The 205,142-nt window shown below is 37.1% G+C and overlaps 1 protein-coding gene and 1 non-coding gene across 6 annotated transcripts; both read right to left on the reverse strand.

Moving 5' to 3' along the window:
• Nucleotides 1-473: 473 nt before the first annotated feature.
• Nucleotides 474-150,450, reverse strand: RAP1GDS1 (Rap1 GTPase-GDP dissociation stimulator 1). 5 transcript variants are annotated; one of them, XR_011464479.1, is made up of 16 exons: nucleotides 150,241-150,450; nucleotides 102,824-102,934; nucleotides 75,995-76,117; nucleotides 70,795-70,920; nucleotides 51,367-51,516; nucleotides 38,410-38,538; nucleotides 33,207-33,332; nucleotides 20,115-20,258; nucleotides 19,519-19,650; nucleotides 18,228-18,362; nucleotides 16,886-17,011; nucleotides 16,021-16,160; nucleotides 13,982-14,108; nucleotides 9,427-9,555; nucleotides 2,496-2,890; nucleotides 2,084-2,221 (listed from the first exon to the last, which is right to left on the reverse strand). XR_011464479.1 is itself a non-coding variant. In XM_070372111.1 (15 exons), the coding sequence occupies exons 1-15, from the start codon at nucleotides 150,242-150,244 to the stop codon at nucleotides 2,094-2,096; spliced, it is 1,827 nt and encodes a 608-aa protein (XP_070228212.1). In that variant the 5' UTR covers nucleotides 150,245-150,450; the 3' UTR covers nucleotides 474-2,093. The 5 variants fall into 5 exon arrangements, 4 of the variants coding, with proteins under 4 accessions (XP_070228212.1, XP_070228213.1, XP_070228210.1 ...); XM_070372111.1 differs by lacking the exon at nucleotides 2,496-2,890 and having other exon boundaries at nucleotides 474-2,221; nucleotides 16,021-16,157; XM_070372109.1 differs by lacking the exon at nucleotides 2,496-2,890 and having other exon boundaries at nucleotides 475-2,221; nucleotides 102,824-102,931; nucleotides 150,241-150,449.
• Nucleotides 150,451-177,990: 27,540 nt separating this feature from the next.
• LOC138988358 (U6 spliceosomal RNA) lies at nucleotides 177,991-178,093 on the reverse strand. The gene has a single exon (XR_011464660.1). It is a non-coding gene; the product is annotated as a U6 spliceosomal RNA (small nuclear RNA).
• Between the last annotated feature and the right edge of the window lie 27,049 nt (nucleotides 178,094-205,142).

The raw sequence follows: 205,142 nt of genomic DNA on the forward strand, positions 1-205,142 counted from the left end.
ATGGTATGGTCTGTGGGCTCCCGCCCACCGCACAGCAGCACATCCTGAGTTCAGTGGAGCCCTGTCATCCTAAGGGCGCAGCTTCTGGTCTTTGTAGAACAACTGGTGATTTGAATTGCATTTCATTTTGCCAAAGATGAGAGTTCCTAGCATATCAGCAACTTGATTGCTGGCAGCTGGCCCATTTAGTGTCCTTTCTCAAATCCATGATTTTTGGATGCTTTTGTTCTGAGGTTTTCTGTATAATGCTTTTCAGTAGAGACAGCCTACTATCAAAAAAGAAAAAAAATTCCTTGAAGTCAGACAGATACCTACATCTCAATTTCTCTATATATCTAGAAATAGTTCAGGCACTCTGGAAGTTTCATGGCAGTAGGGAGTCACTCAGTGAATACCTACTGAGCACCAGAGATCAGCAGGTGCTAGTCCAGGAGCTGGAAACAGAAGTACAATACACAAATAAACCAAATGATGCCATTACAGTTTGATATACTATTTATTTAGTTATTAATATGGACAGCCTATTATGCAACATTATAGATATCTTTCAAAACCTAAAATACAGTCCACTGTCCAGCCCAGGAGGAGACAATGAACAAGACCATTCTTAGAGTAAACGTAGCATAAGCACTCACAATAATCGTCCTTTTCTTGGACATCAAAGGGAACAGTCAGTGAAAAGGTTCTTTCACCTCCACTGGAGTTTTAACGTTCTTGAATGACAGCTATTTCAGAGTCAGAAGTCCACCTTCGAGCACCCCCGAGAGGTGTGCAGAATCAATGTTGGAGAGCAAGGAGCCCACCTTACCTTTCAGCCAGTATTCGTCAAACTTGAGCATACGGAGAAGGCAGGTATGTCACTGGGGTGTTCTGATTAATTTACAAAGATTGAGTTTCAAAGCTCTAAAAACCCGTGTGGTGGTGGTGGTGGTGAAGAGTATACCACATTTTGCCAAGGGGGTCTTCTCATCTCTTGAGGCTTGGCACTGCCACTTTTCCATTAGGCTTTAAGATCTACTGAAGCTCTCTGTGAAAAGCAGAGGTGGGAAATGCTAACACCTACTAGAATGAGGCCATCTGCAGAATGAACTGGACTGGCTGCTATGGCTTTTATAACCTGCTTCCTTTCTTTAGACAATCATTTCTGAAACTTTTCCTGTATGTCCTGCATATGTCTCATACAAAGTTTAAAAGGGCTAAGACTGAGGAAACTTCTGGCTCTCAAGCTGGATGATAAAAAACAAAACAAAATCCATTCTCCAATGAGCTCTACTCAAATTTCTCAGTTGAAAACAAATGCCAAGTGATTTTTAAAGACATGTGCTGGACAATATTAACTGATGGAAGAAATTCTGAGGTGAAACTGTACATATACCAAAATCTAAAATACAGGCAAAAAACAAGATGTATTAGTGTAATATTTTTCAACCCCTTAGTTTTATGTTGAAAACTACAAATGTTTTCAGCATCAGGCTACTGATGATGGCCAAGTAAATATGAAATAAAAAACCTCAGGAAGTCTTGCCAAGTTTGTGGCAGTTTCAACAGACTACAAAGGAAGAAGAAGAAACCATAGGGTAAAGAGTGAGAGTGTTGGACTTTATTTAACTCTAGGTACCATGGATTTGACATTAGTAGGTAAGACTAACGAATAAGCAGCCATACAGGTTTTTTGGTCACTGTGCTTTCCAAGCACCAATAAATGGAGCTATTTTTATTATTCAATCCCATCTTTCATGAGCTAATCAGATCCTGCTGCGTTCTCGCTTGTTTCTAATTTACATTCGTATGTAGTTTAGCAAGGGTGAGGAGCAAGTCACTGTGTAGTACCGCGTTTACGTCATCACAGGACTACAACATGCACATTCTACTTAATGTAGCTCAAGCAACAGGAATACAAGAAAACAGTGATGGGTGGAGACTTGTTCTTGACAAATTCATGTTCACACTAACTATGGGTTTAGAAATCTTATTGGGCAGGTACCTACAGCAGTTCTTCGGTTGGCATTGGAACGTTACACGCATGCACAAGTGGTGTGGAGGAGGATGGAGGACAAAGGGGAGAGGAGAGGAATGTCGGCGAGGGGCAGTTCTCAGCTTTCCACAGCCAGTCTCTGCTCTGTGAGAGAGGCCTGCTGAGCCACGCTTTTGTTCTCATGACTGCGAAGTTTAGACACAACGTCTAGAAAGGCCAAATCCTGCACTTCCTTGTGCAGAGATTCTGGAAGACAAAAACAGGACAACAGGTATGCTTCTATTAGATTGCTCTAATCGTACGATACACACTACCCAAAGCATATACCCAGAATGCTTGGGTAAAGGATGCTGAGTTATCAAAATAGATCAGTTTTAAATTTTGTGGCAAATTAAAAGGTTTTACCTCTCCAGAGGGAGGGGAAACATGCATACTTACAAGTGATTCATGTCGCTGCACAGCAGAAACCCACACAACACTATAAAGCAGTTATCCTCCAATTTAGAAAGTTACACCTCACCTCTTTTCAACAAATTTCTGTGACAGTAGACTCCTTTTCAGATTTCCTATCTTCTTCTTTCTCTTGCTCTATTTAACTTCAATTACAGTAAAATACAGGATATTCCTCTGACGGCCAACAAGTTTTATGTAATTAGCATTCCTCAAACTGGTGTGTTTACTTTGATAAAACTGAGGTATAACACCAGCTGGAGTAGCAATACTCAGAATAGATTTTAAAATAATTGATATTTGTAGAGCATTCCATCCAAAAGCAGCAGATAACACTTGCAAGTGCACGTCGAACATGCTCCAGGACTGACCGCACGTTGGCCACACAGTGAGCCGTGGTAGATTCAAGAATCGTGACGTCATATCAAGTATCTTTTCTGATACAATGCAATGAGATCGGAAAAACTGTAAAACATACACATGTGGAAGCTAAATAATATGCTATTAAACAACCACTAACTCACTGAAGAAATCAAAGAGGAAACTAAAAAAAGAAATACCTAGAGACAAATGAAAACAAAAGCACAATAATCCAAAACCTATGGGACACAGCAAAATCATTCTAAGACGGAAGTTTACTGCAATACAATCTTACCTCAGGAAACAAGAAAAATCTCAATCTATTCGCATTTAATGCAACTAGAGAAAGAAGAACTAACAAAAACCCAAAGTTAGTGGAAAGAAAGAAATCATACTTATCAGAGCAGAAATAAATGTGACAGAGATGAAGAAAACAGAAAGGATCAATGAAGCTGGTTCTTTGAAAAGATAAAAATTGATAAACCTTTAGCCAGACTTGTCAAGAAAAATGGAGAAGGCTCAAATCAATAAAATTTAAAATGAAAAAGAGGTTATAATAGTCTCATGATCCTTTGTATTTCTGTGGTGTCTACTACAAGAAACTGTCCATTTCTTCTAGGTTGTCCATTTTATTGGTATACAGTTTCTTAGAAAGGTACAGTCTCCCAAGACTGGTCTGTTTATATTTTTCCATTTCTTCCTGCTATAGTCCAAGTAATGAAATGGAAAATGTGATTAAAAACCTCCCAACAAAGGTCTAGGACCAGATGGCTTCACAGGTGAATTCTATCAAGTATTTAGAGAAAAGTTAACACCTATCTTTCTTAAACTAGTCCAAAAAATCAGAGGAAGGAACACTCTCAAACATTCTATGAAGCCATCATGCCTGATACCAAAACCAAAGATATCACACACAAAAAAGAAATTTACAGGCCAGTATCACTGATGATCACAGACACACAAATCCTCAACAAAATATTAGCAAACCAAATCCAACAATATAGTAAAAGGTTCACCTGAAACTGTCACAACATTGTTAATCATTATTATAGTCCAATATAGAAAAAAAATTTTTTTTTCAAGTCAGGGGTATGTAATGTACACCATAGGGAATACAGTCAATGATATTGCATTAATTTTGTATGGTGACAGGTGGTTTATTAGGCTTATGAAAAGTGAAGTCACTCAGTCATGTGACTCTTTGTGACCCCATGGACTGTAGCCTACCAGGCTCCTCCATCCATGGAATTTTCCAGGCAAGTGTACTGGAGTGGGTTGCCATTTCCTTCTCCAGGGGATCTTCCCGACCCAGGGATTGAACCCAGGCCTCCCGCATTGCAGGCAGACGCTTTACCATCTGAGCCACCAGGGAAGCCCAATTTCCTGATCATCACTATAAGTCAAGTCCAATTAGACTTATAGTGGTGATCAATTCATAATATATATAAATGTTGAATTGCTATGTTGTATACCTGAAGCTAATATTGTATGTCAACTATATTTTAATAAAAATTAAAGAACAAAAACTCAATACATTAAAAAGATCATACATCATGATCAAGTGGGATTTATCCCAGGGATGCAACACAACAAATTAAAGGATAAAAACCATATGATCATCTCACTAGATGAAGAAGCTTTTGACAAAATTCAAGACCTATTTATGATAAACACTCTCCAGAAAGTGGGCATAGAGGGAACAGACCTCAACATAATAAGGGCCATATAAAACAAACCTATCTTATATCACAATACAAAAATTAAGTCATAATAGATCAAAGACCTGAACATAAGAGCTAAAACTCTAAAGAAACTTAAAAATCTAGGCAACAAAAGGAAAAAGAGAAACTGGACTTCATAAAAAAAAAAAAAAAAAAACTTCTGGGTGTCAAAGGACACAACAACAGTGAAAAGGCAACTCTTGAAATAGGTGAAAATATGTGTGAATCATATGTCCAATAAGGATTTAATATATAGAACATATAAAGAACTTAACCAACAAGAAACAACCCAAATAAAAAATAGGTAAAGGATTTGAATAAACATTTCACCAAGAAGATAAGGTATACAAATGGCCAATGAACAACTAAAGATCCCCAACATCACTAATCATTAGGGAAAAGCAAATCAAATCACAGTACGTTCCTACCTGACACCCATCAGGATGGTCAAGACAAAAGACCGTATCAGAGGATGTATAACCTGGGACCTATGTGCACTTCTGATAGGAATGCAAAGATGGTGCAGCCACTGTGGGAAAGAGGACAGTGTTTCCTCAAAAAATTAAACACAGAATTGCTGTATGACCTAGAAATTCCCCTTCTGTGTATATATGCAAACTAACTGAAAGAAGGAGCTCATATTTGTGCACCTGTGTTCAGAGTGGCATTACAACAGCCAAAAGGCGAAAATAATCCAAATGTCCACTGACTGGGTGAATGGATAAACAAAGTGTGATATATGCAAACAATGGAACATTCTTCTGCCTTAAAGAATGGAGTTCTGACACGCTACACATATATGAGCCGTGAAAATATCATGCTAAGGGAAAATAAGCCAGACACAAAACAAAAAATATTGTATGGTTCCACTTACACAGGGTACAAAGAGTAGTCAAATTCATAAAGACAGAAAATAAAACTGTGGTTGCCATAAGCTGGGGAGAGGGGTGACTAGGGAGTTATTGTTTAAAGTGTATGGAGTTTCAGTTTGGAAAGAAGAAAAAGGCCTGGAGCAGAATGATAGGGATGACTGCACATAGATGTGAATGAACTTAATCCACTGGACTCTACACTTACAATGGTTCAAATGCCAAATTACATGTATATTTTACATTAAAAAATGAACAATCATGAACATGCTTGAAACAAATGATATCAGCTAGGAAATAGAAGATATAAAGAACAGAAATTTTTGGCACTCAGAACTATATACATGTAATGTCTATGTATATTGCATATATACACAGAAGTAGACTTGCTGCTACTGCTAAGTCACTTCAGTCGTGTCCGACTCTGTGCGACCCCATAGATGGCAGCCCACCAGGCTCCCCCATCCCTGGGATTCTCTAGGCAGGAATACTGGAGTGGGTTGCCATTTCCTTCTCCAGTAGAATTGCTAGGTCATATTATAATTGTTTAATTTTTTTGAAGAGACACTGTACTCTTTTCCACAGTGGTTGCAATAAAAAGCTTGATAGGCTCAAGAACAGAATGGAAAAGACAGAAAAAATAATCAGTGAACTTTAAGACAAAGCAATACAAATTACCCAATCTGAACAAAAGAGAGGTGATAAGCTGGGAAAAAATGGACAAACCTTCAGAGCCTTGAGGGATATAACTCAACAGCTCACATTTGTGTCATGAGAGGCCTTGAAGGACAAGAGGAATAGGGTGGGACTTAAAAAGTACCTGAAGAGATATGATTAAGAACTTTGCAAATTGAGCAAAAGACAAAAAGCCTATAGATTCAAGAAGCTGAACAAACCTTACATAGGATAATCCCAAAGAAATTCATGCCAAGGAAAAGTATAGTCATACTTTTGAAAACTATTAACAAAAGAAACTCTTAGGTCAGAAATGACACCTTACCTACAAGAGAAAAACAAATCCGGAGATGGTGGATTTCTCATAAGAAACCACGGAGGCCGGAAGAAAGTGGCACAACATTTTCAAGTTTTGAAAGAAAACAACTGTCAACCTAGAATTCTATAAAGAGAAAATATTTTTTAGAAATGAAGAGGAAATCAAGATACTCTCAAAGAAAATGAATAAGTGAGGAATAATAAAGGAAATGAGAATTTGTTACAAGCAGACCTAACCTAAAATAATGGCTAAAGGAAATTCTTTAAACAAGAAGAGAATGTTTTTAAAAAAAAGCAACCTTGGAAAATGAGAAAGAACAGATAGAGCAAAGACACAGATAAATACAATAGCTTTCCTTTCCTCAAGCTTTTTCTGGGTTATGTTTGATGCTTGAAAACAAAAATTGTAACAACTTAGAACAATGTCCCATGGATGGAGGAGCCTGGAAGGCTTCAGTCCATGGGGTCGCTGAGGGTTGGACATGACTGAGCGATTTCACTTTTCACTTTCATGCATTGGAGAAGGAAATGGCAACCCACTCCAGTGTTCTTGCCTGGAGAATCCCAGGGACGGTGGAGCCTGGTGGGCTGCCATCTATGGCGTCGCACAGAGTCGGACACTACTGAAGTGACTCAGCAGCAGCATGCACCGGCACCTCTGTGCTTACTGCAGCATTATTTACAAAAACCAAGATACAGCAGCAATGTGAGTGTCCAAGGATACATGAACGAGTACAGAAATGATGGTGTGTTTGTACAATGGAATACTATTCAGCCATGAAAAAGAATAAAATCTGGCCATTTATGACAATACAGCTGGACCTTGAGGGACTATTCTAAGTGAAAGAAAGATAAAGAAGAGACAAAGAAAGATAAATACCACATGATCTCTCTTATATGTGGAATCTAAATACCAAGTTCATTAGATACGGAGAACAGATTGGTGGTTACAAGCGGCAGGGATTGGGGGTCGGAGAAATGAGCGAATTTTTTGATTTGTTGTTTAAATATTAAAAACTACAGTAATAAAAAATCCAAAGAAACAGTAAATGATTTTTGCTTACTGATTAAGCAAACATGCTTTTTCCCCTCACTGTTCTCCAATTTGGATTTCATATTACAAAAAAAACACAAACTTACCAGTAGAGCAAATAGTATTTCTATTTTTGTCTAGCAGAATAAAAATAGAAAATTCAGAAAATACCCAAAGACAATACTCGCTAACTAACTAAAGACTTAACACAAGAGCATCTTGACCATTTATTTACTGGTCAAATTGAGAATGGATGCTCTCTTTTTAAGGAAAATTTTAACATCTGAAGGGTTGCCCAAGCAGAATTTGTGGAAAATATCTGCAATTATCTCAAGGCAGAGGAATACTGGGGTGTTATATGGCCAGAGAAGGCAATGGCACCCCACTCCAGCACTCTTGCCTGGAAAATCCCATGGATGGAGGAGCCTGGTAGGCTGCAGTCCATGGGGTCGCTGAGGGTTGGACATGACTGAGCGACTTCACTTTGACTTTTCACTTTCATGCATTGGAGAAGGAAACGGCAACCCACTCCAGTGTTCTTGCCTGGAGAATCCCAGGGATGGGGGAGCCTGGTGGGCTGCCGTCTATGGGGTTGCACAGTTGGACACGACTGAAGCGACTTAGCAGCAGTCAGTATAGCAGAACACAACAGAAAACACTACCATGGGCAATGTAGACAGAGTCATGTCAGCAACATCCAAAGAGATGGAGGCTCAAGCCAAGGGAGTCCATGATCCCAGTTCCTTTAGCATAGCTGACACAACTGCAGAGAAAGCCACCTTGACCTGATGCCATTGTACAGTCCCCTCATTTAACTCTCCTTGTTCTGATCAAAGCTCATCAAGCAACCCTTGATGTCTGTCTGCCCTGAAGGAGTCAATGCACCAGACGTGCATTTGCAGTGTTCTGAGATCAGTGGCAGTCATACTTCTCATTATAAAGGGGTAAACCACCATTCTGGTTTTGTACCGGGATGAGCTGAGCCTATCCCAAGCGACAGATCCACCCTTGGTGTATGCACAAAAAAGTCTATCTAGAAACCTAAACCTGCCTGTCAAGGCTCAATTCCAGAAAGGCTTTCCTGATACTCACCCCCGTCTACTGCCCACCACCTTGGCTGTTACCATCACCTTGAAAGCTGCTAACCAGACAGGACTATTTACATTCACTACTCCTCACCCAACACCACTGCAATGTGGTGCTTCCTTCCTTCACAGACTTGGCTTCCTTGTCTAATAAATGGTAGTGATGATACTGACAACCAACTCTGGATGAAATTATGTAATCCTTAAGCATTTTAAAAAAAAAAAAAAAAGGCAGCGGATGACAGAGTGGATTAAAACACACGACCTAACAACATGCTGCCTACACTTCAAATACAAGATACAGCAGACTGAGTCTAAAAGGGTAGAAAAGAACCAAGTGGATGTTATTCAAAAGAAAGCAGGAGTAGCTATGTTAATATCACACAGACTTCAGAGCAAAGACTACGACCAGAGATAGGGAGAAATGTTACACACTGATGAAAAGGTAAATTCTCTAGGAATGCACAGTGATCCTAAAGGTGTATGCACCTACCAAGAGAGCTGCAAAATATATGAAGCAAAACCTGATAGAACTGAAGGGAGATAAAGACAGATCAACATTTACAGTTGGAAACTTCAACATCTCTCAATAATTGACAGAAGTAGTAGAAAATCAGCAAGAGTATATCAACAGAAACACCACTGCCAAGCAAAAGGCTCTTACTGACATTTATAACACTCACCACTCAGTACCAGCAGGATGCACGCTCTTCTCCAGTGTCCATGAAATATATACCAAGATATGCCAATTTCTTGAACAAATTCCTTAGCTAATATCATGGTACACAAAATCAGAACTTGTTCTTTATATAAAATAATATCTTTTGAAAGTATATGCAATATAAAAGTAACCCTATATCTTCCATAAATTTTTACTATTATTTTATATTTAATGTCAACCACATGTTGATGAATACCAAATAACAGAGGAAACACATACCAGATCCCATGAGAGCACAGATCAGGACCATGGAATTGTATTTGATTTCAGGAGCACTTCTCTCATCTGCTAGCAGCCTGTGCAAGATCTGTACAAGTTGAGCACTTTCTAGGTCTTTCTCAGCAGTACCTGGAACACGAAATAATTAAAGGATCAGTTATATTCATTGGGTATAAACCTGGTACAGTCTGGCTAAAAACTGCTTCACCTTTTAGAAAATGAACGTTAAACCTTCTGAAAGGAACTGATAAGCAGAAAAGATGGTATGATACACTATGTACTGTCACCATCTTCAAAAATTATCATGACCAAATAGGCACATGAAAAGATGTTCAACATCGCTAGTTATTAGAGAAATGGGAATCAAAACTACAGTGAGATATCACCTCACACCTGTCAGAATGGCTGCCATCAAAAAATCCACAAACAACAAATGCTGGAGAGGGTGGGGAGAGCAGGGAACCCTCCTGGACTGTTGGTGGGAATGTAAATCGATAGAGCCACTATGGAGAACAGTATGGAGGTTCCTTAAAAAAAACTAAAAATAAAACTACCCTATGACCCTGCAATCCCACTCCTGGGCATATATTCAGACAAAAGCATGGCCCAAAAAGACACATGCCCCCCAACGTTCTTTGCAGCACTGTTTACAATAGCCAAGACATGGAAACAACCTAAATGTCCATCAACAGAGGAATGGATAAAGAAGATGCGGTGTGTATATATACACACACACAACGGAATATTACCCTGCCATTAAAAGGAAAGAAATAAGGCCATTTGTAGCAACATGGATGGACCTAGAGAGTGCCATACTGAGTGAAGTAAGTCAGACAGAGAAGGAGAAATATCCTATGACATCCCTTTATGTGGAACCTAAAACAAAATGATACAAATGAATTTACTTACAAAACAGAAAGAGACTCACAGACTTAGAAAACAAACTCATGGTTGCCAGGGGGAAGGGATAGTTAAGAACTTTGCGAAGGTCATGTACACACTGCGATATTTAAAATGGATAACCAATAAGGACCTATTCTAAGGCACATGGAACTCTGCTCAATGTTATGTGCCAGCCTGGATATGAGGGGGATTTGGGGGACAATGAATACACGTATATGTATGGCTGAGTCCCCTCCCTGTTCACCTGAGACTATCACAACTTTGTTAATCAGTTATACCCCAATACAAAATGTTTTTGGTGTTAAAAAAAAAAATTAAAAAAAAATTATCATGGCCAATTGTGTATCCTCTATCTCTCTTCTTATCCACCTATTCTCACCCACCCCAAGGTATTTTGGAGCAAATCCTATAGTCACATAATTTCCTCTATATGTAGTCTAGAATGTATCTTTAAGAGAACGGTACCCTGCAATTCCTATCAAAATCCCAATAGGATTTTCTAGAGAAAACAGGTAAGCTTATACTAAAATCTGTGTGGGAAACCACAGATCCTAAAAGAGGTAAACAGTCTTGATAAAGAATAAAATGGGAGGAATTCCTCTACTTGATATGAGGATCACTGCATAGGTACAGTTATCAAGACAGCGTGGTGTTGGTGGAGAGACAGACACACAGGACAAAGGAACTGGAAGAAGACCCTGGAAGCAGACCCACAGGAGTATGCTCCACTGATTTCTGACAAAATCAATTCAGAGGAGGAAAGACAGCCTTTTCAACAAAAGGTGCTGGGGCAAGCAGATCCATAGGCAGGGAAAAAAAAAGAAACCCTGACCCAAGCCTCACATTTTATACAGGTATTAACTAAAAAAGACCCCAGACTTAAATGCAAAATGACAGGACTTTCAGGACACAAATAATCCTTAAAAGCTTAAAATCCTCAACAGTTTAAAAAAAGATTAGAAAATAAGCAAAAGACACAGGCATTTCACCAAGGAATATATAAGATGGAAAAGTACATAAAGATGTTCAAAATCGGTAGTCTTTAGAAAAGTGGAAATTAAAACTACATGAGGTATCACGACATATTGCTCAGATTGACTAAAATTTTAAAAATTAGGGATAATATTAAATATTGGTGAGGGTAAAGAGAAAACTAGGTCAGTTATACAGTGCTGGCAGGAATGTAATGTTTTCCAGAGCCACTCTGGAAAACAGTTTGTTATTTCTTAAAAAATCAAACGTAGTTACCATACAACCTAGCAGTTATAACTCCTAGGCATTTATCCAGAAAAATGAAATTTTGTATTCACATAAAATTCTATACATGAATGTTCTTTGCAGCATTATTTTTAAAAGTCCCAAAGTAGAATCAGCCCATATGGCCTTCAATAGGTGAATGGTTAAACAAGTCGTGGTACATACAAATCATAAAAGACTATTCAGTAATGAGAAGGAATAAACTATAGACACACAAATTAATGACTCTTTAGGAAATTACGCTGACGAAAAAAAGCCAATTTCAAAAGGTCATATACTATATGATTCCATTCATACATTTCTGAAATGAAAAAAAAATTTAGAAATGAAGGGTCGGTTAGTGGTTTCCAGGGATTAGGAGGGTAAGGAGGCAGGTGGGTGTTGTTATGAATGGAGGATCCTTGTGGAGTTAGAACTGTTCAGATATACCTACACAGGTGATCAAACTGAATTTAACAGAAATTGCATACAAGTAAAACTGGGGAAGTCTGAACTAGAGGTAAATTTTATCAGGGGTTGGGATGTAATACTAGGTTTGCAAAATGTTACCACTGGGCAAAACTGGGCAAACTGTAAAGGCATCTTTATTATTTCTTTTAACTGCATGTGAATTTACAATTACCATAAACAAACAAAAAAAAGGACTCTTTAAAATGTTGCTTTAATACTATTATCATACAAAAATTTTATAATTCCTTAATAGTATCTAAAAACCTGAAAGGATACAGGTTTGGAAAAATATGGTTTTCAAAGTGTGTTGTATATTAAAAAGGTAGTATGGCCTTATTTTTAAATCTTAGGCTCAAGGAGCCTAGGAAACACTAGGTGATAATGAGTTATTGAGAAGAAGGCAAAATTAAAGCCTATTTAGAAGATACTAGTTATGAAGGGCACAAGACCAGATTCACCCCAGGTTGGTAGGTCAAGGATCTTCTAAAATAGCTTCATCACTGTAAGCCATTTTACAAAATCAAGTCGTGAACTCTGTTTGGCATTCAGTGTCCTTATCAATTCTCACCTCTTCCTCATAGTTTCTGATGAAGTAATCTCCCCTACCCATGGAGGAAATCATAGGCTAGGCGAGGACTCAAACTGACCTCCACAGCATCTTTAACTGAAGTGACCAAAGTCACATCATCTTCCTCAAGTCTTGTGTATGTGTGCGTGCTTAGTAGTGTCTGATTCTTTGCGACCCCATGGACCGTAGCCCCCAGGCTCCTCTGTCCGTGGAATTTTCCAGGCTAGAATACTGGAGCTGGTTACCATGTCCTCCTCCAGGGGATCTTCCCAACCCAGGGATGGAACCCACATCTCTTGCATCTCCTCCTTTGGCAGGTGGATTCTTTACCACTGGGCCACCTGGGAAGCTTGAAGTCTTTTCTAGCTTTAAAATTCAAGAAACGTTTACATCCTATGATTTTTTAAAAAAAATTATATATGGTTTTAAAGTTTATAACCTGTTAAGAGGACAAACAAATTCAAATCTCTCATACCTGAAATCTGAGTAAATCTGACACTAGAGGAAGATACACCATTTTTATCTTTTGGCTTCTCCTTCCTGGGATAATGGTTGGTGAGAGTGAGAATTCCCCACAGTGAGAGTTATGGACATAAGTCATCACTTAGAACTGAAGTGATCAGTTAACAGTATTTACCAGAGTATTTCTGAACGGAACAGGACATGTCTACCAAGTCTACACGCCTCCTTCGTGTAAGGCAGCTTCAGGTCTTACCTCAGGCCGTGTGACTTCCATTGTCTCCAGCTGACTATGTATCAGAGCTGGGTTCCTGACACAAAGTTGCCTCCCATAAACTATTTGTCTATGAGTGGGCTTTTCGTGAAGAATTCTGAGTAACAGGGATACTGCCATGAAGAGACTAACTGAAGCATTCAGACTCTGCTTTGGGGGGATTCTGAGTGTACATACACAGAAGAGCGACATAAAAGGTGGGAATTTAGAACGAAGGTGATGCTATAAAGCAACAGAAACCATGGCGACAGGAGACCAGCAAGAGACAGAATCAGCAGCACAGACAGAAGAGAATCTCAGTGGCTGGAAGAGTAGCAAACTCTAAGCTTGCTACTGTATTCTAAATATTGTTTCATTTTTCCATGAGGCCTGCTGAAATTCCCTAAGTGTCTAAAATTTGAGATATCATTTAAGAGTCAAACTAACATTAAAGCATTGCCTTACAAATGTTACCAGAAGGACAACCCTAAGGGACATCTATGGTGACATCTATAGAGCATGATTTCCATATACTCAGATATAGTATAGACACACTGGCAAAATGCTTCTAGTCAAAGGTTTTGTCTGACTTCTATTCCACTCCTGTGCTTCCTTTCATCCAAGAGAAAAATAGGAGAAAATAAGTTTGTCACTGGGGTACTTACCCAATTCTAAAGCTGCTATTAGTGCCAAAGCAACAAGGGCTTCATTCTGCATTATTACATGTTCACTAGTTGCCATGGTAACTAGATGCTTGATGCCACCACTTTGTACAATGGTTTTAATTACATCCTACAATAAATAAGTATCATGAAATTATAAACTTTAATTTTAAACATAAACTGCATTACAATCAGTCAGTTCACTGTTGAGTGGTTTTCTGACAGTGTCCCTATGAATCATTACATTTAACCATAATTTTTTTTCTTCACAGAAGAGAAGGAAAAGGCTTTTAGCTTTAAATAAATTCATCAAAAGATGACAACTTAAATTACCTAAGCAAAAAAGACCACTGCAGTTCATATCAAGGAAGAGAGTTCCAGAAGCTAACAAACAAAAGCGCCACTGACCAAATGTTCACCTACCATGAGATCAACAAAACAGAATAAATCTTGGAATAATAATAATGAAAAGTTCCTCCTTTCAAATTTTTATTATTAATATAATACCAGGTGGCTGCTTTTCAGATGAACCAGGTGATGAAGCTTTTTATGTATGTATGTATGCATGTATCTATGTAGTCTTAAAACCTTTGCTGTATCTGACAAAGATTACATACAACAGGACTTGAGGAGAACTTAAACCAAAATTCTGTCTCCCTCATTTCTCATCGTAACTACAACTCTGTCCTTCCCAGTGGCAGTGGGCTCCAGACTCAATAAATCTCACTGACTTTCAGCAAATTACAAAAGCTCTCTGCACCTCAGAGATTTCACTTGAGATAATGTAAGTGTATATCTCACAGGTTTTTGTTATACAAAATTATTACATGAAAAGCACACATAAAAGTATACAGCAAAGGCTAGACGAAAAGAAATGGCTACACTTATTTCCAGTACTCACTTTTGTCTTCATCTCACTTAGGGTTTTGTTGCCTTCAAACTCAAGTCTTTGTTGGCCTAACCGCCACATGTAACAGGAATTTATTTGAGAGTTCCAGATTCAGATGCCAAAACATGTCTGTCTGATTTAATCTAGTTAACAGAATTATGGTTTGCCTAAACGAAACCACTGGTAAGAGACCTCATGGAATGGAGCAAAGAATTAGGGTAAAGACTCCAAAAAGGACAGAAGAGTGATTTGGGAATAAGCAAGTTAGTTGGAATGTCAGTTCTTCCCATAGTCTCATTTTGATGAATGACATGATGACCCCACCTGGTCCTAAGCCCCAAATATGGAATTATCTCTAAAACCTCCTCCTCCTTTGACCCCAATGTTGAATTCTATCAATTCTACCACCCACATCGTTCTCAAATCCTTCTCTTCTTTTCCATCCTCACTGCTTCTATTAGGCTGAACTATATGCTATTTATTTCTTTGTGTCAAAATGGTTGAATATCAGCAATTTCAAATTACTCAACCCAAATCCTTAGTTCGGCCCTTCATCATCACTCATGTATATTTTAGAAATAGCTTTGTTTTCCTTGCTCCTAGTAAATAAGCTGTAGAGTCATCTTTCTAGGAAAACCAAATAATGGCACCCTGCTGCTTAAAATCCTTTGGGAGCGCCTTAATTCTCTACAGAATCAAGCTGGCACATAGTTCATCTTAATGCCCACTTCTCTTCCCCTTTGGTGACTGTCTCTGGGCCCGACAGAGCACAGTTATGATGGACAAGAGGTAAAAGGAGGACCACAGGAGTTCATTTTGCTATTCTTTCTCAAAACTTTCCATCTCGTCAACAATACACTTGGTCCTGTACTGGTGTCAATGAAATGGATGGGCTTTCAGGCTGCTCTAGGTGAGACAGGTGGTAGGAAGGGCCAAGTTACCAGCTGTTTTTGCTCCAGGGAAAGATACCAAGAGATCGCATGTGATGGGGAGGAACATTCCTGTGACCAACCAGCTGGAATAGCTACTGTCGTGAAGTCAATTATTTATATGAAGGAGATTTACTCAAGACAAGGGGTACCTTTAAGATTTTTTTCTTGCCATCTTCTTTTAATCTGTTTCATAAATAAATGAATGGTTTCCTCAGACTTACTTTTGATTTACTGTGTCGTATGAGGGCAGAGAGCAGTCTGTTTGACTCTCCCATCACACCAGCATGATCTTTGGCTTCACACCACTCCACCAAACGTTCCACTAATTTAACATTTTTTCCCAGTTGTTCAGCAGCTTCTACTACAGGAAAGAAGGCAAACCACAAAGGAATGAATCACTAATAGGCCATCAACTAAAACAGCTAGTTAAAGATTTTAGAGTGTAAAGGAAATTACAGGTCTAAAAACCAGAACACAACAATTTTGTTAAATAAGAACTACAAAATACTCTGTATCTAATGGATTATTGAGATTTTTTATAAAGAGTTATGGACTTTTATATAAAAATGAAATAACTTTATACTCTTTTGGCTCAGCCTGGTAGTCTGTTAGTACTCTGGAAAACTGTACCAAAGAGTTTTCAGCAGTACTCTAAGGAATCAATATACAAAAAGTTTAGAATTTAACTCATTCCAAGGATTAGTTTTCATTATTGTTTCTGTAAACAGAAACATGATCTCCCTGTTTGTAAAACAAATTTAAAAATTTTTTGACTGTCTGTATTGAAACAATGATTTTGAAGACAAAGTAAAATCAGTATAGAAAATGCCAAAACATAAAAATTCCTCCGAGAACTGTTAATAAATCAATCTAAAACCTAGATTATACCTACAAATGAAGAGAAGTGCAATATAATTTCCATTTAAAGTCGATTATAACCACCATGGAAATTAATTAATGGGGATCTAAAACCAATCTCTTTTGCCTTTTATTTGCTACTTATCTCTATGATTACATTAATTCTGAAAGCTAAAAACAGGCCTTTTTTCATACAAAACATACACCTTAGGCAAGAATTTCTCTTACCTTGTGCATCTATTAACATTCTTAATGTTCCCAAGAGTTTGAACTGAACCGGGGGCATTTCAGATTTAAGGAATTTCAAAACTGCCTCCGTGACTCCAGCTGATAACATCTTTGCTTTATTTACAACTGGGGGGGGGGGGGAGGGAGGGAGAGAGAGACTGGTTAAAATTATGTTAGCATTTTTGATGATAATCATTCAATATAATTTTTGAGTGTCTTATTAGCTTTAAGGCTCCATGTTACATTCTTCTACCTAAAAACAGTCGTATTACTTTTCTATTAACTTTAAGAATGGGATTGGGAATGAGAGGCCTGGGGGATAAATATCCTCTGTCTACAGAAGCACAACATACAAAATCACATTTACTGGCTTTTAAAATCTAATTAAAAAAACTAATAATTTGTAAAGGAAATCTGACAATGTTGCCTTCATATTTACAAAAAGCATGATTCCTCAACTTTAATAAATGTCTCTTTTTAATGTCTCTATCCTTGACCCAAGTGTGCTAATATAGATATTAAAGACATTAATAAGCAATCTTAATCTGCTACATGAAACAAATTTATTTTATATAGATTGCATTTTCATGTTACACTATTTTTACCTAACCAGAAATTTACCATTAGAAAGTAGAATAACAGGATAGTTTTAACTATATCCTGTATTATTTCCCATGATAATGTTATTTTGAAAGACTAGTAATCCAAAAAGGCACATTAAGGCTAGTTAAAAAAAAAACTGTATGTCTGTACCCACTGCTATATTTAAAATGGATAACCAACAAGGACCTACTGTACAGCACATGGAACTCTGCTCAATGTTATGTGGCAGCTTGGGTGTGAGCGGGCTTTGGGGGAGAATGGCTACATGTATATGTATGGCTGAGTCCCTTTCCTGTTCACCTGAAACCAGCACAACATTGCTAATTGGCGATAGCCCAATACAAAAAGTTCAAAAGGAAAACATTTCACGTCTGCTTGTAGGGAAAAAAAATTCTTAAAAATCATCTTTAGGGGATTCTATGAATTGATACCATTATCTTACCTTAACTGAAGATGCTTTAAAAATCTTAACTATACAGTATGATGAAAATCTGGGAGTTCACAAAACGTAATAGACTATTTGAATCTGAAAAAGGAAGATTGTGCTTGTGTATTGTGTAGTCTCAAAAACTTCTTTAACATATAATCTCCATTTATGAGTAAGAAAAATGTAAGCAATCTGAAGACTATGAATTTTTCTTTTCTTGGTCAGGGTAGGTCCACAAACCACATAAAGTAAATATCTTTCCGAAACAACAGGTTTTCTCTCACACAGTTGGCTCCCATTCTTAAGACTTACCTGGGATGGCTAGGTTTCTGAGGGCACTTAGTGCTGCATGCTGAACAGTTACGTTTCCGTCTTCTACATGTCTGTCCAATAAATCCATAAGTTTTTCTACAATTCCATTGTCTACCATATGGATACAATTTCCATCTAAATAGCAACAGAAAACATTTTTTCCCCTCTTTACAAATATTTATAAATATTTTGTAATACTCATGCCAGCCCATTATCTACATTAAGGAAAATGAAGCTACAGAAAAATAAAAAGAATTCCATCTCTTTCTCACATCAGATTTATGAGATTTTTGTTTGTTTACTGAGTGAGAAGTCTGATTCTAAGATTCTTAAAATAGATAACATTTTTAAAATTGGCCCCAAAAATCTCTAGCTGAGATCCTGACAGTATGTCAGAAGATGAGTAGGTAGAAACCACGTGCTTATCGTGTCCCCCAATTGTTTCCATTTATAATGAAGTATGCCAGTGTTCTGCCAATGTTACAGTAACAGTACTCTACATTTTGTTATCATGGTTGATATTTAAATTATTTTTAAAGAAGAATTTCTGAAACATTTATAAAACAGAATATTATAATGAATTACTATTTAACCCCCATTTAGCTTCATGAATTATCAATATTTTGCAAGTCTTATTTTCATTATTAAGGAGCTGATGATGGTCCCCAAAAAGACAGAAGGGAAAATGGAATAAGTCATTATTAAAACATGCTATAACAAGAGTTAATACTCAAATTAAAAATAAAAGTAACTCATATTTCCTAGACACAGTATAAGAATAAGTTTCTAGAATGAACAGCAGAAGTATCAGACTTCAGAAATACACATGAAGGCCTGGTGCTTCTGAAGTATTATTCCAGCCTAAACCAGTAGATCACCCACACTTAAGTTTTGCACACATTAGAGTATAAACTGAGGCACAATAATGAATACTCAGATTATTAAATCCAAGATTAAATCTAAATCCAAAGAGCATATCCTCCTAGATCAGAAGTATATTAGCACAGGACTAAAGTTTATTCATCTCTGAAGTGTAGAGTATTCAAAAAGAAGGACTTCAAAGTCACTGTTCATTATCTTTAAACTATCAGCTCTTAGTTGAAGTGCATAAAACATGTAATTTGTTGGGCAAGTCGCTATTAGTATTTCAGATTTCGGAAAAATTAAGGTAGTAGTACACACAGATTCTGTATATGCTTCTGAACAGTTCTAGGTTTAGTACATGTTATGGCAAAGCATAATTCTAAAATATAGAAAGTCTGATTTAATAAGAATGAACAAATATGCTTACCATTTCTGGCAAAATTTGCAATTGCCAATGCTCCAGCAAGCTGTAGCTGGTGGTTATTTGATGGAATCCAAGATAGTACCCTTTGAAACACATTACCTTTTCCTCCTTCAAACAATTTCTGCATGGATTCATCTAGAGATAAATGAAGCAGATTCAAGGGAAATACTTAGGAGTGACACGTCCATATTCTTAGCTGAATACCCAACTGGGAAATCATATACTTCACAATCCACAATTCATAAAGGGAGAAGTAATAGCTCTTTTTGTAATAAACTTTTAGTAGAGACTGGACAAAAGGGTTTAGAATTTTTCTATTCTAAATCCCAAGTAGCCACCTAGCTTTTAGACCTTTGGCATCATAGCTGTCTCTTCTAAAGACAGCTCTTTAAATACTGTTGTAAGATAGTAAAGACTCCTCCTGTCCAGGTTCATTATCTCTAGTTCTCTTTATGATGTGTTTCAAAATCATTACATCAACAAGATTAAATGTGACAGGAAAATAAGAGAAAATGCCTAATGAAGTATTTATAAAAGAGACAATAAAATTTTAAAAATCTGACAGTCATGTTCTTTTATTGGCATAAATTACAACTCACCTCCAAGAAGTAATAAAACCATTAGATCCGAAGCGGTTTTGAGCTCAGCGATATCCTCCTCTTTGTCACTATCCACTTTCTGCTGAACAATCTCCAGTAGACATTCTACCAGGCCTGATTCAACGAGCTGTAGTTTAATAGCATCTAAAGAATAATGTGAACAAAATAACCAAAATTTAAGATAAAATAAGAGTTCTGGTATAAGCAATTTATTGTTAAGAATTATAAGACACCAAGAAAGTACATGATTTAGATAATACTCCTCTGAAGATATGAGTTTCGAAAGGAAGTATCAGACAGTGCAGCTTAAATACACAAGAGCTTTATTTCATCTTTCCATGTGATATTATGTCACTTTTTACAATGTTTGGCAGCACCTAAACAAATTGATTCTCAGCTCTGAAGGCAAGTAATATCCACTGTTATTCTAGAGATTATACTCACATTTAAAAGGCAACACTATAAAATATCCCACACTGTTTAAAATAAAACATACACAGATGATATAGTTAAAATATACCCACTAATGGAGTTTGAATACCAAGATACTGAAAAAGAGGTATTAGTAAATTTCAAAGTATATCACAAAGTATGCATATTTGAATTCATATTTGTACATTGTTATTTTTCTAGGGCAGTTAATTTGTAACTTTCTGAACTTTGAAAAGTCATGTTTTAAAAAAGAGCTTCAGGTCTTCATTAATTTGAAGCTTCCTCAAGTGGTGGGAACGTGGTTCATTATATTATAGTTGCCCTATGTTTGAATAGGTTCTTCAATTTTCATAATAAAAGTGGAAAGAAAAATAACTTTGAAATTTTTTGATGGATAACTAAGGAATTTTAGACAGATTTTACATCCCAATTGTATTTTAAAACACTATCTTCATAGCAAACTATATTTGTCTATGGAATCAACATTGTTTATACTCCTAATATCTTAAATATTCTTTCATTATAGAACATATTTCACTGAAGATTTTACATTCACATTCATATCTGACTCCCCCAATTCAGCAGATATTGTATATACTTCATTCATCCTTGTGTTTTAACCTAAATTGGTCTACTTAAATATTTTGGGTATATTTGATACTGCTTAAGATAACAACTGACCTTAGAAATACATTAGCTACACATATATTTTCAAACTTAAATTTTATTTTTTAGTTGGATTTTATTTTAGTCTTCAGTTTCTCTAAGCTGTATATGCATATATCTATAGCAAGGGCTATATCTATAGTGTAAGCTTGTTATTTGGGAGAAACAGACCTTTTTTTTTCCCCAAACTTAAGACTTTTTCTTTCAGACCATTTTAATGTATAAAAATTCGGCCCTTTTTTCCCTATCACTAGGACCACTGATCTTCTTTGGCATATTATTTCAGAATACACAGAATATTCAACCTGGAATATTTTTTTTAAAGGTATACTTGCGCTGTGCCATGCTGAAAGTAGGGCGTTTCCTTGGTTACAGAATGACAGAACTAGAAATATGTGGTGACTAGAACTGAAAGCCATGACGAAAAAGCCTTAAAAAATACAAAAAACCTTGAATTATAGAAATCCCAGTTTAAATGTTGGAATCACTCTCCTTTGCATACAAGGAAAACCAAGGATGATATGCTAAGGACAGTCCAGACACAAATGTTCAAAGTTATCATTCAGTCCACTTCACAGTTATAAAACACAAGTGAAGATAGTGGAGAACAAAACAAATAAATAAAAACAGTTATTATGAAATACTACAAGGAAGATTACAGGTCGTTCTCTGGCATAAAACTACCTGAAGGTCGCAATGAAAATTTCCTATTTGGCCAAACCACCAAATGAGATGAAAAATAAATTTCTCCCATAAGATCAAAGGAAGGCAGAAAACATAACATGTGCTAAGGTTAAACTATGAGATCTTTCTTCTCACAGTTTAACTGTAATCACATATATATACGGGATGCTTAAAATGCCTTATTAAAAAGGATTAGCAAGGCATGCTGCCAAAGAAGACAGCCTAGCACACTTTTACAGTACCATTCTGCCCAAGGACATCTACTTATATCACTACCATTTATGTATCATGGTTTATATATATATGCATGCGTATATCTGTATGAATGTATATTTAAAAATCTTTTCTAAGTGGTGGAAAAATCCCACAAATTCAACAAAGTGCATAAATATATGTTATGCTTAAGTGTGAAAGTTGCTCAGCTATGTCTGACTCTTTGTGACCCCATGGACTATACAGCCCACGGAATTCTCTAGGCCAGAATACTGGAGTGGGTAGCCTTTCCCTTCTCCAGGGGATCTTCCCAACCCAGGGATCAAACCCAGGTCTCCCACATTGCAGGTGGATTCTTCACCAACTGAGCCACAAGGGAAGCCCAAGAATACTGGAGTGGGTAGCCTATCCCTTCTGCAGCGGATCTTTCCAACCCAGGAATCGAACCAGGGTCTTCTTCTGCATTGCAGGTGGATTCTTACCAACTGAGCTATCAAGGAAGTCCTTACGTTACACTTGATCAACTATTATTATTAAATACATTAAATAACCACAGAACTATCACCTAAATCAATAAATCCATTACCAAGAACCTGAGAAACCCCTGTGACTTTTTCCTGTCACATATCCATCCCTTTCAAATCCCTACCCTGATTTTTAAAGGTAACCATATCCATACATATCCATACTTATCCATACTTTTACAGTTTCACCAAATAATCATTCCTAAAAAACTATAGCTTAATTTTAGCTTTTTTTTAAACTTCACATAAATGGAATCATATATTTTTCAGTGCTGGCTTTTTAATATGTTTATAGGGCTCATCTACACTATTGCCCATAGGGCAATCCAAGATGGGCGGGTCATGGTGGAGAGATCTGACAGAATGTGGTCCACTGGAGAAAGGAACGGCAAACCACTTCAGTATTCTTGCCTTGAGGACCCCATGAACAGTATGAAAAGGCAAAATGATAGGATACTGAAAGAGAAACTCCCCAGGTCAGTAGGTGCCCAATATGCTACTGGAGATCAGTGGAGAAATAACTCCAGAAAGAATGAAGGGATGGAGCCAAAGCAAAAAGAATACCCAGCTGTGGATGTGACTGGTGATGGTCTGATGCTGTAAAGAGCAATATTGCATAGGAACCTGGAATGTCAGGTTCATGAATCAAGGCAAATTGGAAGTGGTCAAACAAGAGATGGCAAGAGTGAATGTCGATATTCTAGGAATCAGCGAACTGAAATGGACTGGAATGGGTGAATTTAACTCAGATGACCATTATATCTACTACTGCGGGCAAGAATCCCTTAGAAGAAATGGAGTAGCCACCATGGTCAACAAAAGAGTCCGAAATGCAGTACTTGGATGCAATCTCAAAAACGACAAAATGATCTCTGTTCATTTCCAAAGCAAACCATTCAATATCGCAGTGATCCAAGTCTATGCCCCAACCAGTAATGCTGAAGAAGCTGAAATTGAACGGTTCTATGAAGACCTACAAGACCTTTTAGAACTAACACCCAAAAAAGATGTCCTTTTCATTATAGGGGACTGGAATGCAAAAGTAGGAGTCAAGAAACACCTGGAGTAATAGGCAAATTTGGCCTTGGAATACGGAATGAAGCAGGCCAAAGACTAATAGAGTTTTGCCAGGAAAATGCACTGGTCATAACAAACACCCTCTTCCAACAACACAAGATAAGACTCTATACATGGACATCACCAGATGGTCAACTCCAAAATCAGATTGATTATATTCTTTGCAGCCAAAGATGGAGAAGCTCTATACCATCAGCAAAAACAAGACCAGGAGCTGACTGTGGCTCAGACCATGAACTCCTTATTGCCAAATTCAGACTTAAATTGAAGAGAGTAGGGAAAACCACTAGACCATTCAGGTATGACCTAAGTCAAATCCCTTATGATTATACAGTGAAAGTGAGAAATAGATTTAAGGGCCTAGATCTGATAGATAGAGTGCCTGATGAACTATGGAATGAGGTTCGTAACATTGTACAGGAGACAGGGATCAAGACCATCCCCATGGAAAAGAAATGCAAAAAAGCAAAATGGCTGTCTGGGGAGGTCTTACAAATAGCTGTGAAAAGAAGAGAAGCAAAAAGCAAAGGAGAAAAGGAAAGATATAAACATCTGAATGCAGAGTTCCAAAGAATAGCAAGAAGAGATAAGAAAGCCTTCTTCAGCGATCAATGCAAAGAAATAGAGGAAAACAACAGAATGGCAAAGACTAGGGATCTCTTCAAGAAAATCAGAGATACCAAAGGAACATTTCATGCAAACATGGGCTCGATAAAGGACAGAAATGGTATGGACCTAACAGAAGCAGAAGATATTAAGAAGAGATGGCAAGAATACACAGAAGAACTGTACAAAAAAGATTTTCAAGACCCAGATAATCATGATGGTGTGATCACTGGCCTAGAGCCAGACATCCTGGAGTGTGAAGTCAAGTGGGCCTTAGAAAGCATCACTACGAACAAAGCTAGTGGAGGTGATGGAATTCCAGTTGAGCTATTCCAAATCCTGAAAGATGATGCTGTGAAAGTGCTGCACTCAATATGCCAGCAAATTTGGAAAACTCAGCAGTAGCCACAGGACTAGAAAAGGTCAGTTTTCATTCCAATCCCAAAGGAAGGCAATGCCAAAGAATGCTCAAAATACCACACAATTGCATTCATCTCACACGCTAGTAAAGTAATGGCTCAAAATTCTCCAAGCCAGGCTTCAGCAATATGTGAACCGTGAACTTTCAGATGTTCAAGCTGGTTTTAGAAAAGGCAGAGGGACCAGAGATCAAACTGCCAACACCGCTGGATCATGGAAAAAGCAAAAGAGTTCCAGAAAAACATTTATTTCTGCTTTATTGACTATGCCAAAGCCTTTGACTGTGTGGATCCCAATAAACTGTGGAAAATTCTGAAAGAGATGGGAATACCAGACCACCTGATCTGCCTCTTGAGAAATCTGTATGCAGGTCAGGAAGCAACAGTTAGAACTGGACATGGAACAACAGACTGGTTCCAATATACAGCCTTGACGTACTCCTTTTCAGGAACAAATAGGAAAAGTAGTACGTCAAGGCTGTATATTGTCACCCTGTTTATTTAACTTATATGCAGAGTACATCATGAGAAATGCTGGGCTGGAAGAAGCACAAGCTGGAATCAAGATTGCCAGGAGAAATATCAATAACCTCAGATATGCAGATGACACCACCCTTATGGCAGAAAGTGAAGAGGAACTAAAGAGCCTCTTGATGAAAGTGAAAGTGGAGAGTGAAAAAGTTGGCTTAAAGCTCAACATTCAGAAAACGAAGATCATGGCATCTGGTCCCATCACTTCACGGGAAATAGATGGGCAAACAGTGGAAACAGTGTCAGACTTTATTTTTCTGGGCTCCAAAATCACTACAGATGGTGACTGCAGCCATGAAATTAATAGACGCTTACTCCCTGGAAGGAAAGTTATGGCCAACCTAGATAGCATATTCAAAAGCAGAGACATTACTTTGCCAACAAAGGTCCGTCTAGTCAAGGCTATGGTTTTTTCTGTGGTCATGTATGGATGTGAGAGTTGGACTGTGAAGAAGGCTGAGCACTGAAGAATTGATGCTTTTGAACTGTGGTGTTGGAGAAGACTCTTGAGAGTCCCTTGGACTGCAAGGAGATCCAACCAGTCCATTCTGAAGGAGATCAGTCCTGGGTGTTCTTCGGAAGGAATGATGCTAAAGCTGAAACTCCAGTACTTTGGCCACCTCATGCAAAGAGTTGACTCATTGGAAAAGACTCTGATGCTGGGAGGGATTGGGGGCAAGAGGAGAAGGGGACGACAGAGGATGAGATGGCTGGATGGCATCACTGACTCGATGGGCGTAAGTCTCAGTGAACTCTGGGAGTTGGTGATGGACAGGGAGGCCTGGTGTGCTGTGATTCATGGGGTCGCAAAAAGTCTGACATGACTGAGCCACTGATCTGATCTGATCTCATCTTCATTCCTTTCTGTAACTGTGTATTTTTCCATAATATGGATATTCCATGTTATTCTACTGTTAGTGGATGCAAGTTGTTTAAATATTTCATTATTATAAACAATGCTGTTATGGACATTCCCGGAATGGCTCCTGGTGTACACGAACACGTTTCTGGGTATACACCTAACAGCAGAATTTCTGGATCACTGGGAACACGCATCTCTAACTCCATAGATACTGTTCTCCAAATTGTACCAATTTATAGTCCCATCAGCATTTAATGAGTTTCCACTGTTCCACACTTCGTCAACACTTGGTAATACCATTTTTCCCAGTGAGTACAGAGTGGTATTTTATTGTGGTTTTATATTGCATTCCCTAATTTTTAATGAGTTGAGCATATTTTCATGTGTTCATTAGCTACTTGGATTTTATCTTTTGTCAAGGGCTTTCTTAAATCATTTGCACATTTTCACCACTGAATTTTCTACATGTTTCTTAATGATTTGGGTGTGTTTTTCTACATTTTGTACACATCAGCCCTCTGCTGGTTACATGTGTTGTAAATATCAGCTCATCTACTGTCATGCTTTTCTCAAATTTTTATTTTTAAAATAACCAAATTTATCATTTTTTCCTTTTAGTTAAGCTTTTTGTGACATAAGAAAATTTTCTGTATGCAAGCCTGTGATGATATTCTCCTATCTCATGTTTTAAGACAAACTTTCTTATTTCAACTTTTACGTTCAATAATGTATCTGAAATGAATTTTTAACATAGTAAAAAGTGGGATTGTATGTGTGTCTCCAATTGTATTTTGTACATTTCTAGCACCATTTAACAGAGAAGGCAATGGCACCCCACTTTAGTACTTTTGCCTGGAAAATCCCGTGGACAGAGGAGCCTGGAAGGATGCAGTCCATGGGGTTGCTAAGAGTCGGACATGACTGAGCGACTTCACTTTCACTTCTAACTTTCATGCATTGGAGAAGGAAATGGCAACCCACTCCAGTGTTCTTACCTGGAGAATCCCAGGGACGGGGGAGCCTGGTGGGCTGACGTCTATGGGGTCGCACAGGGTCGGACACAATTGAAGCGACTTAGCAGCACCATTTATTTAACAAACTGTCCTTTCCATATAGCTCCATAGTGGTACCTTTTTTTCTTAGTAAAACAGACATCTACTAATGCATCCGTTTGTTTCTGGGTTATCCTGTTCCACCGGTCTTCCTGTCCATCTTTGAAATAATACTACATTATTGCCTTTTAAATATAATAGAGTTTAACTTGTTTCATTCTGATTGTTATGAAGTAAACAATATTTTATTGTTATGAAGTAAAACCAGTTCTGCTCACTTGATCTCCTTCACATTATCTTGACTATTCCTGGTCTTTGGGATTTTGATGAGAACTGCAGTTAAGTCTTCAGATCAGTATGGGGCGATATAACATCATTACAGAATACATATAGCTTTCTGTTTATTTAGATCTTAGTTTCTCTTAATGATTTTCTACACTTTTCTGCCAGAGATCTTAGACATCTTTTATTAATCTATTCTGAAGTACTTCTTTTTTTTTTAAAGCCACTCAGCTTGCAGGATCTTAGCTCCCAGACCAAGGATCAAATTCAGGGCCCCCAGCAGTGAAAGCACAGAGTCCTAATCATTGGAATACCAAGGAATTCCCTTAAATATTTTGTTTTTTATACTATAGTAAACAATGTATTTTTAAAATGTATTTTCTGTTTTTGCTGGTATGTAAAAATACAATGCTTTGGGTTTTCAGATGTTTTTCTTTGTTTTGGCTAGCAAACCAAATTCTAATTTTCAAGATTAACCTATTCTTTTGTATTCTGGATGTAATCATATCATCTATGAAAAATGATAGCTTATTTCCTTCCAATATCTTTTCTTTCCTTTTTACTCTATAGCACTGGATAGTTTCTACAATACAATAAGAAATAAAAATGGGGATGATCCTTCTCATTCCCAACTTTAGAAGGAATGCTTTTTGTTTTACCACTGAGTGTGATGTTTTCTATAGAATTCGGGTTATATATTCTCTTCACTCTCTTCTAGTAACGGTTTCTGAAGTTTTTAAAAACCATATATGGATGCTTAATCTTATGAAATGATTTTTCTGGATGATAAGATCATACAATTGCACTCATCTCACACACTAGTAAAGTAATGCTCAAAATTCTCCAAGCCAGGCTTCAACAATACATGAACTGTGAACTTCCAGATGTTCAAGCTGGTTTTAGAAAAGGCAGAGGAACCAGAGATCAAATGGCCATCATCCGCTGGATCATCAAAAAAGCAAGAAAGTTAAAGAAAATATCTATTTCTGCTTTATTGACTATGCCAAAGTCTTTGACTGTGTGGATCCCAATAAACTGTGGAAAATTCTGAAAGAGATGGGAATACCAGACCACTTGACCTGCCTCTTGAGAAATCTGTATGCAGGTCAGAAAGCAACAGTTAGAACTGGACATGGAACAAAAGACTGGTTCTAAATAGGAAAAGGAGTACGCCAAGGCTGTATGTTGTCACCCTGCTTATTTAACTTTTATGCAGAGTACATCATGAGAACTGCTGGTCTGGAAGAAGCACAAGCTAGAATCAAGATTGCTGGGAGAAATATCAATAACCTCAGATATGCAGATGACACCACCCTTATGGCAGAAAGTGAAGAGGAACTCAAAAGCCTCTTGATGAAAGTGAAAGAGGAGAGTGAAAAAGTTGGCTTAAAGCTCAACATTCAGAAAATGAAGATCATGGCATCTGGTCCCATCACTTCATGGCAAATAGATGGGGAAAAAGTGGCAGACTTTATTTTTTGGAGCTCCAAAATCACTGTAGATGGTGACTGCAGCCATGAAATTAAAAGACGCTTACTCCTTGGAAGGAAGGTTATGACCAACCTAGACAGCATATTAAAAAGCAAAGACATTACTTTGCCAACAAAGGTCCGTCTAGTCAAGGCTATGTACAGATGTGAGAGTTGAACTATAAAGAAAGCTGAGTGTTGAAGAATTGATGCTTTTAAACTGTAGTATTGGATAAGACTTGAGAGTCCCTTGAACTGCAAGGAGATCCAACCAGTCCATCCTAAAGGAGATCAGTCCTGAATATTCACTGGAAGGACTGATGTTGAAGCTGAAACTCTAATACTTTGGCCACCTGATGCGAAGAGCTGACTTATGTGAAAAGACCCTAATGCAGGGAAAGATTGAAGATGAGAGGAGAAGGGGATGACAGAGGATGAGATGGTTGGATGGTATCACCGACTCAATGGACATGAGTTTGGGTAAACTCCGGGAGTTGGTGATGGACAGGGGGACCTGGTGTGCTGCAATCCATGGGGTCACAAAGTCAGACACGACTGAGCAACTGAACTGAAGATCATATGATTTTCCTATTAAGTTTTAATGTGATTAAATATATGATTGCATTTGGAATAATAAACTACATTTCCAGAATAAATCCAATTTAGTATGATGATTTTTAAATATATTATTGGAAATTGTTTGCTAAAAGTTTATGGGAATTTGGATCTGTGTTCATGGTGAGACTGGCCTTTAATTTTTATTCTACTATGGTTTTTGATGGTATTTTATTAGCTTCACAAAATACATTAGTGAGTATATTTGCGTTTCCTATTCCTTGAAAGAATTTAAGGTAAGTTTACTCGACTTTTCTATTCTTGTGTCATCCATACTTGAAAATGTATGGGCATCAAATTTTTATAACATTCTTCTAGTATCTGTAATATCTGTAGTGAGATCTATTTTCTTGACTCTGGTTATTTGTACCTTCCCCTTTTTTTTTTCCTGATTAATCTTACTAGGGATTTACCAATTCTATGACATCTTTTCAGACTCAACATTGGCCAGTATATGCTTATATTGTGTTACATATTTTCTAGCTCCTTAATTTCAGTTCCTTGTGTTTCCTTCCTTCTACTTTCTCTGGGTTTCATTTATGTTTTTCTTCACTAATTCCTGAGATTAAAACTGAGCTTATTGATTTTGGCTTTTTTCATTTTCCATTATATACTTTTAAGCGAAAAAAAAGATCACTTTAAGTATGGCTTTACATGCATCATAAAAGATTTGAGATAGTGTTTTCATTCTAATTTTTCATTATTAGGGGGAAAAAAAAACTCTGACATACTCTAAAATGGCAATCCTTTGTTAAAATTTTTTCCATGAGAAGTATACACATTTTAAATGTTTCATATGTACTTGCAAGGGTTCTGAAACAAGGTGCAGGGTTCCAAGTATGTCCATTAAATCAATTTTCATAATCATGTTGTCCACATTTTCTATACTATTATTTTTTAGAAGTCTATTTGCCCTATGATATTTGTGGATATGTAGTTGTCCTCATAGTTCTGAATACTTTTGCTTTTAATCTTTTGGGATAATATGTATTTATATAGCTTCCAAGTGAACTGGATCTTTCATCATGATAACGTCACCTTTATCTCTAGCAAGTTTTTTTAACAGTAATGTCTATTTTACCTGATAGTACTGATAATATGACTATCTCAGCCTTTTTCAACTTTGAATGGTGTATTTTTTCAGTCTTTTAAATCTCCCCATACTTAAGAAGTATTGCTTGTTTAGTTGGTTTTTAAAAATTCAGTTAACAGTTGGTCATAATTTTAACTAAAGCATTTAGGGCACATACATTTAATGTAATTACCAAAATTCTGTGTCATAAATCTAGTATATTTTTTCATCCCTATTTTTACCTCCTGTTCCATGTTCCCTTTGCTCTCTGTTCTTCTGTTAGTTGATGCTGTATTTAAAAAAATTATTTCCATAAACCTTTCCATTAGTTGCATTTGGTTTCAAAAATTATTCTAGTTCACCTTAAAATTTGGAATCATTAATCAGAATCTAATAGTAGTTTCTTCCAGATAATACAAGTGTCTTGGAACTCTTCACTTTTATGTGTCTCCAGATTTATACACTCATTTTGTGGTTCAGTTCAGTTGCTCAGTCGTGTCTGACTCTTTGCGTCCCTGTCCATCACCAATTCCCAGAGCTTGCTCAAACTCTTGCTCAAACTTAATGTCCATTAAGTCGGTGATGCCATCCAACCATCTCATCCTCTGTCGTCCCCTTCTCCTCCTGCCTCCTCCATTTTGTGGTATATAAAATATATATACATATATATATACACACACACTTTAAATTTCACAATGAATTATTTTTAATCTTTTGTATATTCAACATTCATGAGATTTACATACATATTTACTGCTTTTTTTTTTTTTGCTTCTTTTTCCTCCCCTGCAGCTATAACCTTCTTTCTGGACTCAGTTTACTTTTTTGGGGGGAATCATTTTCCTTTTGGAGAAGGCAGTGGCACCCCACTCCAGTACTGTTGCCTGGAAAATCCCATGGATGGAGGAGCCTGGTAGGCTGCAGTCCATGGGGTTGCTAAGAGTCAGACACAACTGAGCGACTTCACTTTCACTTTTCACTTTGCTGCATTGGAGAAGGAAATGGCAACCCACTCCAGTGTTCTTGCCTGGAGAATCCCAGGGATGGCGGAGCCTGGTGGGCTGCCGTCTATGGGGTCGCACAGAGTCAGACATGACTGAAGTGACTTAGCAGAAGCAGCAGCATTTTCCTTTTATCTACAAAAATCCTTTATAATTTCCTTTTAGTGAGAATATGTTGGTGGTGAACTTTCACAGTTTCTAATCTGAAAACATCTTCATTTGCTTTCAGTTCTGATAGGTAGTTACGCTGGGATTAGAATTTTAGGTTGTATTTATTTTCTTTCAGCACACAGAACATGTCTGTCATCTGGCTTTCTTTGCGACTGTCAAGAAGTTAGAGGTCAAACTTTTGCCTCTTTTAAGGTAATCTATTTTTCTCCTGGCTAATTTTAAAATTCTGTCCTTATATATATATATTTTTTCAATTTCAATATGACATATCTAAATGTATATTTCTTTGAATGTTTTAAAATTACTGGGGTTCTTAAATCCTTGATATCTTTCATAATTTTTGACAAGTGCTCTGCCAAAATCTCTTCAAACTTCTACCTTTCCATCTCCCTTCTTTCTGGGACTCCAAAAAATGTATATGAGTCCCTTTCCCTCTTATTCTCTTTTATGTATATTGGTCCTTTTCTTTCTCTGGATTTCATTCTGGATTTCCTTCTATTCTGTCTTCCAGTTCACTGGTTCTCTAATTTAACTATATTTAATCTGCCATCAAACTCATCTATTAGGTTAATTTTTGTTGTATTTCTCAATTCAGGAATTTCCAATTATTTCCTTTTCAAATCAGCTATTCTGCTTTTTATAGTTTCTAGTTTCTATCTAAAATTTTCAACTTTGTTTTTAACTCTTTGAACATAATAAGCATACCTGTTTTGAGTCAATGTCTAATAATTCCAGTATCTGGATATTTGTTGCCTGTTCTTTGTGCTGATTCTTGCTTACAATGTCTTGTCTCCTCACGTCCTCTCTGATTATGTGCTAGACAATGTATTTGAAAAATTATTATGGGATGGTTTGTTTCCTCTGGTTCCCTCTTATTCCTACAGTGTATCCCTTAAGATTTTTTGCCTAACTGGTATAAAGATTACTTTATACATTAATGTGGTATACTTCACACTGTCCCTGACATGCCTCTTTTAAAGGCCCTCCTCATTCCCTCTTGCCTCTTCACCACCTCCAACCTCTCACGCTAGAGCCTCATCCTCAGTGTCCACACCGTTGGTAGGCTGGGTGCTCCAACTTTTATGGCCTTTGCCCTGCAAGGGTATGTAAGTGGAGTAGAGCCTCTCAGCTGCATTTTCCAGACTGGCATAAGAACCAGTTATGGTTTTGTAACCTACAGAACCACTTTTCCCAAGATTTTAAAATCAAAGAAATTTGGAAAATAGTTTTGGCCAATATATGTATACTTATGAGATAGATAATGTGGCTGAAGTTAGAGATATCCGAAATAAAACTTGTATCACATCATTAATAAAAGAAAGGAATTTGAGTTAAATAGCTGGCAATTAAATAATATTAGAAAAAATGGAAAAAGCCTACATGATCAGAAATTAAGATGTGCATTTATTTTCTCACCATTTTCTGCCAATGGAGCAAGAACTTCAAAAACCATTTCCCTCTTATCATGTTCTATTTGTTTCTTGAAGAGTTTCACCAGCTCTTCAGCAATGTTTGTGCTGGCAAACTGTTCTTTACTTGACTCTGTAAAAAATAAGAGGAAAATTTAAAGTAAAAAAACAAAATTAAGCACAGAAATTTTTTTCTATTACTTTCAATGCTTGGTCATTTTGTATCATTACTGATAAATGCAAACACTCTTCAAATACAGAAACAGTCCTTTTTTTTTTTTTTTAATGCCTCTGTAGAGGAAAAATGTCTAAAGCTTTAAGATGTTCTGACCCAATTATATTCAAGGCTATAAAAAAAATGTTTGCTAGCATAACATATAGGTAACCATAGCAATGGTAAAATTACCGTTATAAATTCATAGTTTCAAGGCTTTTAGCCAAAGAAGAAAAATTACTCATAACAGATTGCATTTCACATGGCTGAATTAAAGGTGACTTGTCTTTATACCATTAGAGCGGTATACTTTCACACTGTCCCTGACATGCCTTCTTTCTTGTCTCTTCACCACCTCCGACCTTTCACTCTAGAGCCTCATCCTCAGCATTTAAATATGCTCTAATATTTCTCACAAAAAAAGCAATATTAAAACCAAATACCATCCCTTTACTCCACTTTTATGAAGCTACCATCCAGTCTGTTGAATTTCACAAACAAGTGTCTTGACAGCACTGCCTACACGCACTGTCTCTACTTCCTCAACTCACAGGCATACCTAAACCCACCTCAGACCAGTTTTGGCCCGCCTCTACATTCTGCAGTCTCCTTCGCGTGCTCCTCCTTTCCACCAGACCTGTATAAATTCAAGTTCCTTAAGACTTCATCTTCGGCTTTCTTACCTTGATTCTTACTCTCACCCCAAGCAATCTAATTTTTTTCCAAAGCATAAAAATATCACATATATGTTGATGCTTATACAATCATATCTCTAGCCCTCTTCTTAACTCCAGGCTATTTAAATGGCCATTTGACATCTCCATTTGAATATCTTTCTAGCATTCAAACACCATGCCTAATGTAGACTTTTGATATTCTGATATCTCTGTTCTTTCTCCAGACTTCCTTAATTTAGTGAATAAACATGCCACCTACCCACCTGCCACAGAGGCAGAAACCTGGGGGTCTCTGCTCACTTGTTCTCACTCAGTGTATCCAAAGAATAACCAAAATCTATCAATCTACCTCCAAAATACAACCAGAATCCATTCTGTTTCCTTTCTGATTCTCAGTTCTTTTGCTGCGTCAGATATCCTATCAATTTATCTAAAAGTTTCTCTCAGAGAATCAATCAATCTAGTTGAGATTGCTTGCTCTCCATGTTGGCTGGGCACACCAACATCCTGGAATTTCTTTTTCATCATCTTGATGGATATCTTCTTCTCCTTCCTGTATTAGATACTCTATTATCTATGTTCATTCACATTCAGTTTTTTAGTTTCAGTGGAGGCATCCACCAGCAGCTTTCTGAGAAAGGTAAAGTACAGTTTGAAGAAGATAAATATTTCGAGATTTTAACTGTCTGAAATGTTCCTTCCCACCTAGAATGTACATCTGTAATTTAAATTCCTTCCTTACCTCATTCAATTATGTCCTCATACGAGCAATTATTATAACTTACAATTACATGCTTATTTATAAGTTAATCTTAGAAATAAGTTTCTACATCACCTACTAAAATATAAGCTGCCTGAGAGCATGACTAGCACGGACACAGTATACAGTGTGGTGCCTAGTACAGAGCAAGTGTTCAAAAGAAATGTGTTGATTTTGAATGTTGGAAAAAACAAGTAAATCCAAGAGTTACATTCTATTCTCTCGTTTCTGGTAAATCTCTGCCAATATCAAATAAAAAATATTACAAATTCAACTGTAAAAGAAAATGGAGAACAAATACTTATATTGCTTAAAAGTTTTGATTTACTCTACTGTTACCCTGCTTTTGGCACATGTACCAGATCTAGGCCAAAATGATGAGACTCCACTCCAAGACTCTAAGATTCCTTAGTGCTACAAAAAAAGAGCAAGGGTGGGGTGTCTTTTCTAATAAGCTACCTAAACCCTCAGAAATCAAATTTTACAAACATAACACCTTACCCTAAAAAGTTAGTTTGATTTAAACAGGAATGATTTAACTCCTCAACATTTGTGGTTGCTCTTCTGTTTCTCACAATTCTTCAAATAAACGAAACATAAAATCATAGATGAAATAGACATCATTTATTTAGTTATGTACTCTTAACTCTTTTTTAAAAAGTTGTAGCACTTTTTTCCAATCCATAGTTTGTTTTTCCACTTATTAAACTGAAACCAAATCACCGTTAAGTAATTCAGTCCATTTGCCAGCACAGGGAACAATGCACCATGATTAATACAGGAATTCACGAAGAAAACCTGATCATATCCTGTAGGTGGATACAGAGAAAAGCCAGCATGATCTGTGATTTGGACATTATATTTGATTTAAATGCCACAGATCCTTAACAGACTTTCAGCAAGAAGGATTTTTTCCTAAAGGTTTATTTTTTAAAGTTTTTTTTTTTTTTTAATGTGGACCATTTTTTAAAAAGTCTCTATTGAATTTGTTACAATACTACTCCTGTTTTGTTTTGTTTTTTTTGGCTGTGAGGCATGAGGGGTCTCAGCTTCCCAGCCAGGAACTAAGCCCGCACCCTCTGCGTCAGAAGGTGAAGTCTTAACTATTGGACAGCCAGGGAAGTCCCCCCTTAAGCGTTTATTTTTTAACAAAATTATATACTTTAAAGAGTTAATTCTAATACTTATATTACCAGCAGAATCCAGTCTCCCTTTCCCATTTCTTCTTCAAAAACAAGCACATAAAGCTCTTTTAGCTAATTCACTGGTATTTACCTACAAATCTTTAAATAACGTTTTGTATTGACAATTTTTGCTTTTAGTTTTAGGTATTTTTGATTGACCTTTCACTATGAAAGATGAAGCACTAACTTTCTCCTTTTCATGTCTCCACAATAACCTACATCTTTACAATGTAATTATACTGTACTTTTGGTTTGAAATAATTAGTGTCTCAATAATATACTGTTTCATTTGGCCTGGGGTTACTTCTATTTCCTTGGAATTAGTTTTTTTTTTTTTTTCTCATTTAATTAGCTTTCAATGTACTTATTAATTCAACTCCAAACTTTCCATCAGTTGTCTGATTTTTTTCTTAATAAGCACGTTCTCTTTAGGTGCTCAATTAATTTCATCTTGTGTAAGTTTCCCCAATCTGGACTGGCTGCTCTTTGAAAACAGGAAATTTGGGGCTGTCATGTCACTATACTACTAGAAACTTCTATTTTCCTGTTGAATCTCCTGTCTCCTGATTCCTATGTAGTCTTATTATTTATATCCCTTGTTTCATTGGAACACACCTTCCAGAAGCTTCTAGGAAAGATATAAAGGATACCAGTTTTCTGAGATGTTCATGTTTAACACTGTCCCTACTGTTACCTCACACTTGACTTGATGATTTGCATATAGAATTGTATACTGGAAATAATATTTCCTCAAATCTTGAAGGCAACAACATTCCATTTTCTTTTGGTTACCAGTGTTGTTTGATACATCTGATGTCTACTGATTCACAACCTTTTTTCTATGTAACTTTTTTCCTTCCTCTCTCTCTCTCTCTCTGGAATTCTATAAAATGTTCCCTTTGTCCCCATTATTCTAAAATTTCACATTGATGTGCCGTGGTCTGGGGACCAAATTTCATCCACTAGGCTGTCATTTGATAAGATTCTTCCAATCTGGAGAAATATTTATTTGAGTTCTGTGACACTTGGGTTTATTCAGCAATTTTTTCCTATTTATCTCTTTCTAAAACTCTTGGACTGATCCTCTATTTTCCATAGCCTTGCTTTTTGCTTTACTTCTGTAAATATTTCTCTATTCATTTTATTGTCTTTCATTTCAGCTGTTTTAGCTTTCTTGCTCTGTTCCTTTTTCTTTAAAAATAGCGTCCTGTCATAGTTTTCATGCTTACAGTATTTTCCTACTTGAGCATACTAGAGTCCTCCCCCCAGCCCCACCCTGCATAGTTTCTACTTCCTCCAAGTTACTTTATTTCATTATTTCCCATGTTAAAGGCAGTCCTCACTTTTCTAGTTGTCTGCTACTCATTAAGAACTGAGATTGAAAAACTGATTAGGATCTATGAGTGGCCTCATAAGATTCCCTGTAGATCTGAAGGCTCTGTGTACAAGAACTCCAACGTAAGTAGCTCTAAGTCCATATCCTCTCCTTTGAGTCTCTCTACAGAGTAAACACAGTCTTGTGCTTAGATGGGAAGGCCAGTTGAGTGGGAAGGGACAGAAGAAACTCTTGATGTCACTAAATCCTGAGCCTTTTGAAGATACCAAAGAACAAACTGGTTAGTTCTTGGCTTTCCAATTCAGGATTCAAATTTCAAAGTTTTGCTAAGTGAGTTACTGCTTCTTTTCTTTCCAGGTTCTAAAAAGTTTTTGTATTATCCCTTTTGTTTGTTTTCCCTCCCCTTTCCTTAATTGTTTTGCATTAAAAAAAAAACCCAAAAAACAAAAAAAACTCTTCACTGTAGTTTTAGTTGGTTTTCAAAAGGGAGTAAAAGTACAGATTTTTATTCTAACATTTCTATCCGCCTCCCAAAATACTAATATTTTAAGCAGACAAGTTTATTTATAAAAGATTGTGAAGCCAAACAAAAAGGGGGAAAATCTCATTCTGTTTAATCTATAATGTTTATAAGCACGCAAACTTTAAAACTGGATTCATCCTATAATTGTGAATACAGAATACAGAATAATATTGTGTGCACATAAACTAGGAATCAAAGACTTAAAAAGGGCTGCACATTCCTTTTCTGCCCCCAATCCTAAACTAGACTGCATTCATTTATTTTCTATTTTATCTTTAAGCTATATCTTTAGTGAGCAAAAACACATAAATTTCTTAGCTCCAATTATAAACAATATAATCCTAAAATGTAATAGGATCTACACTTTAGCACTGAAACAATGTATCTGTGACGTTTCAAAAAAAATAAACTAGAAGAATCTAAATGGATTTCCAGGTTAACATCTAAAGAAAAATGTATTCTAAGTATATTAATCAGTTATGAATAATTACATTTTGGTTCATGTCTGGGACTTACCAAGTTCTGCTAAATTGCCAAACGCAACAAGACACATTTCTGTAAGAGCTGCATTTTGGCAGTGGATGCCCAGTAATTTAACTAAGGTAGGAATAACACCCATGTTGATAAGCTGGGCTTGAAGGGAATCTGTTAAAAAACAAACAAACAAACAAGAAAACAAAACACAAAAAAAGTGTTTACGTATTAAATGGACATTAGTAAGAAGAAACCACCTCTTATACTCCCTACGGCGAACACAATACTATTTCATACTATTTTAATTATGGTAAAACAAGGTTAAATCCACTCATATGTCTTGAAAATGTTTAAGACATTAGTTCAAAGGAATTGAATTTTGAAACTTTTCAACGGCATTTTCAAAGAAATTTAGAAATGACAATAATTCAAGTAATATGTCACATCACCAGTTTTTTTTTTTTAATGGTCTTATACCTTTACTAAGTAGGTTTTAAAATGCATAAACAATTAAACATTACTATTGGTTTTTAAGTTAAAAGGTTAGACAAAGTAACACTTGCATTACAGGAAGACACAGAGTATATGAAAAGCATAAGAAAAAAAGCAACTTTAATACAGACTAAGAAGATAAAAAGTCTTAGAACCCCTTAAAAACGCTTAATAAAGAATGAAAAATACGTAACACATTAAAATTATTATTTATTTGCAGCAGAGTGTTCTTTGATGACTGTTAGGAAGGAAAGTTTTAACAAGGAAAAAATTTGGTTACATAAAATATTTCTCTTTTCAAAGTTTTATTTAATAATAGTGACAATCATCTTAGGAAAGAAAGGAAGATTTGGCTTGAGAGGTAAAGAGGTCAATATGGCTTTGTTATCATTGCTTGCCTTCATTTTCTAAGAAACTAATTGATTTTAAAGTTCTTAATAAGCCCCAGATTTTTCACAACAGCTCTTCATGAACACTGATAATAGAATACCTGTAACAGAGTTGAAGGTAAATAAACAAAAATGAAAACCAAAAGTACTACCTCTAAGAATAAGCAGAAAGACATTATGAAGATAAGCACTCATATGCCTATGCAAAACACTATCACTACTAACACCTGCTTCATCTAGAGGAAAGCTTTCAAAATCTTTTTCTTTTTCTTTTAAAAATTATATGCCATTTTCAAGTTAATAATTTTCTCCAAATTTAAGTTATGTATTTTTTTTATCTAAAGATAAAAATCTGTTTCTTACAAAACACATTTTCCTCATAGCATGCATCCCTTGATGGAGTTTGTGTATTAATCTCTTTACCACTCTTCAGAGTTCTTAGGCTTCCCTGGTGGCTCAGTGGTTAAGAATCTGCCTGCCAATGCAGGAGATGCCGGTTGGATCCCTGGATTGGGAAGATCCCCTGGAGAAGGAAATAGCCCACTCCGGCATTCTTGCCTGGGGAATCCCATTGGCAGAGGAGCCTTGAGGGCTACAGACCACGGAGATGCAAAGAGTCAGACATGACTTAATGACTAAACCATAACAACAACATAGTTCTTAACCTATAGATAAGATGGTTGGGTGACCATCAGAAAGAACATAAAGGTAAGGCTGAGCTGTCTCACATGCCAATTGATTACTTGCCTAGAGGTCTGTGTAGTTAATTTTTCCTGCTTTTAGAGTCAAATATGACGAGATAGCCAACAAGAGGCTTGTCGGCCCTGAAAACTGATGGTAATTATGGATATTATCTGGCTCAGTTGCCAGTGGGATGGGAGGGGGAGTCATCTATACTAGAAAGAGGCTTATTACCAAAATAAGAATAGAAAACAAATCCTGAGACAAATGAAGTTTACACTGAAAGTTCAAATAGTCTAAAACAATTTCAAATTTTGCAGTGGAATTATGAAGTCTTTTCTAAAATGACATATATGTAAAAGAATGTATTCAATTAAATGATTCGTTTTTATGCTTCTGATGCTATTTTTTTCTTACTATACAATTCAGTAATTAATGAATGATTCACAACTCTTACATTATCTTACAGGCAAATCGCCTATTATACCTATAGTATTACATGTATTACAGTATATACCTATATGTTATATTGGCAGAATATTTGTATCTTGGTTATAGTATTTATAAAGATCATGCACCAAGAAGCTTTCCAAGTTAGAGATTATTTTGGTTACTTACCAGTTGACAGAGTGCCTTATTATTGGGTCACCTCTGCAGATCCTTATTCTTTAGCAATATTTTTAACTTTATTTATTCCTTTTGACTACCTCTTCAAATACTGCAGAACTGCTGAATCATTAAATCTCAGGTACGTAAGCGTGAGCACTAGCGCATGCATTGAGTGAGTCAAACTCCACTATATGTCTGCATATGTAAGCATCACACACCCCCTCAGTACTGTTGGTACAAACTATGAAAATCCAACAGTCCAGGGACATTAGAGGAATAACAAAATATAGGAAGGAGCTAACAGGAGAACGCCACTTAAATAATGCTCTTCATGTTTTCTGAACTTGGCATCTCTACCACTTTCTTTGACCACTTTTACAACATTATGGATTTTGGTTCCAGGGATAAGAGGGCCAAAAAAAAAAAAAAAAAAGAGAAACATTGCAGAGTTTCATACAATCTGTGGCATACAAATTGAAGCAGCAATATTTGAAATTGTGGTAGATAAGCAGAAAAAATAGCATGGTCCGATGGCATATGGTATAAATTGCCATAATTCATGAAAATCACATTGCTTCATTAAAATGTGTTTTCAAGCTACCCAGGAGCCAAATTAACTGTGTATTCACATACAACACACATACCACACACAAGTAAAGAGAAAAAATATATAGTCATCCAATGGACAGGCCTCATTTTAGACCACTTGGGTGCCCTTCTTTTATATCCATTTCTATGAAGGTAATTAAAACAAAAATTACACTCAAATAATTCTAAAATCTGTTCATGCCAATTGCAGGCAAGTCATTCTCCTTTGTTAACGGAGGCCCAGAAGACAGAAATATCTTAAACAGGCTGATACAAATTTTCATCTCAAGATAGGCAGGCATCCTAGAACACGGTTCTCAAAGTGGAGTCCCCAAAACCCTTTCAGAGGATCACCAGGTCAAAATTACTTAAAACACCAAGATTTGATTTGCCTTTTTGACTGTGCTGACATTTCCACTGATGGCACAAAAACAGTAGTGAGTAAAACTGCTGGGGCATTAGTATGAACCCAGTCAATGGCACCAAAATGTAGTCTTAAAATCACACATTCACAGTAAAATAAATGCTATTCTTTTCAGCAGTTAAAGAAATTTAACTTACTTTTTCATAAAAAGATGCTATTTATGTTGACCTATAATGGGTTTTTATTTGAAAGTGCATATACTAAATAATCTTTAAAATGTCTTCATTTTAATTTCCAATATTGATAGATATAACGCATACATATAAACAAAAATTCTTTGAGATCTTTGGTAATTTTTAAGTGTTTAAAAGAGCCCTGAGATCAAAAGTTTAAGAACCACTGCCAATGGATTACCTAATTTTTATAGGAATTGGGGGAAAAAATATAGAAAAGAGTTCTAAAATTCAATGATATGCTTGGCAGATGTGACAGAAGAAAAAAATTAAAATTAAAAGCACGGTAGGAATCCTAGATACTGGTGCTTAGATATTTTGAGTGAGATAACATTAATTAAGCACTGGAACACCTCATTTTGCTTATATGAGTAGATATTCTACTTAAGTCTAGGAGAATATTCCATGATTAGATCTGTTTCCCTATTTCAATTACAACTTACTATGTTATCAATACATAGTTCTTTTGAGGGTTAAGTAAAGCTCCTGTTTGTGTGGAATAAATTAGTATTAGTTCTTATTGCTGGAAGCAAATGATTAAGTTGAGTCACTTTTTCTTATTGCCCAAAGAAAGCTGTGAATAGACTTCAAAGGCCATGGCTGACACTCATGCTATTGTGAACGGTATCAGGGATGTGACTTATAAATTAAAGACTAACTGGAAGAAATCCTCAGAACCAGTTCACATTCTCTAGAGACACTTGAGAGAATGAGACATAATTCAAGACTGAGACTTATCGCATCCTTCAATGAATACCAGCAACTCCAAAACAATGTCAGAGCTCAACAAATACAGTTCACAAGAATGCAACCCAGGCCCATACATAGCAAACATGTATGTGTGAAAGACAGTCTTTAGACAGGACAATGTCATAAACGTCTGAAGACTTTTAAAAATTGCTCCTGACACACATCACAGACAGATACTGACCAAAATACAGAATTACAAAATTACATAATATCAAGATGACACAGGCCCTGCATGATCTATGGGAGGAAGAGGAAGAAAGGCACTGAGGGGGTGCAATACAGATGCATATACAAAGAGATATATAAGGCAATCAACGCATGCGCTGGTGTGAACACTTACCTACCTACATTTGAATTTCAATGGTTCCAAGTTCTTCAGGTCACACACACATGGAAACTCCAAAGAATGGAGATCTGGAGAGAAGATCTCAAGTTGAAGAACCTTTTTCCCCCTGAGTTTTCAGTTTAATGTTTCAAACATTGGTATAGATTATAGGTCCAGAAAAGTATGCCAAGAATTCTAGTAACTCAACTGAAGTTATGTGGATCAATTACTAAAAAGTATAGGTTTTTAAAGAAGATAACACATGTTTATCTTATTTCCAAGAAAAGGTCCTTACAATGTTAAAAAATTTTTAAGCTGATTAATAGGACATAATGATGAAACTGTGTCAAAGTAACACACATAGACAATTCAAAATACACAGTCTCTACATCAGTATGTAGATTTGGTATGTATAGTATTCATAGTGTAAAGAGTACAACAGTCTTATTTATAAGCTTGCACAAAAACCACATCTAGAGTCTAATTATATATAGTGGAAACAATAAAAACAAGCAAATATAAATCCTGATGAGTTGGATAAAAATCATTTGGGTACAATAAAGAACAAAAAAATTGCCCTTTACTAATGGCACATCTATATTTCCAAAAATATATATATAAAGTAAAAATTAGATATGATGTAACAGTGCAGTATAATTTGTGAGCTGAAGCAAGTTGTAGCTCTATCATTACATTGAAAAGTAAACTGGCTTAAATACAGCAACCAAGAGGATGGTCTGTGGTTAAAAACTTTATACATACACATGTGCAAATACAAGTAAAGACTTCCTGATTTCAGTTAAACTTATTACCTAATATCTTTTTGTTGATTGATGAGGAAAGGGAAGAATTTTTATTCTAAATCTAATGCTGAGCAAATAAAACCAAAAATATTTACAATTGCTTAAAATTAACTTCAATTATTTTGAAATTTCTGTTTACTCAAAACATGCATTTCATGTTATGTTTACATACAGATTACCTCTATAATTTAAGCCCCAGGTTACATATCTCAATGATAATCAGCAATTTTCAAAAAAAAAAAAAAAAAGGAATCAAGATTCATTAGTATTTTAGAGTACTAGAGGTTTAAAAATAATACACTTACACATTTCGTACTTTCTGAAAGTTAACAATAAAAAGTGAAAAAGTTTCTAAGTTCTGAAACTACAAGAGTCTCTACAGAGCAAAATTTCCCTTCTGTAAAAGTTATAGAGATAAATGACAAAATTACATGAGTGAGTAGAACATAAAAACAACAATAACAATGGAAAACCTGAAAGCAAATCACAAGAGAAAGGAAAATATTTTATATTTCTTAAGAGGCCTGTTCATTTACTGTTCTCAATCCAATGACATCCAGAATGATTATGTCTTTCTTAATCTAGTAGATATTTTTTTTCCCTAGGCTCACTTCAGGTTAAATTACATATTACAGATCACCTATTGTTATAATGAATTGTTACAAAGAAGATTCCTACAGATCCATCTAGAAAATTAAGAAAATTCCTACAGATACATTAAGAAAATTCTATGCTTTCACCTCAGACATAAACTGGTCTTTTAAAGGTTAAAGTTGTTTGTTTTTTAGAAGAGGACTACAGTCAGCTATTGCTTAAGCGGCTCTTAACTGAGAGAAAAACATTCAGTCTTGGCTCTCCTATGGCATGGCTGAAAAGCCACATCTACAGTTAAGTATAAATTTAAGCATAAATTTTGTACAGCCAATTGAGTTGTGAGGCTAATATACAGACAACACATATATCTTGCAATCATATGTGTTTAAAAACATAAAAATTCTGTTTTCCAAACGAATGCTTTGGTTTTAAGAACAACAAAACAAATAGTAGTTACCCTAGAGAATTACTATGATTAAGTTTTTACACTTTAAAATTACATAAAAGTTATTTGCAACACACAAACTGTGTTAAGAAGTATCTACATAAGCCAAAGATTTCTGACTTCTTTCCAGTAAACATTTTTCAATTAAATTTGTTTTTCAGTAAGTAAAATATAGGCAGTTTGCTGTTAACTAGATTTTATTTGTAGTAAGAAAATAGTTACTAATTTTCATACAAGTTAGCTTACATATGATACTTTTCTGCTATAAGTTTCTTGATGAATGAATTATTTTAAGTGGTCTAAATTAAAGATGTGCTGATATCAGACCAAAATCCATTGTATATGTATCTCTGACTTTTGCCACAGCTCTGTCAAACAAGAATGTTTACGTCAGTGTCACCTCTGGCACCTACAAATTTGTGCATAGTCAATGATCATGTGTTTGATACCCTCATATTTCAATTAGTGCAACATAAATAATAAAAACAAGGCCTGGTCTTTCAGTTTTCCCTTCACTATCTAAATATGCACTTTCAAATACAGGTAAACATTTCATATAAAAATCTCCTAATGTGCGTCACATGCTGAAATTCTATCAGCTGAAATGTAAATGTGTATTTATATTGCAATATTAAAATGTGGCAATAAGTAATGACGGTGAAAGCTTTATAAATGTAAAAATTAAATCAGGGCAGAATAACAGAGATTTTATCATCTATTCTCTTCAGAATTTACAACAAAAAATAAATGTTAGGAGTTTTTTTTTTTTTAGTTAATTAATTCCATTCCAGCCATGAATCTTTTTAAGAGAAAGTCCAATTTGAGAATTCTTTACATCTTACGATGATGAGTTAAAGTCAGAAAGCCAACTCTGCCACCTTAAATTTTCATTATGAGGACATTCTCAAAAGTAATATTCAACAACATCTTATTCGTCACCTTCTACACATGTTTTTACGTTAGAGAATGAGAAACCCCCAATATATTTGTTACCCTACTGTCCTCAGTTAAAATTGGTTATTTGGTATCACAATGCTAAATCCACTGTCATGATGATAAAAGCAATCCAGAAGCTAAAAATGCTGCAAAAAGTATTACTTCTTTAATATAATGTCAATCTTAACATTATGTTAACAAAACTATGGCAATCACTTCATTTTTTGTGATATATTTTGAATTCTTGTATTCAGAAGTTTATTCTATAATAGCCAAAACTGAATATTACTGGTAGTAATTGTTCATGTGGAATCAAACTAACATGTACATTTGGTACACCTCTACTAAAAACCAAATTCAGAGTCTGTCCATTAAATAACAGTATTATTAGCGTAACAGTTTAGGAGGATTATGACAAAGAGCTAGTACTCTAATTGGTCAAATTTAATAGGCAGAATTAGCAGAACAGGAACAATTGACTGCTCTGTCATTCAATAAAACAATTTGTTTAAAATGACATTACTTGTAGCAGAACTTCATGAATGTCACCTGCTTCAGAATGATTAGAAAGCTCTGTTGGTCAATGAAAATTCCAAAATTTTTACAAAGAGAACAGCAATTAGCAAATAAAGAATTCTAATATAAGTCTTTCATGCACTTCAACTAGAGTAATTTGACAAACTGAGTTTCAATAGATAGAACTTAAAAGTACATCTCCCAAGCTGTTTTAAAAAGAGAAAAAAAAGAACAGAAGGTAAAATGAAAACTATATATAGAAAAATTAATATACTTAAGAAAAAAGATAACAAATTGCAAAGATACACTGTTTTGCCTTTCCCCCTTTAAGTTAGCCAGAAAGTTTTTAGTATTTAGAAAATTTGCAGAATTATTAATTAGCTTATATGCACAGTAAGTAAACTTTGAAACCGGTTCCTCATTCATGCAAAGCAAATCATTCTCTAAGCATCTAACATCTAGGAAGCATTCTTTCTTACCTATAATAAAGTAATACCAAAACATAAACAAAAGGCTCAGGCCGAAGTGCACTTCTAGTTTTTAATCAGGATTATTCCTTATTAATTTCTATTCTTCCTATTTTAAGTAAGAATAAAAATCAAGTAAGCCAAGTTAATTGGGCTGAGTTCATTATAAAAATGAAGAGTATTATTAGAATTGAGAAACTGCTGGTTGAAATGAAAGTAGCAGCTAATACTAACTACATATTAAGTGCTCTTTAAATTAGAGGAGAGAAGATATACTTTACAAGCCCATTTTAAACAACTGGATTTAAGTACTGGGCTTAATAATTAAATTCAATTTTTAGGCTCTGACACTCCATGAAATGCACTTCTTAAATCACATAGATGGCCTCCCTCCAAACATAGTTCAGTTATTGTAAGTCCACGTGGCAAATACATTATCATGAGAGTATGCTAGAGAGATTTCAGGAACCATAACAGAAGAGAAATTAACTCTTTAAGTAACAAGGAATTATTAAGAGAAATTAACTCTTTAAGTAACAAGGAATTATTAAGATATCACAGAAAAATCAGCTCTATTTGTAAAAATCATATACATATACACACACACACACATATATATGTACTGTATATATATGATACCAGTTGTCACATGAAGAAGCCTACCATAGACTGTGCATATTAGTCACTTTAGAAGGAAACTAACTTTTCCTTTCCTGATGACACGTTTATTTCCTCTACTTTTTTCTCTGATGGCATAGGTTATATAAAACAAGTAACTTCTAGTCTTCGCTTTAATGCTTATCATCATTAATAATTTTTCTTAGAATTATTACAGATTTTTTCCTATATTTTATGTTTGTAGCATACGTGTACTAAGAAAAACAAACTCTCAGTTTCGGAGTTTTCCAAGAAATGTATATTGGTTACCATAGTTACTTGTAATATAATAAAAATGGTGGCCATCTAGATTCCACAATAAGGCGCTAAATTATTCCGGTGCTTTGCTTTAGATAACTGGTTTATTTCTATTCAAGCTGCAGTCAGCTTTCCAGTATACATACGCAGATTTGTCAAGTTGGTGGATCACCTACGGTAAATTATTAACCACGGATCTGGTGCTGTTACTGTCAGCTTGTTTTCAATGCCACTTCCTCCTATAATGTGACAGGCAAGAGTTTATAACGGTCCTAACTCATTTAATGAAGAAAATGCATACCAGCAACATATATTTCTTCCAGTCATTGATTTTGCTGATTAAAAGAATTTAGACAATACAAAGCACCAAGAAAAGTCAATCTATTATATAAATATTTTCCAAACTCCTACTATATTCCAAAATGATGGTGTATTTGAAAACAGCTGGATATGTGAACAAAATTTTCAATCTTCAGTGCAATGTTTTGGCACTGGGTAACCAAAGCTAAGAAAAAAAAAATCCAAGAAACTAATGAAATTAAAAATACCTACAATAATAAGTTTGAGTTCTGGTTTATAGAATAACTAAAACTTTAAAGTTATAACTACGTAAAGTTCACATTTCCTCAAACTGAATGTCAAATTGTCAACACAATTTTCTCTAACCACAACAGTCAAATGTTCAGAATATTTTGGAAGGTCACAGAACGGAAGCGCTTTCTCACCACGTGAAAAAGAGGTATGACTTTTTCAAAAAAGAAAAATTTGAAATGATTTTCACTAAACAAAAAGTTTTATTCAGTTATTTTATTTAAATATAATTTCATTTAGCAATATAATTGATACAACTTTTCTAGCTAAGTAATTATAACTTTTTCTATTCAGATAGTCTACACTTAATTGTCTGAATATAAAAAGTTTTAACTGCTTCACTAGTGGGGAAACAAAAGAATATATCTAGTTTTTAGCTTAAAAGTCTTAGCAGTTTCTCAAGTTTTAGAACTCATGAACCTTGAGTTTTATATAGTTTTATCAAAGGATATAAAAATGACCTTACTGAGTGTTTTCATTATATATCTTTCCTGGATGTGTTTAGGAAACTTGATTTCCTATTTAATGTATTCCAAGATCTGAAATGCTCAGAGTTGTCCACTAAAAGGACAGGAATCAAGATATCCTGAGCCTCAGCCTGGTGTCAAGCCACCTTTAAGACTAACAATTTGAAAATGTTCTCACTAGAGAAACTATGTTGGTGAGTCTCTGTGACCATTTCAGTAGTTTATCTTCATAATTAAAAACTTTTAACTATGAAGCTGAAGAGTACCTCCTAACTACTAAGGAGACAAGTTATTGGGCCTGCGGGTAGAGTTAATTTTTCTGTTAGAGTAACAAGAAGGTATTTATCACTAAACTATTCTACTCAGAAACTAGCAGAGGCTTGATGTACTGAAATTCAATAGCAAATACACATAAAAAGGAATTTCATTTATCAGTTCTAATAAAAAGTGCCTCCTGACTTTGAAAACACTCTTCAGGTGGATAGGATCAATACCAAATGATCTGCTCTTGGCCAAGACCTAAAATTAAGTTGGAAAGTATTAAATATATTTTAAAGAAAATAGTAATAATGGATACAACAAAGATACTTAATAATTATACAAACAAAAAAGGATATAATTTAAGTTAAAGAGCATTATGAAGAAAAAGAAATGCTTCACAAACTATGATTCCCATGATAGACAATGTAGAAGGAAGCAAAGGAAACAATATTGCTACAAGTTTGGTATTCTTTTAAAATACTAAAGGAACTTTATTTCTGTTTTACCTAATAAGTTTTTAAAAGTGCATTCAAACTGCAGCTTTTAGAAGAAAGGAATAAAAACATCAATGCTCCAAAAATGTTCTAAGAAAAATTAATATAGCTTTCCAAAATATCTAAGTTATTTCTTGGGAGTACTTGCACACCTGGGGGTGAGGGGGTGGGTAACAACGTTTACAAAAGAAATATATCATGCATTTAGACCATGCATTCTGCAGGTGTTAACATTACCTTCTCAGTACATTTTCCTACACGGTGTGATATCCTAATTAATAGAGAATCACAATCTCCTTAGATTAGAAGGAGTAATGTTGTTAAAGACCATTCTGGCTATTTGATATGCTTTTGTACAGATTTTTGAACAGCTTCCTCAAAGGATAAACAGCAAGTTTAGGTGCATACCAAGACTAATTCTTTTACAGCCAAAGCTGCCATAGTAACTTAACTAGTTTCTTTCACTTATATCTTTCTAAACCATTCTCCCACTTAGCTCTTGTCCCACTTTTGCAGATATCCAAGCTTAAATGAAATGGAAGGAAAAGGAAGTGACATGAATATCTGGCCAATGATTTCTTAATGCAATTCAGATACCTGTGTATTATGATCAAATTTCAATTCTTTAGGAACTGGCTATTCATTTTGTAGATTATCCAGATTCTGCATTTCTGCTTTGCCTATTAATATGTTTAGGGCATTTTGTTTTCAAAAGTAAACCCACCAGAGGGTAAGAAAAAGAGTGGAAACTGACCCTATAAAGACTACATCTGTTATCAGTTCAAGTAACTGGCAAGTCATTTAATGAATAAGAACTATTTATTATCATTATAATGGATAATTTTAATTCAGAAGTTTAAAACCAGTGTTTCTTGGAAGGATGCGACTTGAGGACACATTCTGTTTAGCCTGTACAGTGCTAAAGAAGCAAATGTAATCCAACATTTAAAAAGAGAGGTCACAAAAAAAGTTAAGTTTTTTAACTTCCTCCTACCACCAAATGAAAAGATTTGGCAGTAGTTGGCCAAACTGCCAACAGAAGCAACGGCTAGAGAAGAGCAGTAGCTCTCCCCTTTCAACGGGAAAAGGGCCATAGTCCCCACCACCTGCTGTTGTCACTAACACCAAGGTCAAATGTCAGTAGTCATTTGTCATCAATGTTTACCTTTCTTTTTTAATTATTCAGAATATTTCCTTGGACTCATGAAGAAATAACAAATATACCTAAAGATCCCCATGTTTCTAGAACATGGGAAAGAACACTATTACATGTTCAGTATACAAGTAAATTTGTCTCTGCAAGAGACTTCCAACTTAAAATATCACGATGAAATAAGTCACAAAAAGACCTTATTTGTATTAATTCTAGGAACACACCAGAAGTTGAGTGTTTGAACCATGCAGTAATTCATAGAAGACAACAGATGATTTTTTTGTGATATTTAAAAGTATGGTGAAGAATACTTCATTTCATTGTTTTTATGTTTGTTTAATCAACAACCATATAGGCTCTCTGAAAATTGACATATCATTTGTTGCTGGGTTCCAAGAATGTTTTACAGAGACAAGAAACTTCTGTTTACAAGTACTTATTAAATTTCTAAAATTAAATATCTGTAATTGCTCTGAACTTTATTTTTCTAAGGCCAGATTTCATTACATTTTTTTTTTTACTGTTACAAGTAAATTTAGTATCTAGAGAAAATAATTTTATTTATATAGACAGTGTTTTTGTTTTAAAATTGCTCCTGGTATTAATATAAAGTAATACACAAAAAGCTATTTTAACACTGTATATTTTTTAAATGTTCATAACAAGAAATCCCAAACCATACCATTGTTTTGTTTCTTGGTTTTGGTACTGATTAGCATGGACAACCCTTCAACAATTAGTAAATTAGACCACTGTGTATTTTTGAAACATTGTAATTTAATGTTGGCTAGTTACTAATTTTATATGCTACTTATTAACATGAATGCTTTGTTCATAATTTTCCTAAGTATTTTTAGTGTATACTACAGTAATGATGATTTTTAATTTCTCCCCCACAGACAAAGCAAGTTTTCAATTTTGTTTACCATTCTTCTCATTGCTATAGTTCATCAGCATGCCACAAAAGACAGTCAAGAGCTTCTCACTGGCGGGATCTGTTTTACTGCACAGTGACCTTAAATGGTCAACTACAATCTGTGCACCACCTGCTTGGTCAACTGCACTTCTGCCCTCATCTGTAAAACAAAGAGTCAAATTAAACATAAAAGAAAAAAGAAATGTACCTTAAAATTTCAAATACAAAACATAACAGAGTTATTCCTTATTTAGTAAGCAGAAAATAAACCAAAGTAGGGCATTAAGTGTCTTCTTGGAAAGCAAAACAAAACAAATAAACATGGAAATGGGGGTGGGATGGGGAAGAGAGGCAATCACTTTTTAGGAGAAAAAAGATTATTCTCATTGGTATCTTATAGGAATTTAAAGAACTTCTCTGGGTCCTAAGAGTTTATGACCGACGTGAAATTTTTTGCCTTCTCTTTCACAAATGACAACTCTGTGTAAGAGGAGAAAAACTGGAACTAAAATTTGATTGGAATTTTTTTTTCAGTTTGGAAACCACTAAATGTTTCTTTCTCTCAGTGGTTTCAAAGTCAGTTACTATCAAAGACAACCATCTGCAGTACAGCTTAACTCTAGATTACAATATGTAATTGCTAAAGACTAGTACTAGGGTCTTTTTACTGGCATTTTCTATAGTACCTAAGCATATTTCCTCTTTCAATTCTTAGTAATTTGCATTTCATTTTTCCTTATTCTTTCCATTCAAGAACACACCAATACACTTAAAACATTACAATCAATGGTCAAGTGGTCAAACATACCCTCTGCTATGTGTACATCACACAGAAGAGATATCATTTAACTATCGGAACATAGATATCACTTTAAAATACTTTTGCAAACCTTTAACACAGAATTAGAAAGAGATAAAAGAAAGAATATGTCTTTCTAAATCTGATTTCCTTATATAAAATATGATAGACTCTAGAACAGTGCATACAATAAAAATGAGAGCCACAAATGTGAACCAAATATATAATTTAAATTTACAAGTAGCCATATTAAAAACATAAAAAGTGAAAAATTAGTTTTAGTGATATGTTTTACTCAATCCAAAATCTCTAAAATATGACCACTGCAATACACAATAAAATTGCTAGTGAAATATTTTACATTCTCGTCTTAGTAATAAAACTTTGTAATAAATCTTTGAAAGCCAAGTGTATTTTATATTTTACACTACAGTTACATGTCTGTTCAGACTAGCCACATTTCAAGAGTCAAACCTGGATAGTGGCTGCCATACTGAACTGTGCAGCTATAGAAGCATACAAAAGGATCAGTAGAAGAAATGCCTCATAAAAGAATTACTGCTATGAAATTAGTAAATGAAATCTAATAAAAGAACTGAAACTAAGATCATATCTTTATAACTGTTGCTGAATCATAATAGAAAATGAAACAATACATATCATTTCCTGTGGCAGAAATACACACACAACTTATATAGCAGGGCTTCATAATTTTTGAAAATTTTAAGGAAATCCTTCCTTTTTCCAACTTCTGCATTCTTGACAGAAAACATGCTTCTTCACTTTTACAGAGAGAAAAGAGAACACAACAGATACAATCTTTCTCACACTTTCACCTTCTGCACTATTAGACCGAGGATAATATGCTTCTTTTCCCAATCACTTTCAGAATCTCATACTGTAATTAAAGTTCATGGCAACCCACTCCAGTACTCTTGCGTGGAGAATCCCAGGGACAAGGGAGCCTGGTGGGCTGCCGTCTATGGGGTCGCACAGAGTCGGACACGACTGAAGCGACTTAGCAGCAGCAGCACAGCTAATTAAGGGCAAAGAAGATGTATTTTCAACAGAAAGTCACTTTCTTCTTCAAGTAAATAAAGTTGTAGACGTGTAATAAACTGAGGATCTGAATGCAAAGAACATTTAACGATGAAATTCTTGGGACTACTCCTGGTTGTTGGCATAGAAATGAGCATTTTTGTTACCTAAAATTTGAAATGTTAAGGTTATTTTAATAAAGGCAAGGCAGAAGTTTTTAATATTTAAAAGCCTGTAGTATCACTGAGGTAATGACTTTTAAAATAACTATAATTAGGTCTTTAAGTTAAGGATTTTGTTAACTTTGCCCATAAGAAAGCTTCTTAACCTCTACTGAAGTCAGTTTCCTAATCTAGAATGGAGGGGACGAGGAGAAGATGGTCAAACTTCTTTTTAGCTTTGACATTCTCTTATTCATTTCAATTTCTACTTCTATTTCTACTGTGTCCATGTTGTGCAAACAGGAAGTACTCAGTATATGCTGTGTATGTTTTTTTAATGTTTTAAATTTATCTATTTTAGCTTTCCAATTATTAATAATTATATTAGTAATTTAGGCACTTATTTTAATGTTCTCAAATAAATACCACTAGAGGCAAAAAGACTTATGGCAAATAAATCCTTTATATAAACTAAGCTAGAAAGCTGAGCTCTGAAAAATTATACTGTCTAGAAATAACAATCATAATTTTTGACGTGTTTTTACTTAGTGAACAGAGAGGTGATTCAGAATAGATGCTTAAACTCAAAACAATTATAACACAAGTCTTTACTAGCATTGGTTTGTAAAAGACAAAGACATCACAGTAACATTTATTTTAATCATGTTTCTCAAGTTTTTTCCTTCAGACTCCACTACTATGCCACCTTTAAGCCTCTATGAACAAATACTTTGTTACAAGACAATCTGAACGTGTATAAAATATAGTGAACAAAGATTTTAAAACAAACAACACAAATCAGACTCATTTTAAATGCAGGGGCACAAATACTATTCTGAGCCTTTTTTAGTCAGTAACAAACTATAACTGAGATTAGAACCCTAGATTTTAAGCTTCAAAGAGGCCAAAAAGTGCCCATTCATTTTCAGTGAATATCAGCCACATGTGTTATGAAATTCAGATGTCTTAGATGACTAAATGAAAAGTATTACTCAAAATCTCCAAACTATTTCACAGCTGAGTTAAAAAAAAAAAGACTGAATTTCTAAAGTCTGCCAGAATTCTGTATGAATAATGCTACAAATAAGGAGTAAATATGATAAAGTTTGTAAATATTTTCATTAAAATATGATTTTAAAAAGTCAGCTGCTATCTTTAAATTTACCTGAATTGAAAAGTAATCAAATGCCAAGTTTCTTCCTATAAAAAACAAATTTATGACACACAGATTTATTCATGAGTATATTCTTAGACTGTCTTTTAGATTCATTAGTTTAATATCTTTATCTGAGATAATGCTACTGATAAAAGAGTATGTCTTTGAAATACAGACATTATTTCTGCTCTTTATGGGTCAATTCGGAGAAGGCAATGGCACCCCACTCCAGTACTCATGCCTGGAAAATCCCATGGACGGAGGAGCCTGGTGGGCTGCAGTCCATGGGGTAGCTAAGAGTCGGACACGACTGAGCGACTTCACTTTCACTTTTCACTTTCCTGCACTGGAGAAGGAAATGACAATCCACTCCAGTATGCTTGCCTGGAGAATCCCAGGGACGGGAGCCTGGTGGGCTGCTGTCTATGGCGTCACCCGGAGTCAGACACGACTGACGTGACTTAGCAGCAGCAGCATGGGTCAATTCGGTCTTGCAAAAATGTATTTTCAAGTCCTAACTCCCAGTACCTCAGACCTTATTGAGAAATAGGGTCATTGCAGACAGTTAAGATGAGGTCACATTTCCGTGGGTCCTTAATCCAATACGACTATTAGTCTTATAAGAAGAGAGAGATGCAGACAGGAGAATGCCATGGGAAGATACGAAAACACAAATGGAAAAGACATTTCTGAAGAGCGTGTGATGACAGAAGCAGAGACTGGAGTTTGGGCCACAAGCCAAGAACTCCAGATGCCACCAGAAGCTAGAAAGAGGCAAAAAAAAAAAAAAGAAAAAGAAAAAAAAGTCTCTGCCTACAGGTTAAAAGGGAGCATGGTCCTGCCTGACATCTTGATTTTGAAGTTACAGCCTCTACAACTGTAAAACAAACTCCTGTTGTTTTAAACCACGTTTGTGGTACTTTGTTATAGTATTCCCAAGAAACTAACACACTGATCTACATAAACAGTGTAAAATATTCAAGTCTCATCTTAAAAAAAGGAATAATTTGACATTACTTGGCATTATGTAAGCCTATACTATATACTCAGATTTTACACATCTCACAGAAATTAATTTTCAGATTACTAACAATAATATTTCTCAAGCAATTATATACTATAGGATTTTAATTACTTAATAATATAGACTTAATAATATAGAAGACTCTCAGGAGTCTTCTCCAATACCACAGTTCAAAAGCATCAATTCTTCAGAGCTCAGCTTTCTTCACAGTCCAACTCTCACATCTATATATGACCACTGGAAAAACCATAGCGTCGACTAGACGGATCTTTGTTGGCAAAGTAATGTCTCTGCTTTTGAATATGCTGTCTAGGTTGGTCATAACTTTCCTTCCAAGGAGTAGTTCAGTTCAGTCGCTCAGTTGGGTCCGACTCTTTGCGACCCCATGAATTGCAGCATGCCAGGCCTCCCTGTCCATCACCAACTCCTGGAGTTCACTCAGACTCATGTCCATCGAGTCAGTGATGCCATCCAGCCATCTCATCCTCTGTCGTCCCCTTTTCTTCCTGCCCCCAATCTCTCCCAGCATCAGAGTCTTTTCCAATGAGTCAACTCTTTGCGTGAGGTGGCCAAAGTACTGGATTTTCAGCTTTAGCATCATTCCTTCCTAAGAAATCCCAGGGCTGACCTCCTTCAGAATGGACTGGTTGGATCTCCTTGCAGTCCAAGGGACTCTCAAGAGTCTTCTCCAACACCACAGTTCAAAAGCATCAGTTCTTCGGCACTCAGCTTTCTTCACAGTCCAACTCTCACATCCATACATGACTACTGGAAAAACCATAGCCTTGACTAGATGGACCTTTGTTGGCAAAGTAATGTTTCTGCTTTTTAATATGCTATCTAGGTTGGTCATAACTTTCCTTCCAAGGAGTAATAGTCTTTTAATTTCATGGCTGCAGTCACCATCTGCAGTGATTTTGGAGCCCAAAAAAATAAAGTCCGACACTGTTTCCACTGTTTCCCCATCTATTTCCCATGAAGTGATGGGACCAGATGCCATGATGTTAGTTTTCTGAATGTTAAGCTTTAAGCCAACTTTTTCACTCTTCTCTCTCACTTTCATCAAGAGGCTATTAGTTCCTCTTCACCTTCTGCCATAAGGGTGGTGTCATCTGCATATCTGAGGTGATTGATATTTCTCCCGGCAATCTTGATTCCAGCTTGTGCTTCCTCCAGCCCAGCGTTTCTCATGATGTGCTCTGCATATAAGTTAAATGAGCAGGGTGACAATATACAGCCTTGACATACTCCTTTTCCTATTTGGAACCAGTCTGTTGTTCCACGTCCAGTTCTAACTGTTGCTTCCTGACCTGCATATAGGTTTCTCAAGAGGCAGGTCAGGTGGTCTGGGATTTCCATCTCTTTCAGAATTTTTCACAGTTTATTGTGATCTACACAGTCAAAGGCTTTGGCATAGTCAATAAAGCAGAAATAGATGTTTTTTTGGAACTCTCTTGCTTTTTCAACGATTCAGCAGATGTTGGCAATTTGATCTCTGGTTCCTCTGCTTTTCTAAAACCAGCTTGAACATCTGGAAGTTCACGGTTCATGTATTGCTGATGCCTGGCTTGGAGAATTTTGAGCATTACTTTACTAGCGTGTGAGATGAGTGCAATTGTGCAGTAGTTTGAGCATTCTTTGGCATTGCCTTTCTTTGGGATTGGAATGAAAACTGACCTTCCCAGTTCTGTGGCCACTGCTGAGTTTTCCAAATTCGCTGGCAGATTGAGTGCAGCACTTTCACAGCATCATCTTTCAGGATTTGAAATAGCTCAACTGGAATTCCATCACCTCCACTAGATTTGTTCATAGTGATGCTTTTTAAGGCCCACTTGACTTCACACTCCAGGATGTCTGGCTCTAAGTCAGTGATCACACCATTGTGATTATCTGGGTCGTGAAGATCTTTTTTGTACAGTTCTTCTGTGTATTCTTGCCACCTCTTCTATTGTCTTCTGCTTCTGTTAGGTCCATACCATTTCTGTCCTTTATTGAGCCCATCTTTGCATGAAATGTTCCCTTGGTATGTCTAATTTTCTTGAAGAGATCTCTAGTCTTTCCCATTCTGTTGTTTTCCTCTATTTCTTTGCATTGATTGCTGACTTCTTTCAAATTAGATAAAGTTTATTTTTGACTTAGATTAAACAAAATATTCATTTAAGATTAGCTTTTAGCAAAATTCTTACAACAAATTCCTATATCTGGAATCTAAGGGCTGAACTATTAATATTGAAGCATAAAATTATTTCATGAAATATTTAGGTATTTATGAAAGTGGTAATTCCTTCAATTGCATTACTTTGAGAAAATAAACCAGAGACATAATTTTAGATCAACACTATCACCCAGTTAGCTGTTGATCCTCAAAAGTCATGTGAACTCTGAGGCCTCAGTTTCCTTATCTGTAAAATTTAGAGGAGATGGATTAGATGACTTCCAAAATCCTTTCTATTTAAAAAAAATTATAAATTCTAAGCAGGTTTATTCCCTTAAATTTTCTAATTTATCATGGTTCCTTCAATCTACATATTCTATCCAAGTAACATCTGAATATTTTGCTAAACATGAGAGTTTAGACTTTTTGTATGTTTATCCTCAAAGTGTGTAAGAATATAAAGATACGGAAACTGCCCAACTGCCATTTCCTCTTGCATCTCTCTCTTAAGAATCTTAGACTTATTACTGCCACCAACAAAACAAAAACAAGCAGCAATGACAAAATTCAGAAAAATGTAACAAAATGGACTCGTTCTTTCCATACCAGTAAACGGCCCTACCCTCTGGCCAGTTGCTCAAGCCCCAGATCATTTCTGCCTTACCCTTATTCCTGATTCATCCACCACTCTAAATACTTCTCAAATTCGTCTGATGCCTCTCGGCTTCACTACTACAACCCTAATTCAAGTCACCATTATCTCTTGCCTGGACTACTACAAGTCTTACAATTGGTCTCCAGGCTCCCTTTCTTAAGTCTTCCATTCTTCTCAACCCACTTTTCATGCAGCTTCAAGAGTGATGTTTTTAAAATCTGTATCAGATTCCCTTGGATATTTTCTCATTACTCTCGAATGACCCGCAAGGCTCTCTGTAATCTAGGTCTTATTTTTTTCTTCCACTCTATTAAACAACACTCTCCCTATTCACCACAGTTCATATACCTTGCTCTCTTTCACGTGGTTTGACCGCACCAAGTTCTTTCCTCACTCAGGGGTTTGTAATTGCTATACTTCTCCAGGGAACACTCTTCCCCTTCTCTTTAAATGGCTTATTCTCATTTTTCAGACTTCAGCTCAAATAACAAGAGAACTTCATCTCCAGATACTCTCCATTATATCTTCTTGTTTATTTTCTTGATACCAATGATCACTGTAAATACCTTCTTTTTGTAGTATTTACTCGTTTATTATCTATCTCCTCCTTTACAAGATCCACAAAGATAAGGAGTTCTTGCTCCTATTTTCTGATTCCCAACATCTTCCAAAGAGTTGACAGTCATGATGTAAATTAATGAGTTGTATCATTATTTTTTAAGTCAGACATATTGGCTATGATATGCATAACTATACAGGGTTTTCTGTATGCTTCTTAAATATACTGCCTTTTACTTTTGCCTCAGTTCAGTTCAGTTCAGTCGCGTCCGACTCTTTGCGACCCCAGGAATCGCAGCACGCCAGGCCTCCCTGTCCATCACCATCTCCCGGAGTTCACTCAGACTCACGTCCATCGAGTCAGTGATGCCATCCAGCCATCTCATCCTCTGTCGTCCCCTTCTCCTCCTGGCCCCAATCCCTCCCAGTATCAGAGTCTTTTCCAATGAGTCAACTCTTCGCATGAGGTGGCCAAAGTACTGGAGTTTCAGCTTTAGCATCATTCCTTCCAAAGAAATCCCAGGGCTGATCTCCTTCAAAATAGACTGGTTGGATCTCCTTGCAGTCCAAGGGACTCTCAAGAGTCTTCTCCAACGCCTAGTGATATTTTATTTTCCTGGAGCAGAATACTGGTAAATAGACACCCTTACATTGTTTTTCAAGATCAAGTCAAAAGACACTTATGAAATCTACGAAGGAAGAAAATTAACTTCTGATGCTTACATTTTCCCCAATTTCTATTATGTACCTTAGACATAGTCAAATATGTTTTAAGCATTCTAATGAAAACTTTAAATTCATCAACATCTTTGCTGAAATCCCCAAAAAACAATTATTCACCCTCCAGGTGCAGGTAAAACGCATGAAAGATTAGATATAAAAGCAAAAACTATAAATATTATGTCAGTGAAATTAAAAAGTAAGTCATGAAGAAAAAAACATCATGACCAATAAATACCCATATATCAAAAGGAAATATAAAGCTTGCAATTCTGTGGCAGAGTACTATATTCAGATTTAAACATTGCCTTTATTTAACGTAGGATAATTTCAAATAGATTTATATATTTACATTTATAGCATATGATCAGGAAAGGAAAACACTAATTCCACAGACGCAGCTTAAAATTAGGTCACAGTGAGACATTTGATGGACAGCTTTGGTGTGCCCACTGTTATCAGTATTAATTTCTACAGAGCAATAGATTTTTCATGTCAGTCAAAATTCTTGACAACTCTAATTTTTTAAAAAAGCCTTTAGATAATAGTAGAGCATCTGCAAATCACACTGTATTTGCTAAAGAAATCAATTAAGTACTCTATTTATTATAGCTTTACATTTCTACATTTATCAGCAAAAGACTATCTATATATTATAAATTATTAATTAAACTCAATCATTTAATAAATTTACCTTAAGTCTCTTCTGAACAGCATTCAGGTAACAAGGTAAATAATATATTGCTCCAATTTTTTAGTTTAACTGCTCAAGATCAAAATTAAATTTTATTCCAACTATTTTAAATGAGAGGCTTTTGTATCAAGTTATTTCATAGTTAAAAAACTACACTAGACTATATATACATACAACTCTGTGTACATGTGTGCATATGTAAATGTAGTTAAAATTTAGAATTTAATGTGAATTGATAACAGCACATTTTCTCAAAAGGTACATTATTCCACTCATCAAGAAGAATATGAACTGTTCACCTTTAAAAAGTACTTATCTTTTATTATTGCTTCCCAATCATGGGAAATACTCCCAACTTGCAGCAAAGATAAGTTTGATTAAAAACAGAGAAAGTTTTCAGTACTTTAGCTTGGTTACAAAGAAGAAAAATAGAAAGATTAAAACAGAATACAATTAAGAGCAGAGGATAATACATATTGACATGGTGGTAAAAGCAGACTAGAGATTTTATGTTTAATGTGTCTATACATAGACTTGACCTTTAACAAGTGAACTCAGAGTAGTAAAGGTAAGGGGGAAAAACAGATCTAAACAGCAACAACAAGAAAAACCAAATATCTTCCTTTTGCATCATATTTAGAATTTTCCTACCCTTTTAAAGACTTGCTAATCAGGAAAGTCAAATTTCAAAGGCCATTTAGGTTTTGACTTAGAGGCAAGGAGAGAATCTGGTATCCAAGGGACAAAAAAAAAAATGCTTTTTTTTTAAAATTTGGCAACCACAAATGACTTCCTATTGAGCTAAAAAAAAAAATCATTTAATACTTTTGCCACGTGAAGACTCCCTCTATGTTGCCTCCACTTACCTGCCTATCTATAAAACTGATGCCAACTACCTGAAAACTACTACTCTATCTCTTCAACAAGGCATTTACTTTTTTATAACATAGTACTTGGAAACCAATCAAGCATTGGAAAAAAGCAGCGTATTTAACGTGTTCTTTGCCCTGTAAGTTTGATTATGGTAAAAATTCATAGACTCTTAGATTTTTAAATACCATTTTAATAAACAAAATGTATTTGGATGTAATACCAAGCACAAAAATGTAAAAATCATAGTTCCTCAAAGTATAAACTCTGTGTTAGGTTCTTCAGTCGTGTCCTCTTTTGCAACCCTATGAACTGCAGCCCACCAGACTCCTCTGTCCATGGGATTTTCCTGAGAAGAATACTGGAGTGGGTTGCCATGACCTCTTCCAGGGGATCTTCCTGATCCAGCGATCAAACCCGTGTCCCCTGCAGCTCCTGCACGGCAGGTGGATTCTTTACCACTGAGACACCAGGGAAGTCCATAAACTGAAAGGTTATTAAATAATATTTAACACTGCTTACACCTGGTGGATACTTTATAAGAACCAACCAAATTAATGATAATCCAACTGTACTTTGTAATTTAATTTCATTCTTTCTGCTCCTGTATTTACCACATCACATCTGGCCTACTATAATGCTTTCTTGATCTCTCTGCCATCTGACTTCTCTTCCCTTTCCAATACAAACTGGATTCCACAGGATTTCATAGGAGTTCCACAGAATCCTTCTATGGAACTGAAAATGCCAATTGCAAGCTATTTTTAGTGGCTCTTTCCTGTTCACACATTCCAGTATAAGACAGCTCCATAGCCTACACACATTTTAAGTGCAAAACACACATCAATAAATGGATGCAAAATCAAGATCTCTAAGTAAACCTTCACTACCATTTGCTTAGTTAAAAATCATATCCTTATGACTATTTAAAATATTCCTCACAGTTCCAATTCTCAACTCTTCCCCCACACCAAAGTTTCTTACCATCACTTTGCCAGTAACTTTTATTTAATAATTAGCTTTGACTTCTAACTTTACTGGGAAGATGAAGGCCATGCCAGAAAGACATTTCGACTGCCCTCTGTACTACCGTAAACATTTTTTTTTTTTTAAATAGTTTCACCTATCTGGTCCTTTTTCTCTAAGGCAGAAAGTCCTTTCCCATTCTAACACCAAAGATTTCATTTCTTCTTTATCTATGATGTTTTTCCAACAATCATCCACTCTAGGAAATTTACTCTGTCCTTGTGCATTGGGTCCTAGCCCAACAAATAAGTTCCTGTTTCCACTGCTTTAATTACTCTCACAAGGCTGCCCTTCCCACAGAGCATTACTGTCTTTTCTTTTCTCAATTTCTAGGAACTTAATATCTTTGTTTCATTTCCTCACTGCTCACCATAGCCCTTGAAATTCTATTTCTTTCTCTGGAAGATTCAACTTAGAGATGTTTTTAAAAACATGAATGTCTGTTAATTAAATCATCAAAATTCAGCTACATTTTTTTTCCTTGGCAGTGCTTGACAGAGCTTACTACTCGACTCCTGGGAACCCATGACATGAAATTTGTTTTCCTCAAATCTTTCAGCGTTTCCTCACAAGCTCCTTCATTTCTTCTACACTCTAATTTGAGCTGTTTGCCTCATGCTCACCTTTAAACATTTCTTCTATTCCCATTGGTCAACCATCACTTTTACGTGAGTGAATTTCAAAGCTCTGTCACCTGAAGATGATAACACCACTTCAAATTCAACCCATCTCGAAACATATCCACCTGGTTGAGATCTGCTTCTGTTGGTGTTATTCAGATCTGAATTTGGGACTCATGGACTCCTTCTTACCTGATACTTTCTTGGGTTCTTATACATACACACATGCATCCTTCTCTTTCTATTCTTTCATTTACTCTTTAAGCTTGAAAAGAACAATAACCTTCCAACTGGTTATTTTTCATCTAGTCTACTGTTCAGTGGTTTTTAAGTACAAATGTGCATGAGAATCATCTAAGGAATATTTGCAGGAATATCAATGATAGGTTAGATTATAGTCTCAAAGATTCTGATTTACTGATTCTAGGGTGTGGCCAAGAAGACATATTTTGAAAAAGTTCCCTAAGTGTTTCAGATGCATCCTTTCTGTTAAGAACAACTGCCCATATAAGATACATCTTTTTCAAATTAACTTTCTATGTGATCAATTTGAACACAACTTTTTTGTTCAAATACTTCCATGGCTCCCCACTGTACATGGGTTCCAGATATCTCTCTCTACTCTATTATGTACCTTTTCAAATGCTTTTCTGTGCTCCTGAAAAATCTGAATTCTTTCTCCACATGTCCAAATACCATGCAGATTAACTGCCTCCTCCTCTACTAACACCACTGGAAGAGCCCCAACACAAATGAGTTCCCTCCTAGACCTCTATTGTGTGTCCTCTTATAGCACCATCACTGGATCCTGTTTTTACTTACTGATATACATGATTCATTACCTTGAATGCACTAGAACTTCTTTACACATAGGAGACACACTTGAACAATTAAACAGAAATGAGTATCAGCAAAACTATTTTCCCTCTCACATTATTTGCATTGGCTTTTCTAGAACAAAGGTAAATTATATATTACTTACAGGCTGATCCTGACCAGAGATCTCACCCGAGGCTTCTGGTCCAACATAGAAATTCTCCTGAGACTTAGGAATGCTAATATCTAACTTATCCCTAGAGGATGCATAGAAAGAAGAACCTCTAGATTATCTGCTCTGATCAAGGTTCCAAAAGTATGAACTGTCTCTCCCTAAATTTTATTCTGGGGCTGTCAATTTTTAATTTTTTTCCTGAAAGTCAAATTTGGAGGGAGAAAAATTAGAGGCAATTTTTCCCTCTACTTTAACTACACAAAACTAGTAAAAACACAATTATTGTTGCAGATCATACTTTAAACTTTTACATGTCTGTGTATATGTATTTAAGTTCATAATTATGTACATTTTTTCTTCCCATTCCCTCAAGTAGGGCTGAAAGAAACAAGGTCATTTCCCAAAGAAGAGATTATGTGTGTCTCTCAGAAATGTGGTGTTTTTAAAGTTTTAATTTTGAAATAGAGACTCATAGAAAGCTACCAAAAAAAAATTAGTAGACGTGTCCCATGTACCCTCCATCCAGCTTGTCTTTGGTAACATTTATACAACTCTAATACAATATACCAACCAGGAAACTGACAATCTACAGACCTTATTTAGATTTCATCAGTTTTTATATGCATTTGTGCTGTGTGTAGGCACATATGGTTTAAAGCAATTTTATCACATTCATGAAACCATTAATTATTGGTTTAAACCATGCCATTAATGTGGCATTCTTAAGTAGTAACTATCACTTAAATCAAATTTTATCAAATCGATAACAGGCTTAAAAATCACAGATTAAGTTGTTTTTTGGTCTCAGAAAATAGAACTTTGATACATTACACAAACAAAGAAACTGAATAGGTATAGTGAATCCAAAGTAGAAATGTATTCTGGTTTAAAATAAGCTAGGAAATATATTTAAGTCAAAACTTCTTGAAAATTTTAAGTTGTATACTTGAATCAAGTTCAACTACCAAAAAACAACACATTTGGGCTATACTGTCTAAACAGAACTACTTTTGCTAAAGTACTCCATATTATTTATTAGATTCTATTAAAGATTTGGTCCAAGAAATAATCACATGAAAACTATTTAAGCAACTTTTGTAGAACTGTTATTGAAGGTGTTGTCTGCATATTTTAAGAGGAATATGTACAGAATCATCTAGGGAGCTAATGATATCCTGATGATAAATCTCTTCTTGCATTTGTCTCAACAGTTTTCTGTTTGAAGACCTACAAAATTTCTCTTTAGCACAGCTAAAAAATTATATAGTATATCAAGTTTTTCCCCTTGGCAAATGAGAAGCTCAAATGGAACTAGTGTTCCTTATAGTAAGCATATTATCCCTGATTCTTACTAGATTTATCTTTGCCTGTCTTTATGCAGCTTCTGTTCTTTTTATCTTTATTTTAAATATCCTATGTACATTAGTGTACATATGTCACAGCATACTTTTTAGAAATAATGTTATTGAATGAATGTTTGAGTCCCCCTAAAATTCATATAACTGATATTCCAACCCCTGAAATGATATTAGGAGGTAATTAGGTCATTCAGGTTAGGCCTGCATGAAGAGACAGGAGAGTTTGCTTTCTCTCTCTCTCCTTTCTCTGTGAAGATACAGGGGAAAAAAGGCCATGGGAAAACCAGGAGTGTCCTCACCAGATACTGAATCTACTGCTGCCTTGATCCTATGTAGATTTCCCAGCCTCCAAAACTGAGAAATAAACACTGGTTGTTTAAGCCACTCAGTCAATGGTATTTTGTTATAGCAGCCCAAACTGAACAAGACAAATGACTATATGCAAATGCTACATATTCCCTTTGCACAGCAGTTCATAATTTATATTGTACATCTATTATATAAACCTCATTTAATCCATTCAACAGCCCACTTTTCCAATGAGGAAACTAAAATTCAGAAAGATCAAATGACAACTTAGTAAATGGTACATCTGGAAATCTTATCAATCTGTAATATTTCCCTTCCAGAGAGCATATTAAAATTTTACTTTTTTATAATCTTAACTTAAAAATAAACTATATTTTATAAACAATGCACTATTTGCTTAATTTCTAAAAAAAGGCTCCAATCACTACTCCATTCATCCATTGATCTTCATTCTGATAAAAAACCACATATTTAGCGTGTACTCTGTAACTGTCCACAAGTTTATTCCTTTATGCAGTTTATTTTCTCCACCATATTTAAAACTCTTTAATGGCATGGACCTTTTATAGAGCTTATGACAGTATAACAAAACATTATCTATCTCTAACTACTATATATTTAGGACATCTTTACAATGGAGGATTTTCATGTGATAATAGCCATAACCACTGTCTCTTAAAACTAACAGCTGCCTACAGTTATTTCTTCTTAAATACATGATGCACTTTGATAATAAATTCATTAAAAATATAACATAATTGATAAAAGCTGAAAAGTCTTATTTTAAAACTTGTTGTTTGATAATTCTACTCTAAAACTGAATACCAAAAAAAAAAAAAGTAGGACAAACATATAGACCTGCAAACACTTTAATAAAATAATCAAATATTTAACCTAATTTATATCAGTGAAATAAAAATTTATTTTAAATGCAAGACATAAATATTAGTAGTTCCATGTTGAATATAACTGCTGTAAATATACCCTAACTATTTAGACATTTCAAAGCATGTTTGTATTATTCTTATCTAACCAATTTACATTATAAAATATTACAGAGTTACTGCTATTTTTCAGCATTTTCAGTTAGAATAACAGATTTTTTCTTTATTCCTTATACAGAAATAGTATAGCACAGTTAGAATCACTAACATACAAATAGGTCCACACATGTATTGAATACTTGGGCACCCTTTCCTTTTTATACTTCTTGAAGTCATTGAAATAAACAATATTTAGTTCACTTCATAAATACTAGCTTCAGCAAGCCTGATTACCACTTCTGCTGCTGCAGCTAAGTCGCTTCAGTCGTGTCCAACTCTTTGCGACCCCACGGACTCCTGCCAGGCTCCTCTGCTCATGGGATTTCCCCGTGGGTTGCCATTTCCTTCTCCAGATTACTACCTCAGTTTGGTACATGTTCAGTGAGCAAGAATTTAAGTTTCTTTACATCAAATAAGATAGCATATAACACAAGCTTCTTAAGTGTGCACATTTCTAATAATAGGACTAATTATATAATCACAAGCATTAATTTTATTTCTATAAAGAGGTATATTTACTTAATTTTAATATGTATTATATGCAAGACATATAGGAGATGCAGGTTCGGTCCCTGGGTTGAGAAGACCCTCTGGGAAATAGCAACACACTCCAGTATTAGTGCCTGGAAAATCCCATGGACAGAGGAACCGGGTGGGCTACAGTCCAAGGGTTGCAAAGAGCCAGACATGACTGAGTACGCATGCACGCACGCATAATTTGAATTGCATATTATTCTTTCTCTGGTATACAAAAGGTGCAAATATTTAATTTCATGCAATCATATTATTTTAGCCTCTACTAAATAACTTTTTTAACCAGTATTTCCAGTATCGATTATTTACTGACCTCAAGCAGTAAAATCTACAAACAGAAAGTTGAGACTCTAGTCTCTAATTTATCCCTGCAAATTATAAACACTGGTGGGAATTCAACATGAAGCTCTTTAATACTGTAAGACCATTTAGGTATATGAGCAATTTTAAACATACAAAGATATACACACAAAACTAATCATTACAAGAAGGAAATACCACAAAGATGGCCAGTTAAGAAGAAAGAGTTCATTTTTTTCCATAACACTTTTGAGAGAAATGTGTAATTAAATAAGCCAAAGGTATGAATTTCTGAGATTCAAGATTACTTTTCTTTATTTAAAATCACACCCCCTAGCATATCCCATTAAAGCTTTGCTGACTTCTTTCCAAATTAAAATATAATTTTTTTCTCTTCTTTGATCTAAAAGGTGTTAAACTTCTTATAAAAAGAGTACTTTTGGCAAAGTTACAGGTAAAAGAATTTTAAAAAATGTTGCTTATATCAGAAGTCTGTTTGTATACTTGAAAAGAGAAATCCATAAATGCTTTGGCAGTTCTCTAGAAGCACAAGAAAAAGACTAAGCATTTTAAATGAAAAATGTTCCCACTCAGTGACTCTTTCATCTCTACATCCAAGAGAGAGACTGGGATTCAAGAGAGAGACTGGGATTCAAAAAGTTCATCAGCAACAAAGCCTCACTCTGTCCCATTTAGCCGTTATATCAGTCTACTACCTGATGTTAGCATTATATAAGACAGTTTCCTTCCATTAGGAAGAGCTCCTAAAATGGGCACTGTCAAAACTGGTAAAACTGAAATCTGACCTACTTTTTTCAAAAGATGGCCATGAATTTTGTGGTAAGTGTAATTCTTTTTTACAGTTATAGCTCTTCTTTAAAAAAGAAAAAACTTTTAACTGAAATATGCTAGCAAATGCCTTATGTTTTAACTATCAAATAAAAATCTATAAATATGCACACATTGCTTAAGCTTTTATCTCTAATACTGAATTTTCTATGTTACTTTATTCATACATTGAGTTTAATATGTATTGTAGGCCCAATAAAATTCTAAATAAACCCACATTAAAAGATTATTCATTTGGAATACACTTGTAAAACAAGAAAAAACTGACCAGTCCTATGGCTAAGTTTGATAAAATACACATGTAAATTTTAAATCACATGTTATTTGTAAGAAGAACATTCCTTTACTATACAAGGCTGTCATTTATAGTTGTCTATTCTCCTTTTAGGAATGAAGTATTACACTATTAAGAAGGAAGAAGGTTAATTAATTCATTAAAATAGAAGTTATTCAATACTCTTTAAAAAGATAAATCTAATTTCTTAGTTCTTTCAAACTCCCAATTGTCATAAAATGTCATTGGATTTTAATTAAATTAAAAAATCAACCACACAGCATCACATTTCTAGACTTTGTTGTCATTCTTATAATTAAAGGGGCCTACTCTTCCTACAACTATTCTGGAGAACCACTGATAAGTTTACAGAGATTTAATTTCAAATAAAAGGATAAGAAAGCATATAGTATTATGGAAGTTATATGCTTAAGATAACACAGCACAGTGAACACATTTTACCACATGATTTACAGTGATAAACTGTAAAGAAATAAATTTTTGTATTTATTCATTTTAAGACTACTAACTTCATTTTCCTTAAAGAAGATCTAAAACTATAAAAATTAGTCTGTATTCACTATGCTTAATTTTCTATTCAGCTATAATTTTCATTGAATTAAATGCAAATAAAGTGGTTATATTCACAAATAAATGAAACAAAAAAATTAACTTTATAGCCTGAAGTATAGCCACAGACTTTATAGACAGTATACCTCGTAAGAACAGAGTAAACGGATATGACAAACAGAATTAATTATAATGGACTTCAGTTTCATCAAAAATGATAATCTTATTAACTAGACATTTATTACCCTAACTTCAAGGTTCTTTGGAGTACACAGAAAGTAAAATTACTCTGTGCCCATAAAAATCATAGCAAGATGAGACAATAGATCACTATGGGTATTTCTTCCATTGTGCCAATGTTAAGTGAAACTCTAGAACAAGCGTACTCAAAACAGATTAATTCCTATGATGTTCAAGCAATGCATAATTCAAGACTATCTAAACTGAACAAAGATTAAAGAATACTTGATAGCCTTAAAATCTAGTAACAAACACAGAAGAATAAAAAGAGTAATGATTGTGCTCCAAATAGCTGCAATCAACCTTTACCTATTATTCTGCAGGTCTATTAAATGCATATTGTTAGAATTAATCATATAAAATACACATTCATTGTTGGAAAGGTAGTATTATAAACTAAGGTGTTTAATAAAAACTCTGAATGTGAAAGCATAAAGTCATAAACATAGATTCTGTAAACAAAGCTAATACCCTAGGATAAGTAAGAACTGGAATGAAGGCAAAGTAAGATCAATCTATAAGCAATATTGGGGACTCAAATTCTCCAATTAAAATTCAAAATAAAAGATATCTATGTCCTCAGCTATAACATGATATTTCAGAAAAAGTAAGGAAAGAATAAATGAGACTAGCCTTATCTCTACTGCTACAGAGAAGTTACAACTGAAACCTATGGTTTCAATCTTTTTTTTGTATCTTTCTTTTATCATAAATAAGTATGTTTGTGACTTTATTGAATTAAATAAATTCTTAGGAGATGCTAAAAGTGAGTGTTTAAAAATGTGTTTTTGTTTCAGAAAATAGAAATCAAAGGAAAATCAGGATAAGTCTAATTAAATTGACTATACTCAAGATTTTTCTTCTGTATTTCGTTTGCATATATATGGGAAGAAAAGGTAGAAAATGTAAAAATTTTGCAATATCTATCCTCATACCCAAGTTCTTGCTTTCTCTTTGCCTAGTAGGAACAGTAATATTGTATAAAGTGGTGAGGATGACAATGACATTATGACAAATAGGAATGGAGTCAATGCAAGATGCAATAAACCAATCTAGCTCTTGAAAGATAATGGTTTTTATGAATGGCTTTACTAAATTGCAAGGAATTAAAATGTATTTGGATAGACTTAGAAACTAAAAAATGTGTTCAGAAGCATTCTCATCCAGAGATGGTAGTTCATAAAGCCTAACTGAAAAAATATTTTTTCCCTAAAATTAAAAGCTCCAAAACTTAGAAATTTACTTACTTTCTTCTGACAATATCATTTGTGAAATCACACACACAAAAAAAGAATTCATGTCGGATAAGTCTTAGTTTAGAATACTATGGCCCAAATTTCCATCAATTCAGTTTCATAAGCAGAACTAAGTCATACTGCCCCCACGTTAATGTCTTCGGCTAGAAGAGAGAGTGCTAACACTCAACGCAGAATTATTACAAAAGTCATGACTCTTAAAAGTTTGTAAGTGTACCACTGTTATGTCAACACTTACGGCTATCATAACATATGTTTCCTAGAGCCCTGCCCGTTTGAAGCAGCACTTCCTGGTCTTTGCTATTTAGCAGCTGCACCAGTGGTGAAATCAATCCAGCATCCACACATGGAATTCGCATAAATTCTGAAAATAAGAGATATGGTTAATTAAAAAAATAAACATTCACAATTAAATAAATAACTTTCCTTAATTAAATATTTACGTATTATTAACACTTATTAAAATGTTTACAATGGCTTGCTATTTGAAGAGTACACCGCTGTCCAAAAGTACTATTACAACCCTTCTAAATATTTCATGAAATAAGTATACAAAAATGAATGGGATCATATTTGTCTTGCTGATAGCCTCGACCATAAACCAAAACAATTTTTCATTAACTTTCATTATCCTAATTTATCACTATTTTCTTAACTGCATGTTATAAAAGGAGAAGGAGGAGGAGGAGAATAAGAACTAAAGTTTTTACTTGCTTTTACAACTTTACTTATTAGCACTGTAGACCCAAAATAGCACCTAGTTTCAGAAATATATTGTTGTTATTATTATTAATAGATACTTTAAGAGTACAATTCTAAAAAGGAAGAAATATTCATGGACACTTTCTCTTCTGCTTATTTTTTATTTGCCCCAAATTCATCTTAAATCTGTTATCTAGAGGAATACTTACTTTAAAAAGTATCAAATTTCTTACTGTAGCTTATGGTCATAGCTATGCTCCCACATTAAACTTGTACCTGGAACTTCTTAATAACCCTCTGGTGTATGAACATCAGCACACAGTCAGTTACGTCAATTTTTAGAGGATATTTTTGGAAATAAAAATTTAAACAAAATTATATTTTATAATTAATCAAAATCTAACAACTATATGCTAATATTTCTCTTCTGTTATGTAACATGCATAGCAGAGTAATGATGAACCTGTCAACTTCTAATTTCTTTTTTTCTCCAGTTCACACAATTTTCTTTCATTGTCAAGTTTCTAACAGGAAGAAATGTAAGCCCAGTTAATATCTCTGTTGGGTCATGTTGCATTTCTGAAGATATTTATTTTAAAAATAAGACTCTAATCTACTTTCTCAGCCAGTCACTTAAAAAACCACAACAACAATGTGGTGGTTAAGCAATAAACAACCATTTAAATTGGGTCCCATTTATTTTAACCAGCAGGGATTAGTGACAGGCCCTTAACAAGCCTCTAATTAAAAGTATAAATGCTACTAATTATGTCTGTAAAACAGAGCTGTCATCTACTAAAGTGTTACTAGAAGCAAGCTCTAGCAGCAGAGTTATCATGAAACTGACAAACTATTATGAGGACTGATATTACTCAGTGAGATCATACAGGAATGGCAATCCATTTCAAAATCAGCTATTCAAAATTTCTCAATCTATGTTATGTGTGTGTGCTCATTCTTAAGAAAAAAAGCTTAAAGATAAAAACCGATTTCTGGAAATTATACTGTGTTTCTAATAAAGTTAAAAATAAACTACTTGATATAAAAATCAAGCTACCTTGCACCTAAGAATTTAGATAGTGGCTGGTCTAGGTTAACAATGTCTGGAGGGGTTTCATTCTCAAACCAGATCTACCTCAAGAGTTCTTTGTTGTCCCAAGGTAATTATCTAGTCAGAGCAGTTCAAATCTGCTTGAAGTACACGAAGTACTCCTAGACCCACTAGGAATCTCTTAACATTTATGACCAGCTCAAATCCAAGGCAGAGCATAGTGATTATAACCATAGTAGCTTAGACGTACATGCAAACAACAGATGATCAGTTTTCATTAACAACCAAAATAATGATTTACCAATATAGAACCTCACTGAAATTTAAAATATATTTTGAGCACCTCTAAACAAAAGAAACCTGCAAACAAACATGGACAGACATGAGAGCTGAACCATAAAGAAGGCTGAGGGTTGAAGTTTTAATGCTTTCAAACTGTGGTGCTGGAGAAGACTCTTCAGAGTCTCTTGGACAGTAAGGAGAACAAACCAGTTAATCCCCTAAAGGAAATCAGTCCTGAATATTCACTGGAAGGACTGATGCTAAAGCTGAAGTTCTAATACTCTGGCCACCAGATGTGAAGAGCTGACTCACTGGAAAAGACCCTGATGCTGGGAAAGATTGAGGGCAGAAGGAGATGGGGGGCGACAGAGGATGAGATGGCTGGATGGCATCACCAATTCAATGGACATGGGTTTGAGCAAACTCTGGGAGACAGTGAAGGACAGGGAAGCCTAGCATGCTGAAGTCCGTGGGGTTGCAAAGAGTACGACACAGCGACTAAACAACAACAAAACAAATTTAAAAATTTCATGGCAATTCTTTTTGGTAACACACACATGAACAAGCTGTTTTACTGGACCAAAAATAACATATACTGGTACTTTACAATGCCACCTGCATAGTGATTACACAATATATAAAACTGTGTAAAACTGAGACCAGAATTTTAAAGTTTCTTCTTTTTAAAGTATAATATATGCAACTTACTAAAATAAAAAGACTAAAAATAATATCAAACTTTGAGAAATAGAGGCATACTAATGCTATTGCATTTAGCATGGCCTTCCTTTATGTTTAAAAACTGCTTTAAGAAGTCAGTGTTTCTAACAATGAAAAATCAGAAAGAGAAGTTAAGAAACTCATCCTATTCACCACTGCAACAAAAAGAATAAGATACCTAGGGAAAAACCTACCTAAAGACAAAAGACCTGTATGCAGAAAAGTGTAAGACACTGATGAAAGAAATCAAAGATGACACAAACAGATGGAAAATACACCGTGTTTTTGGAAGAATCAATATTGTCAAAATGACTACACAACCCAAAGGAATCTACAGATTCAGTGCAATCCCTATCAAACTACCACTGGTATTTTTCACAGAACTAGAACAAAAAATTTCACAATTTGCATGGAAACACAAAAGGCCCTGAATAGCCAAAGCAGTCTTGAGAAAAACGAATGGAACTGGAGGAATCAACCTTCCTAGCTTCAGACTATACTGCAAAACTACAGTCATTAAGACAGAACAGGAGTGGCACAAAAACAGAAATATAGACCAATGGAACAAGACAGAAAGCCCAGAGATAAACCCATACACCTATGGGCACCTTATTTTTTCACAAAGGAGGCAAGAATATACAATAGAGAAAAGACAACCTCTTCAATAAGGGGTACTGGGAAAACTGGACAGCTACCTGTAAAAGAATAAAACTAGAACACTTTATAAAACCATACACAAAAATAAACTCAAAATAGATTAAAGATTTAAATTTAAGGCCAGAAACTATAAAACTCTTAGAGGAAAACATAAGCAATATCTCACCTCATAGAGTAATGGAAATAAAAACAAAAGTAAACAAATGGGACTTAATTAAACTTAAAACATTTTGCACAGCAAAGGAAACAGTAAACAAGATTAAAAGACAACCCTCAGAATGGGAGAAAATAACTGCAAAGGAAACAACTGACAAAAGATTAATCTCCAAAATATACAAGCGGCTCATGCACCTCAAATCCAGAAAGGCAAACGACCCAATCAAAAATGGGTAGAAGACCTAGACAGACATTTCTCCAAAGAAGACATACAGAAGGACAAACATGAAAAGATACTCAACATCCCTCGCTATTAGAGAAATGCCAATCAAAACTACAATGATGTATCACCTCACACTGGTTAGAACAGCCATCATTTAAAAAATCTACAAACAATAAATGCTGAAGAGGATGTGGAGAAAAGGAAACCCTCTTGCACTGGTGGGGATGTAAACTGACACAGCCACTACGGAGAACAGTGTGGAGATTCCTTAAAAAACTAGGAATAAAATTACCATATGACTCAACAATCCCACTCCTGGGAATATACCCTGAGAAAACCATAACTGAAAGAGATACAGGTACCTCAATATTTGCTGCAGCACTTTTTACAATAACTAGGACATGGAAGCAACCTAGATGTCCACTGACAGATAAATGGATACAGAAATTGTGGTACATACATACAATGGAATATTACTTAGCTATAAAAAAAGAATGCATTTGAGTCAGTCCTAACGAGGTAGATGAACCTGGAGCCTATTGTACAGTGAAGTCAGTCAGAAACAGAAAGACAAATATTATCTATTAATGCATGTGTATGGAATCTAGAAGGACGGTACTGATGAACCTAGGGCAGCAGTGGAGACGCCGATGGACACAGTGGGAGCAGGAGAGGGTGGGGTGGACTGAGAGAGTAGCAGGAAGCACACACATTCCCATACGCAAGACAGACAGCAAGTGGGAATGTGCTGTGGGGCAACGGCAGCCCACAAGATGCTGGACATGACTGAGTGACTAAGCCTGCAGACAGGGAGCTCAACCCAGTGCTTTCTGACCACCTAAGAGTGTGAGAAATGGAAGGAAGGAATCAGAGGGAAGGGATGTATGTATACCTGTGGCTGATTCATGCTGATGTATAGCAGAAACCAGTAAAGTAATTCTAAAGTTTAAAAGTGAAAAAACAAATTTTTTTTAAGTTAGTGTTTTTCTTAAATTGACTGAATTAAAATCAGATACAAATATTTCTGCTACAAAATATCCCTGAAATATTGTCCAAAGCATCCCTTCCCCCTTGGATATAAACCATATATAACGGGACGGCTATTATATAATCCACGCTTTGAGGTTGTTTCTCCAGAGTATATTTACATGGACACTTAAGAAATAAATGCTTCTCATGAAGGTGAACTCAGAAAACACAGTATGTATTCTGACTGCACTACTGCAGTCCAGTGCCATGTCGGTAGGTCAGACAAGAAAAAGTGAGTTTATCTGGATATAACGTAAAACAACATATACACTGAAAAAGGTAAGGTCTCCTGTGACAATGAAGACGCATGACTCAGTGACAATTCAAGAATCCCATAACCAAAGTAATAAACGATTCAGGTACAGCAGGGATGAGTAGTGCTATTCTTTAACTCTACTCTGACAGAATGGAACAGCAAATGGGAAATATATGAACAGAATGACTACAGTCATTTTAAACAATTACATGAAAAAAAGTTAATGGAAAGAAAAACAGAGAAATTTTTTTAAAAAAAGGTCTAATCTATAACATGGAAACATAAATTAATAAAACATACTGACAGATAGGGTGTAAAACTGAAGATGTTCCCAGCAGAAAAGTTCTTGAGGAAAACCTCACCATTTTTGGCTATTTCTGCTATGACGTTAGCTACTTTGGCTGTGCAGGAGGACTGTGGAATCAACAGACTTGCAAACACTTGAAGTATTCCACTTCCTTGGATTTTTTCACTTGTTTCCATATCTGAAAGAGATACATACAAAGAGCTTCAGTGAACCTCTTCAACACTAACACTGACAAATACGTCTACAGTAAATTCTTAAAGAATTTTCACCATCTATAGTAGAAATTATTTATATTAAAATGTGTGTATTTATATAAAATTATCTTCAGTTCCAAAAGCTGCTTTTATCTTCAGGTTTTTCCCTATGCGAAACACTTTTCAATACAATCTTTTGTAAACCTACAGTCAGATTACAAAGGAATCCTTTCTGAATATACCATTTGCATCCCAGACTTACTTTTCAATGTTATTTCCAATCCTGTCTATTCAGAGTAGGGATGCTTTATTTTCTACTTCCCTTGAGTTTCCTAATAATGTATTATTATATACATATAAATTCTATGACTTCCAATAATGCTACAGCAATTAAAAGTGGCAATTAATTACATGTGCGAAAAACTCACCTCATATCATTTTACATGGAGTGACAGAAGAGACTATTCAGTTCCATATGATTACTGTGTTTCTCACATAACTTATTCAAAATACCACTAATGAAAAATGGAAATAGTTTAGGCAGCAATAAGGCCATGGTATTCAGAATTCTGGGCTTCCCTGGTGGCTCAGCTGGTAAAGAATCCACCTGCAATGCAGGAGCTGGGTTCAATCCCTGGGTTAGGAAGATCCCCTGGAGAAGGGAAAGGCTACCCCACTCTAGTATTCCGGCCTGGAGAATTCCATGGACTATACAGTCCGTGGAGTTGCAAAGAGTTGGACACGACTGAGTGACTTTCACTTTCATTCCGAATTCTATATGGTTATATAGAAATTCAAGAGGCCTATTTCTTTTCTTTGTTTTCCATCTTTGTTAAACCACAAATGAAGAGCCTTTGCATGAAACAAAGCCACTTCATGTAAAAAAGTATGACCTATTAAACAGTAACTGGAATGATGTACACCTGGAATAGTAACACCTGGAGCGATGATGGAAATAAAAGCTCGAGGAAACAAAATCTAAAATTACTATTTGAACAGTGAAGAGGAATGCCAAGTGTTTAAAAACAGGAAGTTATAAGGCTCATTAAAACATTCTGTTTAGGGGGCAATCCCAAGATGACAGAAGAATAAGACAGGGAAACCACTTTCTCCCCCACAAATACATCAAAAGATCACCTGTATGTGGAGCAACTTTCACAAAACAACTTCTGAATGCTGGCGGAGGACCCAGATACCAGAAAGGCAAACCAGCCTCTTCAAAATGAAGGATCTGATCACTGGCTTGATGGCTCTCTTCCCTTCTGACTCTCCCTTTTCTCCCCCCAGTCACTTCTATTTCCCTCCTCTCTTCTTTATATAACTATGAATCTCTTTGGGTGTTCCTGGCTCTGGAAAGTCATTTCACCATTAACCTAGGGGTTTTGCCTTCTGTGCTGTTTGGAGGGAAGACTCTTGATGTTACCATAAGAGGGGGACCAAAACAAGAGGCAGGAGGCTCAACTCCAGAACTTTGGACCATCACAGAACTCCTGACACTGGGGAACATTAATAGATGAAAGCCCACCCAAAAGCCTCCCATACCTACCCTGAGACCAAGCTCCACCCAAGAACAGCAAACTCCCATGCAAGACACCCTACGCCAATCTTCCAGCAAAACAGGAACACAACTCTGAACGGTAAAAGACAGGCCGTCCAAAGCTATTTGAAACTCACAGACTCCCCAGAACATTCTATTTGAATGTTGTTTCTATGTGTATCTCCTCAATATCTTTTATAGCCTTTGAATACACATATAAATAAAAGGACTCTAAAGATTTCTTGTTAAGTAAATGACAGCTGCTGTGATCAATAGAGTAGGAAATCATTTTTAATAATTTGAGAAAGCCTAAAAAATAATTATTTCTTTATAGTAATTGCTGATTGTTCAGCTCAGTGTTTTTCAAACTGTGTGTCCCAATCCATTAAGAACCCTGAAATCAATTTGGTGAATAAGGACCAGCAATTCCTTAAAAAGAGAAATAGAATTTACAATATCTACAACAAAAGAATAGAAAAAATTTTTGTTCCTGCATAGTAAGGTAAAACACTGAGTTACACACGCACGTGTAACTGTATGTGCATGCTTACTGAACGCAAAATGTAGCCCTGGTCATAGGTTCTGGTCAACAAGCTCAACAGCAATGTTCTGTGCAACCCACGACTACCCAGGACTCTGGGTTAGAGAGCTTTAATAATCTTAACGTCATCAGGAGAAGCTAGAATTAATGGCTGCATCAACAGAAAATTACACGGAAAAATTTGTAAAAATTGAAAATTGTAAAAATTCCATGGATTTATTATCTTAAAAACATTCCTTTGCAAATACTGTAGTTATGTGTATGTTTATCTATCCAGTACAAAAGATCAAGTAATGAGGATTAGTTAATGTTTAAACTCCATCCATGCATTTCCTTTTTCTACCATAGGCCTAGTACACTTTAAAGCAGCTAATAGCATTTTGGTTTCTTACATTTTACGTTCTGTAATAAAAAGGATTATTTTGGAGACACTTTAAAACAACGTTTTTTATTAGGTGAAGAAACAGAGGTCCAGAAAGATGAAGCAAACTTGCCTAAAGTCACCAATCATACTCATCATAGAGCATAAGGAGCAAATTCAAACTCAACTACACTAACAATTCAACGTGTGTCATCTGGCATCCACTGGTGCCATTCTTTACAACAGAAAACGTACTTAAGCATAAATCAATGAAATTTGTCTTTTTGTATGCTGTTACTCATTTCTCGCAATTCAGATTATTACAAACGTAGAGTTTGCATGATAAAATATAAACACAGCAGCTGTCCTTTCTTTCAGCAAGCCCATTTATAAAATACAATGTGCCTTTTCACTTTTGTTTCTGGGATTAAAAAATAAGTTTTTATGGTACCACCTGAACATCTGACACCAAATTTCCATTAATTTATTTTTTTAAAGCAAGACGTCAAAAGAAAAACTCAATTCGCCACGTTAAAATTCTTCCTTTTCTGACCATTGCTACCAAAAGATGTACAACCTTAGAACACTGGGGCAGACTGCCCCAGGGGTCATGTCCCACCATCTGCTGGTGCTGGGATGACAGCAAGAATCTGGCATAAGGCATGAATCATGATTAGATGTGAGGCTGAGGCATTTGTGTGTGTGGAGGCGAGGAGTTAACTGCAAATCACCCATGCATGTCTCATTTTAACTATAATTAAAAGAATGGCTTAACATCAGAGCTGATGTCAGGGGCAAGGGGAATAAAAGAAAACAATACAAAACTCTTGCACTCTGATGGATTTCCATGAATTACAATCCAAAGTATTGGAAGGATAGTTGTAATACAATGAATCAAGATTTGGGGATAGTATCTTTTTTAATACTATTGTCAGAGAAAATATAATCTGGTTTTCATATAAATCTGATTTACCATTTAGAAAAACTGAAAAAGAGTTCTATTTATTTGTTATCATGTGGATTTTTATGTAGGTCTAGAATTTAAATGAAACAGCTGGGAATTATCTTCTTTCATCTGGCATGAAAACAGAGAGTCAAATACCGCTTATTGTTAAACTGCCACTATCCAATAAATAATTACAAAGTTTCAGTCTCACTCCATGTATCCTTTCTACACTGGCATTCTACTCCATATTTCAGTGTGTATCTGTGAACTAAACATTTTCTCTGATATCTGTGAACACCCCTGAAATGATTTTAAGGGAGTCAGTGAGTGTGGTGTATGCAGGTCTAAATGAATGGCTGATTGACTGCTTGCAAAAAAAAAAAAAAATGCCGTGATCAGTTCTAAAAAAAAAAAGGTATACTTTTCATTATCTTTACCCAGACCACTACTGACACTGTAAATGCACTCCTTTTAAATGTTTGCAGGAATCGATCCAACTTCCCCCCTTCACATTTAGGTGCAGCCATAAAAATGTTTGAGTATGTCTACAAATTACAGGCAGCTGGCAGTCCTTGAATTTTGAAGGACCCAGATACGAAGGGCAACTGCTTCTCAAAAATAATGTCTGTGGGAGCCACAGCCATTATAGTGCCCTTGCAGTTGTGCAGGCACTCATTCTGGTCTTTGCAGTCGTATGTTCAGACTCCGCCTGACCTCCCGATGGCAAAAACGCAGCTTCGTTGTGAAATTGCCAGAGTCAGAAAGGAAAAAAAAAAAAAACCAACCAGGAATAGGGTCAGATAAGCTTGAAAGAAAAGTAAATCAAGAAGCTGGGCTACAATGCTATAGGGAGAGGAGAAGTTAAAGCACAACTCATAATGTCTCAAGGCGAAAGCCAGCAGAAGGCAGGGAACAGGTGGAATGGGAAGGACTCATAATTGAAGATATGGCTGGAGAAAGGCTCAAGTTCCCAACAAAGCTGCCAAGTAAATACATTAAAATAATTGGCATTATAATTATATATCAAGAAGGGGTTTTCAGGTATGCTACTATCATAAGCTCAATTTATGATGTTACGTTAGCATCTGCTTTCATGAGGATAAATTAATGAAAAGCATTTGATAACCAATTTACAGTAAACTCCAAGACAGAAAAACAAAAATAAAGACTGTTATTACTATGACTCTACTAGATTAAAAATGTACGTGGATTAGATTTATAGTATTGTTTACTTCTAGTTATAAGAACGATAGGAAACTCTTAGTTTCATTTACATGTTCAAGGATTCTTGTGACTGATTGTGAAGAGAAGACTCAGATTTGGGATTGACAGCAAGGACCAGGAACATGACTCTGGGGCCATGTGTATCCTTGTCTCTGGGGAACTATTTATTTCTCAAGGGACAGACTTTTAGAATAAGGTATAACAAGAGACCTGGCCCCGTGCCTGAGAAATCTGATTCAAATCCAAGGCTTCATTTACTACTACAAAGACAAGTCCCAAATTCTCTCTCCCTTCATCCAACTAAAACAAAGCATGTGCACTTGGATATGGAATAAATACCTCAAGTTCAAACATTCCTCAAATCAATCCTCCTCTTTCGTTTCATTTTATTCTCCATAGCAGTTCATGGTAGGGAACCCAGCTAAGCCAGAAGCCCAAGAAGGATTATAAATTTTTCTCTTTTAATAAATGCCTTTCTACCACCCACGTTAATCAGAGTGTAAGTTCCATAGATCCCATCTGATTTGCATCTTTTGCATCTATTCTTTACTTGTTAAATTCATGTTACTTCCAGTTCTCAATTCTGACCTTTATTAAATGCAACAGCCTCCTCAAGAGTCTCCCTAACTCTAGCCTCCCTCCATCTGTCATCTACACTGACTGCAGAATAAGCTTCTGGAAATACAAATTTTATGTCACTCCCCTACTTTAAATCTTTAAATGATCGTCTCCAACTTTTAAAGCACATCCATGATATTTTCCAACCGTATCTCCTGATACTCCTCCACTGATATACGATATTCTTGCCACACTAAATTATAGAGATCCAAATTAACCATTTCATTTCATATCTTACTACTTCCCTCTCTGAAATGCCACTCACCCCACGACTTTTAACTAATTCCTACACAGAGGTATAGTGTCCTCATTTAAAGGTACCTGACTGAAGGCTATTTGATCTTTTAAAGATATTATCATAAAAACTCATTTCTTAAAATAACTATGTGACATAGGCATGATAGACTGTTTCCTTCATACTACAAATAAGGTCATATGATTATACTGGAAAAGTAACAACAAGCCAGTTTTTCTGATACCTAATCCTGGGCTCTTCCCACCACAAATGTTAATTTAGAAGATATATAGTACTAACAACACCTTGACCAGATTCGCCAAGTTATCATGTGATAAATATTTTTATTTAACATATTTTGCAGAAATAGGAATTAAAGTAAAACAATTGAGTGAGAAAGGGATGCACAGTATTTTGAGACAGATAAACTGACTCAGTGATTGAAGGAGAGAAAGGGAACTGAGTACAGAGAAATTGAAACATTTAAAATAGATTTAAACACATAAGAAGAGTATGCTGGGTATAAGAAGATTAAAGGGCCTGACAAATGAGAAATGAGTGTTTCTAAAAGAAAATGGAAGTACATGGTGGGGAGGAGTTACAAAATGCTCTTTCACTGATGAGAACTTTTTCCTCCCCAACATGGATTTTAAGCAAATAAAAGGAATATGAAATGTAGGAGAGAAAAGGATAGATACAGTCATGAAAAGAAAGAGGGTAGAACAAAGACCTATTCGTACAATGACTCACCAACAGAGGTTTTACTAAAAGATTAAGTTGAGAGAGTCATTTTATAAAATTACAATAAATGATTTTTGACAGTCTTGCAGTCATTTCAATTCCAGAGATAATGTAAGCTGTGGGAGTTGGAGAAGTTATGTGTTTGGAAATCATCACTAGAATAAGTAGGGAGATCTGCTAGTTTTAACTATTTTCTTCAAAGTTATCACTAACTAGGTCAAAAGTAGTTGCTAAAAATCAAGCTATATAGTTAAAAAATGGAAGATATTTACTGACAAAGTATATACCAAGAGGGGCAATACTAATGAATGTGGTAAAAGCAGAGTATATAACTAGAACTGTTCAACTACAATTTCAGAGTGATTACTGAAAATATGGTCCCTAAAAATAAAGTAAATGTGGATTTCTCTACTTCATACTAAGAGAATAAGGATACTCTATAGCGAAACACAGTGAAGGAATCTTTTCAGTAGAAGATCCATCTCCATCCTCTTGTGAAATAGCTTAGGGAACAATACAAAGTAAACAAAGCTAAAGAGGTTGGCATGTGTACATCACAGGGCAGAGTCTTCATTGATGGGATCCGTGACCTTACAAAAAGAGACCCCAGAGAGATGCCTTGCTTTTTCCACCACGTGAGGTTCTAGTGAAGACAGCCATCTATGAAACAGAAGGCAGGCCCTCACCAAAATCTTCTGGCGTCTTGGTCTTGGACTTACCCGTCACCTCAACTGTGAGAACCACCACCCACTCTAGGCTATTTTGTTACAGTGACCCAAGTGGACTAAGACACAGAGCACCAAAGTCCTTTCATAATTTGACCCCTATTCCCTTTCCAATTATCATCTCCAGCCCCTTCCCTGAATGGATCCTTTTTGCTAGTTACACCAAACTTTTTTCAGTTTCTGTTTGAACTAGGTTTCTTCCCTGTGAAATTGTCTATGTGGCTTCCATTGCTTGGGATGTTCTTCCCATAGTCCTTGTGCCCTCACGTCACCTAGGTAAATACACTGTATTTTCAAAATCCAGCACTCCCTGTTCCTGCTTAATCAAATTCACCCCTCTTTCCCAATATTCACACACAATGCTGTCATTGTTTCCAAGGTGTCAGAGCCTATTGGTAGCTGAAGACGTGGAGTAGATGAGATTACCCACAGACGATGTATTTTTACTGAGTCCCTACTATATTGGGAGTATAAGCTAGAGGAAACAAATCATACCCTCAGTGAGCTGTCCAGTGAGAGAAAGAGAGATGTAAATAAATTATCACAATTTTATGTGATTGATACCACCATGGAAGTTACATATAATGTATAATGGGTAGCAATCGCAGCTCCATGAAGACCATGGAAATTTCCATAAATAAGGTTAACATTTAAGCTGTGTTTGGAAACCAATAAAGCATGTTCTCAGCAGAAAAAAGAGAAAAATATATTCTACAAAGAAGGAATATGAAAAACCACTACCAGCTAAGGCTGCTGCTGCTGCTAAGTCGCTTCAGTCATGACTCTGTGCGACCCCATAGAAGGCAGCCCACCAGGCTCCCCTGTCCCTGGGATTCTCCAGGCAAGAACACTGGAGTGGGTTGCCGTTTCCTTCTCCAATGCATGAAAGTGAAAAGTGAAAGTGAAGTCGCTCAGTCGTGTCCGACCCTCAGCGACCCCATGGACTGCAGCCTACCAGGCTCCTCCATCCATGGGATTTTCCAGGCAAGAGTGCTGGAGTTGGGTGCCATTGCCTTCTCTGACCAGCTAAGGCTAATGACCCTAAATTTTAATAGCATCATTTTGTACCACTGGGTGAATTTTTTTTTTTTTTTTGCCTGCTGCTAGAGGCCACCAAAATTAAGAAATGGGAAAGGTAGATAGGTGATACTATCAAAGGTTTGGGAAAAGGCAGGTAAAAGGAGAAAAATAAGAGAATATACCAACGCAACACCTATTTATCCATCAGAACCTAGGTGAAATGTTTATCTCTGTGACACTTTGAAAGACTCTTATAACTATGAATTGAGTCCAATTCTCTGAACACTTTGTAATCAACTCTATATAATGTGTTACACTGTATTAAAACTTATCTATTACTTGCCTATCCAATCTCTCCAGGGCAAGGTACCAGCTAATGCATCAGATCAGATCAAATCAGTCGCTCAGTTGTGTCGGACTCTTTGCAACCCCATGAATCGCAGCACGCCAGACCTCCCTGTCCATCACCAACTCCCGGAGTTCACTGAGACTCACGTCCATTGAGTCAGTGATGGCATCCAGCCATCTCATCCTCTGTCATCCCCTTCTCCTCTTTCCCCCAATCCCTCTCAGCATCAGAGTCTTTTCTAATGAGTCACCTCCTTGCATGAGGTGGCCAAAGTACTGGAGTTTCAGCTTCAGCATCATTCCTTCCAAAGAAATCCCAGGGCTGATCTCCTTCAGAATGGACTGGTTGGATCTCCTTGCAGTCCAAGGGACTCTCAAGAGTCTTCTCCAACACCATAGTTCAAAAGCATCAATTCTTCGGCACTCAGCCTTCTTCACAGTCCAACTCTCACATCCATACATGACCACAGGAAAAACCATAGCCTTGACTAGACGAACCTTTGTTGGCAAAATAATGTCTCTGCTTTTCAATATGCTATCTAGGTTGGTCATAACTTTCCTACCAAGGAGTAAGCGTCTTTTAATTTCATGGCTACAGTCACCATCTGTAGTGATTTTGGAGCCCAACTAATGCATGGTGGGACCCAATTAATGCCAGTTGAATAGAGCTGTCCAGTCTTTAAGGAATATACACTGAATAAAAAAGACAGACACAATTAATATACATTGAAATAAGTTCAACTAAAGGGATGTATTTCAATGTATATTAATTAGTCAAACTTATTTAATGTGTTTTTATATGCCTTTTTTATTCAGTTATAAACTCCTTAAAGTTTGACTAAAGGGATGTATCTGGGTTTCCCTGGTGTTCAGTAGTAAAAAACGCTAGAGACGTGGCTTTGATCTCTGGGCGAAGATCCCCTGGAGAAGAAAATGACAATCCACTCCAGTATTCCTGCGTGGAGAATCCCCATGGACAAAGGAGCATGGTGGGCTACAGTCCATGGGGTTGCAAAAGAGTAGGACACTATTTAGCAACTAAGCAACAAAAAAGGGAAGTATAAGCTGTCACAGAACACTAAAGATGGAGTAGGTGAGTTTTATTAATGTCCTAGTTGATAACTTAATGTTTAAGATGAGTATTTATTAATGTTGTAGAAGTTCTAATTACTTTTAACAGAAAAGAGGATTGAGCTTATAAAGAGACTGTCTTGTATTTTAAGAATTCTCTCATGAAGAACAGAAATTTTTTTTAGTAGAATCACCAATCACAAGCTCCTGCAGAGACTGAACTTTTCACTTTGCATTAAGCTAATCAGGTCTTGGATTACATTTTTTCAAAAGCAAACACATGCAAAAATGTTCTTTAAACCTTCAGAAATCATTTTAGAAAATTACCTTGCCTTTATCTCATCCCTCCCACATGCACACATCAGAAAGAAAAGGTGATCAATCCATAACTAAGTTATTACGAGCAAAATCAAAACATTCTGTTTGCTTCTTTAGTACAAGGAGGAGAAAAGATGTCTAACACTGAAATATGGGAAGAGAAAATTACTAGCATCTAAATGAACTCACCCCAGAGAACACTGTGTGCTGAAACCTAGAATTTAAATCCAGATGTCTCTTAAAAAAAAAAAACCCACTACTTGGCCTTCTGGAGTTTAATTTTGGGGTTTATCACAAAGAATACTAAAAAGCAGGTCACAAAAAAAAAATAAAAATAAAAAGCAGGTCACGAAATCAACCTTAGTAAAAATCAACTATAGATTCCTTTGTGGAAAACTCTAAGGTTAAGGGCATCTCACTAGCAGTTATACACAACTATTATGCCACACAATTCATATTGATACATCAGTAGAATAGAGTCCACTCATGATGGTTACTTTTGTATGTCAATTTGATTGAGCCATGGTATCTGTGTATTCAGTTAAACATTACTCTGGATGTTTTCATAAGGGTGTTTTTGGATAGGCTTAACATTAAAATCTGTACACAGTAAGCCAAGCAGATTGCCTCCCAGTAATATAGGTAGACCTCATTTTATCTGTTTAGGGTTTGACCAGAACAAGGGGCTGACCATCTGGACCTCTTTCCCACACATGCCCTGGTGTAAGAGGAATTCGGCCAACAGAATAACTCATCTGCAGGGTCACGAAATTTCACATAGTATTCTCTACTACTGCTCCAACAGCCTTGTATAACTAGAGTCAAAGAAAAAAACCCTAAATGTGTGTTAGCTTTCTGAAATCCCAAGAAATTACCCAATGCATTATTTGCTTTTTAACTGGTGATAAAACAGCCCAAATATCCAAGTGAATGTATCTGACAACAAAAGGCACTGAATACTACTAGTCCCTAGTAAAAAAAAAGAAAAAAAAAATTAGAGAATATTCTCTACACTACACAGTCCATTATATGAATACTACCTAGAATATTATACCTAAAATATATCTTACTAAAAACACGAAATATTCACATTTTCTCAGTTATTAATGATGATTTTTGAGTAAATAGGTTGTGTTTATTTTTCTCTATTTGCCTATTTTTTCCTTATTTTTGAAATTCAGTTGATTCACAACATTCTATTAGTTTCAGGTGTACAACACGTTAAGTGTTTACAGATTATAACATTTCTATAGTTAGATGTTATATATAGTTATAACAACATTCTATGTGTTATAGATGATAACATATAGCATATAAATCAATGTTTATAGATTATACTCTATTTAAAGTTATTATAAAACAATGGCTATACTTCCCCGTGCTGTACAATATATCACATAAATAGAAATCTGTGTCTTTTAATCCCACACTCCTATTGTGCCCTCTTCCCCCTACTCTCCCACAGGTAACCTACTAGTCTGTTCTCTGTATCTGTGAGTCTGTTTCTGTTTTGTTATGTTTATTTGCTTTATTTTTTAGATTCCACATACAAGTGACAACAGGGTGTTTGTCTTTCTATGTGTGACTTACTTCACTAAGCATAACACTCTTTAGGTTCATCAATGTTGTTGCAAAGGCAGGATTTCATTCTTATTATAGCTGAGAATCTTCTATTGTGCACGTGTGTGTGTGTGTGTGTGTGTGTGTACACATACACATGCCACTTCTTTATCCATTCATCTAACAATGGGCATTCAAATTGCTTCATATCTTGGCTACTGTAGATAATGCTGCCATGAAAATCGGAGTGCATGTATCTTTTGATGCAGTGTTTTCTTCAGATATACACCCAGCAATGGAATTGCTGGATAACATGGCTGGGGAAGGGGGAACTAGCTCAAATGGCACAGCAATCACTTTGCATGTGAAAGGTAGCAGGATCAAGGCCTGCATTCTCCAGTTTTGGACTTCCCAGGTGGCTCAGTGGTAAAGAATCTGACTGCCAAGCAGGAGATGTGGGTTTGACCCCTGGGTTGGGAAGACCCTCTAGAGAAGGAAAGGGCAATCCACTCCAGTATTCCTGCCCAGGAAATCCCATGGACAGAGACGCCTGGTGGGCTACAGTCCATGGGGTCACAAAGATTTAAACACAACTTAATGACTGAGTAACAACAATGGTGATTCTATTTTGAGTTTATTGAGGAACCCCCATATCTTTTTCATTAGTAGCTACACAAATTTACAATCCCCACCGACAATGTACTAGGATTCCCTTTTCTCCACATCCCAGCCAGGACTGGTTATTTGTATACTTTTTGAAGACAGTCATTTTGACAGGTATGAGTTGATATCTCATGGTTTTGATTTGCATTTCTCGATTAGTGATGCTAAGCACTTTTTCAGGTGCCTTTTAGCTAGATGTATATCCTCTTTGCAAAAATGTCTGTTCTGGTCTTCTGCTCAGTTTGAAATTCAGTTCAGTGCAGTCACTCAATCATGTCCAACTCTTTGCAACCCCATGGACTGCCGTAAGGTAGGCTTCCCTGTCCATCACCAACTTCCGGAGCTTGCTCAAACTTATGTCCATTAAAAGATGCTTGCTCCTTGAAAGAAAAACTATGACAAATCTAGACAACATATTAAAAAACAGAGACACTACTTTGCCAACAAAGGTCTGTCTAGTCAAAGCAATGGTTTATCCAGCAGTCACGTATGGGTGTGAGAGTTAGACCATAAACAAAGCTGAGCGCCGAAGAATTGATGCTTTTGTACTGTGGTGTTGGAGAAGACTCTTGAGAGTCTCTTCGACTGCAAGGAGATCAAATCAGTCAAAGGAATGGTTCAGATCAAACCTAAAGGAAATCAGTCCTGATTATTCATTGAAAGGACTGACGCTGAAGCTGAAGCTCCACTACTTTGGCCACCTGGTGCGAAGAACTGACTCATTAAAAAAGACTCTGATACTAGGAAAGACTCAATGTAGGAGGAGAAGGGGACAACAGAGAATGAAATGGTTGAATGGCTTCACTGACTCGATTTTTAAATTGTTCTTTTTTAAAGAAAAACATATTGAGTTAAATGGGTTGTTTATATATTTTGGGTATTAACCCCTATCATTCATATCATTTACAAACATCTTCTCCTATTTGGTAGGTCATCTTTTCATTTTGCTGATGGCTTCCTTTACTGTGTAAAACTTTTAAAAGTAAATTAGGTCCCATTTGCTTATTTTTTGTTTTTATTTTTAAGCCTTAGGAAACAGAGCCAAAAATTATTGCTACAATTTATGTTGTGATTTGTTATAAGACAGTAAAACGACCACAAGCCACACACAGTTAAGAATACGGCATATAATATTACTGGCCCCAGTATTCCTCATCGAGATCTTATTGTACAGCAAATAGAAGATAATACAGTAGTTTGTGCACGCATGCTCAGTGGCTTCGGTCACGTTTTGACTCTGCAACCCCATGGGCTGTCACCCACCAGGCTCCTCTGTCCATGTGATTCTCCAGGCAAGAATACTGGAGTGGGTTGCCATGCTGTTCTCCAGGGGATCTTTCTGACCCAGGGGTTGAACCCACATCGTTTATGTCTCCTGCAATGGCAGGCGGGTTCTTTACCACTAGCACCACCTGGGAAGCCCAATATAGTAGCTTACTTCCAGTTAAAGAGATTTAGCTCTGATTTAGCATACATCTCTTCAACTCTTTTTCAATGTGCTTCTAAAAAGTGTTTCTTAATTTGGGATCTTTTCCCCCCTTCTGGCTATTCCTCCCTTACTTTGAATATTTCAAACAATGGGTTAATCATTTACTCTCTATTTTGTCTTTAATGTTAAAAATTTTCCCTATTTCAACAATCTTTGCAGATGGTCATTAATATTCACATACATTCTTAACTCAAAAAATGGAAAATGAAGTAAATGAGTAACAATGAAAAGTGAAATAACTTTGCTTTTGTTTATTTACTTGGTATAAATACATTCCCATGGTATGGCATCTCTTCCAGTTTTAACATAATAGATAAACTGTAGATTCATATGGATTTAGATTCACATAAAATCAAACCTCCAAAAGGAGAAGAATTTACTACAGTTACCTACTTTCCTGGCTAGTTTTCTTTTTTTCCCTCTAACCTAAATGTTAGAAACTTTAAAAATTATCTTTAATGTCAAGGATTAAAATATTTTTAAATTTATAAGATAATTTATATCCATAATTCATTAAATCTTGAAATACCAAAATTCACACATTGTAAACATCTAAGAGGAAATCTATGGAAGTTGTTATATAAAACTACATGCAGAACTACATATCTATATAAAACTATTAAAATAAAGGTAGAAGACTAATAAGCAATCACGTTCACATTTTCAGAATTGAGTAATATATACAAACTAAAAAAAAAATGAATATCTCATTCAGCTAAAGACATAGTTCAAAGACTGATATACTATGACCTTATAATTGCAACCAAACAATTATCTGGTTGCAAAATTAATGCTCTACTGACTGTAATTTTGAAATTTAGAGGGCTATAAATTACTAAATTGAGAAATTTCCTATATTGTTTATTGGACTATTTAATAACCATGGAGTCTAAAATATATAATAATTAATATTAATTTTATTTATTCTTTAGGTACTAATTCTCATTAAGTAAATGTCTGTCCCTGAATATACAAAGAAAGATATAAATTATACTGAATCTCATTAGTCTACTAAATGACAAGGACTTGGAGATTGTAAAACTAAACTGTACTTTTCATTAAGAAAAACTTCCTCTACAGACGGAATGTTGTCCAGGATTGACCACATGCTGGTTCACAAGGCAAGCCTTGATAAATTTAAGAAAATGGAAATCATATTGGGACTTCCCTGGCAGTCCAGTGTTACCACTTTGCCTTCCATGGAGAGAGTGAAGATTTGATCCCTGGTGAGGGAGCTAAGATCCCACATGCCTCAGGGCCCAGAACCAAAAGTAAAACAAAAGCAACACTGTAACAAATTCAACACAGACTTTTACCAAAAAAAAAAAAAAAAAAAGAAATCATATGAAGCATCTTTTCTGATCACAGCACTATGAGATTATAAATACACTATAAGGAAAAAAAACTATAAAAAAAAATCACAAACACGTGGAGGCTAAACAATTTGCTACTAAACAACCAATAGATCACTGAAGAAATCAAAAATACCTGGAGACAAAAGAAAATGAAAGCACAACGATCCAAAAACCTATGGGATGCAGCAAAAACAGTTCCAAGAAGGAACTTTATAGCAACACAATCATACCTCAGAAAACAAGAAAAAAAATCTCCAACAACCTAACTTACACTTAAGCCAACTAGAGAAAGAAGAACAAACACAACCTAAGGTTAGTAGAGGAAAAAAAAACATACAGATCAGGGCAGAAATAAATGAAGTAAGGAAAAAGAAAACAATAGCAAAGATTAATGAAACTAAAAGCTGGTTCTTTAAAAAGACAAACAAAATTGATAAGCCTTTAGCCATGCATGTCAAGAAAAAAATGGAGATGACGCAAATCAATAAAATTAGAAATGAAGGAGAAGTTAAAACTGACACCACAAAAATACAAAAGATCATGAGACACTACAACAAGCAAGTGTATGTTAATAAAATGCACAACCTGGAAGAAACAGACAAATTCTTAGAAAAGTACAGTCTCCCAAGAATGAAACAGCAAGAAAAAGAAATTGTGAACAGACCAATTAGAAGCACTGAAATTGAAACCATGATTAAAAACCTCCCAACAAACAAAAGTCCAGGACCTGATAGCTTCAGAGATGAATTCTACCAAAAATCTACAGAAGAGCTAACATCTATTCTTTTGAAATTGTTCCAAAAAATTACAGAGGAAGAAAAACATCCCAGCACGGATGCAAGCATTTTTCAATATCCACAATTAAGTGTGATACACGAAATCAACAAATTGAAGAATAAAAACCATACGGTCATCTCAATACAAATGATATAAAACAGATACAGACTCCTAGACTAAGTGAACAAATTTATGGTGGAGGGGAGGGATAGTTAGGGAGTTTGAAATCAACATGTACACACTGCTACGTTAAAACAGATAACCAACAATGACCAACTCTGTTCAATGTCATGAGTGAGAGGAGAGGTTGGGAAAGAATGGATACATGTATATGCATGGCTGAGTCTCTTTGCTGTCCACTGGAAACAACCACAATATTGTTGACTATACTACAATATAAAATAAAAAGTTTAAAAAAAGAAAAACTTCCTCTAGTATTAATGCTCTCAACAAATAATTTCATTATAAACAAACTTTAAAATAATAAAAATAAAAATATTTACTATTCTTAATACTAATTGATTAGGCTAAGGAGTTATGGTTTAAAGGCACCCACTCTTGACTTTTTAAAGAAAATCACTCTTTAATAAAGACTATCTTCTTAACAGGAAATTATATACCAAGTCATTATATTGAATGGTGAAGCATTATAAGGGCTGCCATTAATATCAGAAACTAAAATAAGATACTACTCATACCATTGTTATTTACTACTTTGCCAGCAATTCAAGCCAATCCAATTCCAGTAAGTCAGCTACAGTGACAAGGGAAAGCGGAAACAAAAATAACACTTTGTTGTATGTTCTGACTGCAAAACCCAATAGATCTAGCTAAAAAATCATTGTAACTAACATGTGAGTTCCAAAGGTAGTTGAATACAAATAAAGATATAAAAATCAATACATTAATAACTTTCAAACTGATCTCCAACAAAAGCACCTGGAAGTTATAATGAGAGAAACTTGCAAAAACCACCAAAAAATGTCAAATACATAGGAATGAAGCAGGAGGCAGATGGCCCTCCCCCAGGGTAAAGCAGTTGGAAATTCATTCCCTATTGACCAAAACTCCAAGATGAAAACGGAGACTAGCAGAACAATTAAGGGAGAAGGCTAGGCCCTGCCCAGACCACATATCCCTCATTCCCAAAGTCCGGAGACCTTCCTGATCACACATGCCCATAGAAGCTCCCTGAAGGTCAAAGAGGAGTGATGTTAACTAATGCCAGGCTACCCATATGCCTTTGCAGTAGGATCCATCTTGGCTAAGAGACGTGCATGCACACATGGAAGGATCCTGCGATATACCAAATATGGACTGTGAACCAGGCACATCAAAGTGACTGGCCAAAGGAAAACCCGAAGAAATGCCTCATGTAAGTGATTTAAACCGCCACAAGAGCGCAACTCAGGGACTGTCCCTCTGAGTCTGCCCATGTATCTATCCATACAAACTATACTCTTTTTCCTCTTAATAAACACTTTATTTGCTTCACTACTTTCCATCTTTGTGGAAATTCTGTTCTGCAAAGTTGAAGGGGCAGGGCCCTTGTCACTGACTACTAGTCTAGTGGCCAGGATCTTGTGCTTTCACCACCAGAACTCGGTCTCAATCTCTGGCTGGGAAGCCAAGCCCTGCTCCAAGCCATCGCAGGCCCAGACCATCCAAGATCAGGAATAGTCCTTTGAATAAGATATATATAGAAAGCATGTGAACCAAATTATATAATCGTAATGAGACATAAAAAAGAGAAAACTTGAATAAAAAGTATAACTATGCTTTTAGAATACAAAATGTTAGTATTTTACTGAGGACGGTAAATCTTTTTCAGTATATATTTGGCACACAGCATCATTTCAAATCACGTTTGTCTTATGTATTTTACTGTTAAGAATGTAAGAAGTTTTTCATATTTAGCAAACCTAAGAAGCAAAAATGGTATCATTTGTTAATTAGCTAGTGTAAGAAAACCCAAAATCCTCTGTCAATGCTTTAATCACAAACTATAAATACTAATAGAGGCTTAAGTCCTTCTTGAGATTATACATAATGGAGCTTTCTTTGCCCCTTATGAAGTACAATGCTTAAAAACATAACAGAATGCAAACAGCACCCAGTATCATGTTATTATCTTCTGTTACTAATCTCGTGGCCTGGGGAAGATTTCAAGATGATCTTTCTCGTTATTTCAATCAGATTCAAGTCTTCCTGGGACCCTGTTTCTACGAGCTCCTGAATATGAATATATTTGAGTATAATCTCTACTTCCTGCTTCTGACTAACATATACCTTAGACCTATATGCTATCACTTCCTTAGACTCTATCCTTAGGATAATGAACTTAAGGTTCATTATTTTAAACGGCCTCTTTTAAAAATGTCTTCTCCTCCACTGAATAACCCAATTGCATTTTATTGACGACAATGATAATGATTTTGTCTCTAAGTTGCATTTCCATCATACCATACTGGCTGGCCCAACTCTTAAATCTTAACTCTTAAATCATAATTCAAGAAATGATGGTTTACAAAGCTCCAACAAAAATAAAATATTTATAAATATTTTATAAAATTTAAGAAATGAGATTCAATATATAATCACTAATTTTAAAACTTTTAATGAGACATTTGGCTTTTGGGGATCTACTAAGTCTTTAAAAAACAGTATGCATTTTATACTTACAGGACCACTAGCTCAGACTAGCCTCATTTCAAATGCTCAACAGCCATGACAGAGGGTGGATACTATATTGAATAGCACAAGTTTAGAAGATTCCTCTGGAAGGCTAATGAGTATAGTATTCCCTGTGTTCTTCCATGGTTAGGAGAATTTTTCTATTGTCTTGATACTTACTGAGCACTTTGGCTCAATGTCAAATTCTTATTCTTTGAGTTTTCTGAAAATACTGCTTTAATATTGAATTGTTCTGCATATTGTTGTTGAAGAGTCTGAGGTCAATCTAATTTTCTTTTCTTTTACAATAACCTAATCTTTTAGCATGGAGGCCTGGAGGATTTCTTTTTTGTATTTATTTTTACCTTTGAAGTATCAAAGTTTTGCTAAACTTCCTCAAGATCAATTTTCACAAGCACATGGTGGGCACTTTCAACGTATAGATTCTGGTTCTCTACTTCAGAAAAGTTCATACTCAATTAAACATGAGTTCTATTTCAATGTTTTGTTTTTCTCCTTAAGGATTCCAATTGCAGGTATGTTAGATCTTTTTGCCTACCTTTTATATTAGTCCTTTTCTCTCTGATCCTTTATTTTGTCTTCATCTGACCCATTTTCCTCAATGTGCTTCATTAAATTTTCAGTCATCTCTATTCCTCCTTGGTACCCTGTCATTTACTCTTAATTTTTAAAATGATTCTTTTTCTTCATCTTCTAGTCAACTTTTACTTCATATCTTCCTAGTATTTATCTACTCTGGCTCCAAGTTTCTGAATTTCTTATTCATATATTCTTCTGCCTTTTCATATCTATAAAGGCTTAAGGATATTTAATATGGGTCATGGTGTTCTGTTACTGGTAACTGCTTCATGGTTGGTTTAGGAGAAAAAAATTTAATAGCTAAAATGTTTCGATTCTCATATTCTGCATTTTCCTTGTAGTACCTACATACATACATAACCTGCAATTTCCTAGGCAGTGTGTGAAAAGTAAAAGTGTTGGTCGCTCAGTCAAGTCCGACTCTCTGTGACCCCAGGGGCTGTAGCGTGCCAGGCTCTTCAGTGTGTAGTTTTTCTTTAACTAGCAATAAAAGTTGTATACAGTAAGGAAAAGATTTAGGATCCATTCTCCGGTTTTTTAGTTCGAAAGCTCCTTCTTCTGAAATTAAGCCAAAGAGAGATATTAGTGTGTCTTCTAACAGCATGATTTTCTTACTTCTACAGGACACTTAAATTTCCCCATCTTGTGTCCTTTCCCTTCATCACCAAGCCTACGAGGGAGAACGATTTCATCCTCAGAAGAAGCACTCTCCTGATCTGCTGCCTAGGGTCTTGTGTTCCCTAGGAGACAAAAGTCTCCTTTTGATTTCCGAACAGCCAATGCTCTAAGTGAATCTAAGCCCAAATCTTAGGATTTTCCCACCAAGGTAAGATTTTTCTAAAAACAATTTTAATTGTAAATTACCACCCCTAGGGCTGCTGATTCAACCCCTCTTGTCTTTTCCATGTAGTCTCTGCAGTCTTCATGAACTCTAAAATGGGATCTGAAGCTGAGTAGGCCACATACAGGTATTTATTTCTCTCTCTCCTAGTAACGTGAAGTTCTTAGTTTTCTCCAACACAGGTTATGAATATTTTATTTTATCCGATCTTTTTTGTTGATTGTGTAGGAAAATTCAGATTTAGATGGCCACCACTACTATGGGAATATCAGATCACCTTGCCTGCATCCTGAGAAATCTGTATGCAGGTCCAGAAGCAACAGTTAGAACTGGACATGGAACAATGGACAGGTTCAAAACTGGGAAAGGAGTATATCAAGGCTGCATATTGTCATCCTGCTTATTTAACTTACATGCAGAGTAAATCATGTGAAATGCCAGACTGGATGAAACACAAGCTGGAATCAAGATTGCCAGGCGAAATATCAATAACCTCAGATATACAGATGACACTACCCTTATGGCAGAAAGGTAAGAGGAACTAAAGAGTCTCTTGATGAAGGTGAAAGAGGAGAATGAAAAAGCTGGCTTAAAACTCAACATTCAAAAAACTAAGATCAAGGCATCCAGTCCCATCAATTCATGGCTAATAGATGGAGAAACACAATGGAAACAGTAACAGACTATCTTCTTTGGTTCCAAAATCACTGCAGATGGTGACTGCAGCCATGAAATTCAAAGATGCTTGCTCCTTGGAAGAAAAGCTAAGAGAAACCTAGACAGTGTATTAAAAAGCAGAGACATTACTTTGCCAACAAAGGTCCATCTAGTCAGAGCTATGGTTTTTCTAGTAGTCAAGTATGGGTGTGAGAATTGGATCATAAAGAAGGCTGAGTGCTAAAGAATTGATGCTTTTGAACTGTGGTGTTGAAGAAGACTCTTGAAAGTCCCTTGGACTGCAAGGAGATCAAACCAGTCAATGCTAAAGGAAATCAATCCTGAATATTCATTAGAAGGACTGATGCTGAAGCTCCAATACTCTGGCTACCTGATGCGAAGAGCCAACACATTAGAAGAGATCCTGATGCTGGGAAAGATTTAAGGCAGGAGGAGAAGGGGACGACAGAGGATGAGATGGCTGGATGGCATCACCGACTCGATGGATGTGAGTCTGAGTGAACTCCAGGAGATGGTGATGGACAGGGAGGCCTGGTGTGCTGCGATTCATGGGGTCGCAAAGAGTCAGACACAAATGAGCGACTGAACTGAACTGAACAGTCTCCAGTTCAGTCTCTTCTGGTTTTTCCTGTGGTCATGTATGGATGTCAGAGTTGGACTGTGAAGAAGGCTGAGCGCCAAAGAATTGATGCTTTTGAATTGTGGTGTTGGAGAAGACTCTTGAGAGTCCCTTGGACTGCAAGGACATCCAACCAGTCCATTCTGAAGGAGATGAGCCCTGGGATTTCTTTGGAAAGACTGATGCTAAAGCTGAAACTCCAGTACTTTGGCCACCTCATGAGAAGAGTTGACTCATTGGAAAAGACCTTGATGCTGGGAGGGATTGGGGGCAGGAGGAGAAGGGGACGACAGAGGATGAGATGGCTGGATGGCTTCACTGACTCGATGGACGTGAGGCTGGGTGAACTCTGGGAGTTGGTGATGGACAGGGAGGCCTGGTGTGCTGCGATTCATGGGGTCGCAAAGAGTCGGACACGACTGAACGACTGAACTGAACTGAACTCTTCAAATACTACCTTTAATAAGGGCTTCCCTGGTGGCTCAGATCGTAAAGCGTCTGCCCGCAATGCGGGAGACCCAGGGTTCAACCCCTGGGTTGAGAAAATCCCCTGGAGAAGGAAATGGCAACCCACTCTAGTATTCTTGCCTGGAAAATCCCATGGACAGAGGACCCTGGTAGGCTACCGTACATGGAGTCGCAAAGAGTCAGATATGACTGAGCAACTTCACTTTCTTTCTTTATTTAATAAAAACTGAACCCTTGGTAACTTATGATTAGCACCAGCCATAAGCCCTTATAAATGATGGACACGATAATTAAAAGAGCCACATAATACAAAAGTATGTAAAGGAGGAGACCAACATAATTCACCTTGCAAAAAAGACATACCACTCTGTGGTACATTTGATACCTTAGAGTAAAAAAGTGATATCTAGATATTACTATGAAAGAATTAAGTAAAATAAACTTTCATTTCTACTAAAACAGCAGCAATCTTTCATGATCAGTAACTGCAGATTTAATAAGGCTATTGAAAAACAGTTGATAATAAATTTCAAAGTCTTTAACTTAGGAAATAATTTTGATACATGACAATGAGTCTGTTCAACAAAATTAAAGGCATAAAGCAGACTAAAAGTAAATGACAACAGAAAATTCTAACTGTTAGAGAAGATTTATGATCTACTTGAGCAGCTTCCGTACATTATTTGATATGCTTAGGATTATAGCCTAATAGGGAACCAAAAATCAACATAATGAATAAAATAAAGAACAAGGGCTAAGAAATAACCCAAGAATTCAATACAGAGGTGAATATTATGAAGTTATAAATATGGAACTAAATGCTAAATATTTCCTTCTTTAAAAACAAGTAAACTGATGTTCTTTCATAAGGTTTTCTATAGATAATAACTGCCACCAGGCAATTAACTCAAGTTAAAACACAAAGGTATATGAGGCAGTAAGACAGAGGAAAACAGTCTAATCTGTTAGGAAAAAGATGTAAAAGTTGTGTTGGTGATCATGCTGATATTGTTCTGTGATTCCCCCAACCAACAAGAACATGGTCCCCATTCTCTTACAACAGAACAGAATTTTTATTATGAATGACTGTTAATTTTGCTTATTTTGAGGCCTTTAATTTATGCTAGTAGGTTGTCCTATAAGGTGGATCAGATGTCATACTCTCTAAGGACAATTCCTGTCTTAATGTTTAGGGACAAAAATGTGGCCTGTTTTCCATATTCAAATAAGCATGAAACCGAGTACCAATACAACTTAAAAAGCATTTACGAACAATCTTCTAACTATTCCCTTAATCAAGAGAGACCAGAATAAACCAGGCTGATTTCTTCACTGGTAGCCTTTATATATTTACTAAAAACATTTGAGAGCTGAAGTATTTAGTAATAAATGAGTGACTGAATGCTTCTATATTAATTCAGATCTCAGATGTACACAAAATGCTTGCTTAAACAAAATGTTTTCAATAAAGTCTAGCAAATACTCAAATTTTCAACTTTTGTCTCTTAAGATCCTTACATATACTAGATTTAATGCCCACTCCAAATTCAAAAAAACACTGTGAAGTCATGCAAAGTGAAAATTCTAATTTCAGATTCTAATCATTTGTAAATTCCCACAATGTAAAAATGTAAAAGCATTTCTTTCCTTTCAGAAATGTCCCTTCCAATGACAGGTTCAGTTCAGTTCAGTCACTCAGTAGTGTCTACTCTTTGCAACCGCATGAATTGCAGCATACCAGGCCTCCCTGTCCATCACCAACTCCTGGAGTTAACCCAAATTCATGTCCATCGAGTCGGTGATGCCATCCAGCCATCTCATCCTCTGCCGTCCCCTTCTCCTCCTGCCCCCAATCCCTCCCGGGCATCAAGGTCTTTTCCAATGAGTCAACTCTTCTCATTAGGTGGCCAAAGTATTGGAGTTTCAGCTTCAGCATCAGTCCTTCCAATGAACACGCAGGACTGATCTCCTTTAGGATGGACTGGTTGGATCTCCTTGCAGTCCAAGGGACTCTCAAGAGTCTTCTCTAACACGACAGTTCAAAAGCATCAATTCTTCAGCACTCAGCTTTCTTCACAGTCCAACTTTCACATCCATACATGACCATGGGAAAAACCATAGCCTTGATTAGACGGACCTTTGTTGGCAAAGTAATATCTCTGCTTTTAATGACAGGTTAGTAAATAATAAAATAAAACTTTTACATTTCCATTACCCACATTACCATCTTGTACAGATGGAGAAATCATTCTTTCTTGATCAGGTGTAATACTAATGCAAACACTGATATTTTTAGTTAGAATACCTGACACTAAAGGAAGAATTATGAAACTAGAACTTCTCTGTGTAAAAAAGCCAGAATAGATTCTAACTTACATGCTTTATAATTTTACCTTTAAGAGCATAGAAGTAGCAATGGATCAAGCACTTTATTCAGAGAAGTAAGAACAACTGTATAAAATAAACATCTCACTGATATTTAAAATTTTTTTTCTTGCTTAAAAGCTAGACGTTAATTTTATAAAACATATCAACAAATATCTAAAAATACACAGCTCATGGGTTTATAAATCTCCTTCCTCTGTACTAATAATTTGAAACTACTTTTTAAAAAAAGGCAAAAATTTAAAACCATATTAAAATCTAGCTTCTGAAAACACTTTCACATTCTATAAACTCAGAAAAAAGCTGCACTTTACTCAGAATGTAGTTTTTTTAATTTTGTAAACTAAGAATTAAAATTCAAACTTTGGATTCTGCCAGAGCAAGGCAAGTAAACTTACAGGGACTGTTTCCCTATCTTTTAAATGGTGATGTATATAATACCTCATCATGGGTCTATAGGAAAGATCAGACAACAGACTGTCTGAAGTCTAGTGCTGAGCACACAGTGGACCCTCAATCAATGATACACATCATTCGGAAGTTAAAGACAGGACATCTGCAGGAACTACCTCTTCCTATATCAAATTCTTTTGTGTCAACAGTCTCAGATGTGAAGACAATTATGAATTTTGTTACAGATTCTTAAGAAGACATATCCTTTTGTTCCCTTCCCGAAGAGTCAATGATTAAATTGGCAGTTTGTTGTTTTCATTACCATTGTGTAACTATTAGTCCTTACCATTTTATGAAATACAATTTCAAAACCATCTTCAATAAATAGGGCTAACAAATAACTCTGCAATGGGTCTGAAATTTAATCCAACACCATACACAATTGTCAGTATTTCCTGAATCTGTTCTTTAAAACACTATAAAATTTTGCTTCCTTTTTTCACTTCTCTTTATCAACTTTCTCTGGGTTTCAGTCTTTCTAGGAGAGCACTGAGCGCCCCTCGATGTATAACAAAGGACATGGAATCCCCATCCTTCAGGTACTGAATTGAATGAATGGTCCATTTGGGAAAAACTGCATGTTTCTAACACAAAGAAAAAAACTGGGCCATTTAAAATGAAGTTATAAAAAAGCAAGGCTTCAAAAAAAAAAATGAATTTGAGATACTCAATTTATGTAGACTAATTACATATTATGTAAATCGACCTATATAGGCATGTGTAAAAATCAGGTCATCCTGTGGTTTTCTCTCATCTTTAAGACCAGCGCTATCCGTAAGAATCTTCTGTCATTGTGTAAATAGTTTACATCTATGATCCCCAGTAAGGTAGTCACCAACCAAACAGGGTTACTGAAAAGTTAAGAGTAAAAAACTTAATCTTTTATTAAATTTAACTATTAAATTTAAATAGCCACACAAATTTACTACAATGGTGAACAAAGCCTTACACATTCTCTTTTCTCTTTTTTTAAATTTTTTTTGATGTGGACTATTTTTAAGGTCTTTATTGAATGTGTTACAATATTGCTTGCGTTTTGTTTTTTGGCCCTTTGCCATGTGGGATCTTAGCACCCAAACCAGAATGGAACCCAAACCGCCTGCACTGGAAGCAAAGACAACCAACCACTGGACCACCAGGGAACTGCCTTTTTCATTGTTCCTTTTCATTACCATTGTGCCCTTTATCCAGATGGTCTCATTGAACACCTTGTTTTAAACCCCTTTTGTGATATCTCTAAGATCAGACAGCTTGACAAAACTGTAATCTCAAAAGGAAACAACTACGGAAACAGAACTTTAAAAGCCACCTTTAAAATGCACTTTTTCATGAAGACCACTGCAGTCAATTATTTTAATTTTCTAATCACAGTTTACTAAAGAAAAAAAAAAAGGCATACATCTCAGAGTGCTTCAAATTTAACTTTAACAATACAGTATATAACTTCCCTTCTGAATTATCTGTCAGCTACATAATTACTCTCAGGGTAAAATAAAGGCATAATTAAAAACAAGTAAAGCATAAACCAAAGTACAACCAAGCAGAATTAAGAGAACAAATGAAAAGTATTCTGTATCTATCTTTTCACTGTGATAATACAGAAATTAACGACTAGAAATATGATGGCTCAAATGCAACAATACAATGAATTGGTCAGTGAAGAGCTGTGTAATTTTTATCTCTAGCATTATTTACCACACCACCAAAGATCAAGAGTTACCTCAATTTTAAGCATACATTATTTTAAAGTAAAATGATTAAAAAGCTATCATAAAAAAATGTTAAGGGTTTTAAGTGCCCTCTCTGTTTCTTCCTTTTTTCATAAGCTTCCTCTCTCTCCTCTCCACATGTAAACACAGTCTTTTTTTTAAAGCACAAATGTAGGTGTTAAGAAGAAAAACAACTCTTGATGCATGTCAGTTAAGAACTGCCTCTCTCTGGGATTGGTATTAATGTCATCACTACCAATCAATTTCTCCTTTCTTCTGCCTATCAACTTGGCTTTCAGTATCCTGGGGGTGGGAAGGTAGGTAGGAGGGTGGAACAAGGAAAACAGCATCAGTATTCAAACACAGGATTCAAAAGAATTCAAACAATGTGAATGCAAGTTATTTGCTAAACTATATATAAATTTTTGAAAGTTTGCTGACTTGATTTTTTTGTTTGGCATTTGAGTAAACATAAAAAAAACTTACTAAAGTGTAAAGTAAAGTGAAGTTGCTCAGTCGTGTCCGATTCTTTGCGACCCCATGTACGGTAGCCTGCCAGGCTCCTCCATCCATGGGATTTTCCAGGCAAGAATACTGGAGTGGGTTGCCATTTCCATCTCCAGGGGATCTTCCCAACCCAGGCATCAAACCCAGGTCTCCTGCACTGCAGGCAGACTCCAGTCTGAGCCACCAGGGCACCGCCCCCCCCACCCCCACCTAAAAAAATCAACTTACTATTTTGTGTCAAAGCTTGAAGTAGACAATCCAAGCATCCTTCTAAACTATCATCAGTTCTGTCGACAGCTGTTATCTTCAGCTTCTTCAAGGTATCACTGAGATTATCTGCTTAGAGAAAAAAAGAGAAATCAGAAACCTCACTAACCATCATGTTTCACGATAAACAGTACAAAGAAGCAAAAGGCTCCCATTATGGTGAATTAATTTTCATATACATTCAAAATGGCAATGGACTATACAATTACTCATTTTTTAATAAAATTTTATCCATTTAACTCATCTAAAATAGTCATTGTATCTGTATGATACCAAGAATATTCTACAGTCATAGAACATCTTTTCAGCATTCTTATGCCTTATTTATTGTTCATGAACCAGCTATGGTTAACTGAAAAAAACGAAAAGTCCACAAAAACTTACAAAAGCTTTCCAAGTAATAATGGATTACATTTTTTTGGCTTCCTCTGTTGCATTTTAAATATATAAAATGAAAATGAAGCTTTAGAAAAGTTTCAAAATAATCTGACTTAAAATAATAAAGTTTGTTTATTATTATGGGCTTCCCTGATGGCTCAGATGGTAAATAATCTGCCTGCAATGTGGGAGACCCAAGGATGGGGAAGATCCCCTGGGGAAGGATGGGAATGGCTACCCACTCCAGTATCCTTGCTTGGAGAATTCCATGAACAGAAGCCCCTGTCTACAGGGATGCTCAATAATACAAAGCTTTTTAAAACTGCCATTTAAACACTTCAAAGTACTGCTTTAAGTCAAAAGGTGCACATTTTGGATTTTACAGCACTTGGCATGCTCAATCACTAAGTCAAGTCTGACTTTTTGCGACCCCATGCACTGTAGCCCTCCAGACTCCTCTGTCCATGGGATTTCCCAGGCAAGAATACTGGAGTGATTGCCATTTCCTCCTCCAGAGGATCTTCCAGACCCAAAGACTGAACCCGTGTCTACTGCATTGACAGGCGGGTTCTTTACCACTGAGCCACCTGGGAAGCCCTTTAAAACACTGCTCTTCTCCTAAATTATATATGGATTTCTCCAGACCATAGATTGTTAAAATTTTTTTACATATTAAAAATTATTTAGGATGCCAAGGAGTTATTAACTTTTTATTGAAGTATATTTGATGTATAATGTTATATAAATAACAGGTATAGAATACAGTGATTCACAATTTTTTAAGGTTATAATCCATTTATAGTTACTATAAAATACTTGCTATATTCCCTATATTGTACAATATACCCTTGTAGCTTATTCTCTACATCATAGTTTGTAGTACTTAATCCTTTACCCTTTTATTGCCCATGCTTTATTCTATGTATCAGTGAGTCTGTTGCTTTTTTACTGTATTTACTAGTTTGTTGTATTTTTTAAATTCCACATATAAATGATATCATACAGTATTTGTCTGACTTATTTCACTTAGCATAATACTCTCTAGGTCTACCCACCTTGTTGGAAATGGCAGAATTTCCTTCTTTTTTTAATACTGGAACACTGAGACAAATAATGTGTGATATCATTTATATGTAGAATCTAAAAAATACAGCAAACTAGTAAATATAGCGAAAAAAAAAAACAGCCTCACCGATACAGAGAACAAAGCAGTGGTAACCAGTTTGGAGAAGGAAGGGGAGAGGGGCTGCTATGAACACTGGGATGAATGTATCATTTTGAATTAGTGTTTTGGTATGTATACCCAGGAGTGGAATTACAGGCTCATATGGTGGTTCTATTTTTAGAGAAATCTCCATGGTGTTTTCCGGTGGTTGCATCAATTTACATTCCTACTAACAGTATACAAGGATTCCCTTTTCTTCACATCCTCACCAGCATGTGTTACTTGCGGTCTTTCTAATGACAGCCATTCTGCCAGGTGTTAGGTGACAGCACATTGTGGTTCTGACATATTTTCCTGATGATTAATGATGTTGAACATTTTTTAATGTGCCTAATAGTCATCTGCATGTCTTTGGAAAATATCTGTTCAGGTCTTCTGTCCATTTTTTAATCAGGTTGTTTGTTTTTTCTGATTTTCAGCTGTATGAGCTAGTTATATATTTAGGAATATTAACCCCTTATTGGTCATATTGTTAGTAAATATTTTCTCCCATTCAGTAGGCTTTTCATTTTGCTGATGCTTTCCTTTGATGCACAAATGCTTTTAAGTTTAACTAGGTCCCATTTGTTTATTTTTGCTTTATTTCCTTTGCTTTAGGAGACTGATCCAAAAAACTATTGCTACAATTTATATGAAAAGGTGTTCTGTCTATATTTTCCTCTAGGAATTTTATCATTTCTGGTCCTACATTTAGGTCTCTAATCCATTTGGAGTCTAGCTTTGCATATGGTATTAGAAAATGTTCTAACTTCATTCTTTTCCGTGGAGCTATCCAGTTTTCCCAGCACTACTTATTGAAGACACCATCTTTTCTCCATTGTATGGTCTTTCTTCCCTTGTTGTATATTAATTGGCCATAAGTGTGTCAGTTTATTTCTGGGCTTTCTATTCTCTTTCATTTATCTATGGTGCTGCCTGTGCCAGCACCATGCTGTTTTGATGACCGCAGCTTTGTAGTATAGTCTGAAGTAAAGGGGTGTCATTCCTTCAGCTCTGGTCTTTCTCAGGATAGTTTTGGCTTTTCAGGGTCTTTTGTGCTTCCATACAAATTATTAACTTATTTGTTTTAGTTCTGTGAAAAATGCCATTGGTATTTTGACAAAGATTGCGTCTGTAGATTGCCTTGGGTAGTATGGTCATTTTAACAATAGTAATTCTTTCAATCCAAGAATATTGTATATCTTCACCTGCTTGTAAAATCTCAATTTCCTTCATCAATGTCTCATAGTTTTCCAAGTACAGGTCTTTTAACTCCTCAGGTTGGTTTATTCCTACGTATTTTATTCTCTTTGATGCAACAGTAAATGGGATTATCATCATAACTTTTTTTTCTGATAGTTTATTGTTAGTACAGAAACGCAACAAATTTCTGTATAATAATTTTGTATTCTGCAACTTTACCAAATTCATTGATAAGGTGTGATAGTTTCTGGTGGTGTGTTTAGGATTTTCTGTGTATAGTATCACGTACAAAAGAGCTCTTTTTAAAATTATTTATATTGATATTTAACATACTAAAAATTAAAAATGAGACTTTTAAAGACTGACTTTAGTAATTCATTTAAAACTAATATAAAACTATTAACATAATTATATTTTTAATGAAAAATACTTCAAAACTGAGAAAACTTACTGAAGAGCAACATTGCTCTACATTTTCACAAGTCTCTATAATGTCTGCCCTATAGAAGAAAACTGGATCCTCCTATCTGCTTCTGTACTCAATCTTTTATATTTGTTGTTTTGATTGAGTAGATGAAAAAAACTCAGCCTCACACATATACACAGTTGAGAAACAGGAGAGTATTTTAACTGCATTTTCAGATAATCAATTCAGTTCAGTTGCTCAGTTGTGTCTGACTCTTTGCGAACCCATGAATAGCAGCACGCCAGGCCTCCCTGTCCATCACCAACTTCCAGAGTTCACCCAAATTCATGTGCATCGAGTTGGTAATGCCATCCAGCCATCTCATCCTCTGTCGTCCCCTTCTCCTCCTGCTTCCAATGAGTCAACTCTTCGCATGAGGTGGCCAAAGTATTAGAGTTTCAGCTTCAGCATCAGTCCTTCCAATGAACACCTTTAGGATGGACTGGTTGGATCTCCTTGCAGCCCAAGGGACTCTCAAGAGTATTCTCCAACACCACAGTTCAAAAGCATCAATTTTTCAGCACAGTCCAACTCTCACATCCATACATGACCACTGGAAAAATCATAGCCTTGACTAGACGGACCTTTGTTGGCAAAGTAATGTCTCTGCTTTTGAATATGCTATCTAGGTTGGTCATAACTTTTCTTCCAAGGAGTAAGCATCTTTTAATTTCATGGCTGCAATCACCATCTGCAGTGATTTTGGAGCCCCCCAAAATAAAGTCTGACACTGTTTCCACTGTTTTCCCAGCCATTTCCCATGAAGTGATGGGACCAGATGCCATGATCTTCGTTTTCTGAATGCTGAGCTTTAAGCCAAATTTTTCACTCTCCTCTTTCACTTTCATCAAGAGCCTTTTTAGTTCCTCTTCACTTTCTGTCATAAGGGTGGTGTCATCTGCATATCTGACGTTATTGATACTTCTCCCGGCAATCTTGATTCCAGCTTGTGCTTCTTCCAGCCCAGCATTTCTCATGATGTACTCTGCACAGAAGTTAAATAAGCAGGGTGACAATATACAGCTTTGACATACTCCTTTTCCTATTTGGACCCAGTCTGTTGTTCCATGTCCAGTTCTAACTGTTGCTTCCTGAACTGCATTTAGGCTTCAGATAATGGTGGGCATTATTTGATACCATACCAAAACTTAATGAGCAGTATTTTTTAAATATTAGTTGCCATGTGAAATCTGAAACAATACAAATGAGCACTGCCAAGTTATATGAAAATCCATTGCTCTTTTGCACTCTAAAGCTTTTATACATGCAATAGATTTATCATTGATGAATGGATCATTTAAAAAATTAGGTCATGGAGACATGCATATCTTCCAAATATCAACACATTTCATTGTACTATTTCAAGATATCATATTTCTTAATATCATCACTAATCTTTTTTAAAGACTAGGTATTAGGACACTATCAAGCTGAAAGTGATACAAGTTTTCCAAAGTTCCAATTTTCTCTTAAAAATTCTTAATTTTATCACTAGGAACAGATACTGTCAATTTTTTTCTTCAGTGAGAAATTAACCTCATTCATTTGTGAGAAAATATCTACCAAATATGAAAAGCCAGTTTATCTCTCAGTTCTTAAAAAAAAAAAAAAGTTGTTCCAAGGAAAAAAAGTATCTCAGTCAGCTCACAACTCAAGAGTGCACAACTGCTTTACTTAGAGATAACTATCAGAGTTTACAATACAATGCAAGTGTTTTATGTGTACTTCCCATTTTATCACCGTGTACTTTCAAAATGTGTATGAAAAGGTTGAAAGTTTTAAAAACATGGTCTTTTTTTTTCTGATGTGGAACATGCTAAAAATCTACACTGAATTTGTTACAACACTGCTTCTGTTTTGTGTTTTGTTTTCTTCTTTTTTATTTCTATTTTTTTGACCCTGAGCCATGGGAGATCTTAGCTCCCAGATCAGGGACTGAACCCATACTTGATACATTGGAAGGCAAAGTTTTAACTACTGGACTGCCAGGGAAGCCCACATCATGGACATTCTTAAATGAAATTGGCATTTTTTTCAACCTCAAGGATATGATAATAAAGAATATAATAACTACTAATATTGCAGTTTGCTGCTACTACTGATTAGCACACACTGAAGCACCAGCAGTCTTCAACTCCAATTACTTTTAGAACACTGTGAATGCAAATGTCAACACGGTGAAAAAGAGAAAAAAAAAATGTCTCGATACTATGCAAATAGTTTTGACATCACAGACACCCTAATAGGTTACCAAAGACCCCTGAGATTGCTGCTCTAGTATTTGAATTTCAGGCATTTTCGTACTTCAAAGTAACGTATAAATTTTAATAGAATTTTGTACATTGTCAGCTTATGATCTCGGTTCGTTTCCAAGGCAAACCACTCAGTATCACAGGAATCCAAGTCTAAACCCCAACCACTAATGCTAAAGAAGCTGAAGCTGAACAGTTCTATTAAGACCTACAAGACCTTCTGGAACCAACACCAGAAAAAGGTCCTTTTCTTCACAGGGGTGTCAGTCACTTCGTTGTGTCTGACTCTTTGTGACCCCATGGACTGTAGCCCGCCAGGCTTCTCAGTCCATGGGATTTTCCAGGCAAGAATACTGGAGTGGGTTGCCATTCCCTTCTCCAGGGGATCTTCCTGACCCAGGGATCAAACTCAGGTCTCTTGCATTACAGGCAGATTCTTTACCCTCTGACTCACAAGAGAAGCCTTATCACAGGGGACTGGAATGCAAAAGCAGGAAGTCAAGAGATACCTGGAGTAACTGGCAAATTTAACCTTGGAGTACAAAATGAAGAAGGGCAAAGGCTAACAGTTTTGCCAAGAGAATGCACTGTTCATAGCAAACACACTCTTCCAACAACATGGAAGACTGCTCTACACATGGAGATCACCAAATGGTCAATACTGAAATCAGACTAATTATATTCTTCCCAGCTGAAGATGCAGAAACTCTATACAGTCAGCAAAAACAAGACCAGGAGCTGACTGTGGCTCAGATCATGAACTCAGGCATTTTCTTACTTCAAATAAGGTATAAACTTTTTTTTTTCTTTATTTCTTTTTTTAATTGGAGGCTAACTACTTTACAATATTGTGGTGGTTTTTGCCATACATTCACATGAATCAGCCATGTGTATACATGTGTTCCCCATCCTGACCCTCCCTCCCATCTCCGACCCCATCTCATCCCTCAGGGTCATCCCAGTGCGCCAGCCCTGAGCACCCTGCCTCAAATAAGGTATAAACTTTAATGGACTTACTGCAAAATTCAGACTTAAACAGAAGAAAGAAGGGAACTACTAGGCTGCTCGAGTATGACCTAGTCAAATCCCTCATGATTATCCAGTGGAAGTCACAAATAGATTCAAGGGATTAGATTTGACAGACAGAGTGCCTGAAGAACTATGGACGAAGGTTCGTAGCACTAGGAGGTGGTGATCAAAACCATCCCTAAGAAAAAGAAATGCAAAAAGGCAAAATGGTTGTCTGAGGAGGCCTTACAAATAGCTGAGAAAAGAAGACACATGAAAGGCAATGGAGAAAAGGAAAGATATGCCCATCTGAATGCAGAGCTCCAAAGAACAGCAAGGAGAGATAAGACAGCCTTCCTCAGTGATCAGTGCAAAGAAATAGAAGAAAACAACAGAATGGGAAAGACTAGAGATCGCTTCAAGAAAACCAGAGATACCAAGGGAACATTTCAAGCAAAGATGGGCACAATAAAGGACAGAAATGGTATGGACCTAACAGAAGCAGAAGATACTAAGAAGAGGTGGCAAGAATACACAGAAAAACTGTACAAAAAAGGTCTTGATGACCTGGACAACCACAATGGTGTGGTCACTCACCTACAGTCAGACATCCTGGAGTGTGAAGTCAAGTGGGCCTTAGGAAGCATCACTATGAACAAAGCTAGGGGAGGTGATGGAATTCCAGCTGAGCTATTTCAAATCCTAAAAGATGCTGCTGTTAAAGTGCTGCATTCAATATTTCAGCAAATTTGGAAAACTCAGCAGTGGCCACAGAACTGAAAAAGGTCAGTTTTCATTCCAATCCCAAGGAAGGGCAATGCCAAAGAATGTGCAAACTAATACACAATTACACTCAATTTATATACCAGAAAGTCATGCTCAAAATTCTCCAAGCTAGGCTTCAATAGTACATGAATGGAGAACTTCCAGATGTATAAGCTGGATTTAGAAAAGACAGAGGAACTGGAGATCGAATTGCCAACATCTGTTGGATCATAGAAAAAACTAGAGAAATTTCAGAAAAACATTTACTTCTGCTTCATTAACTACGTGAACGCCTTTGTGTGGATCACAGCAAACTGTGGAAAATTCTTAGAGATGGGAATACTAGATTACCTTACCTGCCTCCTGAGAAACCTGTATGCTGGTCAAGAAGCAACAGTTAGAAATGGACATGGAACAATGGACTGGTTCAAATTTGAAAAAGGAGAACATCAAGGCTGTATACTGTCAAACCTGCTTATTTAACTTATATGCAGAGCACATCATAAGAAATGCCAGACTGCATGAAGCACAAACTGGAATTAAGACTGCCAGGAGAAATATAAACAACCTCAGATATGCAGATGACACCACCCTATGGCAGAATGCTAAGAAGAACTAAAGAGCCTCTTGATGAAAGTGAAGGAGGAGAGTGAAGAAGCTGGCTTAAAATTCAACATTAAAAAAACGAAGACCATGGCATCTGGTCCCATCACTTCATACTTCATAGCAAACAGACGGGGAAAAAAATGGAAAAAGTGACAGACTTTATTTTCCTGGGCTCCAAAATCACTGCGAACGGTGACTGCAGCCATGAAATTAAAAGACCTTTGCTCTGTAGAAGAAAAGCTATAACAAACCTAGACAGCATATTAAAAGCAGAGCTATCGCCTTACCAACAAAGGTCCATATAGTAAAAGCTATGGTTTTTCCAGTAGTCATGTAAGGATGTGAGAGTTGGAACATGAAGGCTGAGTTCCTAAGAATTGATACTTTCAAACTGTGCTCTTGAGAGTCCTTTGGTGTACAAGGAAATCAAACCAGTCAATGCTAAAAGAAATCAACCTTGAATACTGATTGGAAGGACTGATGCTGACACTGAAGCTCCAATACTTTGGTCATCAGATGTGAACAGCAGTCTCATTGGAAAAGACCCTGATGCTAGAAAAGATTGAGGGTAGGAGGAGAAGGAGGCAGCAGAGGATGAGATAGTTAGATGGCATCATCAGCTCAATGGACATGACTCTGAGCAAACTCAGGGAAGACAGGGAAGCCTGGCATGCTGCAGTCCATGGGGTCACAAACAGTCGGACATTACTAACTGACTAAAGAACAACAATTATTAAATAAGTGGTCATTTATTTTCCATGCTAACACAAGAAAAAGTAAACTTAAAAATATATGTTATATAATACAAACATGTTCCAGTGATGCCTCATACAACTTGTGGCTAACCTAATCATCCCAAATAAACTTTATTAAAAATTTCAGCGTATCAATTCACAACCACTGTTACTACTTATTTTCTTAAGAGAGCTCAAATAGCTTAAGAAATTGATTTTTTTTTCCCTAAAGGAAAAGAAAACTATGTCCATATGTATGTCTTCTGTTAACTAAAAACTCATAGGGAATCATATCTCAGATATACTTGTTCAATCTTAGTATGTAGCTATTAGGTTAATTTTTCTGAAATAAAGTATGAATAAGATACAATATCTAAGTTGATATTACTAAAAGTAACAGTTACCACAAAACTGAGGAAAAAAACAAGATACCCTGTTAGTCAAATTATAATAATCCATCAAAACTATTAGTCAACAAGTAATAAAAGTAGTTAAGACTTATTTAGTACTATGTGTATAGACATCTGGACCTGTTTTACTTCTTTCTTTTCCTTGATTCCATCCCCAATGCTCCCTGCATGACATCCCCTTCTCATTAAGTCTCAGCCTAACTGTCACCACCCCAGAGACCATCCGTGCTCATCTAAATCTTCTCTTCCTCAACCCTCCAGGGTCATTTTCCATCACTGCATCCAGCCTTCACAGCTGCTCCCCTACTATATTGTATGGGGCACCTTGTCAATTACAGTCATTGCATTATACCTATTTCTCGGCACAAAAAGGCAGCCAGTCAGTATTTGTTAAATTTACTCAGTGCATAAAGGAACGCATTCCTTACTTGCAGAAAGCTGTCTAGCTGCTGTCCTCTGTAACACCCACTTATGAGCCAAAGTATACCAACGGGGAAGGGAAGGTATTCAATAAATGTTACCTGTTAAATATGCATTCCATATTATCAGAAATATAAATCAGGATGTTATATTTTAATATAGAGAGATATTAATGAAGCCAATTTAAGTACTTAAGGATATAAAATATATAACTAAAAACTACATACATTTTTAAAAAGATTTCTACTCAATTAAAAAAACCATTCAGTCTCTCCATAGAAATAATTACATATGTAATGATGTGAGATTTCTTGAGGAAAAGTTCACTAAATTCTTCATCCAGAGACAGTCAAAGCTGTCAACAGAATTATTACAAATTTAATGTATCTTTTAAGCATTTAAAGGTCCGTCTGGTCAAGGCTATGGTTTTTCCAGTGGTCATGTATGGATGTGAGAGTTGGACTGTGAAGAAAGCTGAGCGCCGAAGAATTGATGCTTTTGAACTGTGGTGTTGGAGAAGACTCTTGAGAGTCCCTTGGACTGCAAGGAGATCCAACCAGTCCATTCTAAAGGAGATCAGTCCTGGGTGTTCATTGGAAGGACTGATGCTAAAGCTGAAACTCCAATACTTTGGCCACGTGATGCGAAGAGCTGACTCACTGGAAAAGACCCTGATGCTGACAGGGATTGGGGGCAGGAGGAGAAGGGGACGACAGAGGATGAGATGGCTGGATGGCATCACCAACTCGATGGACAGGAGTTTGGGTAAACTCCGGGAGTTGGTGATAGACAGGGAGGCCTGGTGTGCTGCGATTCATGGGGTCGCAAAGAGTTGGACACGACTGAGAGACTGAACTGAACTTAAGCATTTTAAATGAATTAAGAGGCTACTACTTAAAAAACTCTTGCCTTGAGTCCGTTTAAAAAGTGTTAGAACGTTGATATCTTGATGGGAATAGTGATTACGTAAGTATGTACATTTGTCACAGTTCAAACTGTACACTTAAAATCTGTGCATTTTAGTTTGCGTGAATTATACCTCATTAAAAGAGCATACTGGAAAATAAAATGAGGCAGTAACCCCTTTTCCACTGGTCTCAAGCTTCCTTACTAGGAATTTCTATTACAGTGACACTTCTGCCTCCTCACTCGGCATCTGCCACCTCCATTATCCAGGAGAGGAATGATTTATTTCACTAATAAGATGAAAGAGAAGAACTAGGTATGCATAGCTCAGCCCCCTTTGGGCTCCTGATCTTTTAGCAGAAGGGGCAAGAATTCTGTTTCTCCCTCTCTTTGGCTGTCCAGCGCACCAGTAACAAGCTTATTAGTAAACATATCTAAGTCAGCCCTGAAGTATTAGCTGTTACTTTGTGACTACGCAAATAAGCCCTGTCCTTCACTCTAGACTTTATCAATTTTAAAGCAGTTATTTTGAATTCCACCAGAGAATTCATCTGCTTATATCGCCAATGATTCTGAACTTGGGCAGGGATGCTATGCTAAGTTGCTTCAGTCATGTCCAACTCTTTGCAACCCCATGGACCATAGCCCGCCAGACTCCTAAGTCCATGGGATACTCTAGGGAAGAATACTGGTGTGGGCTGCCAACAGAGGGTATTATTTTTGGACTCCCTCAAACTATGACAGTACATCTCAGTAGTGAATCCTTACCATCTGAATTTTTTGTGCATACATCCATATTTCTGTATTTTACATTTACTAATGATTTAAGACAGGTTTCCATGGTGGCTCAGTCAGTAAAGAATCTGCCCTCAATGCAGAGGACCCTGTTTTGATCCCTAGGTCAGGAAGATCCCCTGGAGAAGAAAATGGCAACCCACTCCATTATTCTTGCCTGGAGAATCCCACGGACAGAGAAGCCTGGTGGGCTACAGTTCATGGGGTCACAAAGAGTTGGACATGATTTAGTGACTAAACCACCACCAGATTTAAGGCACTGAAAACTGAAAACTTCTAAGCTTCTGGCTGGTGGGGAGGGCATGTTCTAATAGAAAATTTCTAAGCTCCTGGCTGGTGGGGAGGGCAGGGGCAATAAGTAGAGCAGGCTAATTTGCGTGAAAAGTTCTAGTATTAAGCAGTATTAACAACTAAAATGAATTTTTTTTCTTAAAAGAATAATTTCTTATATGACAGCATATGGTCTAGCTTATCTTATGAAAGAAAATATGACATCTTCAAAGAGTTAAAGGAAAACTGACTTTGGTCATTAATTCTGTGTCTCCTACTTCTTAACCACTCAATCACTCTTAAAACCACAATCTAATGAAGTACTCTAAAACTAAAATTAGTCTGGCAAAAGTCTTAAATGATATCTTGACAAATCCAATGGACTTTTCTTGACTCTCTTATTTAATATCCTTGCAACAAGACTCTTTCTCCTCCACTTACTTCAAAACACCAGTGTCTCTGAACATTTGTTCTTGGTCTTCTTCTTCTCTACCTGCCCATTAATGTTAGTGTGACCTTGGTTTTGCCCAGAGTCCTCTTCTCTCTCTGGATAACAGACATGTTCACCAGAGAATTAGAAAGGGATGCTGATCAGTAACAAAAATACCCAAATAATTCAATCAAAAGATGGGCAGGAGACTTAGACATGTCTCCAAAGACATACAGATAGCCAACAGACATAACAGATACATGAAAAGATGCTAAACAATGCTGATTATTAGAGAAGTGCAAATCAAAATACAATGGTTACCACATGATTCAGCAATCCCACTTAGCATATGTATGTTTTTTAATTAGAGCCTTCATTTTTTCCAGATATACGCCTAGGAGTAGGATTCCTGGATCATGTGATAATGACCTATACAGGAACACAATCTAAAAAAGTATGGATACATATTTATATAACTATATATATATACACATATATATAAAAGAATGGGAAAAAATATACATATATACAGTCACTAAGTCACGTTCCACTCTTGCAACCCCATGGACGGTAGCCCCTCAGGCTCCTCGGTCCATGGGATTTCCCAGGCAAGAATACTGGAGTGGGCTGCCATTTCCTCCTCCAGGGGATCTTCCCAACCCAAGGATCGAATCTGCGTCTCTTGCACTGGCAGGTGGATTCTTTACCACTGAGCTATCAGGGAAGCCCACAATGGAATATTAATCAGCCATTAAAAGAATAATGTTCTGCCATTTGCAACAATGGATGGACCTAGAGATTATCATACTAAGTGAAATCAGACAAAGACAAATATTATATGTTATCACTTATACATGGAATCTAGAGGAAGACAAATATTGTATGTCATCACTTATATGGGGAATCTAAAAATTAGTACAAATGAACTTATTTACAGAAGAGAAACAGACTCACAGACATGGAAAACAAACACGGTTACCAAAGTGGCAGGGAGGTATAAACTGGGAGTATGAAATTAACAGACCCCCACTACTACATATAAACAACAAGGATTAACTGCATAGCATAAGAAACTATATTCAATATATTGTAACAAACTATAATGGAAAAAAATAGAAAAAGAATATAGATATATGCATATATGTATAGCTTAATCACTTTTCTGTACACCTGAAACTAACACAATACAGCAAATCAACTATACTTCAAAAAAATTATTAAAAAAATAAATACATAAAATGTTATGCTGGCTCTCTTTCTGTCCTTCCTTCCTTTACCCAGCTCAACAGATAACTTCCTTTATCTATCCAGCTATCTACCTATCAATGTAAAAAACTGCCACTTTTTAGGCCTTGTTATATTTGGATAAAATATGACTGTAACTTTTGTTAACCATGATCAGCAAGCTAGCTCTCATTTCAGGTGTTTCCTCTTAGAAGCCCTTGTTAAGGATATTAAGACATAAAGACATGAACACAGCTATGCTTCCAGCTAGAACTTTTAAAACAACCTTGTCCAGTCTTTTCTAATCATATATACCATTAAGCACCAAAGGCTCTTTATGCTCCAATTTCTCATCTATTAGATAGAAAGTCAATTTACTGCAATGGAAGTGTTTTAGTAAGACCTAATATTTTACAGCTATCAGTTTCTCTTTTCTTAATATCTATTAAAAAAAAAAAAGATGAGAAAGGTAGGGCTATTTTTAAATAACTGGACTACAGAAGTGCTTAAGATAATCACTATCAAAGAATATACTGTGTAAAATAGCTTGTCTCAAAACGAGACAGTGTCATATTAGGATAGGAAGTCCTGAAATTCTTTTTTCTTAAAAGAGAACAACAACCACTGTTTATTTCTAATATAATAATATAAAGTAAAGCACTGTGCAACATTTGCTTTATAGTCAACCTGAAGAGTGGGGTTGATGGTCAGAACAGTTGACGGTAGAGAAGACATACCGTTCATTTTTAACAAATTTGTATTTTCCAAGTATTATTCCCTAATTAAATACCTGAATGCTGAAAGCACTATTTCATATGCAAGGATATTAATATTTAGTCACAAAATAGATCCAAAAGGGAATTATTTTAGGACCCAGAATTATTCAGCTTTTAGTATTATGTTCATTTTTTCTTTCTGAATCACATTAATCCAAAACTTGTTTTTTTTAATTGACGTATAGTTGATTTACAATGTTTCAGATGTACAATAAAGTGATTGGGAGATATGTGTATATATATATGAAAAAGTGTGTGTATGTATATATATACACACTGTTTTTCAGATTCTTTTCCATTATAGGTTATCACAAGATACTGAATACAGTTCCCTGTGCTATATAGTGTTTTAATATTTCATATATAGTAGTGTGCATCTGGTAGTCCCAAATCACTGATTTATTCTTCCTCCTCTTTCCCCTTTAGTATATGCAACCTTTTCTGCTTGTTTGAGTCTATTTGTCTTGTAAATAAGTTCCTTGGCAATGTCAGATATAGAATCATGCAGAGGGTAAAAAAAAACCCAAAAACCCTGAAAGGGGAAGTGGAAGACGAGAGTGAGAACCGCAGGCAAGAAAACACAACCCCTTCCCTGATTGCTGCTGGGCATAACCAATCAGGCAAACACTGGTACCATCCCCTATTTTGCAGTGAGCATAACCAATCTTACTCCAGGCGGAGGAAACAGAAAGTACAAAAAGAGAAGCCAAGAAGGTCCCGTGTGCTTCTGTAGGGGTCTGCCTGCTCCTCTGTCTCAGGAGTCTGCTGCCTGCTTGAGCTGTAACTAGTCTGTCATTAAGAATACTGCCTGCTTAATAAAATCCTGTCTGTTTGAGCTACAAGTTCTCCAGTCATTCTAAATCTTTGTTACGAGCAGACAAGAACTGAGTGAGAGAAATAAACCAAACTGACAGTATCACTTTTTTAGATTCCAAATGTAAATCATGAAATTCTTTGTGCTATTCAGGGTAGCATAATTTTAAGAGTTTATCTTCTCTACAGAGGTTATCTAGAAATAATACCTTTAGCTTCAAGGTCACTGGATGTAAATAAAAATATAGCGTATATTTTTAAATGTTAATTCTATCATCTTACTATATAGTAGTGGATGGATGGACAGACTGAGAGATAGGTATTTATCTCTCTGGACAACACTATCACTATTGATGACGAATGCTGCTAACCGGGTTTGTGAAAGTTCAAGATCTATTTGTTTATGCTCCAAATTCAAATGCCTCTCAATATTTTCTAAATGTACAGTCTATTTTCTAAATATACAGTAATAGCAACACTCTTATGAGAGAGATTAAGTAATTCTTGAGAATGAAGAGAATATAATCTTCATGTACACAGGAAGTGGCAAGGCTTTACCATATCATTATTACACCAAAAAAAAATTTTTTTTTTTGTACAAACAAGCTTCTGAAGTACTTAGAATATAGCTAATGCATGCCTGGAAGAATTTCATATTCATTTCAAAATGAATGGCATTAAGTCAGTCTAGGGCAAGTGGCTTCAGTTCAGTTCAGTTCAGTCACTCAGTCATGTCCGACTCTTTGCGACCCCATGAATCACAGCATGCCAGGCCTCCCTGTCCATCAGCAACTCCTGGAGTTCACTCAAACTCACGTCCATCGAGTCGGTGATGCCATCCAGCCATCTCATCCTCTGTCGTCCCCTTCTCCTCCTGCCCTCAATCCCTCCCAGCATCAGGGTCTTTTCCAATGAGTCAACTCTTCGCATAACATGGCCAAAGTACCAGAGTTTTAGCTTCAGCATCAGTCCTTCCAATGAACACCAGGACTGATCTCCTTTAGAATGGACTGGTTGGATCTCCTTGCAGTCCAAGGGACTCTCGAGAGTCTTCTCCAACACCACAGTTCAAAAACATCAATTCTTCAGCACTCAGCTTTCTTCACAGTCCAACTCTCACATCCATACATGACCACTGAAAAAACCATAGCCTTGACTAGACGGACCTTTGTTGGCAAAGTAATGTCTCTGCTTTTGAATATGCTATCTAGGTTGGTCATAACTTTTCTTCCAAGGAGTAAGTGTCTTTTAATTTCATGGCTGCAATCACCATCTGCAGTGATTTTGGAGCCCAAAAAATAAAGTCTGACACTGTTTCCACTGTTTCCCAATTATTTCCCATGAAGTGATGGGACCGGATGCCATGATCTTAGTTTTCTGAATGTTGAGCTTTAAGCCAACTTTTTTACTCTCCTCTTTCACTTTCATCAAGAGGCTTTTTAGTTCCTCTTCATTTTCTGCCATAAGGGTGGTGTCATCTGCATATCTGATGTTATTGATATTTCTCCCGGCAATCTTGATTCCAGCTTGTGCTTCTTCCAGCCCAGCGTTTCTCATGATGTACTCTGCATAGAAGTTAAAGAAGCAGGGTGACAATACACAGCCTTGACGTACTTCTTTTCCTATTTGGAACCAGTCTGTTGTTCCATGTCCAGTTCTAACCGTTGCTTCCTGACTTGCATACAGGTTTCTCAAGAGGCAGGTCAGGTGGTCTGGTATTGCCATCTCTTTCAGAATTTTCCACAATTTATTGTGATCCACACAGTCAAAGGCTTTGGCATAGTCAATAAAGCAGAAATAGATGTTTTTCTGGAACTCTCTTGCTTTTTTGATGATCCAGCAAGTGGCTTAGGGAGCTGGAAATAGTAACAATGTCTCTTGAATATTTTATTTCACTTATCTAAAGCGTTTACTATCTGACAAAATTAAAGTATTTTATAAGTTTTTCTAGTAAAGTAGGAAGAAATCATTGTTTTTTACTAGTGTGACAATGGAAAGTAATGTATTAAAATTCATAGTATTTTCAGCTTTTGTAAATTGTAACTCAGTTTCTTGTTATTTTGCTTAATGTATCTTTATAGATTAAGTCCTGAGCCAAGTCTAAAACCCAGAACCTTTTAACAAATTAGTGTTTTGTGTCTTCCATTAAATTATACTATGTGTGAGGAAATAAAAAACCTTTAAAGTATATTTGCTTCCTTATTTCTTTTAATCCATTTCTGCTAGTTGAAAACTCAAAAACTAACAGAGGACTTAAGTTCCCTCTGGTTATTATCGCTCCTCCTTTACAAATACATCTTAGATTCTGTAACTTTCTTATTAACACTAAAATTAGTATGTTGAGATTGTTTCTGAGTCTTATGAAACCTGGGTCAAACTTCTCAATTTCTATTCACCTGGCTAAAGACCTCAGAAATATGATCTTCTCAAAGCATATCACTATTCTTTCAAAAGTATTCAGCCATTAATAATTACCTAAAGTTCAGAATACCTTACATCAAAGCCAAGAGCCTCAGCTAATATTATGCCCTTATCTCTTATTTCTTTCTCACACAACATTATATATGTCAGTCCCACTACATTACCGGCTTTTTTGCAGGCATACACCCATTTTTATAACTGTGCTTATTAAATTCTCCCCACCGTTCTGTGCATTCTCCATCTGCAGAATGACTACTTATACTTACTCCGCAGAGTCAACTAATATTCAATTCTGCTGTGAGATATTCTATATTCTTGCAATCAGATCAAGCCCTTCCTTTTCTAGGCTCCCATATTTTGTTCATAACCTCAATGATGGCACTGAGGTCACTGTTTTCTATACTGCCATTGTTTCACTGTAACAAGCAACTCATGGACAAAGATGGCAGCATATTTTAATGATCAGTAGCCTCTGGAGTCAGTTCATCTGGGTTCAAATATTAGTTCTACCACTTAAATTGTACAAATTACACAAGCTTATTTTGTTTTCTCATATATAAAATGTAGATGACAATAATAAGTAACACATAATAATAATGTGCTGTGCTTAGTCACTCAGTCGTGTATGACAATCTTTGCGACCCCATGGACTGTAGCCTGCCAGCCTCCTCTGTCCATGGGGTTTCTTCAGGCAAGAATACCGGAGTGGGTTGCCACGCCCTCCTCCAGGGATAATAACAATAATATAATGTGTACTAGGGCTTATTGTAAGAGCATTATGCAATCCTTGCAACACTGTGATGAGTGTTATTATTATAATAATAATATATAGTATAATATAATAACAACAACACTCACCAGAGTGTTGTGAGGATTAAGTGAAGTTATGCATAATGCTCTTACAATAGGCCCCAGCACACATTAAACAATCAACCACTGTTGATGACTGTTGATGTAATAATTAATAACTGTCAAAGTTGTACTACTCATTACACCCACCATGCTGTCTCTCAGACAGTAAGCATTCAGTGAACAATGGCTGCACAGAATTTAACGGCACCCACCAGATGTGACCCATCAAATGAACTATTTTCAATTTGCTTTTTCAATGTTATTTAATGTTTTATACATGCACAGAAAGCTTAATTAAAATGCATAAATGTGATAATATCGTCTCTTTTTTGCCTGGTCTTCCTTGCCCCCATATCAACCTCTCTATTTACATGTCAGTAACCTAAGTTTTTTAAGCTTTCACTTTTTTTTTTTTTAACAACCTTTACAGAATCATGTATAAATATATACAGTAAATTTGGGAAGCTTTGTTCACTAAAATGGGATTATACTACACACACTTTTTTGCATCTTGTTTTTCTCACTCAATAACTCATAAATTACTCTAAGCCAATCTGGACAGTTCTAACTCATGTTTCTAAATAACTTAGTACAGATATAGAGCACAATTTAGTCAATCATTCCTGTATACATTTCACTTTCTTCTGCTGTGTTTCATTTTGGTCACTGGTACCACTAATGCAAATAAGCATCGCTGGACATGTACAGAGTACTTTTGGTTTTATAGGATAGCCTCTCAGGTTGGAATTGCTGATATTTTAATTTAAAATGCGGCTGCCCTGGTAGCTGAGACAGTAAAGAATCTAAATGCTGCAAACAGCTGTCCAAAAAGGATGAAAGATCTCACTTTTCTTACAGCTATGTGTTGACAGTATTCTTTTTCCAGTAATCTGGCTAATAATAAATACTGGTATCTATTTCTTGATGGTCTGATGGCTTTAGAGTAATACGTAGTTGTTATTTTAATTTGTGTTAATTTAACCACTATAAGGGCTTCCCTGATAGCTCAGTTGGTAAAGAATTCTCCTGCAATGCAGGAGACCCTGGTTCGATTCCTAGGTCGAGAAGATCCCCTGGAGACAGGATAGGCTACCCACTGCAATATTCTTGGGCTTCCTTTGTGGCTCAGCTGGTAAGGAATACACCTGCAAAGCAGGAGACCTGGGTTCGATCCCTGGGTTGGGAAGATCCCCTGGAGAAGAGAATGGCCACCCACTCCAGTATTCTGGCCTGGAGAATTCCATGGACTGTATAGTCCATAGGTTCACAAAGAGTCTGACACAACTGAGCAACTTTCACTTTACTTCAACCACTATAAATGTCAGCATCTTTTCATGTTTGTTGGCCACCAAATTGCTTTCCTGTAAAATGCTTATTGATGCTGTGATCACTCACCTAGAGCTGGACATCCTGGGATGTGAAATCAAGTGGGCCTTAGGAAGCATTACTACGAACAAAGCTAGTGGAGGTGATGGAATTCCAATGAGTTATTTCAAATCCTGAAAGATGATGCTGTAAAAGTGCTGCATTCAATATGACAGCAAATTTGGAAAACTCAGCAGTGGCCACAGGACTGGAAAAGATCAGTTTTCATTCCAATCCCAAAGAAAGGCAATGCCAAAGAATGGCAATGCCAAAGAATGCTCAAACCACCGAACAACTGCACCCATCTCACACGCTAGTAAAGTGATGCTTAAAATTCTCCAAGCCAGGCTTCAGCAATACATGAACTGGGAACTTCCAGATGTTCAAGCTGGTTTTAGAAAAGGCAGAGGAACCAGAGATCAAATTGCCAACATCCGATGGATCATCAAAAAACCGAGAGAGTTCCAGAAAAACATCTATTTCTGCTTTATTGACTATGCCAAAGCCTTTGACTGTGTGGATCACAATAAACTGGAAAATTCTTCAAGAGATGGGAATACCAGACCACCTGACCTGCCTCTTGAGAAACCTATATGCAGGTCAGGAATCAACAGTTAGAATTGGACATGGAACAACAGACTGGTTCTAAATAGGAAAAGGAGTACGTCAAGGCTGTATATTGTCACCCTCTTTAACTTCTATGCAGAGTACATCATGAGAAATGCTGGGCTGGAAGAAGCACAAGCTGGAATCAAAATTGCCGGGAGAAATATCAATAACCTCAGATATGCAGATATCACCACCCTTATGACAGAAAGTGAAGAGGAACTAAAGAGCCTCTTGATGAAAGTGAAAGAGCAGAGTGAAAAAGTTGGCTTAAAGCTCAACATTCAGAAAACTAAGATCATGGCATCCGGTCCCATCACGCAAATAGATGGAGAAACAGTGGAAACAGTGGCTGAGTTTATTTTTCTGGGCTCCAAAATCACTGCAGATGATGACTGCAGCCATGAAATTATAAGACAGTTACTTCTTGGAAGGAAAGTTACGACCAACCTAGATAGCATATTAAAAAGCAGGGACATTACTTTGTCAACAAAGGTCCGCCTAGTCAAGGCTATGGTTTTTCCAGTGGTCATGTATGGATGTGAGATTTGGACTATAAAGAAAGCTGAGCACCAAAGAATTGACGCTTTGAACTGTGTTGTTAAGAGAACACTCTTGAGAGTCCCTTGGACTGCAAGATCCAGTCCTGGGTGTTCACTGGAAGGACTGATGTTGAAGCTAAAACTCCAATACTTTGACCACCTGATGCGAAGAGCTGACTCATTGGAAAAGACTCTGATGCTGGGAAAGATGAGGGCAGGAGAAGAAGGGGACAACAGAGGATAAGATGGTTGGATGGCATCACTGACTAAACGGACATGGGTTTGTGTAAACTCCGGGAGTTGGTGATGGACAGGGAGGCCTGGTGTGCTGCAGTTCATGGGGTCACAAAGAGTCGGACACGACTGAGCGACTGAACTGAAGTGAAAATGCTTATTCACATCCATCTCCTAGTGTTCAAATAGGTTTGCCAGTGTTGCTGTTATTGTACAGTACAAACATTAACCTTTTGTCTGTAATCCATTTAACTTTGTTTCTCCAAACCTATTACTATTCCACTAAAATTGTTTATGTATTTTTTCCTAATTTCCTTTTATAGCATCTGGATTTCCAGCCATGGTTAAGAAACTCTTGGGCTTCCAGCAAATGCCTCAATTTTCTTACATTATTATGATTCTTTTAGCTTTCGTTTAAGGCTTTCACAGGAATTCACTTTTACATATGGCACATTATTGTATCAGGAGTAGTTTTAATACTCCATCCTTTTCCCGTGGAATTAAACTACCATCTTTGTCTCTTTATACAGAAATGTATTTTCTGAAGTCTCTCTTTTCAGTGACCTTTGTCTATTCTTATACCAACATCATATCTATGTAATCAATCACACTGGCTCTATCTAATATTCTGATTATCTGGTTAAGCTAGTACTACCACTATGTTCTTTCTCAGCTAGTTTGCCTATTGACTAGTCTCTCAAATTTTTTCCTTCTATAAGAGCTTTAAGATCATTTCATCTCATCATTCCAAAGTGATGAATGAATAAAAACCCTCCTGGGATTATAACTGGAATTATATTAAATTCATATCTTAACTGGGATAATTTGCATTCTTAACACTATGAAGTCTTCTCTTAAATATATGTATTTGATTTTATTCTGATCTTGTTTTTGGTGTCTCAGTAAAATGTTCCACTTTTATGTAGATTTTATAATTTATTCAGTCCATTTGAACATATTTAAAAATTATGTTATTTGTGAGAACTCAATAATTTTTCCCAATATCACATGTAGGTATTTATGCCTAGGGCAAGAAAGAGCTACTTTGTATAATTATTACATAATCAACTAAATTCTCTTATTAAAAAACAGCACTTTTTAGTTTCCTGAGTTTTCTATATATACTTTTACATGATTAGTAAAAACAAATCATGTTATTGCTTCTTTTCTAATGTTTAGACCCATTTCTAAGACAAGATCAAAGGAGAAAATAGTTGTAAACTCGACTAACTCATGGCCAACTAAGTTAATTTCTTTACGTTAAAATGCAATATAGAAAACTTTCTGTCCTGCTCTTAAAACCACTGCATCCTCCTTGACTCTCTGAAAGTGAGATACACTCACATAAACATACATACCTAACAAGACAGGGACTTATTTCTTGGCAAGTTAAAAAAGGCTTAGTAAAAAAGTTCATGACTCAGTCACTACTGTTAATACTACAGAATCCTGGGGGGTCAAAACATCAACTGGCAGGGGGAACATCTGAGAATATAGGAAAAGATTTAAAATTTAATCATTCATTATTATCTTCATAATTATTGTTTGGTCACAGAATAAAGAATTTAAAAATTAAAGTGAATATAAAGCTAATGTAAATAGGCCATTTTCTTTAGTTTCCAAGACTAAGTTCCATAGAAGCGGTCTGACAGGAATCTACCTATTTAGTGAATACTAAACTTGATTTGAAAAAGAGATACTTGAGTAAAAATGTAACAGTTCAAAGTGTATGTGTTGCAGTATTTACTTTCAATAGCAATTCAGGCAACACTTGGGAGAAATAGAAATATTTGTAATATTTAGAGTGAAACAAATGAAGGCTAGAAACTGTTCCACTTAATGAAAGAACTCCTAATTTCTACCTTAATTCATTAATCACTTTAACATGTAATCATACCTCTTTATACACATGGGTTCTCTCCCAAAATGCTTCTCCAGACTGCAATGACATGGTAACTCTGTGTCCATTTGCCAGTTACCCACACATCCATCTGCTGGATATGCCTCCTTCATTCCACAAGATGATTATAACAGCACATCTCACATTACTTCCTTCCTCATTTGAAATTACTAACTTCAGAGTTAATAAAAATGTAAGATCTTAGATGAATTTGATTAATCTCTTCTATATGTCAACAGTTTGAACTACATGCTAAGTAGATAAATTTCAAAATTTAAATTAAGTTCATAAATCTATTTAAGAAATCATTTTTGTACAGTATTATACTGTTCTATTTCTTCTGTATTTTTCACTTTGCTAGTTTTATAGTCCTAGGTTCATAGAACCCTTTTAGTTTATTTCTACTACTTGATGGAAATTCTTTTTTTTTTTTTTTTTTTTTTATTTTTAAAATTAAAAAATTTCAGGTATACACGCTCCCCATCCTGAACCCTCCTCCTCCCCCTCCCCATACCATCCCCCTGGGCCGTCCCAGCGCACCAGCCCCAAGCATCCAGCATCGTGCACTGAAATTCTTATACAACAGATTCTTTAAGGATACTCACACGACTCTCCTCACACAACTCTCCTATAGTAGAAACTTAAATTTTGAAAACCTATTTTACTGAGTTACTTGCACTTGCATTTTTTATTGCAGATTAATGGTATAAACTGCCATGACTAAGAAACATTTTTATTAAGATGTTACACCAAAAAAATTGACTACATTTCACTGTAAGTTTTCTTCTCTATTTCAGAAATTAGATAAACTTTTTGAGCCACTCACTTGTCATGTATTCTTAAACAGAGTTAAAACCTTTTTTAGTTTGAACCTGTAACACTGCAGTCTTAGTAACATGTCGTGTTTGATTAGAGGGTTAAGAATCTGATTGATAACCTTCACAACTACAATATTAAACCATAATGCATAAGAGCAAGGTACAGTGGTACAGTTTGTAAAATTGTATTTCCCACAATGCCAAAAGACCTTTTCACTGAGAGTTCAAGAATCATCTCACTGGTTTATAGTTGTCAAATATAGCTTTAGCAGATAATGACATTAGCTTTTCTTTTTTATTTAGAGAATGACTTATGTTGAGATTCAGGATTAATTAATTCTTTGACCCAAACTGACCAAGAAAAACACCAGGGTAATTTCCTCTCCTCAACAATCCCCTAACAGAAAGATTTAAAATACTACCATGCTAAATAGTCATCAACACCCAGGATATAGTAAACCAACTTAGAAAATCAATGTGGATAAATCTACGAATCATGTGTCAAAGAATTTTAAAGATACCCATCACTTCATGGGAAATAGATGGGGAAACAATGTCAGACTTTATTTTTTTGGGCTCCATAATCACTGCAGATGGTGACTGCAGCCATGATATTAAAAGACGCTTACTCCTTGGAAGAAAAGTTATGACCAACCTAGATAGCATATTCAAAAGCAGAGACATTACTTTGCCAACAGAGGTCCGTCTAGTCAAGGCTATGGTTTCTCCAGTGGTCATGTATGGATGTGAGAGTTGGACTGTGAAGAAGGCTGAGTGCCGAAGAATTGATGCTTTTGAACTGTGGTGTTGGAGAAGACTCTTGAGAGTCCCTTGGACTGCAAGGAGATCCAACCAGTCCATTCTGAAGGAGATCAGCCCTGAGATTTCTTTGGAAGGAATGATGCTAAAGCTGAAACTCCAGTACTTTGGCCATCTCATGTGAAGAGTTGACTCATTGGAAAAGACTCTGATGCTGGGAGGAATTGGGGGCAGGAGAAGAAGGGGATGACAGAGGATGAGATGGCTGGATGGTATCACTGACTCGATGGACGTGAGTCTGGGTGAAGTCCGAGAGTTGGTGATAGACAGGGAGGTCTGGCGTGCTGCAATTCATGGGGTCACAGAGTCGGACACGACTGAGCAACTGAACTGAACTGAAATGAAGAATTATACTAAAACAATACTGGTGAAACTGCCTCATCTGTCGTTACAAACTGCTTCTACGTACAACTATGGGAATGATCTCTACACACAAGAGTTCCAGGAGAAGCTGGAGAGTGGAAACTATGTACCTTTAAACTTCACTTCTGTAAGCTAATTGAGTCCATAACAAAAGAGAAACTCTCTAAACATAAAAAGTAACTACTTGAAATGTATTTGCCCTGTTCCAGCTCTCTATACCTGGGGTGTGCCTGCAAACCAAGTCCTCACAATATCAGCATTCTATCGCCAGGATTCTTTGGAATAATGTTTTATCAGTTTACTTTATTATCCTCTATTTCCCTGTTTCTCAGGCCCTGTTTATCTTCAGGCTTTCATACTCTATGTAGTCCCTTAGAATAGTACATTGATCTTGGTCTTAATATCTTAGCTGTGACCTTTACCCCTCCAGGACACTACTCAAGTGTCTGCCGATAATGCTTCCGCTCCTGCATTTAGATTCAAGAGTAAAAGACAACCCGCCTCCAAGCTCTGCCCTGGATGGTAGGACATGCCTGACAAGGGTAGGGGAGGAAGACCAAACAAGAGACAGATAATATAATTTCAATAAGAGGAAATCCTACAATAAACCAAAGTGTTTGGGGGCTATCTACTTACACTTTCAAACAGTCTTGCACAATAGCTTCACTAGAACATACTTAAAGCTATGACTAATCAATTATGAAAGAGAAAGAATACCCTGCTTTAAATGCTTTGTAATAATAGAGAACTAGATTAAAGATTGACATAAAAGACCTACATAAATGGAACTTTCTTTAGCTAGAGAATAAAGAAGTACTTCATTAAGAGTGGCACAAAGCAAACAGTCTTATTTCATAACTGAATAAATACAAGGAAGAGATAATATACACTGAAATTTATAAACTCTTAGGCAATAACTTTTCTGGGTAATAAAATGTCAACCAGAGAAAAAAGATATATAAACAAGGAGTTGTAAGTGTGACAGATGAATTCAATATAAGGCATATGTTAAGGAATATATTGGGCTTCCCTGGTGGCTCAGACAGTAAAAAATCCACCTGCAATGCGGGGGACCTGAGTTTGATCCCTGAGTTGGGAAGATCCCCTGGAGGAGGGCATGGCAAACCACTCCAGTATTCTTGCCTGGAGAATCCCCAGGGACAGAGAGCCTGGGGGGTTACAGTCCATAGGGTCGCAAAGAGTTGGACACGACTGAACAACTAAGCACAAGGAATAGATTAAGAATTTTTTAAAAACCTAATAAAGATGATATCGTCTGAACTATAAATTATGAACCCACAAAGGAATGTCTTCCCAAGATACTGCTACAGAAAGCAAAAAGAAACTTGAGGGTCAAGGTAAAGCAAAAGAAAATTTAGATAAAAATACACAAAACAGATAGTATGATATCTGTATCTAAAGCTGTCTCTTATCTGTATCTAAAGCTACAATGTACCATGAATTTAAAAGGAATCCTATTCAAGCAATAGGATGAAGAGACATTAGGTTAGTCTTCAACTTATTTGTCTCTCGGCTTTAAATTCACCCTTATTGCCTGATCTGTAAGGAATGAATCTGGGCCTTTTAAATGCTTTTTCTTTGCCAGATGGTAGGATACAGGCTTTGCAGATGACAATGGATAGCACTGAAGAGGTATGTCCTTCCTGCCCAGCCTGCATAATTTTGTTCAGTATCAAGTGTCTGCAAGTCACTGCCTTCACTACACATATCTCCAGCTCTCAACTGCGGCAGAAGTGCTGTGTACAACAGTCCCACAAAACTCAAGTCTACATCCCAGGTTACTGCTTCCCACACCCTCTCCTTAGCCCTATAAGTGTGCATGCCAAAAGCCCTTTGGATCTGGCCACCCAGAGCCACTCTGGCCCAAATTGTACATAGGAGTGTCCTGGGTTCCTGCAGAAGGCCTCTCCAGCTCCAGGTCCCAGCAGTTACCTGCAGGGGTACTTCAATTTCCTCTGCATGCCCAACTGTCTGTGTGCCACCCATCAACTCCAGCTTGCTTCTTTTGCACGTTCTCCAAAGAGTTGTTGCTGTGGGTCTGACTATGGATTGTCTCTAGCCTAGGCAATTCACAGAACTTCTATGCCATCAGGAAACCTGAAGCTGTATTTTTAATGAGAACTAACTCTTCCAAGGAGAAGGAAATGGCAATCCACTCCAGTATTCTTGCCTGGGGGGCTACAGTCCCCAGGGTTGCAAAGAGTCGGACATGACTGAGCGACTTCACTCACTCACTCACTCACTCAACCCTTCCAAGGAAGTCTGTCCTTCCTTGGATGTGCTCCTGCACCAAATAATTTGGAGTTTGCTGTCTACCTTTAAAGTTACTCTCTAGTTATTGTTTAACAGCTTTATATCAAATGTCCCCTGGAACATTACTGTGAGCTGAAAGACAGTTCTCCCTGGATTTCATGATGTTCCTGCACTGTTGGGGCACTCTGAATAAAGGAAATCGATAACCTATAATAAAGATAAGTCTCCCACCCTAGACACAATCTAGGATTGTAAAAAACTTTCCTTCTTCCAAGAGATCTGTTTTTAGCTTACTTTTCAGGTGACAAATCTAGAGATGCCATCCGCCTCCCTAGGGAGGCTTTGTTTCACTCAAGAGCAAAGATAAGGTTTTGTGTTCCTTGAATAAAAGATATGCCAGCAACTCAGTATCTCAGTGTCATAATTTTAGGATTCCGCTCTTAAAATTCCTCTCCACTACATATGCACAATAACCAGAACTAAAATGTTCTACAAATAATAAATTCTGTTCTATGATTTACGGACCTTGTTTTCCTTCAGAATATCTATACATACACATAACTTTAACATTATGTGGTTTATTTTCTCATCGGACCTAGATTGATACAGACATATACATAGTGGGCTTAGAAAAATGAGGAGTTATGTGGCAAACAAGAGTATTAACTCTTTCAGTCAACAATATCTTAATCAGATCATTAATATTATGTACTGGTGAATAAAGGTTAGAAAGATAACCTCAAACTTCTATTCACTCAACAATATAAACAAAACACCTGCTGCTGCTGCTGCTGCTGCTAAGTCGCTTCAGTCATGTCCAACTCTGTGCGACCCCACGGACTGCAGCCTACCAGGCTTCTCCATCCATGGGATTCTTCAGGCAAGAACACTGGAGTGGGTTGCCATTTCCTTCTCCAATGCATGAAAGTGTAAAGTGAAAGTGAAGTCGCTCAGTCGTATCCGACTCAAGGTGCCATTGCCTTCTCCCAAACTAAGCACCTACCAACCACCAAATACTATACTAAGACAGAAAGATGAACACAACACTGTTTGAACAATATAGAAAACTTTTTTTTTTTTAATTTCATTTTTGTGGGAATTACCTTCACAGGTCCAATTTATTCCTAGAAGAAGTCAATGTTAACATTTTCTTATGAATCCTTCCAGAAGCACTCTATGTGTATCTATGCAATTATTTATATTTAGAAACACATAGACATAGAAACTTTAAAGCATAATCAGGACTTCCCTGGTGGTCCAGTGGTTAAGAATCCACCTGCCAATGCAGGGGATACAGGTTTGATCCCAGATCTGGGAAGATTTTACATGTCACGGAGCAACTAAACCCATGCGCCACAAATACTGAAGTCCGCACACCTACAGCCTGAGCTCTGCAACAAGAGAAGCCACTGCAATGAGAAGCCCGCGCACCACAAGGGTAGCCCCTGCTCGCCACAACTAGAGCAAGACCACGTGCAGCAACTGGTGCAACCAAAAATAAATATCAAATAAACATTCTTTTTTTAAAAAATTAAAGCATAATCAACCCAAATGTTACCACAGTACTAATCATCTTTCTCACAGTAATGATCCTAATAAAGTAGCCATTAATTACTATTAGAATCATTTTAGTATTATTTTAGAAAACCTGATAACTATATATCTGAAATTCCTTGGTAATCATTTGACAAAGTATTATTTCATGTAGTGGTAATACACTTAGAAAACCCACTGTGTTCCAAAAGTGATAGGAAAGATATAGATTCAAAATAATTTCATCAAATATACTATTATAAGCTTACTATTATAAGATTAATATTAACATCAAGAATAATTAAATTTTCATTTGGAGAGAGGAGTACAAATATTCCTTTATTCCTATGAGGTTTTATTAGGCCCTTAGTTTTGAAAAAATATGCAATTTTCAGTGGTAACTATCCTGACTAAAAAAGAGTAATTAATGATTGACATTTTTTATTAGCCAAACAGGTAACATTTATGAAAAAGCTATAGTAAAACCTGTAATATTGTTTAAACATGCATATGTCTTTTCTGATAGCCAAGACAGTCAACAGATAATTTTTCAAGGGAATTAATGTCACAAAGAAAAATATACCATAGGGAAATGTTACTTAATAGAAAAAATTCTGTTACTCTATCTTCATTTGAAATGAAAGAAAAAAAAAATCAGCAAACATTTATTCAGCAGGTAGTTCCCACTCTGATGAGTTTTAACAGCAATCTGTTTCTTACTGAAACAATGCATAATCTTTCAAGTTTTATAACTGTTCCAATTATTACTGTTACATAACAAACCATCCCAAACTTACTGGCATAAAACAAAAGCCAATTCACTGTGCTCAGAGATTCCATGAACCAGGAATTCACTAAGGGCACAGTGAGGACGGCTTGTGTTGTCTCCACAAGGTCTGGGGTCTCAGTGCAGTCTCAAAGGCTAGGAATGTCTCTGGGAATGACTCAATGGCTGACGCTGGTATCAGTTCATTCAAACACATATCTGGTGATCGGCCTGGAAAGACATGAATTTTAGGATTGCTGACCTGAGATCTGACACTTGAGGCCTTCCCACATGGCCTAGCTTTCTTACAGCATGGCATCAGTAGGGTCTTAGACTTCCAGGGCTCCAAGCAGGCCAGTGTCCCAACAAACAAGGGAGAAGCAACACTGCCTTTCACTCCTGAGCCTACTGTCACTATTCACCCTACTTAATTAACTTATATACAGAGTACATCATGCAAAATGCCAGGCTAGATGAACCACAAGCTGGAATCAAGATTGCCAGGAGAAATATCAATAACCTCAGATACACATATGACACCACCCTTATGGCAGAAAACAAAGAAGAACTAAAGCGCCTCTTGATGAAAGTGAAAGAGAAGAGTGAAAAAGCTGGCTTAAAACTCAACATTCAAAAAACTAAGATCATGACATCCAGTCTCATCACTTCATGGCAAATAGATGGGGAAATAATTGGAAACAGTGACAGACTTTATTTTTCTTGGGCTTCAAAATCACTGAGGACGGTGACTGCAGCCGTGAAATTAAAAGATGCTTGCTCCTTGGAAGAAAAGCTATGACCAACCTAGACAGTGTATTAAAAAGCCGAGATATTATTTTGCCAACAAAGGCCCGTCTAGTGAAATCTATGGTTTTTCCAGTAGTCATGTATGGATGTGAGAGTTGGACTATAAAGAAAGCTGAGCACCGAAGAATTGATGCTTTTGAACTGTGGTGTTGGAGAAGACTCTTGAAAGTCCCTTGGACTGCAAGGAGATCCAACCAGTCCATCCTAAAGGAGACCAGTCCTGGGTGTTCATTGGAAGGACTGATGCTGAAGCTCCAATACTTTGGCCACCTGATGCAAAGAACTGACTCACTAGAAAAGACCCTGATGCTGGGAGACTGAAAGCAGAAGGGGATGACAGAAGATGAGATGGTTGGATGGAATTACTGACTTGATGGACATGAGTTTGAGCAAGCTCTGGGAGGTGGTGATGGACAGGGAAGCCTGGCCTGCTACAGTCCATGGGGTCGAAAAGAGTCTGACACGACTGAGAGACTGAACTGACCTGAACCTAGGAAATCAGAGCATCACCTCTGCTGCCTTCTACTGGTTACAAGTGAGTCACAAGCATGCTCGTATCCAACAGGAAGAGAACTCCCAAACTCTCAATGGAGAGTGACAACTTTTGGAAGACTACCTGGGGCCAGATGTTCTTGTGGCCATGTATGGAAAATATAATCTGTATAGTAATTTAATATTCACAAGGTAACTTGGTTAATATAATACAACAAAGAGCATTACAACCTGTGGTTGGTTTTAGCTCTGAATACAAGATAACATTTCCTAAAAAATAACTATTTTCAGCTTTGGAAACAAATTAAAATGTATAAGGTTGTTATTTTATATAATATTTGCAACTACCTTGAGAAATAGGTGTTGTTATTATTACCTATATTTTAACAGACGAGAAAGCTGAATTTGAAAGCTGAATAAGTTGCCCAGAAAGTTAAACATCAAAGTTGAGACAAATCCAGACATGTGTGTCTTCAAAGTCCAGGCTCTTCTCACTGACCAAGCAATCTGCACAGTGCCACGTTAAGTGAACCTCACCCAAATCTCATGTGCACCAGAGCCATACAAAGCAAGGACTACCTGTACCTTGCTTTACATAGATGTTAGTTCTTCAATAACAGATTTATAACCCAACCAAGTTAGATGGTTACACTAGCTAACAACAGTATGTACCTTAGTTATGTGATTAAAAAAAGAAAAAAATCTCAATGAAATTTATCACGGAGCAGTCTCTGCTATACTATTAATATCTGAAGGATAATACAGTGCTGTTTAGTACAAATAAGTGTTTAACTGAATAAGTACATAAATTTTACGAAAACTTTTCATGATCATTTTTAGTAGTGAGCTCTTGTATATTCCAGAGGAGCTGTACTATGGCTGAAAAGGTAAATATAATCTATCCTCTCATTTAAATTAATTGGGGGGGGGTGTTTTCTCTTTTTCTAAAATCCAAATTATAGCCTTATCTATTTCTATTACTCATTACTTTATATTATTCTTTATCTACTAGAGGTTAAGCTTTCTAAATGAAACAAAAAATGGGACTATTTACATTACTTATTTTGTCACTTTCTGTAATGCCTAATATGGTGATCTTGTGTTTCTGATTTGATTTATGGTAATTTGTACAAATCATAAAAAAGTCAGAAATATAACCCAGTGGACAGTTATTTTTTCTGGGAGCTTAACACTTCTCTCCCCAAAAATGTGTTCTGGCAACTGAAAGGAAATTAAGTTAATCAGCTCATATAAATTTTGTCTTGGTTCTAATTGATTTTATTTTTGAAGCCAACTTTATCTTGTAACTTTAAAGATAAACCAACATTTATATTTCTGTGAAGCATAAATATATCATAAATTCTACTTTCTTATAATACCAGTTTCATTTTTCATAATGGAGTTCCTTAATCCCGTGGAGAAGTAAATGGCAACCCACTCTAGTATTCCTGCCTGGAAAATCCCATGTACAGAGGATCCTGGTGGGCTACAGTCCATGGGGTCCCGAAGAGTCAGATATCATTAAGTGACAAACAAGAAATCTTCAAAGCAGAATATTTTTCAGAAAAGTTAAAGAAAATAATTTTTACAACCTGACAAATTTCTTGTTAAAAAGAATCTTAGATGATGTGAGCTTCTCACAGTTTTGAAAACAATTTTTTGTTAAAGTACAATGATAGCTGGTTACTTTTTACTGACTATAAAAAAAAAAAACTCCTTAAATAAATTCAAGGAACTTATTAGTTATCCAAATTATTCTATACAATCATTTTTATATAATGAAAAAAATTTTTTTATTTAATTATTTTAAAAATAATTTAAAATAATGAGACTATGAAAATCATTTATTAATATTATATAATTCTTATATGTTAGAAAATACTAATATATATATATAAAAGAAAATAATATTCTCAGGAAACAACTTAGCAGTCTTATTGCACTTTGATGACTTTTTAAAATGTCATGCCATTATTTTCCCCTAAAAAGTGTATTTTATACTTGTGGGCAAATAAAAAAAGGAAAAATAAAACACATCTTTCTGGGGGGACTAGTAGGTCTTCCAAATAGGAAAAGGAGTACGTCAAGGCTGTATATTGTCACTCTGCTTATTTAACTTATACGCAGAGTACATCATGAGAAATGCTGGGCTGGAAGAAGCACAAGCTGGAATCAAGATTGCCAGGAGAAATATCAATAACCTCAGATATGCAGATGACACCACCCTTATGGCAGAAAATGAAGAGGAACTAAAAAACCTCTTGATGAAAGTAGAGAGTGAAAAGTTGGCTTAAAGCTCAACATTCAGAAAACGAAGATCATGGCATCTGGTCCCATCACTTCATGGGAAATAGATAGGGAAACAGTGGAAACAGTGTCAGACTTTATTTTGGGGGGCTCCATAATCACTGCAGATGGTGACTGTAGCCATGAAATTAAAAGATGCTTACTCCTTGGAAGAAAAGTTATGACCAACCTAGATAGCATATTGAAAAGCAGAGACATTACTTTGCCAACAAAGATCCGTCTAGTCAAGGCTATGGTTTTTCCAGTGGTCATGTATGGATGTGAGAGTTGGACTGTGAAGAAGGCTGAGCGCCGAAGAATTGATGCTTTTGAACTGTTGTGTTGGAGAAGACTCTTGAGAGTCCCTTGGACTGCAAGGAGATCCAACCAGTCCATTCTGAAGGAGATCAACCCTGGGATTTCTTTGGAAGGAATGATGCTAAAGCTGAAACTCCAGTACTTTGGCCACCTCATGCAAAGAGTTGACTCACTGGAAAAGACTCTGATGCTGGGAGGGATTGGGGGCAGGAGGAGAAGGGGATGACAGAGGATGAGATGGCTGGATGGCATCACCGACTCGATGGACATGAGTTTGGGTGAATTCTGGGAGTTGGTGATGGACAGGGAGGCCTGGCGTGCCGCGATTCATGGGGTTGCAAAGAGTGGGACACAACTGAGCAACTGGACTGAACTGAAATGAGTAGGTCTTTATTAGGTAACTGAGCTTGAAGTTTTCCATATGATAATTTATATTAGTCCCCTACTAAACAGGCATACACCTTCTATTTTTACTGAAATCTATTATGTGATTCCCCTTCAATAATAATGATAGTATTTCCTATATCCATATAGGAAATGAGCCTTCCAAGTGGTACAGTGGTAAAGAATCGGCCTGCCAATGAAGGAGATGCAGGTTAGATTCCTGGGTCAAGAAGATTCCCTGGGGTAGGAAATGGCAACCCACTCCAGTATTCTTGCCTGGAGGACAAAGGAGCCTGGTGGGCTACAGTCCACAGGGTCACAAAAAGTTGGACACAACTGAGTGACTGCACATGCAAGAAATGAAGATTTAAAGAGCTTCACCAACTTGCCAAAGGCTATGTTGCTGTTTAGTCCCTAAGTCATGTCTGACTCTTTGTGACCCATGGACTGCAGCCCATTAGGCTCCTTTGTCCATAGGATTCCCCAGGCAAGAATACTGGAGTGGGTAGCCACTTCCTTCTCCAGGGGATGTTCCCCACCCAGGAACTGAACCCGCATCTCCTACATTGGCAGGTGGATTCTTTACTACTGAGCCACCAGGAAAGCCTGCCAAAGGCGACACGGAACAATCAACTTCTGGAAGACCAGAGATTCTATCTTCTCTTTGATTTCTTACATTATTTGATCAACTGAAAATTCAGTTTAATCATTCCTGATGACCATACATATCACAGACAGTTAATTTTGCTCTTGACGAGTGGCATGATATAATTTTCACAATTTGTTGATTTTAAAATAAATGTATTAATCTTTAAAAGTAATAAGTTCAATTTTGTCACAGGTTTGGATACAATTAATTCTTTAGTAGTTCAATAGCTATAATAGAAATTTCAGAATACTGCAAATTTAAATACTTTCAAGAATGAGAGAGTACCGAGTGAAATCTGTAGGATTTAAGACAATAGTAAGTAATGAACTGGGGACCTCATACCCTGCCTAAAGGACAATTATCACTGATTGTCACTAACTGAAATACTGTAGGTTTAAGGATCCGAAATGTTTAATTTTTCAAGATAAGCTGAAGCAAAAAAAAAAAACCCACAACAACAAAAAAGATAAGCTGAAGCAGATTTTCATCAGAGATTTCCTGAATATTTAAATGTTAACAACTAATTCCAATTTCTAAGACTTTGCTAAAAAAATCCATCTGCAAGAGTATGTTTGGCCCAAGGACTGCTGGTTTACAAACTCCATTAGAGACATGTCTATCATCACTATAGGATAATGTTGTTAAATTAGGAGGAGACTTGAATCTGCAGGGATTCTGTAAAATGAACAAACAAGTATTTATTGAATGCCAATAATATAAAACATTGAGGAACTAAAATTATACTACTAGATGTGTTACAGTTCAAGAAGTGAGAGGTATCCAGAGAAATAAGAGGCCAGTATGAGAGGTCAGCAGTACTTTACAAAGAGAAAGTTATTCTAGAAGGAAGAGTAACAGAACAATGGTGTCTTGGTGGTATCACTGATGAAGAATATTTAGAGGACTGTAAGATTATTAAAGGAAGATGTATTTCAGACTAGTGAGAAATACGAGAGAGACAGCAGATTTCTATGGATCCTGAAAGCTAAGCAGAGTTAAGACTTGATGTAATAGGCAGCTGAAGCAACATTAGATCTTCAGCAGGAAGGTGATATGATTGATGCAGTGTCTTAAAGACTGATTATAGTATGTAGAAAAGATTGGAGAGCCACAGAGTGGTAACAGAGAGGCCAGCTAAGAAATGGTCTCAGCAGCACAGGAATGAGATGAGGGGCCTGGACTTTGGCAGTAGGAATGAGTGAAGTGTTCTCCCCCAACCTATTTACCTGAATGAATCCTCATTAGTAGCTTGTTCGTGTGTGTGTGTTATGAGCGCACTTTTTTTTTTTTCTTCTTTAAATTGGAGCTGCCCTAGTATAATGAACAGAACACTAGGAGAGGAGTTAGGAAATCAAGATTCTAGATCTGACACTGCACCTAACTACATGGGTGAAGCTGGGCAAGTCTCGTAACCTCATTAAACCTCAGTTCTATAATCTGGGTAGTAAAGGACAGAACCAGACAGATGTCATTGTTTGAAACTCTGGATCTTACAATTCTGAAAAGCAACAATCTGAAGTATTCAGATAAAAGTGTAATTTCAGGTTTCTTTTGAAAGTCCAAAAGCTGGCTTCCTTGATTCCACCTTTGTACATGGCAAAACTGGCTGGAGTTGAGTGGTGAATTCCTCCTTTAGGTTGGGCACATACTCTAGTTTGCCACAGTCCCATCACTTCCTCAAGTGAGGCCCAGTGTTACCTGCTATTCATCATGCTTTCACTGCTGTTTTTCTTACAGTAGAAAAACATTTTCTCTACTTTTTCTCAACACTTTTCTCTACATTTTCTAAACTTTGTCTTTTACCAGGGGTGAGAACATGTAAGAAAAGAGGTATTTTTTTCCAAGAAAAATAAAAGCACGCATTTTTATGAAAATAAATATTCCTTTAGATTTAACAGGCAAAAAAGTTCATCTGCATGAAAAGATTACCATTTAACCCTCTTTAGTCAGATAGCTTCATTTAGTTTGGAAGCCCTGTTACACATGTTGGAAAGCTATTGAAAGAAATATCAAAGGAGTGAAATAATTAGATTCACATTTTAGAAAGAGTACTCTAGAACAATGCAAAAACTTAAAAGGGGTATGACTGAGAGAAAGTATCTGTCAGAGCACCAAAGTGGTCTGAAGAGGTGAAACGACAAATTTACAGTGGAGAAAGGAGGGACTGATTCAAGGAGATAGAATTATTAGAATTGGGGGAACACAACAAGTACTGGAAGTAGAAAGATGCTAGATTTTAGGGATGGTTCACTAGATAAATGGTGATACCATCCAGTGTACAGAATTCACAAGGATGAAGAAGTCTCGGGGAAAGGTGAGGTGGTATAGCATTACTCCACAGTAGAAGTTGGCCAACTATAGCTCACTGCCTGTTTTTATACAACCCACGAGTAAAACGGTTTTCACATCTGTAAATGGTTGGAAAAAGTCAAAAGAAGAATGTATTTCATAAAGTACAAATTATACAAAATTCACATTTCAGTGTCCACAAATAGTTTCCCTGGGACACAATTCATTCCTTTAATCACTGTCTATACCTGGGTTCACTTCACTATGACAGAGATGAGTAGCTGAGACAGCAACCATATGTGGTATTCTCATCACTGAACACTGTTTCTTGAGGTACTACGAATTGTAGTGACACAGTTATTGCTCAGATTGCTCAGTGTTTCAAGTACCATGTGTAGTGTCATACCACAACGTTTCATTTTGACTATCATATCGAAGGGCTTCACAGGTGGCTCAGTGGTGGAGAATCCACCTGCCAACGCAGGACACTCAGGTTTGATCCCTGGGTTGGAAAGATCCCCTGCAGAAGGAAATGGCAACCCACTCCCGTATTCTCTTGGGGAAATCCCATGGACAGAGGAGCGAGTTGGACACCACTTACCAACTAAACAACAATCACATCAAAACAGAAAAAGAAAACTATACTTCAAATATCAGGCTTTTAATGTTTTAAGGGGCACATGGATTATTCTGCTACTGAATTAGATGGCAAACCACTATATCACACAATGACACTAAAGCTACACTAGAAAAATTTAACACTTATCTATATAACCAGACTAGGTATCCATCATATTCATAATTCATAGCAAAGTAATCACAGGAATTAGAAAATATAAAACAAAGTACTTCACTGTACCAGAGTTTTCTTCACAAAAATAAAAAGTGGAAATGAATTTCAGTTCAGTTCAGTTCAATTCAGTCACTCAGTCATGTCCAACTCTTTGCGACCCCATGAACTGCAGCACGCCAGGCCTCCCTGTCCATCACCAACTCCCAGAGTTCACTCAAACTCATGTCCATCGAGTCAATGATGCCGTCCAGCCATCTCATCCCCTGTCGTCCCCTTCTCCTCCTGCCCCCAATCCCTCCCAGCATCAGAGTCTTTTCCAATGAGTCAACTCTTCGCATGAGGTGGCCAAAGTATTGGAGTTTCAGCTTCAGCATCATTCCTTCCAATGAACACCCAGGACTGATCTCCTTTAGGATGGATTGGTTGGATCTCCTTGCAGTCCAAGGGACTCTCAAGAGTCTTTTCCAACACCACAGTTCAAAAGCATCAATTCTTCAGCACTCAGCTTTCTTCACAGTCCAACTCTGACATCCATACATGACCACTGGAAAAACCACAGCCTTTACTAGACGGACCTTTGTTGGCAAAGTAATGTCTCTGCTTTTCAATATGCTATCTGGGTTGGTCATAACTTTCTTTAGTAGAATAAATTCACAAAGTTTGTGAAAATAAGGTATTTAAAGCCTATGTTTCTTTATTATATTATTAATCAGCAGTTATTTTATGGGAAAACATTTAAAATAACATGTATTATTGAACTAATAGTATCGACTTCATTCACTCCTACAGATTTAACCACTGTCAGTTGTTTCTACTTTGATAAAAAACAGAAGCTGAATATCCTAACTTGCCCTATCACACAACAGCTTACGGGTTTAGCAGTTGTATGGTTTTATTGTGAGGTTTTTTTTTTTCCCCAAGCTCAACAGTGAGACTGAAATTTCTGAACAAAAAGAAAAGCCTTCAACCATTATTAAACAATGAATACCTTTGGAAACTATATTTTGCTGCAGATTGAAAACGTTTCCTTGAATTTGACCTGAAAGTCTAGGCAAAATAGTACTTATATGCAAAACATACTACATTAAGTCCTTTTGACAACATTTTTCAAATTAGAAATAACCATCAATCTGCTTTATATATTTCTTGTGCTGTCAAAATTAAAAACAAGATCTCTGTGCATATACAAAGTTGCAACAGATAGATTATGCAAGTTCAAACTATAGTGCCAGCAGTGTTTTTCAGACTTCACTGCAAGCGCAAGAGAAACTTCCATATACCAAAACCCATTTAACTATGTAATCGAGGAGCCTCTAACTTTCGACTGGTTAATCTGCAATGTAAACAGCATACTAAATAGCAAATATTAAAGAGAATCTAAAAGAATTCTATAAATGCTTTCCATACAATTAATATGATCACTAAGATCATATGCCCATGACTGACAGCAGCATTTGGTGTCACCTATCTGTATGAACACATTTCCAAGACAAAATCAGTTAAATGCCTTTACAGACCTGCATTAACAAATGAACAAGTGCAATCAAATTTGATGACAGGGTAACTGTGAATCCCAATTAAATGAAATTGCTATCTCAAAAAGAATATTTTCATTAGGAGATCTGTATTACAATAAATCATGTTCAATTCATGTTAGTCTGAACGTAGTCAATAAAGATTTTGTGGTTATTTGCTTTCTCTCATAAGTATTTTCACTCTTATCCATGTATTAATAATATCTTTGATTTTGCCTCATGGCCTGCAAAGTCTAAAATACTTACCATCTGGCTCTTAATGTAAAAAGTTTGCAGACCTCTGCTCTATGGAGATGCTATTCAAAGTGCAGCAGCATCTGGGAAATGTCTTGACAAGGCAAATTCTTGGCCCACCCCACATCTACTGAATCAGAATTTCTGAGGGCGAGCCCAGTAATTTTTTTCTTTTTTAACAAATGTAAGAATCGCTCTTAAGGATTTTAGAGACTTGGTTCTGTCCCCTTGGATAAATTATTTAATTCTTTGAGTCAGTAAAATGGGAACAGTGTCACCCACTTCATAGAACTATTGAAGAGATTAAAACTAACTTTAAAAATATGAGAAAATAACATAAGGTTTAGCATGGTAACTGACACTAGTAATTCTTAATAAATGGTAATAAATTAGAAAAGACCTAATGTTGGGAAAGACTGAAGGCAGGAGGAAAAGGGGCTGACAGAGGATGAGATGGTTGGATGGCATCACCAACTCAACGGACAGGAGTTTGAGAAAGCTCCGGGAGATGGTGAAGGACAGGGAAGCCTGGCATGCAGCAGTCCATGGGGTCACAAAGAGTTGGACATGACTGAGAGACTGAACAACAACAATAAATGATAATTATTAATTCAAAGGTGTACTGGGGGACCTCCACACACGAGCCCATGACACATGAAAATTAAATTTTTAGGAATTTTGTGAGACAGTTATTTAAATTTTGTAAACTTAAAACTAAGTAAGTTACACTAAATCAAAGTTATTAACACTCAAAACTCATCACTACTTAATTACCTTACCACATTTTATCACCATCTGTGCTCACGCAGCTATTATGTCTAGATGGTAGATTTCCGTATATTGGTGTGCTGCATCTCGTTTCTTCCCAACTACGCATTCACAGGAAATCAACCACCACAAATCAGAGCTTTTTTGGAGAAGGGCTTCTGGCGAAACATTAATCAACACACTTCTGGCTATCATTATTAAAAATTACATAATGAATTAAGTTTTGAACTCAATGAGTCTGAATTAACTATGCACATAGGGATGTCTAACAATCTGTTAGTTAAAAAGATGTATTTTTAGGTACCAACAGCATATAGATAGTAGCTGAAGCCATAAACATTAACAAAATTGAGCAAAAGAGCATTTAGAGAAGGGATCAGATATAGAATGATATGGAAAAAATTATATGAACAATAAGTCAGAAAGACTTTGGAATTTATAAGTATAGCCAATTATGGCTAGCAAGTCAATTTAACTATTCCCATTTATCACTATCCGAATTCTCAGCTTTAACTCCTGGAATGCTTCTACCAACAAAAGCTATATAAATAGATGCCCTGAATTACATTACTCTGCCACTTGAATTTAGCATCTATATCTTAGCCAACATGGGTAATGGTATTTTAGGTCACCTGTTTAGACAAAGCTAACGAGCTTCAGCAATATGTGAACCATGAACTTCCTGACGTTCAAGCTGGTTTTAGAAAAGGCAGAGGAATCAGAGATCAAATTGCCAACATCTGCTGGATCATGGAAAAGGCAAGAGAGTTCCAGAAAAACATCTATTTCTGCTTTATTGACTATGCCAAAGCCTTTGACTGTGTGGATCACAATAAACTGGAAAATTCTGAAAGAGATGGGAATACCAGACCACCTGACCTGCCTCTTGAGAAATCTGTATGCAGGTCAGGAAGCAACAGTTAGAACTGGACATGGAACAACAGACTGGTTCCAAATAGGAAAAGGAGTATGTCAAGGCTGTATATTGTCACCCTGCTTATTTAACTTATATGCAGAGTACATCATGAGAACGCTGGGCTGGAAGAAACACAAGCTGGAATCAAGATTGCCGGGAGAAATATCAATAACCTCAGATATGCAGATGACACCACCCTTAAGGCACAAAGTGAAGAGGAACTAAAAAGCCTCTTGATGAAAGTGAAAGTGGAGAGTGAAAAAGTTGGCTTAAAGTTCAACATTCAGAAAACGAAGATCATGGCATCCGGTCCCATCACTTCATGGGAAATAGATGGGGAAACAGTGGAAACAGTGTCAGACTTTATTTTGGGGGGCTCCAAAGCCACTGCAGATGGTGACTGCAGCCATGAAATTAAAAGACGCTTACTCCTTGGAAGAAAAGTTATGTCCAACCTAGACAGCATATTCAAAAGCAGAGACATCACTTTGCTAACAAAGGTCCGTCTAGTCAAGGCTATGGTTTTTCCAGTGGTCATGTATGGATGTGAGAGTTGGACTGCGAAGAAGGCTGAGCGCCCAAGAATTGATGCTTTTGAACTGTGGTGTTGGAGAAGACTCATGAGAGTCCCTTGGACTGCAAGGAGATCCAACCAGTCCATTCTGAAGGAGATCAACCCTGGGATTTCTTTGGAAGGAATGATGCTAAAGCTGAAACTCCAGTACTTTGGCCACCTCATGCGAAGAGTTGACTCATTAGAAAAGACTCTGATGCTGGGAGGGATTGAGAGCAGGAGGAGAAGGGGACGACAAAGGATGAGATGGCTGGATGGCATCACCGACTCGATGGACATGAGTCTGGGTGAACTCCGGGAATTGGTGATGGACAGGGAGACCTGGCGTGCTGGGATTCATGGGGTCGCAAAGAGTCGGACACGACTGAGCGACTGAAGTGAACTGAACAAGTTGGTTTATACTCTGAAATTTCTACCTCAAGTAGACATTGCCCTTTGAACGATAAAGAAAAACAAATTATTGAGGGATGATAACATAGTTTAAATATCAATGATACTGAGCATATTTGAAAGTTTAGTTTCAAAGAATCATAGAATTTTAGAACCAAAATAGACTTTATAAGCTACTTTGGTATCTTAATTTTTTTGTTCTCTCCATAAGAAAGAGCTATTTGTTAAGTTAAATGTCTAGGAAAGCATTTTAAATTAAGTTTTTTCCTTATCAGTTATCTGAACATTTGATTATCTGAAATTAACATGGAGTTGACAAAGCAGTGGATCTTCCTTCTCCATTCCTTCTGATGTTCATGAGTGGATATTAAAAATCTACATAATTCTTTATGGCTGGTACCACCAATAATGCCAGAATTCAATTCAATTCAATGCCACCGGATTCAATTCAGCTGATCTGGAGTCTCTGGCGAGAGCACCAGTATTTCCTTAAAGGTACCTAGAGGCTTGACTCGGAGAAGGCAATGGCACCCCACTCCAGTAGTCTTGCCTGGAAAATCCCATGGGCAGAGGAGCCTGGTAGGCTGTAGTCCATGGGATCGCTAAGAGTCAGACTTGACTGAGCAACTTCACTTTCACTTTTCACTTTCATGCATTGGAGAAGGAAATGGCAACCCACTCCAGTGCTCTTGCCTGGAGAATCCCAGGGACGGGGGAGCCTGGTGGGCTGCCGTCTATGGGGTCGCACAGAGTCGGACACAACTGACGCAACTTAGCAGCAGCAGCACAGGCTTGACTATTCTGCTGTGAAAAGTAAAACTATGGTTCTCAAAGTGAATTAAGGCTATTACAGCTTTCTCAGTAGTAGTACTATTGATTTCAGAATATGACTCTACCAAGGATAGTAAATCTAGCCATATACAAAAAAAAAAAGGGGTGTATATACAAAACAGACATAAAGCCAACATAAGAAAAATTACTGAACCAATGTATATGCTCTTTTAAAACAATAAATTTTTAGTTATTGCCAGCTTACAAAAATATTTTATTGCTCTACCTTGACTTGTAAAGAACAAGTAAAAGTACCAATATTAACTATTTTTCTATAAACCTATTCCTGGACTTAGAAATGCAAGCCAAAAAAAAAAAAAAAAAGACTTATCCATAAGGCTTATACATAGAGAAAAAACTCCATGAGTTAAGAGTATAATTAGAGGCACACATATAACTAGAGAAATCCCCAATTCACAAAGACTAACAGAAAATAAAAAGTGATAAACCATTCATCAGTAGAGTATCTTTGATGCAAAATGTCACGTAAAATACAAAACCATTTCTAAACTCACTCTACATGACAGATACTGCGAAAATAAAAAGGGTACTATACTAAGTCACAGAGACATAAAACATAGAATGTCAAAGAAACGTGAGGCACTATGGTGAGATTACAAACTTTGGTTAGCCAAAAATTAGCATGTGTCATTCCATGTAATGTGAGACATTTAAAAAATGTTTACACACTTACTTATAGATGTTAAAACAGGGCAAGGAATACCGTACTACTTACTATACATAGTGAACTCTGCTTCTACTTATTCTATTCATTATCCACTTAGCCTTTATAAGGTGACCTCCAAATCTATCATTCCTCATAAAGATGCTTTTTAGAAAATACTTAGCCCGAGGTAATACCCCAACCAAACCACATGAACCTGGAGCCTTTTCTCAGTCGTTATTGCTCACTGTTTCGAAGCAGCAGTCATTGACCTTCCATTCTTGAAATCAACCAATTCTAGTCTTTCCCTCCTACCTACTACAGTCTTTTTCAGTGTCAAATCATTTCATTCTTTTTTCCTAATGATGCAGCACTCCTCAAGACTCTTATCCTGAATATATTTTCTTCATTTTCTTTGTTGGCTCTCATCCTCCTACCTAACTTCAAATATTATCTCAGGATATTGGTGGGTAATTTTCAGATATCTAGCTCAAATCCTTTCTTGAGAGTTAAAATAACCATTATACATTTTTTACCCAGTTTTGGTCATTCAACAAATTTTTACTGCCAGCTCCACATGTGATACACTAATGTTAGAAATGTATTTCAAAACCTAGTATGAGAATCCTTGTCATCAAGAAGTAGAGAAGCTAAAAGAAAAGCTAAATAGTCCATCAGGTGCAAAACTGACCATTCATGTGTCCTCTTCCAACGGACTGAATATATATTTAATAGATCCCACCTTCTCAGTATTCCCATGTAACAATGTATGACTTCCTTAACTCTATACTCTTAATGTGCCATATTCTATTCCTACTGCCATAGCTTGGTTCAGGCTAATATGTATTTTCACCCAACTGCAACAACCTTCTTAACCATTCTCTAGTTTCTCATCCAATCCATCCTGCACTCAATTAACTAATTTTCCTAAACCACAGACGTGAGCCAATACTTAACTGCATAAAATGTTTAACAGTCCCTCAAGTCCAAAAACAACTTCAGCTTGACATTAGAGGCCTTCCATTATCTGTTCCTTACCTGTTACTTTTTCATCTCTGTCACCCACTATTTCCTTACCTTTTGCTGTAGCCAAACATGATTATTTAATCATATCCTGAAACTGTCTGAATGTTCCTATTGCTGTATCTTCATTTACGTCACTTCTCTCCCTCCACCCCCATCCCAATTAACAGTCTCCATTTCTACCTTTCAGAAGCTTAACCAAATACTGGTTCAAATAGCATCATTTTTCTGAAAACTTCTCTCCACCGTCGGAAAGTATAAAATATATTAAGGTCTTCTGTATCACTCATACTTTATGTCTATTACAGTTATCTGTGTATGTATCATATTATTCCTTAAGAGTATAAGAAACTTAAAGAATGTTTTATTAATCTTTATCCTCCCATAGTATATTACATATGGTTGATATTCAAATATGAAGTATACATTGAATTTTAATATATACATAAAATAACAGCCAAGATCCATAAGACCACATAAGAAGTTTCCTTCACTTTCTTATGGAGAAAATCACTGCCACAAGAATTTTTTTTTTTAAACCACCTATATGTTTCTTGAAAAGACATTAACAAGTGATTTTTTTGCCTTATCAGTAATCAGTATAGCCCTTATGTATGTATGAATTGTTACAATAACTTCCTTGGCTTAGAATATAAAATTGCTTCCCAAGCTTTCAGTTTTACATTATTGTATGTACCCACTGATCACAAACTAAACCGACATACCACTGAAGACAGCAACGTAAAAAGAAATAGCTTGCCTGTGGCTGCTCCAAAACCCATACCTCTTAAGACAACTTTTTTTTTTTTTTTTTAGAAAGAGAGAAGAGCAATCATAGTGTAATTATACTTCTGTTTCCACTTCCTTCACACCTCCGTTACCTCCCTGCTGCTGCTGCTGCTAAGTTGCTTCAGTCGTGTCTGACTCTGTGCGACCCCATAGATGGCAGCCCACCAGGCTCCCCCGTCCCTGGGATTCTCCAGGCAAGAGCACTGGAGTGGGTTGCCATTTCCTTCTTCAGTGCATAAAAGTGAAAAGTGAAAGTGAAGTCGCTCAGTCGTGTCTGACTCTTAGCGACCCATGGACTGCGGTCCACCAGGGTCCTCCGTCCATGGGATTTTCCAGTCAAGAGTACTGGAGTGGGGTGCCATTGCCTTCTCCGACCGTTACCTCCCTAACATCTACCAACTCAAACATTCTTCAGAGTCCCTACTTACAGATTCACAAGTTCACAATAATAGATGGGTTTCCAGTTCAACAATTAATTCAAAGATTTACTGAATACCTACTATGTGGAAAGCACTATGGAGGACCCAAAAATTAATAAGACACAATTTTCATCTTCTGGAACACATGACTAAACGCACAACACACACACACAAACAACACCATTATAAAGCTGATTATATAAGAGCTAAAAAGCTTCCAACAAGGTACAAACAGAATGATATGAGAAGAGAGTAATATAGTCAAAGTATACCTGAGAAGCTTCAAATGAGGAATGGATTTAACTTTCTTTGAAATCAAGTAATAATATTCAAGATTAATTATTTTTAAAATATTTTTTCAGTAGTATCACAACAGAATTTAATTTTTTTTCCCACTGAAATGGTACTGATTCAACATGCAAGTTAAAATTTTAAACAGATTTTTATTAGCTCAGCTTGAAACATGGTGAAATACGGTTTATTGGCCAACCTTGTGGCCTATACTTAACAGGAAAAATTTTGTTATGTTCAAGGGGAAGACAAACTACGTCTCCAACAATCTGAACTAATATTCTACTCCTAGAGAAAGTCTAGGTACATATAAATGGACCACCCAATTTTTACAGAAATCTGTTCAGCATACCAATAGGACATTAAAAACAAAAAAAATGAACAAGTGAAAATAAAATTCTGGGTCTTAGATTCACTTTTCATTCATACCACCTCCTCTTGTAACAATGACCTCTTCCTGATATACAGCAAAAGGTCTGAATCAGAGCCTGGAGCATTTGCTTTTCAAGCTCCATCCACACCATTTCTAGATTTAGACACTTCTTTGAAGATTCTGAGTTGCCATGACCTAACTCTGGACGTGCTGAGAACTGTATTGACAGATGAAAGGCCCACACTCATCTGAAGCTTAAAATAACTTGCAGGGAAGGGGTGGGAAAAGTCCGAGTTGACATATGCCAATGTAGCACATTTTAAAAAGAGGAAACTCTAATAGACAGGAATGGAAACAAACTGGGGAACTTGGAGAAGCATGGTATCCCAAATTGCTACCATAAAAAAAAAAAAAAAAAAAAAACTTTGGTCTTTTAATTACATTACAGTATCTATGAGACGTTTTTGCAATTACTGAACTTCAAAATTAAGCAACATACTGTGGGAAAAAAAATAGGATAAATTACATGCACTTTTATAAAAGATACTTGCTTTTAAATATCCAAAACTCTTGACATTAACAAAAAAATAAAATCAGATTATGTTAGATTTCGACAAGGGAAGCCGGGAAAGAATAACTAACATGTAAGTTCGGTAACATGTTACAGGGTGCAGTTTCCTACTACAGTAGACAGGCGAAAGAACCAAGAAAATGGGTTGAGCACAGCAATACTGCTACATTGTAGCCACTCAACACTAATTCAACATCTAGCGGGCTCTAGCCATCCTTCCTCACGTTCCTCGTGGCCTCTGACAAGTCATCCTTTCAACCTATGAGACTGTCCGCTCTCCCCCAACAAATATAATTCCCGTGCAGGTTGTAAAATCTCCCCCCCAGACTACATGCTCACACCTCCTCGCCTTGGGATGAGCAGTCCGCACAGTGGGGAAAGGTCGCCCTGGCAGGGAAGTTGGGTGAAGTGGTCTTTTTCGCGGTCCGACCCGAGCCTCCAGTCCAGCAGCCGCCGGGGAAAAGAAACGGGCGGCCACCGAAGAAACCGGGAAGGGGCAGCGGATGCGAGCCCGCGAGGCAGGCTCCGTGGTGCCAGAGCACCGGCTCGGGCAGGAAGAATGGAGGAGGGGAGGCTAGGCAGCGAGGTGCCCGAGAGCCGGGCGGCGGTCCGGCCCCGCGGCCCGACCCCACCCCGCACTCGGCACCCTCCCAGTTCACGGACCGGGCGTGCGTTCCGCGTGCGCCGACTCTCCCAGGAGGAAGAGCCACTGCCTCACACCCGTGGATTTGAGAAATCCGGCAACTTTGCGTGAGAAATGCTTCCCACCCTGCAACACACCGAGAAAGAGAAATATGTCAGGCGATGACGGGGAGGAAGGATGACTTACCCATGTTCCTCCCAGAGGGTGAGGAGCCGGCAGGGCGAGGCGAAGGTCTCCGGTGCGGGCGGCGCGGCGCTGTGTCCTCCGTCTACCTCTGTCTCTCCCGCAGCCAGGGAGGGACCCGCGGGGGGCGGCCGCCAGGGAGGAGCAGCTGCCGCTGCTGCTGCTGCAGACGGCGCGGCCGCGGCGGAGACGAGCGGCGGGGGGCGGGGCGGGGTAGGGCGGGGCGGGCGCGGCAGGCGCAGCCTGCGGCGGGCGCGGCTCCGAGCGAGCGAGCGAGCAGGCGGGCGGGCGGCGGAGGCGCGGAGCCCAGCCGGAGGAGCGCCCGCCCCGACGCGCCGTCCGAGAGCGCCCCGCCCTCCCCACTGAGCATGCTCAGTGCGTCCCCCCCGCCCCCCCGCGCCTGGGGCCAGTGAATCCGAGCGTGCGGGTGGGTGTGCGTTTGCGGGCCGGCTGCAGCTGCGGCGGAGGAGCTTGATGGCGGCCGCCCGAGGGGCCGAGGGCGAGCCTTCAGAGGCTGGGCACCGGGATGCTGAGCCCGAGCTACTACACCTGGCTCTCTACCATGGCCCCCGCCAACCCACACCCGGAAAACGGGTCCGTGCTCATTTCGGGGCAGTCCAGGTGCACCGGCGGGAATTTCCCGAAGAAGGAGACGCTGGGCCTTCTTAGACCCGGGAGGGTGGTCGGGAAGCAAAGCGGACCTTCTGAAATGAAGGTGGAATGGACGTACTGGCCATGAGGCCAGCGACTCTGGAGACAGATACCTGAGAACGCCCGTTTTCAGAGCAGCCTATGGGCCCGCTGGGCACAGAGCAAGGAGGCGGCCGCTGGGAGGGCCCTCAGCATTAGGACTGTCTTGTCTGTGGCCAAAAAAAAAAAAAAAAAAAAGGTTCGGCAAACGAGAGGAGTGACCGTCCCGGGATTTCTTCAGAAAGTGTTGTTCTCCTTCCAGAGGAGTGCGGCCTTCCGTTCAGGAGGACACCTGAAAAGCTACGTAGAACTAGGGTGCCCTGGCCGTGGGGCGCCACCCTGCCGGGATGTGCCCGGCTCCCTTTGAGCGCGGCAGGCACAAGGTTGCCAAAGTGGAAAATTAAAAAGTCCGCAGAGTTGCCTGCGGCCCTTCAGGGTACATCGGTCGGAGTTTCCTGGGTCTGCGAGGCCACCGCTTGCTCCCCACACCTCCCCAACAGCGGGGAGAACCTGAGCCTCGCGCTCCCTAGTGAGGGCGCCCTCCCAACTGGGCATGCGCGCAGGGCGGACGCTGGTCTTCGCTCCTCTGCCCTGGGAGAGGAGGCAGGGGGAAACCTATTTCGCCGCTCTGGTCGTTCCCTGGCCCCACTTGGATGGTTGGGGTGAGGAACCTGGTCGCTCTCCCGAGGCAGCAGCAACTGCAGTCGTGCAGGGGAAAGGGCGCAGTCAGCAGCACAACCTGTGAGAGGGAGATGACGAATAGCTAAATGGAAATTTCTTTGCTTTTTCAACTTTTACTCTTTATATTCAGTGTTGAGAAAAAGCCCCCTCTTCGCACGTGGCCCCTTTTAAATCAGCTCAGTTTCTATTTGTATAACTGATACCACACAAGTCAGAATAGGTCTTGTAACTTGTTAAGTCTCTAAGTTGTGTCCGACTCTGCAATACCAGGGACTGTAGGGCGCCAGGCTCCTCTGTCCATGCGTTTTCCCAGACAAGAATACTGGAGTAGGTTGCCATTTCCTTGTCTAGGGGATCTTCCAGACCCAAGAATAGAACCCCCATCTCCTGGGGTGGTGGATTCTTTACCAGGGAAGCCCTTGTAACTTGTTGAGCAGAGGTCAAATATTCTAAAACAAAAATGAAACATGGTGAGTAAAAAGAAAGAGGTTTGGTAAAACAAGAAAATACAATGTAACTACAGAAGTCAAAATTTTTAGACTTTTCTGGCTGCTGCTTTTTTTTTTTTTTTTTTCAGGCTTAGTCACCTCTGCCTCTCAGCCCTAATTCCGGGTGAGGGGAGTATGTAAAATTAGTTTCATTTCTCTCGGTTGTAATGGTCCTTCAGCTGTCGATGCGAAGAAACACTAACAAAAGCTGTTACTTATTGAGCCCTTAAAGGACTTCAAATAAGTAAAGGCAATATTATTGAATAACAAAAGCGGGTAACATTTACTGAGTGCTTCCCAGGTGTCAGGCACTGTTCTAAGCACTATTGATGGGGTGCAGGGCAGGCTTCCCTTTAAATATGTTACTATGGCGTATTTATTATTTGAAATCATGGTTGAGAAACATCCAGTGCAAAAAGACCACTGTGATCATTGGTTCCCCTGAAAGCACGAAATAAATTTCCCATATGAGATGTCCTCTGTATATCAGAAGGACCAGTCAATCCTAAAGGAAATCCATCCTGAATGTTTGTTAGAAGGACATTGATGCTGAAGCTGAAGCTCCAATGTTTGTTAGAAGGACATTGATGCTGAAGCTGAAGCTCCAATACCTGGCCACCTAATGTGAAGAGTCGACTCATTGGAAAAGACCCTGATGCTGGGAAAGACTGAAGGCAAAAGAAGAGGGCAGCAGAGGATGAGGTGGTTAGATAGCATCACGGACTCAATTAACATGAATTTGAGCAAACTCAAGGAGATAGTGAAGGACAGGGTAGCCTGGAGTGTGGCTGTCCATAGGGTCGCAAAGAGTGGAACACAACTTAGAGAGTGAACAACAATCAGGAATAGGTATCGATGGCATCCTTATCGCCAGGGATAGATAATTCAAGGCTGAGAACCCTTGCTATCCCAAGTCTGAGTCCCTGTTTTCTCAGAAAGAAGTCTTTCTCTGAAAGGTATAAAAACTGCCTGCTTTGGCCAAAAAAACAGAAACACAGACTTTTCTGATGCCCGAGATGGTCAGGCACTTCACTGCTTGTACGCTACTTCCCTTTCTGTGACACAAAAATGCTCTTGCTGGTTACTTCAAAATAGTCTTACAGGCTTGAATTAGTTTCCTAAGTACCACAAGCTGCTTGGCTTAGAACAACAGGAATGTATTTTCGTACAGTTTTAGGGGCCAGAAGTCTGAAATCAAAGTGTGAGCAGGGCCATGCTCACTGTGAAGGCACTAGGGAAAGATTTCTTCCAGACCTCCCCTAGCCTCTGGTAGTTTCTTGGCTTGTGCTCATGCATCTCCATCCTTCACATCCATGTCTCTTGAAATTTTTCTTTTTTATGAGCACTCCAGTCATTTTCAATTACAGGCCCAACTATTCTAATCTGACCTCATCTTTAATTATACCTTCAGTGATACTATTTCCAAATAAGGTCACATTCTGATATACTGAGGGGATAGGACTTCAACATATAAATTTGCAGAGAACATGATTCAATCCATAACACACCAATGCAAGCTACATACATACACACACCCTACCATGTTCCACTTTCATTTGGGACCTTTCCAGAAGACCACTCTGGGGCCTTTGTGTTGCTGCTCCTCATTTTTTGTCCCTCTCTCTTTCTTTAACCTACATTAATCTCTTCCAGATTTTCAAGTTCACTTGCTTTGCTCTCCCATGCTACTTCCATTTGCAGTTATATATTACAGTAATTTCTGAGAGCATCTTCTATCTTTCGTTTGGATGCATAGATTGAAACTAGCAAAAGCAGCTGAAGCGGTTTTGTGATCACCCACCTGACACTAGTTTAAGTGCCTCCTTTGTTCTGCTTGAATCCACAAACCATCCCCTCAGCAGCCCACCAGTTAAAGCCACAGGGCTGTCCCTGCGTATTGCGTACACTGAGCTCCAGGGCATTGCCGTGTAACATCTGCTGCTACTGTTGTTGAGTCATGTCTGACTCTTTGCGACTCCATGGACAGTAGCACACCAGACTCCTCTCTCCACGGAATTTTTCAAGTCAAGAATACTGGAGCAAGTTGCCATTTGTTTCTCCAGGGGATCTTCCCAGCCCAGGGATTGAACCTGCATCTCCTGCAAATCTTGTGCATTGCAGGCAGGTTCTTTACTGCTGAGCCACAGGGGGAGCCCCCGTGAGACCCAATACTGACTGCTACATGCAGATGCGGGCTGCCATAACACCTACCTCTTTCACACACACAAGCTCCCCTCCCCTTCCTTGTCTTCTCTTCTCATATGAAAGTAACGTTTTTCTCATGTCTTCACTTTATCATTTTATTCAAATGTTATCTACATGAGGCCTTCCCTAGCCATTTCATCTAAACTTTCAACACTAGCTCCACTTCCGTATTTTTTCCTATGCACTTACCACTAAAATAATATATTTAAGCTCCTCAAACACAGGGATTTTTGTCTGTCTTATTTGCCATTATATCCTCAGTGCCAGAATAATGCTAGCATATTAGAAAGTGCTCAATAAAAATCTGTTTTATAAATGAAAGTCTTCTCATGCTTTCAGAGCTTTTGTCTTAAAGTTGAGTGAGAATAGTATTATGATTCTTTTTATAAACTCCAGCACTTGACCAAGTAAAATAAGTTATTCAATAAATATTGATGATGATGATGATGACAGCTGCTATCTGTGTTACTTCTTTCTTAAAGTATGAATCTTCTAAACAGTAGGGACTAGTTTTTGTACTAATTCATTCACTCATTCAGTTAATAGAGACACTGAATGCCTACTATGTATCAGGCACTATAATAGGCATTAGGGATAAAAAATAAACTATGGTCCCTGCTCTCAAAAAACTTATATATATATATATAGAAAAATCGCTTTGATGAAGCTTCCAGTCATTGATCCCATATATATTATTCTGATCTCAAAATAGTTTTCCAGAATAAATCTACTAGTTCTCACGTTTCAGGTAAAGCAATGCTCAGGATTTGATTATGCCTGCTACAAATAAAGGAAGAAATTCTATCTAGAAATATCTATATATTCGTGAAGTGCCACAGATTTATTTGGGTGGCTAATTATTATTGGGATGGGGGCAGGTGAGAAGAAGTATCAAGAAAAATGTATATTACAAAGGGTCAGAGCACTGTATTTTGACAGGGTTTATAACAAAACTTACCTTATTGATGCATGTAAACTTCAAGAGGTTAGAAGTTGATTTAAATTCTGTAAAGGAAATGTACTGGGAGGGACAGAGCAAGAAGTAGGAAAAGAGAATGTTCTTTAAAAAAATAATAGGGAACTGATCGCTGCTTCTTCACCATGGTGTTCTAAATAACATTTAAGGGAATCTCACTGGAGTAGTTAACTAAACTGTGCAGTGATAAAAAATACAATGATTTGGCAGTGAACAGTCTTCTGCCTAAACTCTAGTTTTAAATGACCGCAATGAGGTTAGGCTAGTCCAGGTTGAGCAACTGAAATGTCTATCCCTACCTTACTGTAACCCTATTCCCCCTCTTCTCTCATGTACTTAATCTATTAACCATTTTCTCAGTTCAGTTCTGTCGCTCAGTTGTGTCCGACTGACTCTTTGTGACCCCATGGACTGCAGCATGCCAGGCTTCCCTATCCATTACCAACTCCTGGAGCTTGCTCAAACTCATGTCCATCGAACTGGTGATGCCATGCAACCGTCTCATCCTCTGTCATCCCCTTCTCCTCCCACCTTCAATCTTTCCCAGCATCAGGGTCTTTTCCAATGAGTCAGTTCTTTGCATCAGGTGACCAAAGTATTGGAGTTTCAGCTTCAGCATCAGTCCTTCCAATGAATATTCAGGACTGATTTCCTTTAGGATTGACTGGCTTGATCTCCTTGCAGTCCAAGTCCATTTTCTACATCTCCTTGCAGACCAAGACCATTTTCTACATCTCTCTACAGTCCAAGACCATTTTCTACATTTGATGAATTTTCTTTTTTCATAGTCTGTCACTTCAAATTATCAATGTCTACCTATTATAAACAGTCATAAGCCTAGATTGTATGTGTGTATATATATAAACATATATGTGTATTTATATATTTATATAAATATAATTTATATATATTAACTTACATAATATTGTTATGTATATTGTATGTGTGTTTGTGTATACACATATATGTATTTATATATAATGTTATATTTATATAAATATATATAATATATAATATATATATGTGCCTGCCTGCTCAGTTGCTTCAGTTGTGTCCGACTTTTTGCGACCCTATGGACTCCTGCCAGGCTCCTCTGTCCATAGGATTCTCCAGGCAAGAATACTGGAATGGGTTGCCATTTCCTCCTCCAGGGGATCTTCTGGACTCAGGGATCAAACCTGCATCTGTTATGTCTCCTGCATTAGGCAGGGGGGTTCTTTACCACTGAGCTACCTGGGAAGCCCATTGCCTTCTCCAAATATATATATATATATTATATGAGACTAAATGCTTTACAACCAGTCTAGTAGTTTTTGAGCATCTCTTCTGAGCTCAGCACTCTGCTAGGTGCTCTCAGAGATAGGTATAAGTATGCAGCATGCAAAACAAGAGTAGAAACAGTCAATTTTTTGAAGTTTCTTCCTATTAGAAAATTGCCTAAGTCTGAATATCAACATATAAAGAAATCTAGTCAAAGAAGTCAAAGCTTGCTCCATAAGGATGTGAATGGATATTTGAAGATATTATTGGAAGAAAGGAATCTATCCTGAGAGAGAAACAGTATGAGCTAGGTCACACATATGTCATATTCATTAGACCATAAAAAAGATCATGTTGGGGCATCCTGAGAAATAAGATTGAAATTGTAGTAAGAGGGACAGATTGTGAGGGCCTAAAATAGCCAAGTGAAGGAATTTGAACTTGATAAGGTAAGAAATAAGAGCCACTGAAAGTTTCTGATTAATGGAACGTAGTGATAACAATATAGGGGCCAGAGAAGAAGTAGTAGATTAAAGAAAGCAGTACTTAATAAGAGTATGTGACAATCTGTCTAGGAGTTAGGTACACAGCAGCGAATAAGAGTTTCGGCCCTCCAGGAGTACAGTGGTAGAGACAGACAAGTAGAGTCCAGAGCTGTAAGTAACAGGAAGGGGTAGTATGGAAGGAAGTAGGTAGGATGTTTAACCCTATTGTGGAGAGCTTCCTGGAAAAGATGCCATCAAGCAGAGACCTGAAGGAGAAACAGGTCAAGGAATCAAAAGGCTTTATTTTATGTACATGGGCAAGGAGACAAGAATTTGGATCTTTGAGGAAACTGTAAGCAGTTCATGGCTAGAGCGAGATATGCACACGTGGGGAAAGGGAGAAGGTCATGGAATAAAAGTGGACAAGAAAGAGGGATCAGATCTTGTAGTGCCTTGATGGCTGAGGGTATAATCCTGAGGGCATTATCCTGAGGGCAGTAAGGAGGGTGTGAAGTTTGAAAATGGCATAGTTAAATATATATTTGAGCAGCTGCAAAGTGGAAAATGTCTAAGAATGAGGTCTAGACTAGAAGGTGGGAGCCTATTGCAACATTCCAGATGTGAGCTGAACTAAAATAGAAGCAGTAGGGACAGAGAGTGAAGGATACTCTTGAGAAATACTAAGGAAGTGGTATAGGTTTGGTGGGAAAGGTTTAAACTAAACATTAGATTTGTTTAGGATTGTTTATTTTAAATAATACAACAGTACCAAGGGTAAGGTATTATTAATATCCCAGTTTTGCAAATGATGAAACATATTGAGAGAGGTTAAATAATTTAACTTAGAATTCACAACTAATAAATAAAATAAGCAGAAGTCAAATTTAAGCCTCTCTGACTCAAACCCCCACTGCACTATGTAGATAAAAATGCTGAGGGAAAATACCTTCTATTTTGGGTGACCTCAACAGATTAAAAATGCTATATTATAAAATTTTATTTGAAGCAATTTCATTGTCTCTAAAATAATTTTTTTGGCTCTACTTCTCTGAATCTTATGAATTTAAAAGACAGAATCTCTGTGTTACTATAATATTTTATTTATGAATATTTAATAGAGCTACTTTTCATTAGGATATAGGTTCAGTTATTCTTGAAATAATATTTGGTTTATTTTAATTTCAGTTGCCTTTACCATTCCGTTGCATTAAAAAAGGGGTTAGAAGTTTGCTATGCATCTAGAATTCTTATTATGACATGCAGGAATTTGGTACATTTTTATGTTTTTAGACCATTTGATAAGTATGGATAACATGTGTTTCCTTTTCTTCCTGTAAACTTAAAATTTAATTCAGTCCTTAAAAGGTTGTTAGTGAGATATCAGTTCAGAAAACTGACATCTCAGCTTACAGTCTCCTTACTGAGTTCTCATTTCATCTTCCATGTTTCATAATAATGAGAAAGTTGCACCGAAGTAAAATGAATAGGTGGCTTGAGAACACTGAGATCTGATGGTTATGTTACCAAAGAGGCAAAGAGAGTTCAAGAAACAAGAATGCTGAGTCCTAGTCTACCTCTAACTACCTCTGTGGCAGTTAATTTTGCCTTTTGGGACAGTTCTCTGACTCTCAAATTCATTCCCTGACTCTCAAATTCATTCTTTTTAAAAATTGTGAATTATAATAGATATGTCAAATGAAGAAAACATGACCTCTCTTTCAAATTTAAGGAATATTTTTCTTATGGTGCTCAGTTCTGATGGAGTCATTCAGTTCTACTACCTAAAATTATCTCCATGCTCCACCCCACCCACACACATGTACACGTTCTTACAAACTTACTAGAAAAATCCTCCAACTCTGAAAACATTCCATTGCTCCTACCTATGCTGGCCTAAGGCAAAACTGGGAAGTAATTCAAATTAGTCTGATGCTCTTGAGAATCTTGGGATATTCTCAAAAAGTCTCATGTAACACTAACATCATTATATAATCCCTAGGCTCAGAGGTTAAAGCGTCTGCCTGGAATGTGGGAGACCCGGGTTCGATCCCTGGGTCAAGAAGATTCCCTAGAGAAGGAAATGGCACCCCACTCCAGTACTCTTGCCTGGAGAATCCCATGGAGGGAGGAGCCTGGTAGGCTACAGTCCATGGGGTCACAAAGAGTCGGACACGACTGAGTGACTTCACTTTCAACACTAACATCTAATACTAATCACATGAACTAGATATTTTACAGATAAGGAAGTAGAGAAACAAGATATTTTAATTAATTTGACTAAGGTCACATGACCAATAAAAGGTAGAGCTGGAATTTGAACCAAGGCTGTTTGATCTCAAAGTCCATGCTCCCTCCCTTTCATTGCATTACCGCATATAAATCTGTTTTCTCACCCCAAACCTCACCTCCACTGTAGTACTGCATGAAGAACAAACACCTATATTTTATCTTACTTCTCCACACTGGCAAGGCTAACTATCTGTTTCAGTTTCTAATTAAGAATGATTTTCTTTTCAGGGTTAATGGAAGCTAATCTGATAATCTATGCCAATAGGCTTGTAACCATCCATTCCTCTTGTGAAACATGTGTAATCACTCAAAGAGTGGTGTTTTAGATAAAAGTAAAAATTCAAAAGAGGAGTTCTGACTAGATTATCTTACTATCTTCATATACTTTTGTGTAGCCCAAATCACCAATAATTGCCCATTTTCCCCACTTAGGATTTTTCCAGATCCTCTTGAAATCTCCTCCATTTCCTTTTCAGGGGTCCTCTTTTATCTACTTTAAAATTCACCTAAAGATTTCCTTAAGGAAACACATTCTAATTTAATCTCATCCAACCCTGATTAAGTTCTTAGTGCTTATAAAACTTCTTCAATAAAAACTAGCTTATTCAGACTTCTGAATAGAAACGCCTCATTAACCAGCATGTCTATTTACCTGCAGTTCACTCATAATTGATTCTCATAATGACGATCCTGAGAGGCAAGATTCTGAAGTATTAAAGACTGAATGAAATTTGCTTAATGTACTTATATTTGTTTCCCATGACTGCTGTAACAAATTACCCACAAAATTATTGGCTTAAAATAACACAAATTTATTATCTTACAGTTCTGGAGGTCAGAAATCCAAAATGGAGTTCACTGGGCTAAAATCAAGGTGTCATCAAGGTTTGCTTCCTTCCTTTCCAGAGGCTCTGTGTTAGTTGCTCAACTGAGTCTGACTCTTGCGACCCCGTAGACAGGCTCCTCTGTCCATGGGATTCTCCAGGCAAGAATACTGGAGTGGGTCGCCATTCACTTCTCCAGGGGATCTTCCTGACCCGGGATTGAACCCAGGTCTCCTGCATTGCAAGCAGTTTCTTTCCCATCTGAGCCACCTTCTGGAGGCTCTAGAGGAAATTTCCTTGCCTTTTTCAGCTTTTCAAGACTGCCTACATTCCTTAGCTAGTGTGCTCCTTGCGGTCTGCAGTCACATCTCCTCCTCTCACTCTCCTGCCTATGTCTTTGCCTTATAAGGGCCCTCATGATTATTGTGGACCCACTAAAATAACCCAAGACAACCTTCCCATCTCATGACCCTTCATTTAATCATATCTGCAAAGTCCCTACTGCCATGAAAGGTAATATATTTCTTATTTTTTATTGCAATATAGTTGATTTACAGTGTTATATTTGTTGCAGGTATCCAGCAAAGTGATTCAATCACATCTGTAAATATATATATATGTAGGTATGTGCATATGTTCTTTTTCACATTCTTTTCCATTATAGGTTATTACAAGATATTGAATATAGTTTCCTGTGCTATACAGTAGGTTTTTGTTGTTCATTTTATATTAATATAAAGTAGTGTGTATCTGTTAATCCCAAACTCCTAATTTATCCCTCCCCCTGTTTTCTCCTTTGGTAACCATAAATTTATTTTTTATATCTGTGAGTCTGTTTCTGTTTTTTAAGTAAGTTAAAAAAAAATTTGTTCCATTTTTATAAGATTCCATATATAAGTGATATCATATGATAGTTGTCTTTCTCTGACTGACTTCATTTAGTATGATAATCTCTAAGATTCTAGGAACTTGAACATGGACATCTTGTGGGTGAAGGGACATTATTCTGCCTACCTTGGTAATACATATTAAATTTATTTTGTCCTATTAAATGTATGAGAATTAGTAAAAACCTATATGTATATATGATACATAAGTGATATATATATGTGAATGTACATGATAAATTTACTATTTCTTTAATCATGCTAAAAATACTTTAATTTTTATTTTATATATGAGTTTTAATCATTTCATGGATATAATACTTGTCTTTCTGGATCCACTATCCAGATCTCCTTTTTCATGTCCTTTTATCCTTCATAGAATCTAGTAATAGCTCTTAATGTGTACATTTTTAATAAACTGATATATTCTTGAAGGAATAAGTGTGTGAACCAGGTTTATATGGTAAATAAACCAATTTCTGGTTTCAAAACAATGATAGGACTATGAAAAATTCATATGGAAATTAATTGGAATTTACACTTTGTAATTATCAAGTCAGCAAGCCAGGTTATTGATTCTGAATTGCTATTTCCATGTAATCATTCATTGATTCAACAAATATTCAATACTTAATACTAGCCTACTATGAGCTAAGATTTTTGGATACAACCGTGAACAATAAAGATTTGTTCCTTCATTGAGCAGATTTTAGTGAGGAGAAGAAACAAGCAAATAAACAGAACATAAAGATGGGATAAATAGAGAATTTCCTGGCTCTCCAGTGGTTAGGACTCTGTGCTTTCACTGCTGAGGCCCATATTCAGTCCCTGCTGGGGGAACTAAGATCCTGCAGTCTCAAAAAAGGTGGGGGTCGGGGTGGATGAGTCCTGTAAGAGAAGCAGATAAGAAACCCGGGCAGACAAAAATGACAGTGGGGAAGTAACTGACATGACGCCGTGTGGGAAGGCCACTCATAGAACATCATAACTAACCTGAGGCCTGAAGATAAGAGGCACATCATGTGAAAAACCAGAGGAGGAGCTCCTCGGGCACAGGGAGCTACAAGTGCAAAAATACTGAGGCAGAAAAACTGCGGCTGTGTTTTAGGAAATGAAAGACAGCCAGGATAACTGAAGCCTAGTAAGTAGGAGAGAGTGGCGAAAATGAAGTTGCAGAGGTAGACAAAGTCCAGTAATAGAGCACTGAGGGCTTTATGGATGGAAAAAAACCCAAACAAACCATGTGTTATTCCAGAAGTTAAAAACAAGTGGGATATAGGACTCAGGAGTCAGGATTAGATAGAAGTCAAAATAGCAGCTATATTACTGATTCTGCTGATTGGAGAATCAGTCAAATAGACTTCTTAATACTCCTCCCACTGCCATCACCCTGAAAAAATATCCCTCCCCTATTGTCCCTAGCAGAACTGAACTGCAGGTTTTCCTTCCAGGGGCAAGCTCGTTGCTAAAGGGCAGAGGAGAATTAAGCTAGTCTGAAAGAAAGAACCTAAGAAAGAAGTCTCTGAGACACATGTTCTCAGTTCCCACTGCCATATCACCAGTGAGATATTAATAATTTCCTCTTTATACTCCAGGGAAGGAGTGCTAAGGGATGAGAGTTGGGGGTGGGTGCAGTTGCTGAGAGAGAATAGGACTATTTTCACTTTCTTCCTGCAGAGAGAAAGTTCTCTCCTGTCTATGGAATGTGTAGAGGAGAGGGGAAGAATAAATATTTCCCTTACAGTTCCATCAGATGGATCTTACAGGCCATGATACAGAGTTTGAATTTCATTCTAAATAAAAACAACAAGCGAAGAAAAGTTTTTAGTAGCAGAGTTACAGACTGATACACAATTTGGAAAAATTACCTTGGCTGCTGTGGAGACAAGTGGAAATAAGGAGAGCATCTAGCAGGAAGAGCTACTGCCTCCTAGATGATTCGAGAGATGGTGTGGCTTACATCAAGGTAGCGGAGGAGGAAAGTAAGAGGATTAACGGTCTGGAGTTAGAAAGGCTGTGCTTGCTGATGAATTAGATTTAGGGGAGACAGTCAAGGAGGACTTAAGGCTAAGTAATTGAGACTGGGATACCACATTTAAATGACTGGGTAGATGATGGAGCCATGTATTCAATTGGGAAAAACTGGGAAAGAAATAAGACAGCAACAGAATTACATTCCTTGGATTTGGCAAGGAAAATATTGTTACTGATTCTGCAAGAGTAATTTTTGGCTTCCCAGGTGGCCCAGTGGTAATGAATCTGCCTGCCAATGCAGGAGACACAGATTTGATCCGTGGGTCAGGAAGATCCCCTGGAGTAGGAAGTGGCAACCCACTTCAGTATTCTTGCCTGGGAAATCCCATGGACAGAGGAGCCTGGTGGGCTATGGTCCACGGGGTCACAAAGAGCCGAACACAACTTAGCAATTAAACAACAACAATAATTGTGAACACTGGGAAGTAAAACCAGATTTAGAATTTGAAGAAGAAATGACAGGTGGTTGCTTGTGTACATTTTTTAAAATTTATTTATTCATTTGGCTGTGTTAGGGTTAACATTAGGGTTAGTTGTTGGGTCTTAGTTGCAGCACAGAGAATCTTCACTGGGGGACCTTTGCTGTGTCTTGTAGGAACTTTCACTGAAGCACATAGACTCTCTAGTTGTGGCGTGTGGGGCTCTGAGGTATGTGGGATCTTAGTTTCCTGACCAGGGATTGAACTCACATCCCCTGCGTTGAAAGGCAGATTCTTAACAACTGGACCACCAGGGAAGTCCTGCTTGTGTACATTTTTAAAGGAAATTTTACTGTGGAGGTAAGCAGAGAAGTGGCATAATAAGGGAGATAAGGGATTTTTTGAAAAATTTTTCTTTTTACACTGAAGTGAATGGTCCACTGATGGTGCAAAGCAGACAGAATACATGGAGGTACAAAACCTTTGGAAAGGTGAGAGGGAATGGTACCCAGAGTCTAATTGGGTAATGGGCCCCAGATACGGACACTTGAAGTGAATCTCTATAAGAGGAGTACTGATACATATACAGGTAGACTGGTATATCTGATGACAGGAAGATAAACAGTCCTCACTGAATAACTTCCGTTTCATTTATGAAGCATGAGGGGACATCATTAATGGAGGATAAGGGGAGAAGTAGGGCAGATAAGAGATTTGAAAAGAAAAGAGACGTCATAAAGTAGTTGTGTCCAAAATTATGAACACAAACTTAATGTAGAAACAAAGTTCTATCACTGGGCAGTGCTTAAAGCCTGTGTAAGGTTTGTAATTATCTATGAAAAGTATAATGTATAAGTTGGTTATTTTCTTCAACATTTCATTCTTTACCATATTCTGATATGGTCAAAGAACTATTGTGGTACAGTTAATAGCATGTGTGAGCTAAAAGGATAAAATTTGAAATTTATATTTCAGAGGTAATTCAGTTTACAAGTTCTAGGCGTGACCATGGGAACAAGTGTCTGAAGAGGAGTAGAGGAAAAGTTAAGAGGTCAAGGAACTGAGAGGAAAGTTCTAGGCTGGGTCATCTACGTGCAGGGTGAAATCACAGAGCATGCTGACAAATAAGGAGTGGAGTGTGAGCCAGGGGGTAGGTTGTCTACTAATAAAGAAGAACAGCCAAGACATCAGCAGATGGCAGCAACGTGATTTAGAGAGGGACACAGCCAGATGTCATGGCTTCAGAGAGCAGAGGTTCCTGCAGGAGGACAGCGGGGAGCGAGGAAAACACCTCCTCTATCTATTGGCTCTGCGGTAGGTGGAGGGTGAGGGGGAAAGCAAGTGTCACTCGAGAGGCCTGTAGGTTAAGTGTCCTCAACCAGAATGTTGGTTTTCAGTTAAAACATGGAAGTGAAAATTTCTATAAGATTGAGAATGTAACAGGGTTTTGTTATCAATTGTTGCTTAATAAACCATGACAAACCCAATGGCTTAAAACAGCAATTTTATTGTCTCTCAAGATACCGTAGGTTGATTGGGCTCAGCTGGGTGATTCTTCTGATTCACATGATGTCATATGGGGCTGAAACCATTAGGAGCTATGGTTGGTCTGGAAAATCCAATTTGCTAATTCACATATCTGGTGTCTTAGTGGAGAAGACAGGAAAGCTGGGCTCAGTTGGGATGCCAATGCCTGTCTGTCTGTCTCTCTTCGTTTTTCATCTCAGGGTCTCTCCCTCTCCATATGAACTTACCAGGAGTACAGCTAGACATTTAACCTGGCAGCTTAGGCTTTCCTAAAGCACAAAAGTGGGATCTTGCAGACCTTAAGGTTTATCCCCAGAACTGGCACATCATCATTTCTACCACATCCTGTTGATTAAAGTGAGTGAGTCATGGGGCCAGTCCAGATTCAGGAGAGGAGTCTTACAGTGATGTCAGTACCAGGATTTGTGCTACCATTGGTAGCAGTAGCCATCAATGGCAATTAGCTACCATAAGAAACTTTTTGATTCAGACTCAAACTTCTTGGCAGAGTGGAAAGGCTGAGATGGGAGTGGGATCCAGTCACATTAGGAGATAACAGAGCAGTGTAGGAATGGAAGATGGAGGGACTTGAACTTCCAAAGATGACTGAAATAAGGAGGGCTTGAGGTATGATGTACTTGAGGGCCTAGTTGTACTAAAGCAGGAATTTCCATATTTCTTTTTGATTATGCATTCCTAACTATTTAACATTTTAATATATGATAATAAGATAATTATTAATTATGTATAAATACTGTAATGTGTACTTTGTAGAACACCTTAAAATAGAAATTAATAATGATTAGACTAAGAGATTAAATAATAGTTTTCCTATTCTTTTATTCTATTTATCAATAGATCAGCTTCCTTGCTCTTTTTGGTGACAGCAATTTGGTTGACAATTTCTTGTCGGTTAAAAAAAATCTTATTTTAATATCTTGTGATACAGTGGCTCAGAGGTCTGGTTCTAAGTTCAGTTTATCCCCATGTTGGTTTTAATGGCTTCTTAGCTGAAGGAGCTTTCTCACAAAAATAAGTTCAGGGAGATGGAAGAAGTGCACCATTAGCTGTGCCTGCTAAATCATGATGCTCATTTTTCAAACCCATCCCCAATTATGAGAAGGGTTTTGTTGAAATTCAGCTAGCCAACATATATCATCCCTAATATATATCATCCCCAATATCAATCAGCCCTTCTTATAAGCCAATCAGAAGTTATTGTATTTTCATATTTTTAAGAAATGGATTCAAAACCCATTGAAACTACTTTTTTTTTTTTAAAGTGAGATTTAAAAGAAGATCTTTACAGAAGATTTTCAAAAAACAGTCTGAAAAATTCAATTTCCAAGTTTTGTGTGCAGATATTACGAGTTTTACATTTAAATTGTTTTCAACAACAAAATTACATAACAGTGGAACATTTCCAAGTGTCTATTTTAAAAATGCTCTCTCCTTAGCCCAAATGTCTTGGAAACAGCAGTTACATTCTCCTTCATTATTAAAAATGTCACATTTACCTTGAAGAAAGTGGTTGAACGTTATTTTTTCAAATATATCTGACTGTTGCTTATGTTCATAGAAAAGGTTAGCATACTGGGCACACTTGTCAAGTTTACTTACAGATAAGTATTATTCAGCTTTTAGTTGGATAGTCCTTTCTATAGGAAAACCAGTAAACTGGCTACTCTGTGGTAAAAAGATTTTAATGGTCGGCCCTTGCTTATTACAAGGCTCCACTATTATTTTAAAGATCTTATTTAAAAAAATGAATCGCACTGACATTCTGTTTGGACATAAGCTGTGGTACATATCATATGTGGAGAGGAAATCAATTTGTAGCATCTGGATGCCATTTATTTGACTTATGGAGCAAGTGACGAAAGGAGTGCCAGTCAGTACACTGAGTATTAGACAAGCATAAATCCCTTCATGCTTTTTAGATACAAAATAAATGTGTCAGGACTAATATTTTATTCTTCTTTTTCCTCCCTGCTTTTTATTTTTACTTTTGGCCACGCTCTGCAGCATGGAAGATCTTTGTTCCCCAACCAGGGATGGAGTCTGTGTCCCTGCATCGTCTTTTTAAAACAATTTTGCAAATTTATTTTGGCCGTGCTGGGTCTCCATTGCTGCTCGGGCCTTTTTCCCCCCCTGTATTTGTAGCAGGTGGGGGCTAGTTGCAGAGCATGGGTTTCTCATTGCCGTGGCTTCTCCTGTTGTAGAGCCTGGGCTCTCGGGCAGATGGCCTTCAGTCATTATAGCTTCCACGCTCTACAGCACAGGCTCTGTGGTTGCTGCAAGGCATGTGGGATTTTCCCGGACCAGGGATCGAACCCGTGTCCCCAATATTGGAAGGAACATTCTTTACCACTGAGCCACCAGGGAAATCCTAATATTTTATTCTTGCTCCTCATGGTTTTGTTTTGCTCATTCCATTTTGGAAATCATATTCTTTGAGTAGGCTGAAGAGGAGGAACATTTGGTTTTGGCAGCATGGTCCACAGTAAAACATTAAAACAGTGATTTTGGGGTGACTGCTCTTTCTGACACCACTCAATATAGTAAAGACTTTTATGCTAAAAAAGTATCATTGCAGCACAGTTATTATTGTATATAAGCACCAACTATGTGCAGATAATAGTTATAACCATGACTTTTACACTAGAAGACAGATGATCCAACTTTTGGTCTTCAGGTATGTACTATATACAGTTTAAATTCAGTCATTCACTTCATATATTTTCCATAACTTCTGGCATATATTTTAGAAGTGAGGTAATATTGATGAGTTTCAAGGATTTACCAAGGATTACACTTACAGTGAGTGGTGAAGATTAAGCTATATGCTTAAGATACTTTTTTATCTAAACTATTTCCTTTAAGAAGGTCTTCAGGTACTAAGATGGAAATTAAACAGGCATAAAATGTTAAAGACAAAAACAAAATACAAAAGTCCCCCTGAACTAAAAGCACAACAGGACTTACACTATCAGGGGAAACATACATTCAGAAGCCAGACTTGGGTAGTGGAGCCCGCTGAGTTCAGAAAGGACCGGTGTTGGTTTGCAGCAGCAGTGGGATCAGTCAAAGGAAGGAAGTCATTGGAAACACTTGTCTTCTTAGAACACATAAGCATATTGGATTAGTGGCTCAGAGGCAAGTCCTAGAATTTCTTCAAACAGTAACACAGGAAAAGGATATCTTGTTGGTTGTTTGGGAATGATTATAAAGCAGACATTGGATGTCGGAGTCTGGAACTCAATGGACAAGAGGAGTTCATGCTCTGCTTTTCCTCTTTTCTTGGAGCTCTTTCTGCTCTGCTCACCTCTCAAAATGAGGTAGTCCCTCTTCTCTCTCCTTCTTTCTCTCCCTTTCTCTTCTTTACACAGTCTCCCCATTAATTTAAGCCCCAAGGCTATATGTCATCCCTGATCTTGATCCTGAGTTCCAGATTTGCATTTCTGCTCACCTACCATACTTTCTTATCGTATTAACACTTCAAATTTGATATGGCCAAAAAATAAATTTTAATCATCCTTTCATCCCCAAGCTGCTCTTTTCCTAATCTTTACTATCTTATTTTTCTTAAACCAAAAACCTGGAACGCACTCTTCTGTTTCATTCTTTGTTTCTTCTCGCCTGCCCTCTATCCAATCCCTCCGATTCTCCTTCTTTCCAACCATTATTTCACATCTGCCCACTTTTATCTCTGATATACAACCCTGGTCCAAACCGCCATCTTCTCATATCTTGATTTCTCTGAGGGTTTCTGGCCTTTTCTCTTGCCCACTTACATTCTAACCTCTACATAGCAGCTGGAGTCATCATTATAGAATGTAAATCCGATCCATCGTTCCCCTGCTGAGGCCCTCCTCCCTCCAAAACACCCTACCTCACTTAGAAGAAGGCCCAAATTCCTTACCTTGGCTTACCAGGCCTCATGTAATCTATCTTGCTTCCTTCTTTGTCATAATTTTAAACCCTTTCCCCTTCTCACTGCCTTTCTTTCTGTTTCCTGAAAATGCCAAGTTCATTCCTGCCTCAGAGCCATTAAACTAGCTGTTCTCTGAGCCAGGAATGCTCTTTCCATAACTGCTTCCTTCTTATTATTCAGGTCACAGCTCAATTATCGCAAAGGAACTCAGTTGCCTCGCAAACCAACTGCCTCGCAAACCAAATGTACGCAAACTGACAAATCTGAAGTAGTTACTCCATCACATCACTCTGATTTACTGCCTTTATAGCCATATTATTACCTGTTATTTCCTTGTTTTACTTGTTTGTTTTCTCCCTGTACTAGAATGTAACAATAATAAGAACAAGGATTTTTGTCTTTCTTTTAAACTGGCACTGTTAGAGCAGTGTCTGGAATGCTTTTCTTTTAAACATCAATTGCATGCTCTAATTTAGTGCACTGGAAGAGAGAGCTTTAAAGACAGAATATCACAAGCCTCATTAAAAATGTCTCATATCTAATGCTGTTTAATGGGAGAAGGGTACATCCAACAACTGTTGTTTAGTAATGGGAAGGATGTCTAATGGAACAGCTGTTTTCAAAAGAATCTTAATAGCTCTAGACTTCTGATTCAGGGAATGAATGAATAAACTTAAGGAGCTCTTCTGAGCATGTGCTATGCTAGGGACAGTCATAGGATAAGATAGGAGATAAGAAATGGTGGAAGAGAGCCAACTCATTTGTCCAGTTGATCATAACTATGAAAGGTTGGGAGAATAGAACACAGAGATAATATTAAAATAGAAATTATTGGAAAAATACAAGTTACAGATGGATAGAATCCAAATTGATTGCACAAACAGAGATAGTTACTATAAAACATGATTCATGCCTTCAAGGAAACTTACAATATAAAAATGAAAGTGAACATATACACAGTTAAGTGGAATCCAAAATATTTCTTGAACTAGCCTAAGGCACACCTTCAAGCCAGGCCACTTGATTTTAGCCCTTAAATAAATCTGACTGTGGGAGAACTGCTTAGAAACATAGCTTTACTAAAGATATAATGAGAAAACAGAAAAGTGAAGTGTCAGTCACTCAGCCGTGTCTGACTCTTTCTGACCCTATTGACTATAACCTGACTCTTTGTGACCCTATGGACTATAGCCCACTAGGCTCCTCTGTCCATGGGATTCTCGAGGCAAGAATACTGGAGTGGGTTGCCATTTCCTTCTCTAGGGGAATCTTCCCAACCCAGGGATCAAACCCGGGTCTCCTGCATGCAGGCATATTCTTTACCATCTTAGCCACCACTGAAGCCCAGGAAAACAGAGGGAGAATTCATATTGCAAAATAACCTAAAACTCTGCTATTTTTCTCTTTCTTATAATTCCCTTAGTCCTTCCTCTGCAGCCTTTCTAATCACCTTGCTTAGTCCTCTTTTCCCCCATCCCCCTTCTCTAGCCAGCTTGTGAAGTATTCTTAGCAAACCAAAATCTAATTGTCAGCCAAACCACGACCATCTACTGTTTCTCAAATGAATTTAGGATGGTCAGTCTAGGGGTGTGGGTGGGGAGAATGACTCAACTTTTATGCCACAGATATGTCTGGAAACTAATTCAATATTATTAGAGCTTAAGTTTCACACTGGTGTTTCAGTTCAGTTCAGTCACTCAGTCATGTCCGACTCTTTGTGACCCCATGAATCACAGCACACCAGGCCTCCCTGTCCATCACCAACTCCTGGAGCTCACTCAGACTCACGTCCATCAAGTCAGTGATGCCATCCAGCCATCTCATCCTCTGTCATCCCCTTCTCCTCCTGCCCCCAATCCCTCCCAACATCAGAGTCTTTTCCAATGAGTCAACTCTTCGCATGAGGTGGCCAAAGTACTGGAGCTTCAGCTTCAGCATCATTCTTTCCAAAGAAATCCCAGGGCTGATCTCCTTCAGAATGGACTGATTGGATCTCCTTGCAGTCCAAGGGACTCTCAAGAGTCTTCTCCAACACCACAGTTCAAAAGCATCAACTCTTCGGCGCTCAGCCTTCTTCACAGTCCAACTCTCACATCCATACATGACCACAGGAAAAACCATAGCCTTGACTAGATGGACCTTTGTTGGCAAAGTAATGTCTCTGCTTTTGAATATGCTATCTAGGTTGGTCATAACTTTCCTTCCAAGGAGTAAGTGTCTTTTAATTTCATGGCTGCAGTCACCATCTGCAGTGATTTTGGAGCCCCCCAAAATAAAGTCTGACACTGTTTCCACTGTTTCCCGATCTATTTCCCATGAAATGATGGGACCAGATGCCATGATCTTCATTTTCTGAATGTTGAGCTTTAAGCCAACTTTTTCACTCTCTACTTTCACTTTCATCAAGAGGCTCTTTAGTTCCTCTTCATTTTCTGCCATAAGGGTGGTGTCATCTGCATATCTGAGGTTATTGATATTTCTCCTGTCAATCTTGATTCCAGCTTGTGCTTCTTCCAGTCCAGCATTTCTCATGATGTACTCTGCATATAAGTTAAATAAATAGGGTGACAATATACAGCCTTGACGTACTCCTTTTCCTATTTGGAACCAGTCTGTTGTTCCATGTCCAGTTCTAACTGTTGCTTCCTGACCTGCATACAGATTTCTCAAGAGGCAGGTCAGGTGGTCTGGTATTCCCATCTCTTTCAGAATTTCCCACGGTTTGCTGTGATCCACACAGTCAAAGGCTTTGGCATAGTCAATAAAGCAGAAATAGATGTTTTTCTGGAACTCTCTTGCTTTTTCCATGATCCAGCGGATGTTGGCAATTTGATCTCTGGTTCCTCTGCCTTTTCTAAAACCAGCTTGAACATCAGAAAGTTCACGGTTCATGTATTGCTGAAGCCTGCCTTGGAAAATTTTGAGCATTACTTTACTAGCATGTGAGATGAGTGCAATTGTGTGGTAGTTTGAGCATTCTTTGGCATTGCCTTTCTTTGGGATTGGAATGAAAACTGACCTTTTCCAGTCCTGTGGCCACTGCTGAGTTTTCCAAATTTGCTGGCATATTGAGTGCACCACTTTCACAGTATCATCTTTCAGGATTTGAAATAGCTCAACTGGAATTCCATCACCTCCACTAGCTTTGTTCGTAGTGATGCTTTCTAACGCCCACTTGACTTCACATTCTAGGATGTCTGGCTGTAGGTGAGTGATCACACCATTGTGATTATCTGGGTTATAAAGATCTTTTTTGTACAGTTCTTCTGTGTATTCTTGCCACCTCAAGGCATGATTAACTTTGAATGCCACCCCATTTTTACTTTTTGTAGGTCAATAGGGAATTTTGAAGATTTTCGAACAGAAATGCTTCATGATCAGATTTGTATTACAATAAGATAAACATGGGAACAATATGAAGGATGAATTAGAAAAATAATCCACCAAAGATAAGAACATAGTTTGCAACTATTTTAAAGTTATTCAGTGATGAAGTTATAAAATAGAGTGATGGAGATGACATGGAGCAGTTGATTTCTAAACACACTTAAAATTCAAGAATCCTCAGAATTTTAAGTTTGAATAGATATAGAAGGTTGAGAGGGTCCTCTTGTTTCTAGCTTCAGCAACCAGTAGGAGAGTGATGCAATTAAGTGAGTTAGGGAGTGTAAACAGTCAATAGCCACTCTATTTTTGTATGTACTTTATGGTTTGCTTTTGTGGGCAGAGAAAATGATTTAGATGTCAAACCGGACAAGTGTGAGTAGGAAAGCAGTACACCCACATGAAGACGTACAGCATTGGAAATGCAGGTGTGAGGTTTAAAGGAAAGGTCAAAGCAAGAGGAAATTAATGGTACAGATGATGATGGAAGCTATGGAAGCAGATAAATGACACATGAGCAAGTGTGAAGCGGGGAGAAAATAGTGCTAAGAACAGGTACATAAGGAAGTATTACATTTAAGATATTTGTGAAAAATAGGAACAGAAACAGATTGACCAAGAGTTGCCAGAAGGAGAAGGACTGTCGATAAAAAGACCATTATTTTTGAAAAAGTGAGAATTTAGGGTAAAGAATTAGGATACATGATGTACAAGTGGTTGTGGAATTCTGATATACCATGGGTTTTTAACTACAAAATCTATTTACAATGAACTGTTCACAGTTACCAGCCCTGATTATAAAGAAGTAGGGACAGGGTGTGGTAAAGGTGGGGTGAGGGAGAAACTTCAGCTCTGATGTTGGAATAGAGAGAATTCCCATTTTCAGGGGCCTTTGGTACAAGTCTAGAAATCTAAATTAGACCACTCCTCTCTGCTTTCTCTATATTTTTTACTTTTAATATGTTTTGTTGAAAAATAGTTGATTTACAATATTGTGTAAGTTTCAGGTATACAGACAGTGATTCATTCTGATCAGTCACAGCACCATCTCCATACACCGAACAATTATTTTTGTATATTTCTGTTGTGTTTTTATCTTTATTGAAAAAATAAAAAATAATATGCTGAAAAGGTTGCTTTTTTTTAAATTCCATCTTCAATATTAAAATGGCTGCACAAAAATTTGCTAACTTTGGTAAGTTTTTTATGCATGCTGATATGACAACTGTCATAATGCAACCTAACAAAGTTGTTTTGTATTAAGTTGAAGACAACTAAGTTCTACTAGAGCCATCTTACAGAAAAAACCCAACCAACATTTTGGCCAACCCAATGTTTTTCTCCTAACTACTCAACTTCGCCATTGTAAGATAAAAGCAGCCATAGACAATACATGAAAAAAAATGAACATGACTGTTTCCCAATAAAATTTTATTTATGAAACAGATGAAGGGCTGGATTTGGTCCATAGGCTATAGTTTTCTTACCTTAGTTCCCGATCAGTCATTCTCTGAGATTGATATCTAGTTAGGGGGTGCGTGTTTGACCTCAGAATAAGTAGGAACTAGAAATCTCCCAAGAGTTAATTCAGTTTTGTCCAGGAGGAAATCACTTTTATCTTCAGGTCTTGATCAAGGTGTGGTAAACATCAATTTGGTGATCTTTGAAGATCCAACCAAAATGAGGTTGTACTGTGAAAGCAGCAAGGGCACTTTTGATTTTGTTGAGACAGAGACCTGCATGATAAACAGAGTATCCACCAGGCCTTTTGATGTTCCTTGGGACCTTGACAACTGCATGCCATTTTTGAAGCTCCTTCATTATCTTTTTATTCACCAATTTAATTGATAAATCAATATATGTTAACAGGCCAATCCCATTGATATATTTTAGTTAGAAGAAAATTATCTATATTATTTTTGTTTTAATCCACAATTTGCTTATATGCTATTATTAATCACTACAATTAAAATGGACTGAAAACATTCAAGATGAGTTACTATTACTTTTTCACTATTTAATTAACATTTTCCTGTGTGCTTTATTCAATTAGACTCTCTCCTTTAGTTACAGGTAAAAATACAATATGTATTCTTTCATTCATTTATTCATTCATTTATTGAAATCTCACTGAGTGCCAGGTATCAACCAGAATGCAATGTGCTGGAAATACAAAGATAATCCTGCTCAATCTCTCTCCTTGAAATGCTCTCTGTCAAGGGATAATAGAGTTTCCAGAGAGAAGGACTGGTGAACAGTTTCAAATATGGCTAAAGGTAAGTCCTGAGAACAGAGGCCACCGGATTTAGCAGTAAAAAATCATAGAGAGAGCCATTTCACTGGAGTGTCAATGTAAGTGCACATACTTTTGGATTCTTCAAACTCTTGCCTATGCTACAATACTTAGATTATCAACAATAGACCCCAAGGGCACTGTCTTTGTTTCTCACCAGACTATATGATAAACTCTAATTTCCAGGTGAATTGGACCTTAGAGCTGTATTAATCAGGAATCTTAGCTGTAAGCAATAATACCAGTTCTGCTAGGCATCAGCAGGAAAGGATTTTAAAATCTCTGGGAAGAAAGGAGACTCAGTCTCAGAAGCTGCATAAGTAGGAAGTGAGTCAGAAGTCTGAAGCCAGTCTAGACCTGTAAAGACACATTGCCTCAACATTGTATTTTCTAAGACTATTTTTTAGAGCAGTTTGAGGTTTACAACAAAATTGAGAGGATGATACAGAGACTTCTCATATGCTCTCTTCTCCACACGTGCATAGCTTCCCCCATTAGCAACGTCACTCACCATAATGGTAACTTTGGGTTTACGCTTGGTGTTATACATTCTTTGGGTTTGGACAACCTTATAGTGTATGCATCACTGGAAGAGGACATGACAACCCACTCCAGTATTCTTGCTTGGAGAATCCCTTGGACAGAAGAGCCTGGAAGGCTACAGTCCATAGGGTTGCACAGAGTCAGATGCGACTGAAGTGACTTTGCACAACACAGATAGTGTATGTACAACAACAAATATTCATTATTATAAAAAATTCCTCTGTGCTCTGTGTATTTATCTCTGTCCCCCTGACTTCTGGCAATCCCTGAACTTTTTATGGTCTCCATGTTTCTGCCTTTTCAAAAGAAAGTCATATAATTGGAACCATATAGTATGTATCTTTTCCAGATTGTTATCTTTCACTTAGTAATATGCATTTCATGTTCTTCTGTGTGTTTGCATCGTTTGATACTTCATTTCTTTTTAGTGCTGCATAATAATCCATTGTCTGGATGTACCATTGTCTGGATGAATCCACTGTCTGGTTTCTTCATTTACTGAATGAAATACTTTGTTGCTTCCAAGGTTTGGCAATTATGACCAACTATGGCACCCCACTCCAGTACTCTTGCCTGGAAAATCCCATGGACGGAGGAGCCTGGTGGGCTGTAGTCCATGGGGTCGCTAAGAGTCGGACGCAACTGAGTGACTTCACTTTCACTTTTCACTTTCATGCTTTGGAGAAGGCAATGGCAACCCACTCCAGTGTTCTTGCCTGGTGAATCCCAGGGACGGGGGAGCCTGGTGGGCTGCTGTCTCTGGTGTCGCACAGAGTCAGACACGACTGAAGCAACTAAGCAGCATAAACACCTTTGGGGACTTCCCTGATGGTTCAATGTTTAAATGTCCTCCTTCCCATGTAGGGGATGTGGGTTTGATCCCTGGTGGCGGAATTAAGATCCCATACGCTGTAGGGCACCTAAGCGCATTTGCCACAACTACTGAACCCATGTTCTGGAGCCCAAGTGCCACAGCTAGAGAGATGCCTGTGCACTGCAACCAAGAAATCATGTGCTGCAAGGAAAGATCCTGAGTGCCGCAACTAAGACCTGATGCAGCCATAAATTTTTTTTTTTTTTAAAGAACACCTTTGACTATAAACACCTATGTGTAAGTTTTCAACTCCTCTGGATGAACACCAAGGATCACAATGATTGGATAACTGGTAAGAATATGTGTAGCTTTGTAAGAAGTTGCCAACTTCCAAAAGTCCTCCAACGTGGCTGTATCATTTTGCATCCCAACAGTGATGTATGAGAGTTTCTGTTACTCCACATAGTTCCCAGCGTTTGGTATTGTCAGTGTTTCTGATTTTGGCCATTTTCATATGTATGCAATGGTATCTCACTATTGTTTTAACATGCCATTCTCTAGTGACATATGATGTGGAGCATCCTTTCGCAGGCAATTTGTCACCTGTATATCTTTAACAAGTATCTGTTCAGATCTTTGGCCCATATGTTTTTTAAATTTTATTTTTAATCAGAAGATAATTGCTTTACAATGTTCTGTTAGTTTTTGCCATACAACAATGAGAATCAGCCATAATTATATATATGTCTCCTCCCTCTTGAACCTCCTTCCCACCCCACACCCCATCCCACTCCTCTAGGTTGTCGCAGAGCACCCGGTTGAGCTCTTGCGTTAGACAGCAACTTCCCATTATCTATTTTGCATATGGTAATGTATATGTTTCAATGCATCGCTCTCAATTGGCCACCCCAACCAACTGTGTCCATAAGCCTGTTCTCTATCCCTGCCCTGCAAATGAGTTCATCAGTACCATTTATCTAGATTCCATATATGTGTGTTGCATGCTGCATGACTGCTAAGTCACTTCAGTCATGTCTGATTCTTTGCCACCCTATGGATTGTAACCCACCAGGCTTCTCTGTCCATGGGATTCTCCAGGTAAGAGTCGGGTGTGGTTCCCTCCTTCAGAGGATCTTTCCAATCCAGGGATTGAGTCTTTTATGTTTGCTGCATTGAGAGGTGGGTTCTTTACCACTAGCGCCACCTGGGAAACCCTATATATGAATTAATACACCATATTTGCTTCTCTTTTTCTGCCTTACTTCACTCTGTAAAACAGGTTCTAGATTCATCCACCTTACTAGAACTGACTCATATTCATTCCTTTTTAATGGCCCATGTTTTAATCAGGTTCTTATTGCTGAATTTTGAGTTCTTCATGTATTTTGGATAATAGTCCTTTATTAGATGAGTCTTTTGCAAATATTTTCTCCAAGTGTGTGGTTTTTTTCCTTTTCATTAATCTTGATTTTTTTTTGAAATTTGACTTTTTCAAATAATATATTGTTAAAATAACTTTCTTTGGCTAGTATCTTTATGTTTTATTTTCAGCTTTTGTGTGTGGTCTTTTAATGTAGTATATTGTCAGCTACATGGAGCAAGATTTGTTGCTTTAATCCAACTTAATAATCTCACTGACTACTGTTTCTGGTATATCTGCAATGATTTTAACCATCTTATATCTTATGCCTACCTTTCTTTTTCTGTTGATCTTTTTTTCTGCCTTTTTTGGGTCCAAAATTTTCTATTCTGCACTTTTTGTCTGCTGAGTAATGTATTATTATGTATTTTGTCTATTAGTTATAATCCTTACTTTTTCAGCATTACATTTAACTATAAATATTTCTTATGTATTTTAACCTATTTGGTGCTTTTATTTTTCAAGCACAGAACAATCTTAGCATGCTTCGATTATCCATAATTGTACTCTCCAATCTTATGATTGCTTGATTTTTTTAAAATACAAAAGTAGTAAGTGTTTTTATAGTCAGTAGTAATTAAATTTATTTTCATTAATTAAAAAAATATTGAATGTTTCACAAATTTGTGTGGCATCCTTGTGCAGAAGCCATGCTAATCTACTCTGTATTGTTCCAATTTTAGTATATGTGCTGCTGAAGCAAGTGCTTCATTAATTTTTTTTATTGAAATATAGGTTTCTCAGGTGGTGCCAAAGCAGGAGACATAAGAGACAAGGGTTTGATCCCTGCTTTGGGAAGATCTCCTGGAGAAGGATATGGCAACTCACTCCAGTATTCTTGCCTGGAAAATTCCATGGACAGAGAAGTCTGGTGGGCTTCAGTCCACGGGGTCGCAAAGAATTGGACACAACTGAGTATGCACACGTGTACATAATTCATTTACAATATTGTGTTAGTTTCAGGTGTAAAGCAAAATGATTCATATATATACATATATATATTTCAGGTTACTTTCCATTTGTTACTACTTTCCATTGTTACTACAATATTGAAGATTGTTCCCTGTGTAATAGAGTAAATCTTTGTTGATTATTTTATATACAGTAGTGTGAATCTGTTCATACCCTTAATTTATCCCTCCCTTTCCCTTTTTCCTCTTTGGCAACTGTAAGTTTAAGTTTTTTTTTGGTATAATACTGGGACATTGTGATTTAATTATTGAAATGGAACTTCAAAGTCTTACTCAGAAAGAATATATTACAGATTAAAAGGTTGGGGACAAGTTATTTCAGCATTCAGTAAAAATTCTATTCAATAAAAAATCATAGCCAAGAGAAAAACTAGATATTTTAAAAAGACCCATGGGTTATCTGGATGTTAAAATTTCCAGATACTGAAATAGCTATGAATAATATATTCAAGAAAATATATGGTAAAATTAAATCTAAAAAAGAAGTGCACAGAAATAGAGAGGATTCAACAATGAATAAAGAATTCAACAAATAGATTAAAGCAGATTAGACTCAATAAATGAGTAACAATGAGATTCATGTTGGATCAGAATACATACAGACTAAAAGATGTATTAAGAAGCAAAATAAGAAAATGATGTAAGAGACCCATGAGTCACAAAGTAAAACGTCTAAGCAATGTGGTTGGATTCCCAGAAAGCAACCTAGCCAAAGAATCACAAGTTCAGAAAACTAATACTTTATATGTGTGCTGAAAGCAAATTTATTGAAACTTTTCCCTGAAAGGAGATGTTATGTTTATTTTATGTTGCAAATTAAGGGTACACTGGAGGTTCCTCAAAAAAACAAAAACAAAAACAAAAAAAAACAACCCAAACTAGAACCACCATATGATCAATAATTTCACTCCTGGACATACACCAGAAGAAAATGAAAATATTCATTTGAACAGATACATGCACACAATGCTCACAGCAGCACCCGCCCAGATAACCAAGATGTGAAAGCAACCTAAGTGTTTACCAACAGGTAAATGGACAAAGAAGCCCTGACATATGGATAGATATATACATACACACAGTGGAAAACCACCCAGGCATTCAAAAAGAACAAAATGTTGCCATTTGCAGCAACACGATGGGCCCAGAGGGTATCACGGCTAGTGAAAAGGTCAAAGGCAAACACTCTATACTATCACTTTTATGTGGAATCAAAAAACTTTATCCCTCTCTGTCCCCCTTTCCCCTTTGGCAACCAGAGTTTAAATGTTTTTTTATTTTTTTAAGTAACTTATTTACTTATTTGTGCTGATCCTAGGTGGCGCAGCAGTAAAGAATCCACCTGTCAATGCAGGAGATGAAAGAGACTCGAGTTCCACTCCTGGGTTGGGAAGATCCCTCGGAAAAGGAAATGGCAACCCACTCCAGTGTTCCTGCCTGGAGAATCCCACGGACAGAGAAGCCTGGTGGGCTACAGTCAATGGGGTTGTAAAGAGTTGGACACGACGGCATGACTGAGCAGGATATTTATTTTTGTTTGCACTGGGTCTGTTGCTGCGCACGGCATGGTTCAGTAAGTTCTCTAGTTTCACCACTTTCTCCTGTGGTGCACAGGCTTCTCACTGTGGTGGCTTCTCTTGTTGCGGAGCACAGGCTCTAGGCACGTGGGCTTCAGTAGATGCGGCACAGGGGCTCATTAGCTGCTGATTCAGTAGTCGTAGGCTCATGGACTCAAGAACACAGACTCAGTGGTTGTGGTACACAGGCTTTAGTTGCCCCAGACATGTGGGATCTTCGCAGACCAGGGATCAAACCAGTTTCCCTTGCATTGCAAGGCAGATTCTTAATCACTGGACCACAAGGGAAGCCCCATCTTTCTATTTTTTAAAGACATCTTCTCAATTCTAAAAGATCATGGATTCATAAAGACCCAGTCATTCTCCAAACATATTCTAGTTCTGTTAAGAAAACCTAGGTAATTAGAAAGTTTATGAAATCTTAGTTAGTTAAATAGTGATACTTTCAGAGATGAAGAGGGCAGTTTTGTTCACCTAGCCAGCTGATGACTTGCTTTTCTTAACAGTCAAAGAGCTATGCTTATTATTTTCCGTGCCTAGGCTTGAAGCTCCAGATGCAGAGCAGCAGATACAACATGATTTTTCATTTACCTTTTAGGAAGTGAGTGTCACCCCAGTTTAGTTTGGATCAGTGGATGCGGTTTCAGCCCTTCACTTTCCATGGCATACATTCAGAAAGCAAATTCTAGTCACCAACATTTATTTTTGGATTTAGAGTCCAGCAGAGCTTGTGGCATTTCTCTTCTGCTTCTTATCCACGGAGATTTATGTTTGAGTCTGATAGGCGTTTTTTGGTTTTCTCTCTTAATGTTTATACATATTACTGATTATTTTTGGTGCTGGGTGAGTACATGAAAACCTGAACTTCCAGTGTCATCTTGACTGTAAATCTCTCAGTACTCTTTCAAAGCCTAATATTTTATATTTGCTCTACACCAGAAAAAGATGAGAAAAACAGCACATTAGATTCTCTCTCCTTACACTCTCTTTTTCGCTGATATGATAAGTTGTTCTGTGCAACCTTTGTGTGGAAAGGAAATTATACACTGGGTTGCATAATCTTCTCATACGTTTCATAGCTTCTCATAGGTAAAAGCTTTATTTTATGGTATCATTATCAAGATCACTCATTTGTGTGGTTCTGGAAGTTCCAAAAGAATGTCAGGTACATCCATAAAATATTATACTCTCAAGTTAAAAGAACGGATTGTCTAGTTCTTTGGGTAATCTGCCGTAACTCTCCACAGTACTGTTGGACTACATGATGCTTCCCTCCTCGTTTTTATTCGTTGCATACATGATACAACCCTTCAATTGTGCTATATCTTTGTTTTAATTTTTTCCTTATACTTTTAATAGTTTTCATCATTTGTAAGTGGCTTAGCCCTTAGGCCTAAAAATAAGAAGCCCTTTATATTAGCTGACATTTTCCATTAATGAGAAAACACTGTTACTTTAACTCTTTATTTCCTGTTTGTAAAACCAGGCATATGAATTTTTTATTGCTGCTATAACAAATTACCACAAGCACACTGGCTTATAACAACACAGAGTTATTTTCTTACTGTTCTGAAGGTCTGAAGTCTGAAATGGGCCTCCCTGGGTTAAAATCAAGGTGCTAAGCAGGACTGCATTCCTTCCGGAGGTTCCAGAAGAGAATCCATTTCCTTGCCTTTTCCTTCTTCTAGAAGCTGCCTGCATTGTTTGTGGTCCCTTCCTCCATCTTCAAAGCCAACAGCATAGCATCTTCAAATCTCTCTCTGATTCTGACCCTTCTGCTTCCCTCTTCTATTCATAAGCACTCTTGTGCTTACACTAGGCCCACCTAGGTAATGCAGGATAACCTCCACACCACAAATTCATCAGGTTAGCAACGTCAATTCTATCTGCAACCTCAATCCTTAATTCCCTTTTGTCAGTTCAGTTCAGAAACTCAGTTGTGTCCGACTCTTTGCTAGCTCATAGACTGTGGCACGCCAGGCTTCCCTGTCCATCACCAACTCCTGGATTTTACTCAAACTCATATCCATTGAGTCAGTGATGCCATCTAACCATCTCATCCTCAGTCATCCCCTTCTCCTCCCGCCTTCAATCTTTCCCAGCATCAGGGTCTTTTCCAATGAGTCAGTTCTTTGTGTCAGGTGGCCAAAGTATTGGAGTTTCAGCTTCAGCATCAGTTCTTCCAATGAATATTCAGGACTGATTTCCTTCAGGATGGACTGGTTTGATCTTCTTGCAGTCCAAGGGACTCTCAAGAGTCTTCTCCAATACCACAGTTCAAAAGCATCAGTTCTTTGGTGCTCAGCTTTCTTTATAGTCCAACTCTCACATCTGTACATGACTACTGGAAAAACCTTAGATTTGACTAGACTTTTGTTGGCAAAGTAATGTCTCTGCTTTTTAATATGCTATCTAGGTTGGTCATAACTTTTCTTCCAAGGAGTAAGCATCTTTTACTTTCATGACTGTATTCACCGTCTGCAGTGATTTTGGAGCCCCCCAAAATAAAATCTGTTACTATTTCCATTGCTTCCCTTCTATTTGCCATGAAATGATGAGACCGGATGCCATGATCTTAGTTTTCTGAATGTTGAGTTTTAAGCCAACTTTTTCACTCTCCTCATTCATTTTTATCAAGAGGCTCTTTAGTTCTTTACTTTCTGCCATAAGGCTGGTATCATCTGCATATCTGAGGTTATTATTATTTCTCCCGGCAATCTTGATTCCAGTTTGTGCTTCATCCAGCCCAGCGTTTCTCATGATGTACTCTGCATAGAAGTTAAATAAGCAGGGTGACAATATATAGCCAAGACATACTCCTTTCCCTATTTGGAAACAGTTTGTTGTTCCATGTCCAGTTCTAATTGTTGCTTCCTGACCTGCATACAGATTTCTCAAGAGGCAGGTCAGGTGGTCCGGTATTCCCATCTTTTAAAGAGTTTTCCACAGTTTGCTGTGATCCATGCTGTCAAAGGCTTTGGCATAGTCAATAAAGCAGAAATAGATGTTTTTCTGGAACTCTCTTGCTTTTTCAATGATCCAACAGATGTTGACAATTTGATCTCTGGTTCTTCTGCCTTTTCTAAAACCTGCTTGAACATCTGGAAATTCACGGTTCACATACTGTTGAAGCCTGGATTGGAGAATTTTGAGCATTACTTTACTAGCGTGTGAGATGAGTGCAATTGTGTGGTAGTTTGAGCATTCTTTGGCATTGCCTTTCTTTGGGACTGCAATGAAAACTGACCTTTTCCAGTCTTGTGGCCACTGTTGAGTTTTCCAAATTTGCTGGCATTTTAAGTGCAGCACTTTCACAGCATCATCTTTTAGGGTTTGAAATAGCTCAGTTGGAATTCCATCACTTCCACTAGCTTTGTTTGTAGTGATGCTTCCTAACGCCCATTTGACTTCACATTCCAGGATGTCTGGCTCTAGGTGAGTGATCACACCATCGTGATTATCTGGGTCATGAAGATCTTTTTTGTATAGTTCTTCTGTGTATTCTGCCACCTCTTAATATCTTCTGCTTCTGTTAGGTCCATACCATTTCTGTCCTTTATGAAGCCCATCTTTGCATGAAATGTTCCCTTGGTATCTCTAATTTTCTGAAGAGATCTCTAGTCTTTCCCATTCTGTTGTTTTCCTCTATTTCTTTGCACTGATCGCTGAGGAAGGCTTTCTTGTCTCTCCTTGCTATTCTTTGGAACTCTGCATTCAGATGGGTGTATCTTTCCTTTTCTCCTTTGCCTTTCACTTCTTTTCACAGTTATTTGTAAGGCCTCCTCAGACAGCCATTTAGCTTTTTGCGTTTCTTTTTCTCGGGGATGGTTTTGATCCCTGTCTCCTGTACAATGTCATGAACTTCTGTCCATAGTTTTTCAGGCACTCTGTCTATCAGATCTAATCCCTTGAATCTATTTTTCGCTTCCACTGTATAATCGTAAGGGATTTTATTTAGATCATACCTGAATGGCCTAGTGGTTTTCCCTACTTTCTTCAATTTAAGTCTGAATTTTGCAAGAAGGAGTTCATGATCTGAGCCCTTTTGTCATGGAACCTAATTTTCAAAGGTGTTAGGGATTAGGGCATGGACATCTTTGGGGGATCATTATTTCATCTACCTTAATACTAGTTAACTTATAAGAGTTCTTCCTATTCTATCAAGGATTCTAAATTTTGTAAGTACTCTGTTAGGTGTATTAGTGCAAAAAGATAGTAGGTAAGTACTGAATAATGCATAAGAATTTCAACTACAGAAATTATTATAAGTTTTTATGTCTTGCTAAATTCACAGAAGTATTTTTTCCATTGGATACATTAAAACATAAAACATCAAAGTGATTACTTTCTACTAGTAATTCAGAAGGTATCCTAATTATCATATTTTAACATTTTAATCTGTAAATCAAGTTTAGGGTGAGGATCATTTATACTCTCAAAGATCTACTTAAAATTAAAAATTAAGAGGCTTTTTCTATGTTAACCAGTCAATGAGAATATTATCATGATGGTTTGGTAAGTACTTGAGAATTAAAATTTGGTAAAATGTTTTTAATTAAGTTCTTTCTACCTCATTTGCAATTTGCTTTGTTTTTTATGCAGTGGGAAAATGCAAATGTTTCTCAAAGGAGCTTTCATATTCATAAAATATTCTCAAATCTCATGGGGTTTATCATGAACATTAAACTTGCCTTATTATTTTTCAGGTCAATGTAGCCAAAGAGGGAACTTTTAAAATAATACCATGCTTTGGGGTGCAGTGACAGGTGTTAGTTTCATCACTTTTATTAAATCAAATGCTATTATAAAAGCAATACTTTTTTTAAAAACAACAAGACAAAATAACTATAGCATTCAATTTCCCAGTAATGAATATATCCTTGAAAGTAATTACTGCAGTCCCCAAACAGAGAGAATGGTTTAAAATGATAATGTGAAATAATTTTACTTTCATGATCCTGTATTGCTCTTTTAGCATTAACATTTTGGTTTAAATTCTTGAATACGATTCATTTGCTATGCTTGTTTTGTAGATGTTCTTTTCCCTGGAGGATTTTTCAGAATATTGCATCAGCTTGTGTTTTCCAGGTTCTCATTTCTGAATTTGTAAAGATGCTCCCAAAGAGATTATAGCTAAGTAAGACTTCATTATTTATATATGCTTTGTTTGAATATGTACCCTAGGATTTGACTCTATCATCAGCTCTTTTCTGACCCCAATTATTAAGATAGTTCAATATTTTCCACATTCATCATTGTAACTGAAAGAAAGATCTTTTTTTTAAAAAACAGCACACCTAACATCAGAGATGCAACTGCTTTAATTTTCATTGGAACTGTAATTAAAATATAATAATATATACATATCCATTGTATTATTTCCATTTATTTAAAATAGTTGAGCAGTATTTTGGTACTTAATATTCTAGCACAAATGAATTACTCTCCTATAGATGTTCCACAGACACTAAATCTTCTATATAGAGACCTCTGTGTCTACGGTCTTCAAATGCTGATGATGACAGTAAAACAGCATATAATAGAGGCGAAACTGCCTTTTTCATCTCTGGAAACACCACTATTTAATTAAAATGTTACAAATTCTCTAACTACCTATGTCTTCTTAACAGAGTTACCATGTGTTTGGAGAATGACTGGGGCTTTATGAATTTATGATTTTGTAAAACTGAGAAGATGTCTTTAAAAGATAGATGTTAAATTTTTTATTTGCAATGTAACCTGGATTATAATATTCTGCTGCTGCTGCTAAGTCGCTTCAGTCATGTCCAACTCTCTGCGACCCCAGAGACGGCAGCCCACTAGGCTCCCCCGTCCCTGGGATTCTCCAGGCGAGAACATTGGAGTGGGTTGCCATTTCCTCCTCCAATGCATGAAAGTGAAAGTGAAGTCACTCAGTCGTGTCTGACTCCTAGTGATGCCATGGACTGCAGCCTACCAGGCTCCTCTGTCCATGGGATTTTCCAGGCAAGAGTACTGGAGTGGGGTTCCATTGCCTTCTCTGGATAATATTCTAGATTTGTTCTATTAAAAAAAGTGGGCGTGTGTGTGTATATGTGTTAACTATGGTGTAGGTCTAGGGGCAACATTCAGAAGTTCACATAAACACAGATTTTTCAAATTGTGAGTTAGAAAGTAGTAGCGACTAAGCGACTTCACTTTCATACACTGGAGAAGGAAATGGCAACCCACTCCAGTGTTCTTGCCTGGAGAATCCCAGGGACGGGGGAGCCTGGTGGGCTGCTGTCTAGGGGGCCACATAGAGTTGGACACGACTGAAGTGACTTAGCAGCAGCAGCAGCAGCAGCAGTAACTTATATTAAAATTATATTTAAAACTCAGTTTTGCAGTGAAAATTTTAAAACATGGAAAACCTTTCATATTTTCTGTGTCGATGCTATGACTTCTGGCCAATTCAATATGGAGTGAAGAGAGATGTTACAAGCCAGATTTTAGGAAGAAACTTATTTCATCCCCAGAGTCTTACACTCATTAAAGTTTATGTTACAACTCCCCTTTTATTCTAATAGAAATTTTGTCTCATTGCAACAGAAATTGCTGCAACAGCTTTTCTTCACATTTGTAAGTAAGGATATCCTTGGGATTTAGTCGCTTTTGGGGTCTAGGGGGTGTCAGATGATCTTACTGCTTGCTGCCACAAACACTCACAAGGATTCTGAAAGAGGACCTGTTTGATTTTTCTGAACCAGATTTCTTGTAGGTTGTCCATCTGAATTGGGAAAGTGGAGGTGGAGTTTTCTGGGGAGGTGGGAGAGATGACTTTGAAAGACAAATAGACATTCCCAAGTATAGTTGTTTAGTCGCTCAGTCGCATCTGACTCTTTACCCCATCATTGCAGCATGTCAGGCTTCCCTGTCTTTCCAATGAATATTTAGGGTTGATTTCCTTTAGGTTTGATCTCCTTGCTGTCCAAGCGACTCCCAAGAGTCTTCTCCAGCACCGCAGTTTGAAAAGTGTCAATTCTTCGGTGCTCAGCCTTCTTTATGGTCCAGTCTTCAAATCTGTACATGATTACCTGACAGTTATCTGCCATAGGGACACAGCTGTGAGAAGCCAGGTCCATGTATGTATATGAGACGTCAAAAAGTTATTCTCTCAGATCCAACCCAAAGTTAGAGGTGTTTGGTAAGAAAAAATCAGATTGGGATCAAGAAATATTTTCTTTTCCCCGCAATGAGTTTAGTTGTGGGTATTCTCATATGAAAGCCACAATGGGTAATAAAGGTTGCCAGCCTGGCTCTGAGACCACAAGAAGACAATAGCTAAGGACACTGAACAATAAGTCATTTTAATAATTCTCAACCCATGTCATACCCTGGCAATGCAGAGTGACATTAAGAAGTGTGACTGAGAAGCTGGAGGGCATAAAAATAACTAGAGCCTCTGTGGTGGGGGAGCCATCTCCTTATTGCCTAGATTAATTAGGTCAACTTTTCACTGCATGCCCAGTTCTTTAATGTATTTATCACAACTGTATCAACTCTCATTACGATCAGATAATTATGTGTGTAATTTTTGGTTGAAATGTCTTCCTTTTTCATTACATAGTGGACTTCTTGAGGGCAGAGAGCATGACTGTCTTACAGCTACAAATCCAATGACAGGTACATGTATGGTAATCAACAAGTGTATATACTATTGTATGGTAGTTAACACATCCTTGTTGAATGAACTGATGGTAGTAAATTGGGTGAGAGTGAAAAATGTCTTGCAGCTTCTTCAAGCTCTATATTCATGAAATGAAATTTAACTTAGCTTCTGCCTTTTGTCCTTCCAATCTGTTTCTCTTCTTGTATTCATTAATATGGCTAATGGTGTTATCACTTATCTGATCTCCCAAATTAGAAAGCTCAGAGCCATTCTGCGTTCCTCTCTTACCCAATCTACATATAATTGACTTTCAATTTTTTTTTTCATTTTGCTTTAGACTGTCTCCAGATTCTGATTCTTCTACCTTTGTAGTGCCATGATCTTAATGTAGGCTTTTATTTTCTATTATCTGAAATACCGCAACAGCCACCTAATGAACTCTGAGCCAGTAATTTCTACCTATTTCAATCTGTACAATGCCATTGAGGGCTGTCTTCCAAACCACTGGTGTGTGAATACCTTGCTACATATAATTTTTCATTGGCTCTTTATTAACCTAAAAAATAGCCTTATATCACTTAAAGAGTGGTCCTCAAGGAGAGTAATACTGCTCCCTAGGGATATTTGCAAATTTGTGAGCACATTTTTGATTGTCATGAGGATTGGTAGTACTACTGACCTTCACTGGGAAGGGACCAGGGAGGTTAGATGTTCTCCAATGTATGGACAGTCTTCCTTAATAAAAAATTATTTCATATTCTGCACATCTTTTAACTGTCCCCCAAGAAATTCATGTAAATGGGAAACTTGTATAAGCATTTAAACAGATGTTTTATAGGAATGGAAGCATTGTGTAAGTTCAGGGAAGTATCAGTTTTGATCAAAACTTTACTAAAGTTGTTTGCCATTTTTGAGACTCATAACACTAATGGTGGATGCTGCTTGGGGTATCTGAGTTTCCAGAAACACATCTTCACTTGTGGCTATCACATTTATGGTGAGCCTATATATAGATGTAAGCATCTGACTACTTCATGTTTTCCAGTGAAGTTGTACCCAAGCATTGACATATTGAAATACATGTTATTTTATTTTATTACTTTTATTTATTTCTCTTATATATAACATTAAATATATGGATTTTTAAACCATGTGTCGGTCAGTTTTGTCATCCTTGAATTTCATTTCAGAAGAGTAACAAGGACATCCATTGGATCATAGAAAAAGCCAGAGAGTTCTAGAAAAACATCTACTTCTGCTTTATTGACTATGCCAAAGCCTTTGACTGTGTGGCCCACAACAAACTGTGGAAAATTCTTAAAGAGATAGGAATACCAGACCATCTGACCTGCCTTCTGAGAAATCCACATGCAGGTGAAGAAGTTAGAACCAGACACGGCACAACAAACTGGTTGCAAATTGGGAAAGGAGTATGTCAGGTATGTCACCCTGCTTATTTAACTTATATGCAGATACATCATGCGGAACGCTGGACTGGATGAAGCACAAGCTGGAATCAAGATTGCTGGGAGAAATATCAATAGCCTCAGATATGCAGATGATACCACCCTTATGGCAGAAAGCGAAGAGGAACTAAAGAGACTCTTGATGAAAGTGAAAGAGAAGATTGAAAAAGTTGGCTTAAAGCTCAACATTAAGAGAACTAAGATCATGGCATCCGGTCCCATTACTTCATGGCAAATAGATGGGGAAACAATGGAAACAGTAACAGACTTTATTTTGGGGGGGCTCCAAAATCCCCGCAGATGGTGACTGCAGCCATGAAATTAAAAGATGCTTACTCCTTGGAAGAAAAGTTATGACCTACCTAGATAGCATATTAAAAAGCAGAGACATTACTTTGCCAACAAAGGTCTAGTCAAATCTATGGTTTTTCCTGTGGTCATGTATGGATGTGAGAGTTGGACTATAAAGAAAGCTGAGCACCAAAGAACTGATGTTTTTGAACTGGTGTTGGAGAAGACTCTTGAGAGTCCCTTGGACTGCAAGGAGATCAAACCAGTCAATCCTAAAGGAAGTCACTCCTGACTATTCATTGGAAGGACTGATGCTGAAGCTGAAGTTCCAATACTTTGGCCACCTGATGCGAAGAACTGACTCATTGGAGATGACCCTGATGCTGGGCAAGATTGAAGGCTGGAGGAGAAGGAGACAACAGAGGATGAGATAGTTGGATGGCATCACTGACTTGATGGACATGAATTTGAGCAAGCTCTGGGAGTTGGTGATGGACAGGGAAGCCTGGCTTGCTGCAGTCCATGGTGTCACAAAGAGTTGGATACAACTGAGCGACTGAACTGAACTGAACAAGGATGAATATTTATCATGAGAATTATTGGGCTTAAAACTACTTATGAAGATGATATATCAGATGTATTAAAAGTATATTCAGATGATCAAAGAAAAGGAAATTTCTTTATTTTTCTCTAGGGCTGATCTGTTAAGTTCTTACTTACACTGTAGTAGATAAAAGAAAGTGAAATTTTAATCTAAACCTGTAAATGTAATCCAGTAAAATAATTTTAAACATCCACTTGGATGACTCTATAGACTTTTACAGGATGCTCAGTATGTCTCAGATTGCTTCTCCTTCCACTATTACTCTCTAAGAGTCTCTAAACTGTGAAGAGAGGGTGGTAAAGGATCTTGTGGTGGTGAGGAGAGGAGTCCTTGCTCTCTGTCTATATGGTCTCATCCTGACTGTTGGCTTAAATACCATCTATATGCTGCAGATGATCTGTTGACTGTCCTTCCATATCCAGTCCTGAATTGTGCTGCTCTGGAATCATATTTCCATCTCCAAACTTGACATTTCCACTTGGATGCCTAACTGGCATCTCAAACTCACCATTGCCAAGACAAGACTCTTGATTCCACCTCTCCCCAAATTCACTCATCTCCTACCAAACTTTCCCATGTCAGTAATGGCTACTGTACCCCAATTGCTCAAACCAACAGTCCCCACTCCTCTCTTGCCTCACATTTCAATCTGATCCATCAGCAAGCCCTATTAACTGTACTTTCAGATATGTACTGTTTCTGCTGCTATAACTCAGTTTCTCTAGCCTCCTTGTTTTGTCCCTTACAGTCAGTCCTTCACACAGCATCCTGAATTGTCTTTCTGATGGGTAAACCAGATTATGTCACTTCCCTTCATGACTTCCCACTGGAATCAGAATAAAATCCAAGCTCTCTACCAAGGACTACAAGGCCCTGCCTATGTCTTCTCCTTCTGCTTCCCTCGCTGACCTCCTCTCTTGCCACTGTCCTCCTCATTCACAGTCCTATAGCCCACTTCAGACCTCCCCCCAGATCTGCATGTACGGCCTCCTTCTCACAATTCACGGCTCAAGTCAAATATCACTTCCTCAGAAATGTTTGCCTGTCTTATTCGTTTCTGTTTCTTCACATGAAAACATCTAGCTACTCAAAAAAACAGCTTAGTTAGATGGCTGGCTTATTTCTGCTGTGACAAGTCTGGATGAGTATTTACCGTGGACTAGTGAGCGCCAAGGTGCAACTTTGGGAGTGATGTGGTGGCATCCAGTACTGTGGCCTGGTCATTTGCCCAGGGCCTTCGGGCACTCTCACAGTATTCTTTCTGTGATTCCAGGCTATGCTGGTCTACTGGCACTCTCAGCACTTTCAGACTTCCTCTGTGAAGCATTTCGGAGCTTCTGGGGACACGGCAGGACATGTATAGGCCATGAGCAGCCAGGAGATGTGCCTCAGGTTTTATGTGGCCGTTATATACCCCCACTTGCACACCGTGGTTCCCATGCCATGTTGGATATGGTACTGAGTGAAAGGCAGGGCTCTCCCAGGCCAGGGCCCTCCCCAACACTCTTCTAATGAGTCCCTAGGTCCAAAGTCCTTGGTCTTAATAATTTCTGGTTCAATATTTCTGAATGCCCTTTTGTCACATGAAGGCCATGAAAAGATGCTCAACATTGCTAATTATTACAGAAATGCAAATCAAAACCAGAGTGAGGTATCACCTCACACCAGCTAGAACAGTCATCATGAAAATGTCTATGAAAAATAAATGATGGACAGGATGTAGAAAAAGGGAATGCTCCGACACTGTTGGTGGGAATGTAAATTGGTATAGCCACTATGGAGAACAGTATGGAGGTTCCTTAAAAAACTAAAAATAGAGCTACTATATTACCTAGAAATTCCACTCCTGGGCATGTATCTGGAAAAAATGTGGTTTGAAAAGATACATGTCAGTTCAGTTCAGTCGCTCAGTCATATTCGACTCTTTGTGACCCCAAGATACATGTACCCCAATGTTTATTGCAGCACTATTTACAACAGCCAGGACATGGAAGCAACCTAAATGCCCATTGTCAGAGGAATGGATGAAGATGTGGTACATGTACACGATGAAACGTTACTCAGCCATAAAGGAATGAAATAATGCCATTTGCAGCAACATGGATGGATCTAGACATTTTCATACTAAGTGAAGTAAGTCAGACAGAAAAATACAAATATATGAACATCACTTACTTGTGGAATAAAAAAAAAAAATGATACAAATGAACTTATTGACAAAACAAGAACAGACTCACAGTCTTTGAAAACCAACTTATGGTTACCAAAGGAGAAATGTGGGGTAAATTAGGAATTGGGGATTAACATATACACACTACTATATATAAAACAGATAATCAACAAGGACCTACTGTATAGCACAGGGAACTCTATTCAGTATTCTGTAATAATCTGTACGGGAAAAAAATCTGAAAAAGAATGGATATATGTGTCAGTATAATGGAAGAAAGTGGTTATATACCTGAAACTAATATAACAGTGTAGATCAACTACACTCCAATATAAAATACAAATTTTAAAAAGAAAATAATTATAGGCAAACAAACAAACAGATAAATAAACAGATAAATGTCCCACCTTTACCTGCAGTCCTTCTGCTGTCTCCAAGCAGAAACCTGGAGGAAAGAGGAGAGAGACATCTTCCAGGGGTCACTCTTCTTATTTCTTGTCTTTTGAGATAATGCTCAAGACTGAAAGGAGAAGTTGCTTCCAATTTAACCTTTCTGCCTCTACTGACTGTGCCTTACACAAACTGTATAGGCTGGCTTTTGAAATATTCAGAGGGGAGATTGAGGAATTTAGGAAGTCCTTTTCTCCCTCTTATAAAACCTGGCTCTCTCAATTACTGTCTTCCTAAAAAAGTTAAGAAAGCCTGCTTTGAGACCTCAAGCTAATCAAAGGCTATTTTATTTTACAGTATTTCCCCTACCATGGCATGGTAAATATCATGGCTTGACTTTGGAAGTGCAAGAACACAAATGAACATGCTTGTATGGGGACATTACAATGGAGTGATTTAGTATTTCTCAAATATTATCCCTACTACACATAACCTGTTCCCAGTTTGCTTTTTCATCTTGTCCTCATTTCCTGCTATGCTCCATCTGCTACACAAACCCGGTTCTTTAGACACCATAAATTTCTTATCATTTTCTGAACACAGCTGCTGCTAAGTCACTTCAGTCGTGTCCGACTCTGTGCGACCCCATAGACGGCAGCCCACCCGGCTCTGCCGTCCCCTGGATTCTCCAGGCAAGAACACTGGAGTGGGTTGCCATTTCCTTCTCCAATGCATGAAAGTGAAAAGTGAAAGTGAAGTCGCTCAGTCATGTCCGACTCTTATCGACCCCATGGACTGCAGCCTACCAGGCTCCTCCATATAGGGGATTTTCGAGGCAAGAGTACTGGAGTGGGGTGCCATTGCCTTCTCTGTCTGAACACAACATACTCCATGAATTAGCACAGCTGTTTATTTTGCCTAGAACATCATTCCCTGATGCACTCTGCCTGGCAAAGTCTTTTTTATCCTTCCAGATTTAGTTCAAATGTCATCTCCCAGAGAAGTCTCCTTCGACCAGCTTGTACTCCATAATGTCAAAGCAGTATGTGAACATCACACACTGTAGCATCATCACAGTACTTTTTTTTTTTTTTTAACCACTAGTTTGTTCAGCACATCAGTGGCAGGGGCAGAGTTTTACACATCTCTTTACCAATAGACCCTATTACTCTGGTTAAATATATTTCTTCTGTTATTATTTAAATTAGACAGGAGAACAAATTTAGTACTTTATAGGAAAAGGTTTCCCAAGTGGCTCAGTGGTTAAAAAAAATTTGCCAGCTAATGCAGGAGACACAGGAGATGTGAGTTTGAGCCCTGGGTGAGGAAGATCCCCTGAAGAAGTAAATGGCAACTCACTCCAGTATTCTTGCCTGGGAAATTCCATGGACAGAGGAGCCTGGTAGGCTCTATGGGGTCACAAAGAGTTGGACATGATGGAGTGACTGAGCAAAGATAAGAAAAGGAAAAGGTTATTGAATTTCTATAGTGATGCAATTTCCCCTTTAATTTGCTACATAAAAATGTAAAAGCAAGAAAGAGGAAGAACAAAGCTAGTTTAATAAATCTGAAATTCTTACTTAACCCTTTTCTATTTTTTATACAAATATATGAAGGATAAAGAATTCATGTTAAAAAAATTGTGGTGGATTTTTTAAAGCCCAAAATTTTATACAAACTTCAAAAAGAATTATAAATTAATGTTTTAAAAATCCTACCCATTCTGTTCTACATTAATAAACAATCAGAGTGTTTTAAATAAAATATTCCAATCAGGCTTCAGTGAATGAATAAGCTGAACTAGAGAAAGAAAGATCAAGATAGCAACTAATTGTACATTTTAAACATCAATTAACAACACAAAACAGGTTTTTGTTTTATGAAAAGCAAGTCAGATAACGAGCTTGTGGAATTATGTCCTATCTTCTTTCCTTCATTTCCTTCCTTCATGGTGAATTAAAAGCAGGATTTGTCAACACTAGTAGGGAGATGTATACATGTAAAAGTCACCACTCAGGGGAAGGCTGTGTTCTCAAGAGGCTAAAGCAGGAGCTCAAAAACTTTGCCTTTTCTTTAATGCCTTGTGCTGTTTTGTTCGATCAAAACATGTTTGCTTTAACCTACTCCCAGTTGTAGCCTTGTGGCGTTGATTTTCCTATTTCAGCTTCAGAATCAGAATATACTGCATCTTTACCTTTGCAAAACTCAGCAACTGTAAAAATGCAATGTGAGTGTGTGAGTGTGAAAGTCGCTCAGTTGTGTCCAACTCAGTGCGACCCCGTGAAATTCTCCAGTCCATGGGATTCTCCAGGCCAGAATATTGGAGTAGGTAACCTTTCCCTTCTTCAGGGGAATCTTCCCAACCTGGGGACAAACGCAGGTCTTCTGTATTGCAGGCGGATTCTTTACCAGCTGATACACAAGGAAAGTCCTTGATATTGGATTGTAAAAATGCAATGGTTTCTTTAAAAGATGTGAGGGCATGTCTGTGACATATTTAGGTTTTTAGTAGGGATGTGTGGTGAGTTCAACAGTGTTCTCCCCAAATTCTAGTCCATCCAGAGCCTCAGAGTGGAAGTTTATTTGAAAATAGGGTCTTTGAAGAATGTAATTAGTTAAGGATTTTGAGATAAGGTCATATTGGGTTAGACAGGACCCTAAATCCAATCAAGTGTCTTTAGAAGAAGTGAAAAGGCATAGAGACACGCACAGAATGCTGTGTGAAAACAGAGAAAGAGAGTAGAACAATGCAGCTAAAAGCCAAGGAAGGCCGAGGATTGCTGACAACTACCAGAGCCTGGGAGAAGCAAGAAAGATTTTTCCCGGAGCCTTCAGAGGGGGCGTGACTCTGTAGACACCTTGATTATGGGCTTCTGGCCTCCAAAACTGTGACAGAAAAAATATCTCTTGTTTTAAGTCACCAAGTTTATGGTAATTTCATAGCGGCTCTAGGATACTAACATACAGTATATAATTCTTAGCTCATACTTTATCTTAGAAAGCAAAGAGACCAGAGATTTAGTGGGGAGAAGAGTCCTTCCTTCTCTGAACTTTCCCATCACTGTTTGCAACAATATAATAATCCTCCTGCTTCTCTTCCTCATATTGGTAACTGATCTATGGATGCCTGTCCCCCGGGAAATTAAGGAGTCCTTGCAAAGAATCCATGAAGCCGTGCTGAATTAGATAGTAACTGAGAACTGAATAAATGGGTTTCCTCCAGTTTTGCTCAACTATTTCCAAAAATGTGTAGATGCTATAGTCATAAACACTGTGTACAGTAGGGTAGACGGTATAGACTATGCACTGCACAACCCTTAGGGCAGCATTCATATCAGTGGCAATATGCAGAAGAGTCAAACTATATCCTGTGGAAACAGACATATGCTATTGTGATTCATAGGATACAATTTCATCTAAAAGCATTATTGAGTTAATGGCAGTTGTTTGTTATTAGGTATTTCTCTCCATCATTAGATTTTTAAGTTAGAACTACTATCCTATAGGTGGCTATGACTGTCTTAAAAAAAATGTCCTTACATAAAAATATACACATATATTTGTAAGCTTTCCTGCCCTAATAACTAAGCCAGTTGCCTGAGAGTTTCTTTTATCTTTCATTCTTATTTTTCATCCATGTCAGTTGTAAAGCTCTATCCATTTCTCCTTTAGAATATTTCTTAGATGCTATCTGCTTCTACATAATAACTACTTTACTTCGGGCAGTGAGGACCTCTAACAGCTATAACCAGATTCCTATATCCTCCTGTTAATTTGTGACAGAACTGCAGATTAATCTTTGAGAAGATGATTTTTTATTATGTTCAACCCTCTGATCAGGAAATTTCACTGACTTCCTTGACTTGTATTAATAGAATTAAATCCAAGTTTCTTAGTCTTTCATTCAAACCTCTGTTAATTTATTCTATCTGATCTCTCTTCTCACCACTTCCTATCACTGTTCTTTTTAAGTTGGTGAATTGACTTTATAATGATATTAAACAGCTGTAGTGAAATTTTGATTTCTTTCTATTGCTTTCTTCTTCTATCTTTTGACAGTCACAACTTCAAAAGAAGCTCCAGAAGAATATACATGAGGCATATAGAGGAAAAGACATGCTCACAATCATGTTTTTGTGTTTATTTTTAGTTTCAGAGACCCTGTTTCATAAAGGTTGTTGTTGCTGTTTAGTTGCTAAATTGTGTATGATTCTTTGCCATCCCATGGCCTGTATGGCCTGCTAGGTGCCTCTATCCATGGGATTTTCCAGAAGAGAATATTGGAGTGGCTTTCTATTTCCTCCTCCAGGGGATTTTCCCAATCCAGAGACCGAACCCATGTCTCCTGCACTTGTGGGCAGATTCTTTACCACTGAGCCACCAGGGAAGCCCTTCATAAAACTTGTAAGTAAAAAAAACTAAATTTAATGTCTAACAATAATGTCTAAAATAATTATTCTCTGTTGAGCTGATAGTATAACTATTAAGCAAGCAAGAAATTGATGAGTTTTTATTAGTAATCATCAATAATTATATTTCATCACATATAGGTTACAAGGCAGGTAGTTAAAATTAGATTTTAAGAAACTTTCCATCCACATGTCAAATACATATATCTTGTTTAAGAACCTATCTTTTAATTGTTAAAAATATTTATACTTCTTATGCAATAATATTATTAAAATTTAAATAGAATTATTATTAATTCCTGACAAACATCATGCTAGCAAGTAAAATTGCAGTGTTTTCCTTTTACATCTTAGATAAAATAGATCTTCATATTTTTGGATAAAATAGATAAAATATCTTCATATTTCATTAGCAGTCCTTCTAAAACTGACTGAATATTTATTAAAGTTCCATTGCTAATATATCATATTTTATACATTAATGGTAAGGATTATCATATATGAAATATTATTCATTGTAGACAGTAGATAGCATCATTATTATTAAATATATGAAACTTCATATATTATTAGGGTTCCAGAAAAACATCTGCTTTATTGACTATGCCAAAGCCTTTGACTGTGTGGATCACAACAAACTGTGGAAAATTCTTCAAGAGATGAGAATACCAGACCATCTTACCTGCCTCTTGAGAAATGTGCATGCAGGTCAAGAAGCAACAGTTAGAACTGGACATGGTAAAACAGACTGATTCCAAATAGGAAAAGGAGTACGTCAAGGCTGTATATTGTCACCCTGCTTATCTAACTTATATGCAGAGTATATCATGCGAAATGCCAGGCTGGATGAAGCACAAGCTGTATTCAAGATTGCTGGGAGAAATATCAATATTCTCAGATATGCAGATGATACCAGCCTTATGGCAGAAAGCAAAGAGGAACTGAAGAGCCTCTTGATGAAAGTCAAAGAGGAGAGTGAAAAAGCTGGCTTAAATTCAACATTCAAAAAACAAAGATCATGGCATCCGGTCCCATCACCTCATGGCAAATAGATGGAGAAACAATGGAAACAGTGAGAAACTTTATTTTGGGGGGCTCCAAAATCACTGCAGATGGTGACTGCAGCCACAAACTTAAAAGACACTCGCTCCTTGGAAGAAAAGCTATAATAAACCTAGACAGTGTATTAAAAAACTGAGACATTACTTTGCTGACAAAGGTCGGTCTAGTCAAAGCTATGGGTTTTCCAGTGGTCATGTGTGGATGTGAGACTTGGACTACAAAGAAAGCTGAGTGCTGAAGAATTGATGCTTTTGAACTATGGTATTAGAGAAGACTCTTGAGAATCCTCTGGACTGCAAGGAGATCCAACCCGTCCATCCTAAAGGAAATCAGTCCTTAATATTCATTGGAAGGACTGATGCTGAAGCTGAAACTCCAATACTTTGGCCACCTGATGCAAAGAACTGACTCATTGGAAAAGACCCTGATGCTGAGAAAGACTGAAGGCAGGAGAAGAAGGTGATGACAAAGGATGAGATGGTTGTATGGCACCACCAACACAATGGACATGATTTTGAACAAGCTCTGGGAGTTGGTGATGGACAGGGAAGCCTGGCGTGCTGCAGTCCATGGGGTCGCAAAGAGTCGGACATTTCTGAGTGACTGTACTGAACTGAACTGATGTGAAGGTATATGAAACTTAATATGTTATTTAGTACAAATAATTTCTTATTTTATACAAATAAAAAATCCCAAGAAATACACCACATGTTAGTCATATGTGGCAGATCCACAACATATTTCAAAAGCATAGGAGATAATCCTACTGTATAGCACAGGGAACTCTACTTGATGCTATGTGGCAGCCTGGATGGGAGGGGAGTGTGGGGGAGAATGGATACACGTATATGTATGGATAAGTTCTTTTACTGTGCGCCTGAAACTACCACACGGTTAATCGGCTATATTCCAACGCAAAATAAAAAGTTAAAAAAAAAGAGCGTAGGAGGTAGATGGGTTCTATGTAGAACCTGAACATACTCTGGCAAAAAAAAGAGTAAGATTTTGTGATGAAAGGCAATAACGAAAGGGTAGATCATGAAGTAGAGAAGGCACTGCTACAATCTGTTCAAATGTTCAAAACTGGAAGGCAACGAGTGGATCACTAGGTGTAATGATGCTCTGGAATGTCATTATCTGACAGGGCCCAGCAAACCACAATAATGATGGCATAGCAATCTTTTCTTTCCAGAAAGCTTTTGATCCAGGCCATTGAAGAATTTGTTTTTCATGGTAATATCTCTAATTCTGTAATTAAAATATCAAGTAAGGATTTCACCAAATTAGCTTTCCAGACAGTTTTATAGAATCTCATTTGTCTTTAAGGAGTAGGGTACCTGAATAATTATTTTAATATGGTCTTAATATAATTACTGGAAAAAATAATAAGTGTGTTTTGGCTGTAGCAAACCACATTTATTAATTGGAATTGCAATACTACCACTGACATTGGAAGAGTAGGAAAAAAAATGCTATTTAGGCTAGTTCTGTTTCTTTTTCCCCCTTTAGTGTTTATCCACTTGGAGCTGAAGCAAGTATAAAGGCCAAATGGGAATCTGACAGTTACTCAGCCAGAAGATGTCAACAAATCAGGAAGTTTTAATCTAGAAAACTCTGCTCAGAAATAGATGTGAGTTATAAAGGTAAAAAATAAAGGTTAGGAAAAGCATGAAATGAATTGGACATCAAAAAACTGACATGTATGTCTATATACACTGTTTTATTCCTTGTGAAAATGTCAGGAATGTCATCATTTATTACTGGCTATGTGTTAACAATTCAGGGTAAACCATCATAGTATCAGAAATGAAAGGTATTCAACACAGACTTGAAAGGTGGGAGTAAATGGCCAAGAAAGCGGTCTTTAAAAATGGTGAGGGGAAACCAACCATGGGGGCGAAGGGTCTGAAATAGATGGATAAAAAATTCTGCATTGCAAACTACATATGGCTCAAGTCAATCTGAAATAATACTCCCTTATATTCTCTAGACTTTGTGGCACATTGAAGGCTGGGAAGGAAACAATTACCAATTTCACTTGCTGTTTTGTAATTGTTATGTTTGTTGTATGGTGTGAGTAAAAATGAGCTAGGTATGTGTCTGTTCACCCAGCCTTAAACCATAAAAGATCCATAGTAATCTTACAATTTTATAATAAATGTGTGACAACAACAATAACAACCAGTTTTTTATCTTTAACCCTAAATTAGATCTAATACAGTTATTGAGCATCTTAATGAAGTCAATTTTATTAAATATTACTTTTTTTTAAACAATATCTTGGGCCATCTTCCCTGGTGGCTCAATTGGTAAAGAAACCACCTGCAACGCGGGAGACCTGGGTTTAATCCCTGGGTCAGGAAGATCCCCTTGAGAAGGGAATGGCTACCCACTCCAGTATTCTTGCCTAGAGAATTTCATGGACAGAGGAGCCCTATGGGCTATAGTTCACAGGATTGCAAAGCATCAGACAGTACTGAGTGACTAACACTTTTCCTAAGTGATAATGTTACTTATTCTTCAAGTTTATGAAGTTTTGGTCTGACCTTCTTTCAGGTTTGGGTGCCAGTTAAGCAAGCAGATGAACCACAGGTTAGATCATATGAAGTGCTTACCTGGAGAGCTAGGAGAAACAAGAGCCAGACAAAATGCAAATAGAGTCAGAGAATTGAGAATAAAAACCAGGAAAACCAAATTTGTTATCATTTCCTACACTAGGAATGTAGGGAGACAGGCCTGGAAGACAGGAGTTCAAAGCTGGTGTTTTAGAATATTGTGTTTTTTGTTTTTTATTTTAAATTATTAGGAATATTATAGAAAATATACATATGATAAAAAACTTAAATGAGTACATAGAGATATGAAATGAAATATAAAATCTCCTAACTCACTTACTTTCAATTCTAGTCTCTAGAGATAACCATTGTTAACAGTTTCTCATGTATCCGTCCAGACTTTTCTATCCATATACTAGTAAAAACAATTTCTACTTTGAGAATTACCATTATATTTATTATGAAATTATATTAAAATATAAATGTAAGGAATATAATACCTTAAAAAGCAGAGTCACCCTATATGTGTTATATATATATGAAAAAATATATATATATATACACATACATAAAGTTCTAAAAATCAAGCAGGCAAGTAAAAGGAATTAGTAATCACTAGTAATCATCTTGTATTATGTTCAGTGACAAGTAGAAGGAACAAATCAGTTAATTAGAAGCAGATACATAGAGCATGAGGGCTTCTCAGGTGGCGCTAGTGGCTTGGCAATGCAGGAGACTAAGTTTGGTCCCTGCGTCAGGAAGATCCCCTTGCAGGAGGGCATGGCAACACACTTCGGTATTCTGGCCTGGAGAAACCCATGGATGGAGGAGCCTGGCGGGCTATAGTCCATGGGGTTGCAAAGGGTCAGACATGACTGAAGCAACTTAGCACATGCGCACGCACATAGAGAATGAATATCCTTAGAGCAAACACACATATAGCTTTTTAATTCTTTTACATAACAAGGAATTATACTATAAGCTGCTTTTGTTTTTAACTTTATTCTTTAAACTAACAATTATTTTGGAGATCTTTCCATGTGGGTCTATTTAGATTCTATTATATGGATTTGCTATAATTTACACAACCATTCCTGGGCTTCTCAGGTAGCGCTAGTGGTAAAGAACCTGCCTGCCAATGCAGGAGACATAAGAGATGTGGATTTGATCCCTGGGTCGGGAAGATCCCCTGGAGGAGGGCATGGCAACCCACCCCAGTATTCTTGCCTGCAGAATTCTATGAACAGAGGAGCCTGGCAGGCTATGGTCCATGGGGTTGCAAAGAGTCAGACATGACTAAAAAGACTCAGCACCGATACACGCACGCACAGACCCAATCCAATGCTACTGAACACGGATTGAGTTTTTAGTATTTCAAACAGTGCTGCAAGAAGTAATTTTATAATATGACTTTTTACATTTGTGGAGTAGATCTATGTGTTAAATTCCTTTTAAATGCAGTTACTGCCCCAATTTTTAAATTTTAATAGGCATTAACAAATTGTCTTCTAATGAAGTTGTACAAATTTACATCCATTAAAAGCAGATGAATGTTCCTTTTCCACTCAAGATTCACTCTCACTGGATGTTTCAACTTTTTAATCTTTGCTGATATCCTAGGCTACGGTTTTTCCAGTGGTCATGTATGGATGTGAGTTGGACTGTGAAGAAAGCTGAGCTGAAGAATTGATGCTTTTGAACTGTGGTGTTGGAGAAGACTCTTGAGAGTCCCTTGGACTGCAAGGAGATCCAACCAGTCCATTCTGAAGGTGATCAGCCCTGGGATTTCTTTGGAGGGAATGATGCTAAAGCTGAAACTCCAGTACTTTGGCCACCTCATGAGAAGAGTTGACTCACTGGAAAAGACCCTGTTGCTGGGAGGGATTGGGGGCAGGAGGAAAAGGGGACGACAGAGGATGAGATGGCTGGATGGCATCACTGACTCGATGGACGTGAGTCTGAGTGAACTCTGGGAGTTGGTGATGGACAGGGAGGCCTGGCGTGCTGTGATTCATGGGGTCATAAAGAGTCAGACACGACTGAGCGACTGAACTGAACTGAACTGAACTGAATATCCTAGGTGGAAAAAAAATGGTATATCAATTTTTTAAACTCCTTTCAATTAATTACAACTGAAATTGATAATTTTTTCATAAGATTTTTAGTTATTTTTATCCCTTTTTTCTATTAATATAAGATAGATTACATCAGTCTTCTCTAAAAACCCTCCTTTCATTTTCCGTTTTATCCAAAGTAAAATTGGAAGTTCTTACCATGGCCTAGGCTTCCCAGGTGACTCAGTGGGTGTAGAACCTACTTGCAATCCAGGAGACGCTGGAGATATGGGTTTGATTCCTGGGTTGGGAAGATCCCTTGGAGAAGGGCATGGCAACCCACTCCAGTTTTCTTGCCTGGAGAATCCCATGGACAGAGGAGCCTGCCGAGCTACAGTCCCCAGGTCAAAAAGAGTTGGACACAACTGAAGTGACTGAGCATGCACCACGGCCTACAAGATTCTAAAAGATCTGCCTCCTGTCTTCCTCTCTGACCTTGTCTATCAACCCCACTCTCTCTGTCTCCCTCTGCTCCAACTGGTGGCCTTCTTGCTATTCTTCACCAAGGCCAGACGTGTTCAGCTTTCAGAATCTTTGCTCTTACTATTCACTCTGCCTGGAATTCTTTTTCCTCTAATAAAACAGGATGATTTCCTCATTTCAAGTTGCTGCTCAGATGTCATCTTTTCAGAGAGCTCTTACCCTACTACCCCACTGAAAGAAACACCTGCCTCTCTTCATCCAACTTTATTTTCCTTTATAATTTTTCCTAATATTCTACCTGGCATTTATACATACTGGTGTTTGTCAACAGGGGCAGAGGCATTTGACAAAGTCTAGAAGCAATTTTGGTTCTCACAACTGGGGCAAAGGAGCTGCTACTGCTGGCATGTAGTGGGTAGAGGCCAGAGAGGTTATTACACATCCTACAATGTACAGGACAGTCCCTGACATAAAGAGCTATCTCGCCCAGAATGTCAATACCACAAAGGTTGAGAAACTCTGACATTTATTGGTTTCTTGTCTGTCAACCCTCTACTAGCAGAGAGGATACTTAATAACTAGAAAGGGTATGAGTTCTGGTCAGTCAGATAGGGCATCAGTCATAAGCAACTAGTCTAGCTCTACAAGGATTTACCAGCTGAGCATCAGGCCTACCTACTAGAATTAAGACTCATTAAGGAGATTATATTTTATGCTTGCATCATTTCTTTGTTAAATAAAATATGTTAAATCTATTTATAAGTCTATGACATATATACTCTATGTCAATTTTTGTTTATGTGGTTGCTTTTTAAAAATTGATTGGCAAGTGTTTTTTGTATATTAAAGAAATCAGAATTTTACTGATATATATTACAAACAATTTTTCTCCAGTTAGTTGGCTGTATTTTATCTTATTTGAAGTATTTGTTTTGTCTTGCACGAGTCCTTAGTTTTTATCTAGTCAAATATATTAATATATTCCTTAATGATTTCCAGATTTTCAATGTTCCCGTAAAAGACTCCTACTCTAAAATTATGTTTTGTTTCATTTTTTTAGTTTTTATGATTCTATTTTTACAATAAATATTTACATATTTGAAAATTTAAAAAAAACTTTCTAAATTGTTCTCCCAGTTGTTCCAGCATCACTTACTGAATAAGCCATTTCCCTCAATAATTTGAAAACGTTTATGTATTACATGGCTTCCCAAGTGGTTCAGTGATAAAGCATCTGCCTGTGATGCAGGAGACGTGGGTTCGATCCCTGGCTTGGGAAGATCCCCTGGAGAAGGAAATAGCAACCCACCCCAATATTCTTGCCTGGGAAATCCCATGGATAGAGGAGCCTGGCAGGCTACAGTCCATGGAGTAGCAAAGGAGTTGGACATTATTTGGCAACTAAATAGTAAAAGCAGCATTTATTATATACTAAATACCTTTTTGTTTGGAGGTTTATTTTTAAAATCTCTTTTGTTTCACAGAATTTTACTTGGCTAATAATAACATTCCTTAATATTGAAATTTTACATAATTAATATCTGGTAGGTATATTTCCTCCACATAAATTTTCTTTTGCAGATATTTTCTGGCTGTACTCATTTATTTTTATAGATGAACTCTACTATTATTTTTGCAAGTTCAAAAGAAAACAAGAAATCTCTTTGGGATTCTGTTTGGGATGATACTGAATTACCTTACTAATCTTTGGAGAAATTTCATGTTTGTATTAGTATTATTTTTAAGTTGGTTTTTATTCTGTATTGGGGTATAGTCGATTTACAGCGTTGTGTGAGTTTCAGGTATACAGCAAAGTGGTTCAGTTCTATACACACATATTAATATAGCCATTCTTTTTCCAGTTCTTTTCACATATAGGCTACTGCAGAATAGTGAGTAGAGTTCCCTGTGCTACACAGTAGGTCCTTCATGTTTGTGTTATTGAGTGTTTCTATGCTGAATCAAAGTATAGTTGACTTTTGAATAACCTACTTTGTTGGGGTGCTGATCCTCTAAGCAGTGCAAAATCCAAGTGTAACTTATAGTCCGTCCTTTGCATCTGCAATTCCACATCCTTAGATTCCAAAAAC

The sequence above is a fragment of the Bos mutus genome, chromosome 6, assembly GCF_027580195.1.
Source record: "Bos mutus isolate GX-2022 chromosome 6, NWIPB_WYAK_1.1, whole genome shotgun sequence".
NCBI classification, from domain to species: Eukaryota; Metazoa; Chordata; class Mammalia; order Artiodactyla; family Bovidae; genus Bos; species Bos mutus.

Excerpts from the sequence above, each read along its gene's own strand:
- RAP1GDS1 (XM_070372108.1), bottom strand. Across the intron at positions 76,118-102,823 it reads TCAAGCTTTGACACAAAATA|ATATGGAAACAAGTGAAAAA; the intron begins GTAAGTTGATTT and ends TATCTCTTTCAG. Across the intron at positions 2,222-9,426 it reads CTGTGCTCTCATGGGATCTG|AATCTCTGCACAAGGAAGTG; the intron begins GTATGTGTTTCC and ends TTTGTCTTCCAG.